This window comes from Furipterus horrens, unplaced genomic scaffold (assembly GCF_987537825.1).
Source record: "Furipterus horrens unplaced genomic scaffold, mFurHor1.1.pri manual_scaffold_10, whole genome shotgun sequence".
Lineage (NCBI taxonomy): Eukaryota > Metazoa > Chordata > Mammalia > Chiroptera > Furipteridae > Furipterus > Furipterus horrens.
The window spans coordinates 96722523-97007975 of record NW_028327180.1 but is presented as its reverse complement, the minus strand read 5'-3'; the positions used below and the strand labels follow the sequence as shown (position 1 = coordinate 97007975).

The 285453-nt window shown below is 51.8% G+C and overlaps 3 protein-coding genes across 8 annotated transcripts; 1 reads left to right on the top strand and 2 right to left on the bottom strand.

Annotated features, from left to right (window-relative positions):
• Positions 1-13278: 13278 nt before the first annotated feature.
• On the bottom strand, positions 13279-31052 carry GABRP (gamma-aminobutyric acid type A receptor subunit pi). The gene is made up of 10 exons (XM_090288572.1): positions 30836-31052; positions 27753-27848; positions 27204-27322; positions 23217-23284; positions 22288-22505; positions 21635-21717; positions 17924-18061; positions 17301-17453; positions 16638-16825; positions 13279-14568 (listed from the first exon to the last, which is right to left on the bottom strand). The coding sequence occupies exons 2-10, from the start codon at positions 27803-27805 to the stop codon at positions 14266-14268; spliced, it is 1323 nt and encodes a 440-aa protein (XP_090144698.1). The 5' UTR covers positions 27806-27848; positions 30836-31052; the 3' UTR covers positions 13279-14265.
• A 12664-nt stretch (positions 31053-43716) lies between these two features.
• KCNIP1 (potassium voltage-gated channel interacting protein 1) lies at positions 43717-283648 on the bottom strand. Of its 4 annotated transcripts, none has more exons than XM_090288567.1 (9): positions 207990-208547; positions 56748-56780; positions 52103-52227; positions 51343-51412; positions 49886-49956; positions 49036-49143; positions 48059-48163; positions 47119-47186; positions 43717-44489 (listed from the first exon to the last, which is right to left on the bottom strand). In XM_090288567.1, the coding sequence occupies exons 1-9, from the start codon at positions 208048-208050 to the stop codon at positions 44474-44476; spliced, it is 657 nt and encodes a 218-aa protein (XP_090144693.1). In that variant the 5' UTR covers positions 208051-208547; the 3' UTR covers positions 43717-44473. The 4 variants fall into 4 exon arrangements, with proteins under 4 accessions (XP_090144693.1, XP_090144690.1, XP_090144692.1 ...); XM_090288564.1 differs by having other exon boundaries at positions 47124-47186; XM_090288566.1 differs by lacking the exons at positions 56748-56780; positions 207990-208547 and adding an exon at positions 282898-283648 and having other exon boundaries at positions 47124-47186.
• On the top strand, positions 257930-266874 carry KCNMB1 (potassium calcium-activated channel subfamily M regulatory beta subunit 1). 3 transcript variants are annotated; one of them, XM_090288569.1, is made up of 4 exons: positions 257930-257959; positions 260143-260299; positions 261475-261646; positions 266333-266874. In XM_090288569.1, the coding sequence occupies exons 2-4, from the start codon at positions 260145-260147 to the stop codon at positions 266600-266602; spliced, it is 597 nt and encodes a 198-aa protein (XP_090144695.1). In that variant the 5' UTR covers positions 257930-257959; positions 260143-260144; the 3' UTR covers positions 266603-266874. The 3 variants fall into 3 exon arrangements, with proteins under 3 accessions (XP_090144695.1, XP_090144697.1, XP_090144696.1); XM_090288571.1 differs by lacking the exon at positions 266333-266874 and adding an exon at positions 262788-264227; XM_090288570.1 differs by lacking the exon at positions 257930-257959 and adding an exon at positions 259040-259058.
• Positions 283649-285453: the final 1805 nt, after the last annotated feature.

Here is a 285453-nt window from a genome sequence, read left to right as displayed (position 1 = left end):
GGCATCATCTATAGTTACAGGTGTCTGACCTTAAGGAAATTACAATCCCTCGTGTCCTCAGGGAGTGCATTAAGCATTTACACTCTTTGAATCAATTCATCATGCGGTATTTAGTAAGCCCAAACTCTGCGAACAGTTCTGGGCAGCAGTATATCAAGGTGTAAACCATAGTTCTTTTCTCCCAGAATATTTAAATGCCCATGCCAGAAACAGCAGAGTAACCCATGGACGGGGGGTGATGCGTATTTGGGTATTACACGGCCTGTATTTAGAGCTTGTCTGTGGACAAAGCGCATTCAGAGTCAGAGATCATCAGGTTTCACATTTTAGAGCTCTGGAAAGAGATCTGGAAAGGTTTAATGACTTACCCAAGGTCATACTCGCTGGGAAAGTGGCAGAGCTGGAAATGAAATCCAGATCTCCCATTGCAGAATTCCACGAGGAAGAATAACGCACATGCTGATGACGATAATGATGATGATGGCGGCGGTGGTGAGAAAGGGTAAAAGCTGAGAAAGGCAACGCTAGGGACTCCTCCTGGAAAAATACAAGGGGGCACTCCTATTACTCCTTCCACCAGTGTTGTTTGTTTGGGTCGAAGGAGAAAATTGAGTGGCTTCAAAGGACTGAAACTGAAGACAAAAAGGGACTGGGCCTCCCAACGCGATCTTAGCACGTAGAGGGTTTCCCAGAGCTCCACGAGGTGGAGGTAAGCGCATAATCCTCACCGTTGTCGTAACCCACAACCGAGGTTAAAAAAATCAGGGGCTTCACTAAATGCATCTGGCAAGCATTTCGTCTTCCCTTAAATAAAATAAATTCCCTTAATAAAGCCAATGGAGGCAGAGGTGGGGGTGGGGGTGGGGCTGGGGGCGGAGAGGGTGCATATGATTCATTACGGAGCAGGGAGAGGGCGTGAAGGCTCTGAACTCTGTTTAGAAGCCCTGGCTCTAAAACCCAGTCGTACATTGGCTTCTCTTTTTGTGCCAATCTTACATCTTAAAAAAATGTAACTTTTATGAATATCATCATTAGTGCTATAAGCACAAGGAAGTATAAGTTAATTCTACAGTAAAGTGATTATTAAATCCATTAGTCATATACAGGGAATCCATAATTAACTTATTCTCCAGCATCAAGTAAATGATTCTACTGTGTGCTTTAAGAAAGCAATTGTTCACTAATATGCAAAATACAGCAGAACTATTAGATCATAAAGCTATGCAATCTTATAATTAAATTATAAATTTTACATATTTTAATAATGTGCTTTATATACTTTAATTGTTTTCTATGCAAGATTAAAAGGAGGTGCCATGGTTTTTCTCAGACATATTACATCTTGACCTGAACCGCGCAATACTTAATAATAATTGATGAGCATCTACCAGGGACGACAGCAGTCTTTCAGCAACGTCAGACGATTTCTTTGGGTTCTTGCCGAGGACGAAAATGAAGATATGCATTAGTCTTAAGTGGAGTTGCAGCTCTACCCTTGGGCTTTCTATTGTTTGCGCCCTTTCCCGGCTCTAACAGCCGCAGGCGTCCACGTTCTCTCCTCCCAGGCCGGGAGAAGGGGCCGGCCTCCATTCCCACCGCCGCCTTGGCTCTATGTGTGGGTAAAAGCAACATGCACATTACATTCTCGGCAGGGTGCTTACGTGCCTACAGGAGCAATCTGTTGTTGTTATTGTGTTTTGGATTAAGTAATGATGCCGTTCTTTTCTGTGTGCGCAATCGAATGTGGGAAATACCACAGATCTGTGGCTCTGTGAGCGTGTGCTTTCCCAAAGCGTCAGTGCTGCCCTGGGAACTGTACTGCAGGTTTCCTTTATTCTCTCGGGGGTGCGGGGGTTCGGAGCCAGCCTGTCTCTCAGACGGTTCCACTGTTCTAGCCCGCCTTCCAGTTTTCGGAGGTAACATTGAGTGAAGGTGCCTTCCACACAAGCAGAATAAACAGTCCATTCAGTCCTTCATTCATTCAGCCAACACTTACTGAGAGTTTACCACATGCCCAGACCTGAGCTCAGCACGGGGCTCTAAAGATTTAAAAAGAGAAGCTTTCTCGGCCAGAGTTGAGTGTAAAAGGGTTGGGGGAAGGGATCGACACAATGTTGAGTCTGGAAGGTGGGCAGAAGGCCAGCCGTGGAGGACCATGTGAGTCCTGCTAAGGGGCTGGCACTTTAGCCCAGAGGCTGAGAGAAACCCCTGAAGGATTCTCAGCTGGGGAAAGGCGAGATCAGTTTTATTTTTCACCAAGAAGCTGGTATATTTAGGAGGCCAACAGAAAGGTCACTGATGTCCTGAAACGTCTTCCCTATGTGACTTGCCTGAAATTCTCAACACCAAAGAAACTTTCCTTTGGGTCATGGTACTATAGACCAGTGGTTCTCAACGTGTGGGTCGCGACCCCTTGGGGGGTCGAACGACCCTTTCACAGGGGTCGCCTAAGACCATCGGAAAACACATATATAATTACATATTGTTTTTGTGATTAATCACTATGCTTTAATTATGTTCAATTTGTAACAATGAAAATGCATCCTGCATATCAGATATTTACATTACGATTTATAACAGTAGCAAAATGACAGTTATGAAGTAGTAAAAAAAGATAATTTTATGGTTGGAGGTCACCACACCATGAGGAGCTGTATGAAAGGGTCGCAGCATTGGGAAGGTTGAGAACCACTGCTATAGACGCAACCGTCTTTACTCTCTAAATGGCACTAATCACCAGGGTATGGCAAGAGCTGTGAAAAAGGAGAGACAGGAAGCCGCTGGGAGCTTCCACGTTCTTTGGAAAGAATAGGTCACATCTTTTACACCACCCAGAAGAGAGCTACTGAGTGAGCCTGCAGGACAAGGCCTTGGCATAAAGGAAATGCATGAAGAAATCAGACCCACCAAGCCGCCTTACCTGGGCGCTCCCACACCAAGCCAACTCGGCTTCCTAGCATTGGTGGAGCGAGCAAAAGCCCGTTTAATTTGGGAGCTCGGGACACAGAATCACTCTCTGTGGCAGCTCCAATATTGGCAGATGGGAGATTTAGCTCTGTCCTGTTTATATAACAGCAGTTGATAGATAGTGACTTCGTAGTTGGATATTTATGAGAGGTTTCATTTCAAATAATATAGTTTTGGCCCGTGGCAAGGCGAAGGCTCTTACCCGTTATTACCGAGGAGCTAAATCTTTAGGATATTGTAACCTTAACTGCAGGGTCGGTACTATCTACCCGGAAGAACTGGAAAAGTTAATATTTCTCAAAGCAATGAAAGCTTTATTATAAAAAAGTCTCATTAGGAAGTTATCTGTCCCTAAAACATAGGCTATTAGAAGGTCAGGCATAAAAAATAGCAACTTTTCATACTTTCCTTTCACCTTATGGCTTCTATCACTAACAAGGGAATTAAAAAGGAAAAAAAAAGTCTCCTGCTTTCCACTGCAGAAAGCAGACACCTCCGGCCGGGTCTCAGGACAAAGGCCTCCCCACTAACTTAGTGCTGTCCCCAGACCTGTCGACTGCCCTGTGTTCTGAGTGTCCTGTGACCCCAGCAGTAAAAGAAAGCTACCTTCGTTTTAATGCCACCTGGGCATATCTTCCAGAGCCTGTGGGTTTTAAGTCTTTGGAATGTCACGGGAGATTCCTGGCAGCTGAGGAAGTTGCTGGGTCCGGCGAAGGCGGGTGGGAGGGAGCGACAAAGACCCTTTAAGGGCGGGCGCCAGGGACCAGCAGGGAGACACCATGTTGCTGTAGCTCTTCTCAAAGGGACGCTGGATGGCACACGTGGGCCTGACTCACAGATGTTCTCTGGGTTCGGGGAAGACAGAGTAAAAGCTAAAGTGGTTGGCAAAAATTGGGCAAGAAACCAGGGTGACGGGTAACTTAGCAGAGGACTTCAATGTGTGTGTGTGCGTGTGTGTGTGTGTGTGTGTGTGTGTGTTTGTAAGGCGTGTAATGGAGCAGGACCCTTAGCAACTTCTCCCATTTTTCAGGAGGCCAGTGAGCAGTGATGCCTGGTGTTAGGGGGTGAATCATGCCGCCCCTCACCCCCACCTAAAATTCATATGTTGAAGTCCTATCCCCAGAACCTCAGAGTGGGACTGTACCTGGAGACAGGGTCCTTAAAGAGGTGATGAAGTTACAATGAGGTCACTTGGGTAGGCCCCAATGCGGTGACAGATGTCCTTACAAGAGGAGGAGCTGAGGGCACAGACTGACCCAGAGGGAAATTCGTGTGAGGGCAGGAGAGGAGACAGCCACCTGTAAGCCAAGGAGAGAGGCCTCAGAAGAAACCGACTCTGCAATCACTTTGATCTTGAATGTTCAGCCTCCACAACTGTGAAAAAAATCGATTTCTGTGTTTAAGCCACCCCGTGTATGGTCCTTTGTTTTGATAGCCCTAGGAAACTAATACAGCTGATGAAGTCACTTGGGGGGGAAGGAAGGGAAGAGCAGACTGTAATGCATAACTGCGTAGCACCGTGTACAATATACCTCTTCTCGAAGCGTGGACCCCGAGGTGGGGGCTCTCCCTTTCCCTGTGTCTGGCCTCTTCTGCGAGCTACCTCAGGCTTCCGCTGCAGATTCTGCCCTCAGGGACTCTTACGTAGGCCAGGTAAAATGTTGGGCTCTAAGAGCTTAAGGCTAGATCTTTCTCCTATGCATTTTATCTCATTAATTAGATTTTTAAAAGTTACTTTCTTGTTAGCGTCGGTATTTCTTCAATACCTATAATTATAGAGAATATTTGGTCCCAAATCTTGCTTCTTGCTATCTTGCTATTAAAGAATCTAATACAGTATTTTCCAAAGTGTGTTCCATAGAATAGCTATGAGAAACTCTAATATATTTTACTCACAAAAAAGATTCTATTGCCAAATAACTTTGAGAAACATATATTATGCTCCTCTCTTACACCTTCATAATGTACATTAGCATTTTAAGAGCTGTGAGAAGCCCTGCATGAAAGAAAGCTCTTTAACTTTATTTAATCCAGTAGCTTACAAAATTATTTGACTAAAAATGGCCTTTTAATCCCCAAACCATCTAGCCAAAGTGGTGTTTCAAGAAGTATAATAACGGTAGGATATATTTGCTCAGGCATTGTCATGTGCAGGGCATTGTAGATACTTTAAGTCATTTAATCTTGATAACAAGATAAGGGGACGTCTACATTTTCTCTCGGATTAAGCCAGAGTGAGAAGACAATGAAAGTCCCATCGAGAGGTTTCCCTGGGCAGGAGATGTATCGAGAGGTGGTCCTCATTTCAGCTCCGCATGTAGCCAGGGTACTAATTTTTTTCAGTAATCCTAAATAAGACAAAATTTTTTTTTTTTTGGAAGAGTTTGGGAATGGTGGATATGAGAGCTAAATTTTACTATGTAAAAGTAAGAAAAGATGGGATGTGTGTTTAAGGGACTGATATATTAATGAGAAATTCTAGCCACTCTAAGTTCTCACTCTCTGCAGCACTGATTTCCTACCTGAACGGGCAGGAGAAATCACATCGGTTCTATTTGGAGCCGCCCGGCTGGACTTCAGTGTTAGCTAAGCCCAAACAAGAGCATCTATTCTTGAAAGTAGAAACCCAGTGTTTGATATCCATTCTGTGCTTTTAAGGTTCTCTTAAATCAAGAGGTGTAGAGCCATTCATTAGGTGCCAACAAGAAACAGTTAAATCAGAAACTGTGATTTTTTTTTTTTTTACCAATAGTGTCTTTTATTTTTATAAAGCAACCTAACAGCAAAAGTTCCAATAAATATAACTCTTATTGAACGTGCCATAATACGCCAGGTACGGTGTTAACTATACTGCACACTTTGTATTATTCAAGCCTCTAAGGATGGTTTCTTGTTTTACAGAGAGGGATGTAAAGTTCAAAGAGGTTAAGTGAGGTCATACAACTGACTAGTAACAGGTAGGGCCAGGGCGCCAGTCCAGGCTGACTGGGTCAGAGCCCCAGCTCCTGCTTGGAGTTTGCACATGGTCAGCCTGCTTCTTCTCGTCACCCTTGTGAGTTATGGACTTTGGAGGCGGAAAGTTCAGGGGCTCCTTCCAAGGTAGGAAGGTGAAAAAGATGTATTCTCATTGCTGTTTGCACTTGTTTAAGTCCTATTATGGTCTCACTCATATCCAGATTCTGGGGACTTCTAACTACTCTTTATAAGAGGGAGGTAGCTGGAAGGAGACTTGTCTTGGGGTGATGAACATACAATACAATGTACAGACGATGTATTATAGCAGGGGTCCCCAACCCCAAGGCTGCTGACCGGTACTGATCTGTGGCCCTGTTAGGAATTGGGCCACACAGCAGGCAGTGAGCAGCAGTTGAAGGAGCGAAGCCCCACCGTGTCTGTGCAAAAACTGTCTCCCACGAATCTGGTCCCTGGTGCCCAATAGGATGGGGACCGCTGTATTATAGAATTATACACCTGGAAGTGATATAATTTTATTTAAAAATTTCACTCCAATAAATTCAATAAAAACACCAAGAAGGCAAAAACAAAAAACAAACAAACAAACAAACAAAAACAATTAAAAATGGGAAAAGGACCTGAATAGACACTTCTCCAAAGAGGAGATACAGATGGCCAATAGACATATGAAAAGATGCTCTATGTCACTAATCATCAGAGAAATGCAAATTAAAACCACAATGAGATACCACCTCACACCAGTCAGAATGGCCATCATCAACAAATCAACAAACAACAAGTGCTGGCGAGGATGTGGAGAAACGGGAACCCGAGTGCACTGTTGGTGGGAATGCACACTGGTGCAGCCGCCATGGAAAGCTGTATGGAGTTTCCTCAAAAAACTAAAAATGGAACTGCCTTATGACCCAGTGCTTCTGATTTTGGAAATATATCCAAAGAAATCCAAACCACTAATCCAAAAGACTATCTGCACCCCTGTGTTGGATGCAGCATTATTTACAATAGCCAAGATCTAGAAACAGCCCAACCAGGTGCCCACCAGTAGATGGGTCGATAAAACAGCTATGCTTCATTTACCCAGTGGAATACTACGTGGCCATAAAAAAGAAGGAAATCTTACCTTTTGCGGCAGCATGGATGGAACTGGAGATATCACGCTAAGTGAAGCAAGCCATTCAGAGAAAGACACATATCATATAATCTCACTTACATGTGGAATCTGATAAACAAAATATACGAATAAGCAAAATAGAACAGAGGCACAGATACATAGAACGGACTGCAGCTGTCAGAGGAGAGAGAGCTTGGGAAGCTGGGTGAAAAAATGTGACAAGATTAAGCAAAAAATATATATATACATATATGTGTGTATATATATATATACACACATATATATATGACACACAGACACAAACAACAGCCAGAGGGAAAGGGGGTGGGGGAGGGGAGGTGGGCAAAGCGGGGATAGAAGGGAACGGAAAGAGACTTGACTTTGGGTGGTGAGCACACAGTGCAGATGTGCAGATGGTGTGTTGTTGACTTGTACACTTGAAACCTGTATGATTTTAGTGACCAATGTCACCCCAATACATTCAATAAAAAACAGAAAAAAGAGAGGGAGGCAGAATGGGTCTTGAGACTGGAAGGGTCTGGGTTCAAAGCCTGGCTCTGCCACTTACTAACTGTATAACCTGACCCGGGCAGTCTCAGTGAACCATTGTTTTTCTCATCTGCAAAATGGGCTAACAGCATCGACCTCCTAGGATGGTTGTCAGATGAGAGACAGGGTAGGTTAGAGGCTTAGTACATGACTGGCACTTAATAAACTAGAGCTATTGATTAGCATTTAAACACCATGAACGCCTGTTCTTTTATGTGACTTAAAGCATCAAGTCTCTATAAAATATCTGAGAAGCAGCAAAGTGAGAAAACCACTATGGAGTGCATTATGGTGATGAGTCTTAATATTTTCCCCCAGTAGACTGGATAGAGTTATTTGATGCCTCTATTCTCTTTGGAAAACAGAACCCTTGGAGCAGACAGCAGCGATGGGAGCGCACAACGCTGAGGAACGCACCGTAAGCTTTTCTGAGAAAGCTGGAACCTGATTGCCCTTCGTGTGCTCTCTCGGTTAATACAGCAAGCAAAGGGGAGAGCATTTTAAAACACCTTTACTGCCATTTATAGTGTCAGGATGTACAACTTGCCTTTAAAAATGCAAAAGATTCGTTGCAATGGAAGGCCGTGCTTATACGTACAAATGCATTTTTAAAGCAATTCACCCGTGCGGTGCTGAGGATTCATGACCTGGGGTCTTTCACCTTTGCGGAAACGAAATAGGATTTTCTTGCCCACTGTGTTCCAGGAACAGCTAGCGAGGTCAGAGGGCCGTTTGGATGGCAGGATGCCAGCTTTTGTGAACTCCTCTGCAGGAGTTTTTAGAAGGAACTGGTGAAAGAATGGGTCCTGGATGCTCAAAGATACCCTTAGAAGTCCTTTCTGGGGAAGAATGATCTGATTTGGTAGCAAAGATGCCAGCGATGCCTCTGCCTTGAATTTCTGCGGGTATTAGAGTCCTGTAGATTGAGAGAGCTTCAAGACATGGGCCACAGCTAATGCTATTACATCTTGGTGGGGTTGTGGCCCTTGCAGTTCTGCAGAGGCTACAATCTCACAGCGCTGCTTTTGCACGGTGGAGAAGGATTGTTTGAGGAGGTAATGGAATTGGCAGAAAGAACGCTGTCTTAGGAGACATGGCTTCTAGTCCCAGTTATGGCCTGTTTGACCTCAGATACATCCTGGGATGCTCTGATCCTTATGTACTGAGGTGTCATATAAGCTAGCTGGACTTCATTCCCATCCTCATTTTCTAGGGGGTGTGATCTATGCATAATCACATACCAAATTGGTTAGGACCTGCTTCTGTTATACGTTTTCTAAAATACTTTCACATTTATAATCTCACTTTTAACCCCATCACAAGCTGGTGAGGTAGGAAGACCAAATATTTTTGTTGCATTTAACTTATTAGTAACAGGCAAACAGAGATTAAGTTAATGTCAGAGCCCAGATATCTTGACGCTCATTCCTGGGTTTGGAGACTAAATTCAACTGAATTAGTTTTTGGAGATATGTGTGAAAGGATATGCAGTTGGATCCTGTGTGGGAAAAGATAACTAGATAAGTTATATTAAATTATTACAGAAGTAGGTAAAATAAAGTTCTATTTCCCTTACTGAGAACTTACTTTTGAATCCCTCTGTGAAACGGATTAGAATATTTCGTTAGGATTTAAGAAATACACAAACCCAGAAAAGGTACACCTCATATTCCTTTAAACTGATAATTCCTCCTGGGACTTCTTTATGTTCTGAAAATTCACTTTATTTATTACATTCTAAGGTTTGCGGCTTTCAATGCCGTGGCATCTAAGTCCAAGTTTTATTGGTGATGTTTGTGGTTGTCACTTTTCCCACTCTCACCATCTCCCATTTCCTTTGTTTGGATCCACAGACACAGTTTGATTTATGAATGAAGGCTTTTTGATTCTTCAAGATATATTTTGGTGAATTGGTTCAATAACTTGTTATTGAAAAGGAAGATCCATCAGGGACATATTTTCCTACTTCCCCTAAAAAGAAATCTCTTCGAAATCAACTTTATTCATCATCATGCCAGATTCTTTTGTTCGTTAAACGTGCCCATAAAAGTATTCAATCCACAAAGCTGGCTTCAAGACTGGTGCTAAAATTTAGAAATTAAATGATTGTCTTAACCCATGAGGTAGTAAACACAATGTAATGCAAAGGCTTCTGCCTTTGGCACAGATGCAGAATGAGTTGGTAGGCCAGACAACATGACGCCCGAAAAATGAGAAAGGAATTCACAACTTTGATGATCTCATAGTTCTCAGTCGAGTCCTCTCTCCCTTGGTCACTGTGAGAGTTCTTAAACGTTTGGGGTCATATTCTCAACTTTCTTCAGAGGCAACTATGTGGCATCATTTAAGCCAACTGATCGCCTCTCCCCCCTCCCCCCACTCCCTGACCCCCTCCGTCGCCATCGGCAGAGGCCACGGTCTTTGCTTGCTTGTCCTCTACATGTCTGCATTCCCGTGGAGGTTTTTAGTTCATTTGCATGACTGTTACGATTTCGTGCCTTGAAAACTGGGAGACTGCTGCTTCTCTGTATTCCCGCCTGACTCTTCAAACACACGTTTACCATTGGCTGGCTCTTTGTCATGCTGCAGCCGAATTGGAAGTCATACCTGTCCTGTTCCTCCTTGGAACTACCACAAAAGGTTTAACGAGACAACGGAAAAACTTCGCATTCTGCCCGCTGCACACGTGATTCACACTCAGTAGTCATGTTGTATTGAGGTGGGCGCTCTCCTCTCGCGTGGCAGACACACTGTATTATTTTTCTTCCTAGAAAATACAGCTCTCACGCACCTGTTGTCTTTCATTAAGGTATTTGCCATCTGTCTTCCCGTCTGATTTCACATTTTAAGAAGACACCTGGGGAGCTTTGAAAACTACAGATCTTGAGTGCACAGGTCTGCGGTGAGACTCTGGGATCTGTCTGTAAAGCTCCCCCGGTGAATCCTATGCTCGGCCAGGCTTAGGAACCACTGCTCCAAAGCATGTGTGTCACAAGTCAAGGCCACCCCAGTTTCGAGGAGTCTCTGGGAGGACTCACAGGGCTCAGCATATAGAGGTGACACCAGACAATGACATTTTACAGCAAAGGGTATGAAGCACAATCAGCAAAGGGAAAGCACACGGAGTAAAGTCCAGAGGAAACCAGGCACAAGCTCCAAGAGTCTTCCCCTCACATAGTCACCGGGACGTGCTTAATTCCTCCAACAGAGAATCGTGACAACATGTGCGGGAAGTTATCTACCAGTAAGTTCATCAGAGACTCCGTTACCGAGATTTTCATCGGGGGCTGGTCATACGGGTACCTCTGCTTAGCATGAAGCAGAATTCCAGATGCCCTGAGGGGAAGCAGGCATTCGGCATGAGCCACATGGTTTGTACAAACAGGTTAGCACCGGAGCCACTCTTACTAACAGGGAATAATGGGAATTCTCCCCAAATCCAAATTCTCAGATGCCACCGAAGGCATATTGCAAGCAGAATTTTTAGGGACAGCAGTCTCAGGCTTATTACGTTTGACGACACAGTATATTCACCAAGTTTCTATATTGGTTGAATCTCCAGATGAAAATGGAGATTCAGGGGATGAGGTCGGAAATCCTGCTCCTTGGGGATGTTAATAACATTCATGCCTTGACTTACATAGGAAGCAGCCATGACTGTGGGTGTGGGCCGCCTGACCTTCCAAGGCCATTTAGGTCCCGGCTCTAGTCAGGGCTTAGGGAAGAAGAGCTACGTGGCTTATGGACGCAGGTGTCCTCCAGAATCACAGAGACGTGGGATCAGCATGCAGCTACTAACTCACTTTTTATTCTCCATTCCCCTTTTTGGTTTTCCAAATGGGGCTGTTCCTTCTCTACTCTCTAGAAAAGCACAATTGTCAGTCGTGAGATGAGATGGTCAAAGCCTGCTTCACATCCAAGTCACCGAGAGCTGTGAGTCACATGACTCCCCTTCAACTCCCCCAAAAGAAAGTATAGTTTTGGAACTCCACCTTGTGGGCCACCAGGACTGCTCGTCGGCATACGTTTTTTGTCAGCAATACTTGGTGTGACACTTCGATTTGCTGCCACCAGAGGCATCTCCTTGCACCAACCATCAGAGTCATCTGCTCCCAGGCATGTGGATGGCAAAATAGAGGCGAGAGAGGATTAGGGGTTCTCGTGGGAAATTTCCAGATGGAGACTCGAAGTTTATCTGAGTATTTCAGTATTCAACTGTGTTTCATTATTCAACCTGCACATTTTCTCCCTTCTAAACAATTAGACTTTCTCTAAGTTCATTTATCTGTTTGCTTTTATTCAGTTAATTTATTCAAGGGCGTAGAAGAACAGGCTGTCCCTTGTCCTCTTCTCGAACCCTGGCAGTCACTAGCCTTTAAAAGGCTTGCTTGTTGAGAGGTTAAGCTTAATATTTTTTTTACCCTAGAAGTAACCATTTGAATGAAGTGAGTCCTGGGACTGATCTGGGTAGGTAAGATGCATGGGAAGATATAAAAGATACTAGGAGTTTTTACTGAGAACGCCAAGGTTGTAGCCCACGTCAAGTTCGGAGTGATACAAAACCCAAGAATATGTGTTTTCTCCCTAAGTGTATTTCTCAAACTATAAAAATCTCACTTCACAGAAACAAAAGAGAATTTCACAACAATAAAGAAGGCTTGGAAGGGAGTCTGGGACATTCCTGAGAACTGCGTCTTTCAAGATCACCAGTCCCAGCTGCCTGACTGCAAGGCCAGTGTTGTAGCCAGCGAGGGCAAGGAGGACATTGCCTGTCTGTGTGACCCGTGGTTTTCTTCCTTGGCAGGAAACAGCAGGGGGTGTGTGTGTACTGCCTGGGGTGAGGGGACACAAGGATAGAAGAGCGGGAGCCCACTGAGTCTGTTCTACAACACAGACCTTTTCCAAATGGGATCTTACAATATTCATTCTGTAGAGGACCACTTGATTTGCTGGGTAGCTGGTATGGTATATTTATTTTACAGTTTCACATACTTACAGGCTTCTTCATATAATGCTTAAATGGGGTTTCAGAGAAGATATTTCCTTTTAAACCTTTTTTTTTAAATCACAAATATAATTGATCCATACAACTACATCCCACCTCTGTTAGCAACCCCATTCCTACTAGAGACATTTTGTTAAAAGCTCAGGTGATCAAACCCATAAAAACTAAATTGTCAGAAGAATCACAAGGGGGGAAAACATGAGAGTCTGCAGTGCAAGGGATTATAGAGAAAGGTGGTCTTCCAAAGCCATGGGTTATTTCTGAAGGGAAAGGTCAAGGCACACATTTATTAGAAAAAGAAGCTAAAGAATTAAAGATGGCAAGGTTCTCTAAAATGACTAAGACCGAACCGGAAGCCTTCATCATGGCACACTCACGAACGGCCACTTAGGATGCTGATGGCTGAGCGTGGCCAAGGAGCAAGGACAGATGCGCACTTGTGCTTCTGATTTTAGGGTGAGAGTGGCTGGACTCGGAAAAGACGGCTCCCCTGCAGCCTGAACACAGGTGCTGTAACAAGCCCCACTGTCACTCAGAAAGTTCAGGACACGGGGCCGAGCCATTTAAAGCGGTTCAGCGAGAGGGGTCAGGGGTCTGGGCAGAGCCAAGCTCGCTAATGCTAAGCACGTGTTCCTGGGAAATGCAGTTCACTATCTCATAAGCATCATTCGAGCAGGGGGACCAAAGCTCTTCTTGGAAGGACGCAGGGCACCTGCTGCTGGGCAAGAGTAACAGGTAGCAATGGACTCAGTGCGGCCAGTCTTGCTGGCAATAGTCTATACTGAGACTCCTAGACGTCATGTAAAAAATACAACAAAACAAAACAACTTCCATTTCCATCCCTGATATGGGGGAAGGGCTTTAGCAATGCTGGGGGTTGACGTGAGTATAATAGGAAAGGGATAAGACATGTCAGATGGGGAATAAAGCCCCAGGGCCCTTCCAGTTTGGGGAAGCCATTTTATATCTTAGAAACAAGGGGTTTACGTGTGAGATTATTGATCCACTAATTTTTTCTTCACTTACATTTGACTTTCCAATGGTAAGACTTATTGGAATTTGGGGACAATTCTGTTGTGGTATTAAATACTGTATTAAAAACTCATCTTGGTATTGAGTTAATACCATGACTTCTAGTAAATTGACTTAGACCCACATTTCATTTTAATCAAAACCAAAAACTAGAAAATGTTGCTCCCTAAATAGGAACAATGTGTTTCATAAGCACTGCAGAGATTTAATAAATAGCATGTATGATTAATTCAGAAACAACCCCTGCCACTTGAGATTTACTCAATACATGTAATGGCCTCCTTCTCATTTTTCTTCATATGAGGTAATAAAGGCAGACCAGGGAGCCACTGAGCAGTCAGCCAACCCTGGGTAGGTTTGTAATCTTGGGCTCCATGGGATGTCTTTTGTAAAGATTAAAAAAAAAAAAATGGATTGATGTTTCTATTATAAGACTTTGTAATGCTAGGGCTTTCACGGGTTTAAATAATGGTTGGGGGTCCATTCTTTGGGAAGAAATGCTAAATTGTTATTTTTGTTACTTGTAGCACCATTAGGTTAGGGTACACACTTGGCCTAGAATACCATTTACATCATTACCTTGTTCTGTTGAAGTCCAATGGCATGCAAATTATTCAACGTACTCTTAAAAATACATGTAGTATGCCCAGTAAAATACATTGGCTAGCATAAAAACCAAAGGAAATAGTAGTTTGGAATATCGATCAACATTACTGGGGTTTTGAATTGTGAAATAATCAACAATCCTTCCCATCTTATCTCGGAAGACAAGCTTGAACTTGTCACTGGTTTTCATAGTCAAGTTGCTGTAGTCGACGTTATCACCCGAAATTTCAATGGTGGCAAAGCTGATCTTCCGTTTAAAGCTGGAGATGGAGCTGTTGATGATGTTAGTAATATTGACTTCTTCCACTTCCTTTGGCACCTCCTAGTTCATAGACAATACAGTTAGTTGAAAGAGTTGACTGAGCAAAATAAATAAATGGGTATTTATATACTTCAAAGTCTAAATATTGCATAATTAGGTTTAATAGAGAGTGGCATTGAGCACATCAGAAATTGGCTGATTAGCGAGACTTGGCAGTCCTGTTATCCTGCTAGCAGGCCCTGATCCCTAGTCATCAGCTTGTATAATGAGGAAGAATAACCATCGCCTTCTCTAGCTATGCAGAGCTGTGTGCTAAATGCTAAACTCACAGGCTTTGAAGTTAGCTGACCTAGGTTCAAATCCCATTCTATCTCTTACTCTTGTGAAATTGCGGTCACCTTAATCCCTTTAAAACTTGATTTCCTTGCCTGCAAAATGGTGATGATATGAATACTCACCTCTGAGTCTGATGGGAAGATTACATAGTATAAATTATGTAAAGCATTCAGTAGGTGTTTGATGAATTCCATTCTGTTCCAGGGAAGGGGCAGTAATTGATTATGAGAAGATAATAGAAAACAAAAGTGTCTTGAGGTCTTTGAGGTTTTGGCCACATAAGCAGAAATAGTGATGCTCCCTGCAATTCCAGAGGGTGGCCATTCTCTAACATGCTGGACGGCATAGGACATGGGGAGCGTAGTGAAGTCAGAGAGAGCCAAGTTTGGATCCTTGGCCAGGCCACTTACCAGATGTGGAGTCTTAGATGGGTTATCGCATTTCTCTGAGTGGCAGATTCCTAACCAGTAAAATCAGAATAATAACGGTACCCATCTGATGGGTTGTTGGGTGGACTACATGAGATGTTGATAAGCTGTTTGGCATACAGCAAGCACTCTGGAGTGACGCTGCAATTACACGCATGGCAAGATAAGGGCTTTCTGGTGTCTCTAGTGAAAGATCTTGGAAATTCTTCAATTTTCTTTTGCCACTCTACCAAACTCAGATTTAAAAAAAAAAAAAAAAGAACCATTGTCCCCTTATGGAAGCCTATAGGGAATAAATAAGGGAAATCCATGTTCTTCTTGGCTGACTCATGTGATCCTTGCCTTTGTTACTTGGGTAATATGACCGTGTGAAACACTGTTCACAACAGCTGAACACAAGGAAAAAGGTAACTAGCTGGGTCTTCGGGCTATTCCAATTCTTCCTTTCCCCTGCATTGGACTCTGGGTGGGCCTGGCACTTTGCTAAAGGCGGGCTACTCTTCTGTATTAAATCTCTACCCCTTTTTGCACTTATTTGCATGAGCTTCCATATGCCAATGTCTATCAAACTGGGCTGCCAAAGAATCCCAGGGTTTCAGAGGCCTGCAGGAATGATAGTTAGGAGCATGGCCTATTGCCCACTGCAAGTGGGAATGACAGATGAGTGTCAGGCTTTGGAGCCAAGGAGATTTAGGTTCAAATCCCAGCTCTGCTTCTTACTATCTGTGTCCCCTGAGAAAAGTCACTTATCTTTCTTGTACCTCAGATTATATAACTATGCAAACAGAAATGGCCTTACTGATTGCTATGAGCATTTTAAATGAGAATATTTGTAAAATGTTTGTTACTGAGTCTAGCACATGTACATGTCCAATAGGTAACAGCCATTATTATTATTCTGAGAGCTGAAGTGCATCTCCAATTAGCAGAAGAATATGCTAATCCAGAAATTTTCCATAATGCGATTTTTTTCCATACACTTTTCAGCAAACCACCATTTGTATAATTTAAGAAAACAACATTGCAACAAAAGAATGAAATAGTAAATACATATTCGTTTGAAATGCATAAGCAGCTGATCATGTTTGTTTTCATATTGAGGTTTTCGTGGATGTGATTTTGTGTTGCAGACAGATAGCATAGTTATTTTCTGCTGGAAAATTAAATGTATTAATATCTCATAGGATTTGGTGAGAAGGACAGTTTTTAAAGAGGCATCATGACTTCCAGAAGCTCCTACCTGAACAAGGATGAGAGCCACGGGAGCAAAGTGAGTCCCCGGGGGAGGGATCAGGCCCAGGTGGCCTCTGCTGACCCGCGCACGGCCCAGGCGGTGAGTCACGGACACAGCCCTCAAACGCTTACCCTGTCTTTGGCTGCCATCTGCTGTAAGGAGCTGTAGTGGGCCACCGCGTATTCCAGCAGGGCCCCGAACACGAAGCTGAAGCAGATCCCCAGGTACACGTCAATGGCCTTGATGAAGCAGTTGGTGTTGGGAAGCGAAGTGCGGGACCCGATCATCAGTGTGGTCATCGACAACACGGTGGTCACTCCTGGGAAAGCAGGGAGGCAACGTTCCCACGTCAGTCAGCGGCCAGGGAACCTTCCACGGCTACCTGGCGGACTCACGGCTTGGCAAGGTGGGGGCAGGACCTGGGAATGGAACATAGCTCATTTTGAACATTCTGTGGCCTTCTGGAGCAGGGGTGGCTCATCCATTCTGTACAGATATGAATGAGAGGGTTTCCTAGATGTTTCACCTTCGGTCTTCTCGTTGGAGGGGGGTGTTCAGTGTGCAAAATAACTGACAACGGACCACGTAATCCCAGTATTTCCTTATCTGTCACTGTAACACATACGTTTAAAAAGGCACTACTGCTAGGACAGTCTCTCTGTCCCTCTTTTTCTTTCTTTGAAAGCATCTCTCAAGAAACCAACTCCTGGCACTGTCCTGCGAATATCAGTGAAAACACTAGGAGAAGACCAGGGGGGCGGGGGAGGACCAAGTCTTTGGTCGGAGCTGCTCACCAATGCAGGTTCTTGCAGGAACTGAATCGAGGGAGATCCAAAACGAAACCCAGGACAGTACCACCAGGAACGTGGAAGGGACATAGGTTTCCAAAATGAAATACAGGACATTCCTCCGCAGTTCAAATTGTAAGACCAAGCGTGTATAATTTCCTGAAAGGGTAAACTAGAGGTAGGACATCGTGCCTGCTTCCACGGCAGGGCAGTTTTCCCGTGGGGGGTTTAATGCAGCTACCTTCACGTTAAGCCATCTGTTAGTCACCAAAGCCAAATTAATCATGGATTCTCATTACAGTTTTTATGTAAGAAAATGCTGGTGTGTAGCGTGGGGTCTATAGGGGTGCTGATGACCCCCACCCAGGATCCTCTTCCCGTGCCCCTCTCTGTCATACGGTGCCTGCAGCATCGTAACTGCCTGCGTCCTCGTCACCTGCCTCACCAGACTGTGAGTCCCTCGGGGCCATGTCGGTACTGGGTGTGGAGCAGGCAAAAGTGCCAATCTCAAACGCTCCCACCCCGCCACACGGCAGAGGGGTCCCCGGGCCCTGAAGGGATCAGGTGGAGATGAAATGGTATTTCTGACTCAGTTATTTTGCTTTTGCACGGCCTGTGCCACGAGTTACCCGTCTCCTGCTGCGACCTGGTGACCAAGGTGAAATAGCGCTGTATGGTGTACTGAGCCAGCCGCAGGTTCTCCAGCCCACGCACAGAGTCGTTCCCGCGCAGCCAGCTGAACTCCACGTCGCTCGCGTCGTAGCCCCCTGGCACGGGAAACAGGGCACTGGTCAGCGAAAGGCGGCAGCACACGGAACGAGCCTGGGCAGCGCTGCGCTACGAGGGCAGCAGGGGGCGCTGTCGTGCTGGTGCCAAGTCCAAGGTGATGCCGTGAAAAACTTGGCAGGGATCCTCAAGTGTGACTGCAGTGTCCACTCGGAATAAGATGACCTGGGAGGGGGCTACGTGCCTTCCAGGGAGAACTAGTTCAGTGCAAAGTATCAACCTGGGAGATGCTAAGTCTCCAGAAGCAGCCTCCCTTACTATTTAAATATCTACTGAACGCATATATGTGAACACACAAAACCTAGGCTAGACAGTGCCTTCCAGGACAGTCTGATGTACCCTGCAGTGTTCCCGGGGGCTTTATAATTGGTCTGGTTCATATTTCCATGTTGGAAAAAAAAATGCAAAAACAAAAACACCTGCAGCCAGCCGCTTCACTGATGTCTGTAAACACAGGCATCTGATAAATCTCAAAGCAGTTTTACGAATAGAGTTGATAATAACAGTAATAGCTGCCTTTTAGTAAACATTTCTGTTAAGTCCTTTACCCATTATGTTTCTAATGTTCTCACAAACTTGCAAGGTAGACATTTCTGTTTTTCTTCATTTCCTGACATTAAATTTTAAAAAAAAATTGAATTACAGTTGACGTTCAGTGCTATATTAGTGTCAGGAGTACAGCAGAGTGGTTAGACATTTATATAACTTGCAAAGTGATCCCCCCAATAAGTCTAGTACCTGCTTGGCCCTATACGTAATTATTACCATTTCATTGACTACATTACATACAGTATTCCCTCACTTATCATGGGTATTATGTCCCAGACCCCCCGCGAAGTAGGAACCTTATATTTATTCTACACTCTTAAACCTACGTAACTTTAATAACACACATATGCAGTACCACAAAATCCCATGATATAGTGAAAAATCCTCAATAAATAACTAAATATAATATTTTTTAAAATCCTGAGATACAGTGAGGGACCCTCTCTATATCGCGCTGAGGTTCATTTATTGTGGCCTCACTGTATCACGGGATTAAAGAAAAATATTATATTTAATTATTTATCGCAGATTTTTTGCTATATCGCAGGATTTTGCGGTACTGTATACGTATGTTGTTAAAGTTATGTAAGTTGAAGAGTGTAGAATATGTTTAAGAACATAAGTAGTGTTTATAAAAGTGTGGAAAAGGTTAATAAGGGAGTGGAAAGGTTAATAAGGGACTGAGAACAGTTTATAAGTGTGTAGGAAGGGTTTATAAAGCCTTAAAATATATAAAAATGCTAAAATAAATGTAAGGTTCCTTCTTCGCAGATTTTCAGCTATCGTGGGGGGGGGGGTCTAGAATGTAATACCTGTGATAAGTGAGGGAATACTGTATATGTCCTATGCTGTACTTTCTCCATTTTCTGAAATTGGGATGGATTTTATAATTGAGATATATGTTATATTATATATCAATATATAATATATGGTAGGTATATATACACATACGTATAATTTACCATTTGACCCAGCATTTATTCCCAAGTATCTGCCCAAGAGAAATCAATCAAGCCCACAGAAAGATTTGTACACAAATGTTCACAGCAGCCCATGCATCATAGCTAAAAGGTAGAAACAAGCCAGAGGCATTATACTGCTTGTATTCTTCTGTCAGGAATAACAAGGAATAAAGCAGTAAAAAGGAACAAAGTACTGATGCGTGTGCCAACGCGTATGAACCTCAGAAAAATTATGCTAAGCAAAAGGAGCCAGATGCAGAAGACCCCATATTGTATTGATCATATTTATAAATAATATCCCAAAAAAGTCAAACTCACAGAGGCAGAAGGTAGATTAGCAGTTGCCTGGGGGCTGGTGGTAGCAATGGAAGTGACCATAAATGGGCACAAGGAGTCTCTGGGGGTGACAGAAATGTTCTCGCAATAAAATGTGTCAGTGGTCACACAACCTGACAAATGTATTAAAACTCTTTGAATTGTACACTTAAAATGGGTGAATCTCATGATATATATATTTACCCCAATTGAGCTGTTAAAAAATTAGTCTTTGAGTCAGATACTATTATTTTTCCCACTTTACTCATGAGGAAACTGAGTTCCAGAGATGTCAATTCTACCTACCTCAAGTCCCATAGCCAGTGACAGGGAAAACCCAGTCACTCTGGCACCTGTGATCTTAAGCATGGACCTATAATTGCCTTTGTTTTCCCAGGCGGCTTGGAATGGGACGCCGGAGCGGGACTAGCATTTTGTGGAGTCTTGGCTATAGTATTCGCGGTCTAGAAGCAGTTACCTCCCACCCAAGGGCAGAGAAGTAGTCATGAGCTCTTAGAGTGTTTCCAGGTAAAAACTACCTGTGGACTTCCCCTTAGAAGCACCCCCAAACTTCCTGAAGTTAGCTGTCTAAATAGGCCTAGGATCCCCAAGAAATAAAAATATATAGATCTAAAAAAGTGACTCATTCTAGCGCCTCCTTGGACAGGTAGCTTTGTGCGACAGTCGCCATTCTCTTCTAGGCATGCTGTTCGGGACAAAACCCTTGGTGAGGCTTCTGTACCCAAATAATGGCTAAGCAACATCGGACGGAAGCCTCCTCTGGATGATCTTCGTGCAGGCAGAGTGCTGGAGTTTCCAGGAGAAGTTCCCTCCTGGGATCGGAGATGAGAACAGCCACCATGCAGGGCAATTACTTCTGCCTCGTAGGGCTGAAAACGCGTTCTTGTCTTGATAACCTGGAGCTTGATTCTGCCCCCAAACAGCTGTACGGCTTCAAGAAGGTTCTGCCCACATTTAATCAATAAGGTAATTAATCTGCCTGCCTGAGTCTTTAATTAAATGCCTGCCTCTGAAAAATGACCGTTGCCTTATCACGGTTGTGTCCTCACAGGTTGGCCACTCGCGTCCTAGACGGCCCACGGGTCTGCGGCGCTGGGCTGGAGCTTCGCAGGTGCCACTTCCCCGAGCTGGGCGGGCATTTCCGAGGCGCTCCCTAGGGAGCAATGGCGACGATGCAGCAATGCCGGTCACCACGCCCCAGTGTGGGGTAAACGCCTGTTCTTCATGACGAGCAGGTCCCCGGGCTGCCGTTCCGGCGCCCGCATGCCGGCATGACCGTGCTAAGCTTTACATTAATTTCTTACAATTTCTTTTCGAAGTTCAAAGCAGCTGGGTGATGAACGTCCAGGGTCACTTTGTATGTCTGCCATTTCTAATCTCTGCTGTGTCCTTTCGGGCTTCCAGGCCTGAGCAGATTCTGGGTCCCATTCCTAGTCCTATGACCCCCATTCCCTTGGCTAGCTTGTCCACTCTTAGGTGGCAATATTCTATTTCAAGGCACAAGGACTCTTCCCAAAAGATATAATTTTGGAACGTTTGTCTCTGAGCAGTCTCTACATCTCTCTGGATGCACAGACGGGAGGGCCACATCTGGTGTAATCAACGCCAAGAGAAGAAAAGCAACTACGTATACCACACTCTTTGTGAACACCCAGATCTGAGTCACCCGGGAAAATCACCTCAGAGGCCTGCGGGATATATACTCACAGCTTTCCAGTTGCATCTGGCAGGTCTGTGTGTCCATGGGGTACTTAGACAGGTCCATGTTACATGCGACAGTCGTTGTAATTCTAAGAAAGGCAGAATGGGTTCAAGAGAGTGCTATGAGGATGCTATAGAAGGTATGCATTCCCCTTGGAGGGCCACTCCAAGAGGACTTTCAACTTGAGCCTTACAGTGGCTGTGTGACTTGGAACCTGCATTCAGTAAGGTCCTGGGAGGGACGCCTTTGTTGGCTCTTGCTGACCCCCACCTCCTTCCCTTGCTAACTTCCCTTTGCTCTTTAGAACTCAGCTCAGAGTGCCATGAAAGCATCCCCTCACAGCACCCCAAACCCCTCACTTATGCCCCAGCTCGGGCCCCCCACTCCCTGGACTTCCTGCGCTCATGTGTCTGTGTCCGGACACTGTCTTCCTCCCTCTGCATCCTCAGTGTCCAATATGGGGCCTGGCCCAGAGCAGTCGTTCAGCAGAAGCTGATGAGCCAAACGGAACTCAGAGAGGGCCCTTCTGCATGGGGACAAGGGTGGGGGAAGGCAGGGGCACCTCGCCCTGGCTGTTGGAGTGCCGGTCAGAACTACTCCAGGTGAATCTACGCCCCGTCACCCACCTGCCACCCTCAGGTCGCAGGTACATGCTTACCTGAGGGCATACAGGACTGTGCCGTTGGAGAAGAGGCGGATGAGCCTGTTTCCCACGGTGACCTCATGGAGGAAGGACGTCTTGGACTCTACAATGTAGGTGTCTGGCACCCAGAGGAACTCCACGAGGCGCGCGTCCAGGGTGACGCTCTTGTTACCTTCGAACACCAGCCGCGGGTCTGTCCAGCGCTGTCTGAGGTAGATGGTGGCCGTGTAGTCCTGGCGGGGCAGTGGGGGGAGACACAGTGACGAGGGAGGTGTCCCGAAACCGGGAGGGCTCAAGTCTTCCTTCCCTCCCCACCCCCACGTCGGGCAAGTACACAGGTCTGCTTGTGGGATGGCCTGTAGTTGCATTGGAACAAACCACCTTATTTATTCTAGATAATAGCTCCCCCGGGCCAAGGGAGGGCCGCAGGAGCGTGTTCAGGGCCTGAACTCCCTTGCCCTCGATCACAGAGGTGCTGAAGGTTTGCTTGAGTTACGTGCTCAGGTTGCCTCGGGTTTATACGGCGGGACCTTTTGGGGAACTGCCTTCAGTGTCAGCTTATCTACACCGTGTTCTCTTAAGTTACAGGATGCTTGAGAGCAGTTATGTGACTGTCGGTTCTTGTCAGCTTGTCTCTGGCTCTGGGAGGGACCATGTGCAATTCAGGCTTCCCCACGACACGTTCATTCTTTTCCCCGATTTGTGTCCTTCACTAAATGTCCCCACTCCACCCTCTCCTCTCTCCCCTCCTGGCCTTTGGATCCACTTCCTCCTGATACTCCTTAGATCTGTTTTATAAGAATCTTCAGGGTCTTGAGTTTCAGGATAGGTCCCCACCTTCTGCCATTCCAAGTGCAGGAGGGCTGTCTGTTCTGTTTCCATGTATCCCCATTAAACACCAGGAGGGGGACCCGTCAGGTGGCAGACGGAGGGGCCACACTTACCATGTTACTCTCTGAAATACTAGAAATACTTGCAATGTCCAGAGTCAGGGCTATCTGAACAGGTTCTCCTAAGATTGAAGTAAAAACCAGTAAGACTTACATAAAGACACTAACAGAACGTGTGCTAACATTACATTAGCATATATTTAAAAAAAAAAAAAACTAGAAAATTGCAAAAGTAACGCTTGATGGAAAATTTTAAATGCTCTAGAAGTATATAAGTACAAGTGTAGTTCTACCCTCCCCTTCTCAGGAGGAAACATTGTGTAGACTGTGCCTTCCTTTTATATGAAAAAAAAAAAAGCACAAATATATAGTTAGCTTAATATAAGAGAGACCACACTAGATTCACTCATGCATATTTTAAAAGATATAACGGTGTTTCCTACTTCATACGTGGAGGGCTTTTCCTATGATGTTTGCAAGGGACGAAATATTTAGAAATGGAACTGAGAGTTGGGAAGTTTGGCATGGATAGCCTTTTCCCCCTCAACTAAGGAAATTCACGGTAGATGGCTTGCGGCTGAGCTCTCTCGCTCACCTATCCTCTCCCCCCTTCCTTCACTCTTCAGGAACCCTAAACTATTCAGAGTTCCAGAACCTCCCCCACTTGGTCTGGTGTACGGCCGTCAGGTCTCAACCCTGGGGTTCTGGCCAAGAGGCCACCTCCCGGGAGGGCCAGTCCCAGATCTTGAGACTGAGGCCTCCGAGCCCCCATTACTGGAAGCCAGGCCCAGCCAGGCCAGCGGAGTTTCCTGACTGCAATGTGGATGGAAAGACAGGAGCCAGAAAGGTGCGACTTTGGTCTTGGTGTGATGGCTGGGGAAAAGGTACCAAACCTGTCAGAACTGCACTTTTCTCACCTGGAAGTAGGGAGAAGGCCAAGGACACCCTGGGTCACAGGAGAGGGTTAAATGACATGAGGAGGGGCTGGTGTCTTCGCAAGGTGGGGACAAGAGGGAATATACACCCAATGCCTGCCTGGATGGGCATGGGGTCTGTCACGTAATAACAGGTACTCAGGAAATGGCATTTACCTTCCCTAACCCATCTCTTCTGTAATTCTAGCTAATTCTAGAAAAGGAACAAGTTCACTGACCAGGTTAGTAGATGCAGAAGCATTCACCTGCAGTACAGAATGGGGTGCCTCAGGGGACAGTGACGATGTATTCTCCAAAAACAGGAGAGGCAGAATTCAAAGGAAGCTTTAAAAACTTCTGACCAGTGGGACTCACACAAAGCGACCTAATTATTCATTGGAGGAACCCAAAGCCATAGAATCTAGGTAGGAATTTGGAAATGGAGTTTTAGAGCCAACGCAATTAAAAAATAATGAAGTTAATACTTGTTGTTAATACCCGGTAGAAAAGGGGAGATCTTGGGGGACAGACCCTGGAAGGTGCTGAAGGAGTGTGCTGCTAGTGGCTTTCTGCCCCGCAAGGCAGCCATGGTGCAGCGCCAAGAAGAGAAGGCTGGAGTCAGAGTGTCTGGATCCCACGCCAGCCGCTTTGTAGCTGTGTGACCGTGAGCAGATGGCTAAGCCTCTCTGTGAGACAGCTTCCCATCTGTAAAACAGAGCTGCTAGTGCCTACCAGGGAGGGTTGGTCTGGGAAGGTTACAGGATCTATTTTAAGTGCCTGGAGCCCAGCGGGCCATGGCTCTGTGTGAGTTGCCTTCCCCGAGGCACGTGGGGAATGGAAAACACACCGAGCTCCAGCCCCCTTGTGTTTGCTGTTTAGTTTGTACCCAGATGGTCTTGTCCAGGCCTTGCCTCCGCGGGCAGCTTTGTGGGCCAGAGCTCACTCTTTCTTCTCTTGACTTACAAAAGTGCCACCAGAGGGCAGCTTTCTCTTAGAAAAAGGTCAAAGCTGGTTCCTGGGCAGTGTGGGCGAGGGCCTGCTTGTAAATCTGGCTCCGTCTAGCTCAGTCCTGGAAACATCCTTTGGAGATCTTGTGTCTTAAGGACCTCAGGTTCTAGAAACTGGGTGCACAGACATTACGGAGAACAATGACCCCTCTATGTCCCCCAGGCTGCCACGTGAGTGTAGGTTCCTTTAGGAGTCAAAGGGCCAAAAAGCACAAAAAAGGAATTGGGGGTTGTGCTTTTGGACTGAGGACCCCTTGCCCCAGTTTCATCCTGGGGGAATCTGGGCCTTACATCCCCTTGGGTCCCCTCCAGGTGCAGACTGAGCACCTTACCCGAAGACCCTACACCTTGCTGGCCAGTGAGCAGGCAGCAAGAAGGGCACTGTCCCAGCCTACCTGGGATTGGGAGGCAGAGAAATTGATAGGGGGACCTACCCAGGGTATGCAAACTCACAGGCCTGTTGTTAGAACCAGGGGAGGTTGAGCCTCCCTAGGGTCCCTTAACGTAAGGACCTCAAATGCTGACTGCGTGGCTGTGAACAATGCGTCTCGGATCTGTTACTGATGGGGGTGTATGTCACTGACCAAGGGTCCCAGCTGCTCTGCTCTGAAATCTGTGGCCACGTTTGCGACTGAGCATGGCAGGGGGTGAAGGCAGACCTGTTCTGGGAGGCACGGAGATGGGAGACTCGTGTGATGAGAACTTTGGCTCATGGACTCCCTGGGAGCCTTTCCAAGAACACTGGGAATGCCATTGCTAAGACACCCCCACCCAGCCTTCCTCCCCCCGCCCCTGCCCCCCCACCCCCCTGCCTGGGATCAGCCCTGGATGGCAATCTGACAACTCTCCGGCTCCCCTCTTTTCCCGCCCACATTCCTTCAGAGGTGTTGCCCAAACGAGTATCTTACAGAGGCAATCCCCTCTTGGCTCTGCTTCTCAGAGGGCCTGGCCTAACCCATAATCCTAGACCTGACAGGGGAATTTTATCACCCGGCAGGAAGAGCAGGGAGAAATAGGGATTAAAACAGACCGGGCCCTGGCGATGTGGCAGAGACCATGCAGCTTGTGTATACACTTCACCGCATTCGGTCCTCCCTGTGAGGTGGGGGACACATCCCCATGTTAGAGAGGAAAACCGAGGCTCAGGAAGCTCAGGTGCTGGCCAAGCAGCAGGGCCAGGAGCCAAACTCTGCTTTGTTTAAGTGCCAGGCTCTTTCTCCTCCTTCCTGCTCTATGTAACGGGGCATTTGGTTCAATCTCACATTTTATAAGTAGAACCTGAGACCTGGGCATATGTGTGTGTGTGTGTGTGTGCGTGTGTGTGTGTGTGTGTGTGTGTTCCCATGCCCTCCCTCCTGGCCTCATTCTTTCCACAAATATTAATAACTTCCTATATGTGAAACACCGCGCTGCTGCTGGGGTTAGTGAGGTAAATAAAGCAAGACTTTCCCAGGGGCTGCAGCTTAGAGCTGACATCAAACCAGTGGCTGTGACAGTATCATCAGGCAATGGTTATGATTTGGAGGTGTGTTCAAAATAAAGTGTGAAGAAAGGGGATGGGGCCTGAAGGAATCTGGGAAGGCTTCTTGGAGGAGGAAGTCTTTACTCTGAGACTTGAAAGAAAATTGGCATTTCACCAGGGAGTCAAGTTGGGAGAAACTTTTCTTGGCAGAAAATGACTTCAGCAAAACCAGGGAGGCCAGGGAGCATTTGGGGCACATGTGTGTGGATGGGCACAGGGGATAGACTGGGGGTGCAGGCAAAGGGCCCAGGCAGGTGACCCAGCTGTCAGAGTGGAGGTCAGCCCTAGGGGCAGGCTGAGGGCAGGGAGACCAGGTGGACACGCCTGGGGCACCATGGTGAGTCCTGTGAGCAATGACACTGGAAGGAGGGACAGACAGAAGGCGGCATGTGAGGTTGTTGGGGGGCTCTAGGAACCTCAGTGGGGAGGGGTAGTTCTCTGTCCTGCAGGTGGGGAGACATTGCGTTCTCCAAGGCCCCACCGCCAACCCTCAACAGGCTGCGGGTCGGGAAACGGGGTCCGCTAAACCGCCCGACACCCCCTCTGCTCCTGCCCTGTGAACTGATGTCCTGGGCAAAAAAAAATAAAGGTGACCTACCGCCAAAATTGGGCCTGAGAAACTTGTTATAGCCCACAGTGAGGTTCTCAAAACCAGGGAGGGAGAGTTTGTCACTCCTGCTGACCTCCACGTTGAACCGACTCCCCTGGACGCACAGCCTGGAAAAGAAAGCAGCCTTCATGCACATGCTTGTTTATGTGGGAATAGCATGCGTGCACAGACATGAGCTGTGTCTGCATGTATGTGGTCATGTCCACGGACCAGGGGCAAACTTGCCCCAAGAGAAATCGCTCCCCTTTTCAGCTGCTGATGGGTAGGCCCCTATCCCACTCCATTTTATTACCCATGTGCCATGTTGTGACAATCTGGGAACCCTCTGAGTGTCTCCCCCCAAATCACAAGGGGTTTGTCCATTTATGGTCATGTTGGAAGCTTGGGCTCTCCAGACAGCATAAATGGCAGAACTGCATTGTCCTGGTGTGTCAGGGAGGTGGCACATCGGGAAGCAGGAAGGCTGCCGCCTCTCCCACCACGTGCGCACACACGAAGCAGTTCAGACCAAGGCCACTGTGGGGTAGCAGAGCTCACCTTCCAGTGAAGAGACTCAGACACATGAAGGTCAAGTGGAGACTGTGTCTCATGTTGAGGAGCCGCTTGTGCAGAGAGGAGCCGAAGAGGAACCACCTGGGGAAACAGGCGGGCAGGTGGGAGGCGGGCCGGTGGGGGGCAGGTGGGGGGCAGATGGCCCGAAGGCTCACCTCCTCTCAGCCCGGCTTCCCCAGCCCACGCATCATCTGTTGCGGTGTTTTCTCCCTGCGGGCGGGGAGAAGCCTCTTTCCACGCGTTTTGGTGACGGCTGCTGCTCCCCACGTGCCTTCCCGGAATGACTTCATTTTGGAGGATCACACTTTAAGTCCCACCCAAATAAAGGCTGGAGAGTGGCTCACCAGCACCAGAAACGCAGCGGGTCCATCCTGTCCTTCACCCCAAGAGCGTCCTTACTCTGTCCTTGTCCTGACTTTGCAGGAAGGACACCCCCAACTATACAGTAACCCCGATCACACCAGGTGTCCCCTTATTTATCGGAGGGTCTAGGCCTCTTAAGCAGGTCATGTAGACAGGACATGAAAACTTCCTGAGGACTTCCCATGTACCAAAGACTGAATTGTGTACTTTCTCACCCAGCCATCATGATGGCCTTGTGATGTGGGCAGGCTAATCCCTGTACAGACCGCCTCATGGCGCTGCACTTCACAGGTGTTGCGTTTTGTGCAAATCGAAGGCAAGACCCTCCACCAGTAATGAGATTCTGATTCACTTTATTGCAGCCCTAGCATGACTGAGGTGGCCTGGACCCAAACTCTGAGTATCTCTGAGGTGGGCCTGCATTGCCACAAGGAAGCAGAGGTTCATGGGAAGGCCACCATGCTAGTGAACGTCGTGGGAAGCTTGGGGCCAGGACACTGGCTGCTTTTGCAACCTCCCAGGCCTGCTCCTGGGATGCTCTGCAGCCACCAGCAGCTTCATGCATGGTGGGGACTGGGACGCACGGCCCAGGCGCACGGCCTCCCCAGCTTTGGCAGCTGCTGTCAGGTGTCCCTCTGAGAGAGCAGCAGGCATCCGGACAGGCAGGCCTGTGAGGAGCCGTGGCCATGCTGGTGACGGCAGAGAGGGGGTCGTTAGGTGGCGCTTGGGCCCATTCCCAGGCAGGCCCTGGTGGGCCGCCTTCCTTCGTGGTTACCTCTGTGAACCAGGCCACTTTCTAGAATCTAGCCATTCTGGGGCTTAGAGGGCATTTCAGCATTAGTTAATTAATATTATTTTACTGACAAAAGCACGTGCTCATAGAAGAACTAAAAACCAGACAGAAATGCATAAAGTTAAAAGTGTAACAATCGATTTAGCAAGCGACAGGGAGGCAGGCTGGCTTGTGTGCGGCTCAGTACCGCTGGGAACCTAAAACTTCTCTAAAAATGTAAGTGCATTAACAAACTGTGAGTCCTTCCCTCACTTCTCCTCCCCCGTCACACGCCTCCGAGGTCACCCGTGTTAACAACTGTTTTATCCATGCATACACCTGGGTATCTCCAGACATGCATATCTTTGCCTGAAGAAAAAAATTAAAGAGTGAAAAGGGGGAGACAGCGTGCATTTTTGCTATTTACTTTTTGGCTTAATAATAACAGCAAACATTGAAAATACTTGAATGCATGGTGGCACTGTGCTAAGGAAGAATTCCTTGAATCCTCTCCACTCTTTGAAGTATTACTACCAGTCTCTTCATTTTCAAATGAAAAGGCTGAGGCTTAGGGAGGATGATAGACAGCCCCAGGGTTGAGGGGCGGGGCTGAATCCAGGCAAGCTGACACCAGCACTTTTAATCACGGCACCATGACACACATCAGCTTCCTTAGGCCTGGGTCTCTTTGCGATGGCTGCAAGCTACTTCATAGCATCAATGCACCAACATGTATATAGCACGTGTCCCACTTATGAATGCTGAGGTATTTTAAAATTTTTTACTGGTGCAAAAACCATATAGGCAAGCCCCAATAATTCTGCACTTGGTCATGTTTCTCTACCCCAGCCCCATCCTTCTCACTCATCAAAAATACCAGCTATAGGCAAACATTTATCAATCCATCAATGGTCGTACTCAAACCTTCTCCCTTTAGTCCGTTTCCCCAGTCCCTGTCTATCCCCCTGTCCCAGTGTTGCATCTAAGAGGGCCCATGGAGTGAGGCCCATGCCCTGCCCCATCCCTTCATCCCAAAGGCTTAGCGGGCTCCTCCAGTGAATGAGGTGTCCCCAGAGCAGAGCTCTGGATTCAGACCCACCTGAGTCACAGCCTCTCAGAGCCTTCGTTTCCCCACCTGACAGATGGGAAGAGAGGACTCAATACTCTTTGGCTTTCACGTTCCTGTCCCTTTTGTGTCTTCTGTGGGGACTTCAGTGATCCCATTGTGACTCTGAGGATCCAAAGCTTGGGCTCTTTCTAGTGTATCTGCAGACTGTCACCCAGGGGCTGAGCTGAGCGGAGGATCCTTTTGAGGGTACTCAGTTTAGTATCACCTCAGAAAGGAGAGGGTCAGAGTCACCTCGGTGGCTGGTGGCACCTTTCTCTGGCCTGGCTCTGAGAAGCAGAGGTAGTTCCCGTATGTGTGGGTTTCCGCTCCCATTCCCAGAACCCCCATCACACAAGTACCGTGAACCCCAAACTCCTTTCTGCACAGGCGCTGCAGTATAGAGAGAACCATGTTGGGAAGCAGGAGTGAAGCCCAAATGAGGTTGAGGAGAGCAGGGACATTATCATCCTTAAGAAAATCACAGAGGGTCAGGCTGTGTGGTGGGAGCCCCACTTGGCAGAGCAGAGACGGGCCACTGTGGCCCAAGTGACAGAGAGAAGGAGCTTGAATCTGGGCTCTGCCACTCGCTCTGAGATTGCACTACTTCTCCCCGAGGGTTAGTTTTCTCCACTGTAAAGGGGAGAGTCACCAACGGCTCTTCCGACAAGAGTGGGCCCTGAGACAAAGCAGGTGCCCTGCAGATTCCAGGACCTGCCCTGCCTTTCAGTCCCAGCAGGGCTTGTAGTATCTGGGTCTCCTTCCCTCTCCACGCACCCCACCCCCACCCCCGCCCCCAAGCACCAGAGGGCGCAGCAGTTCCCTTACCAGGCAGCTGCCAAAGCTGCGTTAGGGCAGGTCCTTCAGGCCTTCAGGCTGGACTTTCAGGCAGGGCATGGTTTTCTGGGTCCCCCAGATGCTTCCCATCCTCAGCCCTGACCTCTTGGATGCCGGGACACCACCACTCTCGGGTGGAGTGGCCCTCTCCGCGGGAAACCCAGAGCTGCAGGGCGGGCTAGGCAGCCAGGTGGGCGGAGCCTCCTGCTGCCCCTCCCCCGGGTGGAGCTCTGAGCTGGTCCTGAGTGCCTGGGAATGGCCCAGCTCCTGCTATAGGGCAGCTGGATGCCAGGGGTTTGATTCTGCGTTCTGTCTTAGCTATGCTCCCAGACCACAGAAAAGCCTCTTCAGATCAGAGACCCATGAAAGTCAAATAAAATGCGCGACCCCACCCACCATGCCTGGAAGATGAGTCTCAGGTGGGCTGAATTTGGAGGACACCCCCCCCCCCCCCGATATAATGGAAGAGGTGTTAGCAGTATATATGATCTTGGGCAAGCCAGTTCGCCTTTCTAGTCCTCAGCTTCCCATCGATAAGCTAGAACTTCTCCATTTCTAAAATTCCGATTCCTGGCTGTGCATTGGAAGAGCGTCCTGGGGACCAACCGAAAGCCTAGCCTGTGTAAAAGGAGACTTTCGGATCCCAGGAACATGTGCTTCCCAGGCTGGGGAGCTTCAAAAGGAACCACAAGGGCCAAGGGAATGGGGGATAGAGGCTGAGCGGCCAAACCAGGATGAGGCGGGAGCGACTTTGGGAAAAATGTGGCTAGATCTTCAGATCTCTCCTCCTTCCCCACCCCATCCTCCCACAGGGGAATCTTTAATCCCCCCAGAGGTCCCCCTAGGAGCGGCCTTTCTCCATGGCCAGTCCGACCTCCTAACAGATCTGCTTCCGCAGTGCTTGCTGAGCCAGGGGCCCCAAAACTCGCTCCGGCTCCGGCCCCCCTGGAAGGCACAGGAATTCCCTGGAGGCTTGGCTTTGCGGCTGGCACAGCTGTGAGCTGGGGAGGCAGCCCAGTGGGCTGAGGCTGTGGCGGGGTGCACTGAGGCACCGCCCACCTTCCTGATATCCAGCTCCTTCCTGCCCAGCCCCCGTCCCCCAACCAGTCTTGGAGGGGGAAGGTGGAAAGATGGGGAGACAGGTGGAGGGAGAGAGTGGCGCTGCAGAAAATAAAAGGGGGGGGGTAGGAGGAGGGGCTGGGCCTGGTGCACCACGCCCCAGAGATAGGCCTCTGGCTCCACACAAGTTTCTTCACTGTACCCCTGGGGCTGGGCCAGCCTGGGGAGCATTTCCTTCTGGTTTGGGGGAGTAGGCCCTGAAGGATAAGCTCTTTGATTTCTCCTGAAAGGCCTCACTTCACCTGGGCACCTGGGAGGTGGCTAGAACAGGACCCACTAAGGAGGAACTTCTGGTTTTCAGCGAATGGAATGTGGTTAGGACATTTTCTCAGGATTCCCAAGATGTGGTCACATAAAACAAAGGCTCAAAAGAAACAAATAAGGATCAGAGCTGGGGGGTAGGCGTGGCAGGTTGTGGGGGTGGGGTGTTCCTTCTGACACAGGAACAGGGAGACTTAGATGGAAGAACACAGGTCAGCTGGCTGGGTGGCCTTGGGCAAGTTACTTAACTTCTCTGGACCTCAGTGTCCTTATCTGATAAATGTGGAGGATGATTTCTCATGGTGTTAATGCAAGAATTCAGGAATGACAGGTGTGATAGCATATCTGGAACTAGGGGGCATATTCACCTGCCACATTATAGATGCTCAGTAAATTGTTCTTTTTATCCTGCTATTGTTAGTATCTTCTCATGCTTGTACTGTCTACCCAATCCTCCATCTGTCATTAAGCGCTCACACTTAGCATCTCTAGCTCTACCATTAATCTATCAGCTATCTATCATGCATCCATCTTGTATTTAACCTTCCCAATCAGATCGCTAATGCTTTCAATGCACAGTTGTGTATTGATTCTATGTACACATTCAGTAAATATATTAATAGACTGGTTATATCTGGGGGTCAGGGCGAGCCAGACCTCAAGTTAACCCTTTGAGCGCCATGTGTAATTCAAAATTTGGATCAACATGGGAAAAAAATTATATTAATAGATAACCTGAGGTACAAAAAAAGAGAACGGAAGATAAAATGTGAATTATCCCACTGTTATGTACATTTATAGCCATCGAAAAAAGAGTCGCTGGGAGTGACGCTGGCACTTTTGGGAAAATTTGTCAGTGTCGCTCACAGCAGCGTTGGCACTCGAAGGGTTAATAAAGCAGCTATCACATGAGGCCTTATCTCCCAGCTTCAAATAGCGCTTTTGTTTCTTCAGAGCAACGGGAAGAAACACCCTCAGTGGAGAGTATGCCAGGAAGCCAGCTTCTTCCGTGGTCCCTCCCGGGCAGCCTTGCACCTTGGCCTTGCACCTGAGCTCCAGAATCCCGGGCACCCTGTGCGCCATCCAGGCCGCCTCGTTCCCAAGTGTGGCCTCTGGTGTCAGGATGCCCAGGGTCAGTGGTATTCCAGGATGTTCAGCTACGCAGACATACCGCCCACAGAGGCCAGAGTGGGTGAATGCGCCTTTGCCGGTGCCTCCGCCACCATGCGTACAGGGTACTAGAAAGTCACACTAATGCTATACATGTGTGTAGTGCTTTGCAGCTTTCAGCCATTTACATGCCTGAGCTTCTCTTATTTGAGCCACACCATCATCCTGCGAAGCAAGCAGGGTTTGTTCCTTTATTCCCATTTCGTAGATGAGAAGCCTCGGCCAGAGTCACATGCTACTAAGTGATGCAGCCAGTATGATCTGAACCCAGGTCTCAGGACTCTGAGTCAGCTGCCTACCTCCCACGGCCATTCCATGGGCAGGGGGGGAGGGGCGAGGGGGGTACAAAGGCACAGAGTTCAAGTGAAGCAGGGGAGAGACAGCCTTTGGATCTTCCCCTGGCCTGGGAGGCTGCGGTGGGGGAAGGTTGCCCGGCACCTGCTCTTCCCGGGACATCTTCCCTGACAGATTAGATACCCCACTGACCTGCAACCCCAGCTTGAAATGCGAGTACTTTGTCCCGGTCACTTCTGAATGGGTAAGAGAACAAGAGACAACCTTAAAGGACAAAAAACATTGTAAAAAATTAATAAAAATAAGTCTCGAGAAAGGAAATTTTACGTGTGACTAAGCTGAATAAAGTAGGAATGACTCTAATGAAGTGAATTAAATATCCAAAGCAAGCTGATGCAAAATTAGTGTTTGATTCTTTCTCTGCGAAAAAAGACAAAGTTTTCTTGTACTATTGGTCTACTCCGGATAAGATACTATGGAAGTTGTCTGCCTAGAAAGCGAAGGTTCTGTGTTTCATCAAAACCATTTTAATGTGATTTAGGTGGTCTTAGCTAGGTCTTTAAATACTTGAGAAAAGGGAATCTCCTCCCTGGGAAGAGCTAACCTGTACCTGAAATGCCCCGAGTGACTTTCTGTAAAGATGGTGGCACACGTGGGCCCAGCTCAGCAGCCCACCAGGCCAGCCTCGTTCCCGAGCATTCTTGCATTGCAACGTCCTCGGGGCAGTTATGTTGTGAGCTTTGTGATTTATAACCCACCCTGGTTTTGTTTTACTTCCGCCAATACTGCCCGCCTTTTTCTAGAGTCTTTTTGTCTTATTGTGTAAATTCTCATAGAGACACTGAGCTTGTCTGGAGTGAAGGGGATATAAACAAACAAACACATGCATCGTCTGACCAGGAGGCAGGTAATGGTGCAAAACATCCAGTTACATACTAGTCTTTAAAAATAAAAAAAAGACTAGTTTTCCTCCAGTGAACAAAGGGGAGGTGAAACTGATACAATATAGAGTAAAATGTCCCCTGACTGAAGAATCTGGGGCCCCTGAGGCACAGATTTAGCACTTCGGTTTGCTGGGTGAGTGTCCCTTTCTCTCAGCCGTGGGAAAGGTGGGCCCCAGAGCCTTTACGTCGTCCCTGCCAGCTTCCCTTGGCAGGAGGCCAGCTGACTAACCTTTCTGCATCTCTACAGAGGTGAGTAGTGCTTTGTAATGCAAGTGCATATGGAGCAGATACATATCTGCAATTATCTTATACGTATATGGTGTGCAGTGTGTGGGGAGGCTGCCCACAGGTGCGGGGGTTCTGACGTCAGGTGACAGCTGCCTGTCACCACTCTGCATTCTGCAGACTGTTTGCCATGTGGCCGCTGAGCCAAGAAAAATGTCCAGAGTGACATTTCAGGTTCTCCTCTTTTTGGTGATATGTTTGAGTCCTAGCGCACAGGAGGCTGACCAACAATGGCAGGAGGAAGCGGCTGATTGACTCTCAAGGGAGGCTCATTCATTCATTAAGTAAATATTAACAGAGCACCTGCTAGGTGTCCCCTTTCAGCCCCACAGGAACGATTGTGGGAAACAAACATCGAGTTCGCTGGTTCTGCGGTGACTGGCAACGTGTGGGCTGGTGGCCTGGACCCTGTGCACATGAGAAGTACAGGTCACCACTAGGTCATGACCATGGGAATGGAGCTGAGAATGACTCTAGGCTGGGCAGGCAGGCAGGGCTGGTCTGAGGGGATGCCCAGACCTGGGCCAGGATCCAGGACCCCCATTTTCATGTCCACAGCCCAAAGACAGAGCAGTCATATCTCGATGTCTGCATGGGGTGGTCTCAGCCAGGCACGTAGCTGGCGAGGTGAGTGGGAGAAATACAGGCTATGGCATCCGGGGCCGGGAACGTCTCAGCAATGGGAGAAGCAGGGTCGAGGAAGACTAGCAGGATGAGGAGTGGGAAACACCTCTTCATCCCTCCACTCACCCATTTGCTCACTCATCCATTCATTCAGCAAACATTTATGAACCCCTGGCCTGGGAAATACCAAGATAAAACATCCTGACTTCCTTTAAGGAGCGTAGAGCCTTGTGGGAAAGAAAGGCAAAGAACGATGATTAGAAAGAGTAACCGAGCCTTGCTATGGGCTACAGTTTTTGTGCCCACCTGGAATTTCCTCAGAGGGCCAGCCGGTACCTGTGCATGCTGTGGATTGCACTCCGGCAGCAGAAACCTGAGCCTAGCGGATAGTAAGCTTACCCTCCTTTGCTGGAGGGGCGGTATCTGTCTCCTGAGACCATTTGCTGTACAAGCATGCTTGAAAAGATAGTCTATAACCAAGAGAGGGTCCCTGCTTACAAGATGCGAAGAAACGAGAGACGTTAGGAAAACCGCTTCTCAACAACAATCAGTTAGTTTTAGTTGTAGAGGATGACAGCTTTTGCGGAAATAGCCTCAGTTTCAAAGCAGACTTTTGCCCTCTGGCAGCATTCAATCCGGGGTTCAGCCATGCTAAACCAGGCTGGTGAAACAGGTACACCAAATCACCAGCAGGACCGGGAAGAATCTGCTCTCTCTCTTCTTGGCCAACAGTAAAGGCTTTGCTTTAGAAAAAGCATGTGGCTGCATCCTACCAGCATCTCAGAGCAGATGTCTAAGGAGAAAGGCCATCTGCCCTGGGTAGGCCTGGGGGAGTGTGTCATGTGTAATTTAACATGAATGTGATGGTCTGAAGGAAGGAAGGAAATGAAAGTCTGTTGAGGTCCTGCAGTAGCCCAGGATTTGTGACCAATATTTCATAACTTTCCTTTCATTTAATCTCATTATAATCTTTTTTTTCTTTTTATTACAGTAATAAACACATATAATTTACCATTGCAACACTTATTTAGAAGTGTGCAATTCAGTGGCATTAAGTTCTTTCATATGGTTGCGCAACCATCACCACTCTCTACAATAGTTCTGGAACATTTTTACCACCCCAAATGGAAACCCTAGACCCATGAAGCATCACTCCCCATTCCTCCCTCCTCCAAGGCCCTGGCATCCACTAATCTGCTTTCTGCCTCTATGGCTTCACCCTTTCTGTATATCTGTAACTAGCTTCTGATCGAAGTGTTGTTATTCCCACTTTACAGATGAGGAAACTGTAGCTCAGAGAAATTTACATCTTGTCCAAGGTCACAGAGCTGGCAGGGGGAGGATGTGATCGGTTCTGTACTGAGTTCCCAGGGAGAGGAGGAAGTCCATTGATTCAAGGGCCTGGACCTGGCTTAGGCAGACCTCCAGGAGTGTGGCCCCATTTGTGTGTCCGGGCTGGAGAGCAGGGTCGAGCTGGGAGGAGGGATCCTGTGCCGCTGGCCTGAACCAGAAGGAAGGGAGGAAGTGGAGGCATTCCAGGTGGAGGAAGGGTCCAAGGCTGCGACACAGAGGGCCAGCCAGCCAGTAGAATCAGGATCCCCAGGGCGGAGGTTCTCTCTTGTTAAGGGGCTGGGGCAGCTTCCAGCACAGCAGGCCGTGGCCCCCACTTCAGATCTAACAGCTTTGTTCATTCTGGGGAGTCTGCCAAGAGGCCGCCCCAGGAAGTCTGCCGACTCAGGTTTCTTTTCTCCAGGGAAACACAGACCTGTCTTTGGATGGAAGTCTCTTGTCAGCAGTCAGCACCCCGGGCTGTCTGGGGGTGCTGAGTGACTTCGTGAATGGCCTCGGGTCAGAGGCGGCTGCCAACTGGCGCCTCCCGAATGGCTGTGCGGGCCTTTGTTGGTCCCCTGGGAACCTGAGAGGAGCCAGGCCAGGGTGCTGCACACCCACGGCAGTCTGTGCCTCCTGCTGCTCGAGGGGCCACTGTGGGGCCTTCGCCGAAGCCATGGGACTCGGGAGCCCCTGTCTTGTTCGGGGTGTATGGCAGCTGTCGGAGTGTGTTCCTTTGTTACTTCCTAAAACTCAAGGAGGTTCATAGTCTCTCCTTCTGGGGGATGTTGACCTTCCATCTGCCCAGCGCTCCTGGCCCGGTCCCCATGGGTAGCAGAAGGGGGCTCCTCTAGGAGGCTGACTTGTCCTGAGTGTCTGTCTCACTGGGGCATGGTGGCCCTCGTCCCCAAAGGGCCTTAGCGGGGTTAGGCGCTCAGCGGAAAGAGCTCTTCCAGATGGGCTGCCCTGTAGCAGCTGTCATGAAGGGCCCCCTCCTCCACCTCCGGGGGCCTTTGGGGCATAATCCTGACTGCATCTGGCTGTGCCTGACTCCAAGCAGAGGAGCTGGGAGGTGAGGCATGTGTCTTCCTGCTGGCAATGAGCTGTCTGCCTGTGAGCGTGACCCCACAGAGGTCTGCCTGTCTGCCTCCCCCATACTGCGCCTACGGAAATCCCAACTGCAGCCTGACCCCATGGGCGAGCGTGCTCCTTGGGGTTAGGACGCTGACCCTACAGCGCCTGGTTGAGGTGAGTGGGAACGGAGGGGGAGGCTGGGCGCAGGAGACATCCGGCTGCTACCAAGTTGTCTCTACTCTACGAAGCAGGCCCTGTTACTCCTTTTGTGCTTGTTAGGGTCCTTCAAGAAGCAGAGGCCAGATAGCATGAGATGTGGCAGAGATTTAGAGGGCACGTGAAGGAGGGTCTGACAGCTGGAAAAGGAGCGAGGGCAGGAGAGACTGGGTCGGGGGAGCCTTAGACAGCAAGTAGCTCAGGTCTGAGAAACCCCGAGCCAGGCTGACGGGCATCTCCAGGGACAGTCTCTCCTCAGAAGGATCAGGTGTCCTGTAGGAATGGGCTGGACTAAGGCCCCTCCATGCTCAGGCTCTGGCTGTGGCTTCTGCTGTGCACATGGGAACAAGAGGAAGCAGGTCTTTGAAATCAACCAGAAGGGCGACAACTGCCTGATGGCCGTGATCCCAGGTCCCATGCGTATTTCTTTATGGGACACCTGGTGATAATCCAGGAAGCTGGACCTTGACCCCTCCCCCCGCCCCCCACCCCACACGGAGACAGAGCACTGGGCTGAGGCCAGATCAGGGAGAAGAGGAGGAGGGCTCAATCTATCACCAAGCCTTGTGCCCTGAGCCAACCAGCTCCGACCTGAAGCTGTTGGTCAGCATGATGGGGACAGCCTGGGAGGTGTTGCTCAGACTCTCTGGACAGTTCTAGAAAACACCTCTACTGGGAACACCACCACCCTGGCTTTGGATCTGTTTTTTCTGTCCCTGTTTATGTTGCATGACCTCCGGTGGCCTTCTCTAGGAGGTGGAATGAGACCAGGAACTAGTCTTTCCTGCGCACCTACTATGCGCTCGCCACTGCACCAGGCACTTGACACACTCCTATCCCAATCTGCCTGCAGCTAGTGGGCAGCCTGACCCCAGGGAAGGGCCACTTGTCAACATGACTGGTCCAGGTCACCTCTGTAGTAACGTCCAGGTGCCGTCCTCCGTGTTCCCAGCGATGCTGGCGAGAGATGTGGTCACCCCCCAGGGAATCCCTGCGTGCCTCCTGTGGGCAGGGGCCATGTGAGGCGCGGCTGGGACACGGGCCTCCCCGTAACGGGCTTGCGATCCTGGGGGACGTGGATGTAGCCGGTGTCAGGTGTGGGGCGCGCAATGAAGGGGCCTTAAAGGGCGGGCTGAGGTGTGCCCGCGGACTAGTGGGGGAAGACCGCTCTGGAGGAGGGATAGTGCAGGCAACGATGACACGCAGGCACAGGAGCAGAGGAAGCGGTGATGAGCCCAGGCTGCCTGCCGCCAGATACGCACTCGTCACTGCCTTTGGCCTCGGGAAGAAGAGTGACCGCACGGAGCCCAGCAGCGTGACAGATGGGGCCCTCATCTCAGACTTGCCTCGGAGATTTGGGTCTCACTTGCTGCTTTAGTGCCAGGCCGAGTGTGTCAAAGTTCCAAGATCCTGGGATGGAAGGTTTCTGTCTCTCTGATGCTGATTTTGAATAGTTCACAGTCTCTCCATTGTTGAAGTTGCCTGGTTAATGTCTCTCAGTTGGCGCTTCTTATCCTGGAAAGCTGCTTGTTGACGGCAGGGAGGCTCTGAGCTGACTTCTCTGGGTGGACACTGGGGCAGGCGCCTGGGTGGCCTCTGTAGTGACATACAGCAGAGCACCCCCACCCCTGCCCTGCCCCGTCCCGCCTCCTTCTCTCCTGGGTGACTAATACTATTGGCCTCTATAGCTATTATCTCACTTAATCTATACAACAATTTAGACAGGTCTTAGTACCCTACTTTTCAGATGAGGAAACAGGCTTACGGTACGGAGGTAATGATTCTTGCTCAAGATCACACAGTCAATAAACGGAAATATGAACCCAGTCCAACCAATTGCAAAACCCACTCACGTTCCCCTAACACTGTTTCAATCTTGTCAGCATTACCATCCCTGCTTTATAAATGAGGAAACAAGTTCAGAGAGGTGGCATCACTTACCTGAGGTCACACAGCAAGCATGTGGCAGTAGTGGGGTCACAGCCCAAGGCTGTCTGACTTCAGAGGCTCAGCCTGAACTTGGAGGAGGGCACAGGACCTGGAACCAGAAGAATCTTTTGTTCTCCACCGCCCCCCCCCCCCAAGCCTTCCCCCAACCCCATCGCCCACTCCTAGTTTTGTGGGTCTGGCAGATGGAGAAACAAAGAGGCCTGTTCTGTCTTTTCTGCTCCTTTCTCCCCGGGAACCCTGACTCTGCAGTACTGGGGTGAAGCCTGAATCAAAACCCAGAAGGCTGGGTCAAGTCCTTTTGTGGCCCTCTTGATCTTAGGCAAGTGACTCATTTATAAAGTGGGGTGATGGGTTGGTTCCCCGTTGGCTTCTCAGGAGAGCTGGGAGGAGGATCAAGCAATGTGAAGACCAGGAAAAAGCACTGCAGCCAGCCCCAGGTTGGACGACCACAGGGGGCAGTGAGAGTATTATTATCATTCTGTTGTTTTCTGGTCCCCGTGGCCTAGTGGTACCCCCAGCCCCCCAGCTTCCCTGCAGCCTGTATGCTGTGCAGAGCTCCCTCCAGACCCACAGCCAGCTAGGCGGCTTGGGGGGTGGGGGGGCTGGTTTGACCTGTTGGGCCACATTTCTGACAGCTTTCCTGTCCTCACCCTCCAGCCCTCTCTGAGACCTCTGTCTCCCACCCCACTCCCTCAGGGGCAGATACCAGAGAGGATAACCCAGCTGTCTTTGTGACAAAAACCAAAAGTAAATAAAGAAATATTTACTAAGTACCTGTAACTCAGCAGGCACTTGAAGTATTTAGTCCTTGCGGCAACCCTGAGAACTTTTTCCTTGTTTAGCTTTGATGAAAGTGAGTCTCAGAGGGGCCAGTGCTTAGGGACATGTAGCTGGAAAGGAGGGGCAGGGAACCAGCATTCCAGCTCTGGACCGTCTCATTGCCTGGGAAGCCGGACCCTTTCCTCCCTCCCACTCTGCAAAGCCCACTGACCTTCTGGTCCTTCGGGTGGCCCAAGTCTGTGGCTGGCTGGCTGTTTGTCCAGGAGGCAGAAGCCAGGATTAGCAATTTAGGCTGAGATGGCTGCCTCTTCCTCCAGGCTGCCCAGGATTTATCAATCCCCTAGATAGGGAGACTCTGGGAACAGTTCTGCACCTAGGGCCCCTTTATCTCAACCCCCTCCCAGCCCGTGGGCCTGAAGGAGGCCGCCTGCTGAGCAGTGGGCCAGCGTCTGGGCCTGGGCAGGGCCAGGACTGCCCGGGACAGCCTCCGATGTGGGCCAGCAAGGCCCCTGCAGTTGGGGTCGTCCATGCGTTTCCAGCAGGCTCCAACAGCAGCCAGCGTGTGACCTTGGACAGGTCCCATCCCCTCTCTGAGCCACAGCTGGTCTGTCAAATGGGATCCTATCCTCATGTCGCTGGGAAGAATGAGTCACAGCGTGCAATCCTTTAAGCTGAAAGCCCTGGGTACGCCCTGCTGCACAATTTGCAGGACCCAGCGCAAACAGGAAAATGGGGGCTCCCTTGTTCACGGACCTAAGAATTTCCAGGCAGGGGTAGCAGAGCACGACAGCAGCGCCCCGGCCTCGGGAAGTGCCCGGCTTGCGCGTGCACACAGGGCCCGAGGCCGGCCCCGGCGCTGGGGATGGGAGCGCACCCCGAGGCTCCCGGGCGCGCGCGGTCTGCGGTTTCCAGCGACGCGTCCCGCGGCGTCTTCGGCGGGGCGCCTGCGCCATCTGGCGGCTCGGCGGCGAGCAGCACCCGTCGCTCGCACCCAGCTGGGGGCCTTCCTGCCTCAATCACCCAGCTGTGCGCATAGGGTGCTTAAGAGGCAGCCCTGCCCTGCCCCGTCCCTTTTAGCCCTTCGTCTCCCAATAGCCTGTCTTTCTCCATATCCCCCCAGACATTTACCTATTTTGTCCCGGCATTAACAGCGAGAGGCTTTGCCCCCTTGGCCTGGGCAGGCGGTGGAGGGTCAGGTGGTGGGGGGATTGGATACTCTTAGCTCCCAGCCTCCTGCTACAAAAATCCTTGCCCCGCTTCAGGCGTTCCCGTGGAGAAGAACGGCAAGTAAATGTGGTCCAGCGGAGGGAAAGGTGGAACAGGACTCGGGGTTCTATTTCTGGCTTCCATTAGGGGCCTTGACTGGGCTTTGGGGCAAGGGCGCCGTGGGACTGGCGTGCTCCCGCTTCCTGGTGCGGTAGAGAGGGACAGGCTGCAGCTGGAGAAGCCTGGCAGGGAAAGCAGGGGCCTCAAGATAGACCAGGGAAGGTTAGAGGGTGAGGCTTGTTAATGCAAAGTTCTTCTGGAGGTGGGGGAGGGGCCAGACCGCAAGTAGCCCGTGGAAGGTGCTGGTGTTGTACCATGGGGTCTCAGGCCCAATTATTTAACATTGGGTGGGTGGGAAATGGCTCAGATCACGGGCTTCATTCTCAGCCCCAGGGGTGGTCCCTTCCCCACCTTATTTCTGGATGCACTTTACAATTACTTGGGCAGCTTCTAAAGCATTCAGCTGGCGTGGGGTGGGGCCCAGGTGTTGGCACTTTTCAGATCCCCAGCCAGGGTGGAGAACTATGGCCTTGACTAGCCTCGTGGTGTAGGTTCAGACCCCACGTGGGAAGGGTCCCAAGGACAGATCCTCTGCTTGGGCTTGGGTGTGTGCCTTGCTGGAGGCCAGCCACATGTCCAGCAGCCTTAGATGGCCACGTGGCTGCACTGGGTTAATGCAAAGAGACACAGAGCTGCTACAACTCCCAACCAGGCGAGGCGGCAGTCAGTAGCAGATTGGGAGCATTTCACGCATGCATGAGATGTGGCGGCCTTCTCTGGTGCCTGAGGCTTTCCCCTTCTCTGCATCTGCTTCCTCATCTGCTGTTCAGGTTCAGAGAATACCTGTGCCTCTCTGAGCTGACTGCAGAATGCGATTTGTGTGAGGCACCCTCAGTTCCCCTGGTAGGGAGGCTGTAGGATAGAGTGGGAAGAGATAAATCTCTATGGAGCTGTGTGCTACCTTGGGGAGGTCCCCTTATCCCTCTGAGCTTCAGTGTCCTCACCAGTAAAACCAGGACTCTACCTTCCAGAATGTTCTACAGAGGGCATGAAATAAGATAATGTCTATAAAGCTCCCGGTACAATGCCTGGCACATAACAGAGGTTCTGTAAATTGCCTTCCTTCCAAGAATGCCACTTTTAGCTCTTACTCTTTTACATGTGATGTCAAATGGGGAGACCAAGACCCACAGTGTTCAACATAAGTACTAATTTGCTGCTTATAGGCTGAAGCCCCTTCTGTAACCCCTGGACTCCACATCCCTCAGCAGGAGGTCATGGTCACCTCTTGAACTCTGTCTGCACCCTCACCTGCACCGTGTGGGGGTCCAGGCTTTGTACAGGACAGGGTCTTGGGAGTGGCAGCTTGTCAGAAGACCCTGTGAAGAGTGTCCTCTCTGAGCTGCACTTGGCATGTGGTCCCGGTATTTGCGTGTGGACTGGGTGTTTGCTCGGGGGCTGGCACACAGGAAGTACTAATAACGACGCCAAAGGAACAGACTAGCTTTCCCTTTTCACAACTTAGCTCTCCTGCCCAAAAGAGTCATGGGAGAGGGACGATTAGGAGTGTAAGAAATAATTCTGTTTATTGATTAGAAGATGGTATAAAATTACAGCAATTTGCAGGCATTCTGGGCTTTCGGGAAGGGACATGCAGCGCTGGGCTCTAGCAGGAGATGGCGCGGAGACACGGGCCCCTGGGCGTTGGCTCCCGTCTTGGGCAGCGCGGACGCCCGTGTGAGAGAGAATTACTGGTCCTGGCCTCTGGAAACAAAGATAGGGTAGGTGCTGGCGCTCCCGGTCCAGTCACGGTAGATTCGGGTTGTTCGGTACAATGCTCATCCTTCCCACCAAAGGAAGGGGGACAGGCACATCGGTTTGGGAGGCCATCAGGGGATGAAGTGCATTTGGCTCAGGTCATCTTGCTTCCAGAGTCATCAAAGTCTGCTGGACTCGGCAGCAGTGGGCTGGGGCACGCAAGCAGACGGGTGTGCGCTACCATCTAAGCAGAGGGGCCTTCCGTGGGGCAGCAGTGGGAGGCGAGGGGCATGCTTCCAACGTCGTCCGGCCTCTCTCCCAGAGGAGGGAGGAGGAAGAGCCGGCAATCAGAGACTGAGCCATGGGGTGCTGGGTCCCCTGGGAAGTCTTCAGCAGAGGACTCTCCCGAAGTGTCGCAGGTGTGTCTGTCCCAGAGTCAGTGTGTAAAATCAGAAGGAGGGCAGATCAAGGTGTTACGGTGTTGGCTGAGTACAACGTCTCTGAGAGCTGGATGGCTGTGTCCGTAGCTACATGACGTTTTGGAACAGCTGGAGGGACCTCATGATGTTGTCATCCTGGGAAGGGACAAGGTAGGGGGGAGAGAATGGTCAGAATTTGGTGAGGCTCCTCCCTGGGAAACTGGAACGTGTGTGGGTTTCCTGGGCAGAAAGACCTCAGCCAGGGCCTGAGGCACCGGGAGTGCAGGCTGGGACCTGGAAGATGAGCCACTCAAGGTGAGGAGCACCTTCTCCGGCCTCAAGGAAGTTGGAAGGAACAAATTATCCAGCGAAACAGTGAATATTTTTTCTTTTAAGGAACTCTGGGCAATTGCAGTTTATCAAATAATTTTTCAACATCTGCTGAGACGATCATGTTTTTTCTTTTTTATTCTGTTCTGTCATTAATTACACTGATTAAAGTCAACCAGTCCAGAATTTCTGTAACAGACCCTAGTTGTTCATAATGCACTAGGCTTGTTACGCATTGCTGGACTTGATTTTTTGCATCTACGTTCAAAAGGAATATAGGAGCCTGAATAAACTGTTTTACCTTGTAATGTCCTTGTCAAGTTTCTCATGAATCAAGTTGAGAAGTTTTTCCTCTTCTCTAGTTTTTGAGTTTGTGTAAAGTTAGTATCATTTTTCCCTTAAATGTTTGCAAGAATTTACCAGTGACGGCATCTGAGCCTGACATTTTTTCTGTGGGAAAGTTTTAAACCACAGACATACGACTATTCAGATTTTTCAGTTTGTTTTTTTGTTAGGTTTGGTAAGTTGTATTTCAGGGGTATGAAAAGCAAATATGTTTAATTAAAATATAATGAAAATATGACATCAAAATTTTGAGGCTATGAAGCAGTACTCAGCAAAAGCAGTACTCAGAGAAAAACTTCTCTCTTTAAATGCATATATTAGAAAAGAAGGCTGAAAATCAGGGATCTATAAGAAACCGTAGAAAATTGAATTAAACTAACAAAGCAGAGGGAAGGAAATAATTTAGAGACCCAATGAATGAAATAAAAAGCAGAGAGATAGCAGAGAAAATCAACAAAGGTTGAGTCTGGGTATGTGACATCTTCTAGAAGTTTCTAGAACAGGGAGGGTGTGATGGCCTAGTGGTTAAGCCTATGGGGTTGGGATCAGGCCGCCTGGAGTGATTCACATCCCGGCCCTGTCACTTACCAGATGTGACTTTAGGCAAGTTACTTAATCTCTCTGTGCCTCAAGTTCTTCCTGTGTAAAATGGTATCAATCACAGTATTTATTTATACAGTAGGTTGTCAAAACCAGTGAGTTAAACAGCTCAAGAAGTTGCTAATGTGGGAAACAAAATCAATTAAAAAGCTGTTAAGCGAAGTCATACGAGCCTGCTACGCCGTCGTGCGTGGTATTTAAAATGGGAACGATGGGGTTCAGCTTCCATCCCGGTCACTCCCTGCGCCTTGGTCACATCTCTTAACCTTGCAGGGCCTCCGTGTGCTCCTCCTTAAAATGAGTATGATAACTAGAGCTGCTTAGCCACTTCGTAATAATTAAAAGATCGAGACTCATCTGTTGGTGAATCGCTGCTGGCCTGAGCCTCTCCCCACTCCACAGCTTCCCCTCTGGCTACCTGGTAACTGGTTCAGGAACCCCCGGCTGCCCAAAGATCCACCCGCTAATGGGTCGGCACCAAGTTTAGCAGGGGTGCTGCAGGGCGCTGCTCCAGGGCACAGGGCCGAGGTCGGTGAGGAGTGGTCAGTTCTCCGTCCAATCTAGTTACTAAAGAGTTAGTGTCACCCCCGATATCATGACTCTGCCTCTCAGGGCCGTGGTGAGGTTATCAGGATGGACCTGACAGGCAGGAGGTGCTCAGCATCAGTTAGTAACGCCTCCCCTGCTTTCTTGTGTTCTTATGAGGGGAGCTCAGAGTGACTGCATTTCTGAAATAAGGTGAGGGTAGAAATGCATTTTCCTAAAGTAGATGAATGAAAGCAATGACTTCCAGGCTCGTCTCTGGCAGACTCTGGGGCCAGTCTATCCTTTAGGCTAATGCAAATGTGGTCCAATGAAATACAGGTAAAAAAAAAAAAAAAAAAAAAAAAGCGGTCCAAGGATCAGCAGCATCAGCATCACCTGGGGACATGTCAGAAAAGTGGTACCCGAGCCCCAGTCCAGATGGATTGAAACAGGATCTGTGTGTTAGCAAGAGCTTCAGCGAGGCTGGTTTGCACATTGGAGTTTTAGAAGCATTGCTCCCAGGTACTTGTGTTAAAAATGAAGATTTCTAGACCCCATGCCAGATCTGGAGTCTCTGGGATGGAGGCCTGGGAATGTACATTTCTAGGATCATCCCTTGCAGTTCTCAAGCACACTGCAATTTGAGAATCACAGCTTTCGGTTTTCCCCCCCAGCTACTCCCTTGTTGTCCGGGGAGTGGCTCAGCAAGCCAGAAGCAGGTTAAAAGAGGGTGGTGTGGCCCACGTGGGGAGTCTGTAGTTTCACAGAGACCCCTCTGGGCTTTCACAGCTGCCCCCACCACCCAAGGCTTAGTTCGTGATCATTCTGGGGAGTGGGGATTGTTGGGATTCTGACTTGTTGCTGCTGGGGGGATTCGTGGCTCTGACCTGAGGGGTCAGAGGTTTGTCATTGTCTCCCATCTGCAGGTCACCAAGCCCCAACTTTCTGTCCCCAGATTTAGAGACATTGCAGCCCGAGATCTCACCTTACCTCCTGGCAGGATTCAAGAAATTCGTCTAACGTCACGATCCCATCTTTATTTTTGTCCATTTTCTGAAAGACACAAGAGGTTGCACTTTAGGGAACCTGGTCATCTGCATTCCAAAACTCGCCTTTTATTAACCAGCGCTGTCCCGAGATGGAGGGTGGTCTTTCCCTGGCCAGACAACTCCACGCAGGCCTTGGGGGCGGCACATTGAACCCCACGAGAGGCCTTAAAATGAAGACACGCTCCAGACTTCTCTCTTCATCACCCGCTCTTCTGCTGACCCCCTAACGTGCCTTCTGGGACTCTCCTCGCCCATTTATCTGGCCGAAAGAACAGTGGGCGTGAGTGCTCCTACCTCTGTCTCTGTCACGGACTGTGTGACCTTCAGGGGGCCTCTGGGAGCCTCTGTAGTCCCACTTGTGAAGTGACGTGATTAGACTAGAATGAGCCCCGGCGCTCTACTATACTCTACCGCTAGGTTAACTTTTTACTAAAACATCACCTGACCTTGCCATTCTTTTCCTTGTGGATTAATAGTGGCCTCCCACTCGTTACCAGATAAGGATGAAGTCTCCCGCGTAAAGGCCTCACGAGCCACCCCAGCCCGGTCCCCAACCTTCCTTCCCCTGCTCTCTCGATGCACATGCTTACCAGCCCCACAGGTGTGCTCACGGATGCCTCCTCTGCTGACCCGGACCCTCCAAGAGTTTTTATGGATTTAGCGTCTGTGCGATACTAAGGGCACTTCCCTGTTCTCTCCTATGGGGTATACTTGTCTGCTTAGTGAGATCATCTGTTCCTGAGAACCCCACATTGGTGATTCTTTCATGTGTCCTACAATGTGCAGGACACGTTGGGCCCACACCACTGCTCAGGTTCTAGGGGATTGACTGATCTAAGCTGAGCTTCGAGCTCACGCACACGTGTGTACTCTTACCTGGAAGAAGACGTCCACGTGCTGCCTTGGAGTGTCTTCCTTGAGCACAGGGTAGGTGTACTTGCCCATCATGTCGTAGATGGCTTTGACAATGTCCATCATCTCCTGGACAGGGGACACGGAAGCACAGGGTGGGGAAGTCATGAGGTCAGGCCTCGGGGACAGTCTGGAGCTCCTCACCCCCGTTATGAGCAAAAGTGATTACAAGGACCGTCTTCAGCTGATGAGAAGGGGTTAGGAAGCATGAGTGAGTGAGTGAGGAATAAAAACTGGGGAGAACCTGGCAGGGGGGAGGTGAGGGCTGACCTCAGGACGTGGCATGTTATGGGGTGCTCAGTCCATGCTTCCAGAGACGCCAGGATACAGCAGATGCCAACGTGAGTTTCCAGATAGACTAGTGGGTATTTCACTGTCTGGACACCACGTGGGCTCGGGGGCACTAAATGTGTCAGGCAGGGAAGGCTGGGAAATCACTTGTGATTTATTTAGAGACGGCCATATCCTGTCAACCCTGTCTACCAGTTCAGTTGTAGGCAAAGCAGGTTGTGGCCCACACAACCCAACTGCTGTCTCCTCGTCATCAAACATCTCCCTTTTCTCTCCTAGGTGATAACTGCGAAACCCATCCCAACTTCTGGCTTTAGCTTGTGGCCGTTAACCTGTTAAAATGCAAGCTCCCCTGGGAAGAGGAACTCCACACGGAAATAAATCACTTAGACCCACTTTGAAACGTGCATTGAATATGCGTGACCCCGTGGGAAGGAATGAACCTCCTTCTTCTTTTCGTAGTGCCTGGGAAAAGGGCAACGGGGAGGTCCAAGGTGAGCTGCTTCGTTTTGCCGGCACCAGCTCTGTGGGCGCCGAGGCAGACCCCTCCCACTCAGACAGCGTCCTCCTTACGACCGGGCTGTTTCTGTCTACAATGATCAGACGCCTTCCTTGCAGCCCCCTCACGCCCCCGGCCGCAGCTCACTGACCTCTTTGTTTATGTATCCATCTTTATTGATGTCGTACAAATTAAATGTCCACCTTAGTTTCTCATGGACAGTTCCTCTCAGTAAAATGGACAGAGCGGTGACAAAGTCCTGAGGAGCAGAAGAGGCATGAATGACATTAACACCAAGCCATCGGGTGGGCTGCCGCTCTGGCTTTGGGTCCGGCCCTGTGACGGCTTTTACGCGATGGTGTCTCCCATGCCCTCTGTCCCTGGGAGGATGTGGCTGAGTTCAGGGGAGAGCACCCCCTGCCCCTATTCCCTGCCCTGCCCCACTTGGACCTCTGTGTGTGCCCATACCTCCAGACCCAGGAACAGCCAGCCTGCCCTGGGGACACGGGGACACCCACCCTCCCTGGGACAGCCTCATCCCATGGCTACGGTTATTGTCTGGGTGGTTTCAGAGTCTTGCGGCTAAGGATGTGGACTCTGGGGACAACCTGCTTTGAGTTCAAATCCCTCCTTTACTGTTTGACCTTGGGAAAGTCACTCAGTTTCTCTGCCTTACTCTCCTCTTCTGTACCTGGTAATAAATAATAGCCCCTACCTTGTAGGGTTCTTGTGAGGATTCAGTGAATTAATACACGCAAAGCGCGACGCACAGAGCCCGCCACGCGGTTAGCATCATGTGCACGTGACTTAGGCAACTGCTATGATTACTCCCTGGAGGCCCGGAGCTCCTGCTTCTCTCTATGTTCAGGAAGAGCTGGTGAAATGGGCGGAGGTTTCTTTGTCTTGATGGAGGGCATCCGATGACCCAGCCCTCTCCCCAACACCCCGTGATTTAGAGGGAGAGGAGATGCGCACCCGGGGAGTCCCAGAGACACATGTACCTCGAACTTCACGGAGCCGGTCTGCGTGGTGTCGAAGGCGTGGAAGAGGTAATGGGCGTACGTGCTGGCATCTGCAAGGCAAAGAAGGAGAGGCAGCTGATGGGAGCAGGGCCCTGCGGAGGGGACTGAGGCCACTGAAAACCACACAGAAGAGGAGAGGATGCGGCCGGGGGACAGAAGGGGGACAGCCGTGGGGCAGCAAACCCTCTGGTATGCACCTGGACCCATCTGGCAGTCTGGGGTTTAGATGGCAAGTTCTACCAAGAGCCAAGACAAGCCCTTGCCTGTCTGACTAGCCACCCCCAGAGAGAGACCCTGCTGCCCGCCTGTGGGTGGCTCCTGGTGGGTGAACGACACAGTGACTGCACGCGGAGGCTCTTCTGGGTGGCAGAGCAATGCCCTTGGCCTGGAGAGCAGCTCTGTCACTGCCCCCTGGGTGACCACAGGCTCCTCACGCAACCTCTCTGAGCTTCACGCTCCCATCTCTGGACAATGGGACGTAGCAAGACCTTGACATTTCCGATAAAGCATGTTAACCTTCTCATGGAGTCGCATCATCAAAGCCTCCAAGCCCACCACACAGTCCAAACTCAAGGGGCAGCAGCTCAAGGGAACTCGACCATCGGTGACTCTGAGGCCTGACTGGGACACAGCTGCCCCCCGCCTTGGGGGGGGCCCTGTCCCGGGGCCCACACCTCAGAAGGCTCCTGCTGCTGCCCTGCTGTGTCTGGGATGCTTGGGTCTCTGTGTCATCAGGGTCCAGGAAGGGTCCTGCAGGAGACAGCTCCTGGGCGCCAAGTGTAAGGTGGCATGGGACCCGCGGAAGCCAGAGGAAGAGCCACTGATGTCACAGGCCCATGGGATCAGAGGGGGCTCCCGCAGGAGCCAGAGGGGCAGCAGGGGCCCTGGCCTGGCACCCTTGCGCACCCAGATTTACAAGCGTGGCTTCATGCTCCCCGCTGCTTTTTCGATTCGTTTAGTTTATGGCCTCTGCTATTTACTAAAGTTTCTTTTTCAAAACCCTGGCCTGCCTCGGCTGCTGTAAGGAAGAGAAGGGAGAGCATGTGGCAGGATGATGGAGCGGACGTGGAGGAGCTTTCCAGCGACACGTAGGGACCCCATCCTGATCCGCCTCCATCTGTCGCTGCGTGGTCCCCGGGAAGGCCCGGCCTCTCTGAAACGCCGCCGCCCCGGTGGGGAGAGCCACACCTGCTCCCCAGAGCTGTCTGAGACTCCGAGTCTCTCCTCCCGCCTCCTCTCCTGGAGAGGGTCCATTTCAGGGTCCCTTTCTGCGGAAGCTTTAGCGAGCTCCTCGTCCTGTAACAAGGGAGGCACCCTGCTCTGGGTTCTCCCCGACGTTGAGGAGCAGGCACATGACAAGGAGCATGAACTTGGGCAAAGGAAGGCCACTCGCCAGAGAGGGAGGCGGGCAGGGTCTTTATCAAGGTCGGACTCACCTCCGTGGGGGAAAAACTGAGCGTAGATCTGCTTGAATGTTTCTTCGTTGACCACGCCGCTGGGACACTCCTGCATGAGGGGACAGAGTCAGCGGGGCGATCTGAGGGCCTGGGCCCGGCTTTGGGGTCTAGGGTTCCCTGTGATGGCTGGTGGGCAGGGACTTCTGTGTCCCACAGGTAAGTGGCCCAGAGCCAGCCCCATCTTGGGACTGAGTCACTTTGTAAGATGAGACTTCCTCACAGAGTGGGCACTGGGCGTGCATGTGGAAAGAGTTTGCACTTGGGGACGAGGAAGACCAGGGTTTGGTGCCTGGCTCAGCCCCTTCTAAGTTCTGTGGCTTTGAATGAGTCATCCCCCGACCCTCAACGTCCTTAGCTGTACAATGGGGCTAACAGGACCTTCCCAGCAAGGCTGTCATGAGGTTCAGTGAATGAGAAATGGGGTCAGTTCACACACCGGCACTCAGGCTCACTCATCAGTCTCGGTCCGCGTGGTCAGCGGCAGACTGAGTCCCGTTATTTCGGAAGCACCAGCAATACTGACAGCGTGAACCGGCTACACAGAGGCCAGAGCCTCGTCCTCACCTGCAGCCTCTCTTTCCAGCCGGGGGGTCTTGCTCTCCCGGCCCTTAGATAGCATTGACCTTCTTCTTTCTACAATGACACATGCAGGAACCTTCCTAATGACCCCCCTCGCTATCTGGGGGAGCTGAGCCCCAGGGAAACCCTGCCTGGACCTCCGAGGCCGCGTGGGTCTTACGTTTTTGAAGCCCCGATAAAGGACTTGCAGCTCCCTCTTGGTGAAGTTTGTCTGGGCCTCCAGCTGCTCCAGTCCCTCAGGCCGATGGCAAACCATGGTCATCTCCAACTCGTCTTCAATCTTATCTGGAACCGGAGGAAATGGCATTGGAAGGGTGACCCGTCAGACCCCAGCTGGGGCTGTCACAAGGGTGGTGTCGTGATCTGGGACACAGGGTGCGGGGCTGGGGTCCCACTGCAGACGACCTCCCTGCCTGGAAGCCCTGCCCAGTCCCTGTCTCACTCACAGTCAGCCCAGCCATTTCCCCAGGTGTGCCAGACCCCAGGTGTGCCAGACCCCAGGTGTGTCAGACTCCAGGTGAGGACGCTTCAGCACTGGACGACAACATGTTTAAAGGGGAGAGGGGAGCGGAAGTGCTAAACGCAAGCCCATGGGACAGCATTTCCCTTTCTTTTAAAATAATGTCTTTGCATATTCCATTTGCTACCCACTGAACGTCTGGATATTCTAGAGACCCAGGTAAACGAGCAGATTGATGAACAGCCTCACGCAAAGGGAAACAAACCTATTAAAAAAACATGGCGTAAACTCTCACCCTTTGCGCTAACTAGAGAAAGGCTAGTGTCATTTAGCAAAAAGTTCAAATTATAGCATTAAGTATTAATTTGAAAGTACGAGTGTATTAACAGTCTTGTTTTGTAATATTTACTCGATAGCCTTCCATACCAGGGAAATGACTGAAACGAGAGCAGCTGTATACAAATGAAAACTTCTAAAGTGCTAACAGGCTCTCACCACGACATAGCGGTTTGATGAAAATGTGATGTAATTTTGTCCCTGTTGTTTACAAAGCGTCCGTCGGTTACAGCGAGAACTCTGCCCCTCTCCTACCGAAGGACCACAAAATCCAAATAAGTGCAGCTTTCAACCTTTTACCCTCCCAGAAGGGTAAGTGAGTGTTCTCCTCTGGGCCCTGCCAGAATGCTTTCTATAAATTCACTCCAGTCAAGAATCAATTACCAGCTAACCTTCGCTGTCCACTGTTGTCGTGCAGACGCTACCAAATCCATATATTGAACGACTGTAAAGCTGGCAAGGACAGCGACGAGGTGGGCAGGCTGCTGGGAATGGATGCCGGCCCCGTCACCGCCCATGGCCACGGAGAGTGAGCACAGGCTGAGTTTCTACCTGAGAGAACGGGGGGTGGGGAGCAGGTGCGTGACTGTGGATCTCTATAGCCCATCAGTCTCTGCACCGCGTTCCCGTTTGATTCTTTGATTTCAACAGGAAAGGAATCCATCAAGGGGAGTTTGAATCTTGAACCTTTTCCTAAGGTAACTGACTTTGGCTAAGTTTCCCAGGGAGAGGCAGAGGAATTTGGTAACAATACCTGCTCCCTTATCGGCTGGGAGTAAGGCAGATTGTTCAACACAAACAAGGTACTCTGTTTACACAGCATCGCTGCCAGGGGCCAATTTCCTTATAATTCATAGGAACCTTTCACTGTTGTTCTGTTTGTAGCTAACAAGTAGCAATTACAGACAAACAGCAAAACCCCACACAAGTCTAATTCAGAATACTCACATATAGTACTCTTTTTAAAACAAATCAAATTGTTGGTTTAATTCAGCATTAGATTGAATAGCAATTTTATTTTTTAAATGCACAGATATTGAACACTCAGAATAGGTGAAAGGTATATTAAAACGTAAGTAAGGAAGACAAAAATTTATTTTTGGGAGAATGGTGTATTTTTGAAGGCGTCTAGTATACTTTTCCAAACTTGTCTTACCTAGAGGCTTTAAAAGATATTTTTACAGGGTTGTTTTATTTCTATTAACCTCCTTGTGACTGAATTCCTATAAGCTCAGAGAAGTCTCCGCAGGAGTTTGATAAAGTGTGATTCAGTAACTGCCCTCACTTGCCACCTCTTTTATTAAAAATGTACCAAGTAATTATCAAAATACCAAATATTAAAACCACTTCATTAAGGGAGAACTGGACTTTATTAATAAATGATTTGTTTGCTGTCTACACAGCAACATCAATTTCCATATCAAATGGAGTCTGTGATATCCAAATATCTGGATACTGACACCAAGCGTGGTTTTGGTTTCCTTTGTCATCACCCTCTCCTTGCCAGGCTCTGGTCGCATCTGCTGTGGAAGGAAATTCACGTCTCTGGGGCTCCTGATACTGGGAAGTAGCCTGCATGTGGGCACATGGGGCTTTAACCAGTGGGCCTCGATTTCTTTTTCTTACTGTTTCATAGTAAGAACTTAAGCTGACATCAGAATCCAGTGTACACATACATACATATAAGCAAAAAAAAAAAAAAATATTTTGAAGCAAAAAGTTTATGAAGTAAGTCATTCTTTCCCTAATGCAAGATGCACCCTCTTTTCAATTTTAATCTTTTTTTGTAAAACTGTGCTAATGGTGACTGTCATGTGTCACACATGATGTGTGAGTGGAAACCACTAATTTGTCTATACTTTTTTTCCCTTGTGGTGACCTTCTAGGGTGCCCACACCGGGCATCCCTTTCTCTCTCTCCGGCTCTCCCTCCCTTTGCTTGGAGGCCTCATGGTTTGGCCACTGTAAATATATTCTGAAGAAACTTTGAAGGGGCAGCAGAGCTTCTTGCCCCCCACCCCCACCCCAAGAGTCCCTGGGTGCTATCCAGGTGGTCCCGGTAAAGAAAGGAGGGTGGCCAGGTCCCTGGGTGGAGGAAGAGGAAACAGAATTAACAGGTGGGGAGCCTCCTTGATAGTTTCTTTTGAGGTTTGTTAAGAGTCTCCAAGGTCAAATATTGCTTGTCGTTATTTTTGTTATTAAAAAAAAATGATGAGCAGTTAGCAAGTCAGACTGAGTTTGGGTGATGGAAAATTAACCTAGAGATTGAATTCATACTATGGTGATAACTACATAACAGCAATAAATTAAACTACCTTCTGTTTGTAAAGTACTTTTAATTTGTAAACTGTTTTCATGTCCCTAAGTCACTAAACCTGTGTGTGGTGGGGGACCATGGCCTTTGCCATCTGAATATTAGGAAGATGGGAGCCCTAACAAATAAAGGGGTCTCTAAGTATGAGCACCTTAAAAAGCGATAAACTATTTAGAATAAGCAACTGTAGAGGATACGGGGACTCCCAGGATGAAGGAGAGGCTGGGGAAGATGACTCAGATTAAGTGGTCCTTCAAGCTTCGGGGCCGCAGGCTCTTCTGAGTGTGGATGAGAGCTGGGGACCCTCAGGGAAGGGAGCGCTCCGAATCGCGGAGTTTGCCTGTGCGCTCAGTGAGTTCTGTATCTGTTGCCCACACGGAGCACAGTTAAGGGCCTGAGCACAGGCGATCCCTTCTAAACTCCCCGTAAGTGGCTTTGCTTGAGTCCTAGCTCACACCGATGGTTGGAGACAGAACTAGACATAGAAGCCACCCAGCCCAGGGCCTCTTTTATAGACCTCCCTGCCATGTGCCCCTGCAATGGCTTCTGCTTTCCTTCAGCACAAACTGCAGATTGGTCTGTAACAAGTTTACAGTAATTCTGCTCCCAGCAAGCTCTGGCCTGAGTACAAGTTAGACTAGGAGCAATAGGAGGATTCACGCCTTTGGTCTTCTTCCTAGTGAGATGCCTCCTCTATTTGGCCCATGACCATGACCGTGACCATGACCGTGATCATGACCATGGCCGTGACCCTCTCCTTCCCCTGGACTGAAAAAACAGTTTCTCCATTCTGGGGTCTCTGGGTTGGACTTGATTCCCACACATCCAGCCTTGAGGTCACAAAGTGGTGTCTCTTGGCATGGACACAGCCCGAAGACAGGTCTTGCTTGGCCTATAAAATGTGTTCTAATTTTTTTGTGTGTGTGTGGAATGAATTGCCATTATTTGAAGATGAGGGATTCCCGCGCATGTTTGGATTTCTGATTTTTCTTGGAAAATGGATTGTCTGACAACTCCGGTCTCGCGTTGTTACAGATGGGAGTTTACTAGAGCTGAGCAGGGGCTGTCCCCTCTGGTCTCATTCCGTCACCTCCGGCTCGCTCCTGTCATGCCACCTTCCTGGCTCCAGAAGCATCGGAGCTTCTGGTTCCCGATCTGTGCCTCTTCCCCCGCCCCTGCCTACCTTCTCCTGCCTCGCCCCACTCCGTCTGTCACCTTCTCTCTCCTGCACCAGTGGTTGAACACATTCCACCTTGTTTCGCAAAGGAATTGAAGCAGTTATACGAAGTAAACATAATAAAATAATAAGAGATAAAGTAATAAGAAAAACTGCCTCAGAAAACGTGGATTAGATTAGGAGGTCAAGACCATGGGGAAAGAGGACACGGAAATTCAGGTCATTTGTTCTAAGCAGTTCCTACACTTGAGCCACACACGGGCTCTGAGCTCTTATGTACGTTTCATGGTCCCTGAGAGGAGGAAAACAGAGCAGTTGCTTAGCGGAGCAGAGCTCTTCCTATAACTTGTGTCTAAAACAATGTTTCCAACTGTTTCTATACAGGTGGGGTTTGTTAACAAGGGACACAGAAAGTTGGTGAGTGACAAGACTAATGACCAAATACAAATACGTGATTAAATAGCTCTTCCTTTGAAAGTAATGGGACCAAAGTAGCCAAGTTAGTTTAAACGTTTTTACCTCTCTGATACTGGTAATACCACCAGGCGACGTCTAGGAAAAAGTAAGAAAACATTTTACCAAATCCATTCATCAAAAAAGCAAACCACACTTTTATCTTCCACGGCGAGTCCTCTCTGAGGGCGTCCAGGGCACCGTCCAGAGCAGAGAGGTCTTGTAGCAGAGCTGGGCTGACCTTCTCCTTGTCCGTCTCCCAGGGTCCGAACAGGCAAGAGCAACGGGTCACCTTGCAGTGCCCGCGGTGCCCAGCAGGGGGCTCCCTGAGCATGCCCGCAGCCATGCAGCCATGCAGCCGGCAGAGAGATGGGATGGCGTGGGGCAGAGGATGCGCGGATGCGGATGGGCCCTGGAATAATACCCGCCTGTTCGGCTGTAGAGCGGCTGACAGAGAGATACCCTCCCCAAAAGATGCGCCATCGCCTGTCTCTGCTACGCTGCGACTTGAAGCTGACTCTTTGTTCACCCAAAAACTATCAATGATGTACTATACATGCAGGGTGGCGCAAACGCAGGTTTACAGTTGCCCCGTCCTGTCTTTCAGTGAATGAAACAACTCTGTTCCCTGCTCTCACGGAACTTACAATCTGCAAAGTCGGCGTCTCTCGTCCCTTCTCAAGCTGGTAAGTAACAAAGATGCAGAAAAGGAAAAGGGCTGCGGAAAACCTAAGGAGCACATTGGGGCATGTGGGCAGAGCCCGTGCAGGTAGGCTTTCCTGCGGTGCTGAGTGTAAAAGGAGACAAGATACCAAGCCCTAGAACATCCTCCCTTGCATCACGGAGTTGGGGGGCCCCAGGTCCCAGACAGTGGGAAGCAGGGGCTCTATTTGCTGCTCTCCCCTGGAAGTCTATTTGGGGGTCAGCCTGGTTTTCCGATGTAGGCGATGACTTTAACTCCTTCCTACCCTTCCAGTGCCCCTGCGCACAATGTGGAAGGCAGCCAGCAGTGACCTTAAGGATGTGTTAATCACGCACGTCCTCGACCCCCGACAGGAGGGCTTATGCTCCTGCTCCCTCTAAAAGTGGTGCTTTAGGTGGGAATCCATTGGTGTTCCTACTCATTTCCTGACCTGAATTTCACAGGAGAAACTTATTTTGCTGGATTTAGCAGCCCCCTTTTACCATGCTGATTAAATAGCATTTGTATTTATTTTTTTCTAATAGACTTTATTTTTGGAAAAGTTTTAGGTTTATAGAAAATGCAGAGCACTCCTATATACCCACCCTCACAGTTTCCCTTGTGATTAACATCTTGCTTTGGTGTATTTGTTACAACTGATGAAACAGGATGGGCAGATTCTTTTTTAAAGTCCATAGCTTACATGAGAGTTCCCCCTTGGCGTGGTACAGTTCTATGGGTTTTGACAAAAGTATGACATCCTGTATCCTACAGAATAGTTTCACGGCCCTAAAAGTGCTCAGGTAGCATTTCCGTAGAGATATGTCTACAAATATGGATTGGCCTTCTCTGGCAGGCCAGGGAGAGAGATGAAGGAGTCACGCCTGTTCATATGGTGTTCTCCGACTGGTAGGGAGGCACACGCGTGGACCAGGGATTGCAACTCCAACGCCCATGGTAGTCGGTGAGTCATTTAGATGCATCAGGGGATGGGCGCACAACACACAAAGCTGTACCCGACCCATTGCCCCGTGATATGAAGCAGCCGTTGCTCAGCTAGCTGTTCTCCAGTGGAACTTATGCCCAGAGAGTCCAGATCTGTGATTTCTCAAGAGATGCTACAATTAAAAATTATACTTTGTGGCGTGTTGTGGACTGATGGTCAGGAACTCTTCATGGGCGAATCATTCTAAGCAGCGTGGATACGACTAAGACTCTGGGAGCAGAGAGGAGGAAGTCCTTAACTAATGCCTCCTGGAGGGCAGGGAACTGGAAAGGGGACAGGGACAGCTTCAAGTGGAGGTGATGATTTATCTGAGTCTTGAAGGAAGACAGGATAAGGCAACAGCATGGGCAAAAGCTCAGACTCCCCATGACTGGGGAAGGGGTGGTAGGCTCCCTTGTAGCAGAGCTGACCTCTCACTGAGAACTAGACAAGGAGGATTTAAAAACAAATGGAAACCTGTTTGGAGGCCCTGAAGAATTGCCAAGGACTGCACTTTGGAAGCCCTGGCTCTGGAGGAAAGGGAAACTCCTTACGGTGAGCCTCAGGGTCAAGGCTGTTCTTCAGCTCAAAGCAGATGCTGATTTATCTGAGGCATGGGTGACGAGGCTGAGAAATGGAGCAGAGAGAGTCTGCTAAGAGCTGAGAACCTGGGCAGAACTTGCAGCAGCCTGGGAAGACAAGAATTGGATCTGTGCTGTTAAGACATTCAGGACTGGACAGGCCAAGACTGGAGGGACCACAGAGCAATGAGCTGATAGCCTGGGCCACTTATTTCCCGAAGGCATTTGCTAATTCCTAAGTGATAGGTCAAGAGAAATTAAGAATAACCCAAAGCCAACTGGGGTCTTCAGCAGCCTCACAAAGACAAGTGGAAAGTCTTCAGCACAGGAGAGCAGTCTTCTAACAAACACCAAACCCGAACTACGTGCTATTTACAAGCACGAGGAGGCATTAAAGATCAAAGGAAAAGGGTGGAAAAGGATACAGGACGTAAACCCAAATCAAGAAGAGCCAGCGTGGCTATTTTAACTTCAGATAAAGGAGACATTAAGGCAAGAAACTTTGCTAGAGAGGAAGAGAGAGTTTTCATAAGATATAATAATTTTAAATTAGTATGCACTGGTAATGGAGCTTCAATATAGATAAAGGCTCACAAAACTAAAGTGAGAAAAAGCGGATTCACAGCCATAACTGGAGGTTTAAAAGTACCTCCCCAACCACTGATAAAATAAAAGATCGGTAAGAATATAGAAGATAGGAGCAACACACGAACACACTTGGCCTCACCGACCCACGGAGAAGGCCTTTCCCAGCAGTCACAGAATGCCACACGTCCTTTTCAAGTGCACATAGAACATTTACCCAAACTGACCAGTTCCCGGGTCATAAAGCCAATCTCGACGTAGTACAGAGAACTGAAATTATTCAAAATGTTTTCTGTCCAGAGCGGAATTAAGCAAGAAATCAAAAGCAAAAAGAAAATAAGGAAATTTTCAAATGTTTGGAGAGGGAGCGATTCGGTTCTGAGTCCTAAGTCACCATTGCGCCAAAGAAGACATCCCATGGGAACTAGAAAGTATTCTGAACTACATGATGATGAAAACATGCGGTGTATCGAGACCGTGGCGTGCTGTTAAAACCAAACCTAGAAGGCAGTTTCAAAGAGCATGACATGCTGGACCCGCAAAGAATCTAGGCGACCGTGTGCTTCCTCTTGAAATCACATTTCCAGTGTTTCCAGCGGCTCCTTTTCAATGTCACCTAACCTCTGCTGGTCACATTGGATACTGTATCAGCGACAGCATGCTGGCACCTGAAAATGTCCCCTCTTCTCTCCCCTTAAACGTGGCCGCTTCGTTTATTCTGGAAGAGTTTAGCACCATCTTCCTGATTGATGACTCACCCCAGTATAACAGGGGATGAAGACCCTTGCTGGTGGCTGCATGGAGCAGAGATGGGAAGGAATCCCGGAGGCTGAGTCCTACAGCCCAGGCGTGGACCTGCCCAGAGCAGGCAGCTCACCAGCTCTGAATGTGATAAACTTGACAAGGAGTCCCGGGAGTGCTGAGCTGAGTCTCGATAAAGATTTCTTCTGAGTGGTCCAGACATTTTTTTCAGTTTTCTTAGTTCAATAAACCTCAACTCACGTTCTGCTCCAAGCATTTGTTCACTTAATTTTGAAATTCTCCTGTCCCTTTTAAGCAAAATTGAATTTATACATTCTTCATTCATTTATACTTTGGTCTTGAAAATAGAATAGGTAGAAAAAAATAGAATCATATTTAAAAAAAAAAACTTCGAGTATTGCTACTTCATGAGCTAGGAGGTCTTCCAGATCAAATGACTTGAAAAGTCTTCCATATGTGCGGTATTTCAGTTCTCTGGCCTCCCTTCCCAAATGAGAGCATGTGGGAAGGGGTGTCGGATGTGCCTTGCAACTTCTTGGGAGGGTGAAGGTAGAAACGGTCAGAAATGTAATGCGATTATTCAAAGTCACTACCCAGATCGTGACAGAAGTCACAGTTCTGTTGTCTGTGTGACAGTGGGCCATCACACCGCCAAGAACACAAAGACTCTCCTGGGAAAGAAATGAGTCATCTAGGTCCAGGGTTGGTCAAGAGACGTGCAGGAGCAAGGCCACCTATGTTAGGGACCCTTGTGTCCCCTCATTCTCCAAGGCAGCATTTGAGTCCAGCTAAGACCCTTGCCAGGTAGGAAAACAGAATCGTCAGGTTCACGGCAGCATCTCCGCCATGGGCAAAATCTCTTGGTGACGTGGTAAATGGACCTCTTTGTCTGGAAAATGTGCCCGTTTGGAACTTCCGATGATTTACGGCGATGATTAATGGTGGTAGCTCCGGCGTCTCCGCAGCTCCCAGGAGCAGGTAGTCAAATGAGGCCCCCCTCCTGCCACCAGCTCGCGTGGGGGCTGCGGTGGGAAACCTACCACCTCGTCTGCTTTGGTCTCAGCTGGACACTGCCCTGAAGTTCCAGCACATGGAGGTGGCCACCTCATGAGCCGTGGCCAACCTCCCTGTGTTGGGGACAGAGGGCATGTGGATCCAAAAGATTTCTACAGGAAATAAGAGAATTACGTGGGCAGAATTTTGTTACTCATTTTGAATGAAAAGCAAAAATGACAATTCATGGCAAATGGGGCAGTGGGGAAGCAGTGTCTGGGGAGAAAGAGCCCTTATAGCTTTAAGATGGAAAAATGAAGGTGTAGAGAGAGGGCGAAGGACTTCCTCAGGGGAAAAGGTAAAACCGCCATGTGAATAGGCTTGCCTCAGGGTGGCATAGTATTTGCCTCTGTGGGCTAAGGAGTGAACACCTGTCTTTGAGCCCAGGCAGTGTCCCAACTTGCCAGGCGACAGTTCCCAGACAGAGGGCTCGCTCTGATGGGCTGGTAAAAGTCTAAAAACACTGGCTCTTGGGAGTGGGGAGAAGCCAGGTTGACAGCATTTTTAATTTCCCTAGTGTAAATGTTCTCACCACGCCCTAGTGCAGGCTATGAACCTGAAGTCGCCCAGTATGGACTGACTATTGTAAGGGTCAATCTCAATAGCAGGTTCCAGTAATCACATCTGTCCGGTACTTGCTAGGTCACGAGTGTGCTTTCTCTGATGGGTCCAGTGCAATAAGTGTGTGTCTCTTCAACGTCGGGAACTTTCCTCGTTCTGGGACTTAGGTCTGAGGCACCCGATCGCCCATTCAGGTTGGACATTGTCTGTATGAACCGCAGTGGGCACAAGCAAACCCAGACTTGGGATGAAGGTGCTGAGCACCTGGGGGTGTCGTGGAACAGGGTGGGCATCGCGAATGGGGACGCCAGGAACGGCGGCCTGGGGCGTGAGGACGTAGGTATGATAACTGACAGTCCTTCCAAAAATGTCCCGCCTTTTCTCCCTGCTGGGATGACATGGCTCCAAGTCCTCTTGCCCTTAATAATCCTGACCGTCAAAGTGTGAATAGTTCTGGTCCATTTCTCCGCTGGAGAAGGGAACTGGACATCACCCCCGGCCAGGACAGAGCTGCCCCAGCCAGCTGGTGGGCGGGCTGCGGCCTGACTGCCTGAGGCAGCGAGAAGAGGGCCCGTGTCACCTCCAGGGCCTGGCTCGGAAGCCTCTTAACTGTGCACTTAATAAATGAAGCCTTGGCAGACACACCTTGAATTATTAATGAAGTGATTCAGCCTTGATTGTTTCCTTCTTTGGGGGAAAGGTTATTCACTCCAGTGCCTTTGATTAGACTACACAATACATCACAATTGGGCCTATTTTATGTGCAACTTTATGGTGATAGTAGTTCTGTCTCATTTAGAAGCAAATCAGACATTATGAACTTTGTGATTTATTAATGTATTGATTTCTATAAATGTCAGTGCATCTCATATCCAGTCAGAGAGCCCAGGAGCAATCAGTGAAGGGCCAATAAAGATGGAAAATGAACCATCATAAAAAAAAAAACAAAAAAGGAAATACTGGCTGTTGTGAAGGCCCACTGCCTCTCGGAATTGTTTTAGCATCCAGATCATTAGCAGGAGGCGTTTCCTGTCCAGTCCCCTACCTCATACCCCCCCCCCCCCACACACACACAAGGAGAGAGTCTGCGTGAGGCTCTCTGGGGAACTGCTGTCTGATGTCTATTGTGCTTGCTCTGAAATGCACACGAGGTGAAGAGCTGGACCTAGAGGAGCCCCTGGGGCCCATGCCCAGGCCCCTCATCCTGGAGAAAGCAGGAGGGTAAGGGGGTGCTCCTCCATTAGCTCACCCCAATACAACCCAGCACCTCCCCGTGGAGAAAATCTTCAGAGGAAAGCTCAGGTTCCCCGGCTAGCACCGAAGGCTCCACACCGAGCCTGGTTTTCCTTCCCAGCACAATTCCCCACAATCGCCCAGCATGAGTCTTCTGAAACAGCCGCAGTTTGGGGGTGTCTGGACCCCTGCATCTGCCAGAGCATGGGATCAGCTGACCCCAACCCCAGGCTACTCTCTAACCCTGGCTGAAGGGCCACAACCCCCTCGGGGCAGCACTCACAGATGCCACGTGGACAGCTCTCTGTTTGCCCAAACCCCAGAGGTGCTGATCATCTCTGACCATCACCTGGCAGACACAGCAGCTGCCTCTGGATGTCGCAATTTTCATTTACCGGAGTGGGTGGGGAGGGGAGATGGTGTCTTGTCACTATTTTTATTTGCTTCTTATTGTTGGTATCCCACTCCCCACATGATGTCCAGCAACCGCTTTGCACTTAGTAGGTGCTTAGTAAGTGCTCATTACTTGCTAAGAGTATGTTGAGCTACAAGGAGCCAAATAGGAAATACATGAAGAGTCCTGAGAAAGCAGCCAAGAGAATACCTGGAAAGTATTTGGCTAATTTAGTGGCTAAATCTGTCATCGGGAAGTTTAGCTCAGAAATCACAATCTGGCAGCCGACAGGATGTAGTTATTATCTTACAACATTTAATTCACATAAAGGGTGGATTTTTAGCTTCTCTTTAGAATTTGAAGTTATGGCTATGCATTATCACACAGCAGCAACTGGCTGGAGCTAAGAAGCAGGGGCTTGCTTTAGATAACCATGTGCTCTCTAATAAACCGTAGTCCCCACTACTCCCTATTGCCTCTCCACACTAAGACCAAGTGACAATTGCTATCAGTCACCGGGTAATAAGTTGCATAAGTCACGGAGCATACAAATTACAGATTATGGAGAGATGCTTTCATCCTGCCTTTTAACATCACAGATGCGGCTCCTGGGGCCCAGAGAGGGCCCCTGACTTGTCCAAGGTCACACACTGATTCCTGGCAGAGCAGAATTGACTCAGGGCAGTCCTTCTGGCAATTCAATGTTGTTTTCACCATGCCATTCACTCATTCAACACATAATTACTGATACATAGTAGGTGCCAGCTCCTCTTCTATGCACTGGGGGTAAAGCAGTGACCAAAAGGTGGTGAACAGAGCAGTGATCAGAGATGCTGATGTTTGTTGTGAATAAAAGTAAAGCGAGGTCACAGCCTAGAGAGAAATGGGCCATGGGAGCCGCTGTTTCATACCAGGTAGTAAGGGAAGGCAGCAGCCCAGTTGAGCGTCAGCCAAGGGCAGCGATGGTGAGCTTTGCAGCCCAGATAGTGAGGCTTGAATCCCAGCTCTGCAGCTCAAGAGCTGGTGAGCCTGAGCAAGTCTCTTCCCTCCTCCAAGACGCAGCGCTCTCAACAGTAAGATAGGCACAGAAGCACCTGTCTTACTTCTGCAGTTTAAGAGGATGACGAGCCAGGATTAATGAGCTGAGTTAATTCAGTCTGTGAATACATTAGCGGGTCACAGGGCTCTGATGCTGTTAATTGGAGGAGTGGGGGGGCGGGGGCGGGGGGAGGGGGCTACTGCCAAGCCTGGAGTGATGTTTTGATAGAACTTTCCAGACCGGAGTTCTGGCTTGAATTCCTAGTCCTTTTGAACCCCTTGCTGTGAACCAGGCATATTTCTCAGCATTTAAGGCTCCGAGTGGCTTGCCGTAAAGCTTACGTGGGATCGCAGGGGTCTTTGAAAATTCAATCTTGCACAACAGAAACCCAAACAGTGACCAGTCCTGCTGCCCTGGGACCTCCCAGCCTGTGTCAGGTCCTGTGTCAATTGCCTCTCCCTGCTGTGGTCTGAGGGGTAGGGGTGTGGGGGACTAGGGGGAGGTGGGGTGGGAGGAGGCACACTGTCCTTTTCACCTCAGAGCCTTTGTCACGATGGAAACACCGTTTAAGTTCTGCGTAAGCACTGCCTAGTGGCTTTGCGCCCTTCCTGCCCTGGCTGGCTCATTGCAGCAGAGAGCCCGCTGTGACCAAACAGGTCTGAGACCTTAGACTCGGTCCCAGCTCTCTGCAGGGGAGGGAAAGGGAAGAAAGCCTGTTTCTCCCCATCCGTTCAGCAAATCTACAATTAGAGATACTTGAGGTGTTAGCCAGCATACCAAAGGGGCCTGGTCATTCCTATTTAAAATGCCAAAGGTTGTGCCAGGCTTGCCTGGAGACCTGACTCCGACTCCGGCATCCAGAATCCAGTGAGGCTGGAGAAAATCTCCTAGGAAGACTCCCTCCAGCTAATCGGGAACTTCCTCCTTTATTCTAATTTTAGTTGGCCCCTGACCCTGCAGGGAGACCTAGGTCCTAGGAGTTGTAATTAAAAGGGGAAGGTTAAATATGTAAAATAAATATGATAATTATTGAAGCAAAAATCTATGAAGGCAGGAAGCAATGGGGCCAGGGTTAGGGAGGTGGAGAACCCTTTATATACACATTTGAGATTATTTCTCAGAACTAGTCCTAGATGAGAAAAAATCTCTGGTTTTGTAAAACACGAAATTATCTATTGATCGATCGACGTACCATACATAAACATTTTAGCAGTTATTATCTCTGAGGATTTGGATTATGGATGGCTGTTATATTCTCTTGGCTTACGTGTGTTTTCTAAAGTTTCGGCAATGATTAAGTATGAATTTCTGATAAGAAGAAATCTGTAAAGGCTATTTACTTATTTTAAAATAATTCCATTTATTAGAGAGAGGGGAAAGGAGAAAGAGAGGGAGAGAAACATCACTGTGTGGTTGCCTCTCATGTGCCCCCACCTGGGGACCTGACGTGCAATCTTAGTCATGTGCCCTGACTGGGAATCGAACCAGTGACACTTGGTTTGCAGGCCGACACTCAATCCACTGAACCACAGCAGCCAGGCAGGGTTCATGAAGGCTATTTGAAAGGACAAATGTGGAGCACCTGGATTCCCTGGGACTGAGACGCCTGGTTCGGCAGGCAGGGGAGGGTGGAGCACTTCCGCGTGGAGATGGTTGCGGAGCCTCTGTGACCCGTGTGGCTTATCCCCCTCCGTTTCCACACTGGGCAGTGGTGGGAACAATCCCTACTTGGCAAGGCTGTTGTGAGATTTAATGAGAATGTGAGTGGAGGTGTCACCGGCATGCAGTGTATGCTCAATAGAGGTTCCACAGCCCCTAATACCTCGTCCCCAACCTGTAAAGAAATAAAGACACAGCCTGGTAGAGGCAGTGGGCTGGACAGGACACCCCTCCCCCACCCCATTCTGGAGGAGGCATTTCTGAGACACCGGGCGCTGGGGGGCAGTTACATTTCAGAAGCATGTCCTAGGCACCAGGCCTGCATCTCCAGTTCCATGTGCATCCCCTCCCCGAAGTCTGGGAGCGCCACGCCGCTCCCTTTGTAAAGACAAAGCACCCGGGACTTAGAGATGTACGGTAACCTGCCCAAGGCCACGCAGTCAGGACAGGGCAGCCCTGGGACTCAAGTCCAGGTCTGCTGGGCGACAAAACCCTCGTTCTTAACCTGCTGCACAAGTGTGTGCCCTTCATACCCACACCAACCAGGGGTAAAATTCCAACTTTGCCACTTGGATGTGATCATACGCATGTCCCATGTGTGAGGCGCAAACGGGACAAGGTACGTGTAAGACCTGGGCCTGGCACCCCACAGCACTCGTCAGGTGGTAGGTCCTGTGCTCCCTCATCTGGGTCCCCACGAGGACATGTCCATAGCACTTAGGTCTTTGGAGGGAGAGTCTCAAAGCCTTGCTGCTGGAAAAGCCTTTTTTTTTTTTTTTTTTTTTTTGCTGTAGCTGTGTGGATAGATTTTAAATATTTAATTAGGGAGACCTTCCGCTTGGAGAGAGGGCAGGACTTGTTATTAAATCCCCGCTGCTCGGTCTCCCTCACTTGCCCGTGGGATTATTCATTCATTCCCAGTCACACAATTTAATATTGCAACAGCTAATGGGGAGATGTTGGTAATTTGTAAAACCGGTTGGTCCCGAGGCCACGGCAGGGAGCTCTGGGCCTGGAATGGGGGCTAAAGCAGATGCTGGGGAGGCGAGGGAGCCCCAGAACATCCTGTTTGGTATCTGCCAACATTCCCGAGTGCCTCTGGAGGCGCCCGTGGGGAGCCAGGAGGAGGAGACAGATGCTCACGCACAGCTGCGCCCTCAAGGAGTTCGGACCCTGGATACCTGAAAAGGGCTTTTGTGTTAAAATGTGTTCCCAGGGTCTGTTTTAATCAGGTACAGAAAACCCGCAACGACTGTCTCTGAGAAAGGCGTTTTCACTCACAGGTCCCTACCAACAGGCCGCAAGGACACTGCAGGGCTAGGCCAGGAAGCAGAGGCCCACAGCCTTTACTGGGGTTTTGGTGGGAAGGAAGGGGTGAGCAGGATGGGCATGCGAAGGAAGCTGGGGATGAGAGTGTGGGAGTGATTCCGGCAGCCTCAGGGCCTTGCCAGGGGCTGGTGACTCCTGGGTGTCCAGTCCTGGCCCGGGTGACTGAGGGCAGAGGGGACATCAGCTGGTAATGGAGACGGATGGGGTGCAGGTCCTGGTGTTAGGTTTATGTGTCAGAGGCACACCGACGGCAGGGTCATCTGCTCTCCCCAGGAATTAGCTGGCTCTGGGACGGCCAGTCTCCCCAGGTCTGACGCCCCAAATGCCAGGGCATCAGAATACCGAAAAAAAGAAAATAGTCAGTCGAGCTTGGTTCTGCAGTCAGACGGTCATGGGTTCAAAACGCCTCCTCTGACATTTCCTAGAGGGGGGCACTGGGCATGCGCATCCGTGAGACTCAATGTCACCTAGTCAGCATCTGTCCCCAAGACTACAGCAAAGCTCCAGCCTCCAGTCTGTAGGCTCAGCCCTACCAATGGGTTCACTGCAGGAACAGGTAGGAGGACCTTTGTAAAAATGGTCCGTCACAGGGCGCATAATTATGGAGTGTCCAGGCACTTTGATGGCAGCGTGACTGTGATGGTGAGCAAAGACAGGTGTGCTTCTTGTCCCCAATAAAGTTAGAGTTGGGTGCGTGAGGGACTTAACCTAAGAATCACAGGCATAAATATAAAGGGGGAGCTATTTGGTGCTACAGAGGGGAGGGCAACAGGGCTCTGGTGCAGTGTGGGCAGGCAGGGAAGGCTTCCCGGAGGCAGTGACAGTGGGCCTGAAGTCTGAATGAGTGGGAGCTTACTGGCTGGGAAGGAAGTGTGTGTGTGTGCGCGCACGCGTGTGCATGTGTGATATTCTCAGTGGGGAGGGAAGATGAGCTGGAGTTTTGCAGGAACCTCCTGTGCAGAGGCTCTGGGGCTCCAAGGGCTCCCCGCAGCCCGCGGGAGAAAGGCCACGCTCTTTAATGAGGCGTGCGAGGCCTTTCATGATCTGCTCCCTGCTTCGCCTTCAGGTTGTAGCTGTTACCTCTCTCCTGCCCACTGCCACCCCGCTACACACTCACTCTCCGCCAGAGTGTGCAGGTCCCCCAACACCACCCCCTGGGCCGCTGTCATACCTTCGTGCGTGCCCCTGCCTCTCTCTGGTGCTCCACTGCCTTCCCTGTCTGCTGGGTCACTTCCTGGGTCTCCTTCCAATCTGTCCCATTGCAGCACACACCTCCAGGGGGCACTATGTAGACTGCAGTGTGAATGGTGCCTGCGGAGCTGTGTAGCCCTCTGTAAAATGTCACCTCAAGGACGACGTCCTCTGAAATGGAAGTGTTTCTGTCTGCCCCAGACAGCACCCAGCACCCTGTGTGGGAAATACAGAAAGGCTTTTCTGTCTCCCTTGACCACGAGCTCCCTGAGCCTGTGGCACGTTGGGGCACTCAGTGAACGAATACGCCTTGCGCTCTGATTCTGTGCCAGGTACTATTCTAAGGGCCAGCGATGTGGTCACTGGTAAGTCAGGCATGCACTCTGTTCAGCAGGTCTGACTCGTTCAACAAAGAATCACATGAACAAAGATGCAGTTATGAACGGAATTAAGTGCCGTGAAGGAAGCATGAGGGAGAAGACCCAGGAAGCATCGAACTGGAGTCAGAAAGAAGGACAGGCTGCAGACACGTGAGCCGAAGCGGGAAGCGGAGAGAGGAGTGGGGAAAGAGTTTCAGAGAAAGGGAACAGCATACACGAGGCTTATGACATGACAGTCAGCTCGTCCTTCTGGGCTCAGGGGAGGCCAGGTGGTAGAGCAGAGTGACAGAGCATGGGGTGTCAGGTCAGATCAGTCACCGTGGGGGGTTCATCTTTAAAGCAACAGGAAGCAGAGGTAAGTGCCCCAAACCGGGAACTCTCACCCAAGTGCCCAACCGCAGTGAAATAAACAAGTTGTAGCATATTCGCACAATGAAAGGCTGCACTGTGATGGGAATGAATGAATGGCAGCGGCACCCAACAATTTGGAGACTAAGGGAAATTAGTCTGCGCTGTTCGACAGGAGTCTGGATAGCGGTGATCCCTGGCAGTGGTGATCGGAAGGGGACAAAGCGGGGCTGTCGGGGTGCTGTCGTGGTCATCAGTCCCCTCCTCCTCCTTCTGTTCTAACTCTGGGTACCAGTTACCTGGGCTCTGGTGCATATTATATTCCAATAAGACGCAGAAAGGCCTGCTAGGAGTGTTGCAACTGGCTGAGAGATGCTGTGAGCTCCGAAGGGGGCCACTGAGAGGCAGGTGTGGAGTCTCTCCCACAGAGCGAATCTGTCAGACTTGCTGATGTATGAGGTGGGGGGGGGGGGGGGGATGAGGGGAAGGAATCGAGAGGTGACAGACAAGCAGACTTCCCAGGCTTGAGCAATTGAGTAGAGAGTGGAACTGTGTTGTGCAGTGGGGGAGGTGGAGAGATAGCCGCACCACACCCCGCTGTACCCTGGCCCCAGCGATGGGTCGTTACAGAGTATTTGGGTTCGGTTAATGTTGACTTGTCTTTGGCTAGTTAAGTCAATGACCTGGTGATCAGTGCTGGAGAAGGGCTAGTCACCACCCTTGTGTTCTATGCATTTCACCTTCTTAGGATAGTTCAGAATTATTTGTTCTCTCATCTTCACAGCTTTTATTTTTTATTTTTATATTTTTAATACTTTTAAGTATCTTTTATTGATTACATTGTTACACTATTGCAATTTTTCCCCTTTGCTCCCCTCTGCCCAGTAGCCCCTTTCCCTCCAGCAACCCCACCCCACTTAGTTCATGTCCATGGGTCGTGCATATAAGTTCTTTGGCTTCACCCTTTCCTATATTATTAACTTCCCCCTGTCTATTTTGTATCAACTGATTATGCCTCTTAGTCCCTGCACCATGTCCCCATTTCTCCCCCTTCCCCCTCCCAGCTGATAACCCTCCAAATGATCCCCACACCTCTGATTCTGTTCCTATTCTGGTTGTTTGCTTAGTTGGATTTTGTTTTTATTTTTTAGATTTCAGTTGTGGATAGTTGTGAGTTTGTTGACATTTTCACAGCTTTTAGGAGGAGGGCTCATGGGTGTTTGTCAAACAGACAGAACGTATCTGTTCCTCTTGCAGGTATAAGGCCAGGCTCTGTGCGTGGGTACCTACGTGTCGCAGCTCAGGAATCCCCTGCGAGGCTCGATGAGGGGAGGAGAGAAGAGGGCATTCAGAGAGAGCCTCTCCGGGACGCCCCTGGGTCCGATGCGTGTCACGCACAGCCTGCAGCATGTGCTCCATAAACAACCTCATGGGGGTGATTGTATACATACCCATTATCAAGGTCATTAGGGTTTGGTTATTAGCCACTAAGTGACAAGGTTGGGATTTGAACTGCCTTTGTTTTCTATTTTTGCCACACTGCTTCTGTCTGACTGGGGATGAAGGTCTTGGGGTCTGTGGTGCCTGAGAGGGCGGTGGAGGCCCCTCCCACCGTGGTCACCATGATGACGGAAAGGAGCCCTGACGCTTAGAAAGTGCTTGGAGATCTCCAAAAAAAAAAGCGCATCTCTAAGGTTCTGTTTTGTCATTAAAAAAACAACAACAAAACATTTACCCATAATGTCTCTTTATAGGATAATAAAAATGAACCATCTGTGTGGTTCATTGGGAAACGTCTCAGCCTTATTAAAAATATATGAATTTTTACTTTAAGAACGAGATGGCTGTATTATTCAAAATTGCAAGCCAAAATGTATTATCTATTATTAATTTATATTTAATAGACATCTTTCTTATAGATTAGCATTCTAATTACTTCTGAAAAAGTGGGTAGCAGCGAGGCGAGGTTTCCAATTAAAATTGTCCCGAAGATAAATGGAGGTCTTGGCTGGGAGCTCTTCAGCCTTTTCCCCATCTGGGATCACGGGCGTTTGCCATCCCAGAGGGGCCGGGCCCGGCCAGCATTCTCATCTGTGCTAGACCTGCCCCCAGAGTTTGAGGTTCTCTACAGGGAGGGAACTGGCTGCTTCCTTCTAACCGTGGTTCCTGCAAAGGTGCCGTGCAAGAGCCATGGGGGTGACGCGGCCACCAAGGCAGAGCTGCCTCCGGCCTGCTTCTTGCTGCTTGCCCCGCTCTCAGCCACCTGCCCTTCCTAAGGCCCCCACCTTCCTGCCTGTAATCCCTTCTCCTGGGACAAAACCCAAAAGTACCTGCGGCACGGACCACACACAGCCCACAGTATCTGACGGGAGAATTCAGGGGGTCTTTCAAACACTTTATATCATTGAAAAATCTCAGCATTTAAGTTTGATGGAGGCTCCTTCATGTCATTTCAGATCAGGTCATGTGGCCTGAGAGCCTTCTGCGGTCAGAGGTTTGCATGTGTCAGGTGAAGAAGTGGAGAGAGTTGGAGGCTGTGCCCGGGGGCTCTGGCCTGAATCCCATGCAATTCCATCCGAGTCCCTCCCTGCCCAGTGATGTTTCCTCGTGTGTGCGCTCACTTTTCAGGGTCTTACTGAGGATTAGATGATGCCCAGGACACGGCACATAGTAGGTGTGCAGCAGGTGGGGCTCCTTTCTCTTCCCCTCATGTGTGTGTGTGTGTGTGTGTGTGTGTGTGTGTGTGTTGGGCGTGGTGGTGGTGAACTGAGCTCCGGGTTACCCTACTCGGGTGTTAATCTCGTGCCAACTTTAAGGGACAATGAGCAGGAGGGCTGGCCTGTCCCCAGGGAGTCCAGGGCAGGGCAAAGAACATGGAACCATCTCCCAAAACCCCTGGTTCCATTCTCTGGGCTTCGATTACTTCTGCAATAAAAGGGAGGGGAGAGGAGGGAGAGACACAAGAATTTCTACTTTTCTAGCCCTGGGCAGTTCTCTATATTTTTAGTTTATTAATCAATTATGGATCTAGTCCCCAGAAACTTCTCTAAAGTCACCTTGAACCTTTGCTATTTTTAACTTACATTATGCTATTTTTAACTTACATTAATTTCCTCTTGAGATACCAAGTTTCATTAAGTTTATTAGTTCTGAGTAAGTCAAACTTCTTTTAATCGGCCCTAGTTTATCTCTTTTAATTTAATTTTAGTATGCTCAGCATTCGCTCAACACTCATTTACTTGTTTAACAAGCATATAAGCACGTCCACACTCTCCATATTCAGGTTTTACATAAAAGAAGTTGAAAGAATTCCTACGTAAAGATAGGCCAAGTGCTTTCACATTTGTTAATTTCTAAAAATCTTCCCAGCAATCCTAGGAGGTGATATTAGTATCCTCAGTTTGCCGCTGGGCAAGCTACGTCTCAGAAAGCCTAAGTAACCCTCCCAGAGCCCCGCAGTGAAGCTAGGCACCGGTACGGGGATCTCTCCCTAATGCAATGTTGCAACAGAGGGCTGCGATGTCCTAATGCTGCATAGCTTATTTCTGCCTTCCTTCTCGGCCTCACACATGGAGACATGGAAGTGACCATTCCTGGAGTTTCTCAGCATTGATTCTCGGCTTCTCCTGGACTGGAGGACTTTTTTAAGTGCCTCTTTGCCTTGTCCAAAATGGCTTGGCGTAGAGACTCAAGAGGAGGGGTCCTTCAGGGCTCCCATCCAGCAGCCTGCTTCTTTCCTATTGCACTTGACCTTGGTGGGATCTGGGGTTGAAGAGCTGTGACTGCTGCAGCTTAATGCAGACCCGCCTGAGCGGCAGCGTGTATATTTCATACCACGCATGTTTAATAGCGTCTGGCCAATGAGTGTGTTGCATGTTTGGGGATCTTAGGTGGATCTTGGGGAAATTGAGGGCATGTATATCAAGCAATTTTTGAATTATGTCTCTATTAGCATCTGCGAATGTCTCTCCGAGGAGGCCAGGGAAGCTCTATTAGTGGAGCAGTTTAAAACGGGATTGGAGGAGGCAGTGGGGGACTATCCCATGGGGAACAATAATTATAAACAGCACTTCCATGTAAACAGGCCTTAATGTGTTTTCTATATTGAATTCCTGAGAGTGAGACTCTCGGGTGGTATCTCAGTGCCTAATGCAGGGCCGCACCCCTGGCGTGCCGGGGACTGAGGCAGAGGCCCATGGGCCCTGCGGGTTCCCGGGGCCGCAGGAGCCTCTTGGACCACAGCAATGCTGAGCTTTGGGCAACATCACGATAATGGTATTGTGTGACCTTGAGGAAGTGACCTTGGGCAAATCACTTCCTCCCTTTGTTCCCTTGTAAAATATTTATCAAGTGTTAGCACTGAGCCAAATGTTCATCTCAACGAGCTCTCCCAGCATCCTGCAAGGTGGCTTATGTTACCCCATTTTACAGATTAGGAAACGAAGTCTCACGGAAATTAAGTACCTTGCCCGAAGTTACGACAGAGCTGAGGTTAAAATTCTGGCCCTGACTCTAACGCCAGGGTTAGTTCTGTGACTCCAGATCATTTCTATGCTCGCTAGGCTCTTGTCCAGCCAAGCATTCTGCAAAATGTACCTTTTTTTTTGGTGTCAGAAGCTTGGTGATCTCATCCTGGCCTTTGCAACACTCCCTCAACTGACTTAGACGCTAGCAGCCATGGGAATGGAAACGTCCCTCAGTAGTTCTGTGTTTTATGGCTGCTGACGGTGCCGGGGTTCCCAGGGCTAGAGCTCGGGCCCAGTGCACCTGTAAGACATCCTAACTGATGGGTGGTTGTCATGGGAAGGTGCCATAGAGAAATGCTATGGCCCTGGCTGGGCCACATATCTTGTGCTCACCTGCAAAGCAAATAACCACATGGGTCTTCTTAGAGGAAGTGAGATCATGGGATTACAAAAACTTCAAGGTAAGACAGGCCTTTGCTGGCACTCAGGGGGTTCAAACCCCTGTGAAGGCAAGGGCTTCTTTCATCAAAGGAAGCTGTGCATGGAGGCTCGCTTGTGTGTAAAACAGAAAAAGCAATCAGGTGCTGGGTTGGAGTGGGAGCTCAAGAGAGTGCCGGTTTCCCTTCCCGGATCCCGTAAGGTGATTTTGCAGATCTAATTCCAACTGCTCATTTTGCAGCTGGCCAGGGTGAGCCCAGACAGGGACACTGGTGTGTGGCTGAGCGACAGGTCTACCGATGTGCCAGCCAGGGCTCTTCTCTCAATCCTGCAGATATGTCAATGACTGCGTGCGACATTGAACTCTATTTCAGGAAGCCTCACGTGGCCAGCCCTACAGATCACTGAAAAGGTAACTACACAGACTGTTCTTTATGGCCAAGTGGTAGACTTTAGAGACAAAGCTGGGGTTTCTCCCTGCGGCTGGCTGTGTCTGGGGGATGGTGCTCAGACGTAGCTCAAGTTCAGGGCGGGCTGCTGTGACTTCTGCCTCGTAGTCTCTAGAGATTGAAGTACAAACAGTAGCTGATAAACTGTTAATTAGCTCAGAGGCCTCTGAAGGTCAGTGATAATAGGATGTAACTCCCGGGACACCCAAGGGCGTCACAGAGGGTGGAGGGCTTGCCTCAGACCTGGCTAAACCTCCTTCCTGTTGTCTGTCGCCTCTTCCCCCACCCCTGTCCCTCCCTTCCTCTCTGCCATACCCACCGCTTGCTTCCCTGCCATTCTGACCATTTCTCTCTCCTCTCCTTCCTCTCTTTTCTTCTTCCTCCACCTTCCTCTCTTATTGCTCCTTTTCTCCTTTCCCTCCATTTCCATCTGCAGGTGAAAAAACACTATGGACTAATCAGGTTTATTTTACTCCTTCAACAGATTTTATGTTCGCTTTCCTTCATCTAAAAACCAGGGGGTGATCCTTCTATGCTGCTCCCCCCCCCCACCCCAGGAACCTGCATCACTATCCTTAGCCTCTGAGGACTGCTAGTGTTACAGACGTGCTCAGCGCTGGAGGTGAACGTGGGATGGGGCTGCTGTGGCAGGCTAGGGGCACGTTCACTTCATCTGTATTGTAAGGGATTCTTTTAAAAAGTGAGGATTCATCACTTCTGTAATAACTATATAAATAAATAGGAAAACATGTTTTTACACATCAGGTGAGTTAAACATTCTATATTTCCCTGGCTCTGAAGAACCTTAAACCAGTTATATGCAGTTGCTTTGGTGCGTACGCGGCCCTCACTGTTTCTCAGATGCTACAATCTTGGATAGAAAAAGAAATTTTCAAAAGCTTATCATGCTTGTTATGATAGACTGCAAAATACCAGCTATTCTATACCAGCAAATCTAGCTGGGTCTTGGGTTTTCTCAGCTGCAGAATGGGGTTGGGCAGGTGTGGCAGACTGACTGGCATCAGTCCCATTCTGTTGGGGGTCTCCGGCTGTGGCCGCCTAGGTCCGGGCAGCTCTGGATAACCCTCCAAGGTCAAAGGGAAGGCTTCTGAACACAGAGGGCATTCTCCTGATTGGAGGAGGGGGAGCCCAGCTCTCCTCTTGCTGGTCATACAAGGAGAGAAGTTTTAGAGACGGAACTGGGAGCCCACCCAGAGTAGGAGAAGAGACTACTCATAGGGAATGAGATTTTGGAGGAAGCCGCTCCCATTTACTTTGAAAGAGGTATGTTCTGGGAGCATCACAGATCCTGACAACGTAAAGATGATAATACTATAATGAACAGATTTGGTAGACAGACAGAAAGATGGGAGAAGAAAGAAGTAAGAGTGTCCTTGTCTTCTGATATTTCATAGAAGGTAGGCCTTAGGCAGTTTAAAGCCAATATTTAAGTAATCAAGGACAAGGTGTGACAAACAAAATGTGACTATATCCACAGAAGAATTAAAAATAACTAACCAAATCTGGAGGTAGAAAGCAGAAAAAGAGAAAGGAGAGAACTTTGGGGCTAAGTCTGCGCAGGAGTGGTCCACTTGGGTTACCTTGTTTATTCGGGGGTGGAAGGGCAGGCATACCATGTATGCGCGTGCGCATGTGTGTGTGAGCAAGGTCAGGCTCTAGGGAAGAATTGATCCCTTGCCTCTTCCAGCTTCTGGTGGCTGCCAGTCTCCTTAACTTGTGGCCACATCCCTGTCTCCATCTTCACGTTGCCTTCCCCTCCTCTGTCTCTGCCTAATCTCTGCCTGCCTCTCTTTTATGACACATATGATGGCATGTAAGACATAACCATATAATTCAAGATAATCCCTTATCTCAAGATCCTTAACTTTATCACAACTGCCAAGAATCTTTCTCCTTCTAGGGTTATATTTACAGATTCCAGGGATTAGGACCTGAAATCTTTGGGTGGCTATGATTCAGCCCACTACAACCTAACTGTATTAAGTTACGAGTACTTTGCCAAGAGGCGTAATACAAATATTTGATGGATAGAAACAGGGATAGTCACAATGCTCCGGGCCCAGCTTAAGCGCAGGTTTTGCTGCATCTGGACAATGCATTTGAAAAGTGCTCTGAAGAGGGACTCAGAAGATGACCTGAGTCCTGAAATTGTTACTTCCTAGCCATGTGACCTTGAAGTCAAAGCTTCAGAGCCTCAGTTTTTTTAAATTATAAAGTTTGTTCAATAATAATATAAGGTCTTTATAGCTCACAGAATTTCTCTGCTGTCCAGGTCAAACACTAGATGGGCAATGGTTTCTTAAACTATAAAGTACTAGATTGGCCCTAAGTCCATAAGGAACTGGTAAAGCTGGATATGGGTTGACAGTTGGCTTCATGTGAACCATGTTTCAAATCTTGTGCCATCAAGTGGACCCAGCAGACTTCCAGAGTAATAGTACATGTGGCCTCACTACTTCAGTCAGTGCTCTGACCTGGAACAGTGAATCGCTCCTGAAGCTACCACGGCAGAGCCAGCAGACGTGGTGCTGTGGTATTGGCCCATGTACCCAGTTCATTCAACCCCATAACCACAATACGCAACATCACTACTATCATGATGGGTTGCTTTGTGTCATCGAAAAAGATACGTTGGAGTTCTAACCTCTGGCACCCGTGAGTGACATTATTTGGAAACAGGGTCTTTGCAGATGGAATCGAGTTAAGACAAGGTCATTAAAGTAGGCTCAGTACAATATAACCGGTGTCCTTATAAGAAGGGGAAAATACCACATGAAGACAGAGTCACACAGGGGGAGGACGGCCACGGAAAGACAGAGCTAGACAGGGGCTGTGCTGTTCCAAGTCAGGGACAGCCCGGCGCTACCAGATACGGAAAGAGGGGAGGGATGCTTCTCCTCGGAGGCCTCAGAGGCCTCAGGGCTCTGCCAGCCCTTTGCGTTTGGACGTCTAGCCTCCTGAGCTAAGACAGAATGAATTTCTGGTATTTTGAGCCAATGGGAAGTAACTTGTCACAGCGCTCCTAGGAAATCAACACAACCACCATTCTCATCTCTCTATTTTTACAAAGGAGAAGAGGGAAAGCTAGAGAAGAAACTCACCCAAGGTCACGCACCTATAAGTGGCATAGTCAGGATCAGAACCCAGCTCTTTGGACTTTGGGCTCAATATCTATACCATTTCAAAGTTACTACTGAAAAATAACATGAGAATAAGATCAAGGGACGAAGAAATACTACTGATGGGTTGTCAGAGATGTCCCACAGCTCTCCGTAGAATGACTGCGTCATATTGGTATCAGCGTATTTAGTAGGAGGTGGTATTCCTGCCTCAGTACACAGATGAGTGAACCGAGTTTCTCACATCACCATATGGTGAAGGCTCCAGCATAAAGGCCCATGCGAGGCACAGACATGATGACAGACCACGTCTGGAGCTGGCTTACTCGTTGAAGTGCTTGGTGTACAAGGAGGGTGAAATTTTAGACACAATACCTCCTCGTTGCATTGCTGTGTCTTTGAAAATTCTATGTAACTTCTCCAAAACTTTCTTCTTCCTTATATAAAAGGAACAATGATGTCCACGTCCCAGTGTTATTTAATATTTTCCCACAGATTATTATTCTGAGGGTTACATTAGCTCATGTGTACAAAAGCACCTGACACTGTACCTGGGACATTGTAGGTGCTGAGGAAATGTTAATTCCTTTGATCACCTAGGGTACCCGGAGGCAGTCTTAAACACTTGTTTTCTGCATTTCACCTTAATCCCCTCATTACCGTAATATTAAATGAATAATTGATACCTTGTGTGGTAGTAAAACTGAAAGCTGTAATCTTGAGATACCGAAGTAAGAGCAGGGAGATGGAGACCTGCGATTCTGGGAAGGAAGAGGGTGGTGATAGTTCTACTGCACCTTCATTCAGCCTTAATAAGGAAGTAGGGAGCTCCTGCATTAATTTGTAATCTTGGTGGGTGTCTGCTCTGAAGCTCTGAACAGGAAAGGAACACGTTTCCTTGGGATCTGGTGGGGAATAGGGGCTTTGCCCAATTGTTATGGACTGGCAAGCTGAGTCTGGAGTTTTACAAGAGCACATATATAAGGGACCAAGGGCCAGAAAGAGTCTATGTGCACATGGAACTCCTCTTACAGATTCTTCGATTTTAGGTGGCTTTGAAGAAAGAAAATGTTTCCTGAATGTGCTGCAGCTTTCAAAATTTCAGGAACACACAATCATAGACTCACAGTATCAAAGGTTCACAAATTTTATGCTAAAGTTTAAAGAGCTCTTACATATAGCGCTAACATATAGAACACATAAAGTGGAGCTGGTCTTGTTGAAGTAGAGATGAAGGGCTCAGAGTCTGACTTACCCACCCTACCACAAAACTGAATGCAAAGAAACCTTTGGGTCAATCCAGAAGTTCATGAAGCAGAGATCAGAAATCATCAATATTCTTGTAAGAAAACTGAGATATGGATCACCTGATCAAGATTAACCAGAGACAAATCACTGGCAGAAACCAGAGCTCACCCAGTCACATAATCCTGCACTTCAGTCTGTTTACCTCCGCCTCGGTTGGCACTTCAGGTACTCCTTTGTCTATAAACTTATTTCACTGTTATGTACACGTATGGCCTGTGATTCCTTTTTGAAGAGAAATTCTGTCTCCACTATGCAGTTAAGTAAGAATATATATTGAATAACGCATTGTGTATACACTGAATATACATGGTTGGAGGAGAGGGTGGTCTTGTTTAAAGCTTTGCTCATCAAAACTGGAATCTTTCCAGGGGCTTAATTTTATGTGACAGGAATCATACAGAAAAACTATGTTCTACTTGGAGCAAAATCTCATAATGAGTAAGAAAATATTCTTCATTTAACCAGCTCCTTTAACTTCGGAAATCAAACCAGTAACTTGCTAGTCACACGCAGCACGGTTAACCTGAATTTTTGAGTACATTCTCATTAAGGCACAGAAGCTAAAGTCACAACCGATGAGGTGGTTTTAGAGGAAGGGCTCTTATGAGGGTGGAGGTTAGGGGCTGGAGAGAGAAACTGACTTTCGTTAAGTGTCTTCTAATTGTCCGGCACCGTGATTAGCATTTTGCAAAAGTTTTCCCATTATACTCTTCCCAGCTGCTCCCTAGAGTCAATCAATGAACGGGGTTTACAACTCACTGGCTTCTATAAACAACATAAATAGTTATCAGATGCTTTAAGAGAAGATTGTGATGGGTTGTGCTAGTCTCTCACAGCTACTACGAATCCGCTGAGGCTCACACGCACACAGGCTCCGAAGAAAAGACCCCAACGCCCCTCCGATCTCTTCCCTCTCCGGACGCGACGTTTCAGCACCGCGGACAGCGCCCCGCTGGCGGATCCGTGCCGCTCCGATCCGGCCCGGCTTTTTCAAATCTCTCGGGTCTCCGAGCTACTTTCCCTGCATTTTCTAAACTGCTCTCCCAATAGCCTAATCCCCCAAAAACACACTTACGGAAGACGGGGGAGCTGGAAGGTTTGCTTACCATCCGAGAAGTCAATCAGCCCGAGGTAGTGCAGAAGTTTCAGGGAGGAGCACAGGACCACCACTATCCCCAGGGTCTGCAGCCCCTCCGACTCGCCCTCCGGCCACATCCTCCCAGAACGCGGGTGCGCCAGCCGGACGCCGGGCGAGCATTTAAAGCCGGGAAAGCACCCTGCAAGCCCCCTTCCCGCTGTTCTCGGCGGTGCTTGGTTTATTTTCACCAGCCTCCTGCCTCGCCCTCTCTCCCTCCTCCCTTCCCGCCGCCCCGTTCCCTCCTCCTCTCTCCTCCGAGCTGGCGAACTCCACGTTGTTTCACAGGAATCTTTACTTTTATTTCCTCTTCTCCCACGGCAATCCCCCCAAGGTTTAACCAACCCCTAATCGTCTACCCACTGAGGGTTACCAGAACGGGCAACGTCTCATGACGTTCTCTTTGTGACCCGGGGAACTGGTCTGAGTGTGGGAAATCTCAGAAAAGAAAGGGAGAGGCTTACTGCTTTCAACCCGAGACACTCAGAGTCGAAGGCTATTTTTCAAAGGGACAACAATTTGTACTTCTCCACTTAAAAGTTCATTAAGCTTATTCTGGAATAAAGGGCACATCACAAAGAGTCCCTGGAAACCGTGTCACCAAGAAAGCAATTGTAAACAGGGCTGAGTCCACAGCTCCCTTTGTGTTTGGGAAAGGTTTGTATCAATAACAGAAATCATTAAAAACAAAACAGAATAAGCAAAACGTATGGAAATAAAGCAAAAATAAAAACAAACAAACAAAACAGGAAAGCAACAGTGATATTGGTGTGTCCCAAACGTCTAGTCTCTGTGAGGGACTTTGCATTCTTCCTACACTGAATTGTCAGCAGTGAACTTGGTGGGGGCGGGGGTGGGGGTGGCCAACATGGTGAAGAGGAAAGATTGGAGTCTTAGGGTCACAGAGACCTGCCCTAGGGAAAGTCCTTGATCTCCCCGAGGCCCATGTTCCTCTTCTATGAACTAACCGACCTCAATAAGAGAACACAGGCCCGATGTGAGAATAGCATGCACTTATTTACTGGGCTCAGATTTGGAGAACACACTCCAAATGCTGGGAACAATGTGGGGGTCATGAATTGTTGGCAGGAATATAAATTCATACAACCTCTTCAGAGGGAAAAATGTATATATGTGTAGAAATGCCTACTCATGTGCATAAATATATATGTACAAGGATATCCATCATATCATTTGTTTGTAACCACAAAAGACTGAAAAAAGTTATATGCTCATTAATGAGAAAACTGGTTAAATAAATTACAGTGTATGCATACAAGGAATACTATACAGTCGTTAAAATTATATAACACATTTATATATCTTTTCCTGGAAAGATACTGAAAATGTAGTATTAAATGAAAAAAGTAAGTTGCTTAGTGCGTTACCATGTTAATTTTGAAAAGGGACACACACACACACACACACACACACACACAGTGCAATATATACATGATATATTTCCAAAAGGGTACACTTACAATTGTGAATTTTGTTTTCTCTGGAGAGAAGAACTTAGAGTCTGGGGCCAGAAGGAGACCATTATTGACATTCTTTCCCATGCATGTGTAAGAAATTTTAAACAACAACTAAATGTGGATGCTGGTCTTTCCTTCCTTTCCTTCTCTGTGATAGGGGGAGATCTATTCTACACATCTGAGTAAGACTCAGGGAACTCTTGTCTTCTCTGCCAGCACCTCCCGCTTGGTGCTATATATCAGCTTCCAAACGCACTGGTGCCTGGGCAGGGGTACCCTGCAGTCAGCCTGTTCCAGCCTGTGGGCTGATGGTTAAATTCTTACAAAATCAGCAAGGCCGTTGTTAAATGTTCGAGGGCTTGAGATCAGACACAATAGGAGTATTTACACCATGGGAGGTGGCCAGCAGTATACATGAGTACTTGCTCTCCCCCCACCCCCACCAGCTTACCAGGCACCACTCTGCCCTCCCAGGTCCCACCTGCCCAGAAGGAAACCTGACAAATTCACCTGCCTGGCAGTTTTCCTGACTCACTGGTTTCCTTTCCTCTGGAGCCCTAGCAAGTGTAATACTTAATAGTGGGATCTTAGGTATTAGCATATCCAGATACGAGAAACTAAATTAAAGCAGAGAGACTTCCAAGTTTCTGATAAGTCAGTGCTTTGTTCTCTTGGCTTCTCCAGCCTGTACCTCTCCTGGGTTCATCTGCTGCTTCCTCTCTCTCTGCTGCTTCCTTTCCAACAGCTCGGCCTTGCTAGACCCAGTGCTGTCCCCGGCTATTTCCTGCCTCTGCGCTCTCCCCCTTTGCAAGCTTACACACGCTCATGGCTCCAGAGTCAGCTCTGGGCAGATGGCTCTGGTCTCGGACACTCTTCTGTCCTACACTTCCACCTACTGCCCTACCTCACCTCACTCAACATTTCCAGTTCAGTCCCACCAACTGGCATGAGATGCAAGGCCGGGGGCCAGGAACCAGACTGAACTCCTTGCCCCTTTCTGGGATTTCTTGGAATAAATGATGAGAGAAGTGAAAGTAGTGGTCCCCACTTTCTGCCTGGAAGACACCACGTGAAGACAAATTAAGCCAAGAGTTCGAGCCTCAAAGAGAAGGCCCCTCCTGATTGTCCCCTAACCGGAACTTTAGGGACACCTGTTTCTCAGGTGAGGTACCTGAAGAGCAGACTTAATGACTATCTTCTAGAAATTGTGGGCTTCTGCACACCGGCTGCTCCCTGGATTCTAGGAACATATCTTTGGGGGTCCTGCCACTTTTCATCCCCAAGAGGATCACACGGAAACTCAGGTCTCATAGGCAGTGGGTGTCTGAGTGGCAAACCCAGGTCTGCCTGACTGCAAAGTCCACGCTCTTCCCACACAGCCAGCTGAGAAAAGGTGCCTCTGTGGTTTGATATTCGTGAGAAATCCATACACTGTTTATCAGAGCAGCGGTCCCCAAGCTTCTTGGCACCAGGGACCGGATTTTCCACGGAGCGGGGCACAGGGGTAGGAGGAGAGGAGGCGGGCTCAGGCCAGCTTTCCTCGTGCTGGTTCCTAATAGGCCTTGGACCAGCCCCAGCCCCCGGCCCGGGGTTGGGGACCCCTGTATCAGAGAACCTGCCTTTCTCACACATCACGTTTCCACCAGGTACCCTGTGGTACTGCACAGGCCTTCCCGCTACACACAACTGCCTTTTACATTCCTACTGAGGTTCTGTCTTTGACTTGATGAGAAAATTTTGCTCTAACCGGAGTACTTGCGGAATCCGCTTCACAAGCCGCTTTCTCTTATTTCCATATAGATCGAAAAGTGAATTCGTCTGCATTGTAGACATGACCCTGCACAGAACTGGACACCTCTCTCACTAATTTGTCCCAAATTACTATCGGGGGCCCAAGAATCATTACTTTGTGAGCCCTCTTCAATTTTTGATCAGCACTGGCAGACTTTTCCCCTCCAGCCTGTTTGCCGGAGAGAAACGGAGGTTTGCTCATCCAGGAGTCATCCTCTCTGGGTGACAATGGTGGGGGCGGGGGTGGGGTGGGGTGGAATGGGGGGGGGGTAAGGCGGGCAGGTAACGAACCGGCCTCCTGTACCAGATGCCTGACTTTTGTCCTGACTCAAATGCCACAGAAGCCTGGATTCCAATCCATACCCTCGCATCCTGACAGGTGAACAGTAGCCATGGCCTTCAAGGGCCCTCAGGTCACACCGTCGGACGCCTAGTGTCGCAGCCAGGCCAGGCTGCTGTAACAAAGTGCCACGGACCAGGTGGCTTAGACAACAGCCATTTACTTCTCATCGCTCTGGAGTCCGGGAAGGCTGAGACCAGGGTGCCCACGCGGTCAGGTTCTGGTGTACAGGCGGCCGCCTTCTTGCCGCGTCCTTACATGGGGGACAGAGAGCGAGTCTCTTCCGCTCTTTACAGTAACACTGACCTCATCATGAGGCCTCTATCCTCAGGATGTCATTTAAATCTAATTGCCTTCCCTAGGTCCCATCTCCAAATACCACCCCATTTGGAATTAGGCCTTCACCATATGCATCGGGATGGGGAGTGGGGGACACAGACCATGGATCAAAATAGTCTGTAGGACCTAGTTTCTGCCAAACACAGCTTCCCAGAATCTTTGGGCTTAAATTTTAGCTCTGCCACCGGCTGGCAGTGTGAGCTGGGGCAGGCCGTCCAGCTTTGGGAGTCGGTTTCTGCATCTGGAAAATGGGAACAATGTTGATACCAGTATCATAGGGCTGCTGAGAAACTGAGACGATGCCATAGGCTTCCAGGCACGGTCCCTGACACCCGGCGGTGGCAGCGCTGCCCAGAGGTTCGCAGCACGGTGTCTGGGGCCAGGCGGCCTCAGGGACGCTTAACACCGCCTCTCGCTCCGCTCCGGACTCCCGGCCAGCTACTTCACCTCTGTGTCCCGAGTTTCCTCACCTGTGACACCGATAGTCAGAGGCCCTATTTCAGAAGCTATGGTGGAGGTTGAAATAAATGAGAATTACTCACAGAGGGAACCATGGTACTATATTATCCTGATCATTATTATTATCCATACGCTCAAGGAGGTATCAGCTGGGTCCCATGGGGAAGTCACAGGCTGAGTGCAATAGTCCCAGGAATATGTACAGTTGGAAGGTCTGGGTCTCGGGAGAAGAAGGAATATACTCTTTTAGGCAGGAGAACTGGGCTTTCGTTCAAAATTCTTGGGTGCTTGAAATTCAGTGATATGGTCACAAATCTTCCTTCCAGAAAAATGGTTCCATCTGAATATGATTCGTGGCTGCTTACACTTACCGAGTGTCTGCCCCAGCAGTGAGAAAATATAATTCTATTTTAGCTGCCCCTTCTGCTGCTCTCAGCTAGCTCATTTCTGTGTCACCAGGAGTAAACAGAGGTGTCCTGTGGGGCAGTGTCCCCAAGATCAGAGGAGCAGGTCACTTAGTTCACTGAAAACAAATGTCCAGTGCGGTGTCCACTTTCATGTGAGGCTGGCATGTGGGTTTCTGAGTGGTCTTCCGATTGGGTGCTGTCTAAGTCTCATTTGGGCAAGCTAATCTGGCAGGAGCCTCGTCTTCTGGAATGTTCTGCTGCAGGTGACGTTTTCTTTTCTTTAAAAGGTGTGTGTGTGGGGAGAATAAAAGAATTCCTCAGAGCACCACTCTGAGCTCTTGGTTCTACCAGAAAGCAAATCACTTAACTGCAAGATGCTTGTGGTTCAGAGAGAAAAGCATTATTATTCCCCACACTGGTCAAAACGGGGAAATTATTCCTGTGTTCTTTATCCTAGTCTTTATCGCGGTGTCCTTCTGGGGGCACTGGCTGGGTTTGTTTAAATTAGTTTTCTAATGAAGATGATAACTGTATGCTAATAACGTAATGACATATCCCTGCCTCCCTCCCTTACCCTCCAGCCCCAACCTTTCCTTCCCTCTCTTTCTCAGGTAGTGACTGGGCACATGCTAGACACTGAACATAGCTTTAAAAATAAATAAAAAAATAAAAAATTCTTTCGCCTTAGGAAGTTCACAACGTCTAAAGAGTTCTCTAGGATTTTTACCTGCAAAATTCTGCTTAACCTTTTAAGTCACTCTGCATATTGAAGTTTCTTAACACACATTTGTTTAAAAACACAGCGCTACTCTCCACAATAAACTTCTAAATTAGGGTTACAGCATTATTTTTCTTTTACAGAGGAGAAAAGAGAGGCCAAGAGGGGGAGGCTCTAGGCTAGAGCACTCCCCGTGGGCTGGGAGGCACTTCGCGGGCTCTGCTCATGGTCACAGGCACCCACGAGGGTCTCACCGGGGCCGAGCTGCAGAAGAACCGCAGGCAGGTGGGCCGTGCCAGAGTAAGTGACACAGCTGGCTGGTGGCAGAGCCATGCCCGCGCTGAGCTGGCCTGTGGGTTCTGTCCTTGAGCGCGTTCTCTGGCTCCGCAGACTCCGAGTCCCGGTGGCCGGGAGGGGTGGGCAGCTACGGGTGGGGGGTTAGGGTTCTGAGTTAGTCATGGCCGTCTTCCTGTTCCTACTCAGTTACCTCCCTCTGGCCCTTTGCTTCTCCCTCCATTAATAATAACAACAGTCACCATAACACCCCACTTCGGGTCAGATTTTTTTTTTTTACAAACTTTATATCATTTAGTCTCTTCCAATGATGACCTGACCTCGCTAGTCGTTACTGCCCCTGCCAGGATATTTTGGGGATCGGGCAGATGGAAATAAAACGCCTCTCTGCATCCGCCTAGCTGGAAGCCCTTCCTTCGGAGCACATCACTGGGGAGAGAGTCCTGCTTCAAGCAGCTTCCTGGGGAATCCATTCCCCAGCTCCCAGCTGCTCAGTGGTCAGTTCTCAAAGACAGACCCGTTTAGTTGGTTTGGATTTACCACCAGCTCCGTGACAACTGGAGACAGGGGACACAGTGGGAGAGAAGCTTTCTGGGGTATATTCCTGGATTCCAGGAACCCCTGGGAAAGACCATCCCAAGCACCTTAGGAGACCAGTGTTGGGAGGATCCTGAACCCTGCTTCAAGAATTCTGCGACGTTTGGGGTAAATATCAGGGCCACCGGCCACACCCTAGCTTTCAGCCCGCGGGACTCACTCCTTATTCTCTGCCTCATCACCACGCCTCCCCCCGGCACCAGCACCGGGCTGAGGGGTGCAGATGCAGGTCTCTGCTGAAAACAGCCTAGAACGCAGGAGCTAGCGCTTCCCAGCAGGCAAGAGTAATGAGCACACTGATTACGGAGAGCACAGCGTTCTTGTCGATTGTCAACACGAATCATTTCTTGGCATGGGCGAAACTGAAATGCTGTCGGGGCAAAGTCATTTGTCAATAAAGCCAGTGAGTCACGGCATTTCAACACTCACTGACAAGTCTCAGTTCTTCCCTCCTTCACTTTCTCAGGAGGGATCCACGCTCTGTTTACATTTTAAGAAATTCCAATTCAATACGCACATTCTTTCCTTCCTTCCTCCCTCCCTCCCTCCCTCCCTCCCACCCTTCCTTCCTTCCTCGCTCCTTCCCCTCAAGATCACATTTCCTGCTTCCTATGCCCAGGCACTGAGGACACAACAGTGACCAAGATCAATCCAGACACCAAGTCTCCAGTCCAGCGACTGTTCTTACCGACGGAACCCCAGATGGGGCCTCAGCTCCCGCCAGCGGCGCTCCCACGGAGTGCACCTGACACTGCCTCCCTGGCCCACAGAACTTGACCTGAGCATCGCCCTCCACACACTGCCTCCTCTGTTTCCCCTCATGGAAGGGTCTCTCTTTTCTCTGCCTGGCTACAGCCCGCTCAGTCATCGCTCAGGGCTCAGCTGAAGTCTTGACTACCAAGAGCCTTCCAGTCTGCTCTGTGTGTTGTCAACCAGGTGCTTTTAGGGGACACTCTTGCTTTCGTGGCTGGCATTGCTAATTAACTCTCGGCTACACTTGTGAGGTACCCCTGGCTGGTTTGGCTCAGTGGATTGAGCGTCGGCCTGCGAGCTAAGTGTCGCTGGTTCGATCTTCCAGTCAGGGCACATCAGAGAAGGAAAACTCTGACTCCAAAAAACCTCCGCTGCCTTGCGGCATACCTCTTCAGGGGAAAGGCTAAGGGAGTAAACCCCGACAGAAAATCCGGAGCCGGAGTCCCTAAGGCGGTTCAACGTTGTAGTCAACACCGGCAACTCCTGCGGCGCACCTGAAGCCAAGCTGTATTGACTCCGTCTTTCCCTTGGACCCTTCAGCTGCGAAGAGAGGGGGGGGTCTGCTGCATGGGCAACAGCAGACCCTCCATATCACCCTGCCCAGGCTCTGTAGCTTCAGCTTCACTGGAGAGGACACTCCAGCGTCATCGCAAGATGTCGATTCAACATGGGAGGAGACAGATACCGTGTCACTCCCGAGTCGGACTGCACAGCCATTCTCGGCGGTGCAGATAGACTCTTAAGAAGCTACACCATCGTCTCTCGAGACGGACGGCTGCCGACGAACACTTGTGAGGTTGATTCTTACTGCAGGAAGAGAGCCTGGCACTGACCCAAGGACAGGGGCAGGGCTGGCGTGAAGGCGGACCTGGGTCCACACTAGCCCGATGGTCTTGAAGTGACTTGACCTTGCTGAGCCTTTGTCCTCTTACCTGGTGTTTCCCGAGTCCTAGGACACCCGGCTGTCCCATATGGTGTACTGCATATGAATGAGTAAAAGTCATACTTCATCGAGTACTTTTAAATAACAAATTTTAATGATTTCATGAATATTTAGTAACTCAACTAAGTAAAACAAATGCTGCCGAGACACCAGGCCCCTGGGGACCTCCTATAATAGACAGACAGAGGTGATCTGTTATTAGAAGATGGATTGCATGCAAATGGTGAATCTATAGAGCATGAAAGCAAGTTACTCTTACAGATTGTGAACGTCTCCTTCACCACAGAAACAGCCCCGCCCCGAAGACAAACGCACCTACGCCACCTATCACCTCTGCAAAGGATCGCAAATCTCGAATCAGAGTCGTCAGGATGAATGATGCTTGCTTTCCTACGCCCTGTTTGCAATCACGCCCTCCAATTGCTCCTCCATTTCCCACCCCCCGTTCCTCCTGGGAGGACATTTGTCTTCAGAGGCTGGCAATGAGGCATTTGCGATCACATACATTATGACATGTTTTACATATGCTCCAAGAAGCCAGGGCTAAATTACACTGGTGAGTTATTAAAAACAGCTTCTCCATGCTATTGTTATTTATTGCATTTCCAACTTTCTGCAGCAGCTGATTACACTGCTTAATCCTGTATTTTTTTTCCCTAATTCTCCACCCTGGAATTAATTCTCCCTGCAATGAATAAGTGAGGTCAGCCACACTGAGCAGCCTTGGGAAAAGGAAGTTGGGGTTCTGGAAAGGAGTTTGATTGACAGCCGTGGGACTGAGCCTCTGTCTCCCTAGAGGGGGAAGTCTCTCCCTTGAAATAGGAACCCCTCTTCTCCAGAGCCCGTCTAGAGGGGGCTCTCCAAATCCCAGGTCTCGCCACACGGGTCCCGTCCATCCCATCTCCACTGCCGCCTTCGGCTGTCATCAGAGACCCTCAGCAATGTGGCCCCTGGTGACCCCCCAGCCTCGCTTCTCCCAGCCCTGCCTCTCCATCCTGGGTGCAGCACCGCTGGGACTTGTGTTTGCTCCAGTGCCAGGCTCCACCTTCTGGGCTTTCCTTTTACTGGAAATGCTGCCCTCACCCTGACTTCCTGGGCCAACACCTTTTCCTTTCAGACTCAGCTCAGGAAATGGCTCCTTCGAGAAGCCTGTGGATTGGGAAAAGGGAACACTTCTTCCCGGCTTCCGCGAAACTCCAGGTGTACACCTACTGCAGCCCTTGACACACGGTGCTGTCACTGTGTACACATGTATCTGTTTTTTGTCACACGGTGAACTGTTTCAGAGCAAGGGTAGACCTTAGTTGTGTAAGCCCCCGGTGTCAGACCTAGCACGGGTGCTTCAGAAGTGGAGAAATCAAAAAATGGAAGTACTGGAGTGAAGTAGAAAGAACCAAAGCCCCCGAGTTAGGCCTTTATCCATTCAACCATATTCATTCAACCATTCATTCATTCAACAATATTTATTGAGCATCTATTATGAGCCAGGCATTGTACTAAGCACTAGAGATACAATGATTAGAAATCAATGGTGCTAATGGCTTAAGGAGGGAGAGGTACATGACTGAAATAATAGCCTAAGCATATAATTATAAGCTGTAATAAAGGAAAACTACTTAGGACTATAACAGCATAAATATAGGGCCCAACCCAGGCTGGATCTGGTATAGGAAGTTTTATCAGGGATACCTTCCTTGAGGAAGTGATGCTTGAGCTAAAAGCTGAAGGATTTGTAGGCATTAACTTGATGACAGCTAGGGCAAGAACATTTAAGGGGAGAAAAGGTATGTGCAAAGGTCCTGAGGTGAGCGGGCACCTGAGTGTTGAAGCACTATCTAGGAACTGACTGGAGGCCACTGCTGGTGCCCAGGGAATGAGCAGGGGTGGCAGGGGCGTGGTGACAGGTAAGGCTGGGAGTACTGCGGGGTCAGGTCGTGCAGAGTCTTGCAGACCATGTTAAGGATTTGCTTATCCTGGTTACAATGGGTTTTAAGCAAAGAAGCGAAATCATTAGTGTGTATGTCGGGTGGGGGGAGCACATTGTGTTTTAATGCAATGTAGAGAACAGAATAGAGGGGGACAAAGTACACAAAGGTTGTGGATATGTGCCCTCAGACTGCCTCAAATTCATTGTGACAAGGTGGAGATAGTAACTGAAGGATCATGTGAAGGTGGGAATTTTCTAGAGGTCCTCATGGGAACACTTGGACCATATGTCAGGGTCACAGACCTGCTCTAGAATGTCCTTCTTCCAATGCAGAAGCTCCCAGTGAGAGAGGCTCAGTCTTCCCTGGGGTTAGGTGGTTCAGGGACCTACTCTAAGTTTTGCCTCTAACTTCTGGGTCTTAGAAGGGGTAAGTCAGCTCTAGACTAGACTTAACTTGCTACCTTGGGAAGAATGAGACCTTGGGATGTTGCCTAGTTCATCTTTCCATTCCATCCATCCATCTGTCCATCCATCCTTCCATCTGTCCATCCATCATCCATCTATCCATCCATCTGTCCATCCATCATCCATCTGTCCATCCATCAATCCATCTGCCCATCCATCATCCATCTGTCCATCCATGCATCCATCCATCTGTCCATCCATCCATCCATCCATCTGTCCATCCATCCTTCCATCTGTCCATCCATCATCCATCTATCCATCCATCTGTCCATCCATCATCCATCTGTCCATCCATCAATCCATCTGCCCATCCATCATCCATCTGTCCATCCATGCATCCATCCATCTGTCCATCCATCCATCCATCCATCTGTCCATCCATCATCCATCTGTCCATCCATCCATCCACCCATCCATTTGTCCATCCACCCATCCGTCCATCCATCCTTCCATCTGTCCATCCATCCATCCCTCCATTTATTCATCCATTCATTCAACAAATATTCACTGCAAAAATACTGCAGGAGGATCTAGAACCTGGCCTCTTGAACCCCGTGACAGTATGTGTTCTGCTCTGGCTTGCATAGGTCATTATGAGTCAGTATCTCTCAGCTCCAGGCCAGCGGAGGGAGTCTGGCTCAGACAGCGCCATAGAATTTTGTCCTTTCAGTTCTTTGATTACTGAATTGGAGCCCCAGGCAAACCCTGTATTCTTCTCTTCTGATTTAATTGACCCATTATTTCAAAGTTTTGTAGATAAGGGAATAAAAAAGTCTGTGGAATATTGTATTCATCACATTCAAATTAATATGCTTCATTACCACCAAGACAAAACGCATAGTTGCAATATTTCCTCAAAACTTTTAATTGAACAGAGCATGGGGGCGGGGGGGGGGCAGCAAAAATGGAAACCCCCAAGCTCAGACGTTGTTTTTCACTTTCTCAGAATGTGTGCTGTCTGTGATCCACTCATCTCATTAGTGTTAATTATAAACGAAAATAAAATGGCATTTAACACTGCTGAGACTTTAATTAAGGCCAAACTTCCATACCCAGATATTCTCTGAAGTCCAAGGTAGTTATTCTGAAACAGTATCCACTTCTTCCAAGCCAGTGGTACCCCCAAGTCCCCTCCATTTCCTGATGGTGGAAGGCCCCTACTTATCCATCCATTCATTCAACCCTTCAACAAACAAACTTTAACTTCAAAGTTTAAACTTAATGTTCCGGGGTAAGAAAATGCACATTGTTAAGAACCACTATATTTATCACTTTAAATATATTATCTGAAGCCTAATACAGCACCAGGAACATAGGGAATATTTAAGTAAGGGTAGTTAGTAGAATCGTATATATTATCTCATTTAATCACCTAAATAGTCTCATAGGTAGAGAGCAAATTATTACTCTATTTTATGAGATGTGCAACTGAAGTCCACAGAGGTGACATGATTTGCCCAAAGTCACATTGACTCCATAGTTTTGTGCTGTATAATTCTGGGCTAGAAAGAGTATTCTGGACTATCTAAATTCATTCATTCATTCATTCATTCATTCATTCAACAAACATAGATCACCTCCTGTGTGCCAGGGTCTGTGCTGGGGACTGGAGAGAGCTCAGCCCCGTGGCTCACAGGCGCAGCAGGCAGACAGCTGGATAGTGACGGCAAGTTGAGAGCTGGTTACTAAGAGGAGGAGGATGTAGGAGCATGGCTCAGGGGCGCCACGCCTAGCCTGGAAGTGCCGGAAGAGGTGTCCAAGGAAGGAAGCCCAGTGGAACAATGTTATCCTAGAGAAGAACTCAGTCAGAAGAGTGGCCTCATGACTCTTCTTCCAGAAAGCCAGGCAACGCCAAGCCTGGCTGCCCAGCAGCAAAGGTGGCATGGTGCCATCCAGCCAGACTGTGAGTTGGCCTCTGGGAAGCACCTGGAAACCACCCCCATGTAGCATGCCAATGACTGACCAAGGGGCTGCCTGGCATTAGGCTCCGTGGGTGATGTTGAAACATCAGTGTCTGGTACAGACTGGGCACTAATCCGCATTTTCAGCTCCTTCCTCCTCTGCCATGACTCCCCAACTCTGATTCCGAGGTCCTGACACCTTCATTGGGCTCCTCCTGGCCACGCCCACTATCTCTTTATTAGAGGAAAATCAACCCAAGAGAGCAATCTCTGCTATGGTCAGGGACTCAGGGGTTTCTCCGGCTGGCTTGGTGCTAGGACACCAACTTGCGCATCGACAAAGGAGGAGGTGATGAAAGAGACCTGCTCCATGTCACACAACAGAACCAGGACTCTTCACTTTGGTTTAGTGATATTTCCCTTCTCCTAGCCCAGCTCAGTGGTGAACCTTTTAGGAGATTCTCCTCTACTAGATGTGAGGTCAGGATGCAGGAGGAAGGGGTTCTTGCTCAGACATCAGCCTCCTGTTTGCCCAGCTTCGCATGACCTACTCCGTCCCCGACCGGAAGCTTCGCTACATGGGGACTCTGTCTGTGACTTGCCCCGTCAGCTCAGTACTTAACCCCTCAGAGGTTTCCCCTGTGAAGCCTCATCTTCAGGGAAAAGGGAAGAAGTACAAGGAAAAGCACACATTGCTTTTGGCCTCCTTACATCGATTCCTGAGATTTCTTTTAGGGGTAAAGTCTGGAACTCAAAGTGGCCAGTCAGGTCCTAGGATCCCCTCAGTCACAAATATTGGTTTGGGTGTGAGGACGTGACCCGATCAGAGCCAATGAGATTCTATGAAACACGGGAGTTCAGTGTTGTTAGCTAATACGTTCCTTTTGGCTTAAACAATTTTAGGATGGTTTTTCTGACACTTGCAATCTAAGGAGACCTAAATGATGAAATAATAAAAAAATAGTAACTAATGTAAGTTGAGTGCTTACTCTGTAGCACATACTAAATAATCTAAGTTCTTAATTTTGTGAATTTACTTAGTGTTCACAGCACCCTTACAGACATGCAATATAGCTCTCCTTACATTAGACCTGGTTAGGTTAAATACCTTACTGAAAAAAGGGAGCCTGGCAGGTAAGTGAGGGAACTGGGGCTAGAACCTGTGCAACCCAGGTTCATGTTCTTGGTAACAGCGCAATGCTGCCCCTTGAGTTAAACCCCAAGGAATCTCTTTTCCATTTTCTGGTCCTGCAGAGGGACAGTCCCTCACCCAGTCTATCCAAATTCTTGGGAAGGTCCAGATCAATTCCATGAGGTCCTTGTGGAGGGGGTGATTGCTCATGCATATATTATACATCTCTCCCAGAGGCCTGCCTACCACACCAAGCCTATACGTCTATCATTAGAGGGTGTGTTTCTTTGGGTTATTAGTAGTAATTCTAATTATAATAATAACAGCTTTTACTTGTTTAGTACTTTCTATGTGCCAGGCCCTCTTTTAGGTACTTTGCACGCATCATCTCATTTAATCCTTAGGAAAGAAGGAGGGGTGGGGGTCGGGCAGAAAAGAACAAGGGGACTAAGAGGCACAAACTTCCAGTTATAAATAAGGAGTGTAAGGCACAGCATAAGGAATAGAGCCAATAATATCATAACTGCTATTGCAGTGACAGGTAGTTACTAGAATTACTGTGGTGATCAGTTTCTAAGGTACATAAAGATTGAGTTCCTATGTTGTACATCTGACACTCGTATCCTGTTTCATGTTAGATGTCAACCATAATTAAAAATAAATTTTAAAAAGGATAACCGAAGAAGGAATAAAGTCAAGTCAACCGTCATGTCCAAGGTCACAGAACTAGGAAGCATTCTCATCCTGAAAGCCTGCTGGAGGGTACTCCCAGGCCTCTTGGACCTGTGACCATCCAGCGGGTAGAGGGGCAGGGGCCCAGAGAACAGGCAACCCGAGAAAGGTCAGGCCCACTCATCTCTCCAACCACAGCTGTGGGGGCAGGAACGCACACCAGTCCCCACCCTCCGGTGATGCCCCTTGGTCTAATGGTGAAGATCAAGTGTGAATGTCCTGAAAGGACTTCGCAAGAGCCAGCGACCAGCCAAAGGGCGAGCGGAGCTACCCCAGCGGTAACTCTGGTTTTCTCTGCTGTTGGGTTATGGGGGGTACTTATCTTCATCCCTGCGCTTTGGTATACTTGCTGACTTTTCCATAACGAGCATGACTTACTTTTATGTGCATACAGAAAAGAAAACAAGAGCCCATTATGAAAATTACTATAGGATTCTCCAATAAAAGGAGTCAGCGCTCCTTGGAGGAATGGCTGATTCTAGAGCTGGGGCAAGAAATAAACAGAACGAGCCTTGAACATGTTGTAGAGCCAAAAAGTAAGGAAGTGCTCCTAAAACAAACCCCACAACGACAGGGACACAGGGACTGTGTCCGAGACATAGTCACCAACTCAAAGAACTCCCAATGGCCAAAGGAAGAGCAATTTGAGCAACAAAAAAAATAAAATAACATTGGATTATAGCCCTAAGTATAAACTATATACCCACGAGTCCATACTAATATAAATGGATCTCTCCTGCAGAAGAATTCCAAATAATTATGTAGATACTCTACCCACAAGGAGGTGGAGCATAACTTTCCATTCAGGTGTGACCTGTCCATAGTGACTTCCTTCCCAAGAGGACAGTATGGAAAAGGGGACAGAGAGAAGTTTTATAGTTGAAAACTGACAAACACCACCTTAGCCAGGTGACCAAGGTCAACATCACAGTGATAAGCCATGCTGACTATATGGACCCTTGAAATGATGTGCTGTGGATCGTCTTCCTCCCAAAACCTCAATCTAATGATGAGAAAAACTCGGGACAAATCCCAACTGAGGGATATTCTACAAAACACCTTCACAGTGACTCCTCAAAGCCATTAGGGCCTTCGACAGGAAGGAAAGTCCAAGGAGCTGTCACAACTAAGAGAAGTCTAAGGACATATGACGCCTGAACGCAACGTGGTGTCCTGGATGGGATCCTGAATAGAAAGGGACATGACGTACAAACTAAGAGAATATGAATAAAGGACCTACTTTGGTTACTAATGTAGCAACACCTGTCCATTAATTGCAACAATACTAAAGCATTATGCTAATTATAGGAAACGTAAGTGTGGGGTATATGGAAACTCTTGGTACTCTGTTTGCAATTTTTCTCTAAATCTAAAACTATTCTAAAATGAAAAGTTAATTTTTTAAAGTTTATTCCTTAGACTAGTCCAGATATTTGTGTAAAAGAAAAAAAGTTTATTTATTAGACTGAAAGTGAACAAAGCTGGCTGCCCCCAAATCCTCAGCCGTCTCATGGCAGGTAGAGTCATTAACTTGGTATTTTCTAATGATTAACACGGATCAATAATCCTCTCGGTCTGGTCCTTCAATCAATGGCCCCGTTAATGAGAATGAAAGCATCATTTTATTACCAAGCCCTGAACCTTCTGCAGAACAGGCTTCTGGGGCTTGGGGCTTCCATTCCCTCTGCTGCACATCAGGATAATTAAGACTCCCATTCAGGTCACCTGAGCTGCGTGCCTATGACTTGGAACAAAATTAGCTGGAGGGAAAGACTTTCAGAAATATGGGTTAGAGGCGTTCCCGCAGGGAGACAGGCAGCTAGGTAGTGAGACCACTAAATTTTACTGAGGACGTAGTCGGTGCTCAGGTCTCCGTTCAAGTTCCACCTCCTCAGACCGCCCCGCCCCCGCCGTTCCCACCGTATTTAAACTCTCAAGGCCCGTGTTCTCACTGGCTCCTGCCTAGGACGCTGACCTCCATGGATGGCATTTCCCAGGATCCCGGGACTTCTGGCTTCTAACTGGGTTAGAAAAAAAAAGGGGGGGGGGTTTGTTGGATATATTTTGAGTTGTTACAGTTTCACACATTCTATTTTAAAGATGATTTAGGGAATTTCAAGAGTCCTTCTCAGGACGTCCAGTTGTTATCTTTTTTGTGGACTCCAGAGCAACAGAGTAATTATTTCATAATAATCTTCTTTATCCAGTTAACTTACAAAGCCTTGTTTTTTTAAGGTGGTAACGATGTACACTTGATCCCAGCTCGTTTTTGAATTGTTCCAAACTTCAGATTAGCCTGCTCCAAGATAATGGTTTTATGATACACATTATGTGGAACAGAGAGAGTTCAGAACCAGGTAGTGTTAACACCATCTTCCTATATTTCAAAAAGCCATAAAGACAATTGCTGTTTGCACCATTAACCAGATAATGCTAATGCAAATCATGAACCTAAATGTGGGAAACTCCTGGCTCCAAGACGACTCTGGAAATGAGTTAACATTCTAATTTTGGCCAACCAGTAGCTAACCTAATTTAGCTACAGGTAGACCTGAGCTGTTCCCAGGCGCTTGACGCACACTGAAATCAAGGGTAATATCCACGCAGGAAAGAGTAATGAGCAAGTCGAGCATCAGCCGAACGAACACTTTGTTTTCGACGTTTTACCCTCATTAAAGGCATTAATATTCATGAGTAAATGATTATCTATATGAATTTCCTATGGTAATGACCCAGACTCAGCCAGTCCTCCCCCTTCTTAAACGGATACCCACAGCAGAGTACCGCGTGATTTTATTGTGAAGGCGGTAGTATATCAATTTGAGGGATTTATTACCAATTTGTGGACATGGTCGGGATGGGAGCTCATCCAAGATTTCCATTGCAAGTTACCCTTTGGGGTGTCCCCACCGCCCTGAGGCTCAGAGCCTGGCCCGTGCTGGGTGCTCAGCAACCTCCAATCAGAGGAAAAGCAGGTGCCCAGGAGAATGGCCTGGCTACTCCAGGGAGGACCGCACAGAGGACGGCCTCTGTCCTCTGCTCCTGCAGTGGCAGGGAACCCAGCAACCTTCCTGGAGGAAGTGGGGCAGCGCTGAACCCCAGAGGAGGGGAAGTCTGGGAGTTGGTGGAGAGTCGTGCCCAGGACACTTCAGAAAGAGGAAGAGAGGCAGGCGGAGGTGATGCGTAGGGTAGGGGTAAATGGGGTGTGACTTTTGTAGAAGGTGCATCGCTGGGTGAAGGGGTCACCTGTGGGCTTGTCACACCAGCACCCTCTTTCCTAGGAAATGTCCTCCCCCGACTCAGATGTTCTTACTGAAAACTGCAATATTCCTACAATGTGAGCTGCTCCCTTACCACCCGCGGCTTGATGGGAGGGACAGTCTGTCTTCTTCGTGGATCATTGGAGCTAGAAGGAAGATAACAGTTCAATCTCTCTCTCTCTGGGAAGCCAAGCCTTTTTTTTTTTTTAAATCCTTATCTGGGATATATATATTGATGAGAGAGAGAGAGAGAGAGGGAGAGAGAGAGAGAGAGAGAGAGAGAGAGAGAGAGAGAGAGAGAGAGAGAGAGAGAGAGAGAGAGAGAGAAAGAGACATCGAGACATCGATTGGTTGCCTCCCGTACGCGCCCCAGCTGGGGACTGACCCAGCAGCTTTTGGTGTATGCGATGATACTTTGATTGACTGGGCCGCCTGGCCAGGGCAAAGCCAAGCTTTGATAGAAACCTGGAGCTGTAGGGGACGGCCATACTCTGCCATGTATCCCGGAGAAATGACGGCGTATCTGCAGGTAAACAGAGGCAGACAGAGCTGCCTAGAGAGGCTGTTCATTGCAGGCCCGGGTTCCATGGAGGCCTGCTGCCACCTCCCTCAGAGTGCCCCTGAGAAGTCCTCCCTTTGACTCGAGAGAAAAGGAGTCGGTCTCTGTGACATGGCATCAAATGAGGGACTTTCATCTGCCCCTGCAGCCGGCGTCTGGCTTAGGTGGAGAGGCCTCAGCAATCACTGCACAGAGCCCTGTCTCAAGGCCAGTGCCCGTCTCCCAGGTCCCCTTTTTCTGACGATGATGAAGCGTGGGGAGGAGGAAGCCGAAGAGGAGGTGTGTTCGTTTCACTGCTTCCTGCTCTTTGCCAAGGTCACCGGCCCGATCACATGTGGGCAACAAGAACACTCCCCCCAAGCCCCACATGTGCACAACATGACATAAAATTCCCAGTCCAGGAAACTGACAGATGCCGTCCCCCTTGGTCAGTATCTCCAGAAAAGGGGTTCAGAGCTGGGCTGTTCTCCCCCACTGACTGCGGCGATTCTTCTGTCTGCATCCCAGCCTTGCCTGCCTGGACCGCCCCCTCTGATGCCCAGTGTCACTCCCTCAGGGGATGGGCAGTGCACAGCCCACTCCAGATGCAGGCCCAGAACTGCCCTCCTTCACCCCTCAACCCAACAGGCAAACCTGAGAACGACAATCTGGGCACACGAACACCCAGACCCACCGCACTGGCTGTAAGCTCCCGGGAGAGGGCAGGGCCTGCCCCGTAGTTTTCTCATTTGTTTGCTCTGTTTGCGGGGTGGGGAGGGGGTGGCGAAAGTGCCTGGCCTTGAATGGGGAAGCAGTGGCTACCTTTCCGCAGGGGTGTTTTAAGAACAGAAAGAGAGGTGCTGCGTGGAAAGTTACGGGACACGCGTGGCATGCTGGGGGCACACATGACTGGCAGTCTCTCCCGGCCCGGCAGGTCCCCTGGGGTCTGACAGCTGAGGCCGCCCAGACAAGCAGCCTTCTCCACTTCAGCCTCTGCTTGTCACCCTAAGTGGGCAATGGCCCCTCCCCTCTGTGTCTGGCCACCTTAGAGGAGACCCAGTGACTTCAACCCTTTTCTTCATGGCCCCTGCAAGCCCCCTTCCTTGGACACAGCGACTTGGCCACCAGGTACGGCAGCCAGCTGCTCTTTGTCTCCCCAGCTCTCCCCTCCTCCCCCACGGCCGGCCCCCTCCCCATCGCTCACCCCGACAACCTCAACAGCCTATTTATTTGCAGACTAACTTCCTGGTGGTTTAATATCCCCTTGAATTACTGTACAGTCCCTTTCAAGTTATATTTGATTATTTTTCACATTGAAAAACATGAACACAATTACCCAACAAGGGCACGTGCCGTTCCGGTCAGAAATAAAATAGTGCCGCAATACCGTCTATGCATCTTAGACAAGCAGTCAGTCCCTGGGAATTATGTCCGCAGCCCGGAGTGAGATCCGCAGTGATAGGCGCCACGTGAATGCATATGAGACAATAAATAGTTACAAAGGGAGAGGATGCTGAATAATTAATTCACCCGCCTCCCCGGGCACGTTCTTTATAAATCTGTCCCAGAGGTTCATTTGTTGTTGTTTTTTTAACAGACGCAAATATTTAAAAGTAAAGAATAAGTAATGTGCAGGAAGGAATGGCATAAAAAGAAAGAAAAAAAACAACAGCGGGAAAGAGATCGAAGATCACAGGCGGACAGAGCTCCGAGGCTGCTGTACCGCTGACCGGGGGGCCCTTGCCAAGGAGGTGGCTGAGATCAGGGCAGGGTGGGGTTGTTCCCCACAGGATTGGTTTGGGGGCGGAGCTAAGCATTACGTATTCAGACTGGATTCATGTAACGGACTTCTCACTTGGGCCCAAGCCAATGAGTAGTTGGAGAAGGAAAAACCCACAGGGACACAATTAGAACATTCTAGAACTCTCCTCTCTCCCCTCGGTACTACAGGATCTCCAAGAATCGCAGGACAGAAGGAAGATTTGAGGTGATCCCATTCAAATTTGGCTTTGATTTACTGTACATCCCACAGCTGGGGGTGGGGGTGGGGCTTCCTACTTTCCCAGGTGACTTGTCTTATCTCTGGCACGTCTGACGGTTGGGAGGTTCTTCCTGCGGCATCCAGAGTTGCCTCTGCGGGACCCACATTTCCCTAGTTGTCCCCCTATGAGCCAAGAAGGGTCCAAGCACTTCTGCTTCTTGCATATATGTAGCTGGAGATCAAGTCTCACCCAATCCTCCCTGCTGCTGGGCCTGAAGTTCCCCTGCCCTGAGATTCCTTTGGGTTCAGAAGCTCCCTTTCAAAATGTGCTCCTTGGCTCCTCAGCAGGAGGTATGGTTGTTACGCTCCTTGTATATTGCAGACTGAGAGCCTTTATCAGATACAGGCTTTGCAAATGTTCTCTTTCCCCCTGTGGCTTGCCCCTTCTTTTTCTTAACAGCGTCTTTTGCAGCAGACGTTAAAAATGCTGATGAAACCCAACTTCCTAAGAGTGTGAGCAGAATGAAAAATGGTACAACTACTCTGGAAAATCCCAAGTTGGCATTTTCGTAAAAAGTTAAGCATTCACATTTACCCAGGAGAAGTGAAGACATATGTCCCTGTACAGATGTGCACATGCGTCCCCTCTGCTGTCACAGGCTTTAGGGGCCTACGACCCCAAAGATAATGAGTGTCAAGGTCAAGGCACTGCATGCATACAGTCAGTGCTCAATACATGCAGGCTCCTCCCCTTTGTCTTCCAGGCTCCTCTCTGCTTCTTGAGGGTAGTTCCCGGACTCCTGATCCCCCTTCCCTGTCTCAGGTCTAGAAAGCCAAGGGTGGTGGTGAAGGCATTAGCCAGGAGTCACCTGCAGCTCTGCCACCTAATGACCAAGGGATCTGGGGCCGTGACTTGGCTGCCCGGTCCCTAGCTTCCCCCACGCCTGACATGGAGAGGAACTGAGGACACCCCCAGGGGGCTGTGAAGACTGAGGGTGATGGGGCTTCCAGGCACCCCAGGGAAGCGGCAGGGAATAAGTGCTCTGCCTGACCCTTCTCAGGGGTATTTGCATGCTATAGGGAAGTCAGGGAGGACAGCCTGGAGGAAGGACCCTCAGGTACAGGAGGGTGGATACATTCGGGAGTGGCAGGCTGTGGGACTCAGTGGCACTCAGTGGCACTCAGAGGACCTGTGAGTCACTGCTTACCTGGGACCCCTTGTCCAATAGGAGGAGGACAGTCCTTTATACCCGCTTCACATACTGTGGGGAGGTGCAGGCAGGCTGGAGTGAGCGGGGTGGCGGGAATGGCATGGAGTAAGGAGGGCCTGTGCACTGGGTTAGGGCTGGGTCCTACACAGAGCAAGATTCCCCACCCCCGCAGATGTAGGACCCAGGGTCTGGGATGAGGAGGCCCGGGGGAGACACCCGCTGCTGTCTGGGGCAGATTCTGGCTGAGGTTCGGGCAGTGTTCTGGGGTCCAAACATCTGCCTGGTCTCAGGGACATCTTCCTTACCTATCAGAGAGGGTAGCCTGACGCCAAGCCTGGGGCTTGAAGGCATTTATTTATCCCTTCATTTCATATCCCCGGTGGATAGACATCCTGGGAGCAGCTACCGCAAAGCACCCTGGGAGAAATCACCTGTAAGCCCTTTGGGAGCACCTAGTCCTGGGACCAGTAATTTGCACATCGCTGCCCCATCCTGTTCCCTCAAACCCAGAGAGGACGAATTTGCATAGATGTGGGAGAAACTGTCCTGAACTGTCCAGGTCAGAGGTGGCCCTGCCCAGGGACCCTGTGCACAGCAGGATGCTGAGGCCTGGAACCACGGAGAAGGCGAGGAGGATTGGAGGTAGCTAACACCAGGCCCTGGGGGTGCCCTGGCAGGTTCTTACAAGCCTTTGGTGTTTCAATGCCAGACGTCAGAGGTCACCTCAGACAAGGGGGTTAATATCCAAAATATATAAAGACTTCATGCAACTCAACATCATAACAAATAATCTGATTAAAAAATGAACAGAGGACCCGAACAGACACTTCTTCAAAGAGGACATACCGATGGCCAACAGCCATGTGAAAAGATGTTCAATGTCACTGATCATCAGGGAAATGACAGTCATAGCCACAATGAGACATGACCTCACACCCGTTAGGATGGCTATTATCAAAAAGACAAGAAGTAACAAGTGTTGGTGACAATGTGGAGAAAAGGGAACTCTCGTACGCCGTTAGTGAGAATGTAAATTGATGTGGACACTGTGGTACGGAGGATCTAAGAACAGCACTACCCAGCTACTTATTCCACTTTTCTGTATTTATCAGAAAATATAAAAAACATTAATTCAAAAAATATAGGCACCCTTATGTTCATTGCAGCATTATTTACAATAGCCAGGGTACGAAAGCAACCCAAGTGCCCATCAATAAATGAATGGATAATGAAGGTGCGGTGCATATATACAATGGAATACTACTCAGCGATAAAAAAGAACAAAGTCTTGCCATTTGCAACATGGATGAACCTAGAGAGTATTACGCTAAGTGAAATATGCCAAACAGAAATACAAATACTGTTGATCTCACTTACAAGTGGAATTTGAAAAAACAAGTGAAAAAAACCAAAACAAAGCAGAAACAGACCCCTAGATACAGAGCACAAACTGATGGTTGTTAGAGGGGAGGGGGTGGGTGGGAAAAAATGGGAAGAGGAGTAAGAGGCACACACTTCCAACTATAAAATAAGAAAGTCACTGGGATGTGATGTACAGCATGTATTAATAGGGCCAATAATATCATAATAACTTTGAATGATGACAGATAGTTACTAGACAGACACCATGGTGATCACTTTATAAGGCATACAAATGTCTGATCACTACGTTGCACTTGGAACTAAGATAATACGGTACGCCAACTATAACTAAAAATTAAATTTAAAAAAGTCACTTTAGAAATCTGACCCCACAGAGACGTCACAATCCAACCTCCCACACACATGCAGGAAACTGGAGTCTAAAATGGGTCCCCACGGCTGGAACCTCGACGCAAGGTGATGGGGGAGGCAGTGACAGGAAGAGACACAGAGTCAGGGGTGGGTGACATGGCTGATGGGATGCCGTGAGTTTGGAAACGGCCGAGGCTGCATGCCACGGAGGACGAGGGTCTTCTGGAGCACCCAGGTGGGACTGATGAGGTCCTGCAAAGCTCCCTGCACCCCTCCATCCCATGCCAGGAGGTCTCAGCCATTAGAAGCTGCCAGAAGAAGCTCTCAGAGCCAATGTCACAGGTCATGGGGAGATGCCCCCTTGGAGCAGGCAACCCAGTGCATGCCACATGCACAGACAACCGAGCCAGGTCCTGGCCTGGCATACCCCGAAGCCACCGTCCCCCAACCAAGGCTCGGGGCCCTTAGGGGGACCCCACAGTTCCACCTCTCCTTTCCAGACCCAGAGGAGTCTCCCCCGGGACAGGAGACATCTGCCCACTGAAGTCCCCCCGAGCTGAGGACGATAGCAATGAAGCCAACGCGTCTTACTGCGGCCGCCTCTGCTCCCACACTGCCACGTGCGCCATCGCGCCGCCCTCCCGGCGGCTCGAGCCTGACTTACCTGCAAGAGAGCACACAGAGGCGGGTGACAGACGCCTTCCCTCGGGACCAGCACGGCCTCTGAGGCTGCCACCAGAGGAGAGCTGGCTCTGCAAAGGGCCTCCCCGGCGGGGCAGAGCCTGCACTTTTCTCTTAGACTTTGACCTTGACCAAGCCAACAGCCTGAGACAAACGTGAGGAGGCACAGCGGTCTGGGAAGAGGCTCTCCCAGGCGCCGGGGGTGCCGGGCTGGCCGTGCCCAGGGGCCGACAGGGGCAGGTACGCACACCCGGGGGCGAGTGAAGCAACTGTTGCTTTGGGGCTGAGAGGTGGGGGCTGCTGCTGCTTGGATATTTTCCCCGGGGCAGGGAACGGCGGGGCCGCGGTGCGGGCCTTCCACTGCGCCACCAGCGGTTCCCTGACCGCTTTGCAAGCCAAAAGGAATGAGCGCACCTGTGGGGTGGAGTTTGCGTTCTCCCTTAGAGACGGTCCCCCCCTGCCTGCCTCCAGAGGAAGCTGTCCCTTCTGTTCAGTCCTTGCCAAGCCGCCGACTGCTCTGTATTTTTTCCTGGCAGGATATTCCCAAGCTTCTCCTGACTGTGAAGCACCTCGGAATCTCTGGCAACAGCAAGACAGGGCTGGGAGTTTCAGTACCAAGGCTTCACCCCACATATATGTGTGAACATGTCTAGCAGACACTGGGAGATTTTTTGGAAACCTGGCTCATTGCTGAGTTTATATACTTGGTGGGTAAGTGGAGTCACAAACACACTTCTGTGGCCGGAGGAACCAAACCCTCTCACTATCATGTTTCTAACCCCCTCCCTCCCCACCCCCATTACCAGGATGAATTTTAAGCACCTTTCTCTCTGGAGACTGACTTGCAGGTTGGGAGCACCATCAGTGAGGGGCACGCAGCCCAAACCATAAGGCATATGCTTGCCTGAAACCAAGGGGGCAGTTCTGGATTCAAGGTCACAGATGTAACAGACTTTTCCACACCTTGCTACTGCCCTGCCAGCACCAGCCTGGGCCTGACAGCTTTCTGCCCTGCGTGCTTCCTCGCAGCGCTGATGTGCTAACATACATGTGATGCTGGTGTCCACCACTCACTGGCTGCTGGACCACTGTCCCTCTCTCAGGAGATGAAAACAATATCCATCTGGGACTCGTATCAGCCACTCAGATGTCACCCTTGCACCTCCCTGGTCCCTATTTCCATATTGAATCCATCACCAAGTACTGCTGATTCTACTCTATGAATCTCTATGGAATGCACCATCTTCGATCAGATCACATCATCTGTGGAGGTGATGGCTGGTGCTCATGCAGCCATCTTGGGCCATGAGTAGCAGCCATGGACTAATACTGACAAAACAGGAAGACAGAAATAGCCAAGTACCTCACATTTTTTTTTTTTTTTTTATGATAAAGGAAAGGAGTCTTTACTCAATACCTACACAATTTCGGAATAACAGCTTTCCACACACATTAGTCACGTCAGCCCGTCAGTTAAGGTTAAACTCTTTAGTTACAGCTTTAATCACTTAAACCTATCAATTAAGGCTAAACTCTTTAACACCTGAGTTCTCCTAGCATTTCCCCCCCCCCCTGTTAGTTTTTAATTGTCTTATTTTAGGATTAGTTTACCATCTAAAGCAACATCTGATACAAAAGCTACACAATTTTGGAAGAATGGCAGGCTTCTTCCTCAGAGCTCATCTCCTCTAGAACACCCAAAGAAGAATAACCCAACCACCCTCTGCCGGGCCAGCCCGATCCTAGGCTGCACCTGGAGTTCCTTCTGCTGTCCTTTGAGAAATGCAAGCAGCTGCAGCATCACCATCTAGGCATCCTGAAGGAAGAGACCCTCACAAATGCTTGAAGCTGCCACACCAGCTCTATACCAGCCATCCCTGCCTTTTTTTATGAGTGAGAGACACAAACTTCATGATCTAAGGTCACATTACTTTGGAATTTGATCCCACATGGCTGAACCCATCCAACTGAATCAATCACTGGGGTGGAGAGAAGGGATCTGATCTGGGAACAGGAACTGGAAAATGCTGGGAGTGGGAGATGAGGGGGAGAGGAAGGTTCAACAGGAGAGAGAGGGCCATGGGGGGTCTGGGGGGAAGCTGTCAGAGCCGCAGGCGGCCAGGCAGTTACTGAGCGCGGCCACAACCTCAGCCATTCCTCACAACACACACGCGCCCTTACGAGTCTGATTCCGTTATCATTTCCACTTTACAAGTGAGGAAAGTGAGTTTATGAAAGTGAAGTCACTCACCAAGTTCACGCAGCTCCTGGTGGAGGCAGCAGCCAAGCCCAGGAAGCCTGTCTCTAGGGCCTGGCCTGCAACCCCTGACCTCTGCAGGTGTGTCTGTTTTACCTAAATACCTAACAATGGGTGTTTTATAGAAAATACACCAAGTGTTTCACATTGTTGACTGTCAGTTTGGAAGAAGCTTAAAGACCCTCTAATTAGAAGGCATTCTTCTTCTTCTTCTTCTTCTTCTTCTTCTTCTTCTTCTTCTTCTTCTTATTATTATTATTATTATTATTATTATTATTAGTAGTAGTAGTAGTAGTAGTAATAGAAGTAGTAGTATTCAGTAGCTGCAGTAGTAGTGACGGTAGCAGCCAGAGCCTTTGGTTGCACAGAATCTCACACGGAACCTTGGCAAGAAATAAGAGGCAGGCTACTCCTAGTGAGGCAGGGTGTTCGGCCCCAGAGAAATGTTGTTTGCCTCCCGCTGTGTCTCTCTGCGTCCTGCAGAGGCAACGGTCCCCACCTGGACACACTCTTGCTCTGTTCTCTGGATCCCAGGGTCCCGGCCTTTCCTGGGCTGCTGCTGCTCTCTGCTGGTCAGAGCTGGAATTGACAGACATCTCCCAGCGCAGGGATGAAGGAAGCTCCAGACTGGGGCAGAGGGTTCCGCTGTCATTTCCCTGGGGGGCTCCACTCCCGAAGCTCTGTCATTGTTGTGTGGGGACCAGCCACAGGACTTGCCAGGAGCTGACAAGTTTTATGTCGGGAAGAGACCACTATATGTGGGGCCGGGCTGCTCCCAGGAATTACGCACAAGTTTGCTTTGGGCACCTGGAGAAGGATGGAGAGAGGACCACAGGAAGCCTGAGCTGGGGTGGGGGCCAGAAGGAGGAGGAAGAAGAGGAAGGCCTAACACAGGGGCAGGGACGACCTCCTTATGGCTTTTAAGTGACACACCTACACCCCAAATATAGCAATTATTGCTCTTATTCTCAGACGCAGCCACTCAGAATGGTAAAGTAATTTCTAAACAGGAACTATCAAGACCTTATGCTTCAGGGTCAAATTGTCTGGTTTTGTGTCCCAGACACTAGATTGTGACCTTGGCAAGTTACTCAAAGTCTCCTGGGCCCACATGGCCATCAGAAACCAGGGATGCTGCAGGCAGCGGGGGTGGGTGGGAGGAGCCCAGGCAGCGGCAGAACGCTGGCACATGCCTGACTGGGGCTGAGCTCAAACCACAGAGCAAACGCAATGACTGTCCACAGCCCACCTTGTGGCAGCTGCAGGGCTTGCCCCTGGTCTGGCTGCCTGCCTCTGGGGCTTGGGCTAAGGTCCTAGGTGCTGTCCTCCTCCTAAAGGCAAACAATAAACTTGGCAACACCAGGGCCCCTGGCAACCATCTCAACTCCTGCCTAAACCCTCTGAGCCACTTCTCTTCATCCTTGGGGCACCTCTCACCCCTCCCTGCTTTGAGCTGAAAGAGAGGGTAGAGAGTAGACACATCTTCCTCCCAGAGTCCCTGCACCGTTTTATTGGACATCTGTTTGTTCAGTAAATATGAACTGAATGCTTTTCCTGGGCCGGCCGCCCTTCTAGGGGCGGGGCATCTGCAGGGAACAAAAGACACGATCAATCTGCCCTCATGGGGCTCACACTCAGGTAGGGGTGAAGAGAGCTAGGAGTCAATATGCAAATGAGTACAAAAGAGAGTCTGGGGAGTAGGGGACCCACCTCGCAGGTGGCCCGCTCTGTGCGTGGAGGGGCCCACATGTAGCAGGTGTGTACGGGAGGCCCTCCCTTCCTGCCCCGGCTCACAGCCCTGAGAGCCGGCCTCCATTCTCCCGTTAGCACTGGCTTGCTGTGTGTTCGTGGGGGACCTGTCTTTGGTACCCCATTCCCTTCCCTATCAAATGGAGATACATCAGGATGGAAGATACTTGTCTGGAGGGCTGGGATCAGGAAGTGCGGCCTTGTCATAGTGGGTGAGCCACTGATGGGGTGTCTGCACACAGAAGGTGCTCGGTCACTATGCTCCTTGGGGAAGCATCTGTACGGCTGGCACAGGGAGCAGGCTGGGGCTCGAACCCTCGGGCAGCTGGCCTGTTTACCCTCTGCTTTCTGCCTCCAGGGCCCCTGGGCATCCCCGCGGTCTCCACAGGGCAGCAACGGGCGGGCCTGCAGGCTCCGGCCTCCGCTCCTTTCTCTCAGCTCTCACCCTGGGGATCTCCAGAGCCCATGAGCTCGCAGCTTCTGTCTCCTGCCAGGCTCTCCCCTGATCTCCAGACCCCTAGTTCCAGCGACTTTCGTCCCCTGTGCACCTCAATGTGTCACAGAACTCTCTGGTGACTTTGTATGAGACTCCTGACGTATTTCCCCAAACAGAGCCTAAGTTTTACCAAGAATATAAAGTGAAAAAATATTTTCATCATTTATCAGTCTCTAGTTCCCTTCATGAAGCTAGTTTCTTATTTATTTCTATTATTTTAAAAACTGAGATAGAATTGACATATAACACTGTATTAGCTTCAGGTATACAACATAATAATTTGATGTATTTATATATTGCAAAACGATTACCATAATATGTCTAGTTAACATTTATCACCCTTTTTATTACATAAAGTTTATGTAAATTTTTATTATATAAAATATATACAAAATAAAAGGAGTACATATAGGAAATATGTGTAATTATAATATGCAATATAATTACAACCTATAAGAGATATACAACCTATACTGGGTGGGGCAAAGGTACGTTTAGAGTTGTATGTGAAACACAGATTATTATTATATTTTGTATTATTATGTGTTAATTATTGTATCATCTTCCATATGAACAACTGTAGACCTACGTTTGCCCCCCGCCCCCGTATGTATACCTCCTTTTCTTTTTTTTTTTTTTTTTTTTTTTTTTTTTAATTTTGGTTTTTCAATTACAGTTGTCCCCTTTTCCCCCAATTTCTCTCCCCCACCCAGCCCACCCCCTCTCCCGCAATCATGTCCCTCCCCGCTGTCCATGTCCATGAGCTCCTTTTCTTTTTGAATGGAAAAGAATCACAAAACACATCACATGAACTATGGCCTCCGTGTGACCAGATCCATCATCGTTGACCTGTTAGCACTTTCTGACACCACTGGCACCTCTCCTTCCGGAAGCCCCGGCTCCACTGGCTCCCAGGACACGACCCCTGCCTGGTTCCCCTCCCTTCACTGGTCTTCCCCCCTCAGCTTTGGGGATCCTTCCTCACCTCCCAGCCTCCCACCCAATGACATCAAAACCCTGTCTCCTGCCGTGGTCTCTGCCCTGGAAACCAGAATTGCCTGCGCCTTCAGTGCTATCCGAGGGGCGGCGGGCAGTCTGGCAGCATGGGCACCGCTTGGGAACCTGCTGGAAACGCAGCTCTTGGGCCGCACCGACACCTGGGCGGAGGGCTGGGGGAGGGTCAGCGCCTGGTGATGGGGTGCGGGCTGAAGCCTGGGGAGGCCGCGCGTCCTGCCCCCTCCTCCTGACGTCTGCAGGCACCTCACACTGAGCCTGTCCAGACCCGCTCCGCCGCCAGCCCCCTCAGTCAGTGGTGACCCCATCCTGCCGCGGGCCCAGACCAAAAACTCCACAGTCAGGTCATTCTGGACTTCTCGGGCTCACACGCACATCTGGTCCGGTGGCCCTCTATTCAGATCACATCCAGAATCCCGCCCCCCCCCCCCAACTCCCAGGTGCTCCCCAGCTTCTGCCAAGACCCCAGCAGCCTATTCCCAGCACAGCAGCCAGAGGGATCCTGTTGAAGGGACCTTGTCCCTCCTGTCCCCAAACACTCCACAGGCTCCTTTCACGTGCACAGCAAAGGCCACAGCCCTTCCAGGACTCACAGGCCACACGCCTTTGTCCTCTGGCCACCTGCCCTGGGTTCTGTGACCTCGGCACCTTCCTGGCAGCGCACTGGCTGTTTCTTCTGCCTGCAAAGCTGTCCTCCCAGACACCTGCACTTCCCTTCCGGCCCCAACTTCTTCAGTCATTCATCGTCACTCTGAACGAGGCTCCCAGGGCCACCCTGGCTAAAATTTCAGTTTGTTCTCCACGTAACTTTTCCTTTGTTCTTACGACAGGATGTCCAACTTATTTTTCTTATCTTGTGTGTCATCTATATATTCCGTAGGGTGTCGCTCCCTGGGGCCTTGCTCCCTGGGTACCCCGTCCCCTAAATTGCGCCTGCTCCCTGTACCACTCAGCAGAATCCTGCTCTGGCTTGTCTTGCCCTGTTTGGACACCAGGTGGCGCCCCACACCGCTCCCAGCTCCTGGCTTGCGGGACTCCTGCTGGAGGAGAGACCTGGAGAATCTACCTGCCCAGGTGGGGCCCGCGGTCTGATCCCCCAGCAGGCTCCCCGGAAAGGAGGCTGCCTTTTCTGACCCCACAGTGACGATGGCTCCTCTTAGACCTGGGCATTCACAGTTCTTCCCTGTGGAAGGGGTACGGGAATGGTCTCTTTCAGGTTCAGTCTGGGCTCAAGTTGGCCACTCCTATCTCATACCAGGGAACACCGTGGAGGGCCTACTGTGCGCTAGGCACTGTGCTGGGCGCTCTTCCCTGTTGTCCTACTGAATCCTCGCCACCAAGCCTCGTTGTTCCCATTTTTAGACTTTGTAGACTCAGAAACTGAGCCTCAGAGAGGCCAGGTTGCTTGCCTGAGACCACACAGCTGTTACGTGCAGAGCTGGGATTTCAACCCAGTCCCTCCGACTCAGTCAGGGTCCTCCATGTGTCAGCGGTCCCCTGCCCTGAGCAGAGAATGGCCTGGAGAGAGGCAAAGCTGGACCCCGGCCCATCCCTGGGTTACCACTCTTCTTTCCTTTAATTCTTGCCCACATCCCTGGCGGTAAGGGGCACGAACGGAGCTGGAGGGGTTATGCATGAGCCCAGAATGACGCAGCCCAGCTGTGTTCTCTCCCCTCACGCCCTGCCTCTGGGCCTGCAGTGGGAGCCCCGGGGTGGGGAGGGTGGGCTCTCTGCAGCCTTGTTAAAGGAAGTCAAGTGCAGAGGCAGATGGGGGGACTCTCTATAAGGAATTCTTCAAAGACTTGCAAGGAAGCACGGTGAGAAGGGGTGGGACTAAACCCCCGGAGGGTACTCCTTTAGTGGAGAAAGACAAAGACTGGAGAGAGAATCCTAGTGAGAGAAGAATTAACACCCCTGCACTCAGGTGGCTTTAGGGACAGGGCCTCATTCCAGGTCCCTCCAGAGCTTTCTGTACCTCCTCCCTGCCCTGCCACTTAGGCTTTTATTTCCCCTCCCTGCTGAAACCTTGGATGCAGGAGCTTGTTTTTCTGCTCCCCAAGTGCAGAGGCACCTGGGCTGGGGCATGGGCAGGAGGACAGGGACGAAGGGCCTCCTCTGCTGCAGGGCGTGGGTGCTCAGAACGGAGGGGCCACCTGCTGCCTGGTGGTCCCGGACAGTGGGGCTGCCATGCGGGGAGGTGTGCCCGCTGCGCTGACTGTCCCTGTGAGGCGGTGGGTGTGGCTGTCCCGCCTGTGGTGCCCAGCGTGGCGGCTGCCATCAGGGAACCCTGCGACCTCCCCCAGCTCCCCTTCAGGACTTGGGTGGCGGCCAACAGACCTGGCCTCGGTCACCCACTAGCCAGCAGTGGGGCTGGGACACCTCCCAAGTCTGGCCCCCAGGGGTTAGACCCAGGGAAGTAGGTCCCTGGACTGTGGAAGCCAAACCCCTGGGGGCAGGGGGTGAGGGGGCTTCGCACACTGCAGCCCCAGCTCTAACGCAGGGTCGGAGGGGCTGCGGGGGTTTCTGCATCACTGGAGAGCCTTTCCCTCCGCTCTGATGAATAGGGAAAAATAAGTAAATCCGCAGTTTTGGGCCTGGTGGCTCCGTGCTGGGGAAGACGACACTCCCTCTATGCAGGGAGATAATTGTTGTTTTTTTTTAAAATTCCATCCAGAAAGCTCCTGGGCTCCTTTGGCCTCTTCTTCAGGCCTCCAGCTGCTTTTGAAAAGCCTTTGATGTGGAGAATGACAGAGAGCAGTCACGAGGCTCAGACCTGCCCTGGATTCCTGGGACCAGATTGCGCCTGTAGACAGAGCAACAAGAGGCAGACCCCCAGCGCTGCCCAAGCACCTACTGTGTGCTGTGTGGCAATAGTTTCGCAGGTCCACAGCTGCCCTGGGGGGTAGGGATGCTAAGGCCCACTGCACAGATGAGGAAACCGCCTGTCCAGGGTGCTACAGACAAGGAATCTCACAGCCATTACCTTGCGGAGCTGGCTGTCCTGCTCACAGAAGAGGGGACAGAAGCTCAGAGAGGGAAGTCACCTGGCCAAGGTCACACAGCAAGTCACTGACAATCTGTATTAGAGCCCTGTCTTCTATAACTCCTACCCCAACATTCCTGCCATAGGCCCACACTGGGAAGTGGGAGGAGGGGGTAGCCTTGGAGAAGTTATAATCTGGACCCAGCGCCGAGGGGCATGGCTCCCTCCAAGCCTCCGTTTCTGCACCTGGAAATGGGGAGAGATGCTGCCCTCTGGGATCAGATCTTTAAGACCTAGTCTTGCAACCTCTTCGTTGTGTTACGAGCTCCTCCTTAAGCACTTCCCTCCAGAGCCTAAGGCCATGCTCACTCCCCTGGGGACCACGCCACACCCGCCCCTTGGCCTCACCTACCCTCACCTTTGCTGTGTCCATTCATGCCCCCACGCTGGTCCCCGTTTTCCTGGATCACATCTCTCCCTGATTTCAAGATGCACAGTGGCTCCCAATGAGTGAGCAAGGCCCTTCACTGCTGCGCCCCCACCCCCAAGTCCCTGTGCATCCCTCCCCGACCTGGTTCCAGACTCCTCGAATGGGCCCGGCTCCCTCTTGCTTGTCTTTGCACCTGTTGCCCCTCTGCTGGGCTCCTCCCCCTTGTGCACCGGGTGAACTCCTACTCATCCGTAAGACCCAGCCGAAATGACCCCCCTTGGGAAGTCTTTGCTGGTCCTCTGGCTCATCGTGGATGGAGGTAATTGGGACCAGACGCCTGGGCGATGCTAGTGTTCCCTGGCACAGAGCAGGAACAATAACGAGGTGTTGACTGGCTGAGAGCATTCAGCGCATTGAATTTGCAGTGTCTGCCCACGTGTTTGCCTTAAATACCCATTTGGTCATCAAGTAAATATCCAGTGAGCCGCACCGTGTGCCAGGTCCGGCCTTTGGCTTCTCTTTCTGAATGGCTGTGAGTTTCCTGCAGGGGGAGCTGAGCGTGGATCACCTGTGTCTCCCCAGAGCGGGCAGTGGCATCAAAATGGTCCGAGACTGTTTACCTAGCAATCACTTCCGATTCATTCCTGCTCTTCCCCAGGGGCCCCGCTCACCCCCGATCCTGGGTCCCTGCCCACTCACCTCCCGCCTGGATTGGTCCAGGAAGTGGGCTCCCCGCCTGCAGCCTGGCCAGAGTCGGGACAAGGCTGTCACCTGCCCCCCCGCTCCTCAGCGCCAGCCCCACGCGGAGGGACAGATCCCCTCCTGACTTTGGGACAGGGCTGGGAGGGGAGGGGTCATTGCCTTTTACAAAGCCTGTTGTTCGTGGGGAACCTTGCCTGCCTGGTTTGCCTTCATGGGGTTCAAGTTTAATTCACTTCACAGATACACTTGGCAGCCCACTCAGTGCGCCTATGCAGGGGGCTGGCAGGGCGCGTGGGGGCTGGGTGGGTGGAGGTGGCAGTCCTGAATGCTGACGCAATCCTCAACGGGGAGGGAGGACAGCTCTCCCGGGGAGGCCCAGCCAAGTCCCCAGCTGAGAACAGTGAGGACGCAGGGTGGTGGCGGAGGCTGGAGAGGGCGGAGGGGTGCGCAGGGGACCAAGGCATCCAGCCGCCACCTCTGGGTGCCGTGGCTTCATGGCTGCAGGGCCTTCCACCTGGGCCGGAGTGGCTCCAGTCTCCCCTGCAGGCTTTGCCTGGGGTAATGGTCTGTGAGTTTCAACTTTCCCCATCGTTCTCTTTCCTCCTGGCCCTGACCTCGGACCTCAGCCAGGGGGTCCCTGTGTGGACAAGTGTCTTGTGCGCCACTCCCACCTCCATGAGTCCCCTCAACAGAATGCCTGTGCCCTGTCCCTCAGAGCCCCCAGACCTGGTCAGGAACGAGTGTCTGCTTCCCAGGGCAGTGAGTTTCAGCAGCCAGGCTACCCTGAGATCGATGCGTGTGTCGCAGGCGAAGAAGGGAACAGATGTTTTCTGAAGAGCAAATCCATAGACGCAGGGCTGGGAGGGCAGAGGAAGGAGGGGCAAAGTGATTCTGTGTGCTGGAGTCCATCTGGGCAGGATGGATGGGAGCGCTCAGCAGGGGTGGGGGTGAGGGGGGCCCGTGGGGACCCCCTGGCTGCCGGCCAGTGCTGCACTCTGTGTCCTGGGCTGCAGGCCTGGGAGGAGGGGAGGTCAAGGGCAGATTTCCTCTCTGGCCTACAATGCTTCCCACGGGGGGGATGGGGTGGGGCCAACCTGCGCCACTCAGACGCTCCAGCTACAAATCCTTCAAATTAACCTTGAGCTCCCCTCCAAGGAAACCCCCATTCCCAGAAATGTATGCACTGCAGTGGTGGGTACGTAAATATTCCCATATTGATGTGTAATATTCATATAGTGGTGTGTGTGTAAATATTCATGTATTGATGTGTGTGTGTGAATATCCATATATTGATGTGTGTGTGTGACTATCCATATATTGATGGGTGTCTTAGTGGCACAACCAGGCCTGGAGTGAGATACTAAAGGGAGGTTTTAGCCCCCAGATCCTGGGCAGAAAAAGTGCCCTGTGTTGCTTTTTATGACAGTTCTAAAGAAATAAGTGCCTTCTTCTTTATTACTTATCTTATTGACTTTTTTCCTGAAACAGTGTGTCTCGGTTCCCTCCTATGCCCTTCTGGGGACGCTATGGCCAGGAAGGAAAAAACCCAACACCCGACCGAACTGGAAACTCTAGTATTCTAACAACTACCATTCCACCGCTCGGAGACTCCCCCCCTCCCTGAGCCTGTTTGCCTGCCTGTAACGTGGGGTGTTCACACGCCTGTGTGGTTAGGGGGAGAAAGTACCGTGGCTTCTATACAGAGGGGCAGGCCCGCAGAGGTCCCGCGATGGTTTGTGTGACCTTCAGCTGATTTGGGAGTGGGGGGGAGGTGGCCGGCTGTCGGGTGACTAACAGGCTGTCTAGAAGTCGATGGGCCCAAGAGGTCCCCCATTTGGCCAAAGGCCACGAAGAGACCCTCTGGGTTGTAGTCTCATTTTCCAATGCCATCTCTGTGGCGGGGCTGATCCCCACAGGCAGGACAGCCCGAGCTGCTTCTCTGCAAAGGGGGTGAGGAGAGAAGGGCGGGCCAGGCCAGACGCCCCTACACCTGTGAGATCAGAGACTGGCCATGGAATCCGGGATGAAGGCTAAAAGGTAAAAGCTCTGACATTTACCGGAGAGGCCACCGGACCATCTCACACTATGGAGGTGTTTCCTGGGGACCCCAGGCTGCAGAATCAGGCTCCTGTCACCTCCAGGCGTGGGGTCACAGTGCTGAGCAGGGCTGACAGGGTCGGGGCAGGAGGGGAGCTGCCACCTGGGCTCCCCCCAGCCTCAGCGCTATTGTGCCACCCGGAGACCTCGGGCTCTTTCAGGACACACCCTCCAAGGGCTGTGTCTTCCAGTCAAACCAGGGCTGGGGCACCCCCGGTCCCCGGGGCCCGCCCGGCTCTTGGGCCATGGCAGGAGGACCTGGAGGGCTGCTGTTTTCTGGTTCCTTGGCATGCGTGTGTTGGGGGCTGGGGGGTGGCAGCACAGACCCTTCCTACCCAAGCGTCAGGCTGTGTGGGTCGGCAAACGCGGTGCTAGATCTTGTGGGAAAGGCAGGGGATCTGCTCGCTCCCAGCAAAGAAAGGAGCCTGAAGGGGCTGAAGAGGCGAGCAGCTCACGGTTCGGGACACACAGAAGCCGGCGAGGGCTGGGGGCATGAGGACGGGGTCGCAGCTGCTGGGGCGGAGAGGGAACTAACGTAACGAACAGCCCTCGGAGGCCAGAGAACCGGCTCTGGAGATACATTATAAAACGGTTTGTTTTTTTTTTCACTTCATATAGTTCAGGGCCCCTAACAGCTCTGTGCCACTGAACACGTGGTGAGCACGTTATGGGGAGATGTGAGGGACCTGGGGCCTCTTCCTGACTCTTCCCTGGGAAGTCCAAGGTCAAAAACAGACACAGGGAATGGGGGCCACAGCCCACATCAGCCCCCAGGGAGGACGCTGGCCACAGCTCCTGCTGCAGCCACCAGGTCACCTTCACCCCGGCAGGGCACTTGCCTCTGTGTCTCGGGCTCCCAAGCCCACCGGTCCGAGGACACAAGCTCATACCCTAGCTGCAAGGGAGGCTGGGAACACCCTCCCCTTCTGCCAGGAGCAGGGAAGCAGGGAGTGGAGGAAAACGTGGAAGCAGGCTGAGCCGCGCTGCCCACCAACCCCACGGAAGCTGAGCCACACAGGGTTGAGTGCTGGGACAGACCAGAAATGTTAGACTGCACAGAAGACTGAAGTTCTAATTAGAAATAACTTTCTGACACTTGAAAAGCAAAATGATCACAGAGGTGAGAGCTGAAGTGATTGCAAAGGCAGGAGAAGAGCCAGAGCCGTGGCACGTGGAGATGGATGGGAGAGGACAGAGGGTTGAAGGAGTTTGAAGAAAAAGAGGCTGTTCATGGTTTGTATCCCTCTCATGCATTTAACTCGATCAATGAATCGGTTACTTTCTGGTGCGCTGATTTCTTAATCATTTCCTGCCTCCCGACCCCCACCAGAGGCTCAGTTCTACCAGATCAGGGATCTTCTTGGTCAAGATCACTGCCATATCCTCAGTATCTAGAACAGTGACCAGGAGACAGACACCTCTGTCTTACGGTGGATCCCTGCCGCAAAGGCAGGAAGTGGAAGGGAAGCAGGGTGGCCAGGTGCTATACTGCTCTGAGTTTTAAATAACTTTGGGGAGAACAAATACCATTCCCCGGAGAGCCAACTGATGCGAATGAATTTGCATATCTAAACTGATTCATTAAATTGCGGCAAGTTCCCAGTGGATTTGGGGGCGGGTTGAGGAGCACTGACTATCTGAAGATTTTTGTATCAGTTAAAATGCTTTTTCTTTTATTTCTCCAAAAATTTAACTTGATCTGGCATAAAACATAAGAGAGGATTCACTAGCTGGGGGTGTTATGAGGTCCAGGTGCAGATCAAGCTTCAGGTACAGTGTGATCAGGACTTCAGTGTCATTCTGTGATGCCTGTCCCCTACCCAAGTTAATTTAATTCTCATGGCCGATTCCTTTGTGGGGGCAAAATGGCTATAGGAACAGCAGCCCTCATTTTTGCACTGAACTCCTTCCGGGGAAAGCGTCTCTCTTTCTAATCAACAAACCAGATTTCTGAGTTGAAATCTTTTAGGTCACGTGCCTACTCTGAACCAATGATTCAGGACAACGGTGATTCAACGGCTCAGTTGGAACCCATTAGAACCCCTCCCAGAGTGGGCGGTGGGAACCGTATGAGATGCTGCAGGACAGGGAAAGGGGGGGGCGGGTGTTGGGAAGACACCTCAACGCCCAACACAAAGGGCTCCAGGCTCACTCTCCCGGGTACAGGTGAGTAAGCTGAGGCTCGGAGAGTTCAGCCACTTGCCCAAGGTCATGAGCCAGGCTACGTACAACTGGGGTCCGTGAGACCCAAGTGCCAACTGCGCCCCACTTCTGACTGAGGCACTGGGAAAGGATGCGAAGGGGAGGTGGCATCACACCTGAAGAATGAGGAAAAAGTTAAGCTATTAAAGGGTCCCCTTTTTGGTACAGTGCTTTTGAGATTAGAGTGCCCAGAAAGTTGCTCACTCACTCACCCATCCACCCCATACAATAGCTATTTATTGAGCACCTACTACATGCCAGGCACTGTTCAGGTTTTGAGGATACAATGATGGACAAGACAGGGTCTCTGTCCTTTGGAGTCTCCTGGTTCTGAGAGGTCTCAACGACAGTGTGAAGCAGGCCAGATGTTATATTCTCATTCCTATTTGACAGGCCAGGAAACGGAGGTCTAGCTGAAGGATGGGACTAGTCCACGGCCACGCACATTAGGCGAGTGACATCACTAGGGCCTGACCTGTTGTCCAGCCCTGCCAGTCACACAACCCTGCACCCCAATGAAATGGCAGAGGGACATGTCAGTCTGCTTTCCTTCTTCCTCTCTCTTCCCCCCTCGCCCCACTCCCTTCTTTGGCATAAAAACAGAGAAGGTGCATCCTTCCGAGGCTCCATGTGGAGAGGTGTAGTCTGGGGACATCATCTAGGCCTGGGGACCCCCCCCTGAGCTGCCCAGAACTGTGGACCAAGGTCCTCATGGGGAGACTGTTGGCAAAGGAGCTGCCAAGCCAGAGCTTTAATCAGGCAGCACTGAAACGGTCCCATTCTGTCTGCGATTACGCCGGATGTTTACATCATCCGTAATGAGGCAAATTGGGACAAATTGCCAAGGACACTTTTGTAAACGAAACCAACAGAAATGCTCCCGTCTCCAGGGGTCGCTGGGAGGGCTTCTTTCTCCTTCCCTTTCCGTTCTCCTGGGGGAGGTTATGGGGAAGAAATAGTCCTTTATATTCTGGAAACTTCTCCCTGGGCAGACAGAACGGTCCCTGTAAGACAACAGCTTTCTCTCCCTCCTTTGTTTCCTCCCTCTCCCACCTGGAAGGGAAGTAAGTGACAGGGACTGCACTGCTGTGACATTCTCTGTGGTTCCGACACAGAGAATGGACTAGGCTGCACTTCCTGACACACACCTTGGGCAGGCCAGAAGAGAGATTCCCTATTCAGTTCAATTTACGGAACAGGATGGCTAAAGCCAACCCAAAGTCTTCCTGCAGACACTTCAGAGCCTTTGATAAGCCAAGGAGCCCTGAGACTCTAGGAGCAGAGGGGTGTATAGGACCCAGAGCCTCCTGGGGGGAGACCTTCCATGGAATTGGTCCTGAGCAGAACCAGCCTGAGAGCCAGCCTGGCTGGCAGCAGCTGGGACTTCCCTGTCCTGTGATGATTTGTAAGTCTGGTTCATGAGAACCCAGATTCTGCAGGGTGAGGTCCCGACCGAAGGGACAGCAGGACGGGGGAGCCAGACGACTGTGGCGTGTAGATCTGGCAGGTCAAGATCTGAGCCTGCTCAAGTTTTCCACTCAACTCAACCTGCTGGTCTCAGGAAGGACTTGTGCGCGCGGGTGTCCTGCCCTTGCTCCTGCTGCATCCTCTGAGCCGGGTGTCTTTCTCCCGCTCTCCACGCTTTGTAGTGAAGGCCAGTTAACCTGTAACTTCATCTGGCCCTCCTGTTCCTGAAGACTGGGGATCTTCAGGGCGGGACCCCTGTGTTACTATCTTGAGATCCTTAATCTCCACTTTGGGGCAACTATTTATCACATGCTCCCTAGATACCCGATCCTGGGCCCTGGACTTGCTGAGACAAAGCAGCAGGCAGGAGGCCATGGTCAAAATCAGTGTGGTCACTGGGCTGCTGAAGACAATCCAAGGGCAGAGGGACCCTGCCCAGCCTGGGGACACACAGAAAGACTGGATTTCAGAGGGAAAACAGTGACATTAGGGATTAGTCAAAGTTAGCCAAGTAAAGACAGGTGTATGGAAGGGTGTTCCAGACAGATGGAACAGCCTGGGCTAAGACCCAGAGGGATATGGTTGAAGGAGCAGGATGAAGGTCAGCATGGCTCTGGGGGAGCCTGAGAGATGCAGAGGTCTGAGCTGCCTGATCGGGTATCTGATGAGGAGCAGCTGAAGACCCTACCTCTTTCACCGAGAGAGGGGAGTTTGGGGCGCAGAATGCACAGATATGAAAACAGAGGGCCCACCTGCTTATCAGCCCCTATCTGGGTACCAGGAGCCTGCCGGGTCTTCCCTCAGCCTCCATTCTGGTGGGCAGGAACTTACTTTAAATTATAAGAAATAGAAAAAGGTCAGTGGTGGAAGCACGCTCCAGCCCTTGTCCTTGCCATCCCCTCCCTGTTCCCAGACTCTTCCCTCCCACGTTCACATGGCTTGCTCTCTCAATGTATGAAGACCTCTCTTTGGATGCTGAGGCCTCACCTCTGGCAAGAGACCCCCTCTGAACACCATGCTAGATGCAGCCCCAGCCTCCTCTGCCTCCCCACCCTGCTCGGATGTCTATCCTCTGCACTGACTGCCACCTGACATCCTACTATTCATTGATCTGTCAACTTAGTCATCATCCATCTGAACTACTATGACATAGAGCTCCATGGAGACGGGTCCATTTGTGTTGAATCCTGGTGCCTAGCTCGGTGCCCAGCCCGCAGGCCATGTTCTGTTGAATAAATATATGAGACGACAGTTATGAGAACCAGGAACTGCCACAGGTAGCATCTCATCAAAAGTAGCTCTGCCAGCCCTGGCTGCTGTGGCTCAGTGGATTGAACTTCAGCCTGCGAACCAAGTGTCGCTGGTTCGATTCCCAGTCAGGGCACATGACTAGGCTGCACATCAGGTCCCCAGTTGGGGGCGTGAGTGACAGGCAACCACACAGTGATGTTTTTCTCCCTCTCTTTCTCCTTCCCCCTCTCTCTAAATAAATAAAAACATAAACAAAACAAATAATTTTTAAAAAAGTAAAAAAACAAAAAAAAGTAGTTCTGCTCCCAGGCGCCCCAGTTCTGTCCCTTACAAGGTGATGCAGCTCCCCAAGTTCTCTGGGAGAAAACTAAAAGTTAAATAAATAATAGATACTGTTTATTGAGCACTTACTATGTGCCAGGCGCTGTGCTAATGGCTATACTTGTAATAACCCAGTTCATCTCACAGCAACCTTATCAGTACTATTTTATCCCCATGTGACCGACAGAGAAAAAGGGGCAGCTTAAGGGGCCCAGGCCCCCGCAGCAAGTGGTGAGGTCGGTTTCGGTTTTAAGCACGGGCATTTGGGCTCCAAGCCTACATCCACCGTGGCCATAGCCATGTGGGGTGCCAGGTGGCAGAGAATTCTCCCTTTGTCCTTCACCGACTTCAATCTGGTGGAAAAGCCCAGGCTGCTGGGATTCTCTCTGCCAGGGTCTAGGACAGACGATTAATCAGGAGTATTAATGAAAACACTAGTTCCGTTATTGCAGAAACTTAAGTAATTTATTGGGAATTAAACTCTGGCCATTACAATGTTATTACAGACGTGTCAGTCAGCACTCCGGGGGCTTCCGCTGAGGAGCCACACCGCCTTAATGACGTGGCTTGGCACTCCTGGTTCAGAGTTGGTGACGATGCCTGGCTGTGCTGTGCTGGCGAGGGCTCCTCACCACAGTGGCATTGGGCCCCCAGGTCCCTGCTGGCTCTAACCACCTGTGGAACTCCTGCCACATGCCCGGCACTGAGATGGGGAGTAAACAATGGAGACACAGGCCCTGCCTTCAAGGAGCTTGTAAACTCACAAGGGAACCAAACACGTGAAGACGGCCATATGAACATGCAGGAGAACGGCACAGGCGGTGCCGTTAGAAAGATCAATTCTGGCTCATGGTGGATGGGAGGCTTCCTGGAAGAGGCGTCACTATGCAAAATAATTTCTTTCCTGGTAAGTTGCTTCTCTCTCATAAAGCCTGATGGGACGCATAGCCGAAGCTGGTGAGCGGGAGGGTTAATGTGCAATGTGCATTCTCCACGGAGCCAGCAGTGTCTCCACAGGGGTGGAAATTGGTTTGTGTGCACACACATGTGAAATCTTACTCCTTTTATGTTTAAAGCACAGATGTACACACAGTACATAGATGGGCATGGAGTATGTTTCTGGTATTAAGATTTCACAGTGATCGACACTGGTTTGGTGAGAGAGTGGGTGCGGGGCTTAGTGTGAGAGGCAGAGAAGGATGGACCGAGGAGGGCAGATTTAGGCTGGAATTTCGGGGAAAAGCAGGTGACTGCCAGGTGGAGACAGGTGGGAGAGCACCGGGGATAAGGGGTCAGACACGACAGTCCTGGTGACGTGAGAAGTCGGCCTGGGTGGGGACGGCGGGTCAGCAGGAGAGAGTCATGACCAAGTGTGAGACCTAGAAAAATCTCTGCTGTGTGACGAGGGGACGGGCCCAGGACTCAGCCCAGGGCTGTGAGGGGCTGTGGCAGCAATCTCGGGAGAGACAGCAGCTCCGTGTGGGAGCAGCACCCAGCAGGACCTGGGTGTGCCTGGCCTCTGCGGCTGGGGAGGAGTCAGCCTAGGTTTCTAGCCTGGCCAAGATGGGGGCAGGGCCACAGCTGAGATCTGAAAGAGGACGCCCCACGGATCAGACGGATCAGACGGAGTCCCTGCATTGTGCCGACCACATTCGCTAAAAGCCAAACCTAACATCGTTAGCTGGGGCAGGGCGATCCGTCTTCTCTCCTCCTGCCACCATGACAACGAGACTCCACTCTATTAAACCGATTTACTCCAGCTCCTTCGACGCGGGGCAATGGGAGCATCTCTGGGGAGGGCTGTCAGATCCCTGACCGATCCCTGACCGATCCCTGACCTCCGGCTCGCCCCGGGAGGCTGTGCGGTTTCAGCCCTGCAGGCAGAGGGCCTGTGAGCTGTCACTCCTCTGCCCTGTTCTGGAGGCTCCTGAGATGCTCCATTCGGCCATGCGATCTGCACCCTCCTCTCCGGTCACCCCCATTCGTCCTGGGAAGGGAGGGCAAGTGCTTCTTACCCTGATGGCTTAGTGTCTCTAAGTGCCCTTAATTCCTCTGCACTGTGCCCGGCGGGGCCTGCTGAGAGTGCCCATTCTGGGGAACTGGCTGGCCCACGCTTGGAAAGGGGGCCAGTGGCCGGGCAGCAGGTCTGGCAAACGGGGGCAGGGAAGGGTGGCCGGGAGGGGCGTGTGCTTTGGGCCAGGTGTTCTCTGGGGTCCACACAAGCTTCCTGCCTCTCATCCCATCTGCGTGGTGATCGGGTGTCTGTCTGTCTGGGATCCCCAGGGCGAGGAGCTCACTGAGGGCGGGGATTCTGTGCGGACATCTTCATCTCCAGCGCCTGTCTTAACCTGGCATGGGGTGGCCCCTCAGTAAAGGTGGATAAATCAGGGGGTTATTCACTGGAATGTAAGCTGCACGAGGGCAGGCATTTGCGTCCATTCTGTTCACTGCTACATAGTCAGCACCTAGCACAGCATCCTGTCTGCAAGTGTTCAATATACACACATTGAATAAACGAGTAAATGAATGAACGGCAGACCCTCCCTCCCAGCAGCCCTGCGTGGCAGGCATGGCGGGTCGCATGGCTTGGCTGTAATTCTTCACTCCCTCCCTGCCCTTCCCAGCCCCACTGGCTCTTGGGGACCCAGAGTGACTCCAAAGTTGCTGCTCATTAGTCCTCTGCAAACTGTTAGGTCAGGAAGGGGTTACTCTGGTGGGGAGGGGGGTGGGCTTCTAATGTGAATGTGCCAGGTCTCCAGGAGGCAGCGGTGGGTGGGGGGCCGGGCTTGGACTCCAGGAGAGAAGGGGGGCTGGACAGACAGCCACTCTCTCTGTCTCTGATGGGGTTGTATGACACCTCCCCCCACAAGGGCTTTGTGGGTGACTCCACTTCTTCTGACTTTTTCTCTGAGCAAGTGGCTCTGAACTGTCTGCCCTGCTCCCTGGGACTCTCGATACATTCTGTTGTGAACTGCTTTTCATGGAAATTAACCTCCCTTTTCAGAGATGCTGCGGGCACAGGACAGAGAACTGAGCCCTGGATATGCAAGGCTGGAGGACTGAATTCTGCTGAATTCCCACTAGGAGACCCTGGGCAAGGGAAGCCCCCTCCACGGCCTGGAATTTCACAAAGGGAGACCAGGGGCTCACAGGAGGGGCTGCCTCCCTCCCCTCGCCCCCAGCTGGGGCCGAGAGCCATCCCTCCCAGAATCAAACTTGACTCGACCCGCCATCAGAGAGCCACAAGACATGACTGACAAGTCGGAGTCAAACTGTCAAACCAGAGGACCTGGAATGAAGTCCTAGCTTGGGCACTTCTTACCTCTGTGACTTCAGAAAAGTCAGGATCCTTTTGGAGGACCTTGGCTTCCTGCTGCAGAGAATGGGTAATGATAGCTCCAGTGCAGAGTTGTTGAAAAGAAATAAAAGGATGTACGATATGAGAAAGACCCGCACATACTGGGGACTCAAAAAGTTCAGGACATGCGTCTCTAGACTCGTCTTCCAGGAGGAGAGAGCATATGCCACTGCTGATGGTGGCAGGGGGCTGGTGGCTTCGCACCATTACCCACAGGAAACACACACCAGACCCTGTATTAAGGACTCACTGGTGTATCAGTGGCCATAACACGCATCACCCATTAGCCCAGTGCATTTTTAAAGCAAGTCTGTGGGACAGGTAGAATAGTTACTCTCATTTTGCACATGGAGACACTGACGCACAGCGCAGGAATACAGGGAACTGGCTAAGGCCGCTCAGTGTACGAGAGGCGCAGCCGGGACTCCAATCTGGGTCAGCCTGGCTCCAGGGTCTGGGCTCCAAACAGCTACGCAGGCGTGGTCCCCCCAGCTCCTTGTGCCTCAGAGCTGAGCACGAGTGGGAACACAGGCCCTCACGCGTGTCTGAAGACATCGCTCGGCCCCTCTGGAGCTGCTTCCACTAAATGGTGCCTTAATAGGATGCCACGGGGGTCTATGCTGGGGTAAACTTAAGCAGCAACCCCGCAAAGCCCATCATGGTGTGGACAGGAAAGATTTGGTTAAAAGAAGAGCTCACGCAGGTTTCGGGACAGATTTCTCTTGGATATCCACGTTGGGGCCTGGTGCATCCTCATTTTAAGGTAAGTGGTTCTTTAATTTGAATGCACACCTGTACTTGTTAAGACACAGATTGGCTGGGGCTCACTCCAAATTCTGGGTGGGGGATGAGAATTTGCATCCTTCCTAAGTCCGCAGGTGATTCGGAGGCTGCAGACCTGGGGACCACCTGGTGAGAAGCACTGCTGTGGAGATGGGCGGGACCAATCTTGTTTCCTTCTTTGCAGGGGCTGCTAGGAAGCTCGGATGCGTTTCCTCTGGCTTCATGCCCCGCTTCCTTTGATTTTCCTTACTTGCAGTTTCCCATTTATTGTAATTTCCTCATTCATGTAAATGAGCAAAGGCACATTAAAATTTATTTTTTTGCTTAGATTCCAGCGTTAGGCTGATGTGGGATCCAAATGCCACAGCCTCATGGGTAGAGTAACAACTCCTGCTTTATAAGCTCCTTGGAAAGACGGTGCGAGATCACGCCTGCGGTGAAGTGCTTTGCACGGCGCTGACACACACAGCTCCATCGATGGGAGCGATTGTTACAATTACAATCAGGCAAAAACATAAATGGCCTGTGGCTGTCACTGCTCGCCATGGCCTCTGCCATGTGACTGGAAGGAAGAGAGACAGAGCGTTCTCATTCTGTGTGACAAGAGGCCACTGTGGGGACACAGCTTTCTCTTTTCTGGTCTGTGCCGTGGACGGTTCTGCAGGACATGCTGTGAACAACACACCCGTGGTGAACATGACATTGTGGGGAGCACCGGGGGTCCCATTATATTACCATCACACCCTGTAGGGGGGATGAAAGGCAACAGGAAAGCACCAAGTCCAATTCCAAGAGCCCGATTCCAGGCCAGAACAGGCTTCCCTGCCTCCACCCAGGATCCTACTTCCAACTCGGACTTTAATCCTGAGTTCTCTGACTCTTCCTCCAGCAGAGCAGATTTTACAGAGCACAGGGGAGCAGTGTGGCTTTGTGGTTGCCACTGCTCTGAGCCTAGTGCGCTCACGTCCTAACTTCATCTTCACCGTCAGTCAGGCAGGCGGAGTTCTCCCCATTGTGTGGATGAGTAAACTGAGGCTCAGAGAAGCACGGCGAATGGTCAAGGCCACATAGCGGGTGCCGTTTGACTTCAGCAAGCCCTCTCATAGGGTGACAGTGCACAGCCCAGCAGATCTGCCGCCTCATTCATGGGACCTGGGCACCCTCCCTTTACCACTGCCATTCTTCCCATTTATCACTGGCTCCCACCAACCTTGGGGTCTGCTTGTCACCACTGATCATGGCTGGTAGATAAAATGGAGTCTTATCTGGAATCAATTTAAGGAGGTTCTCTACTCCTAGGAGGGCTGGGGGCCTGGGAGACAGCTCTGGGAGATCAGAGAAGGGGACAGGATATAAAATGTGTGTCAACAGCACTGTGTCAAGTTTTGGTGACCTCTTTTTTCCTGTCCCTGGCATAGGCCTTGAGGTAAAAACCTTCCAGATGGCATCCAGGTGACTCAGATGGACCCTAAATCAGAGGCCATTACGGTGCAAGACTCAGCAAAACAAGAGGCAGGAGTGTGTGTTGCAGTGGAGAGAGCTTTGGATCTGGGGCCAGGAGACCCAGATCTAGACCCAGCTTTGTCATTTGCTAGAGGTGGTGTGGTCCTGTGTGGGACTTGAGTGGGATGTGGCCCCTGCAGACAGCCTGGCCTCCAATTTCACACCACCTTGAGGTCATGCTCCTTCATTCCATCCTCCCTGTAGTACACTGAATAATGGCCCCCCAAGATGTCCACATTCTAATCCCTGTAACTTGTGTATGTTACCTTAGATGGCAAAGAGTTGGCAGAAGTGATTAGTTAAGGATCTTGAAATGGAGACATCATCCAGGATTACCTGGGGCAGGAGGCCCTAAATGAGATGTGTCCTTAAAATAGGAAGGCAGAGAGAGATCTGGCCCATGTGGAAGAGGAGAGGGCAAAAGACCAAAGAAGCAGAGATTGGAAGGATGTGGCCACAAGCCAAGAAATGCTGGCAGCCACCAGAGCTGGAAGAAGCAAAGAAGAGAATCTCCTCTACATCCTCTAGAGGGAGTGTAGCCATGACAATACCTTGATTTCAGCCCAGGAATACTGATTTTGAAATCCTGATTTCCAGAATAGTGAGAGCGTCATTTTTGTTTTCAGTCCATCTACTTTGCAGTAATTTGTGGCAGCAGCCACAAGACACTAATACACCTCCCTGCTCCCTAACAAATTCAATTCTAAAGTATTGGCAAGTCATGCACATTTTACTGAAGGTTTTGAGCTGAGGAAGAGAGTTCACATTGAACATGAAGTAGCTGCAAATTATCCAGACTCCACATTAGAGATCTGTGTCCTCCCTCTTGGCTGAGACCCTCATCTTGTCACCATAGAATCTTTCCATGGCCCTGGAGTGTCCTGAGCAGTTCATCCACTGCCACCCTTGGGCAAACGAAAGGACCCTCCTTGAAATGGCGCACTCAGAACTGGGGGCCAACTCTACATAAGAAGACACTGTATTTTCTTGGCCATGAACAGACCAAGCATGGACATTAGAGTCAGACAGTTCTGGAGACCCCTCCCGGCTCTGTCTCCCGCTTCTGGGACATTTTGACCTCTGGCTTGGCACTTCATGACCTCATCCATTAAGTGGGGGTGGGAATATCTATCACTTAGGGTCATTGTAAAATGAGGAAAGGCACCTGGCCCTGGGTTTGGCATATCACCACCACTCAATAAATAATCATTTTTATGAGATAATGATGCTTAGATTAATTGAGCACTTACTGTGGGCCAGGCATTTTCTAAGCTTTGTACAGGTGTTAACTCATTTTTTCCTCACATCTGCTCTGTGAAACATAAGTCGCTACCCTCATCCTGTCTCACCCATGAGAAGACGGAAGCGCAGCGGCTACATAACGAGCGGGAAGTGACTGAGGCTGGCACGGGGATCTAAACCAGGGCCGGGGGACTCCAGGCGCACTCCTGCAGGGAGCGAGATGGCTGCCCTGGTTGTTGAGAACCTACGCTGGGATCTGGCCACATGTGGGCCTGCTGGTGGGTGGGAGCGGCCCCTCCAGGGGCCTCGGCGAGGGGACCTGAAGGGTTTCCCGTGGGACAACTCATCCTGGGGGACGGAGCTCGTGGGAGCAGCTGGGCCGCGGGGGCAGCGTGGGGGTGGACACTGGCCTCTGGCCTGGGCCCACACTGCTTCTGGTGGGAGGGAGCAGCTTCCCAGATGAAGCGGTGCTTCCGGGAGGGGAACTGGAGCCGCAGGAGCAAGAACCAGCTGATGCTGCACTGGTCGCTGAGCTTCTGCGAAAAGCAAGTGGAAGTCGGAGCCAGGGACTTCTGCGTTAGGACCGTGAATGTGGCCTCAGGGACGCAGGCTGGTGAGGTCACAGTTACTGATTTTAATAAGTGTTGTTATGAAGACTGCATGAGGTCATGCATGTGTACTAGGCATGTCATATGGCATGCTGTGCCCAGGCCCTCACACTGCCTGACCCATAGCTCAGGAAGAAAGAAAGAAAAAAGAAAAGCCTGAGTTGGCCAAGTTCAGGGTCATGGGACACTAGGCTCCTGTCTTCCCCCCTAAAATCGGACCCACCCTTCTTTCCTCCCTCCCCACCTCGGTAAATGGCGGATGGCCACGATGAACACCTGTGAGGTCCTTAGTGCTCCCCCTGCCCCACCACCGACCAGTAGCCAGGCCCAGTTGATTTTACTTCCTACATCTCTTGAACTTGCCCTTGTCCGCAGCTTAGCTCAGGCCTGATCATCTCCCGCCTGCAGCAGTTTTCTTTGGCAGCTTCCCTACTGACTTCAGTAGCCCCAAGACTCTTCCCCTCCACCTCCTGTTTCTCACTTAATCTGCCCTCTGACAGTAAACCAGGGTCGTTTGCACGAAACACAGATCTCATGCTCTGTCCCCCTCATCAATACCACCACTGTCCGTATACTAAAGTCCAGATGCGTTTGCTCGGCGTTCAAGGCTCTGCCTGGGCTCCACCTACCTGGCGGCCCCGCCTTCCCACCAAAGGTGCGATGGGGAGCAGCCTGGCTCCTTTTTGCACGATTCAGCTCAGCAGAGCCCCAGCAGACACTTTGAATTCTTGTAAATTAGTTTCCTGCTATGACTTGTAAGCCGGGTTGCCAAGCAACGAGAGGGGATTTGGTCTTTATCAAAAGGCCTCAACCGCACAAGATGTGCTCAAAGGACGTCCTGGAGCAGGCTGGGGGGCGGCTGGACCCCACTCGCTCAGCCCCGCTGCCCTGCTGGGCACCCCTCTCTCTCACAGGTTGGGGGCTCCTGGGACATCTCTTCCTGGCCAGCTCGCCCTGGGGTCAGGAGAGGAGAGAGAGCTCGGGAGCGTGGGACCTGGGCAGAGCCCTGAGACCACAGGCTTTGGAGTCGGGGAGCTCAAGGTCTGCAGCCCAGAGCTGGCCCTCAGCCACGCACTCTAGGGAAGTCCTGCTGAGTCTGGCTGGTACCCCAGTCAGTGTGAAGACTGAGACCCACCTGCCAGGGCCATGGGAGGCTTACGCGAGGTGTGCAGTGAGAGCCCGCCCTGGGTTGCACGCGGCAGCACAAGAAGGGTCTGGCACCATCCTGGGCTCCAGGAAGCCACAGCACAGGGTGGCGAGGCCTCGGCGAGAGCCCTGTGGGTGCCAGCACCCAGTGAGGGGCCCCCGAGGAAAACAGAAGGGAAATGGAAATGACTGTGGGGAGCCTTGGGCCGCCTGCCCCAGATGGCGGCTTGGAGGACGCTCAACTTCTAAATTTCCCTCCAGCGCTAAGGGTTTTCTCAACAGCCATTGATGGAGCCTCTGCTACAACCAGAAGGTTAACCGGGTACCCGCATCGTCCTCCCAAGCAGCCTGTGAGGAGGCTGTGACTCTCTCCACCCACACTGAGGCTCGGCTGTGGGGTCTGAATCCAGGCGTGTCTAGTCTGCAAGTTCCTGTGGTGCAGGCTGGGGAGGGGGGGGGGGGTGTAGAGGGGCAAGGCCAGGCGAGAGGGCCACCTTTGCGGGCCTGCACTGGTCCTGTGAGAAGCATTTGTTGACCCACTGGCCTTAAAAGCAAAGGACATGTCTACGCCTCCTGCAGGGTCTGTGGATTGAAGGCATCAGAGGCAGGGGTGTGTGTGACACAGGCTGAGGGCCCTGGGCTTCCAGGTCATCCAGCCCCGCAGGGATGTAGCTGCCTGCCCCACCCAAACAGTGACAATCCCGGGGCAGCGCGTTTGACGCTGACCTCAGCTTGGTCCTCCTGGCACCACCCCCATCTCAGGGGCAGCCTCTGTCCCCTATCGCCTGCTTCCCCGCCCTCTGCCAAGGCCAAGGCCAAAGCCAAGGCCAAAGCCAAGGCCCAGCTTAACTCCAGACAGGCTGCACCTGTTCAAAGACCCCTTTTCCTGGCTGTCCGAAGGCTGCAGTGGCCCCTTGCTGTACTTCGATGTCCCCATTACAGCGAAGCACACCTTCCCGCCGCCTGAGCACAGGAGCCCAGCTAGTCCCCGTCTGGTTCCACAGAACCGAGCACAGGGCTCGGGACAGAGCAGGTGGCAGCCAGGATTGCTACGAGGTGGATGAACGCAACCTTCTTCCTTCTGCTCTCTCCACTGCTAACGTAGTTACTGTTTCTGCCCCTACCCGCCCTCAGCTTTCAGGCCATTTCCTCTTCCATCTCGCATGGCATTTTAATACAGCTTGTGTCCTATTGGGATTAAAAACGAAGAGGAGCCCAAACAGCCAAACTGCCTTATCCTGAGAGAAGGCAGCGGGGCCACAGCCCTGGATGCTCAGGGCGGAGCCGAGGCCAGGCTGCACGTTCACGGGATGCTCTCTTCTGGCTCCCAGGTGAGGGGCCACCTTCTGCCTTCCTCTCCTGTTCTGTCTCTGGGGATGGCTGGCAGCTGACTGGTTCTGATCCATTGCTCCCATGATTACTTCCAAATGTTATTTTCATGAAGCCATATTCTCCTCCACACTGCGGTGACTCTCAGGCGTTCCTGCCACGTGTCCCATTAGCTCCAAATCCAGAGCTGGTGTATTAAACGGGCACTGCAGACCAGCCCATGGCCCTGGCACACAAACCAGACAGGGCTGCTCTGGGGGCAGAGACAGACATCAATCAAACACAAGGTGCCTTGAACTCGGCAACGGCAGGTGTCTCTTTGCAAAGACCTGTGGTGTGGGGAGTGCATTTGTTTTAAAGGCTGTGGAAGTTGAGGTTCTGAGAAGGGGTGCCACCTACCCAGGGTTACACAGCAGGTCCCTGGCAGGGCACAGGCTCACACCACGGCTCTCTGGTCCTGAGTCTGTGCTCCATCCCCTGCCCACACCCAGTCCCAGACATGTCACCATTACATGGCACAGAATTCCTGGGGGAGGAAAGGGTCTGGACAGCTGTGTCTTGGGGAGAGGCCACAGGTCAAAAATGTGTGCTGCAGCGACCTCTCCCTCCCACAGCGTCGTCACAATAGCCACCGTTTATTGAGCACTTACTGTATGCCTGGTACTGTGAATTAGCTCCTTTTAACTAGTGTTCCCACCTGCACCCACAGACTGACGGCAAATTTTAAGGGTGCCTCTTGCTGGAGGAAGGAGGCAGTTCTGCCAGGCCCCGCTCTAGTGCCCCTTCAGGCCCCTGGTCCTGGCTAGGACCGTGACAGCTGGCCTCCACCCCACGGCAGCCTCGCGGGTCTTCGAAGGTTTATAGGATCTAGAAACAGCCTTACTTAGGGTCCGGGGGCCTCAGCCTATGCGTTTGCCCCTCTTCCTCCCTCCCTCCCCCGCCGCACACACACAGGTTGGGGTGAGGAGGGAGCACAGCGAATGTGGATCGGGACCCGTTTGCTCCCTCATGACCTGTTTTAGCTCCAGCATCTGTTGTGGCAGGAAGCCCTTTCCCCTTCCCGCCTCTGTTACTCATGACCCTGGTCCCATGCACCGCAGGATGGTCACTGATCCTGCAGAGGGTCCTTCAGAGGTGTGACAGGGCCCCTTTGGGTGCCTCCCCAGCTCCCCTCTCTGTGCAAGACTCAGACCTCCTCTTCTGCAACATCCCAATCTGCTCTACTTTTCACCCGTGGTCCCCATGGCAACGGGCGGTGCTCGGGCAGGCGGCAGGCAGACGCCCTGCCCTGGCTCCGAGTGTGTGCAGTGAGCCAGATGAGCACACCTGATCCGAGGCACAGGTGTTGGTACAAGGTCCTAACGATGAAATAACACCTCGGCCTCCTGCCTGTAAAACCCTAAGTGCATCCACCTCTTGCCCCTTTGATCCTCAGAGAACCCATGTAGGTATTATTGTCCCCATTTTACAGATTAGAAAAGGGAGGCTCAGAGAAGGAAGTGACTTGCCCTGAAGAGTGAAAGTGAGAAATCAAAGCCAGGGTCACCTTGAGTCCTCGTTCTCCGCTTTGGCCTCTCATTGTCCCATGGGTTTGCCTTTATATGCACAGGGCTAGGTAACTTGTCTGGGGTCCCATGGCTAAAAAAATGGGGGCAACCGAATCTGAACCCAGAGACCAGGGCCAGCTGTCCAGTGCAGGGCTGGCATTCACCAAGTGTGGAAGCGCATGACCCCCTTAGGCACCTTGCTGGTCACCTTCTCCTGCAGGCTCCCACTGCCCATCTAGCAAGCGGTGGGAAGGGCTGGCACCTCCTTCCTTCTCCCAGCTTCCCGGCTGCCAGAGAAGCAGGTGGCTTCCTGTCATCCCCATTCAAAGGGCGTCGGGCGTGGAGAAGGCAGATGAATGAGCGGCTCAGCCAGGGAAGATTTTGTTGCTAAAATACACGGTCTGATTATGAGTGATTGAGGGCTGGGGAGAGAGGCGGCAGCTGGCTGTGATTGGTTCGGATCTGCAGTCGTTCTAAACAAGTCACCAGGAGGCGCGAGAGGGGGCCCGGCGCGTTCCGCGGTGCGGGCTTTGGCAATGACACACTTCCTGCGGACACCAGGGCCTTCTCTGACAATTCAGGCAGGGTTTTCAAACGGGGTTTGAAATCAGATGTGGTACCTTTACCTTGTCTTAGTTCCATCGGGCATGAAAGCTCCCCCATTTTCTCTTTCCCGCTCGCTCGCTTCTTCTAATTTTATGCACGCTGTCCATTGTTTTATTTATTTAAATGTGTATATTACTGCTATGTTTTAAATTTTAATTTATATTTGTTTATTTAAAATCGTATGCGATATTTATTTAAATACACATATTTTTAAATTTTTACTTTTTTTTTCTCTCTCCAGCATCGGATGTGAGCTGCAGATGATGCGGTGGTGGCTTGGGAAACTGACACCCGCCTGATATGTGGAATAAGGATGTTATCTGTGGTCCGGGCTCCGCGGTGGCACTACCTCTGTGTCTGTCTGACAAGGAGAACCGGCTTCAGGAAACTCATCCTGTCAGGACTGAAGGCAGTAATTGGGGCCAGTGATTCACGACCTTTTTATGGGCTCCTGAATACATTCATCTTCCAGATTTATCTCATTTCGAAAACCCATGATGGTCCGCTCCAGCAGGAGGTGCTGGGCTGTGCAGAGGCGGGGTGCGTGTGTGCGGGAGGGGGAGCCGCTTTGCAAACAAAGATAAAAGGGGAACACTCGGAGCCGGTCCCTGTGCCGGGGAACGTGGCTCAGTGAAGAGGTTTCAATTAGAGATGACTGACTGAGCCTGCGTGGGGCCTGGCAGCTCCCCGCACACCCCCGATAGGGGGTGTCAAAGACTCAGCGCCCCCATTTGTCACTTCTGTCTTGGCTTGAGTCAGAGGACTGCCACAGCTGCAAGTGACTGTCCTGCTCCTGTTCGTTAGACGGGCCTGAACCAGGCAACTCTCTGGGGCCTGAACGCCTGTCCTGTGACGATGGCCCCGGGCCGAGGCCTCCAGAGGCAGGACCGACCAGGGGTGAGGAGCTTGGCAGCCGGTGTGAACCTTTAGCAGCTGCTCCATGCGCTTCAATTCGCTGTGCCTCAGTGTCCCCGTAAAGCTCACCTGTGCCCTGTGGTGCTGAAAGGAGTGAGTAGCACCGCCTGGGGCACAGCACGTGCTCGGAGTCACCTAACGACGCTCACTGTCCCTTGCTTTGCCCAACTACTCCCGGACGCTCTGATCCTTGACTCCAACATCTGCTCCCAGCGTGCTACTGGGATGGCGTTTGCTCTGCCTTCCATTTTTTTCTCTCCTGGGTTATGGCTCTTCCTGAGTACAGGGAATGAACAAACTCTCTGCGGGCCATTATACTTCCTCTCTTCGCTTTCATTCCGAGCCTGTTCTCGGAGCCTGGGAGCTGCAGAAACGTTGCGGGTCCCCGCATCTGAGTGCGGAGGGGAGCCTCCAGCAGCTTGTCTCTGCACGGCTGGCAGCCTGCTCTCCAGGGCGGAGAGGAAGAGCTCGCAGGAAGCTCTCACTAGCCCACACTCACCCCTGCACACCTCCCCTTACACACCCCTTCCCCGAGGCTGGGAGAGAGCCCTGCAGGGCAACGGCCTGGTCCACATCCCGGGTGCAAACCTGCACCATGTGAACGGATGAGCCTGATTCTCAGGAGTCAGAGCCCTGGGTTCCGACCTAGCCACTCAGCAGCAGTGTGGCCTTGGCAACATGAACTTAGGTCTCCAAGCCTCGGCTTCCCCGTCTGTAAAATGGGAGGAAGACACTTGTCCTGCACAGTTAATATGACAACTGGACAGGCTAACACAGCTGCTCGGTAATGCTAGTTCCTTCGCCTCTCCCCTTTCCCCCACGTTCTGAAAACTGAGACCACGGGCTTATCACAGACTGCACCCCAGAGAGTCAGGCCTGGAGACGGGAAGGGAATCAGCCCTGCCGGGCCTGCAGGGACAGGCAGGAGCCCCTTCCTTCCAGCGTCTGGCCTTTGCTATCGGCCTTCCAGGCACAGTGCTCAGTACAAATGTACTGCCCCCTGCTCAGGAGACCTGGGTCTCCCTCAGCAACAGCTCATCTTCCACAGTGGCTGTGTGAGGCCTGGGGAGTGTGGGCAGCATGCAGAGCGCGCGCTTCTTAGCCAGTCACACCTGCGTGTGAGTCATTTCAACGGGTTCCCCTACAGACGGGACCGGGCCAGCGCTCTCAGACTCGGCTCCCTGACCTGACAGCCTGTGGGCTCCATTTCAGAGCAGACACACAACTGGGTGGCACCCCTGCCACTCTCCATCCCCTACTCCCTACTTCCAGCCCTCACCCCTCCTGTCCCCGGCCATGCCAGGACCCATGCACACCTGTCGCGGGGGACTCTTGGAAGGAGCCAGGCCTGGGGAGCTGCTTGCAGGATTTTGGTGGCCTTGATGTGGACTCTAACACATGCTGCGAAGGACAAGTCCTGGGGGAGCTTTGTCAAGAAGGGGGGACGCAGTTGAATTGACCCGATGCTCCCTTCCATCCAGCTGTGCACACAGCACTTAAAACCACATGGCCAAGCGACACCGGCTACAGGTTTCATGAGGAACCCACCATGAACGATGGCCAATGTTTACCATATGGGAACACTGTGCTAGGCACTGCCTTTTGTAACCCATTGAGGGGACTACTGTTATTTCCGATTGATAGAGAAAAAGGCTGTAGAAAAGAACCTATAACATGCCCCACCCCGTAGTGGGAGAGCTGGTCTTTGAACCCTGGCTTTCTGACTATGAAGTACTGCGCTCTTAACCATGTAGCCACAGCACCCCCTCAGAGGGGAACAGCGAAACGCTGTCCTTTTCTCCCCAAGGCAAGGACTGCTCCGGGGTGCTTCCCGAGGTGGCCAGCACCTGCGGCTGGCTCTGTGCATCACACACGGTCCCAACAGATGGGCCAGCAAAACACACGGGAAAGGCAGGCACGTTCATGGAGCTCCTACTGTGTGCTTCCTACCGTGCAGACACCATCGGGTATCAAAGATCCTGCCTCTGCCCGCGTCTAGCAGTGTTATGGAAGGGACAGCCCCCTTTTGGGATTTTGGGTCCTCCACGCATAAAGTGGGGAGCTCCTCAGACAATGTCAGATGGCTCCTCACTGAGCAAGAGTTATATCTTGACTCTGTCTCCTAAGAGTAATCACGTGTTCTGCTAGACAACCGAGGTCCAGGAAGGTTAATGGACTTGTCTGAGCGCACATCCCTCCTGAAGTGCAGAGGCTGTTCTCCACTCCCTTCTGTACAGTAACAGCTGGAGCGCAGGACACACGCTCCTGACACATGCTGCCATGGGGACCCTTCCATCTCCCTCTACTCTGGGAAGGAGTGACTGAGACACAGGGAACAGGGACCCTCCCAGCCAGTGATGATGTCTGGCCTAATGAGGGACCGTGGGAGGGTGGAAAACATACCCTATTCATCTTTGTTGCCTAAATACCCCTTAAATTCTCCCCTGAATACTTCTAATTCAGCAGAATATGAACAATTAGAGTGGGAAGCTATTCATAGGTGGAAGGGGGCTGATGGAATTATTTATCAAAGTGACACTTTAATTATAATGAAGAATGAGTTTGTTGTCACCGGGATGGAAGGCGGTGTTCCCAGGCCCCCCCACACCCTCCAGAGTAAATTAAAAATGCTCCCCTCTTCATGATAACTCCATTCGGCGCTGGAGATGCAGGAAGAAAGTGGCAGGTTCCTTCCGGTAAATGTCTCTGGGAGTCGGTGAGGTGACTCCCTGTGAGGGCTTCTGCCTGGTGCTGGGAGGTGTGGGGTCTCTGGGACACCTGGGTGGCAGGCAGAAGCCATATGGATTGAGAAGAGTCTCCTTCTTCTCTCAGGGGTCCCATCCCCTCCCCGCCCACACGGACCAGGCCACTTGCCCATGTTATCCCGGGATGCCCACTCTCTTGTATGTGTGTGTGGTACATCCCAGCTATGCGAGTGTGTGGTAAACACTGTCACTTGATATAAACGAGCCAATGTCCTTAATTTCCCTGAGCCCTGGCTCCCCTCCTCTGAGGTACCCAGTGCGTTCCAGTGTCTCTTGAACTGGCGCTGAGATAAGCCACCTAGGGCCACATTTGTCATCTGCGCCGGCTTCGATCTTATCCGCCCACCTAGGAGGAAAGCAGGCAGAGGCAGGAATCAGGCGTCCTTGGGGTTGGCCTGTAGCTATCACAGCAGTGGGAATGGTGTCTACCATGCCGTCAGCACCTGTGACATGCCAGGCACCGTGCCTAGCACTCCGCAGAGCTGTTAGTTCAGACCTTCCCACCAGGACACCGAGGGCTGGACCTCTATCCCCAACCTGTTGACGAGGAAACCTAACTTCAGAGTGACTAAGTTGAGCATTCGAAGTCACGCTGTGCAGTGCTCACATCTACTCCTTCAATATTTCATCCTCTCGCCCGTGCCTGCCAGCAGCCCCATCAGAGGTGAGGAAGAGCCGGGCTCTGACCCCCGGCACTCACAGCTCACGTACGGTGGGACAGGAGAGGGTGGAGAGGTAAACCACCGCGGGAGTACGGTGTACAAACAGTCGTCTTATAGATGTGCCCGGTGCTTGGAAAGAGGAAGTGATGTTTAAATAGAACCCCCGTCACTGTCTGAGTCATCTATGACCTTGGATAAGTCACTTCAGTTTGCTTAGGACTCAGTTTGCTTAAGTGAAGAAAGAGTATGATAATACCTGCCTCATTGGGTTGTGGCAAGAATTGGGAATAATATTTAGAAAGAAGCAGGGGCCCTTGCTCAGACATTTCTCTGGAAAAGGTATGCAAATTGCTAAGAAGTATATGCCAAGATGCTCCACATCACTAGTCATGAGAGGAATGCAAACGAAAACCACAATGAGATACCACCTCACACCCGCTAGAACGGCTATGATCACAAAACAGAAAACAGCACTGGCAAGGAGAAACTAGAACCCTGTGCACCGCCTGTGAGCGTGTAAAACGGTACGGCTGCGTTGGAAAGAGTATGGCCGTTCCTCAAAAAAGAAAAGAAAAGAAATAAATAAATAAAAATGAAGAATAGAATTATCAGATGATCCAGCAATTCTACTTCTGGGTGGATACACAAAAGAATTGAAAGCAGGGAGGAATCAGACATGTTCATAGCAGCATCATTCAGAACAGCCAACAGGAGGAAGCAGCCCAAGTGCCCACTGGTGGGGGTTAGTGGATAAATAAAACGTGGCACATGCTATACAATGGAATATTACTCAGCCCTAAAAAAGGAGGACATTCTGGCATATGATACAACACGAATGAACTTTAAGAAAATTATGCTGAATAAAACGAGCCGGTCACAACAAGATAAATACTATAGGATTCACTTACATGAGGTACTTATGGTACTTAAATTCATGGGGACAGACTGTAGACAGGTGGCTTCCTGGCACTGGTGGGTGGAGGGGGTGGGGCAGTAGTGTTTAATGGGAATAGAGTTTCTGTTTCAGAAGATGACGAGTTCTGGAGCTGCGCAGTAGTGATGGGTGCACAAGAATGCAAATTAGACACAAGACTTCCAGCCAAGATGGGGGCCTTGACAGACACGCTATGCTGCGTCTCCCTCCACAAATAAGAAGGAATACAACTACCTAAAAACTGGAGACAACCAGAAGTTCCAGAAAATCAAGCTACATGGAAGTCCAACAAACAAAGATATAAAGAAGAAATACTCATCCAGACAGGTAGGCAGGATGGAGCCAGGACAGAGAGGATGCAGTGTGGTGGCGGCAGCAGTGGCAGCAGCGGCAGGCCAGAGGAAAGTGCAGTCACACGTTTTAAAAAGTCGGAAGGAGCACCTGGGGAGCGCTCCCAGCTCCTCACCGGACCTCGCAGCTCACGGTCCCAGCGCCAGGGAAAATTAAGCCTCATTGCTTCTGACTGTGCAGACCAGTGGGGGTTGGGGCGGAGGCAGAAACTGCTGGTCTCAGCAGAGTCCGCTTGTTTAAAGGGCCCCCACGGTCCTAGAATGTCCGCAGACCCACTCACTCTGGGGACGACGGCCAGGGCAACAGCTAGAGGGGCGCCAGTCTCATATGAAGTGGGAAAAGTGCCTGCGAAAGGGGCGAGTGCTGGGCAAGTGGCATTGTTCCTTCTCAGACCCCTCCCCCACATACAGCACCACAACGTGGTGAAATGGGTTGCCCTGTACTGACGAATCCCTAAGGCTCTGCCTCATACAATGTAACAGGAGCGACAGCTCTACTGGGACACGGAGGCAAACAAACACAGGAGCCTGTCAGAATGAGGAGACAGAGAAGTATGGCCCAAAAGGGGGAACGGATCAAGGTTCCAGTGGGAGAACTAAGCGACGAGGAGATAGCCAACCTAACAGACACAGAATTCAAAACACTGGTGATAAAGATGCTCACAGGCTTGACAGATATGCTTGAGTATGGAAAATGCGTAAGAGAAGAAGTGAAGGTTATGCTAAGTGAAATGAAGGAAAATCTACACAAAACCAATGATGAAGGGAAGGAAACCGGGGTTCGAATCAATGATTTGGAACATAAGGAAGAACAAAACAATCAATCAGTGCAGAATGAGGAAGCAAGAATTGAAAAAATGAGGAAAACTTCCCAAATTTTGGGAAGGAGATGGATATACAGGTCCGGGAAGCATGGAGGGTCCCAGGTGAGCTGGACCCAGAGGGGACCACACCAGGATGCATCATGACTGAGATGCCAAAGATGTGAAAGATAAAGAGAGAATCCTGGGGGCAGCAAGAGAGGTGGAGAGTTGCCTACAGGGGGTTGCCTATAGGACTATCAGCTGATTTCTCAGCAAACACATTGCAGGCAGGAAGAGACTGGCAAACAGTATTCAATGTGATGAAAGGCAACCTGCAACCAGGACTATTCTATCCAGCAAGGCTATCATTTGAAATAGAAGAGCAGATAAAGTGCTTCCCAGACAAGGTAAAGCTAAAGGAGTTCATCATCACCAAGTTATTATTATATGAAATGTCAAAGGGAGTTGCTTAAGAAAAAGAAGATCAAAATTATGAACATTAAAATGACAACAAACTCACAACTATCAACAACTGAATCTAAGAAATAAGAACAAAATCCAACTAAGCGAACCAGAACAGGAACAGAATCATAGGTATGGGGATCATTTGGAGGGTTATCAGCTGGGAGGGGGAGGGGGAGAGATGGGGAAATGTTGCAGGGACTAAGAAGCATCACTGGCTGGTACAAAATAGACAGGGGGAAGTTAATAATATAGGGAAGGGTGAAGCCAAAGAACTTATATGCATGACCCATGGACATGAACTAAGTGAGGTGGGGTTGCTGGAGGAAAGGGGGGCACTGGGAAGAGGGGAGCAAAGGGGAAAGAATTGGAACCACTGTAATAACATAATCAATAAAGTATACTTAAAAAAAAAAAAAAGGAAAGGAGTTGAGAGACCTCAACAAGTGCTAATTCTCTCTCCTCTTTTCCTTCCTCTTTTCTCTTGTACAAGCTACACAGGGTGTCCCTCACAGCTGGGGCCCCAGGATCAGAGCCCTTGGCTCCTGCCTCCATGTGGCTCGGCCTTTACTGGGAAGGACACATAGTCAGGAGATTATCGTTCTCTGTGATTGGTGCAAGGATAGGGGTCAGCCTAGGGGTGTGGGAGATGCAGGAAGTGCGCCTGGGATGTGTGTGTTTCTGTGTGTGTGTCTTTGTATGTGTGAGTTTGCAGGCACACATCTCTGGTGACCCTGGAAAGGTGGAAGGGCAGCCAACGCTCCCTAAATGAGATGACAGCTCAGCACGTGGCCCACAGACACAGAGGTCAGTGTGCCCATGGCGTCCTCTCCTTCTGGGACGGCTGTGCCCACTTCCAGGCCTGCCCCACATAAACTTCCCAGGCTCAGTCCAGGCCACGTGTCCCTCCTTACCCAGCAGGTGTGGGAGAGGACTTCGAGGACACGGGAGGGAGGGGACGTGAGGTAAAAGGAGCTGGTGTGGAGCTGAGGCGTGGATGGAAGTGCCCCTCCACTCTGAGCTGCACTGGTGGGGAAGAAACTGTCACCTTGCTCAGCCACTGACACTCTGGGCTGTTTTGTTACAGCATTTGACCCGTTCTGACCAATATAATGCAGCGGAGGAGCCAACAATTGAAAATAAAGTCGGTTCCGGGAATGGGCAGCATAATGGCTGGATTGGGGACTGGCTGGGGACACAGACAGTTTGGTGAGAGGCTGGAACCTCCCGATCCCCCCCACCCCCCCAACACTGGAACACCCCCATCCCTCCACCACCCCAGAACTCAGTGCCCCCACCCCCCTACACTGACCACCACCAAATCATACACCTGCTGGCTGGCAGTGGATGAAAGCATTGCCCACACCCCCTCTGCCTGCCTTGTCGGGTCTAATCTCAGCAGGACGGGGCTCCCTGGTCCCCAAGCGTCCCCTCTCAGGGGCTGTATCTCACAACCATCCATGGTTGATGAGAGCCCCGACTGGCAGTGACTTTGGCTAAAACTGGGTGTCAGGGTGCTCTAGGAGGACAGCCCCCTGGTCTCTAATGGGCAAGGCCAGCAACGTGTGCAGGTGTCCGGCCACCTCCTTCCCATTCCCATTCGAGGTCAGCCCTGCTTGCTCCGAGCTGCCCGACTTGCAGCCAATAGGACGCACACACCGACTGCGCTGCGTGCCAGCCAGGGCCTCGGCTCAGGCCTTTACACTTGTTATCTGTCCTAATCCCCACGCAGTTCTTCGGCGTTCTCAGCCGTCCAGTCCCTGTGCTACTGAGTCCGAAGGGACACTCGCAGAGGGGAAACCACCCACTCAAGATTACCTATTTCGAGAATGGCAGAGCTGAGCTGTGAGCCCTTGACAGTCTGACTGCAAAGCCTGCTGCTCTGGATTAGTTTTCAGGACTGATCTTGAAGGCCAATGGGCTTCTGCGCCAGAACCAGACACACACACACACACACACACACACACACACACGCACACGTACACACACACACACACACGCACGCACACACACACACAATTTAAATTCGGTCATCAGGCACCTTCACCATCCCTCTCATTTGGGTCTCTGCTCCCGTGACACTTCCTCTGAGGCACCTTCCCTAGATGCCCTGTCTAAGATAACACCCCCAGGTACCCTACCCCCCTTCCCCTGCTTTATTTCCCTAGTGCGTCCATAACTCCCAACTTCTGTATGTTGGTGTTTCTGCAGCACTGGGGTATAAACTCCATGAGGAGAGGAATGTTGTTTGGTTCCCGCTATACTCCCAGCACCTCATAGTGCCTAGCACATAGTAGGTACTCAATAAACATGGAAGTTAATGAATTTGAAACTCTGAATACCTAATTAAATTAGGTAATAACAAATACCATTTATTTGGTACCTTTAGGTGTCAGGGACTGTCCTAATGGTAATATAGAAAGTATTATTTCATTGAAGAGGTAAATACCATTACTCTACCCATTTTATCAGATGAGGACATTGAGGGTCAGAGAGATGAGACAGGCCGGATCCGGGTAATTGGCAGGAGGCAGAGGAGGACAGAGAGCCCTGGCCTGTCTTACAACCAGGCTGGATGCTGAGCCTCTGGCCTGCACGTCCCCCCTCTCCTTGGGCTGGCCTTGGCCCTCAGCCTGTGGCCATTTGCAGCCAGAATGAGTCAAGGGAAGAGCCTGGATATGTAAAGACTTGGAACACAGAGGGCTTGTTCTGCAAAGCTTCCAGGCTCCCCTCGCTACGGCTCACACTTTCTTCCCCAGGGGAGCCGAGCTGAGCAGCCTCCCTCACTGGGGGAGAAAGTGGGCTCTCTCTTGGTCCTGCTCCAAGGCTGCCTTTCCCCTGACTCCACCTTGCTAAACAATGGCAGGGCACCCCCACAGTCATGAGTGAGTGACAAACTTGGCCATGAACTGATAGCTGCTCTTTTAAATCTGCAAAGCATACAAAGAATCCAGCAGGAAAACAGGATAAAGCCAGGTGGCCCCAGGGGTGCATTTTAAAATGTGTGGCGGTGGAAGAAGGGGCATTGGCCCCACCACCAGGCAGCTGGACTCCCGTCTCCATGGCTCTGCCCCTCACTAGCTGTGTGGCCTCAGGTCAGTGACTGCACCTCTCTGTGCCTCAGCCCCTCATCCAGGAAACGGAGACAATAGTGGCTGAGAAAGAGGCCCGTGGATTAGCTGAAGCACTCTGAGGGAGGGCGTGACGTGGGCTTGGGTTCTCGGTCCCTCCCTGATTTTCAGCTCCAGGCGCCACGTTTTTTACGTTAGGAGCCTCAAAGGTGTAATTCACCTGCGGGTCTGACCCTTGATGCCTAGGATGCATCTAGGAGTAAAGCCACAGGCTGTCAGGGGACCCAGGAGAGCCCATTTTGGGCGTGAGCGCGTCAGGCAGGCTGGCTTTGTCTCTTTCCCTTTCTCTCTCTGTCATTCATTCATTCATTCATTCATTCATTCATTCATTGCCTCTGCTGTCCCAGGCAAGCACTGTGCTTGCCGATGGCAAAGATAGGACCTACCTAAAGCAGATCCCCCCAGCGCAGGCTGCATAATGCCCCCCTAAGGATGTCCACACCCAATCTCTGGAACCCGTGAACGTGTTACCTGACATGGCAAAAGGAACTTTGCAAATGGGATTCAGTTAAGGATTTTAGATGGGGAGATGACCCGAGGTTATCCAGGTCGGCTCGATGGGCAAGAGTCCTTATCAGAGGCATGAGGATGACAGAAAAAGGCGATGAGATGACAGGGCAGAGGTTACGAAGCTGGAGGAAGGGGCCATGGGACAAGGAACACAGGCAGCCCTGGGAAGCTGGAAGAGGAGAGGGGCAGTCTCCCCTGGGGCCCTCAGAGCCTTGATCTTAGCCCCACTGAGCTCGTCTCTGATTTCCGAGGATAACAAATTTGCGTTGTTTGAAGCTACTAAGTCCATGATCATTTATTACAGCAGAATTAGGAAACCCATGGTTTCCACCCACCCTGTATCATGCAACTGGTTTGTTTTCTTCAGAGCACGCACCTCCACCTGCAACGACAGGGTGGGGGGTGGGGGTGTTACTGCTGCTGCCCGTGGGTTGCGGAGGCCAGAAATACACGGACAAGAATAACAGCCCTGCCCAGACTAAGAGAGACGAAGTAACTTCTCCCGTCGTGTGGAGGGGTAATTAATTTAAGCCCCACTCTCTGGCTCCAAAGTTCATTTAATTTCTATTGTGACAAATGGCTGCCCCGTGATTTCTACGGTCCATGAAGGCTTTTATATTCTCACCTATTCTCCTCCCCATCATCATCATCATCATCGCCACCATCCTCTTAATCACAACATCTTACTATAGCACCTAATATACACAGCATACTGTGAAGGTTACAAAGATGTAACACTTAATAATAATAATAATAATAATAATACATTATTGCCATAATTTATTAAATCCCCACTATGACCAGGGACTGTCCCAAACACTTCCAGACATGATCCCATTTAATTCACATGACCACCCCCATGAGGTAGGTATTCATTATCCCCATTTTACAGATAGGAGCACTGAGACTCAGGGAGGTGGGCCCACTTGCTGAGCAGGGAGGAGGAAAGTTGACACTTTAAAGCAGATTCATTGGCCCCCAGAGGCTGTGCGACCAACCAGTACGCTCCCCAGCCCCCCGGCTGCAGGCCCTGTACTTGCGAGTTGCCATTGGAGACCTGCAGAAACACCAGCTCCTCCCACGCAGGGCTGGGAGGCCAGGGCCTGGGGATGAAGAACTCCCACCGGGATGTGGGAGATGGCCCGGCTCCTGAGCAGTGTGCAGGTGTCCTGCAAGAGCGTGCCACGTGAACATCTGTTACGAGCCACGCGGCGAGTGGCCCTGTCGGCCCCAGGAGGAACACTGAGCACTAATCTCCCCCACGGGCTGTGCTGTTGTGAGCCGCGTTCTAGATGCTGCGGGTGCAGAGGCTGCTCTGGTAGTAAGAGAGCCAGCTCTGCCGTGGGGATGAGAGGCGGGGGCGGGCGTGCTCATGGGCACCACGGGCCTGGTCATGGGCAGCAACGGTGCGTCTGGGAGTCTGGCCGGGGAGCGAGGGGGGTGGGGAGCCACCGGGGCCGCGAGGCTGGGGAGATGTCGTGAATTCAGCACTTGCTAAGGTTTTGCTGAAGAGCTAGGAGGTGTCAGGAGGCGCTTGCCCCCGGCGGGGGAACACAGTGGAAGGTGTGGGAGGATGTCAACAAGCCACATGCTGTGGAGTCACATGTCCTTGCACCGTCAGGTTCAGCGCCAGCTCATCCTCTAACTCACAGGTGATGGTAGAGCACGTCCCTCTCTGGGGTGCAAATCCCCCTCCAACAAGGGAGGGAATCTTTCTTTCTTTTTTTTTTTTTTTAAATAATTTATTTGTTTGTTAGTTTATTTATTTATTTTATTTTTAGAGAGAGGGGAAAGGAGAAAGAGAGGGAGAGAGACATCACTGTGTGGTTGCCTCTTACTCGTGCCCCCAACTGGGGACCTGACGTGCAACCAAGTCATGTGCCCTGACTGGGAATCGAACCAGCAACACTGGGTTCACAGGCCAACACTCAAGGGAGGGAATCTTTCAATGAGATGTTCTCTAAGGACACGTCGACCTGTGAATTTTTATGGCTCAATTAAGCCAGAGGCAGAGAGTTAAAAGAGCAAACCTGGAACCCAGGTTTTATTTTTAAAAATGATTTTGTTTCCGGACTCACTCCTCAATAGCTGGCTGACCGGAGGCAAGTTCCCTTGCCTTTCTGAATCTGTTTTCTCACCTGTAAAATACAGTTCCTAGTAGCTCCTGCCTCATAGGGCTGTGGGGGCTCCAGAGGCGAATGGCTGTGAAGGGCTAACCTTGTGCTGGACACGGAGAACACTCAGTAAATGGGGCCACCGTGGTGATGGTCATGAAGCCACAGGCCGGCTCTGCTCTGCTCTGTGCCACCAATTTCTTCTCTTTGGGAAAATGGGGGCTGTTGGACTCTGGGAAACCGCAGAGAAGAATGTGGAACGAGGGAAAGAAAGCCCCTGGATTTCTCTATTACCACTGATTGGAGCTGAAAATAAAACTGATACTCGCCTAGAAAGGAAGGAGCGTGAGTCACTAGGGAAAAGAGCCCTCTGCCAGCTGCGGAGCCCTGTGAGTTGTTTCTCCATGTCTTCCTGTCCTTGTGCCGTGACCTTCCTCCCCTGTGGGCTGGGCGCCTCCCCTACACCTCCCACTAATTGCAAAGCTCTCCAAGCTGGTCCTTTAGTCTCCTCAGCTCCTTGCTGCCAGATCCTGGTGTTAAATGCAGTTTTTCTTCCCTCATTCCCCTGAGCCCAGACCTTTCACATCTGCCTGATTTCCAAGTTTGACATCCCAAGCTTTTCCAAGTTCAAGTCCCAATCTCCCCTGGTCCTCTAATCTCCCAGGGGCCACAAGCAGCCACTCTCACAATTCATGCCTCAACCCCCTTCTCTAAACTTGATGAAATAGTGTGTGCACTCATTAAGTTATCCAGCCAACAAAAGCAAACCAGAATTTCTACGAAGCACAAAGTCTAGGGAACAAGGCATGGCCCTGGTGCCCCATGGGTGGCCACACCCTGGTCTGGTGCCTCTGACAGACATCACTAACAGAGATCACCCCATATTTTTTATTCACCAGGCTCAGACACTGCCCCAGAATTCCCAAAGCAATTCCCCAGGCAGCCTGGGAAGGGGCACAACCCAGTCAGCATCGTCAGGTAGTGGGGGCAGACAGGTGGGGGCTCCAGCCCCAGCTCAGTGCCAACACTTACCCCTGCGGGACCTCAGACGGGCACACGTCCACCCTGAGCAGCTATATCCTCAACGTTAAAATAAGGACAATCCGTTTGACCTCACAGGGCAACTGGGGATTTGAGCTCAGGAATCCCTCAGGATAACATTGGAGGTTTTCTCGCTGCCCCCCATCCCCGGCCACATCCAGCAGCCTCACTGCCTCAGGTGGGTCGGGGGTGGGGTACAACAGGAAAGCCAGAAAGACGTTCGGTTTACTGAACCTCAAGGGCCTAAGCCTAGAAGATCATTCTGTGCACCAAACAACAGATCTCAAAGAACAGAGGTGGAGGCGGAGGAGGTGGGGCTACTCTGCCCTCGGACTAGATAAAGCATCTCTAAACTGGGGCGAGCGGGGAAAGGGAGGGAGACAAGAACAAGGAGGCTGGGGGGTGGGGAGGAAAGAGAAGCCTAAATCATTGTGGAGGGGAGAACGCAGCAAGCACAGGCTGGCTCCAGGGTTCCTCCGGGCTCAGCCCAGCGCGCCCGCCGCAGAGATGTCTAGGAAGATGGGCTGAGACAGCTGCCTCCCAGTGTGCCCAGGCTGGGCACGGTGCTCAAGCAACAGACAGCTCCCCAGTGCTGAGGCCTTGGGTTGCCAGGGCAAGGAGGCAGGGAGACTGCCCAGGAGGGATGGAGGGAGGTCTCCGCATCTGCTGCGGTGAATGAGGACCACAGATCCCAGGGTGTGCCCTGACCCCAGGGGAGCTTCCCCTCCCTCCTTCTCAGGCCCTGCCCCAAGCTTAGAGGCAGCTGTAGGGAAGGTTTTGGGAGAAAAACTGAAAGCACAGAGAGTAAGGTCCTGCTCTGCAAAAGGACAGGGCCTCCAAATGGGTGTGAAATTCAGTGATAGAAAAACAAGCTCACATTTCTTCACCACAAATACCAAGGGCCTGGTAGCTGTCAGTAGTGGAAATCAAATCAAAGCCATTTCCCGGCTAAGCACTGTTATTACAATCGGAAGAATTATCACTCTTACTGTTGTGAGGATTAAATAAACTAATGTGGTGTCAGGCATCTGGCACATAGTAGGTGCTCAGTAAACATTAGCTCCCTTGTTTTCCCCACCCCCATTAGTGCAGTTAAATCCCTCCCACTCACAGATTCTGAGAATGTTCATTTCCATCCTGCTGGCAACTGCTCAGGGCCTGGGAAGACCCATCCTTCGCCTGCGTGCTAGCTCTGTTGTCAAACAGATCCGATCAGTTCATTCACCAGTCTTTAAAAAATGCTTTGCTCTGTGATCCATTTGGGGATGGCAGGTTTGGGAGATGGATTGCCCCCCTGTAATTCAAGGAAACGTGCAATCCTTCCCCACCAACCCCTCCGTAAACCTCATCTTCACTGTCTCTGGCTGTTCCCCAGTTCCCCAGCGGATTTTGAGACTCCCCCCGCAGGGGGACTGGGCGGTGCAAGGTGTTATGGAGGGAAGGGGACTGTCCTTGGCTTTTCTGGCCTCCCCTCTGGTTTCTCCCTTCTCAGTCAGCCAGGAGGCCCGTTCCAGGTTCCTTCCACGAACAAGAGACTCCAAAACTCCGCCCAGAGCAACAGCCTGCCGTTCGTGGCCTGTGTGTCCCTGGCAGTGTGCTTCTGGGTGGCCACTGCGGCTGACCTGTTAGCAGCCTGGAAAGATGCTCACGTGCAGAGCAGACAAGGGGGCAGACCCAGCATTACGATGCTAGTGCCTGCTACCATTTGCAGAGCACCTGTGAAGCATCAGGTTGTGCTCAGCACTTCACTCATATTTTTTCTATTTCTATGGCAACCCTGTGAGGGAAGCCTTCTCCCTCATCCTACCGATTAGCAAAAAGCGCATAAAAAACCTGCTCAGGACTAAGGGGTGGAGTCACCTGCCCGGCAAAGCACCTAGATATCACCTGTCACCTGCTCTACACTGTTGGGGCTTAAGGGCAGCGGTGCCTCTTTTTCATTCCCTTGGTGGGTTCGATCACCATGCAGATGCCCTTGGATCATGTTCATGAACGATGTGGCTAAAGCCTCCTCTCCTCTCATGTCGCTTCTACAACATTTGTGTCACTTCTAGAGGGCTCCGTCTGCACATCCAGAGAGTCACTGCGATGGACCAGCTCCGAGATGCCAACTTCATGGCACACGGACCGTCACGTCCCCACCCGCGCCCGAGGCAGCCAGCAGAAATGGTGCGCTGACCTCATGGCTCCTGAACCCAGGTGTGGCCCCAGAATCCTTTTGAAACAGCTCTGCAGGGCGCCAGGACCAATGAACCAGAAGTTGCACAGGCGGAAAAGGTGACGCGTTAACAGGTACAAGCCGCCAGTTACAAACTTAGCGACAGGGCTGTAAGGCCCAGCATCAGAAATATAATCAATAATATTGCCGTAACTATGCACGGGGCCAGGCGGGGACTCTATGTACTGTAGTGATTGCTTAGTAAGGTATATAAGCATCTAAGCACAGTGTAGTATGCCTGAAACGAATACAATACCGAGTGTCAACTATAATTTAAAAATAAATTTAAAAAGGGTGGCACAGAGAGTGAATCCTGGTGGCTGTTGCTGGATGAGAAGATGCCGAGGTCCTTCATGCTCTGACGCTCTGTGAGGCCGTGTGGCAGTGAGCTCTGGACTTGGGAGCCCCGAGTCCAACCTGACTCAGCCACTCGTGACCTGGGGCAAGTGAGTCCTTCTGTCCAAGCCTCCGTTTCTTCCCCTGAATCATTTAGTTCCGTGGTCCCACCGGGCTCCAAGGACCTGTTGTTCCTGACAGATCACCTGAGGGGCCCGGATGTGAACAGTCTCTCAGAATCCGCCTCCCAGGCCAAGAAGACATCATCTGGGAGGGATGGTACCGGCTTCTGGAGCACGTGCCGGTGGGGACAGGGCTCCGGGGAATCACAGCAGAATCCCAGAAAGCCAGGACCGGAGGGCCTCCCACGTGATAGGGTCATTTGTACCTGACACCTGAGACCCCTCTAAACTGTGTCCAGTGAGCAGTTGCCAAGTCTTTGCTTGAATACCTCCAGGGACAGACAGATCCCTACTTCCAAGGCAGCCCGACCTGTGACAGGACATGTCTGGGTATTTGAAAGCTTCTCCTTAGGGCAGGGCATTTCTTTGCCGTGTGCTCCTACAGGTCCGTCTAGTCCTTCGCCTCTGGATAGATCGTCACATGTTTGATGTTAGTTTTCATGTCTTGTGCCTCTTTTGCCCTGCTCAGTCCCTGCCATGAGACGACTTTGTTCCCACGCTGGAACCTCCTCCAGCCTGGACACAGCCATGCAGGCGTGGTCTGCCCGACACAGCCGGAAGTGGTGGCAGTGAGGCGGCTGAGGGTCTGGGTCCCGAAGTCAAAGGACTGGGGTCTGGACCCCGGCTTTATGTGCCCTTGCATCCAGGACGTCTCTGAACCTCAACTCCTTCCTCGGGGAAGAAGAGTAATAACACTCCTTGACTCATGAGATTGTTACAGGCACCGAGCTGGCTAATGCATGCAAAGTACGCCACAGGAAATGCTCAATTAATATTAGTTATTACCACCCCGTTTTTCTAGAGACGGTATTTCTGTTCATTAAACTAAAGAAATAACTTCCCAGCAGCGTTGCTAAGATTCGGGGAGCAGCTGAGTCCTTTTTAGAGCAGGACGTGAACCAGTGTGTGATGGCCGAGGTGTGGGAGGAGGACAGTGTACCCAAGCAATGAATGGCCAGGGAACCAACCGCCACCTCTCCTTAGACTAAGGAAATCAAATTCAGAGCTGAGAAGCGAAACCCTGGCCTGACAGAAAGCAGCAGGCATATCTATGAACTTGTAAGAAACTCGTTACTTTATATTTTTTCTTTCCCACTTAGGGCTGTTTATCCCAAGGCATTTAGGAGCTGATTTAGGGCAAAGGGAGCGAGCTGAGCGGGTAACGAGCTCTCAGAATGCCTCCCCTACTCCAGCAGGGATCAGAGAAGAAGCGGGCTATCGGAGAGAGGCAGGGAGAGCTGCTTTGATTCCTTGTGAGCTCCTCTAAGCCCTGGCCCAGCAGGTCTTCCCACCTCCACGCAAGAAGCCAAACCTGCCAAATCTGGCTCTGAGGCGGAGATGAGGAGCCTTCAAATCCTAAGAAACATCTGCAGGGCTGTTTGAAGAATGCCTGCCTTCAAACTTTGTCAGGCCAGAGAGTCCAGCAGAGTTCAGTGAGAACAGAGCCCTTGGGGAGGCCTGTTACCTGCAGGAGACGCCATTAACTCATGGCTTCCCGGGGCTGGGCCAGCAGGACGGCTGCTCTGTGACGGGACGTGCACGCTAAAAACGCCTGAGCGTGCTTGGTGACATGGCAAAAGGCGGGGGCAGGGCCAGTTTCTGAAGGTAAATGGGCAGGGCCATTTTTCTGGCCTACCTGGGGGTGTTCTTGGTACATCTTCCATTGCTGAGTCTCCAGATGTGGTCCACAGACTGCCTTCACCGTAACTGCTTGGAGTGATTTTGTAAAATGCAGATTCCTGGTTCGCTCCCCAGGCCTGTCAGATCAGACTCTGGGGACGAGGCCTAGGATGTTAGGTACTTAGCTTGCGTAATAGGTATTTCTCAAGCTTGTTAGGGTTTGAGAGCCGTTGCATGTAGGTGTAGGAATAGCTCTTATGCATTCAATCCATTCTGAGGCTGCCATGGCTCTCAGAGCAGAATGTCTGTACATAGGGAGGTAGTGAATATAGATGGAAAGAGAACAGAGTTTGGACAGATTCATACATGGTTTCTAGTCCCAGCTAGTTGTTGTAGGCTGCTGAATATCGGGGTGGTTTGTTACACAGCACTATAGTGACAATTGCTGACTGATACACTTACTCTGGTCCTTTCCAAATTAGCTCGGTGGCCTCCACTCATGGCTTTCTTTCTGTTCCTGAAACATACCATGCTTGTTCCTGACTCAGGGCTTTTGCTTTTGCTATTCCTTCTGCCTGAAATCTCGTTCTTCCTATGTATTCATCACTATCCCTTTCTTAGTATTTATATTTTATCTCAAATATCCTGTCTTCAGAGAGATTCTCCTTGGCCAGTCTAAGTAGATCCCTCACCCCCAGCCCTCCTTATTTCTTCCATGGCATTTATCACTTTTTGAAATTTATCGTCCATCTCCTCCTTTAAGGTACCTTACTGGTCATGTTCATTGCTGGAACATTGTTTGGAATGTAGCTTGGTCCACAGTAGGCATTCAACAAAAATTTGGTGAACGAGTACACGTACCAGTCTTCCCGACTCCCCAAGTCTTGCGGAACCACTGCTAGCTCTAGAGTGATTTCTTCAATGTCTTCTGATCTGTGGCACTCAGAGATCTCCGTGCGGTTTCCCATAATCCTCAGCCTCCTCCTCAGCACCCACTGCTGTCTTCGAGAGTCCTCTAGTTTCCTTTCCTCCCTGCTCACTCTGTTGGCCCCATGAAGGTGGGAAGCACTGGGCCCCCCGTGTGTACAGCGCCATGTGCCTAGCACATAGTGGGCACTCCAGACACATCTGCTGACTGACTGAATAAATAATATAATATACACTTTATCCTTACTAGTCCACGTCTAGCAATCTATCCTAAAGAGGCCTAAAGAGGTAATTACACCTGTACAAGGTTGTTCATCGAACTTTTTTTTTTTTTTTTTTTTTTTTTAGGATAGCATAATATTATACACAATTGTAAACAAGTCTATCAAGAGGGGGCTGGTAAATACACTGTGATGTGGAATAAAATGGAGTTGGCAGCCAATATAAATGAAGCCCTTGATTTATGTGCATTTAGGTGACTTTCAAAGTTTTTGGAGTGCTGTAAGTAACACTGCATTGGACATCCTTGTTCTTAAATACATATGCTCACTTCTGATATGACCTTGGGGGAGAGACGTCCCTAGGATTCCAATTATTGGGTCATTGGATGTAAACTCTTTTTAAAAAGGTCCTGCTTTTTCCACATATACCATGTGATCTCCAAACATCAACCAACAAAATTACTTAGAGCACCTGAGAGAACACTGTCTCTTTGTTTCTTTAACCCATTGTAGTCAAACGGAAACAGTATTGGCCCGGAGTCAGAGTTAGCCAGGGAGACATTCCCTATAAAAGGATTCACTTAGAATGAAGACAACAGCATCGTATGAGCTCTGACGCTCACACGCAGCAGACACGTAAATGGATTTCTCATTGCTCCAGCTTTTGACTCAATGTATCCAGGCAACAGAAGTCTGGATTTAATAACAGATGTTCGCTGCATAGCAATCACCGTATAATGCCAGGGTAGACTAAAACAGCCTTTTATCAACCAATAAATGTGCTGTTTGCTTTATTTTACCATGTTGTTCTTTAGTTCCCTTCAAAACCGAGAGGACAGATTGAGTCACTCGGCATCTGCTGGGAGCAATATGCTTGGCTTCATTTAAAATGAAAAATCAGGTCTGTGTTTACATTTTTCACTAAAGCCTGGGATCTGATGTGCTAACATTCCCAACTGGGCTAGCCGGAAGGGCTTTCAGGGAAATCTCAGGGGAGCGGGGACCGAAGCAGGGAGCCGGCCACCCTTCTGGGAAAGACATATGGTGGCCTGTCCTTCAATCAGCCCCACCAGAGGGAGGTCCGGATTTCTTACCCCGGTAGACCCAGCATTGGCAAAAGGACCCCTGCTGGGTTCCTTCCCATAGCCAGCAGCATTGAAACAAAAGTCTACTTTGAAAAGGCCGATGTTTGAATAACAATCTATGTGTGTGACCTGCAAATTTATGACCACACACAGGATTTTCTGAGGGAAAATACCTCCACAGTGGCAGCCGAGAAGAATGGCATTTTGAGTCCATCCAGGTTGACTGAGATGAAGTTGGGGAAGAGAGAAGGAAGCAGGGCTTTGTTGGGCATGTCCTGTGTGCCAGATACCAGACTAACCCTTTATATTATCTCATTTATTGATCACAGCACTGGCCTCACTTCAGTGGAGGAGACAGAAGCTTGGAGAGCTGAAGTCACCTGACTCGCCCAGGCAGCTAACACACGATGGGAAATGGGGCAGGACAGAGATCAGTCTATGCTCACGTTGGGTGTGAGTGTTACGTTTCCCACAGATGCCTGTGACAATAGCTCCCACATGCTCTTTGAGAACCTGCCACTTCTCCATTGAGAGGGGGAATCTGTGGTCCCGTCCGTGAGACTGGGTGGGCTTTTGTTACAATACCAGCCAACAGGGTGGGACGGAGGTGACACTACATGACTTCTGAGGCTAGATCATAAGTCCGTGACACAAGGCTACCTTACCTGCTGGAATACTCGATCTTGAGGCCTTTGGCTGCCATGTAAGCAGTCTGGCTGCCCTGAGCCACCGTCTACACTGAGGCCCAAACACAAAGCCAATGGAGAAGCTGTGTAGATAGAAACAAGGCTCTTGCCTGACGCTGTCATCTGACAAGTGAGCACTGCTGTGTCAGGCGTGTCCCTGAGCCATACTGAAAGTGGACCCTTTCAGGCCCCAGCCTGAAGAGACACCAGCCATCCCTGCTAATCCCTGAACAAACTGCAGACTTGTGAACAAAATCCATGATTTTTAAAAATTGTTTTAAGGTATTACATTTGGAGTGATTTGTTACCCAGCAATACTAACTGATACAGTGGGGACCTCAGAAGGTGACTAAAAGATCTCATTCACGCTCTAATCTTCAGTGTTTACGTAAAACTTGCCAGTAAAAGGAAAGAGTTTTCTATATAATAAAGTGAATTATCAAGAAGAAAGGCTGTATAGGGCAAGAGCAGAGAGGACTTTCTGGACACCTTTGAGACTCCAATATGGAGTCACTGTCAGCCATGACATATGTCAGGTGCTGTGGCAAGACTGAGGAAAGGGGGTGTGAGGGAAATGCCCTTAGGAGGGGCCTGGAACACCCACAGTTATAAGTCTGGTCACTTGGAGAAGGACTCCATCTCAGTGGGATCTGTCTGCCCCCTGTCAGCAGTGAGAACTCAGAGCTTCGACCACTCAACACCCGAGCTTGTAGTCGAGTGGACTCCCACTGCCCCGCACGTGCGCTGCCACTGCAGCCACCTGGCTTGAGACCAACGCCCGCTTCCCTCCCTGAGGATGCCACCAGCGACCAGGACTTCACACCGGACGCTTGCTCTGCTCACTTCTTTCGCGTAAGCTCCCCCTCTCAGTGTGTGACCTGCGGGTGACTCTACTGGCTCATCGGGAGGTCTCCCCTAATAGACCCACACCGTGGAAAGACCCCTTTTGGGATGCTCCCTCCCTCACGACAAAAAGACCAATTTTTGTTAGCAGTCTTCTCTCACTCCATCGCCCCTCCCCGCACAGGAAAGTCAAGCTAGCCATATACTTCTAGAGGCCTCTTGAGGAAAACTGTGCTCCTTCTGTGCAGAGGAGAGAGGATGAGGGGAAAGTGGGGTGAGTGGGCGTGAAGGAAACGTGTGAGGGGCAGTTCTGAGACCCTTGCAGCCTCAGAGCCTAAGGGACAGACAGTGGGGATCAGCACACAGAACTGCAATGTAACCCTGGCTGCCGTGGCTCAGTGGATTGAGCGCTGGCCTGGGAACAAAAGGGTCACCGGTTCGATTCCCAGCCAGGGTCCATGCCTGGGTTGCGGGTCAGGTCCCCAGTTGGGGAGCATGAAAAGCAACCACACATTAATGTTACTCTCCCTCTCTTTCTCCCCCCTTTCCCCTGTCTCTAAAAATAAGTAAATAAAATCTTATTAAAAAAAAAAAGAAAGAATTGCAATGTAGACATAGGAGCAATATTAAAACTGGTCACCACCCTAAAATGAGAACCTGGTTCCAACTTAAGCTTTGGGCTATTATTTAACAATTCCCTCTCCCCTTGGATTGGGGTAGGGACCTCCCCAAATACCTAAGGCTGAATTTTCTGCCAGATGGCAGGTGGAGACCGAGACAGAGTACGTACCCGCGATAAGTGAGGGAATACTGTACACTAATTTAAAGATACAACGTTAATTGATTTTTCTTCCATCCATTCCTCCTCCTTAAACTTGAATAACATATGCCCTTTTAATAGGGAAAAATTTCAGTTAAGTGTTGACTCAAATTATTTTTATCACGCTACTTAATATATGCACACATAAAGCTAGGTATAAAATCCTTCTGCTTATAACTCTTACGGCGCTGTAAACAGTAACAAAGTTCCAAATTAAATGCAAATAAGACTGCACACCAATCAACTTCACATCAGCACCAGCATTTGGGGTGAAGCGGCGTGGTTGCAGATCAGACGGCCGCGTGCAGAGCGACTCTGGTGTGGAGCTGCCACTGCAGGTCCCCCGGCTCCTCGCTCCGGAACTACCAGAAATATGTATTTGTTCACATGCGGTGCTCTAGATCCAGGAATCCGACTCTATACTTATTTTTCCTCATTAGCTCAGGACAATAAAAGTAAAAACCCCAAACAAATCATCAGGGTTCCCAACTCTGCCGGAAGCCCAAGCGCAAACACGGATATTGTGGATGAAAAGGGGGGCCACCTACTAAACCTGACAAGCGACAAGGAAAACCTAAAGCGGCATGAAAACTTGCTCACTAACAGCGAGTCATGGTGGGTAGTCATGTCCTAGGATGGTACCTTCCGCGACAAAGGTCAACCTTTTACCTTAACTGTCTATAGTGTCTTTTTGCATCTACGATGACACACCTTTGGAATGTCAGAGTGATTGCCCTTCTTCAGACCCTCAGGGCACCACCACCCAGCAGAGCTCGAGACCACAGAACCCCCTCCTTGTCACCTTGTCCTCCCGCACGCCATCTCCATGCGTTAACCGTCAACTATCCTGAACCCACCAGCGTGGAAGAAGTACGTGTCTGTTTTACTCTTGGCCTGATCTCAGAGATTTCCCCGTGTTGCCTTCTCCCGCCTCGCTAATCGATCCCCGATGGATTTCCCGTAACCCCCTCCGTCTCCTCTTTTGATTTTGACGTGTAAAGGAAGTGGTAAAACTGCCATTTTCCCAACCCATCGAGATTTTGCTTCCCAGCAATCGTCACCAGTTTGGCTTAAATAAACTCAAACATTCTCTACATGTTTGGCCGTTTCTTACATCAGCAGCACTAACATCACACTGGCTGGTTTGGCTCCGTGGATTGAGCGTCGGCCTGCGAGCTAAGTGTCGCTGGTTCGATCTTCCAGTCAGGGCACATCAGAGAAGGAAAACTCTGACTCCAAAAAACCTCCGCTGCCTTGCGGCATACCTCTTCAGGGGAAAGGCTAAGGGAGTAAACCCCAACAGAAAATCTGGAGCCGGAGTCCCTAAGGCGGTTTGACGTTGTAGTCAACACCGGCAACTCCTGCGGCGCACCTGAAGCCAAGCTGTATTGACTCCGTCTTTCCCTTGGACCCTTCAGCTGCGAAGAGAGGGGGGGTCTGCTGCATGGGCAACAGCAGACCCTCCATATCACCCTGCCCAGGCTCTGTAGCTTCAGCTTCACTGGAGAGGACACTCCAGCGTCATCACAAGATGTCGATTCAACACGGGAGGAGACAGATACCGTGTCACTCCCGAGTCGGACTGCACAACCATTCTCGGCGGTGCAGATAGACTCTTAAGAAGCTACACCATCGTCTCTCGAGACGGACGGCTGCCGAGACTAACATCACAGCGCCTAGCTCGGGGGTCGGTGCTGTTCTGTCAAGGGCTGGAGAGTAAGTGTGCTCCCTGGCCATGTGGCCTCTGTGGCGATGGCACCACTCTGCCATCTTATTGCAAAAGCAGCAAAGGACAACATGCAAACAAACTAGTGCTGCCGTGGTCCCATAAAACTTTAGTGGACACTGACGTCGGAATTTCATAAAATTTTTGTGCCATGAATTATTCTTTGGATCTTTCCCTGCAGTGACTTAAAACTGCAGTCCCTGGGATGTGGTTTGAAGACTCCTGGCATAGATTGCAAGGAGGTGATTAAAACAGATGATCTAGGCTATTAAATTAAGGTTTCCATTATTATTGTTTAAATGAAAAAGTCAAAATGTAAGGAAGATGTTACCCCTCGAGAATTGAGAGACCCTGGAGAAGATCTCCAAGGATTTGAGTTTGGGAGGCTGGAACATCTCCAGAGAGCACGCTCTGGGCCTGTTCAACAGGAAGTGGGGAAATGAGAGCCTCTCCCTCCCCGGCAAGCAGGCATGTAACACCGCAGGCGCATAATAAAAGCACCAGCAGACCATGCACGGAAGCGCTGTAGTAACTGCAGTTTCTGCAAGAAAACTGTTCCTTGCCCAGCCAGCTCGGAAGAGTCTGCGGGGCCCAGAGGCTGGTGTAAGAACGATGCCTGCGCTGAGGTTGGACCTGCCCATGAGCGGCCCTTTGCTTCTTTGCTGATCAGCTCTGTGACCTTGGGCTTAACCTCTCCCTGCCTCATTGAACTGCTGTGTGAAATAGTCATGCTGCTGCCAAGGCTTCGTGCCGTCTCCCTCCCCAAGTACATGAGAGGTGTCAGGAGGCTCACGTGGAACAGTAGACGCATGGTGCTTGGCACAATACCTGGGATGCAGGAAGCCTTCGACAGTCTCCATTGATCGTCAGAGTACTGATTGTTGTTGGACAGGGGCGCTCCCCGGAGCCCCACTGGGAGATGGGGTACAGAGGTCTCACAGTCTCAGGAGTGGGGTGAATCAACCAATATGAGATGCTGTGCAGGGCATGTGGGCCACGGGCCAGTCAGCAGCCCCTCTCTAGAGAGGCTGTTCCCAAGGCAAAGTCCCGAGAAGACTATTTCTGCTCCAGGCAGTAACACGGTACAACCCATGGTGGAAGCTGAGAGGCAGGTGATGAATCACTGGAACCAGAAGCACCTGACGCTCGGGCAGGGCGGAAACGCGGGCCATGTGCCAGTGATTTCCGCGCTCCACGTGCGCCTCGCTCTCTTAAACGCTGCCTGGCTGGGTTACAAATATTTTTCCTTTGGCGTTGGGATTTGCTGAAGCCTCCAGAAAGCGCCATGAGCCTCAGATAGGAGCACCTGGGGCGCACACTCCCATAGGCGCTGGGTGGGTCCCGAGTGTCCGGTCCACCTGCCGGGAGCTTTTCTCTCCTCAGCAGGAAAACGGATGCAGAAGTTACAATCTAAGAACCAACGCGTCTTAGCAGATGTTTCAGTTGGCTTATTTTGTTATGGGTACATGATTGTGGGCGTGTGTGTGTGTGCTTGTGTGTGTGTGTGTGTAACTGAGGTGACTGAAAAATTTAGATATTATGCATTCAGGCTATTTCTAGCTTCTTCTGAAAAGTCAGGAGATTGGCCGCATGCGCCTGGGCAACGTCAGCCTGGGGCTGAGAGGCAGCTGTCCCTTCAGACAGGCTCTGGGTGGCACAATTCACGGGGCTCCTACCAGTCCCTTTCATCTTTCCAACAAGTAGACTACTGGGTGGTCATTTATTACTGTGCGTAGGGTACTATTTGTCTTACAGCAGAGACATAATCCTCTGTATTCACATCTCTATTAAATGTGCGGGAAATGAAAGACAGATAAAGAGAGGTGTATTTTTCAAGGAAAATGATGGAAGACATATTTTCTTGTGATTTTGAAGAATGGGCCTCTGGATTTTGTATGCAAATGGCCAACTTTTGCCACTCGCACGCCTCCTCTGGCCCAAAGCTAGAGTGCGCCCTGCTCCCCAAGCCTCCGGCAATCCCCACCTTTAAGCATGGTCTCTTTAAGCGGGTAACTCACTCAGCCAGTGTCTCCCAAGTGCCCCTGCTCTGCACTGGCGCCATTCTTGTCCCCGGACTGCAGGGGTGCCTCACGCAGACAAGCACTCTGTCCTCTTTCAGTCCGGCCACCCAAAGCCATCGCCACACTGCAAACAAGCCACCCTGACAAAGAGCAGGTTGTGGTAGCAGGAGGAAAGCCCTAGCAGTAGCAACTGGGGGGCTGACACCTGAGAAGGGCCAGCAATCCAAGGCTTCAGCAGACCCCTGGGGGGTAAGACAGAGTGGGGAAAAGCAGAGGCAAGAGCGCAGGAGAGAAAGGTGTCTGAGAACAGGAGGGCACTGAGTCTCGCTGGAGGATGCAGCGTAGAGGTGCATGTGCGCGGGGATTGCCCAGAAATGAGACCGGGGAGGGGAGCGACAGCTGGGCTGTAAGGCAGAGGCTGCTGGAAAGGGTGGGAGACTCACTGGGGGTCTGAAGGTCAAGGATGAATCCCAGGAGCCAGAGGAGAGAAGAGTCAACCAGAGTGTGCGGGGGAAGGAGAGAGGGCGGTGCCCAGGCAGGACAGACAGTGGGACCGGGCTGAGGGCCACAGCATCTCGGGTGGCAGTGCCTTGGGCCTCGCTGCAGCAGCAGCCCCTGACCCCAGGAGTGACGGAGGCCAGAGGCCACAGGGCAGGCTTCTGAGCTCCACAAAGCTGGGACGTTTTCTGATGGGCTTTGGGACACGAAACATTTTTTAGCCTCAGCTTCCTCACGGATAAATCAGGATAATGATAAATACCGCCCTGGTGCTGTGAGCGTTAGTTCAATGAGGCTAAAAGCACCTGGCACCGACGTAATGAAAGTAAGTTGACTTTCAGTGGGTTTTGGTGTCCATTTAAAACCTGATGCCTAACCTGGGCTGACTTAACTGACTTCCTCCCCTGAGGCACCCCCTGTTCCGCGCCCCCACCTGGGAGGAGCCTTCCCCGGTGCCTGCCATCTGTCAACTGTGCTCCGGTGCCGACCCGGAGACTGGCACAGGCCGCAGGCATAATTAGCACTTCTGAATCGATTCCTCTGAGCCCTTTTGAACAGGCAGAGGAATGCTGTGATTAAAATGATTAAAAACCTGCCTCCTGGTTCGCAGCTTTTAATATTTGATAAGATTTTGGAGAGGAGGATGAGAGCAAGACAGGAGATCTGGCAGTTTCGGTCCAGCCCCCAGCCCTCGTAGGGACCCCTGGGGCACTGAAAACAGAGGGAGGGAGGGAGGGAGAGGATATGAGGCCGGGTGGGCTGGCATGCATTCTCAAAGAGGGAAAAGCACAGACATGAACGACGCGAGCCTCGTTCTTCCATGGTTTTGAATGCCAGTAATAATTAAGATTATTATTGTGAAAATACTGGTAATAAGACTACAGCACCTACCGTACCCACTGCAGGCCAGGCATGGTGCAAGGAATTCAGTGCCTGAATTTTCCCGATGATCTTATATGGGAATACCTTTTTTCTTAATTTTATAGGAAGTAGAGGTTCAGAGAGATGACGTGACTTTTCTGGTGTCCCTCACCCAGCTCCTGGGAGAGCTGAAATCCACGTCGGGTTGACTGGACACCACACTCTACCAGACGCAACAGCACATCAGAGCAGAACAGAAGAAACGAGCAGGAGACCTCAGGCTCCCCTCCTGTCCTGATCCGTGACAGTCAGGGAGCAGCAGCTACAATGGCCCGATACCACGGGCCCGGAGGCTCTGGCCTCTGCCTATGGCTGCCCACGCTGAGCCTCGCTCACGCTCCTTGCCTCCCCTTCTCCCCAGTCTCGATGACATTGCTGGAATGTAGCTGACGGAGCACAGCCCCTCTGTCTGGATTAAAATGACAACCTCACAGAGCTGACCTGGTGGAGTACCTGCTGATTGCCAGGCACTTTCTGTCTCTTCTCCACACCTGATACCACGTGATGCACAACCACCCCACAAGTTAAGTACTGTCATTGTCTTTATTTGACAGATGAGGAAACCAAGTCTCAGAGGGGTTGGGGAGCATATTCAAATAACCCTGCTAGGAACCTGGACTGCCCTGCAGTGTGGAAAAGACAGCCTGAGGCTTCCCAAAGCAAGGGCTGGGGGCAGGGCTGAGCGGTGGTCACAGAATGCCCACCAAGACTGTCAGAAGAGTTGGCGGTTCTAGAAAAGCTGGTCAGTGAAAGCCCCCCTCCCCCGGCCTACAGGGGCAGATCTGGGGGAGCTCAATCACGCTGGGTCAGAACAGATGCCTCAGGGAAAGCTTGGGAGGTGCCTTCCTTCTCTCGATGAGGGGAACATGATCGAACGTTCCAGGTTACTGTGAGAGGACCCTCTCTCTTTCTGAGGTCGCCCCAGGCCCCTGGAGGCCGTGGCTGTCGGGGGAAGGGTCCAGGGTGGCAGCAACTGGCTGCTTTCCACGCTGAGAGGGAAGAGGTACACGGAAGCCCATACTGGGCATGGGCGCTCCACAGCGCGGCGGAGTGTAAGACCCGCCCAGACCGAGTGGAAGGGGAGGTCGAGTGGGAATGCACCACTGAGGATTCCAGGGGAGGTGCAACGTGGAGAGGAAATGACGTGCAGGCAGCATCGGAGAAGGAGCCGCGACCAGGGGGGTATTCGCTCAGCCCTGGTGTTATTATAGTCAGAGTGGCCCGTGAAAGGGGACTCCTGTCTCAGGAGGTGGGGACGGTCCCCGCTAGAAGCGTGCGAGCCAAGGCCACGCACTGGGGATCGCAGAGAGCGTACTGAAGCCTAAGGAGGGAGTTTATGAACTTTAAGAAGATCCCCTTCCAACCCCAGGAGTGCAGTAAACACAGAACAGAAACCGGTCTCTGTGCCTCGGTGTGACTTTAGTGTTGGGCACGTGTTTGGGAAACGTTTGCTGAGTGAATGAAGGATTCTGCTGCAAGGACTGTGCACTGACGTCCAGAAATACCAGTAAGGGACTCATGCTCCAGTGATAACAGCCACAGTCCTCTACAGTTCAGGTGACCCACACGGGTCATCTCCCTTGTTGCTCCCATTTTATAGATGAGGACACAGAGGTTGAGAGAGAAGCAGCAACCTGTCCAGAGTCACCCATGGAGGAGGCGGCAGGACAGGGATTTGGACCTGCACGGGTCTGACCTCATAGCCTGTGCTCTAGGTATGGGGCTCACCCTGACCCTGGATGCAAGCCTTACCCTTTGCTGAGGATGCAGCCTGGCCCGCGGCGGCTCTTCAATGAGATTCTTTATGGTGCCCGCAGTGGCAAGTGTTTCTATGGCCAGGCAGGAAGTATGGAGCTGCCTCTCCGTGGTTTTCCCATCTGATCTGCGTTTTCCTGCTTGGAGCCTCTCAGTCAGCTCCTGAGAGCATTCCCTCTGGTATGGGTGGCCTCTCCCCCTGCCCCTCAGGACTCTCCCCATTACCTGTGATCTCAGCCATTGCAGGTCACCTCCAACCAGCGACCTGCCCCTGACTCTTGGGGTCTGGGGTGGAATTTTTAGACCCCAGAGTTCATTGCTGGCCCCTGGCAGTGAAGCACCCAGACCACTTGAATTTGTCCAAAGTTCTATCCAGAACACCATCCCCCTGAGCCTCACCCACCACGTTTACTCCTGACCATGCCTCTGACCAGGACTTCTGGTTCTAATGGCCTTTCTCCCTGGCTCGGGCCTCACCAGCCCTTCTGCATTGCTTCCTGATCTTTGCTTCCCCTGTGACTCCATCCGGACATTCTGTCTGAGCTCTGAAGTCTGTTCCCACCACCTAACTTCCTCCTGCCTGACCTCCTGGGTGCACTCCTGGTAGGAGTGGTCACTCAAGGTCTTTCGGTCCGACCCCTTCTCCACCAGACTTTCCATCTGACATTAGGTCTGACCTCCAACGTCCTCACCTCCTGTCCCACTTCTTACTTGACCCTAAGGCCACGGTGACGCTTTGGCACTTGGGACTGGATAATTCTCTGCTGTGGGAGGTGGTCCTGTGTACTGGAGGGTGTTTAGCAGCACATTGGTCTTTGCCCTCTACACACCAGAAACAGCTCCCCCTAGATATGACAAGCCTCCACATAATCCTGAACATTCTGGGGGGCACAATCCCCCTCTGTTGAGAACCACTGCCTGTCACCTCTGCATGCCTGCCCCTGTGCTTCAGACATGGATCCCTGTCCCATACTCTGCGACACCAACCATTCCCACCACTCAGGCTCTAGATCCCTGCCCTCCGGAGCCCCGAATCAGATCCCTTTCTGGAATGCCCAGCGGGTGGCCACAGACTTCCTGTTGTCTGTACTCCACGCTGCAGCTTCCGTCCCCCCGATTCTCTATTTCCCTTCTTCTCTTGGTTTATGAATTTGCATTTTAATAACCAGTTCAATTTCCCAGGTGCTTTGGGTGGGTCACTAATGTCACGGTGCCCCATTCCTGTTAGCAGCACTGCCCCTGACAAGCAGGGGCCCGTAAGCTCCACCCTCCCCATCCGCCGCTATGACCCAACCTTTCGTCACTGGTCCAGCCTCCCAGCGTGGGCATCGGTGGGGACTATGATGTCCCCAAACAATTGCAAATCTGTTTCCTGGAGGGCGTGAGGCAGCAGGGTGTGCGAGCAGAATGTGGGCATAGGAAACATGTCATTCCCGGCCTCATCTTCCTCCCTCTGGTAGTTGTGTGACCCCAGGCTGCTCACGGAACCTCTCAGGGGCTGCGTTCAATAGTCTTTCCCTTTTCCTTCGGAAGCGCATATGAAAAGACATGATGGTGTCGACAGCTCAGAAGTTAGAAGAGGACGAGCTTCCTCCCATAACTGTCTTCATCTTTATGCATAATTGTTTTTAATTCTTGCTAAACAATTATAAAAACAACACACTTGTATCATTTTTCTCATTTTCTTACACATTAGGCATCTCACAGTTTTACAATGTTGTGTGGAGATGAGGCGCTTGGATTTAAATACATGATCCAATTATTCTTCCCAACGATCCTAGGAGACAAGATACCATTCCCTCCCATTTTGCGGGTGAAGAATCTGAGGTCACAAGGTCTCACAGGGACAAAGGGGCAGGGCCAGGGTTACAAGCCTAGACTTCGCTACTTAAAACACATGCTTTGGAACAAATGGCATAGTGCTTCCCATACAGAATTAGTCGATTGAATGAATCACATATATATAAAGTGCTTAGCAGCACCTGACGCAGGAGAGGTGCTGATCAAATGTTCACGCCTTCCCGTATGTACCTTTTTCGGGTAAGAAATAGAAACTGCGAGTGTTTCTAAAAGAGCAGAGGGCCTTTGTAAGTTCTCTTCTCGCCCTGGGCTCCAGGTTCTTTTAGGCAGAGGCAGTCTGTGTCCCCGTGCTTCCGGCAGCCTCTCGGACAAGGCTTAATAAATAAGTATTGATCCCCCCACTGGCAGTGCCAAGTCAGCTCCGCGGGGCCCTGGGGTGGGGGCTGGTGCACTGGCCCGTGGCTGCTCTCAGGCAAGGGCATCTGCGTCAGTGGAACGTGCTGTCCCCATCTCTAATAAAGATCCGCACGTCACTAATTGGCAGGCAGAGGCTGTTCTCTCTATGGGGATCAGAAGGGAGCAGAGTGTGCCCTGAATGTTCATTTCCTCTGCAGCCTGCCCTTGGGGGTGGGGGGAGGGTGAGGAAGGGAGAGGAAGAAGGGGCACAAGGCACTCCCCACACAGAGCTCTGGTCTCCACACCAGTTCATTAAAATGTCCTCAAGTAGCATTAAGAGGGCATGGGATTTGGAGCCGGGTAACTTGGGTTTGAGTTCCTGGATCTATTTCTTAACAAGCTAGGTCAGAAGCAAGTCTCTCAGTCTCTCTGGGCCTCAGCTTTTGCATCTGTCAAATGAAAGTAAAGTGGCAGTAAGTGTAACTGGTGAGAACATTTATTGAATGAATGAATGAAACCTGATGATTTTTCTTAAGAACAAGACACCAGCAATGGAAATATAAATGATCTTTTGTTCTGCAAGAGCAGAAACAGAAAAAAAAAGTCTCATAAAAATAAAAAAAATAATGATAAACCTCATGCAGGTTTCTGGGTGAGGTTGGCCAGGGACCCCCTGCCTCCCAGGGTGAGGAGCAATTTTTTAGGTGCTTTTAAAGATACACATCTTTGAAGGAAGCATGGATCAACAGGTCTGGGAGGGCAGGGAGAACCCAGGAATCTGAATTCTGATCTATGCCCCCAGCATTTCGTTCCGGAGGCAACGCTGGTTCAGCACCACGGACAGCGCCACCTCACAGAGCTTCTGCTACAACCCATTTGATCTCTGGAAGGACCACATGAGCCATCAGAGAAAAGATGCTGTTCAAATAAATGTCGTTGCCCCCAATTTACCCTCCAGAACCCTTAGGGACATGTCGAGGACATCTGAGCAGGGGTGAGATAATAAGAAAAGATGGAGCTACGGTAATTGAACACCCCCAGAACACGAATGTAGTTTGTAATATATTCTCAGCACTGGCTTCTGTGTAAACATGCAATGTGCCTTATAAAACATACACAATCATGGAAGTTAAAAATGGTAAAGTAAAAAAGTCATTCACGGAAGGCTGCATGGTTTCTTCCTGCATGTGCGATGGCCTCATGTGTACCGGGGGGTGTGGGCTCCTCATGTGATAACTGCTGTCCTGCACCCGCTCCTTGATGTGTCCACAGTGTGACGTGACCATGGAGGGAGGGGGGTGGCGTGGTTGTGTGTGTGTGTGTGTGTGTGTGTGTGTGTGTAAGAATGGTGTGTGTGGGCCAGGATGTATTAGGGTGAAAACCTTGCATCCCAAATCTTAAAACCTTGTCTCCCATAAACAGTGTGCACATGCCTTCACATCCCCCCCCCAGATAAGGTGTGAAAAAGGGGGACAGAGGCAGGGTTTTACTGTGTCACTTACGCTATTTAGTGCAGTTTCCCTGGCCTTAGGAATCTCAGGCCAAGTGTGAGGTGTCGGGGAGGGACGGACGAGGAAGCCCTGTACATGAGCAGGTGACGTCGGGGCTCTAAAGACTGAATGGAGGGCCCAAGCCTGCATCCAGCAGGCTCTGCCTCCCGCTCCATCAACGGCGGCCACTGGGATGCAGTTCCAATAAACGGAGCAACTGACCGATCCAGACGGAAGACGCACTAGGCTCATTCCTTTCCCCACGGTGCCTGCATGGCCAGGCGGTGTGACCTGTGCCCCAGCCAAAGTGGGGAGCAGCAGGCTGCCAGATCAACAGTCCCCTGTGCCCAGGGTCCTTCCACCCAGGCGTGGGGGTGAGCAGGCTGGATGGAGGATGGGGAGGCTCTGGGTTGCTGAGGCTTTCCTCACGAGTCTCCAGCAGTGTCCGGGTCCGGGGGGCGTGGAAGGGTGTGAGTGGGGTAAGAAATGCTCTGTACACGAAACTAGCCATCTAGAACCTTGCTGCCTCAGGCCGGGCTCACTTTCCGGAGCGGAGGACGTGTACCCTGCCTTCGGGTCGGGGTCTGCGGGAGCCGGTCCCGCATGTTACTCCAGGGCATCAGCCCACTCCGGGCAGATGCCCCACTTGCTCTGTTTCGCTCTCAGGCTGCAGCTGAGAGCCCTGGGCTCAGGGAGACACGTCTCTCTGTACTATGATGCCAGGAAACTTTAAGTGCCAACTTGGGCTCATGGAAAGGACTTGTTTGAGAAAATGGAGCATGTCGTTCTCAGATGCGGGAGCTCGGGGCCTGGGAGATGATGTGCAGGGAGGAGGGAGTGGTATGCCGGGCTTTGAGAAGGGCTCTTGCAAGTTAAATGCACTTTCAGGGACCCCCTGGGCTTCGGGAGCTGGACAAGGGAAGAGAGGCCAGAGAAGAGGACATCTATTTATCCAACAAACGTTTATCAAGTGCCTCCTATGAGCCAAGGGCTCTTCCTGCCACTGGGAATACAGTAATGAACAAGCCAGGCGAGGTCCCTGCGCTCACCGAGCTCGCCCGCTGGTGACGGAGCCCCAGGTGGCCACACGGTCCCTGAGGACGAAATTCATAATGAAGCTGTAATGTCCCTGTCCCTGCCCCATCATTCATCCCTGGTCACCCCTAGCTCGCCCCTGCCTTGTGCTGGGCTCTCTGCCTCAGATCCCATCTGCCCCCGCTCTGCCTTGCAAATGCAGATTCATCCTCTGGTTTCGGCTTTATTTGCGCTCCCCCAGGAAGCCCCCCCTGTGACCCTTGCTGAGTCAGCTGTCTCTCCTCTCTGCGTCCATCAATCTTAGCATCTGCCTTTTCCGTGTGTCTTTGAGGACACAGTCCACTCCTTGGGGTCAGGGCTGAGTGCCAATCATCTTGGGCCTCAGTTCCTAGGACCCATTCTGTCACACGGTGGGAACTCGGTAAATAAGTGTTGCATTGAATTGAATGGCCCACTTCCGTGTCCCAACCGTGCGCCAGGCACTGTGTACAAGGCCTCATGCGCGGGGGGAGATACATCAGACATGGACTCCAGGTTCTAAAGCTCCCAGGCTAGTAGGGGGTAAGCAGCCGCAGAGGCTTTTTGCACCCAAGGGACAAGGACACAAGGGAGCTGTAGGCAATGTCCCAAAGGGAGGGAGGCACATGCTGCCTCTAGTCTTTACCTCCTACGTGTCCCCTTCATGCAGAGGCGGAGGTGGCAGCCAACTCCCTGTCCACCCCTACCGTGGCTGCCTTGTTATCCGCAGGCCAGTGGGGTCCCCGAGGCAGGCAGGAGGGCAACGGGCACTGAGGATCTAGGGGCCAGCCAAGCGGAACGGGGACTTGTTAATTGACATTTAAATGTCAGTGTGCCACGTTAAATGTTACCGGGTGTTTCATCGCCGCCCCTCAAGGAGCATAAACGCCTCTCGGGCTCCTTAATCACTGCCCACGTTAATTACAGGTGCCCTTGGGTAAGTGGCCACAAACCCGCCGCAGATGCCACATGCCAGCCAGGAGGCTGGGCTCCTGCCCGCCGGATGGCAGGGACATCCATTTTGTACAGGGGGCCTGGCCAGACCACTGGGTCCCAGAAGGGGGACCTCTTCTTATGAGGGTGGACAATTAGAGACAGACATGCACACAGGGAGAAGCAGGGAGAGGGACAGAGAGGGAGGGAGGGAGGGGAGAGGGAGAAGGAGGAGGAGAGGAAGGAACAGCGGAGCTGCTGGGAGAAAGAGCTCGTGGCACCAGGGGACACAGGGTGAAGGCAGGAGAGAGCGACGTGAGGTGCTGAGGACGCCCTGCTTTGACATGCATGTGAATAACCGGGTTTACTGTGAGGGCCCAAATGAGAAGAATATAAATGATGCTTTGGGACGATGGCCGAATTCTGGAAAGCATGCATTTCTCTCTACCTCTGGCAAAATCTGTAAAAGGCGCTTCAGTGGTAAGAGAGGAATTATTCCCGTCTAGAATGATGGCGGTGCTGCCTGGAGGAGAGGGGGGTAAGCAGGGGAGGGACTGGGAAGGGGGTTCCCAAGGGATAGCAGACAAGGGGCCAAGTAAAGACCCTGCACAGCCCGAGCAGATGTGCACTAGGAGGTACTGAGAATCGAGCAGGTCTGGATGGGAGAGTACAGAAGGATCACTGTTGTTCTTTAATCCTCGTATTTTACAGATGGAGAAGCTGAGGCCCTGGGAAGAGGGGAGACCTGTTTAAGACCACTCAGGACACAACTCCGTACACTGACCTAAAATTTCCAGGTTTTAAACAACTCCTGCATGTATAAGCACTTCGTTTTATTTTATTAGATTTGTGAGTCACAGCTGATGCCCTTAAGGATTTCTGTTTGTGCTTTTCCAGCTCATTAAAACATAACAATAGAGTTGGGGACCACAGGGGTTTCAGTTCCCTGAGTCCGCTGTCTCTTTCCGGGGAGTGCAAAGCGGGCTGGGTGGCAGCACCCGGGGTCACTCCCTGCCAGTCCAGGGGCTGCACAAGCTGCTGGGATGGTGGCTTCCCTGACAGTGTGGTCAGGGTCGCCCTGGGAGTCCTCCTGCCACCTTAAGTGGAGTGGCTCTGTCCACTCACCACGCTCAGAGTCTCACATGTTCAGTGACGCAGCTGGAGGACTTCTTTCCCGAGATCCCAGCCAGCCTCAGTCTTCTGATCTCAGATGGCAAGAACAGTTTAAATAATGAGCACCTTTGAGCATGGTGTTTTACCTTGAAGTTCACAGTCATAGCCACGTGGGCAGAAGACACAATACAGCCATTTTATACAAAGTCAGGGAAGGAGGGGGTTTGGCTTAGTCATACCGCCAGGGAGGGACAGAACTGGGTCCATATAACTTTAAGTACAGTGCTTGCTCCTAAAGCAGAAGGTCTATTATTTGCTAGTAGATAAGAGACAGCTTCGGTACAGAATGTGGAAAGACCAGGAAAAGCTATAACAAACGCTAATGATTATGCCAGATGTTTTATTCAAGTACTTTACTTATGTCCTCTCGCTTAAACTTCTTAACAACTTTATGCTAGAAAACTCAGATTAAGCCCAAATTTCTCACTGTGACTGCAACCTGACCCTGGCCAGGATCTGACTCCCGACTACTTATCCAACTTTATTTCTATCTATTGTTTCTCTCTCACTCCCGTCCAGCCACTCTGACCTCATTCCTGTTCCTCAAACATGTTCCTACCTCAGGGCCTTTGCACAAGCTGCTCCCTCCGCCTGGCAATGCTCTTTCTTCTGATGGTCCCATGGCTCAAACACTACATTCCTAGAGAGGTCTTCCCTGATCTCCACCAGCCCATCTCACAACTGTGACGGCTTGTCCCGGAGAGGACAGGTCCCACATCGTTCACTGCTGAGCGCCTGACACCAAGCACAAAGTTCAGCATACGGCAAGAGCCTCAGTAAATGCTTACAGCTGACCCATATGAAGAATGCCTGGGGCAGGCGGGGAAGCAGGAGCGAGGGAAAGGCGGCAGGAGGTACTAGCTCCGCTTGCCTGCCTGTCGTCCCTTGTCCAGGTCACACCTCTCTGGGATGGCTTCACCATGGACACATCTTCCAGAGAGAAAGTCGTTGACTGAAGTTCATCCACACTCATTCCAAAAACTACTCGCTGTGCCCTAATAATGGCTAACATAACACGTGGACGCACGTACGACGTGCCATGTCTTTCAATGCATGAATTGACTACATCTTGTGGCAGCCTCTCGGGTGGATCCTGGTGGCCCCTATTTCACAGCTCAGGGGTGCTGAGTCACATGGCCAAGGTGTCGCAGCTAGCAAGGGGACTGCACGCAGGGCTGGGATTGGAGCTTGGCAGGCTTGCCTGGGAGTCTGTTCACTTAACCCTATACAGTGACCCCTCACTTACCGCAGGTATTATGTTCTAGACCCCCTGTGGTAAGTGAGAACCCGCGAAGTAGGAACCTTACATTTATTTTAGTATTTACTGTACAGCACCGTAAAATCCCGTGATATAGCGAAAAATCCGCGATAAATAATTAAATATAATATTTTTAAAAATCCCGCGATACAGTGAGGCCGCGATAAGTGAACCGCGATATAGAGGGGACTGCTGCCCTCTGTAGGGGAGGCAGAGGGACCTGTTCAGGGTCGCACAGCTGCTATAGGGAACGCTGGAATACAAGCCCAGCTGCCCATCTCCCGAGGCAGGACGACACAGGCCATTTTAACAGGCAGCTTCAGTCCCTGGAACCTAAGCTGCTGATCAGCAAGAATTCCCCACGTGGCAGCTGGAGCCGCCTGCAAGATGAGGGTCTAGAAATATTCAGTTGCAGTGACGGGCGGGGTCCCTGAAGGGCTCGGGTTCTGAAACAAACACCCAGGGCCTCCCCTCACAAAAGGAGCCCCCCGCAGATGGGGCCGAATGGAGACGGTCGGCAGAGACGCTTCACTTAGCCAGAGCCGGGCAGCTGGCCCCAGACTGCCTCTGGGCCCATCTGCCACACACCCTGCCCCTCCCTCCCACCCCTCAGCCCCTCTTCCCTGCGACACCAGGCCCTCCCCCCGCTCTGTCCTTGCCTGAGGAGGAGGCTCCATCCTTGGGGAGAAGGTCCCTGACCAGAAAGAAGAAGGGATGTGTGGACAGCCCCTGCAAGTGCTCAAAGGGTACCAGCTGGCAGGGAGGCCAGAGCGTGGGTGACAGATGGCACACAATGCAAGCCTCCGGGAATCTCCCCAGGTTGGCGGCTCAGAGGCATCCCTCCCACCCTGGCCCCCAAACCACTGCCTGCAGCTGCTCCCAGGAGAACCGCAGGGCCTGCGGAGCCCTGGAGCACAAGCAGAGCAGAGGGAGGTTTCAGAGCACGTGGCTGAGATAACCCAGCAGGCTCCCTGAGCTGCACCGTCACGGGCTCTGTGACCTGGGGAAGGGGTGTCACAAGCCTCCCTTTGCTCGCCCGTCAAAGAGGGACCACGGCACCTGCTTCCCAGGGCCCCACGAGGTACGTGCACTGATGTGTTTCATGCTGTGCTTAGCATGGCCCAATAAAGAGTCAAGGTGTTGCTGCTGTCACTGTTGGGATGGGCCAGAGGTTCCTAGCAGGCTGGTCGGCACCGACCCGGCCCTGCCCTGCGCTGGGGCAGGAGGCCAGGTCCCAGGGCACCTGGAAGCCAGGCCGGGCGCGGGTAGTGATTCCATCCCGTCAGCACTTCCTCAGTGACTTCTTTCCCCTGCCTTGCATTCCCGTGCCCTGAATAATGAGACAGGCTCCATACCCTGATTCCTCCCAATTCCTACGGCCTTGTCAATTTTCCCAGGACCTTCAAGGATACCATCCAAGTTCATGTCACGAAGATTTGGAAACCCTGTTTGGCAGCTGAGCGCGACCTCACTATGGCACCACCAGACAGGATGCTTCAGGGGGCAGCGGGGCTCCCGACACGGCTGGGACTTGCTGGCACCGACCCAAGGATCATTTCGGGCCGAGCCTGTGGAGGGCAGGGGGTGGCATCCCCGGAACACAATGCCATCGAGTAGAAAGAGCAGAAGTTGCAGGGTCACCTGGCCTTTATTACAGACCGAGGCCACCACAGCTGGCCGGGTGGCCTCTCCTCTCAGAGCTCACGTCCCCATATGGGATAATGATGCCAGCCTGGCAGGGCTGTTGCAAAGGTTAGATGCCAGGCAGGCACACAGTAGGTGCCCCATACATGTTGGCCCCTGAGAAGTTACCTCTGCCCTTCTGGAGGCCGTGGTGCCCCACACGATCCTCCTTGGGGTGTGGTCTCCCTAGTGCGTGGAGCAGGGACCCGGAGTCACCGCCACAATGCTGTTGACACTCACGCCTGTGTTCCCCTGAGTAATGGCTGTGCTCGGTCTCGGCCTAACTGGTGATGCGAAGCAAGCAGGGTGTTTATTGACAGAGCAGCGAGGAGCCTAAGTCCTCTTGCTCTAAGGAAAGCGATTCTGCCTCCGCCCGCCAGCAACAAGGGATAATTACCGCACTTGTCAAAATGAGATGTGGAGATAGCGCCCGCTCCCCACCAGCAGGCTTCTCAAAGCCCCTGGGAATCCCCGGTTTAATTAAATACCTGGTGCAAATGCTGGGTGCTGGCAGTACGCCTGGATTAAAAGGCCACCCCAAACGGAGCCAGGAGGAAGTGGGTGGGGACAAGAGAAGAGGAAGGGTGAAGGGGAAAGGAGTGGATGACAAGCAAGACAGACAGACAGACAGACAGACTGACAGCCAAAGGAAGCTCTGGTTGCCCCAGAAGGGAGGAAACGGAACATAACAAGCATTTCCCAACTGGGAAGCATGCCTGCAAAGACATCTTCTCTCTTGCTTAAGAAAATGAAACTGGCCTCCTTGAGCTTGGCCATGGGTGTTGAATGGCATCTGGGGAGGGGTGGCTGGCTGTCAGCCCTGAGCTGGCCTCTTTGTGAGACGCTTTGTGAGACCCATCCCCTCCGTCAGCCCCCGCCCACCATTCCTCTGGCCTCCCAAGCTGCCCTGGCCCAGTTTTGTACACAAGATCATCCTTTAATCCCCCTAGGGAATGGCTGGGCTTGGCCTCAACATTACGCAAGACTTAACTAAAGTCCTGAGATGACAACCGGAAAATGAACACTGATATGACCTTGAATCTGGATAAGCCGGCACGCAAAATGTAACCTCCTCTTAGATCACCAAGCCAGAGCCCATCCTGGCCCACCTCCTACCCTTTCTAGACCGGGGGGATCTGAAACCAATGACTTGATCTAACTAGCGCTTTACATGTGTTTTCTGTGGGACTCCCAGTTTTTAAAAAAAATAGATAACTTTACATGGCATCTGTAGAGCCAGGTTCCTGTGATAAATCTGAAGACCTGGCCACACAGGGTCGCCTTCCCACAGGCCTTTGAATGACAGGACATAGCCTTGCAAGTGTCTGACACTGTCACACTGGTCTAGACCCTAGACTGTCAGCGCAAGAGCCCTAATACTGCCCGCCTGCATTGTACTAGGTACCAAGTCAGCTGTCCAACCTCCTCGCAGACTTTCTCACAGGAAGGGTAAGCCCTACCTGCCGATTCCCCTCTCTATCCCCTTACTCATCGAGTACTCTGAGCACTTCCTCCATTCCAGGCCCTGTGCTAAGCCTAGAGACGGTCATCCCACATCCACCTCCTTGTTCTGGGTTCCTTATCTGAGGCCCTCTCCTTCCTTGTAAGGAATTGTAACTGGGAACGTCCTCCCTTCAAGATGGACAGGCTTCCTAGGAGGCATGCCCTAGAATGATAATGGTTATCAGGAGCTGCTCATGGTGTACAAGACATGTGTTGGTCCACTGGGGTCACGTGGGGAGGGGAGAACCTGTCTATTGTTTCAGCTCATGAACGACAGCAGGGAGGTGGCATTGTGTGGACTTCAAAATAATGTGATTCTGGGCCAGACTCTGTGGGTTTAAATCCTGGCTCAGTGCTATGTTGGGGAAGATACTTTATCCTCCCTGGGCCTCGGCTTCCCTTACTTGTCAAGCGGGAACAGTGATAGCTCCTACTTCATGAAGGAGGTATGAGAACTGACGCTTGGAAAGTGACTGGGACACAGGGAGAGTTCTATTTAAGGACATGACTAATAGATGAACGGGAACCAGGGACACACACAAGTTCTGAGCCACGAGTGCAGCTGCAGGGTTTCCAAGCACCCCCGCCTGGTCAGGATTTTAGGACTCACCTGAACATGCGTGTCCCTCCCTGGGCTTCTGTGAGTATCGTCCAGGAAGTGCCTACGGTGTTCCACCCGGTGTCTGGGCTGCAGGAGGTGCTGATGGGTTTGCGTTTCTTCCATCCTCGGGCACCGGGGCTGGCAGCCTGATGCTGGGAGTGTGTCCTCAGCACACACGCGGGAGGAGGTCCCTGCATCTCCTGCAGCCCAGAGCCGAAGGTGACGTCATTCCCCAGGAGCCCTCCAGGACCAGCTGGGCTCCCGTGGGAGGCAGGGAGCGAGGGCAGAGCTGGCCTCTGCTTCTCTTCAGCACCAGCTGTGCCGTGGACAGCTCCTGACTGCCTCTCTGGTCCACCCCACCTCTCTACAATTCTGTCCCCACACTTAAGCTTTGAAAAATGTCCATGGGAGCGGGTCATTCCTGCTCGAAACCTTCTAGAAGCCTCCCTCCCATGGTACAGCATGGCTCTTGCTCGCCTCCCAACTGCCTCTTCCACCCCCATCCTCCTCGTTTACTGCAGCCCAACCATGGCTGCGCCCTTCCCTTGTCTCTGCCTGGCCTGGAGTGGCCTTCCCCCTTCCCGCAGCGTTTACATAGCGGCCCCTTCCTGTTATTGAAACCGTAGCTCTCGGCCCACCCCCCACATTATGCCCTTCACACCCCCCTGTTCATTTCCTTTGTAGCCCTTATCATCGGTCCTTGATTGTTGTCGGCCTCCACCTGCACTAGGAGCGCAGAAATCCCCTGAAAACAAGCACTTTTGTGTTCCGCTCTTTGTGTCCAGTTCTGTGACCCCAGCACAGAGCCTTGTTCATAGGTGACTCTCAATGAAGATTAGGGAAATCAGTGTGTGAATAAATGGATTCATTCCTTTCAGAGGCCAAGACGTGTGTGCTGGTCCCACCTAGGCTGATGCTGCTCTGAGGCCTCCTGTGACAACTGGTTCTCATTTTAATACCTTCCTGAAGGCTGAGAGAATGCGGTGTCCTTGATCTACACAGCAGAGGACTGGTTCTCCCTCCAGCCCATCCCTGATGGCACCGTCAGCACGCACACCCAGCCACCTGCACACCCACGCACACACGCGCTCATACACACGCACACGTACACTCTGCAGAACAGGTGAGACTGTGAAGGAGAGCAGGAGGGTCGGCCTCAGAGTCCCCTGAATACCAAGCCTGGTAAAGCCCTGCCTTGGGACTGTCAGGAGAAAAAATTGTGAGTAACACAGAACCTGTGAGAAATGGGGATCTGGTTCTGCATAGCTGGCACCTCATGGGGGTGCATTTACTCTGCAGTTTTGAGGGGACCACCCAAGTGTCTCTAGTGTTCCACACAGAGGAGGCTGGAACACACCGTGACCCCCATGTGGCCTGTGCCCTCAAGCACTACCTCCCAGGATGGATACAGATAATATCGACCCTGGATGTGGCAAAGGCCATCCAGATAAATGCAGAAAGCGTTGCAGAGGGCCAGGCAAAGGCACATGATAGTCCATTCCAGGGTGGAGATCAGGCTCTGACCGTTGAGCTGACCTTGAAGGATGAGTATGTGTTTTGCTAGAAGACAAGAAGGAAAAAAGAGAAGTAAGGAGAGGAGCAAGAGGAGGGCATCAAAGTGGTAAGTCCAGGGTGTCCTTGGGGTAATGGTGTGAGGGTGCCTGAGCGGAGAAGGAAAGAGACAGGCCGGGGAGAGAGGCCACGGAGAGTCTTTGATCCATGCGACACCACCAGCACCTTGAGTGTAGGCCTTGGGGAAACTTTGTAGGCTCCTTGACCAGGGACATTTGTAGTCAGGCTTAAACTTTAGGACAATTACAATGGCATAGGCTGGGCAAGGACTGGAAGAATGGAAGTTAGAAGCAGGAAAGTGAGATAAGGGGCTGCTGAGAAAAGATCACGGCCTGCTCCAAGAGTTATTTGAGAAAGCAGACGTACACTCTTGGTGACCAACTGAACCTCGTATGGAGTGAAAGAAAGGAGTTGAAGAGTACTGCTACTGCTATCTTCACCATCATCATCATCATTGTCATCACCAGCACCATCATCACCATCTCTACTGTCATCATCATCATCATCACTATCATTGCCATCATCATCATCATCAACATCATCATCATCCTCACCAACATCACCTCCATCACCATCTTCATCATTCCAGCCAATATGCACTTGGCTGGGACTAGAAATCAGACGCTGCTGCAAGGGCTTATTTAGGGAAGAATCCTCAGATTCATCAGAGATTCCGTACATCTTGAACACTACTTACCTGCTCGCCTATCTTTCCTGAACTTCCTTTCCTCGATAATCTCTTCTGTTCCAGAATCAAGTATGCTTGTGTTTAATCTCCTTTCTGGTTCCTTGAGGAGCACAATTATGTGAGTATGTTTTGCAGCTTCTAGGCTAGACACGATAGCCAAATGCCCAGGCGGCCTCCTAGCTCGTGGGCTTGTTACAGGGCTCCGGTCCAACAGCATAAAGAACAACTGGGTTCCAACCACCGGATATCTCTTTCTTAATTCTTCCCACGGCAGCCTAATGATCTTATCAATTGGGTGTATGAATGATAGTTCCTTAAATCACAACAGATTTCGTTAGCCAAGAACATCATTGTGGTAAAATGTTGGGTGGGAAATCTCTTTGTTTTTTAAAAAAAACAGGAATTCAATCTTTGAAACTATGGATGAAAGTCTAGACTGACCAAAGCTGATAGACGGCATGTACTTTTCAGTGCAGGTGAAATTCCTTCTGATGACAGGATCCCTGGCTCTGGTGGACTTGGAGTGGAGGCCGAAGGGCTTACCTTTGGCCATGCAGAAGCCACGCAGGGCCCCCGTCCCTCAGAGTGACCACGAGTTAGCTCCCTAGTGCATTGCCTGGCTTCACCAGCCCTAGGCCCCAGGCTGGAAGCCCCAGCATCAGATTCTCTCATCTAACGAGGAACAGGATGGCTTAGTCTGGGGCAACTATAAAATCAGTATCTTTGAAAGCAGGTCTACTGCTTTTTAATAATGAGTTATAATAGTACTAGGTAGGTACTCATTGGCCACTCCTAGTCCGTGAGGTTAACTGCAAACCTTTCTTGGAAATAAGTAGCTAATGTGCCACCCTAAGGATAGAAGGACCTCCAGAGAAAACATTTTCTGCTCTACTGTCCTACCACATCACCCCTGCTCAGCCACTCCCCCAAGTGTGGTGTTTGGTAGCTTTGTTTCCTCCTCTGGATAAAGAAAAGAACTTTTCTGGCTAACCTCTGGGAAGCAGGGTTCCATGTTCTTCCTGTTTCCAAATGTCTCCCTCCTTCTGTTACAATAGTTTCCCTCCACTGACTTCCTTGCAATAATTTTTGAATAAACTTTTTCCTTTACCTAAAAATAAAGTAAAATAAAATGGTTTTGGATTGGTAGGTATTCCCGGTGACTGGAAGAGGCAAATACAGTCCTTTCCGGAGAAGTGAAACTTTAAATCAGTCCTGAAATAATTCTCAGACATAAAGTCCCAAGGGAACACCCCCTGTCAAAAACGAGGAAGGACACAGGGAAACAAGGCACTATGAGAGAGAATGGATGGAAAAGAAATAGCAAACTCAGCCAGCCATGCTCCAGATATTAGAATTCTCATCAGACACAGTCTATAAGATGGCAATGTTCACATGGTTAAAGAAATAAAAGAGAGGCTTGAAAATATGAGCAAGGAATAAGATACTAAAAAAAAAAGTCTTAGCAGATTTAGAAAAGGATCATATAAAACCCGTAGCAATGAAAAGCATATAATTAAAAAATTTAAAGTCTCCATGAATCACTACAGATAGGTCAAAGGACAAATGGGACGTACGTTAAAGAGCATTAGTAAGCAACAATTGGGTGGATATTAATAACAATTTCCCAGAAGGCAGGCCAGGAAGATAAAGATGGCAAAAATGAAAGATGATTCAAAGGCATGGAGGACACAGTGAGAGGATCCGACCCAGGGCCACCGCCTAGGGTTACTCAGGTAGGACACCGCACACTCCTCGAAGGTGCAGGTGCCATCACAGTCAAGGAAGGAGCAACGTTAAAAGCAGTTAGAAAAGGGAGATCACCTACAAATTACCAGCAGTTAGGCTCACCGCTGTCTCCCCAACAACCACAATGGAAGTCAGAATATAGAGCAATGATATTTTGAGTGTGTCAATAGGAAATAATCGACTGCTGGCAAATGTGTACCCAGAGAAATTATATTTCAAGAATGGGAGCAAACTACATTTTTTGGGGGGTGGTACAAATAACAGTGAAGGGTTTACCACTAACAGATCTTCACCAAAAGAAATTTAGAAGATATAGCTTAGTCAGAAGGAACATTAACCCAGAGAGAGGGCCTGAGATTCAAAAAGGAGTACTGAGCAAATATGTGACCAATGTGAGGGTAAATCTAAATTAATATTACTGTTTCAATGAAAAATAATCATGTTTAATTTGCTGACTTGCAAATAACAAGATAAAGTGCTGCTTTCAGGTAAGAAACCATAAAGGCAACTCCCCCCCCACCCCCCCACTGCAACAAGTATAAAGAACAGAAAGCTGCAAAAATACACATTTTGAAGACATCAAAGAGCTGTGGAAATGAGGATTAAATGGGCCAAAGTGCCAGGAGAGGAAGAGCCCTTCCTAGGTCAGCTGATAGCTGCTGGCAGCCTTCCTTCCTCGGGGCATTTGTGATTCTGGACGTGGGTTGAGGCTTGGCCCTGGCCCAAGCAGAGATGTCTACTCAGGGAAGCGGAAAGTCAAGAGCATTGGGCTGGCAGGATGGCAGGGTGCATTGAAAACTAGAGGAGCCAGAAATACAAGGCCTATTTCCCCACAGGACACTGCTGAGTGCCGGGCCAGCACAGGTAACGGGAGCGGGGACAAAAGGTGGGAATATAATTTCTTAGAATCTCCTGCTACAGAGTTCCACTAGAGGGCAAAGGCCTGATGTACATGCTGGACAGTCTTCCCCTTTTAGGGATGAGGAGAAAGACTACATTCAAGGTCAGGGACAAGCCAGAGGTGGTGAACTTGGTCTGTTAAAGTCTGCAACCCATCAACGCCCGACCTCAATTCCTGACTAGACAGGGAAACTCAGCCTGTCACCCTGTCCCCGTAACAGAGGAAAAGGAGGACCCTCTGGTAGAATGTATCAGCAGAATCCGCCACAGGTTTTTACTACGTGTCCATCACGCAGTGAAAACGATGAGGCATGTGAAGAGGCAGGAAGAGGAAGAAAAAAGAAGCAAATGACACACACAGATCCACAGAAGATCCAGATATTGCAGTCATGAGACAAGGATGCTAACACTGAATACTGTGGTTTAAAAAAAGAAAAAAGAGGAAATGATACAGGAAATGGATGAAAATAGGTAGCCTGCTCAAGTCGATCATTTCCCAACAGTTATGTAGAATCAATAAAAATAAGTACAAACTTACTGGATGGATTTAACAGCAGACAAGATATAATAGATGATAAAATCAGGGATTTAAAGACAGAACAGCCCTGGCTGGTGTGGCTCAGTGGCTTGAGTGCCGGCCTGTGAACCAGGGGATTGCTGGTTCGATTCCTGATCACACAGGCCTGGGTTGCAGGTCAGGTCCCCAGCTGGGGGTGTGCTAGAGGCAACCACACACTGATGTTTCTCTCCCTCTGTCCCTCCCTTCCTTTCTCTCTCAAAACAAATAAAATAATAATAATAATAACAATAAAGACAGAACAATAGGTAATAGTCAAACTAAATTAAAATCAGAGAGAAAAAAAAAGACAGAAACACTAAAGGACAACAGGATATAAATATCATGTGGGTCATTGTCCAAGGCCTAACATACATGTAAAACTGGAATCCCAGAGGCAAGGACAGAATTTGAACACAAGCAATATTTGGAGAGAATAGTCAAGTGTTTCCAAAACCAACTCATGAATTCAGGAGACTTTGTGAACCTTCCGAAAGATAAACAAAATGAAAACCATACCTACTCACCTCATAGTCAAAACTGTTGAAAACCAAAGACGAAGAGAAATTCTCAAAAGCAGTCACAGAGAAAAGGAAGACAAATTATCTTCAAAGAAACATTAAAATCTGTTACTTGACTTTTAACAAAAAAATGAACAAACTCTAGAAAACATCCTTAAATGGCTAAAAATTTAAAAAGTAAGGAAACTGCCACACTAGTATTATATACATAGCTAAAAAAAAAAAAAAAAAAAAAAAAAGCAGTCCTGGCAAAAGTCGAAACAAAATAAAGACATTTTCAGATAAATGGAAGCTAAAAATCAGCAAAAATTTAATGCAATCAGACTGGCACTAGAAGATATACTAAATAGAGTTCTTCAGATTGAAGAGAAGGGATTCCAGGCAGAATACAAAATTGTAAGAAAGAATGAAGAACCCTACAAAGGAGATATTTGGGTTAATGTTTAAGAATATTGGCTGTTTAAAATGACAACACTAACCTCGACTTGTGGGACTTATAACACATGTAAAAGCCAAATGTTGAACGACAGTGTCACAAAACGCAAGAAAGGAGGAATGGAATACAACCCCTGTAAAGTTCTTACTTTTTTCAGGAAGCAGTAAAAGTCTTAAAAATAAACTGGAAGAGCCTCAGGATGTATTTGGTTGGCCAGAAAGTCTGTGTGGTTTTTTTCCCGTAAAATAAAAGATATATTTTTTCATTTTCACCAATCACTTTCTTGATTTGGGTATTTTGAATGTGTCCCAAGTGGTAGAGCGTTGATTGTTCTCAATTAATGTCTCGATTTCACTGATATCAACTTCAACTGGTCTACCTGACTGGGGAGCATGGTCCAGGGAGAAATCTCCAGCACCAAAGTTCACAAACCAATTTTGACATATTTGATTGGTCACAGCACCTTCTCCATATACTGCACAAATCTTTTATTGCATTTCGGTTGCATTTTTACTTTTCTTGAAATAATAAAGCATAATATAACAAAAATGTTGTGTATTTTCTTCCATCCTCAATATTAAAATGGCTACACAAAAATCCACCAATTTTGGTAGGTTTTCTTTCAATGCACGCTGATATGACAGCTCTCACAGTACAATCTAACAAAATCGTTTTGAACAATGTTAAAGACAACTCAGTGCTACTAGAGCCATTTTACGGGAAAAAAAACACACAAACTTTTTGGCCAGTCCAATATATTGAAACTTCTAGGGCAACCACTGAAAATTAACTCAAGAATGTTAAACAAAAAGCCAATATAACAAAAATAGGATAATAACAATATTTGCTTAATTTCCAAAAAGGACAGGTCAGAAGAAATAAAAGAAGATAAATGACAAGTAGAATAGAGGAGACAGAATTAAACCCAACTATGTAGATAAAAATATTAAGTGTAAATGGTCAAAAAATAACAAGATAGAACCAAAACAACAAATCGTAGCCTATATAGGCTGGGAACCAGACTCCAAACATTGTGAAGTAGCAATGAGGTTTAGACTTTGGCAAGTGTGCATGTTAAAATCTCTGATCTGCTATGTGACCCTGGGCAAGTCACTGCCACCTTCTGGGTTTCAGAGTTAGATGGTAGTGTTTTCCCGGATACTGCAGGGAACAAGCAAAATCCTGACTTAATGGAGCTTATGTTCCGGAGGAGACCCTCAGCTGGGCCCTTGGTGGGCATCTCTGCCAATCCCATGACAACCACCTAAGGTAGTTTTATTATTAGCCGAAGATAGGCATTGTTAAGGCCATTTCACAGGTGAGAAGACCAGGTTTCACCTCTGAACTGATGGGACCGGGGAAGGCGATTGCTCGGGTGATTCCTCACCGCCCTGCCGGCAGAGAAGTGCCCGGCAGTTCACACGATGCCACAGATCCTGGACACCTGAAATCTTATTGATTGGGTCTGGCGATGAGCAATCAGATGTTTTCTTTCCAAGAGTAGATTTACCTTCTTAATTACGTTTGAGTTGTATTTCCAACCATGTTAATTCCTACTCCCTGAATAAACATGGATGGCAAGTGTTTGTTCTGGGAAAAGGCCTCTACAAACTGAGAGATGGGTGGGATGAGGAGGGATTCTGAAATTGCCTGCAGGTTTTCAGGGGGTGATCATGTTTGCAGGAGAGCAACTGGGTATGGGGGGTGGTGTCAGACTTACCACAACTTTGGGCCTCAGTAGGAGGGAGCCTCTGAGGGCAGTTGCTTCCATCTTTTCTCTGATTCTTTATCAACGGGAGCTGGGTATTCACTGTGCACCTGCTGGAAATGTGCAATACCCAGGCTCCTGTTGCTATGGTCTGAATGCTTGTTCCCCCAAATGCATATGCTGAAAAGTCGTCCATAGTGTGATGGCCTGAGGAGGAGGCAGGGTCTTTGGGAGGTGCATCGGCCATGAGGGTGTGGCCCGCACGAATGGGATTAGTGCCCGATGAAAGAGGCCCCAGAGAGTCCCCTCGCCCTTTCCTCCACACAGCAAGACAACAGCCTTCTCTGAATGAGGAAGTGGGCCCTCACCAGACGCCAGATCTGCTGGAGTCTTGATCTTGAACTTCCCAGCCTCCAGAATTGTAGAAGTAAACATTTGTTGTTTATAAGTCCCTCAGTCTATGGCATTCTGTTAGAACAGCTGAAACGAACTAACACCTGTCTTCTGGCTTTTTCTATCCCACGAAAGCTACGGGTTGTTCCTTGGGGCCTCTAGCTCAGAGAAATGACATTAAAGAAAACTCACATCTTCCCTTCACCCATGGGCACCCCACCATGGCCCACTGACTTATGAAATCAAGGAGAACTTCTGCCCATGCGTCCGAGTTGGGGAGCAGAGGACATGACCTCCCCTCCTAAAGTCTCCAAGGACAGGACCTAACCGGACCTACATCCTTGGAGACAGAGTCTGGCAGGCACCACTGCTTCTGACCCCTCCCAGGCCGCTGGGATGGCACTGGGACCACAGCCTCCCTGCAGCCCCCCGCGGGCCAAGTCAGCCACAGCAGGTCTGCAGCCATGGGGACGATTTAGCAGCTAATGAGAAATGAAAACTGTGAGAACAAACAAATGAAGCAGCGGGGCAGCCAGCATGGGCGGCCGCCCAGGACAAGGCTGGGAGGCAGCTGCTAGGGCCGGACTCTCGAGTGGCTCCTTGAGTCACCTGGCAGGCTTGTGTCCCCTGGGCCTCACCTATCTGGAGCTTCTGAGAAGCAGAGACTGACTGCAGGGTGGGGCTGGGCACCTTCTGCGGCCACACAGAAGGGATGGATGAACAAGGACCTGGGAAAACATTGAGGGCCAGACCCCAGCTAGCCCACCCCGTCTAGTCCATGGACTTCCTGCCTCCACTTGGTGCTGGAACCAACATCTCTTTACTGTTTGTCAGAGAGGCCGGTTGTGCCCCTTTTGTAGATCAGGAGACTGGCATTGGGAGGGGCGACATGATTCCCCAAGGGCTGCAATCAAAGAGATGAAATGGGAACTTTGTGCCCACGAATCCTGAGCTCTTTCACCCAGGTCACTTCGTGTCCACAGCAGCCCTTGCTAAAGGGCACGTCACCTGCATTTTACAGAGGAGGCAAGGGAGGCTTAGGGGGGGTTGAGCTGCTGATCCGATGTCACCCAGCTAGGAGACCACAGAGCAGAGCTCTACGTGCTAGGCCCCACCAAGGTCCAGGCAAGGGGCCAAGCGCTGGGCACATGAGGCAGGAGGCCCAGGGGTTAAGGCTCCGGACTGTGGTCCCTGGCAGCGTGGCCTCGGGCAAACTACCCAACCCTCTCTGCATCATTTTCTTTGGCTGCAGAATCAGGACACACGCAGGACCTGCTGGTAGGATTGTGAGACAGGGCGAGGCACGCCTGCCACACGGGCCAGCAGGTGCCCCGTGAATGCCGGCTGTATTAGCCCTCCGACCCCACGCCTGGTCTCGGGGAGGCAGGGGGGGGAAGGTGCTGCCCTTCCTCTCTCTGGGCTCTCAGAGGAGACTGTGTGTCCTCCGCTCTTGGTATTCTCAACACTGCTCCCCGGTCCGGGTGCAGGAAGGGTTCCACACCGACCGCCTCCAGAAGGCAGAGGACAAAGAGGCACTACTGGCCTCCTGAGCCCGCGCACAGACGTTGACAACCGCGGGCAAAGGCCTGCGGCTGTGAGGGAAGAGGCTTTGGATCTCCCAGGGCCTCAGCGCATCGAAGGGTCCGGGGAGGACTGTGTACCGGGAAGCCTGCGTGCTTGGTCAGAGGCCTCTCTCCATCTCCTCCCCGCCCTGGCCGGAAACGGGCCCGGTCTGGGCACGGAGCAGAAGAAGAACCAAAGGGGAGGAACACTAGGTGTTCGGTGGTGGTCGCCAGGAAGGGGACTGGGACCCTTCTTCCAACTGAGTCACTCCCCAGGGTAGCAGGAGAGGGTGGCAGTGATCCGGGAACCAAGATGGTGTCCAAAAAACAGGTCTAAGGTGGTGTCAGAGGACCGCACCCAAGAAAGCCCAATCCATCTTTGCCAAAGAGGGAGACGAGAAGGGGGGAGGGAGGAAGGAAGATGGGGGTGGGGGGTGGGGAGAGGGAGAAGGAGGGAATTGGACTCAAGAGGCCTCAAGGCTCAGATGAGGAGAACACACCACAGACCAGCACGGACCTGTGATCTGAGGCCAGATGGGTCAAGGACATCTGGGTGGATGCCAGCCCAGACAGTCAGAAAACTGAGGACCAAATGCCCTTGACCCTGCTCTGTGCCTTGGCATCTCTGCCTCAGGTGTAAACTGCCTGATATGGAAATGCAACTCCAGAGAAAGGGGTGGGAAACTTGAGCTGACTTATATTTTGTCTCTTTCACTTGGCAGAATGAGGGCAGAAGTTGAAATTTAGTTTGGTTACCGAACGATAAAGAAAGCAATATTTCTTGTATACCCAAGTCTGTGGTCTGAGTTCACGGCAGGCCATAAGCCAGGAAAAAGTTTTCAAATGATGTGTTCATCTCTAGAATTTAGGTCAGCCTGAGGAGTAGAAAAAAGGAGGGTCCAGGAAGACTTCCTGGAGGAGGTGACCCAGGAAATAAGTTTTGAAGGTCAGGAGGAGTTGGCTAGATGGATAAGGGTGGTAGTAGTGAGGGCATTTCAAGCTTGGCAGCTGCCTGTGGAAAGGCTTGGCAGAGAGAGGGGGCAGGTAAGGGAGTTAAGACTGTCCTGAGGCCAGGTGACCATGGAAAATAGTGCGAGTTGGGTCTGAAAAGAGACCGGGTCAGGACTTGGATGTCGGTAAGTGGAGAAGATTTCAAAGGCCACACTAGCTGTTCCCAGGGATGCGTCCCCTGGGCTGGGGGGCTGGGGGGGCCGCAGTGCCTCACACATGGTTGCCCCTCCCTGGGATGAGTCTGGGGTAAAAATAGCCAACTGCATTGGTATCATGCTCTTGTGGGGTAAAGGAGCCAAGCCTGTTTCTTCAACAAAGCAGATTATAAAAATGTCCTCATTAGGAGCAGGAACGGCATGACAAAGCATGCTAATTATGAGACTGGAAGCTCCTGGTGCCTCGGTACCGATGCCACCAAAGACAGCAATAATTGTTGGCGGCGGCTTTGCCAGGAGAGGGTTTGATCTCATTATTCCATGAAGCTGAAGTTGGCGTGTGCGTCACGTGCGACGCTCTGCCTGAGGCCTAAGGGTCCCAGAAGCCCCGCCCCCTCCCCGGTGGTCTTCAGCCCACCAGCATCGGCAAAGCCTGGCGTGCCTGAGTGTGGCGGCTGCATTGGAAACGCAGAGTCCCAGGACGCAGCCCTGCGCTGCGGAGTCAGAACTGCCTGCTAACAGCATCCCCAGCTTACTGGTGGGCACAAGGGCTTGTCAGTACTGGCGTGGAAGGCAAGGGCTCTCCAGAGGCTCCTCTTCCAATTCCCTAGGGGTCTCTTTGTGGCCCCCTCCTCATCTGGTTCCATGGACAGACCAGACTTCCCGTCGATAAGCAGAGAGAGGGGAGTGGAGGGTAATGGACCCTGCTAACTCCGACCTTCCACGAAGCCCTCACCTCCCCGACGACGCTGGCACGGGCCCCAGCAGCACGAAGCCCTCGGACATCTGTCCCCAATCACCCTGCAGACACCTCAGGAGGAGGAACTGCGTTTGCTGGAGCTCCTGCTGTGGCCCAGGCATCAGACACAACCCCTCTCGTTGAGTCCGTGTCAGCCACGCAGGGTGGCCCATTCGACAGACTGGGAGGTCACCCCACTGGCAAAGACCACAGCAGAACTGCAACCCTTGGCACTGGCTCAGATGGAATTGGGAGGCTCTAACAGGCCCGTGAAACAGCGATCCAGATAACGCCCAAACTGGTCATTTGCCGCTGACTCCTGAAAAAGGGGCCTGCTGACTGGGGTAAGGTCCTGGGAGCTGGGGGACGGGGCATGCAGCCTCAACAGCCTCTGACTCCAGGGCAGCTGGGATACTGAGCCAGAGCAGCTTGGGGAGCACTGGCTGCAGAAATGCAGGTCTCCTCCAGGGCAGGCCCCGGGAGGAGTTCCTACTGCAGCCCGTCCTCCAGGCTGGGAGGAAAGCTCCGGATGCCTTCCCGAATCCTCCCGCTCACTGAGGCCATGGCAGCGTGCCATCCACCCCAGACCTGCGTGGTAAAGGAGACCTGAAAATAAAATGACCCCTTCAGTACTGCTGTGCTCCTGTACATATAGGACAGTTAATCGTTGTTGAGACTATTGAAATAAATTGCCCCCCAAATAAATGCCACATGGCATTCGATTACACCATCACTCTCAAAACAAAGGTGTTATATTTTGTCTTTTCAATACGTTGGCTGTTAGTGAGAACCCAAGGACAGACAGAGGAAAATAGAGTTGTTTTGGGGTGTGAGCACTGGGGGTGGGCTCCTTAGTGTGCAAATCTCAAGCGTGGTTTCCCTCCCAACCTCCAGGCTTCCAAGGAGCACCATGCAAGCTTGTATCTTTGCAAAGTAATAATGGCCACCTGCGATGGGTCTTTGGCATGTTCCTCAATAGTCTGAGGTCGATGTCACACTCAATTGCCTGGTTCTCAACAGTTCTGAGCTGCTGCCCTCATGCTGGGTCCCCTCAACATTCACAGCCTTACTTTACAGGTGAGCGAACTGAGGCTCTAGGAGGGAAAACAAATCTTTCCGAAAGTTCTACAGAAGCCACAGGACCAGGGTAAGGACTTCTCCCCCAGGTCTGCCTGATGCCAGGCCCACGTAGCTTCTCCTGGGCCAGCACCCCTGCCTCAGTCTAACAGAGCTTGGTAAAGATTCATCCATTCAGTTGCCTCAAATCTCATCAGCAAGGATGCAGGACATTAGCCAACGAGTTAGTAAATACGTGGCTTTGTTTCACTCCTGATCTGTGTCAGGCACTGTGCGCTGCAGGCTTGCTCTCTGACCTTAAAGTGCCATAGACTGGAGCTCCCAGCTGGGCTTGCGGTAAACAGTGGTGTCCTGGAGCAAGAGAAGGGTCACCTGAGCCAGCCTTGGCATGGAGGAGAGACAACGGAAGGCTTCCTGGAGGAGGTGAAGCCAGAGGATGGGAAGGAGCGAGTCAGGTAAAGAGTGTAGATACAAGGCTGGGCAGAGGTGTCCCAAACAATGAGGACAGAGTGGAAGTAGCTGACACTGTCTCAGTTTTCCCTTCCCAGATGTCACTACCTGGGTTTCCATGGTGACTCTCCAAGGCCAGCAAATCCTCAAGGCCCAAAGCTCCAGTTAAAGGGGGGCAGAACCTGGGTGCAGTCAGTCCATTAGTAATATACGGAAGGATGAAGGAACCTCTCAATGATGGCTGAACACAGTCTGGGAGGAGCAGGAAAGCCCAGGACTTGGCTGGAAGCCAGCAGGCCTGGGTTCGAATCCCGCCAAGCATGTCCCTTGTCACTCTGGACCTCCCTCCCTTCACCTGCAGACAGGGGCGAACCACGTCCGGTTGATGGCGACAGTGCAGCTGACTTTGAGCGCGCAGTCCAGGCCAGGTCTGGGCGCTGCAGGCTCGGTTCTCCCTTTACAGTCACACGTACCCGCCGACTTCTACAAATGAGGGAACCAAGTCCCCAGCACGGTGGCATGCGCCTGGCAGGGCCACACAGCTAGAGAGGGGAGGGGCCCCGCTTGAACCCAGCTGGAGGTGAGCGTGCCTAACCGTGCTGGGCGTGTGGCGGGAGCAGGAGCGTGAGGCTCTGGTGGAAATGCCAAGGGTGGCTGTAAAACGGAATTAGTCCTCGAAGAGCGGAGACGTGTCGCCCCGGTTGGCTCTGGCGCTCTCAGCAGCCCCGTTTCCCTGGTGACTGACACAGCCCTGGGCAGGGGTGAGGCTGCTGAGCACCAGAGGCGGGCTGGGAGGCAGGGCCCACACACCTGAACTGACACCCTCACCCCTACCGAGGGAACCGGCAGAGACACAATGAATTACTCCCTCCAACCGTGAGTACCCTGGGGTGTCAGATGACGCACCCCACTCCCCCCCCAGGAGAAGCTTCCAGAACCCTCCTGTCTTTCAGCTGCTGAGGAAGGGGGCCTGTCGCCACAGTTGGCTGGCACCGCGCGACTGCAGTCTGAGTCAGAGACACACAGGCAGAAAAGGTCAAGGCTCCCAAATTAACTCGAGGGGAAACTGCCAGTTGAGAAAGATCTGTGTGAGGTCTACATGGAGGGCTTCTCGCCCCCGTGGCCCAGGGTGGGCAGAGACGGGGGTCCGCAGACCCTGGTGTGCTTGGGCTGGCCCACCGTCAGGGGAGCGTGGAGCCTGCGCCGATTCTCTGGCACCACCTGTGGGGCTTATCTGCAGGTTATTTCCTTTATCTTCATGGCAACCCTATGAGGCAGCTGGGATTAGGATCCCCCCCATTGTACTGAAGAGCAAACTGAGGCTCAGAGAGGTTCAGTTACTTGCCTGAGGTCACCCAGCTGGTAAGTGCTAGAGTCAGGGTCTGGACCCAGGCAGTTTTCAGAGTCCAGGCGGAGCCCCTCTGTGACAGGCACCTCAGCAGCCAGAGACTGGGACCCGCCCAGGGACCCTGTGGCTGCCCCGACCAGGCCTGCCCGGCTCCTCAGCCTCCAGTTCTTCCCACTGGTCTGGGTCCCCAGTGGGGACTGGGGAGGGGCAACCTCGGACGGAGCCCAGCGCCTCATAAAAACAAGTTCCCCGGCCTTGGACGGGAGTCCACCTCTATCTCACTGCCGTGCAATCAGATGTCCCCGACTTGTCTACTGTGGATCAGACGGAGTCGCACGGTTTTCCTCCCTGGCCCCACCAACCTGCCTCTCAGACACAGGGACTTTGCAGGGGAGGAATCCCTCTCATGCAGGCTGGAGTTCCGGGGTCAGACTCCTGGGGCGGTGGGGCCAGGGCCCTGGCCCTCTCGGGGCGTCAGGCTCGCTCCCTCTACCACGAATGCACGGACTGGCCGAAAGCAGCAAACGTTTGATAAAACCGTTACCACACACTGATTATGTTCCGAGTGCTTTACGTGAATTGTCTATAGGAATATTGACTCCTGCCCACAACCTCAGGGGGCAGGTTCTTTTGTTGCTAATATTTCTGTTACAGATGGGAAACAAGAGGAACAGAGGGCTCAAGTGACTTGCCCAAGGTCACACAGCTAGCAAATGAAGGACCAGAGATTCAAACCCAGGGTTTGGTCCAGAGCCGGGAACATTCCCTTAACGTTCTTCCATTCCACACTTATATGTTCAGGCATGGCAAAGTCATGTTCGAGGAACCGGGACACGCACCGTGGCATCCACTTGGATTGGGTGGCACGAGTGTGGCAGGACCGTGGCAGCGCTGGGCTGGTCAGGTTGGGAAGGACCCGGACCAGAGCCTGAGGGATAAAACTGGCACTGAGAGTAAGGAAAGCACTGAAGGGCACTGGCATGGGAAGCCACAACCAGAGTTATGTGAAGATGGCTCTGAGGGAAGCAGGGAGCGGGGGCCAAAGGGAAGGAGGGTGGAGGGAGAGAGGCCAGTGAGGAGCCACTACAAGGGAGCCAGAGATGACCGTGGAGCCTGGGCCTGGGCGGGGCAAGGGGGACGGAAGGTGGGGCAGAATGAGAGAGACCTGTCTGCTGTAGAACTGATGTGACTTGGCCTTGGATGCCATGCGGATGGAAAAGGAGGTCAGCAGGCCTCCAGGGTTTCCAGCTGGGGGGTCTGGTCTGGGAGGATGGAGCGCTGCTGGCTGAGAGGGGCAGACTGGGGTAAGAGGGGCGGATCTCAGTTTGGGGTGTGATATGTTGCAGGAAGCACCTGGAGCAGGCACCCAGCATGCATTTGGAGACGCGCGGCTGCAGCTCAGAGGGCGATGTGGGTGCTGGGGAGCTTGGTGTCATCGGCATCCAGGTGCCAGTGGGGGGGACGGGCCGTCCCAGGGAGGCGACACGTGGAGGGAGAAAACAGGGGCTCGGGTTAGAACTCTGCGGACTCCTCCTTGAAGAGGGCGAGCAGAGGAAGAGAGAACTCCTCAGCTTCCCACCTCTCTCAGCTTGGCACGTGCCAAGTCCTGGCCCTGCCAGCGAGGATTCTTAGGAAGCCGAATGTTTACCCCCTTCTTTCACACTCGGCTCTGAGAAGCCGTAACCGGCTGCAGTCCCAGAACCCTGCCTTTCCGCTCTGGCACCGGCCCAGGGCCCTCCGGCAGGCTCGGAACCGCGTAATGATCTGTGCGATAATTACGCCTGGAAGAGAGCTCCAGCTTTCCTGGGGGAGGGCTTCCCAGAGCACCCCCACATAGCCACTCACCCTCCGCCGGCTCTGAGGACGCTCGCCACAGTCTGAGCGAGCCCTGCCCGAGGTCAGAGGGCAGTCCCTAGCCCGAGGGGCCCAGACGCCCAGCACAGCTGCAGGCGGGCACCCAGCAGTCTGTCTCTCCGGGGAAACCTGTCTGCACCATTCAGGTTGGCTTCTTGGCTGGACACAGTCCCGTCTCAGACGGTTGCCACCCAGTGAGCTTCTGCCATCTCCCACGGCCCTATTTATGACCCAGAGGGGGGACAAAAATCAATCAACTCGGAGCAAGCAGCTAATCAGTTTACTCGGTTGCCTCGGGTCTTCCAATGTAATTATAATTCCTTCGAAGGCACTGGTAAGTGTCAGACTCATTTCAACAACGGCCGCAGACACGATAATCAAAGTGCCAGGATTCCTTTGTTCCAGACCCTGTACAGACGAGGCTCACAAGGCAGCTTTGGAGGGAAAGCGAAGCATGCGATTTTTTTTCTCAATTCCTCTCCTTCCTGCCTCCTTCCTTACAGAGATCAGAGAGAAGCTGCCAGAATGTCCCACATACTGCCTAGAAAGAGAACCGGACCCGTGGGGCTGTGAATGTGCCCCCAGCTGCTCACGGGCAGCCGGCAGGCTTGCCACGAGGCAGGAGTGATGTCCAGAGGAGGCTGCTGGCTGCGGCCCAGGGACCTCACAAGGTGGCGTTTACCTTGGCGCATTCCCCAGCCTCTGGCCCCCGCTGTGGAAGTTCAGAAACCTGATTTTGCTGGCGCACCCAGAAGGGGACCATCTGTCAGGAGAACGCTCACCATTAGCTCAGATCACAAGAGCAAAATATAAACCGCACGGAGAAACGGAACGGCCATGCAGAACCGGACTGCTGATGTGGTCGTGACCAGCACTGTCTTCCTCTGGAGGCTGAGCTGCCCGGGAGGCACGCTGTAATAAGACGTTTCCTGGTGAACCTAGAATCATCCTGGATGCTGAGTGAACCACTTGAATATTTAATGGGACTGGGCTCTCCCTCAGAGGAAGACAGCAGGACCTCCTTGGACAGGTTTGTTTGAACCCTGCCAGCTGACCCCTGGCTCTTGAGCTCCATGCCTGACATGAGCAAATGGCAGCAGACTCAGTCTCCTCCGCCAGGCAGGACCCTGCCCTGGTGACCTGGGGACCACCCCTGCCCGGCCGCCTAGGGCAGGCCTGGCTGTGGTCTTAACCATCCAGTGCTCCCCTGAGAGTACAGAGCTGTTGCTGGGCCCCCCATAACCTCACCTTCTGCCTCCCACCTGCCCTTGCATTTGAGGGGGTTTAGGAATAAGCTCTCTCCAATGAAATTAGAACCCAAGTGACATTTGTCCCGGCTGGGTCACAGTGGTTATAAAACAGTGTGCTACCTCTACTCCGTTCACCGAGATGTAAAGGAGGACCTCGGCCTCGGGGTGGTGGAGTGACAAGATGGGAGGCTGCTGGATCCCTGGGTGACCACATGACAGAAAGCGACTTGCCCACAGGAACGCCTGCATCAGCCAGTTCTATGTGTGATAAATAAAACTGTGTGTGTTGAAACAGTGGGGCCTATTTGCTACTGCAGCTAGCCTCACCCTCTGTGAGGCTACGTCTGTGAGATTACAGTCACCCTTTGGGGAGCGTCCACCCTTCTGAGACTTCAAGTTCATATTCAACCACCACCCCCGTGCCACCCCTAACAGCGGCGGGTAGTGAGTGCTGTGCCTCACTTTCATTTTCTCAAATCCTAACCTGATCCTCTCCCCCTCCTCCCAGACACGAGCTGCTGTTACTCACAGGTCCCACGGTCCCAGAGGCAGGGAGTCTGGAAGTACAGAGATATGTACACATAAGCCAACAACAAATGGCTGGAATGCTCTTCCAGCCTGGAACAGTAGTTTAAGTGCGCACACAGACACACACGCACACAGAAAAATGAAGTCACCAAAGCAGACAGAAGGCAAACCCTGGGCTATACAGAGGGAGCTGCGAATATGAACTTGATCCGAACTGGGATGCAAATGAATTTCGTCTATCTTCCATGCCAACTGTCATCAGTTGGTAGCGACGGCCTGCGGTGCTGCGTTAAGAAGGATTCTGTGGTCACGTTCCAGCTCAGAAGGAAGTGATAGATGACCAATGTCTGCCACAGGTAATGGAGGAGGGAGTGACAGCAACGGCCAGGAACTGTCACACCTGTTCTGGGGGCTGGGCTTGCCGTTGCAAAGGAGCCTATATTTATCAAGCCTGTAGCCTGAGGGTAACTATTGGTACTCCTCAAACAAGGGCCTATTACGGAGGAGTGATTTTGCACAAACATTTTCAATTCATCTTCACAGCAACCCGAGCTATTATCCCTGTTTTACCGAGCAGGTGACTTCCCCAAGATCACACAGCTCAAGAAAGGCAGAGCCAAGTTCCAGAGTAGGGCTGCCTGGCTCCTGAGTCTGTGCACTTCACTGTTACAGGGAGCACCCCTGAATTAAGTGGGGACTGGGCGGAGAGGAGCAATACATGTCAGCCGTGTAGTCTGGCTGCTGCCGGCTGACATGAACGCAATGGGGTGGGGTGGGGGGCTTGTCTCCCGGCAGCTCCATGGAAGTCATGCAAAAAACAAATTGGTTTGGGGTTTGAGCTTCCTACAGCCTTTCTCTCACTGTTAAGCTGGTTTATTGCTCCCCCCAAAGTTTGGACGACGGCCAAGAAAGGCAGGAAGAGAAGGAGGCAGGATAAGAGACACTTATGTTGTCAGCTGCAGTGATGTGCGACCCGCCAGGGAGAGATGGCGGGGCTGGCGGTCAGGAGAAATGGGACTGGCGCATGCTGCTTTGGGTGCGCTGGGCAACCGTGGGAAGCAGCTTCCATGAGCCTCAACCTCCCCAGATGACAAATGGAGCTCATGCCAGGTTGCAGGTGTAAAGTCTCCAAGTGATGGACAGACAGGCCTGGGTTCAATACTGTCCCTGCACTTACCAGCTAAGTGACCTTGGGCAAGTCACTTCTCCTACTGGAGCTTCATTTTCCTCACTTGTCTCCCCTCTAAAATGGAGGTAATAACCATATCGACCTGATAGGACTGGGGGGCCATTGCATCAGTTAATTTAGGGAATGGGCCCAGCAGTGTCAGATGGTGTCCTTGCAGTAGCAGGCTTTACCTCTCTCGACACAAATGCACGCACACCAAACACTCTAAGATGCTGGGTGGTGCTGGAAGTTGGGGGGTCGGGGGAGCGGCCTACCTCAGTTTCCACCTGTCACCTTGAACAAAACCAGCGTAGGTTCTGTCCGCCCCTCCACACTCTTGCTCACCCTGTGTTATTGCTGAGTTCTCCTTTCTACTCGGTCTCCCTCCCACACCTTCCCACAGTGGTAACAGCCGCAACAGTAGAAACGCCACCCCCCTGACCTCTCCCAGGATGGAGAGCTTGCCGTGGCTGGTGGCCTGCTACCTGCATGCCACATGTTACATTCTCTCATGACCCCTCTCCCTCCCTTCCTTCATCCCCTTCCTGATTTTGTTCCAGGGTTCTGGGGAGCAATGTATCAGCTCCGGAGTCCGATAAAGGCTGCAGGCAGCTCTAATCCCCAAACCACTTGGGTCGTTCCATTACCTCTGGTCCTGTGCTGCGTGGAAGACAAATCCCACCCCATAAGCCCCAACCCTGGCTCCATTTACACTTTATTCTCCATGTTTTCCCAAAAGGAGCTGATGTGCTTGGTGTCATTAACCTCACCGGACACACAGAGAAACTATGGTTCACCTAGTAACTTACCTAACAGACAGAGAGAGGCAGGTCTGGGCTCAAATCTAAGGCTATTTGGTTTTCAAATCTTATTCCTTACTCGACAGAACAGCACATGGGCCCAGATGCCTACAGGCCACCCCCATCTTTCTCAACAAACCCACTGACAATATGCAATCCATTCAGGGGTCCCCCACCCCCTGGTCAGGCTCACCATTCCAGGACTTGAGGATTCCCACCACACATGTTCCACCAAAGAGAGTCACACACAAAGGCTTGGGTCTAGTGTTATTTACCATTTATTATATTTATCTCTCTACCAGTGATAGAATAAACGTTACCAATATTCATAACTACCACCACGCATTGAGCCCTGACGATGTGCCGGTCCCTAAAAGCCACCAGACCCCTACAAGGTCAGTATGTGACTATTCCTTTCCCACCCTGAACAGAGGCCCTACGGGTACCTCTAACTTGCCCAGGGTAGAGGGGGGCGGTGGGGGCACTGAACTTGAATCCACTTTAGTAATCTCTCCCAGGATGGGGGTGGGGGTGTAGGGGAGGGACTTGTTGCCTCAAGAAAGAAAGAATGTCTCCAGGGGCGGGACATGCCCCTCCTTCCTGCTGTACAGAGGGCGGGCCCCGAGGAGGGAGGCGCAGACACCCCCAAAGCAGCCAGTGGGAGAAGTCCCTTCTGCTGCTCCCTGTGCTTGGTCCGCACAGAGTCAGGACAGAACGATGTCAGGCTTGGCTGACACCCAGGGCCGTCCCCCCAGCTCACCAGAGAAGGAGGGCGCTGCAGCGCCCACGCTGGGCCCGGTCTGTGCGCAGGTGCACACCAGCATGATGGGAAGCTGCCTGGAAGCCCTGTGTGCCTTTGGGGACGAGGCATTGGGCGCTGATGAGTCTGCACAAGGGCACAGTCTGTGCCTTCGCCAGTTTATCCTTCCTCCCACGAGTATTTGTTGGAATCTGACTGCGGACCGCGCACAGCACTGTGCTACGTGCTGGGAGCACGAGTGTCTAGAAGGCAGCTTGTATAAGAACCTTTCTGAACGCACCAACCACGGATAAGCGGAGAGGTCCAGGGGCACGGGCTGATTCGTCTTATTCTTCCCTACTGCGGACGCGTCCGTCTGGGGGAACCCAATTCTGGGGGTCGGAGAGCCTCCTGTGCAGCCCGGCCGAAGACGCTAACGTGCACAGAGGGCATGGCAGCCTCAAGTCCTCCAGCGCGGCCACCAGCACACATGTTGCTGTCACCAGCACCCCCATCGCCATCGTCACCCCTGCTGTTCCTGCCACCACCACTCAGAGCGCCCCTCCCGGCCCGGCCCCCGCCGCCCTGTCATCGACGTCACCCCCACATGATAGTCACATGACCACTAACACCGTCATGTGCCAACACGGCCATGAACACCTGTCGTCACCACTGTTACTACCATGGACACCACTGTTATCATCACGCCACTCTGGCAGAAGCGACAGGGACAGTGACGATAACAGTCGCCATCTGCCCCCCGTCACCGTCACGATGGCCACCACCAGCTCCAACCCCTGCTCACCACCACACCCGTCGAAATCACGCCTCCCATTACAGCCACTACGTTGTTTTCATTTACTCGACACTTACAGTCACGTTTACCTCGCTCAGTCCCCCTGACAGTCCAATGAGTCACCCTCATGATTGTTGCTATTTAATAGGCGAAGAAACTGAGGGACAGAGGGGGGTTAAACAATTCACTTAAACCGCAGGGCCTGTAAAGGAGAGCGAGGGCTGGCCTTCGGTTCTCCTTCACCCAGTACTTCACGCCTTTTCCTCTCCATCAGCCAACTCTACGCTGTTACGTACCAGGCTCCGATGTGCCGTGCTGTGTGCTAAACCACAACCTTCGATTTTCAGATCCTGTGGATATGCTGGGAGTTGGGGGTGCGGTGGGGGTGGGTTCAAAGCTGTGTCCAAGTTTCTTTGCTACATTAATCCCAATTAGCGAACCCCAAGTCCTCATGCATCTCTGGGAAATGGCAATTCAAGTCATCAAGGACCAATCATGTGCATGAACTCTGCTGGGTTCCTTGGAGAAGCTCAGAAGGGCAGAAAGAAAGGTCCTGGTCTGTGGAGAATGTGCATCTTCCTGGAGTGTCAGGGCAAGTTCACAGGGAGAGATTATAGAGCAGCTCAAGGCAATCAATCGCTAAACCACGCAGGACACAGGGTGGGTGTGCTGGGAGGGGAGGGGCCGCAGGGGCATGCGGGCTGACGGGGTCACCGGGAGGCTCTGAGAGATGCAGCAGGGGTGAAAGAAAACAGTCCCGATCACTGTTCCCCCACCCCTCCCTCATCCTTGCTCTCTCCTGCCTTCCGGGGTCTTTCCCCCGCCTTCCTGAAGTGGACAGCCTGACGCGTCTCCGCCTCCACTCTGTCCCCTCTCATTTCCAATGACAACTCTTTACCGACACCCTCCAAGTCACAAAGGGGTAGAACATCACTGCCGTTTTTTATTCCTTCTCCTCTCTTGCTGTCTCCCTCAGGGGCATTGCTCGGGCTGTTCCTTCTGCCGGGAATGTCACTACCCTACCCTGCGTTCCAGCATGGGCCAAGCCCAGCCCTGTTCTCAGATGCAAATGCCACCTCTTCCAGGCATTCTCTCAGGCGGAGGTGCTCTGTCCCTGCCCTGCCCCCGCCCCCAGTGTGGCGCCATCTGCAGTTCAGGACAGTGAGATGCCCAGGGACAGCCTAGCCTGGTGGTTAAGCACCCAGGCACTGGAGCCAAACCCTCCAGGTTCAAATCCCAGCACAGAGAGTGTCCTACATCACTAATCCCCTTCCAGCAGCGTCTTCTTCAGGGGATGCAGACGGGAGCCTGACTCGGCTCCAGCACAAGCTACGTGACGTGGACCAACGCGCAGTGTGGTCCTTCTGGAAGGCCAAGAGGAGTCAGAGATGCAAGGGCGGTAGCACAAGGGGAGGACAGATGTAACAGGACACGGGGAGTGACAAGGTGGCCCTCAAAAAGTCAGGACAGCATTCCACACTCCATCTCGACTCCCAGGTGTTCCTGCAGAGTGCACCCTGGGAACATATCAAATAATGGGGTGCTTCTGTCAATAAGAGCAGGCGTGACTCCTGGTTCTTCCACCAGCCAGGTGGGGGGCCTTGGGCAAGTCACTTCCTCCCCAGCTTCAGCTTCCTCACATGGAAAATGGGAGGATGGGTGCTTACTTCTCATAGGGATGCGATTTCATCTGTTAGATCTGGGTGATCGTGGCCTCACAGGGTTCCGTGAGAATTGAGTTAGTTTAATGCATCAGAAGCACTTAGACTAGTACTTGGCACCAAGTGCCGTACAGGGTGGGGCAAAGGTACGTTACGGGTGCTTGTATGGGAAATAATACGGTAATTCCTAAATAGCGTAACAAGAATAAACTCTGCGCTCTGCATACCCACAGCTGTCCGCCAGTTGCCCCCACTCTGTGTCAGTCTCCTTTCTCCTTACTAGGCTGCGTTTCCTTATTATTGTGAGAGCTTTAGAAATATTTTATGATTGTTGTTCTATTTGCCAACACCTCGCACAGAGCCTGGCACATAATAGATGTTCAATACAGATCAGTATTTTTCTTCTTCCTGTCTGGTTCCAACTCTGATGTGGAAATACCCCAACAGGCACATTCAAGAGCTGCTTCAAGCACTAACAAAGTAGAAGCATCAAAAATCATGAAAAACAAAACAAAACATGTTTTGGAAGTATATTTCAAAAAGTCATCCAAGTAGTCATCATGGCAAAAATCCAAATTTTGTCCAACGTCTTGGCCCTGTTTTACTGCTTCTGTTTTGCATTGTCTAAGTAGCAGCTGGAGGGGCCCGTGAGGGTGGAGGCCTCATCGTTACAGCCTTCGGGCCTTCGGGCTGAGAGTCCCCATCCCGCCCCGTGTGGTCTGGCCCAGAGCAGAGGAGAGAGGGAAGGACCCGCAAGCCCCCAGCACCCAGTCTGGGGTGGGGGTGGGGGGCAGGGACACCTCGCTAAGAGACTCCTGCTGCGTGTGCAATCGGACCACCTGGGAGAGTGCAGCCCCGGCCACACGCGGATGCCACCGCACTGAACACCCGTGAGCTGGGTGCTGCGTGGCCTCCGGTACCCTCCACCAGCTGCCAACAGAGGCCTCCTCCCTCTCTGCACCCAGGGCCGGTGTGACTGAGGGCCTGGTGGTGCCAAGAGGAAGCCGATGGCTGTCACTCCTGTGTCCCACGTGTTTGGCAGCGAGCGGCAGCTGACCGCCCTCCTCCTGAGGATCAGAGGCCTGCCGGTCCCGGATGTGCCCTCTGGCTGGAGGGGGAGGCCTTGTGGTGGGGGGCCTCGGAGGCAGCCATGCCTCAATCCTTGCTCTTCCATCACTAGACAATCAAAGAACCTCCCTGAGCCTCAGGTCCCTAGTTTGCCGGGTGAGAATAAACAACAGCCATCAAGGGCCACTGGGAAAAGGAAAGGAGGTGACGAGATAGGAGAGGGGTGGGCGGTGTCTGGGGCGTGGTGGGCTCCCAGAAAATCCAAATCCCTCTTCCTCCGGCAATGCTTCCCTCTGTCTCCAATTTCTGCCCCGGTCAAGCCTGCTGCCCCTGCCGGCTGCTCAGGGCGGGAAACTTCCTACAACAACCAGGACGACTGTTCGTTTTCCCACACACAGCTTCTACGAGGCCTCGTGGAAAAGGCATTTGACTTTCATGCTTTGAGCCCTTCCTTTGTCCAGGAGACTCCTACTAACTTCTGTCAAACCTTTCGGCTTCACATTCCCAACAAAGGCTTTGCACACACGCCAGGTGGCCAGCCCTCTCTGACCTTCTGAGTACTGCCAGTGGGACCCCCTGCGGAGAGAGGTCTCTAGTCCACGTGGCCCTGTCCTGCACCCTGTCCTGGTCTGTGGTCTTAGAAGCAGTTTAGATGAAGACCCACAAAGCTTACCGGTTACCCCTTCAGACAGCATGCAACCTGGAGGCGCAGCGAAGGTGACGGCTGCGGAAACAAGAGTCAGGGGCTCCTGGGCTGGAATAACATCTAAAATGCCTAAATTAAAATGCAATGGGCACATGTGGTCCCGTACTTCTGGTTTTTAAAAAAGAAAAAGAGAAGGAAAGAAGGAAAAAATGAAGGAAGGTAGGAAGGAAAGAAAAAAAGAAAAGAAAGGACATCCCAGTTGCAGAAACGCTGGCCCAGAGAAGTCTGACTTCTCAGCCATCTGTCTGAAGACAAGCGGGGCTGGGGGAGCTTGGGGTTCAGAACCCCGGTTGACACTCAAGCTGTGTGACTGTGGGCAAACCATGTGCCTTCTCTGGGCTGTTCTGCTACCTCTAAAACGAAACTTGAACCAGAAGGCTTCGAAGGTCCCTTCCAGCTTGATACACAGCCTTACAAATATACATATACCTTATAATTACATACACATACGTGCAGCCTGAGCTCGCATTTCTCATGAGCAGCCGTGGGATGCCGAGGCCGCTGCTCTGAGTATCACACCGAGCGGCACGATTCCAGGGAGTAAAACCTTACCTCTGTTGCATCCTTGCTATGTTCTGACCACAGAATCTGACATGCATTAATGCATTAAATCCTCCTAACCCTGGAGGAAATTACTATCAATGTCCTATCATGCAGATGTGGAAATGAAGGGTCACAGAGGCGCGGTGACCTGCCTGAGGTCACCTAGCTGATGCCTTGCAGGGCTAGGTTGCGCATCCGGGTCGAAGAACACCTGCCCATGTGCCCCACACTGCATACATTTGTGTGATACACACTCGGGCCCACGTGTGGCTGAAGACAAAGGGAAGTCAGGAGAGAGCAGAAGGCAGATGCACCAGCAAGTCCTTGGGTTTGTTTCCTCTGCAACGAGGCCAACTCAACGACCGCCGGGCCCCTCCCCGCCCCTCTGGACCATGTGAAAACATCGGCTCAATCTGGCAACTGATTACGAAGGCTGGACGTCCTAACATCCTCGGAGATATTTAAGTGCTCCGTCCTTCCCTGACAGGCAATGATGGCTGTAACAGAGGGAGAGAGATTTAGTTCTCATAAATGATTAGAGCGGGGGAGAGACGTTTAATCGTATTAACCAATTTGCTAATTGGCCTTCTGCCCCCATCACTTCCTATTCGGGCTTCTGCAGCGTCAGATTAAAGGGAACCAGATCCGGGGGTGGTTTGAGACGGGGCTAGAAGCATTTTGCTGGAGGCCTGCAGATGGCTTGGCTAATGAGGAGCTTCGGTGTCTCCCCACACGCCTTCTCCCCAACCTCCACACTCCCCATTTTGGCCCTTCCTCCTCCAGGCCGGGCCAGGAGGGAAGAAGCTGGTGTGGTGTTGAATTGCTCAGGCCCCGCAGGCTCTGGGATCAGCTGGAAGCAGGCATTGCTCACCACAGACTGTGTGACCCTGGCCAAGGCATTCCCCTTCTTAGAGCCTCGGTTTCCTCATCTGCAAAATGGGAACTGGAATAGGGTCTGTCCTCCAGGGCCAAGAGGGTGATAATGAAACAACACAGGAGAAGCGCAGAGCAAGGTGCCTGGCAGAGAGACGAGGCCAGACCAACCTTAGCTGTGGCTGTTATGACTATTACTGTTACCATCACTATTGGAAGATGATCCACATTTTCCTGTCCCACCAACGGAAATTTCTTTCATCATCTAACACTGAGAATCTCCCACAGAAGTTGCCAGAGAAACTGCTCAGGATTCTGGTGGCTCTGGGGCCTAGAGAGATGGCATCAGAGGCCACAGCTTGAAGGGACAGAGATCACCAAGGACTGCAGGAATAGTACAGATGGAGCCACAGAGGAGGAAGGGGCCTGCCCCGAGATGGACAAAACGCAGCAGCAAAGCCGGGACAGCCCCGAGCTGCCAAAATCATCTCGCTATAAGTGAAGACGCGCTCACCGCCTCCTTGAGCCCTTCCACAGCCCCTTAAGGGAGTCACTGTCATGCTTCCCATTTTACAGAGGAGGAGACGGAGGCTCCGGGGGGGGTCCAGCGGAGCCGCAGAGCCTGAGTTTGAATCCTAGTCTCTTACTGTTCCTAGGTGGTCCGAACTGTTACACAGCCCTGGTCCCCCTAGTTCCCTGACCAGGGTGTGGTTCCTATTCACTCCAACCACTGCCCGACCCTGTGAGGCTTTCCGTTTGGCCTAGAATAACCAGAACGAATCCGAAGTCCTACGCCCGAGGCCCAGGCACGGGAAGCCGGCACATCCCATCTGACCATGGCAACTCCCTTAAGGTGACCTATTTAAAATATTACCTGGAGGGAGGGGAAGCATCTAAAGATAAGTCGAGAGTCTCTGAAGGTTCCAGAACTCTCAGGAAGAGAGTGACCCTCCCTCTCCCGGACTCTGTCCCTCTCTCCTAAGCATGGTTCATGCTCTGCCTGATGGATGGGAACTTCAGCTCCAGGGCTGTGAGGCAGAAGCATGCACGCGTCTCCCCAGAGCAGACCTGGGCTTTTCGTCGTCACCGCCATGTTCCTGCACCGCTGGGAGCCATCAGCAGCACCCACCCTGGCCCAGCCATGCTTCCCCCCACACAGCCGACATCCATCTGCACCCAGGATCAGGCCTCGCAGGGGCCCGGAGAGCTAGTCAGAGAGGTAGCTGTAAATCCACAAACACAAGATGCTTAAGACCGTAGCAAGGGGAAGCACAGCCGCTGTGGGGGGCAGGCAAGGGGAGAGGGGTCCTCTCCCTGCGGGAGCCAGAGGGGGTGATACGGAATGAGCTCTTGAAGGATGTGGAGGCGTTGGCCGGGTGAACAGGGAGGTAGAGGGGGAGGGGGAGGGGGGAGGCTGGGGCGGATCTTGAGCAGAGAGAACACACCAGGGAAAGGATGCTTAAGGACATGTGAGGAATTGCTCAGGGAACAAATACACGGGTTCTCGCTCACCCAGACAAGGTGAAGGTGAACCTGAAATACATGGGAGGCCTTTCCGGGTCGGCCCTCACTTTGGTTTTTTGAATGAATCAACAAAAGAGTGAAAGCTTAGAGATACTTTCCCATCTTCCCACCTTCCCCAAAGATACTACATACCTCCTGGTATTCAAAGCATGACCAGGATTCTTCTGGACTGGATTTATAATGTTCAGCTTCCTTAGGAGCACTTGCTGTAAGTTTGCTATGATCTGTACCAGGGCTTTCTCTATCACTGACCGACCTCTTCCAAGTTTCAGGTTCAGGTAGGAAGCTGAGGGGCTGAGACCCAAGATCTGGGTAGTGTAATGATCATGGTTCTCCATGCAAAGACAGTCATTTAGTACTGCCTTTCTAGGACTTCATTGCTCATTAACTTATGCACCTAGTCATTCAGTCATGCACTCATTTCCTCAGCCGTTCCTGCTCTCACACATTTCACACGGCGTTTCTTTCTTTCCCCGTTCACTCCGTCACTCACTTGTTCGCCTGAGCATTTAGGAAGCACTTATGGAGCAAAGCCCCGCTGGGTATGCAAAAGGCTCTAAGTCTGGGTCCCTTTCCGGGATGGGGGGGAAATCTGCACTGAGTTTAGGCAGCAGTCTCTTCACTTCCGTCTCTTAGTCTCTCCCATCTCCCTCTTTCCGTCCGCCTTGAGCTCCACTGACTTTCTCCTGGGACTGAGGGACTAGAGCTGTACCAGGCACCGGGCGTGGGCTCCCTCTCCTTTTGTGACTATTGTGAGGCAGGGGAGTAGGAACCCTGTTTTCAGCATTGCCCTGCTGAGCGGTATACAGATTCAGAACATTTCGTAGACAAAGCCAGTTCAAAGCCAGCAGACCAGATAACAGAATTCTTTCCAGGCAGAGGGCTGGTCACTGAAATGCCAGTGGGATGCAAACTTCTCCTGCAGGGCCTGCTGTTAAAGGCAAACATGGAGAGCAGCCAACCATCCCATTATTTATAATACTTCCAGAAGAGATTTACTGAGTACCTACTATGTGTGGGGAGCCAAGCTGCAGGCTGTGGATGATGATTCAGACAAGCGCCCCCCAAGAAGCCGACACTCTGGGGTGACATGAGGGTTAAAACCACCACGCACTGCAGAATTCAAAGCATGGCTTGAGAGTCATGAGAAATACATCTTGAAAGATTTAGGAATTCAGAAGGAAGGAGTCACTTTTCTCTGGGGCTTGGGGAAGCCTTCCAGAATGTGGAAACAGCTGAGTGGAATCTTGGAATGTGGGCAGAATTTTAACTATTAGAAAAGGAGGTGGGGCCAAGGGTGGCCAGAGTTAAAGGGATGGACAAAGACGCAGAAACAGTGCCCAGGGCGTGAAAGCCTCTGGACACCAGTATTCCTCTTTTAGACCTAAGGAAAGCCACATTTCCAAGACGAGGTGACCTGCCAGATGTCCCCTGAGGCCAGGACCCTGCCACAGCAGGGCTACGGCCTCGCTGCTCCTTGCGGATCTCCCAGGCCGCTCCCGGTTGAACGTGCTGCTGCATTGATAAACCCCAAACCTGCACCTGTGCCCCTGCAGCCTCTCTGGGGGCTCACTGGCCTAGGGGTCAGGGGACCAGCCCCACACTTGTCTCTAACTTGCCATGTGGCCTCAGAAAAAGCACTGAAGAGTGGTGGGATCTTGTTGGCTCATCTATTCAATGAGCATTCTGGAGATCCCAAGCTCAGCCCTTCTAGAAGGTTCTGAATGCTTTCCTTCAGACCCGGAGGATTGATAACCCAGCTACCCCGGCAACGTGGGATCATTTGCCATGAAGGGGGCCTTCATCCAGTGATTTTCTCTGTAAATTCGCTTGCTCCCCACAGACCTGGCTGTTACATCTGCATCTTCCTCCTCTGGTTACTCCGACACCCCAACTCTTTCCACTAACCCACCTAAGCCCAGAACAATGTCTTTGGTATGCTAAGCACATGCAAAAACATTGGAGTCAGAAATTCTACCTGGGACTGGGGTTGGGAGGCCGAATCCCCCAAAGCAGGGCTTCCACCACTCTTAATTAAAGACACAGCTCCAAACAGACACAGAAAACGTACTGGAATGCTTTTATTCGGTGATATAACTCTTCATTTACTACGGGTTTCTGTTGCCTTCACAATACCCTCCCTGAACACCCAGGGTGGGCAGATGCATTCCTCTCCCAGCACTAATCACATAGAGGTTTTGCTCTATTTTTAAAACATACATGTGTTATAAAATCACATTTTCAAAATATGCAGGGTGTTCACGGAGCAGGCTATGATGTTTGAGGCCAGGAGGGGTGCAGCCACAGGACCTGCCCCTGTGCACCTGCGCGTCGGGTCCTGGTTACCTGGGCAGGGCTTGAAGAGCATTCTAGAAATGAGCTGTTGGGACACCTGGAGGCACTGACTACTTCCGGGATGGCCTCACTCTAGGCATTTGGAAGCCCCCCCCCCCCAGTAGAGCCATACATTTCATAGGGGCTAAAATTCGCTGACCGCATATGTAGCAGAGCTTGTGCTAAGCATTTGGCTTGTGTTGTGATCCTTGAAATCCACACACCACACAGCTATGCTGAGGGGGTAACTACTACTGGCCCCCTTTTACAGTTGAGGAAAACAAGCCTTCGTCACACAGCTCATCAGTGACAGAGCCTGGATTTGAACCCAGCAGGGGGGCTGACAACTGAGTGGCAAATCTCCACTCTCTCTGACTACATCTAATTAGATCTGAGCCTGATGCCTCCGAGATTACAGTAGCAGCACTGGTAAGAGCATCAGCAATAAAAATCTCCAAATCTGAGAACTGGATGAAACCTGAGGAAATGTCTAATGTCTCCTTTACAAAGGAAGACACTGAGGTCCCAGAGGGAAACAGTAGCCACCTGCCTCTCTGCAGGAAGGGTCTTCTGCAGATTAGCTTTCCGAAGTACAAGACAGGGAAATAAGAAGGGCTGAGCGCTCAGGGCTCAGGCAGCTCGTCACCACGGCCCGCCCGACAGCTGATGAGAGTCGAAGGTGAATGCACAGATAAAGCGCACCCAGCACTGGGTCAGGCACACAGGAGGAGCTCGCTGAAAGCTGGTGCTCTCTGTTCTCTTTCCGAGGGCCCTGGGAGAGAGAAGCAAAGAGCGCTGGCCTCTGGGAATCCTGTGGGGATGCATCTGGGGTGACCTGGAGTTTTGTGTGGGAGAAGAGAATGGTAGACAGTCATGTCGGAGCTCTAAATCTCCGTCCAGCCCTGTGCACGGAGCTCCATATCCATCATTCGTTTGCTCTTCACATCTTCTCAACAATCCCTTTCAGGTCCCTGGTGGCTACAGCCAACAGTCTATGAGGATGCCCTCCCCCCCACTTCCTACATACCCAGTCTCCTGCCCAGAGGTAGCATTCTTATTCAATTTATGGATAAGAAAACTGAGGCTTAAAGAGGTGAAGGGACTTGCCTGAGGTCACAGAGGGAGGGATTCACACCCAGACTCCGCTGGATATGTGGCTGCCTCCCAAGAGTGCCACAGGCAAAGGAAAGAGTTTAAAACACACCGCTGAGATCCTTGTCCCCATAGTCCCCTGGCCTCTTTGATGCATCGAGGTCAGAGAGATAGGTGATGGGGGAGAAGATGGGGATTTGGTACTGAATTTTGCCCGCCGTCCAGGAGGGTTCTGACCGTCAAGGCCCTGGGCGCAGGCTTGCAGTCCTGTCCGTCCTGCTTAGGACTGTGGAAAGGGCAACCAGTCCCTTCCCTGCCAAGAGCATGTGCAGCTTAGCTGGAGGAATGGTCAAAAGCTTCTTCCATGCTCCAGGATGTCAACACCACCCCAGCTGCATCCCCGATGACGTTCTCCCAGAGATCTCATTCCTCAGTGTGCAGCACATGGAAGGTTGCTCATGGGGAGCCCTGCGATGCAGGCTCCGCTAATACGTCAGGTGAGACCAATCGAAGTCCTAAGAGAAGACTCTTGAGGTGCACCCTGGGCTGCACCATTATCCTAACACAGATCTAATACTAGCAGAAGGGGTGAGGGGACCTGCCTGAGGTCACGGAGGGAGGGATTCACACCAGAGCCTGGACTTCAGTGTCAGGTGACTGAAAATCCTACCCACTCACAATAGTATTTGCGCATCCAACCAAATGAACGCAAACCATCCTTTTCTTTTTCTTAAGCACAGCCAGTCTCCGTATGCCAACTACCAACTTCCTAGCTGCTGGACAGGAGGCCTGTATAGTCCCCGCCGGCACAACACACGTCTGTCCCAACTTCACGCGGACCTGCCTGACAATGGTCCCGCTGGTGAAACCAGGCACGTCTCAGCTGTGGAAAGGCAGCGACGGAACAGGGGCCAGGCAGGGGGGACTCCCGATTATTATGCTTTCCAATCCTGGGTGTAAGCTCAGCTCTCCGCCACACCCTGGCAGTGCCCTCAGCTCCCAGCGGTCCCCAGGGCATGGCGGCACCCTCGTATCCCCTAAAGGCTCTCTGAGCCACTAGGACATGAGCCCTGGGAGTTTTACCACCTGGTAGCAGCTAATTCCTTTTGGCTTGCAGAGGTTTGCTGGGGTGGACAGACAGAGCGCCCTCTCCCCTGTGATGGACGCCCAGGTCTGCCCGGCATGGCCACCCGAGGAGCGTGTGAAGGTGGGAGTGCCCCCGTTGGGTGCCCACGGTCACACAATCACCTGCCGTCATGGGAACGGAAAGAGCTTCCCAACATTTCCACCCCCACCCGTGAATCGGCCCCTTCCTTCTGCTCCTAGAGGTTTCCCTGGGAGGGGCGTCCTGGTGCCCCTCACCCCGGGAGCAGGCACCCCCACTCTGCCTCCCTCCTCTGTGTCTTCAGGGCTGTTCCCACCAATGCTCCCGCTGGCTTCCTACTCCTCTGGGTGCAGAAGCGTGAACCTGCCCCTGATGGAGAGGGGAGTCTGGGCCAAGGGAGTCAGGTGGCATACAGCAGCTCAGCCTCAAGCACCCCCAAACCCAGCCAGGGGAACAAAAGGAAGAAGGAGGCAGCTTACCTTTGGAGGGTCGCCTTTGTTTGGTTTGCAGAGAAGAGAAGGTGCCCATGACAGCCCCCATGGCAGCCAAGACTTGAGTTGGGACCCCAGGCCCTGCCCCTCCCCTCCCCTGGAAAGAGATCAGTGTGGATCCTCGACTCCGAATTGGAGGAGAAAAAAAGCGCCCAGCAGCTCGCTCGCAGCTTGGTCTTCAGCGAGCGTGGGGCCGGGCACTGGGGAGCCTTTGCTCTCCGTCCTCGGCCCGCACATGCACTGACTACAGGGCCGGTGGCCCCCGGCGAGCCCTCGGAACCCAGCCGGCTGCTCCCTTCCCCAAGGGCCGAAGACCGTGCCTTGGAGCCTGGCTGGAGCTGAGCACGGGGCGGCCGCCCGCCCGGCCGAGGCTACCCAGCCAGCGCTGTGTGCGGTGCGGGAGCCGCGCTCCGCCCGCCCTTCCTGCCGCCGCACGCTCGGCTCCCCTCCCGGCGCTCCGGCTGGGTCTCGGGGGGCCGAGTACCAATCATGAATGAACAGAGCCGGGACCGCGCGGAGCAGAGCCGCGCGCCCGTCCGCTCGCTGCCTGCCCGCTGGCGGCAAGCCTGAGCCACGCAGAGAGCACCCGGTGGGTGGGTAACCCCAGAGGGGCGGGGCGGGCCGGGGCTCAAGGGGGTGCCGGAGCCTGCGCTGCTGCCCGTGTCCCTGCGCGACCGCAGGAGCGGGGAGTGCGGACTCCCGGCGGCTGGGCTCCAGGCCGGGCCAAGCCCCTGGCTGACGGGTGGGATCAGGGGCCGCAGATTGCTTCGGGGACAGAGGTGAATGTGTTGCGTTATTTCACTTGACTTCAAGGAATATCTTATTTAATTCACTGCCTGAATTCATGGGGGGGGAGGGGGGAGTCTGCCCGACCCAGGGAGGGATGAAAGACATCATCCCACTGGGCTGTCCTGGGAGAAGGACCCTCCTGCGCCTCCAAGGCCAGGGCCGCCTTCTAGCGACAGAGCACTGGGGACAGCAAAAGCACCCTCCACCTTTCTGGGCCCTTGCTTTCTCTTCTCGCTGTTCCTTTCCTGACTCTCTTCCTCCTTCATTCTTCTCCGCCCACCCGGATTGACTGATCAGCCATCAGCTTTGGGGCAGACTGCCAGTTGGCGCTCAGTTGAGGAAGCAGCCTGCCTGCTGGGAGTTCTCACCCCAGATCACACGGACCAGAACCCCTGTTCCAGCTTCTCATGCAAAAGGGCAAAGTTTGGGTCCACCCCTGTGGGTTCTCCTCAGCCCCTTGGGGTGCTGAAATGCGAGGCTTGCTCCCTGAAAGCCTGAGGAGGAGCCACCCCTCCCTCAGCTGGGAGCTGCCTGGGTTCCCACTGGCCACCAGGTTTGCAGCTCATGGGGTCCTGGAACATGTGGCCTTAGAAGCACACATACACAGGCACACAAACATACGGGCCCGGATCCTGCAAGCCCACACAGACACACACAGCCACGATATACCCACAGGCACAGCCACGTACACCCACACAAGACACAGACACCCAGGCCCAAAGGTGTACACGCAGTCAGTGCCAAATGCATCCCAGTCCCTCATTCACACAGGCTCACAGCCACATGGGCACACGGTCATTCCCCAAGGACACAGGGACCCTCAGGAGACACCGCCCCTCATTCCAGCCCCCTAGATGGCCCTGCAGGGACACAGGTGTCCCGTGACTTGGCTAGGGACCTGACTGATTGTCTCTACCTGTTCGGCATGTAACATTTTCTCAAATCCAAACACGTCCTATTTTGTGCACCAGGGAAGCTGCACTTCATAATCTCTGTCCCCATTGTTTGCATGGCCCGTTGCTGTGCGACCTGCGTGACCCTGCGCCCTGGGAGTTAAGCAGATCATGTCTAATCATCACCACAGAGAGAAGCTGAGGCTTACTGAGGGTGAGACATTTACTGGAAGTGACCAGCCAGATTGTGGGATTAGGACTCTGTCACCCTCTGTTGGCAGATGAGCACTTGAGGGCCATGGAGTTATTGAGAGCTCCTCTGCGTGCCCCCAGATTCAAAGTGTCAGCTCTCCTAACCACCGGGGCTTATCTACCTAATCCATGAGGCCTGGAATTCCGGATGATGGAGGACTGGAAGGGGCTGACTCCCATCTCCCTCCTGCTCTCCCTGCTGGGGAAGAAGGGTGGGTGCAGCTGAAGCCACCGATCACTTGAGAGGACCCATGAGGATGGCCAGCAGTCAAGGAACAGAGAAGGCGTCTTCCATGGAGCGAGGGCGGTGCAGCCCTCAGCCTTCTCAGATCACTGGATTATCGCACCGGGCCTCTACAATCTCCATGCTACCCAAAGACCAGGACCAGCACTTGAGAGTTTATAAAAGGCGGGGATGCCATTCTTCCTTTCCTCCTCCCCAGCACCCTCTGAAGAAGGCACAGATGAACTGCTCCATTTTACAGATCAGAAATAGTAAAGGGTCTCCAGAGAAGTTCACAACTGGTTGCCTCTGAGCAGTGAGAATAAAGCGAAGTCACCAAGAGAAGGTCCAAACTGCTTAAGCATAAATTGTGAGGCCCTCTTGTGGCCTGGCTTCATCTATCAACCACCCGGCTCCCCGGTGCTCTTCTTGGGGTTCTAGCAACATAGACCTTCACGATCCCCAAATGTGCCCCAGGGCCTTTGCACATGCTGGTCCCCGCTCCCTCGAATGTGCCTTATACATTTTCCACCTAGCAACCTGCTGCTCATCCTTGAAGATGTACTTCAGATGTCATTTCCTCCAAAAACCCCTCTGACCCCAAGTTGTTGTCCGTGTTAGGGTTCCAGCAGAACTTGGGGCTTTTTCCCCTGTCGGAGCAGTCCTTGCCCCTTTCCTTATCTGTCTCTCCATCTGCACTGTGAGTTCCTAAAGAGCAAGGACCACTACTGATCTAGCTCTATACTGTCTGCTTAGCCCCTGATTTCTGACAGGGGTGCAGTCAATCAGTGTTGAATGAATGAATGAATGAATGAATGAATGAATTTTCTTTGCTCAGTCACCCAATTAGTAAGTAAAAACTGATGATTACTAGATCATCCTTGCTCTTTCAGGGAAGAAGCACATTCTCCCAAGTAAAGATTTATTCATTTAACAAATATTTATTCACTCATATATCAACCATGTACCAAGTATTTACACGCATAGTAGCTCATTTATTCCTGATGACGCCCTGAGTGGTAGGTTATCTACAGAAAAAAAGACACATGCACCGTGTGATGTGGTATACACATCACTACAGGAGGCTCACAGAGAATGCACCCAAGGAGGAATACATGTTAAGTGTGAAGGACAAGAGAGAAAATGACGGCAGACCCACTCCCCATCTCTTGGGGACTTGTAACAGAGAGCAGAGACCTGCATGGGGAGGCAGGGAGCCTCCCCTCAGTCACCTGGCTGCAGGGGCTATTTGTCCTGCTGTCCCCAACGTGGTGTACTTGCTGAAGCAATCTTGCCAGCCCCATCCAACCTGGGCTTCAGTGACTGGGGCTCCTTCCGATCCGGCAGGTAAGCTAGCTCCTGCACTGTCCCCAGCTGTGACTCCTCCCTCGTCTACTCTGTTACAGACTGAATGTTGGTGTTCCCTCCTCCCCAATTCCTATGTTGAAGCCCTAACCACCCCCTGTGGCTATGTTTGGAGATGAACCTCTAAAAATGTAATTAGGGTTCAATGGGGTTATTAGGGTAGGGCCCTGATCCCAGGGGGTTAGTGTCCTTAACGTTCTTACAAGAACAGGTATCAGAGAGGCCCCCCTGGTCTCCACACATGACCAAGAAAAGGCCTTGTAAGCACCCAGGAAGGACGGGGTAGCCATCTGCAACCCAAGAGCAGCGCTCTCCCCAGACACCAGCCTGGATACTTGCTGGAGCCAGAATCGTGAGAAAACACACTTAAGTTGTAGATGTCTGTGACATTTTGTTCCAGCACCCGAGCAGACTAATATATACCCCCAGCACCCAGCCAGGTCCTCAGAAGTCTCGGGAGGCAAGGCCCTCCTTTCCTGCTGCTGTGAGCACCCAGGTAGGAGTCATTAGTGTACCCCTGGGAGGCTGTTCAGGGAGGAGGGGGTGAGACCGACAGAGACCTGCAGGGATCCCGTTAAAGCAGGCACGTGCTTGTCTGTGATTATGTAACACACAGCTGTGTTCAGTCCCTTGGTCCCTCCCTCCTGCATCAGCGTTCTCTTGGGCACGTTTCTCCCCACGCTTGTGAGCAAGGGAAGCTCACCGTGTGTCCTCTCACACAGGGAGGCAGCCGCCTCAGATTAAGAGCCTGGATCGCGGGGGCTACATATGGGTTCAAATCCCAATTCTGCCCCTTCCTGGCTGTGTGACTTTGGGCCTGATGAGTACCCTCTCTGAGCCCTGCCTTCACCTCCTGTGGATGGCATCACTGTGAGGGGCGGCCTTTAGCAGGTGCCTGGCCCACAGCGTGGCCGCGGGCACAGGGTGGCCTGCCACTGCCACTGTTGCCCTGGGCCAGGCGCCGTGCTGGGCTGGAGGGGGAGAAAAATGAGTGAGTGAGCTGCAGCCTTCCCCTTGGCTTCCAGCTTGCTCTTCATCTGTTTCATAGGGAAGCTATTCTCAGGGTCCCCATCTGGTATTAAAAGACTCAGATTAGTTAAGGAAGGGAATGTGGTTGGCACCTGATTATGTGCAATTCAGCACTCTGCTAGCTGCTGTCTTGTGCCATTTCCCAAATGTTCCACATGCATAAGTCTGGCCTCCTCAAATAGACTCTGAGCTTTTAGAAAGCAAAGCAGGCACCCCCACCCCCCCGTCCCGTCCCCTGCCCCCACGCACCGTGGCCCAGCCTGGCCCAGGACGTCCTCGGTGCTCCACAAATCCTCATGCTGAGATCATTCAGGGCAGCGGCAAGGCCGCCATCATTCAGCCCTGGGATCAAGTCCCACTTCTCTTACTAACTGTGCACCTGGGCCGGGGCTGCTTCACCTGGGAACCGCGAGCAGGACCACTTTCAGGGCTGGTGTGAGGACGGGCTCCGGTAAAGTAAAGGGCAAGGGTTCTGTCTCCCTGTAAAACACTCTGCAGATGTTGGTTCTGGGCCTCCTCTACTTACTCCTTCTTTCAACAAATATTTAGGAAGCACCGTCTACCTGCCAGGCACTTCTCTAAATGCATGGACAGGTAATGCACCAGAAGAGGCAGGAGTCCCTGCCTTCAGGGAGCTGGTGCTGCAGGACTGAAGACAATCAGATCCCCTCATCATCACACACCCACCTCAGATTGGGACAGGAAAAGCGGAGGGGCATTTGGGGGGGATGCTCAGAGAAACCAAGTAGGGTAACCTTTGCAAATTACAAAGTTACCAAGTGATGTCAAAGTGCACATAGGCCCTTGGAGGGCAGGTATGGGGATAGAGTTTCCAAGTCAGTGAGATCAGGTCTCAGATGCACAGGGTGGAGAGGGGCCATGGCCTTGACCAAGTTATTTGACCTTTGAAAGCCTCCATTTCCACAAGCACTAATGTAGGCTACAGGGTGAGGCTGGAGATGTGTGATTATGGAACTGCCAGGACAGAGTCCCCCTAGCTAACCCAGTCGTGGCTCAGAAAATACTAACCCCGCATTCCTCAGTTTCCCCTTCTGGTCTTGCTTGCAAGCACCTCTTCCCCGCTGCCCCAGGAGGAGAAGGGGCCTTGGAATGGGACGGGGGCACAGGAAATGCATCCAGAATGCTGTCCTCTGTCAGGGCTGATCATGCCCCTTGAGGGAGCAGGACTGATGCAGGCTGCATGGGACACGGCGGGGCAGGACACAGCCTCCGTCGTTCACGTCCTGTCAGCTGCCTGCCCACAGGCTCCTCCTTCACGCTCCAGCACTGGCACTGTCTCCGCCCGGGGCTGGGAGGAGTTCAGACAGAGGGCAGCCACCCAGATGCAGCGGCAAAGCCCAGGCAGAGGGAGGGCACCGCACCGCATCTCAGTGTCCCTGATCGGAAGCCATGCTATGTGTCGTGAGACCACAGAGGTGCTGGGTGCCAGCAGCAGGCCTGGCACCAGGCAGGTACTTCCTGAAACTGATGAATGGCTCTCTGGGAGCGGATGGGAGGATGGATGCAAGGAGGAAGGGTGGAGAGATGGATGGGTTCAAATATGTTCAAACAAGCAGTTAAGTGCCCGATGAAACCTGTGAACCGTCTCCTCTAAGAGGACCGTGTGTGCGTGTGTGCACACACTCACAGCCTGCATCCACCCTCCTGGCGTTCACAGCTTCCCCCCGGAGCACACCCGTGGACACCCGGTTGAGAGACTCTGGCCTAGTAATGGATTTGACCCAGTCCTTTCCTGGCGGTGTGACTTTTAACACCTCTCAGCCTCGGTTTCAGCGTCTGTAAGATGAGGGCAATGGTCGTGTCTCTTTCTTAGGGCTGGTGTGAGAAGTAATAAATGAGAAGAAGCATTTGAGTGCACTGGTGTATTGCCTGGCAGGTTCCCAGGATTGGTGAAAGGTACAGGTCATCATTACCAGCATCACTGACCTCCATCCACCCATTCATTCATTCATTCATTCAGTGAGGGCCTCCTGTTTACCACCCTGAGAAGGGCTCGTGGTTGAAGCTGCTTATGCTCACTGGCTTGGGGAGCTCAGAGCCTAAGGGGCAAAGGGGAAGAAGCCCTGGGAACGACCTCTCCCTCTAGCTCTGCTCCTGGCTCTGGCCAGCCCCACTCAAAGTCCTGGGGAGAAACAAAAGTTTGGACTCAGCAAAGTAAGGGGGGGGGGGGCTAGGTCAGCTCAGGAGAGCAAAGGTCACGGTAGAGGTCGGTGGAGAAGTCAAGGGTAGATCCAGGTAGGAAGGGGTGGGGCAGGATGGAGTAGAGGTGAGAGGCAGAGGCAGAGCAGGACTGAGGCAGGGGGGTGGCCCCAGACAGCCATCATAAAGCTGTGGCAGGGGGGATGTATGATGCTAAAATGACTGGGGTAATGGGGGCAGACATGATAGGTAGAATCTCATGTCTTTCTAGTGAGTGAAAAATATGGATCCATGATTTCCCTGGGTCAATGTCCAGGGGTCAATCATGTTCACTCCGCTCCTTGTTCTCCACAGAATTTATAATATTTATGTTAATGATGGTAGTCACTGTCTTGGAGTTCTTACCATGGGCTTGATCCCACTTAATCCTTTTAATACCCACGAAGGCACGTACTTTCAAGATCCCCCATTTAATATAAGAAGCAACCTAAGCACAGAGAGGTTAAGTGACCTGCCCAAAGTCACACAGCAAGGTGTGGAGCTGGCAGTGAACTCAGGCGCTCTGACTCCAGAGCCCGCACTCCCTGTCTGCCCAAAGCCCTCCTGCTGCTGTTGAAATGGATTTCTTCTAGCACCGTTTCTCCAGGGAGGTAGCAATTCACTGGGGACTCATAGGTACGGCAGAGCTTCTTGGAGCCCAGGGAGAGATGCAGAGGGGAGGTGCCCGAGTCCTGGCCCTCTGGCAGGTGCTGCATACACCCATTCCCATAGTGCCCAGGGGCTGCAGCCAAGCCCACCAGCCTGCAGGGTGCACACAGGGTCTGTCTGCCCTCCGTGGCTTCTGCAGACTGAAGACCCCAGAGGAAGTGAGCAAGGAAGGGAGGAGGGAGCAGCTGGTGGACTGCCTGATGAAGGGTGACGATACCAGCAGGAAGCTCCCAGCCTCCCAGCCTCCCAGGCCTGGTGCCACCGCAGCAGCCAGAGCCTGAAGAGGGAAAAACTGGAGGTGGGGGCGGCAGGAGGGAAGGGAGGGCCTTGAGGGTGGCCATCCTGCTGACAGCTGACTCTGGGAGGGGGCTGCAGAAAGGCTGCAACTTAAAATGATGGGAGATCCTGTGTCCTCCATTATTTCCTGGGACCAGACGCCCTGCCCCACATCGGAGGCCTGTAGCGTTCACCTCCAGGGGCGCAGAGGACACAGACAGAATGGGGCTGCCTTCTTGGACTCTGGCTCACAGAGGCTCCAGTGTAAGATCCAAGGCCTGGAAGAACAGGGATCAGTTACAGAGCAGGGCAGGGGCTTGCCCTGGAGCCCCATCAGGCGGGGCCCCATTCAGCATGGAAACGCAGACTGCCGTGGAAGCTGGGGGCCAAGGAGAACCTCCTGCCCCGTTCCCAAGAGGGGCCTAACAGAGTGGAAATGAGCCCAAGGAGCCCCCACCCCCAACACCCTCTCTGTGGCAGGAACATCACACTCCACAAGCCTGTGTGTGTTTCCCAAGGCTGGGGCTGGGAATCCTGACCTCTCTCTCCGGGCCGAGTCTAGTAAGAAGAATCTTGCCCCTGCAGCCAAGTCAGGTGTAGCCCAGAAAGCCCCACAGAGCCGGCAAACCTGGGGGCTCGGCTGCTGGGCCCAGCCGCAACCTGGCTGGCATGGCGGCCCCAGAAGACACAGGAACCAGGTGTCTTGGTGCTGCCTGCCTGGAGAGATGAGACGCTGCACACCAGAGGCGGCACCCACCACTCTTGCGGGCCTCCTAGGCCCCCAGAAGAATCAGGCAATGCTGGGGGGGTGGGGCAGCCTCAGTTGATTGAGATTTCAGTTCTGCCCCTTTGCCCCCCCAAGAAGAATAGGAACTTGGAATAGAAATTAAGTTCGGTAATTCAAGAAATAAGCCAAGCACACCAGAGGAAGTTGCCCGAGAGTCTTGGCTACTCACAGAACCACGCTCACACCCCCTCCCTGGCAGGTACTGCTCTCTTCCCCAGTTTACAGGTCAGCCAGCTGAGGTTCAGAAAGGCGGAGGGACTTGCCCAAGCCACGAAGCTGGAGCGAGCTGCAGAGTCAGCATTTGAAGCCCACTCTGCCTGTCTTCACAGCCCATGCCGTTCCCCACCCAGGGAAGGAAGCGGAGGGAGCAGGGAAGCACAGAGACGGACAGAAGTGGGAGGCAACAGAGTAGCACCAGGAAGAGCAGGTGGGGTGTTGGGGAGACTTCCACCGGCCCCCCTGCCAGGGTGACTGCCCCAGGTCAGAGAAAAGTGGCTGTGAAGGGCCTTTGCCTTGGCTTAGAGGACACCATGGACCCAGGTGGCCTGCACACAGGTAGAGGGGCTGGGGGGAGGGTGATACAGCACCTGCAAGCGCAGGGACACCCCCCTTCCTCCTGGCACCCTGGGGCACCCCCTTCTGAGAGGCCAGGGTGACTCTCTCCTCTGCTCCCCCCCGCTTCCGGGCTGCCACAAGACTGCCTTGACAACTGCGGTGCTTCAAGATGATTTCTGTCCTGCCGTCCCTTCTTGCGCTGGCTGGCCCCCAGCGAGGGGGATGGGTGCTCTGACGGGTGCTGGGGGAGCTAATTGGCAGTGCTGGGTCCTCTTTCCCTGGGCTGCCATTTGCCTTGTGCATTAATATTGGCGCCCACAGCGCAGGCCTGCTCTGGAGGATGCTCTGCAGATGAGCGAGGAGCCTTGGCTGTAGTGGGGACTCAACGCAGTGTGCTAGGAATCAAGGCTAACGAGGAGGAGGAGGAGGAGCAGGAGGAGGCAGGCTGCAGACAACCAGGGCTCCTCACCTGGTTCCCACACTGCCCAACCCAGGATCTGCTGTCTGTACGCATGCGCTCCAAGCCAGTCCCTCCCACGGGTCCATCAGCACCCACCCAGCCCCCGCTCTGCCCCACCTGCCCTGTGACGGTACCAGAGATGCAGGGAGAGGTGAGGTGGGCTTGGTCCTGGCCCTCAGGAAGCTCACCGTCCTGTGGGGACAGAGGCGCACATAAACCACTTGAAGACCGGGGATGGGCCTATGGCGGTCAGCTCAGAGGCCACACCAGCTCCGAAGACAGACCTCTAAATTCACCTGGGGGGTAGACCGGCCAAAGAGGAGGTGCTGGAGCTGGGTCTTGAAAAACAACAGGAATTTACCAGTCCAACGTCACTGTGAACACATTGTTTGGAGACCTCCTCGAAGAGGGGCTACAGTCTCAGTCTCTTTAATTCTCGCTGTGGCGCCCCAATGGGCAGAGGGGCAGTGCACCACTAACCCATCTGGGGATTCCCCAAACCTACAGCCAGACAGACTTTGGAGAAAGCAGGTCCTGCCACCGTGGGTGGCTTCCGGCAGGGGGCATGGTTCCTCAAAACACCAACATCCCTTCTGCCTGGTTTTCGGCTCTGCCGTCTGTCAGCTGTGAGTCCCTAAGAAATTACTTCAGTTACCCCATTCTCTGTTTCTTCAAAGGTACCATGAAGCAAGTAACTGTACACATTTCATGGGACTGTTATGTGCATTTTATGACAAAAGAGCTGTAAAGAACCTCCTATAGTGCCTGGCACACAGTAGGAATTCAAAAATGGACCATTGTTGCAATGATTACTCCTACTAACGGTCAGTGACTAATCCCTGGCTAAAAGTCTTCCCTTTTTGGAACCCAGGGAAAGGACACGAACTTGACTTGAGGCATCCAGAACAACGGCCGGCCGGCTAATGGGCCCACCCAGGAAGTGACTGATGCGATCTAATTGGTGGATCCTTTCTCAGAGCAGGTTCCAAGGAGAGAGCACCTTTTCCTGCTAACGCCTCTTCTAAAAGCATCACTCTCCCCTGTTCTCAGCGGGCCCGCCACACCGCTGCCGGAGGGAATGCGATACATCGCGCTTGGCCGGAGGCAGAGATCGCAAAGCGTCAGGGCCACGGGCCAACGTTCCGTCAAACGCGTCGGAGGGAAGCACGTGCCTCAGCCCTGGAGAAAGGGCTGGGATGCGACGATTCCCTTCACCGTGGAGGTAAACGACGAGAGAGACGTGGGGTAGGAGGTCGGGAACAGGAAGTGGCAATCGTGCCTCAGAGACGACCCCGCCCACCATTCAGAAGAGAACCCACTGTGGTTCAGGCTCTCCTTCCCCCTATAAAATACACTATAAATAGTTATCACTAGAGGTTGGTAGGGTTAGTCTCAACGTTTCTTTTTCTCGTGAGAGTAATTCCCAAACAACTGGCTGCAGATAGGATTAAATGCACACTCTTCACTAAGGTGGACTCAACCTCGCTTCTTCGGCCTTCGGTCAACTGACTACAGATTAGTGAGAAATAGCAAGTATTCTCTCTATATGCATATAGATGTTACAAATGTGAAACAAAATAAAAATGAGGCAGACGATCGCTTAGATGAGAGCTTAAACTGTTACGCCATAGAGAAAATATATTTATAATTTTTACATCAGAACGAGATACAGTATACGAGCAACGCTAAAGTTAAACTGGAAACACGGATGTGAACTCAACTTAAAACAAGTATTTTCCCACGCCTGTCACTGTGTGACCCACCACGGCAGCAGCGACCGCACACGCACGCATGTCCAACCACCAGCTCTCACGTGTCCCTGAATGCCCAGGTTTGGCCCCCAGTACTTTCCTCCCCTGGAGGGCAGCCTTGACTGGGGAGGTAGCTCCGTCTGTGGGGAGAAGCAAGGGTGTTCCCTAGAATGTCACACTGTAGTGATGGAAGGACCAAGAAGCTGGATTAAGCTCTGACAGTTTGAATGTCAAATGAGACTAATAACTATAATTAATTAAAACAAATGGAATCGGTGCAGGGCCATAAGTTCCTAATGAAGCTCCAAAGAGGAAAGTTGATAAGGGTAAACGTGATGGAATTTCATTGCACTTTATATTATTTTTAATAGCTGCCTTGTATTATATGTGGGTAATACTTCTTTTATCAAACATATGTTGGCTTATTAAGCACAGAAAGGCACTTTTCTCTATCCTTGTAAGAAAGAGTGGATGTTGAATACATCTAACAGTTTTGGGGGAAAAATAGAAATTAGTAGTCGTGTACAATAACAAATAAAAGAGAGCACCAACCGGTACTGTGTCAAGAGACACAGAGTTGGCCAAATATCTCCATGAAGACAGCAAACTGCTGATTTCTGATTCTGGGATTCTTAGGAGATGAAACACGTCACTTCAGGAAGACCCTCCGGTGACAGAAAGGAGGATCCACGTGAAAGGCATGGACTTTCACGTTCTCAGTGAGGTCACATTTATCTTAAGTCCGATAATGCAGGAAGACACATTACTGGGGTCCCCAATAAGAATCGGCACCCCAAATTGGTGACCTGAGATAATGTTATTTTTTATTTTAGTTCTGGGACAAATCCTAAAAGAAACTGCATCCTTTTTTTACCCTAATTCTAGGAAACTGTCATATTTATTCTAAGAAAGTAATTGGGAAAAGAAAAGAATAAGTAACAAAAATAATGAGAACTCTGATATATATCCATGGTCTTTAAACTTGGTGCAACTAGGGTAGAGGTAAGTGTTAGTATATATTTTTCAATCATTGCGATGTGTTGCGTGCATTTTGGTTGAATTTTTAGGCACCTGAAGCATTTAGGAGAGTCTGACATTAAACTTATAGTTTTAATTAAAACTTGTGGAGCGTGTGGTTAGATAATATTGTAACCAATGTTTATAAGTTTGAGAAATTCTAATTGGTTTAATTTTTAATAAGTTTTGATTCATCAAGTATGCAAATAGTATTTGAATGTCAGGAGGAATATTATTTAATGAATTTAATGAATTCACAAGGTTGGGAAGTGGAATTAAACAAAACACAAATAGGCATGTGTGTTCTTCCTGGTGACAAGTGTCCCAGAGCATTAAAGGACCTGTCAGTGCATCATAGGCCAAATTTCAGAGCCCCCGAGCTGGCCAGAAAACAAGGTGCTACCCCTGTGGACCTGTACTAAGAACAGAAGGGATGAACAGTTATCTGTGCCTTGGGGGATACTGTACTGTGCTTGCATTTTAATATGGAGGTTCTTAGAAACGGAGAAATCCTCACGCCCCCCAGGAATTGATCAGAACTCGTCCAGGTCCTGTGCCCAGTGTGAGAGGGATTCTGAGGGGGCGCTCCTAACCTCTCACCTAACCAGCCCCAGGGCTCTCTGCCCGCACCCCAGACCCGAGATGGACTTCTTTCGGGCAGAACTCTGGGATTATTTTATTACGTTATTAATCCAGAAAAGCAGGGTTTTACCATCTAGGACACAACAGGCCATTCCTGTCCTGCTCAGTGCTTCCCAGCTGGTGACGTCTTCATGCCCCCAGGTGACAAGCCCCAGTCCTCTTAGCAACCAAGGAGAGGGGGCCTCTTGGAAGGCCCAAGTCTTTATGGCATTTCAGGGTTCCTCGGGCCTGAGGCCTCTCTGACAGATTACCAGAAGTCCCACTTTTCAAAGTCCAGAGAGAACAGGATTGAATCACTGGGGGCAAAAGGCCCTGGAAATACTGCTGACCTTTGTTTTCCTTTCCTTTTCATCAAGTGCCTTGGGAGTCACACGTGAGACTCAGCCCCATCTTGCTGTTTTGTTTGTAGAAAGTGTTCAGTTGTCCGTGTTATTTCTATTTGCTCTAAGCACCTTGAAATTCCCACTGGGCGGTAATCCTGAAAGCGCGACATCTTGCGAAACCCTTTTCTTTTTCACTTTGGAGCTTACAAGTGTGTCCTATTTAAAAAGAATCCAAGAGACCAAAATGCTCACATAGAAACTTAGACACGCAGACCGTTGTTCTGAAAATGGAAACCTGGGCTTGCTAGGTAGACGGTTCTCCTGAGAAACTGAGCTTGGGAAACCGACCTTGGAGTTGCAGGCTCTGGCAGCGAGCCCTCAGGCCTGAGACTGGGGTCTCCACGGTCATCAGAAAACACACCCCGTGAGAACGGCAGAGGGAGACCCCCCAGGCCTCAGGGATCCGGCCCATCATCAGCACTGTCATTAGTACAGGTGCCCTCCTGGGACTTGAAGGCCAGGGAAGCTTCCTGTTCACCCCGAGTGCTGTTGTGTCTCCTGGACCATTAGCAGAGCCAAATTAGAGGAACTCCTGCCCCTTGCCTAGGCCTGGGATATTGTTACTGTAGGTAGTTACCTAGTTATCAGTAAGAAAGGGAGCGACGGGGATTAGACATTGAGTTTAATAAACTGGGAGCATGCGCCTGCTTGGTTAGCCAGGGGGCCATAGCATTTACAGACTCATTCACACACTTCAGGGGGATGCCTGCCTCGGAGTGGACGGGAGGTTCTCCCCAGGAGCACTGTCCGCTCTGGTGCTGGATTGTTGGCAGGTGTGGGGTGGTGATGGGGGTGTGAGTTGCTTGATCATAGAGGCCTGCCATTCTAACTAGAGGGGGGGACCTATGAAAAGCCTGTGAAAGCTTAGGAAACTGATTGGTTAATTTGAAGAAGCTCCAGGTTGCAACCCCAGGGGAACAAAGGAGCTCCCCTCTCCAGCAGCCCCAAACCCTGGGTCAAGAACCTGCGCTTGCCCCATGCGCTCCGTCCCCTTCCATAGCCACGCGGCCTTAGCAGCCACACGGGCGGCAGCCCTGTGCACTCGGCCACCAGTGCAGCTGGGAACAAGCTAAGGTACCTGGATGAGGACTGGGACCCCTTAGCGGCTGCCTGTGAGATCCAAAGCCCTAAGCTTTAATATGAAACAGAAACTCTGGGCACTGGCCTTTGTCTGGCCTCGCTGAAGACACAGTTGACGTAGTCCGCGGTGGGACAGACGGAGATGGGAAACTGGAAGCCCAGGGGCAGATTTCCACTAGAATAAGCCTTGCCACATCACAGTCTCCCATGTGTGGGTCCCTGGAGTGCTTTCCTGGGGATTCTGCAGAAGAGCCTGATTTCCACAAACATGATCTTCCCGGCCATCACACCACCCAACTTTATGACAATTATGCAATAACTAAGCCAGAACCTTACAAAAGATACCCAATATGACCCCAAACACGACTACCATGACGTCTCTTTGGATAAAGCCCTGACTGTTAGCGGGGCCCATCAGGCCTTCCATTATCCGCCCCCCCCCCCCCCCCCCCCGCACTATCTTTCTAGCTACATCTTGAGCAGGTGGGCACCCTGGACTCAACCTGCTGCTCCAAGCCTCTGGAAGGCAAAAAGATCCAAGATCCACCTCCATGACCCTTCTTCTCTGAAGCCCTCCCTGATTGCTCCCCACCATGAGGTAACTTGTCCCCATCGTCCTTGCATGCGTTCCTATTGAAGGTTTTGTCACACACTGTATAAATGTCAATCTACACATCTCCAAAGATGGGAACTCTGAGGACAGGGCCATGTGGGATTTGTCTCTCTCTCTCTCTCCAGTGGCCTGTGGAGGGACTGTGCACACAGTGGCACTCTAACACGTTTGTTCAAGGCATGACCATGACCAATAGCCACTAATGACTCTACACCAGGTGGCTAAATAGTTAAGAGGCAACCCATGAAATAAACATCTTTTGAAGGTCATTATATCTTAGACTTGTAAAAATAAATATTTACTTCCTTATAGGTATAAAATCCAGCATGAATTTACATGTCCTGGTAACGTATAGGAAATGCCTTTGTCCCTGGGACCGAGGGATATAAAATACTTTGCATTTCAAAACTGTCTTTATGCTTCTTCATTTACAATGTGCATTCCTGCCAGGACACCTTGAGAAGATTTTCATTTTTCCTGAATCTGAGGAATTTGAGACTCTTTGCTACAGAGTAGGGAGTGACATGTTAGCTTGTGGGAAAACAGCGTTTTTCCTTGAGAACAGATCTCCAAAGCACAAGTCAGCTTTGGGTTATTTTATTTACAGAAATGGGTTATTTTATTTACGAAGATCTGCTTTAAATCAAAATTTCAGTCTGGTAACCATTTCAGTGAGTGACATCACTATCCCAAGGCTATAATTTAGAAGCAAGCCATTACTGAAGGTCGAAGTTCAAGATCAATTACAACATGACTTTTTTTAAACTGATTTTTACCCTTCATTCTGTGTATCAACCGTATATGTTTAACTAATTAGCCATGAATAGGGAGGAAACCCCAGACTGGAAGAGCAGAGAAGTTTACCACCTAATGAGGGACCCTAGGATGCAGAGAAGCAGAGCATGCAGGTGCCTGGGGGGAACTGGGAGGCCACTCTCCACTGGGATCTGTCATCCTGTTACTGTAATTAACCAGAGACTCGAGCATCTATGAATTTGCAGCTGCAAATTCAAAACAAGTTTAAAGCAAAACCATTCCAATAATCATGAATTCACCTCCTTGACCCCAGAAAGCACACGCCACTTCTAATTGGATCAGTCAGGACTTCGCTGAGCTGGGTGCAGGGCAGCTTCCCAGGGGGTGGACTCCTAAACAAAACTGGGTCTGTCAGCCAGGAAGTAGTGGGGAGAGGAAGGGGGAGGGAATGGAAGCAGGGCAGGTAATCTGTCTGCCCAGCACTCTTTTAGGGACCGTGAAACTACAGATAAGAACCCTACCTCCAAAGGTGCCCTTGGCCCGTTTGCGTTAGAAGTATCCAGAACAGCAAGATATATTGAGACATCTTCTAACTTTGTGACTTACTCCTTTTGTTATTTTTATCTCCTCCATTTCCTTGTCTTACCAGCAGTGAGAACCCTTAACTTAGAAAACCTAAGAAAAGCCACCTGCGTGTTCCTGGGACAGCGGAGCGGGAGACCGACCGCCTCTCCGGGCAGCTCACCCCACAGACACGCTCTCTCTTCCCTGTCTGAAGCGGGTGGGCCAGCTGGTGATGACATGTACAAACAGTGCTTAGGCCGGTGCCTGGCACACAGCAGGTGGCCGATGGGAGGCTGGAACAACTGTGCAGAAATGGGCATGACACAGAGGGACACACAGCAGTGGGGAAGGGCTTTGAGGTCGGTCCGGCCTGGTTAGCTGACACGACTGCTTTTAGCACCAGATTGTGCGACCTTGAGCCTCAGTTTTTTCATCAACAAAATGGAGGTGACACTATTGACCCCAGATGTGTTTGTGAGAATCAGACGTGATGTCTGTCAAGCACGTAGAGGACAGAGCCACGCCCTTAATAGTGCCCAATAAATAAAAGCTGCCTTCTCTCCTTCGGGACCCCTGGGCTGTTGTTATTTTCAAAATGAATATGCCATGTCCCAGTCCCGGGTCAGCTGTCTCCCCACTCAGCCCATGATGGAATGCTCAGGGCAGACAACCAATCAACAGAGACTGGGGCCACGCAGCCATCACGGGATCTGTGAATGAAGTGGCAGAGGGAAATGCATGTCACCTGCAGGTAACACAGGTGTGCCTGCACCCCAAACTGTGCTGCCAGGGATGAGGGGCTCAGCGGCACCTGTGCTCTCCCCTCGACTTCGGGGGTGGGGGTGAGATCGCCCTGCTTACAAACACTCCTGCTCCCCCCCCACCCCCCCCCGACTTCTCCCAGGGCTCTGACCTCATCAGTAAGAAGGCTGGCTCCGGGGTTGGCTGGAGTTCAAACCTGGCTCCACCACCAGCAGCTCTGTAACTGTGGACACCTTGCTTCAGCCTCCCTATGCCTCTGTTTCCTCACCTGTAAGCCAGGTACCAACCTGTACCAACCTCACAACACGGGTGACAGTCAGGGTTGCTGTGAAAATGTTAGCGAGCTTCTGCCCGGGAAGCCTTTGGCCCAGCGCCTGGGTTCACGGAGCACTTAATAAACGTCAGCTGTCACCGTGGCTGTGGGGACCTGCCATGTCACCCGTCCCTCACCTGGGCTAGCCGACCCCCCAGCCATGGGGGGCAGAAGCCGCCACGGCCAGCCTCCGCGCCTGCACTTTTCCCCGTCACCCTGCTGGGCAGGCCTCTCGTTCTGAGCTCTGGCTTCTGATTTTCACAAAGGCTCTATCCGGTTTAAACTGAGACTATTTCCACTTTGCAGACGAGAAAGCTGAGGACCAGAAAGACAGTATACCTGCCTGAACATCCGTCTGGCAGCTGGTGATGAAGGCGGGCCTTGGTCCCAGGCCTCCTGACTCCACGTTTGATGCTATTCCCGCCCCACCCCTTGGGGATGAAGAGTAAAGGCTGTGGGCTGGCAGAGAAAGGGTCAGCGCTTTGCTTCCCCCCCACCCCTGTCCCCACCCAGCCCCTGTGGAGCCCAGAAGAGGCTCTGACACCTTCCACCCCTCAGCCCCTCCCCCTCCCACCTGGCTGCCAGGAGGCCACCAGCAGAGAGATGAAAAATGAGCCGCTAAATGTATTACGACTTCTGAGGCTGTCTTAATAATTACGTTTTATTAAAATAAACACCAAGACATTTCCTGACATAGCCTGCCTGGCAGAGCTCATCAAAGGTGATAAATGAGTGGGTTCCGGGGAAAGAGATCCGGTGGAGGAAGCAGGGACAGAGGAGCAGTGGGGGAAGGGGCTGGAGTGCCCCGGCCCAGAGCTGCACAGGGCTAGGCCCACGGCCTCCCTGCCGTCCCGGCTACTGCCCAGGCTGTGCGTGCGGGTCAGCGTGGCACGGGGAGCAGAGCTTCTTCATCGGAATAGACTTCAAACCCCAACCAGCCCACTACTAGCCGTGGCCAAGTGCCTCTCTGAGCCTCCCTCCCTCCCTGAGCTTTAAAAGAGCGATTGGAAGAAACTGTTCTCGTCTTTAATGAGAGGTGGGCAGCCACCCATCGTGGGAAAGTCAGCCATGTCTTCTTCAGACACTGACCAAGACACTCCCCAAATTGTGGTTTCTTCTGGAAAAGACAGGGACTGGGGGATGGGGCTCCTCAGAGCAATTCTGTCACCTGGATCTTCTACAATAAGCATGCATTGCTTTTGTACCGAAAACCAAGGAACATCTCCACCCCACGTTCACCCTGGCATACCGGGATGAAGGTCAGTGTGTGAACAAGGGCCAAGAATTCAAAGACCTGCAGCTTAGTTGGGGGGTGGGGGGACGGCGCGTTTCAGTTCGCACACGAGGCGATCAGTTCTACCATATGCCTGGCTGATAACTCTGCCCTCAATCAATGGCGCAGGGTAATGGCATTCTGGATGTCACCAGAAGATACAGTCCTTTGTCATCCCCATCTCATATTAAGAAAGAAAGAGAAAAGCTCTGTGGAAGGAATTGTTATTTATGGTGGATTGATTTAAGGACATTCATTCCCTGCAAGAGCCTGGCTTTTATCCTTGAATCAGGTCAGGCCATCAGAAAACTTGTACCCATGGAGAGAGAGATCAGTGGAACAGAATGGAAAGGCCAGCAATGAGCCACAATACGAATGGGAATTCAGGGCCAGATAAGGGGGCTCGGCCAGGGGACTGTCAGGAGGGCTGACTAAGCATTTTGAAGAAAACAAAGCTGGAGTTTCACAAATCACCTCCAAACGTGATCAAACCTTCACAGGTTAAAGAACAATGAGCCTACGAAATATAGAACGAAAACATGAATAATGCTTTTATAAAATCACTCTAAGAAGAACACCAATCTCGAAGGCCACAAAAGACAAGATTGACCCATTTGAGTCCAAAAACATAAAAAAATCTATATGCTGAAAAGAACATGCAAAAGCCAAAAGAAAAATGATTGTGTGGTTAGGAGACTTTCAACAGGAAGCCATTAAAGGTTTTTAGACAACAAAGAACTGGGGCAGGGGACGGAGCAGGGCATGAGATGGCATGATTAGGCTTCTGTTTTGGAAAACAATATCTTTAGCCACAGAGAGCGTCATGGGAAGATGTGGAAAGAAAGGCGGTGTGGGGTCACAGAGAGGGCCATCGCACTAGGCCACACGAGAGAGGATGGCCATGTGGGGTGGGTTGGGGGTCAGCCAGCAGCAGGGGAGGAAGTCACGCAGGGCCTCGGTGGTGCCGTGGCGGGAGGGGTTTTCCAGGATGGCTCCCAGGTTCCCGATGGCATAACCGATGGTGGGGATGCCATCCACTGAGAGAGGGAAGAGAAGAGATAGACTTGGGGGCAGGTATGTGTTTTTCTAGACTTGAGTTTGAGATACCTTTGAGCTTCCCGGGGGCACAATCCACGCAGTCACATAGGGACCCACACTTGGTCTAATGCTCCCCTGTGGCCACCTTGGAAGCCTTCATACATTTTTCACAAAGGGACCTGCATTTCTATTTTGCACTGGGACCAACGAATGATGCAGCCGGCCCTGCCTTTGAGCCATATGGATGCAGGCATTTGGGGAAGCAGGTGTCCAGATCTACTGAGAGCTGGCAGGGGGTGCTTCTGGGCCAGACATACATGCAACCGTGTGGGCCACCTGCACGTAGGTGGGAACAGAAGCCCTGAGCGGCGAGGCGATGGCTTCAGGAAAGTGTTTAGGATGCCAAGAGGACACCTAAGGACCAAGTGTTGAGATGTTTGTAGCTGTCACGTGTGGGGAGAGAGAGGGGGTGAGAACAGAAGATGGAGCAGGAGGAGGGGACTGCTGGAAGCCCAGTAAGGGACAAGGAGACAGCAAAGCCTTAAACGCCGCAGGTCACGATGCAGCAGAACGGAGGCCTCCCTGGAGCGTTTGGTGACGTGGGTGAGTGCTGTTCTGTGCACTGAGGGGTCTGTGCAGGGAGAGGGAGGGGAGACAATGGGGCTTTGTTCTGGAGAGAAGTTTGGCCGTGACCTGGAGGGGAGAGGTGAGGCCATACACCGATAAAGGGGTGAGGGGCGAACGGAGCAGTCCTTACCTTTATTGTTATAAGAGACATGAACGCGCTGCTAAGATGTAGTGTTAGGCAAAAAAGCAATAAAGGATATTGCGCAGAATAAACCTCTTTGTGTAAAAACAGCGGGGTGGTGGAGGGTGGGTTATATGTGTGTGTGAAGAAAAGGACAGAGAAACCAGCAATGACAGTTACCTGGAGGAATGGGAACGGGGACCTCGCCTTTCCCCTTCTTTACTGGTGGCCTGTTTCACCATAACCATATTTTTTAATAATAAAAACTATTAATTTGATGCCCTCGAGGGAAGCTCTGGGGCGCTAAAAGTTTACTCAAAGGTTTTTTGGTTTTTTAAATTAATATTCAATTTATTCAAGTTACAAATTCATACAGAACCAAAATCTTTCATAAACTTAAAGTTCTGTTTACAAATCTTATTATTTATTTATAAGCTTAGCAAATTTTAACAATCGTTTTTAAGGGTACCGTTGAGAAATGTTTCTTCTCATTTACAAATGTGTTTAATTAAATTGCTCTAAACATGTAAACTGCATTTATAGATTTAATATAGCTGAATCTCTTTTTAAGTACTTCAATTATCTAACAAGCCTTCTGAAGTATTTAAGTCACCACTATAAATCTAATTCATTAAACTTATAAATATGACAAAGCTTATATTCTTTTACAGGGTTCTAATGCTTATTTAAATTAGTAAGGTTTCAACTTAAATCTGAATTCTAAATCTATTGTTAAATTAAAATTTCACATTAGAATGGAAAAGTTTATCTGTGACTCTAAAAGGCCATATTTTCTTAAAGAAACATATAAATGCAACTTATTTCAAAGCACACCTATTTGAATGCCAAGGGTGTGAGTCTCTTCTACTTTTCTATACTTAATTCTAAGAGAATTCTGAACTCCTCGGTGACCACGAAACTCTTCCCGGGGTGTAGAGCCGGACTACACTTCCCAGCCTCCCTTGCAGTGAAGTGCGGCCATGTGACTGAGTTTTGGTATCAGGGCAATGCTGGCCTCATCAAGGAAGTTGAACGGTGGTCCCTCTTCTATTTTTTGGAATATTTTTATGCTCTTTTCTTTCTCTCCCCTTCTGGCACTCCCGTTATGTGTATACTGTATTTGGCGTGCTCAGTGATGTCCCACATTGCTCTAAAGCTCTGTTCATTTTCTTAATTCTTTTTCTCTGTTCTTCAGGTTGCGCAATCTATCAGTCTATCTTCAAGTTCACGGATTCTTATTTATTTACTTATTTTGGCAGTTTACAATTACTCTTAAGCCTCTTCAGTATATTTTTCATTTCAGTGATTCTGCTTTTCAATGCTAGACTCTCCATTTTTGTTCTTAAAAAAACAATAATTTCTCTCTCTTTTATTGATACTATTTGATGAGGCATTGTCCCCATCCTTCCTGTACTTTTTAAACCATGGTGCCCCTTGTTTTCTCTGAACATATTTCATATTTCTAATGGCAACTTTGAAGCCTTTGTCTCCTAAGGCTGATATCTGGCCCATCTCAAAGACGGTTTCCGCTTCCTGCTTTATCTCCCTGGGGACGGGCTATGCTTTTCCATTGCTTTGCATGTCTCACAGTTTCTGTTGGCAACTGGACATCTTGAGGGCCTAGATCGTAGCCACGGCTCCAGTCCTGCGGACGCTCGCTGTTCCTGCCTAGATTGAGTCGATTTTTCCCGAATGAGTGTTTCTTCGCTTTCTAAAGGCTTTAATTTTTTGAAGAAGTAGTTCTCCCCATTCATGGTTGTTTTTCTGGGCAGGGGCTCTGCGGAGCTCCTCGTCTGGCCAACCCCGAGGTGGAACTCTGTGGATCTCTAATACTTATCAGAGCCTATAGAGCAGGCAGGTACTGTTCTAAGCAGTTTCCAGCGTAGAGGCCACCTCCCTGGAGCCCTCCCTGAGTTCACCCAGCACTAACCTGAGCCCTTTAATAGATCTTCGCTGACACCCTCATGCTCAGACGCCTCCCTGCTCCCATGGGGCACGCTGCCCCTTGCTGCAATGAGCCAGTAAACCCGACTCTGTTCCAATGAAGGGTGTCCCTGGGGGTCTTTGACTAAAAGGCACTGACGTCATGTCATCTAGTTCCTGTCACCCTGAATTTATAGCAAAACACTTAGGTTAGGTTAAAAACACCTGCAAACTAACTGAATGGGGGAAATATATTTCTGATCGGGAGTGCGCACCAGAGCAGAGAACCCTGCCCATCAGCCTGCTTTCTGGAGAGCTGCTTCAGCTTCTCACCGACGGGGTGTGTGCCGGGGAGGAGGGACGAGGCTTTGCCCTCCTGGGAGTCTGTGACAGCTCCCCAGAAGCACATCAGCCAACACTCCTTGGAAAAGAAGGGCGTTGTCGCTGAGTGGTCACCTTTTCCAGACGAGCGCTTTGTTGTCTGTCCAGCAGCTGCCCTGGAGTAGGGCCTGAGCTGGGGGGCTGTCACGGGTTGGTAACTCTCTGCAAAGCTAGCTTCAAAGCTGTCCAGTGAGCCCTGGCTGGGTGGCTCAGCTGGCTGAGGTGCTGTCCCGTAAACCGAAAGGTTGTGGGTTTGATCCCTGAGTCAGGTCAGGGCACACACCTGGGTTGCAGGTTCAGCCCCCAGTCCTCTCTCCCAAGGAAACATCCAGAGAGATGCTTGGTTGGTAGCTTGTGGGGCTGAGAACAGAACAGACCTGGTCTTTGAGTGCAGAGCAGAGACATGTGATGAGCAGATGGGATCATCGCTGGCAGTGGGTTGAGTCGTCCCTATGGAGACAGAAGGCCGACAGGGGCACACCTGCCTTATGGCTGAAGATTCATTTTCTTCTTAGAAATCCAGAGAATCTTGATGGGCGAGATTAAAGTCAAGGTGAAGGCCCCTCCTCGGCAGCCAGAAAGTGCCCGGAGTGTGTGGCAGCAGAAATCCAATATGTAAGGGAGGTGATAAATGTGGCCATGAGGTCACAAATGTCCCATTATAAATTTCTACCTGGAATGAGGGCCAGGGTGTCACATCTGTTGGCAGGAGCCGGCTCCAGAGAGGACGTCAGGCCAGGCCTGATCTATGAGGAAGTTTCAGGTGGGGGCGTCCGCCACATCCCACGCACAGGCCGAGCTGCCATCTGCAGCTGTCAGATTGTCACCCTGCCCTTGTGCCTCTCAGGGAGGCACAACTTTATGGGGTTTCCTATCAGATTTGTCTTTGGTTGTTCCTTCTCCCTTTCGCTTTGTTCCTGACAAATAAGTGAGCTGTTACACTGCCCATTATTTATCTGAGTAATTTCTGGATGAAATTGCAAATATAATTGAATTTCCTGAAACCCATGAATTCAAATGAGGCGACAATAGAGGAAACAGCGTGATTAAAGAATTGTTATTCGCTGGTTGTACATCATTACCACCCAGAATTCATTGCCGGATCGCTCACAGATGGAGTCGCTGAACTATGATTATATTTCAGAAAATGAAAGGGGACAAATCCAAAAAGGCAATAAAGCAAATTAGGAGCCTTCTTGAGGGACAGGGTTATTACTGATTAAGTATATTTGGCGTCAAAAACGCGCTAGCACTCTGGCAGTTTAAATTACACATTCGCGCCGTCAGTGTCTTCGCGGGTCTCAAAATTCTTTGTTATTTTGGTCTCCTAATCACATTGTCCTCCACCCTCCAAAGTGACAATTTGAGAGCACATTAGAGGTGATGGTTTCTGAAGGGGCATTTGCTCTCCAGGAGCATTTACACTCTGCGGCTATTAAAAGGATATCGTCAGTCACTTAGCTTCTTGATTTAACTTGAAGAGAAGTTACTGCCTTAGGAGAAGGGCCCCTATTTCAATATAACCATCCTTGTTAAGTCTTTCGATGCGGGCAGTAGCGCTGAGGACCGGGGAAGGAGGGCAGGACCGCCCGCCGACAGCTGGTACACTTCCTGTGACTTAGAGGAAGGGGACCACATTCCTGGTTCCAATTTGCTTCTTACAGGATTTCAAAGGACCGTTGGGCCCCATGTCTTGAAGAACACTTGAACAGACATTGTAAGCACTCCCTGACAGTCCCGGTTCAGCCTCATATCCACTGTGTGACCTCACGCACAATCATTTCCCTTCTGCGAGCCTGTGTGTCCTCGTTTCTACAACTGAATAGGACCTGCCCCATGGGGTGGCATTTGAATTTGATATGTATAAACATATAGATAAGCAAATGAAGAATGAAACAACCGACTGCCTATCTTTGAAACAGACGGTAGCGGGACGTGGGAGGCCAGCCAGGAGAGCCCTGGAGTTGCGTTTCTGAGGACGCCGTGACCATGTGAACAGCACAGGGGAACCGGCTGCCTGGCACCGAAATGCTGCCCCTGTACTTCCCAGCTGGGCAGCCCGAGAAAGGTCACTTAGTTCCCGTGGGCCTCGGTTTCCTTATCTGTAAGGTGGGAGTAATATATTCACTGTGCTTGGCTGTTTCCAGGATTAGAAAGCACATTTTAAGTGTCTGCCAGGGTACGTGGCACATAACGGGCACTGCATCTCTGACAGTGAGTATTAAAAACAGTAATTTTACCGCAGTTATAGACCGCTGAGAAGTTCAGGTTTATTTCTCTGAGATGGGTGGGGAGGAGGAGGGGGGAACACACCAGCTCACACGCTATTATTTGTTAGAAATGTATTTTCACTTGTGGCTTTATATCTGGCCCATTCTTGAAAATGGTGAAAACAAATGGATGCTGCTTTCGTAATTGTTCCCTTTGGTGCTCAGGGTTCCTCAAGCAACTCTGATTATTAAAGAATCACCATGGCAACCTGCCCACTTAAGAGGCTTGCAGCTGACCCGTCCTCCAAGTGCCTGGGGCTTCTGTGACTGGGCAGAAGCAATGTGCTTCTACAGGCAGGATGGGAAATGGGGGCATAAGAGGGCCCCGGCCTGGTACCGAGTAGATACGCAAAAAAAAAAAAAAAATGCTGCTGGAAGAACAATGAGGCAACACCGCTCAGGGGGCTTCTGGGACAGGGAAATCCCCTGAGTCCAAAAGTTTAAGATGCTCTTGTTGCTCGAAGTGACGGTGGGGCCTTCCCTGGGGATTCTTCTGGCCTTCGAGGGTGTTGGGCATTCACTTGCTCCTCATTCATTCAACGATCTTAATAGGCCAGGCGCTATTATACAATGAAATAGATGCAGTTTCTAGTCTCATATAGCTCAGAGCAGGGCGGGGCACGGAAATAAGGAGACGAAAGTGGGGTAAGTGCTACCAGGAGGAACATGCAGGGTGTGAGCATCATCCGGAATGCCAGGGTTGTGGGGGACTGTCCAGGCTGAAGAAATGACATGTGCAAAGCCTAGGGGAGAGTGGGGACATAGATGACTCCACAGTTGGAAACTCAAGACCATCTGTCTTCATCAGCGTATCACTCACTTGTAAGCAACAAACCCCAAACCTGGCTCCTCTAAGCAGAAAGGGGTTTCATTAAGTTACATCAGTGGGCTCACTGAATCTCAGAGAGACACTAAAATCAACTTGGAGGCTATGAGGCAGGAGCACACCCTAAAGTAACATTAAAGAACTGGTGTTTGAAGATGCTCCACCCTGGAAGCTTAAGCTGATGCGGTAGCAAACGTGGCTGAGGCTGAATTCTGGACACTCCCCCTGGAAACTCAATGTGCTGGCTCCCCTGCCATCCCCTTCTCAAATGTGTCCTGTGTGTTCCCCGATTCTTCAACTCACAGTTTCCATTTCAAACCTTGGGGCAAGAAGGTTTGGTTGACTGAGCCTAGGACATTTTGTGTTTACCATAGCTGCAAGGGAATCTGGGACAAAGGGTGTTTGGCATTCCCAGCTTTACAGTGGGAAGTGGGCTCTGCTTCTTAGGTTGGGGAAGTTCCAGATCTAGTCTGGAGGGATAAGCAATGGCAGTGAACTAACAAGGAAAACATCATCAGGGGAGACATTGGGCCCACAGACGTAAGACAAGATAATTGTCTTCAACCTAATGAAAGTGGCAGTTGTCTTCACAAATAACACAAGAGGATGGAGATAGTGCAGGGAGGGTAGCAGTTCTGAAGATGGGCAAGAAACAGGAGTCAGCATCAAGGTACCAAGTTAGAATCTCGGGACTGTGATGTGGTAAGAATCACTCTGACACCCAACATGAGTTAGGCTGACCTTGAGCCGTTCTGTCCCCAAGGTCTGAGTCAGTGGGACCAGGGGAACATAATGGCCCTCCAAATATGGAGCTGTCCTCCAAATACCTGGTTTCCCTTCATCAGTCACCAATCTAAGCCTTCTAGGAACAACTTCTGTTTCATACACATAATGACAAATTGGATACTTCAACCAGCCAGGTTGCAATTTCACACCTGAGTTGCCCCCAGAACATCCCCTCAAATCTTTCCAGCTGTAGCCTGATGGAAAGAGCCCCACTCCTGCAAAGTCCTGATGGATTTGGAAGGTTCTCAGCCCTCTAGGGACAGGAGAAAGTGCCGAGGGAGTCTGAGAAGACAAACCTGACACCTCAATAGAACTGGGAAGCTATTGCGGAGGCCCCACTAAAAGAAGGAAGCATCTGGAGTCCTCTCTCTCTGGACAGGATTTCTGTTCTCAGGACTGGACACACCAAATCCCTCTGGTGTTCTTATCTCTTAATTAGAACCACTGCAGGCATCTGCATTTCTTCTGGGCCTAGAATGTTTTAGGTTCACATTCTCCTTTTCCTTTTAGATAAAATTGGTGTTACTGTGTATCTATGAACCTGCTTTTCGGATGCTGGACGGGAGACAGATGTTGAGAGACGTCCACATTCACCAGCAATTCTCTCATTGCCACCCCAGACATACCCACGACCTAAGCCCTGGAACACACGCATTGTTACGCTACTTGGCAGGGAGAAATTGAGGTCGCAGATATTAGTAAGGCTGTCGGTCAGCTGACTTTTAAATGAGATAGATTGTTCTGGATCCTCCAGGTGGACCTGATACAACCACGGGGTCCTTTAAGTGCGGAAGACGGAGCTGGAAGAGTGAGACTCAATGAGAGATTTAAAGGTTCTGTGCCAGCTTTGAAGGCAGCCACAAGCCAAGGGAGGAGGCAATTTCTAGAATATTAAAAAGGCAAGAGAAACAAAGCCTTCTTTACGGTTTCCGGAAAGAACCCGACCCGACTGAAACTTCATTTCAGCCCTGGCGGAGCGGAGGCCTCCTTCGTTTCTTTCCTGCCATGTTGGATTTGTGATCTCCAGGGCTCTAAGGAGATAAACGCGTGTCGTTTGGAGCCACCGAGTGAGGGCTGTGACAGCAGCAGTAGGAAACCATGCGATGCTTATTGTCAGGGCCTCACTATCCAGTAAGAAGCCACCAGGAAGAATTAAGGACCACGACCCTTCAGGGCATAGGGTTCTGACTAGGGACCAAATGCCAATCGGGGTGTCCCATTTGCCCCGACCACGACCTCAGTAATTAGTTCAGGGGTGAAACTCAGAAAATCAGCTGTTTTATCAGGAGGGAACCAAGGGACCCAAACCTGTAGGGTAGGAGGCTGGAGCTGAAAGGCCAGTTTGCCATCTGCAGGGACAGAGGCTGCCGGCGGCCACCCTGTGAGAAAGAAGCCCAAGCAGGAAAGCAGAGCCCAGAAATGGAGAGAAACGGGTCCCAGCCACATCACTGGACCCCTGGATGCAGCTGTGCCTGAAGTCCTCCCAGCCCTGAACTTGCTAATTGTGGAAACCATTCAACGTCTGCATTACTTAGGCCAGTTTGAACTGGAGCATCTGTCACTGGAGTCCTCATGGAAACAACCTCTCTCTGTCCTCTCAGCATCCCGATGTCCCCAGAAACCCGCCAAGACCCTGCAGGAAGGTGACAGGGAAGGCCCTCAACTAGACTTTGTTTGCTTTGGTTCCTCTTCGCCTGTAATTGCTGGGTGACCTCGGAGGCCCCTTCCCTTAGGGTGCTCAGTTGTCTGGTCTGTGACACAGCAGCCCCTGCTCGGGCCTCTGTGGCACCCTGTGCTTTTGTTGCCTGGGCCTCATCGTAATTTTCTGTTTAAGTATCTGAGCCCCTCTCGTCCTCAGTGGACGGTCAGGCAGAGCCCTGGTTGTATGAAGGAGGGGATGGGCCCCTCCCTCGGGCTCTGAGTCCTCTTGGGTCTGCAGGCCTGTCTGCTCCCAGCGGCTCCTAAGCGGCCGCCCCCGCCATGCCACCCCTCCCCCGTTAGTGAACAGAAAGGGAGCCACACGTGACTGTTCATGACTGAACTGGGGGCTGGGTGGGGGTGTCAGGCTGTTCCCAGAATCTTTAAGAGTTCTGCTGTCTCAGCCTGGAAATACTGAGGCAGAAGCCCCCCCGCCCCCCAAACTCTGGGCTAACCCATTTCTCCCCAGGCTAGCTCGGGAGCTGCCCCCACCCCGGTCCTAGAGGCGGCGAAAGTGACAGGGGGACAGATGCCAAGCTCAGCCCCTCCCCCGCCCCCCACGCCAGCTCGCCTGACGCGGTTCAGGAACGAGCTGCAGCGCAGGTGGCGCTGAGCCTTCCTGGAAGGAGCCCGGGGCTCTGGCTCTCGGCCAAGCCTGCCCTGGTTCCTCACCTGCGCCCGCCTGCCAGGTACCCGCCGAGCTTCATAAATGCTGCCGTTTGTGGAATTAACATGTCCCTCTCTTATCTGCACCTGGCAGCAGGGAGCAGGGAGCCGAGCAAAGCGCGGGCGGGACGAAAGGCTCTGGGGGGGTTCCTGGGCCCACAGCGGAGATGCCGAATGCCACGGAGCCTCCTGCCCATTGGAGATGGGGGCGCATCTGCGGACCAGGAGGCTCTTCCGTGGGACAGAGGGAGGCAGGGATGGACGCGGGTGAGGGAGGGGCCCAAGGGGCAGAGGCTGCGGAGGGCGGGGTGGCCTGGCAGGAGCCCCAGCATGACAGCAACCACCACAACTCCCTCCTCCTTGCCTCGTGGCTCCCTGCCTCCATGCGTCCCGACACGTGGCCGGGGGCAAGTTCAGCTATGACACCCCCTTTGTCTCAGACCAGGTTTCTGGAAGCAGCTACTGAGATGAAAATTTTTGTGCCAGAGATTTATCAAGGACGCACTTCTGGGAGAAACCAGCAAAGAATGGGGAAGAAGAAAAGCAAGAAGCGGGTGAGACGCCAGGTGAGGCTGTGGGCTCAGGCCCGATGCTCTGGGGCCCCAGGAGGGCCGCGCCTGTGCCCTGGGCGAGGGAGCTGGGCACTCACTGTCCCGTTGGCCAAGGTCCTGGGAGCAGGAGGAGGGGACAGTGGGACACAGGTCCCAGGCAGGTCAGGCCCTGGACAAGTGAAAAAGCAACTCCTGTGGCCCAGGACAGGCCCTGGCAGGGTGTGTCAGGTACAGGCTGGAGGGGACTCACTACCCTCCAGAATGGCAGGAGGGCAGCCTCGGTCTGCCGCCAAAGGTAGACCCAGAATCGCAGCACCAGGGTCTTGTTCCCGTGACCTGAGGGGCTGGGAGGGAGAGCTCCTGTGGTCAAGGGAGGGGGGCGGAAGGGGAGGATGGGAGAAGAAACTGATCAGCGGAGGGCTGGGGGGAGCCACAGGGCCCAGGGACCACCCAGCAGAACGAGAGGGTCACATGCTTCTGCCGTGTACTGTGAGCCTGCCTGGGGCGGGGTGGGGGTGGGGGGCTGTTGGTGGATACAGTGCTCCAAATGTTAAGCCTCTCTGTTTCTGGAAACACTGAGGCTGGTGCCAGGAAGTTCAACGGAAGCTTTATGGAGGGGCCCCAGGGATCCAGAATGAGTCACCCCAAGATGTGCCTCTGTGGTATGCAGGTTGTTTAGAATGAAAGGCACTTTTAGCTTCAGGCTCAAGAGAAACGTCTGCCCCTCCCTTTAACTGTCTAGAACTTGAATTAGGGACCCTGCCCATCATGAGATTATCAGGGGTAGCCTTTCTGATCCACCTGTATGATATGCAGGAATTTTTATTTACTAACATCTGTTCTTATCCTGCAATGACCCTTTGAAGCCCCCCAGGTGCATGACCTCTCCCCTCACTCAGGATGTCTTATAGGCCTCAGCCCCCCATACCATCTCTGAACCTACCCCGCAGGTGGGGTCCCTGACCCTCCTGTACATGGGGCTCCCATACACATGTATGCATTCGGTGTGGCCATTTGCTCTTGCTCATCTGTCTCATGTCTACGTGACTATTAGACCAGCCAGAAGAAGCTTGAGCAAAGAGGGACGCTTGTTCCTCCCTCGCACCTCACCGGGAATGATAAAAAGGGCTGGAGCTGGGACATCAGCCTCAGGGCCAGCTCACAGCTGAGGGACCTGGGAGCCCACCACCCTGTCTCTGAAGACCAGAAGACCGTGCAAGGGCCCAGAAGCCAGGAAACACTGCTGGGTTTTGGATCTTCCCATAGTTCTACTTAACCCTTTGAGTGCCACGCGTAATTCGAAATTTGGATCAACATCAGAAAAAGTTATATCGGTATATAACCTGAGGTACAAAAAAAAGAGAACAAAACATAAAATATGAATTATTCCACTGCTATTTACATTTACAGCCACCGAAGAAAGAGTCGCTGGGAGGGACGCTGGTACTTCTGGGAAAATTTGTCAGCGTCGCTCACAGCGATGGTGGCACTCAAGGGGTTAAGAAGGCGTAGAGGTGAGGGCAAGCATGAGGGGGTGCCTGCCTGCTGGGGACCCCATCCAGGGTGGCTGCTCAGAGCTCCTGGACACAGTCCTTGGAAGGGGAGGGCTCGGTTCTGCTCGGCGCCCCACCCCTCCCCGAAGCTTGCTGATGGCGCCTGTCCTGTGCTGGGTTTGAGCCCTCCGCCCTGTTCTTAAACCGCCCTGGGTCATACCGCGGCTGACTCCGTTCACCTCTCTGATCTTTCTGGTAGGGGCACGCACAGGTGGGGCTGTTTCAAAGGCAGCTTTCAAAGGCAGCGGCTTGTGTACAGACAGCACACGGGTCATTTTTAGACCGGCCCCTCAGGGTTGGCCTTGGAAAGGTTTGTGGATCCCAAGGAGCTGGGCTGGCAGTTGCTATTCTTGCTCTAGTCTTGGCCTCCGGGGCTGGGAATGGCCGAACAGGGCAAGAAGCAGATCTCTCCCTCTCTCTCTCTCTCTCTCTCTCTCTCTCTCTCACACACACACACACACACACACACACACACAAGACAGGGCAGTGGAGGGGGGCTTGTCAGAAACGCAAATTCTCTCCAAGGCTCTGGGGCTGAGGCCCAGCCATCTGGGTTTCCATGAGACCTTCCTGGGGGGTGGGGTGGGGGGTTTCTGATGCCTCCTCAAGATTGGGAACCACTGAGCAAGACAGGTGGGGACCTTCCAGGTTCTGGCCTCAGGCCGAGGGGCTGTTTCCTGTCACCCAGTGTGAGACCTGTCACTCTCTGAGGTGGCTGCTGAGGCCCTTCTGCTGGTCCGGCTGAGCAGGAATTGGCCCCGTGGGGAGCGGCCTTCTGACTAGGCTGATACGCTGCATTCTTTACCTGGACCTGCATGGCATTCTCTCCTGGAAATGAATAGCCTTGAATGGCCCTGTGTTTGCATAATGGCTCTCCTGTCCCCTTCACTGGCCTTAATTAATTGTTCTGGAATACCATTTCCCAGCCTGGGAGCCCAGAGCAGTGGGGCTTTAACTCTGGGTCTCAGAATGGCCTGGGTTGCTTGTGAAGATTCCAGAACTCTGCACTTAACACAGAATGGAGATGAGGCAGACAGGGCCTTGGCCGGCGGAGGGGTGTGTGCTGGGGGGTAGGCACAGGGTGTGGGTCCCAGGGAGGTGGAGGCAGCCCCTACTGCATCCTGCAGGCCCTGGGGGTGGGGATGGGGTGCTTAGGTAGTGAGGGGCTCCCTGGGGGTGGAAGCAGGAAGGTGATGTGATGAGGGGAAGGGAGAGTAATAGGCCAGGGCCAGGGAGCGTCCTCTGGGGGTCTCTGCAGAATATATCATGAGGAACAGCAGTGCTCTTTCCTGAGCACTGTGTAGCCTTCTCCTGTGTCCCACTGTGGGGGGGGGGGGGAGGCGCAGGGTAGGGGCTTTATCTCCGATGTCCACAGGAGTATGTGTAGCTGTGACCTTCAGCAGCACGCGGCACTTCCTCCTCCTGGGAGAGATGCCAAGGGCGGAGCTCAGTGCCCACACGCAGTGAACTTACAAAAGCACCATAACAAAGACCCTCCCAGCCCCACTGGACAGAGGCGGAAGCTGAGACTCTGGGGTGAGCTGTCCGGGACCCTCTGCTCTGGCACGGGAGTTCAAGCGCTTGCTCTGGTTTGCAGTGAAACTTCTGCACAGCTAGCAGAATCCAGAAAGACCTGGAACTTGGGGGATTAGGGCGGGGGGTGCCTCCTGCCTGTGAGAAGCATTTAGAACTTTTCCAGTCTGCAGGGAAGAGGATGGAGACACTGAAGTCAAGAGGCTGAATGTGGTCCTAAAGTGTCGCTTGGAAGAAAAAGAGCTGGTGGCAGAGGCCGGCCAGCTTGTGGCCTGTGCCGCCCTCTGCCGGCCACTGGTGATACTGGGCACAGCTGCCAGGGCCCCTCCCACGGCCCTCTGGGCCTCAGGCCAGGGCACCAGGGGCAATTGTCTAAGCAGGACTGTGGCCACTTCCACTCCAGCCCAGACGGGCCCACATCAGGGGCGTCCAAGGCCGGCCGGGAGCTGAACGCGCCCCTCAGCCAGGAAGCGCGGCAGTCCTTCCACCCTCCCTGTCAGTCCTGGCCCCTGGGGCTGCCCCTCCTGCCGCAGAGGCTTCCTGCCTGGGCACCCACAGCGCACATCCTGCCTGAGCCAGGATGCCGGGCCCTCCTAAAACTGCCCGTTCTGGTGGGGTTTGACAGCACCCTATCTGGGTGCCTCTTGATTTGGGATCATTGGGATAATACTGATAGTACCTGGCATTGACTGAACACTATTCCAGACACGTGTGTGTATATACATATGTATGTGTATACACACACACACACACACACACACACACACATTTAGTTGGTTACTTATTTAGTCCTCACCACAAACTTAGGAGGAAGGAAGGTATTATATTACCCCCTTGCTATAGAAGACAAAAACCAAAAACAGACTCCACCAATAGCTTGAGGTCCCACAGTCAGTAAAGCGTGGAGCAGGATTTGAACCCAGGACTTGGTTCCTTGGTTCTTGCTCTTAGCCTTGGCACTGCCCTGCTCAAGATGCGCACAATGCTCTGTACCTCTCTGTCCAAAGCGATGTGGCCCCGGGCAAGGCGTCCAGGCCAGGAAAGGAGAGCTGAGGCCAACAGGGGGCGCCTCTAGATGGAGAGCAATGCAGAGGCTGGGGATGAGGGGTCTCTGCAGCCAGACAGGCCTGGGAGGGGGTCCCCAACGTTGCCCTGGATGAGCTGGGAGACTCGGAGCCTCCCCTTCCTCATCTGTAAAATAATAATCACATCCCTGCCTCTCAGGGTTTGTAAATGTTAAGTGGAATAACTTGGTGCATTTAGCATACACAGAGCCCTCAACAGAGGCGACGTCCCCTTGAAACTGGACTTCAGCTACCAGGCCATCCCGAGGTGGTGGAGGTGCCATGTTAAAATGGAGAGAGTGATCCCTTCCTCACAGGTTGTTGTGAGGATCTAATTACAGAATTCAGGTGAAGAGCTTAATGGTCTTTAAGGTGGTCCCTGTGAATGGTGACTCACTGTCTGATCCTGGGGGCGCTTTAGGGTGACTCACTGCGATCCTATTTCCTAAAATGTACACTTGCCAGCTTCAGATCTGATACAGATGAGTGCAGGGAGGGTGTGGGGGATAGGAAGGGTGGTTATGGAAAAATCCTGACCTTTAGTTCTATCTGATTCTTTCTCCATGAGTCCAGACGGTCAGACGGCCCTCCTTTCAAAGAGGAGCCAGCAGCCTGCATTTATCTATGGAAATATCAGCTTTTGAAAAATGGCTTAATTTGGAGAAAAAAAAATAAAAATCACTGTTGAGGTCAAACAAAAGTCCACTGCGAGATGGAATCTTCCCTCCGGGGCCTCGGCCTCTGAGAAGAGAGTTGGGATGCCTGGAGAAGCGAGTAGCGCCAGGAGCCCAGAAAGTTGGGGAGAAATGGGAGAAAAAAAAGAGGGACTAATCTCCTTCCGTTCAGAAAGATGCTGAGGATGTGGGTGCTGCAGGGTAGGTGGCAGAGCCTTGGCTGGTGTGATGGTTAATTTCATGAGCCACCGAGCAAGCAGTGGGCATTATCCAATCTGTTTGGGGCCCGGACAGAACAAAAAGGCAGAGGGAGGGCGAATGAGTTTGCTCTGTTTGCTTGAGCTGAGACACCCGCTTCTCCTGCCTGGTGCTCCTGGTTCTTGGGCTCTCAGACTCCTATTGGGACTAGCACCATGGGCCCCCGAATCTTAGGTCTTGGACTTGCACTGACTTACATCTCCCCTTTCCTGGGTCCCCAGTCTGCAGGTGGCAGATGGAGGGACTTCTCGGCTTCCATGATCATGCGAGCCAATTCCTATAATAAATGTCCTTTTTTACATCTACCATTCTGTCTGCACACACACACACACACACACACATATTGCTTCCTCTTCTCCGGACCGCTGACTCATACTAGCAATAGTGGGAACCTGGCTTCCCATGAATCGGGTCTCTGGGGAGCCCAGCTTCAGCAGACTCAATGCCCTCATGGACCCCAAATGATGGAGCCTTGAACTTCCAGGGCCCCGGGGGCTTGCACAGCAGGGGTCTCAGCTGTGAGCAGGCCTCTTGGATTGGAGCCCTTTCTGTTTTCTCAATGAGAGAAAGGAGAGGTATATAACTAGAAAAGAGATTTTGCATCAACCCAGAGTCTAATACTTGGTTTCCAGAACAAACGAATCGATGGGTATTTCTTCCGCTACCAAATGCACAGAGCGTAAGGCCCACACGGTCCTTACTTGCTTTACCAACACCTGCTGAATAAATGGAAAAACCGGCGCCGGGTGACAGGCAGTGGCCCTGGGACTGGCAGTGGCCGGCCCGGGAAGACAGCAGTGATGCTGTAAGTGTTAACGCTCTCTTCAGTTCACAACCCAAGTGCCTGTAGAACGAGGCCACTCTTGGCAGGCCCCCTCATTGGAACCCGTTCCTCTAATTCGGAGGCTGGAGGTTGGACCTGCTTTGCCAGCATCTGCTGGTGGAATGAGCCAGGAGACTGGCCTGCGGGGGGAGAGGGACCTTTAGCGAGATGGCCCCTTTCCTCTCCTCCCACCAGTGGGACAGGTTCTGCCTGGACATGAGCAAATTCTGGGAAGCAGGAGGCAGGCTGGCGCCTCCCCTCTGGGACTAGTGAAGACGCCAGTTAAAGGAAGGGCTGAGATCCAGTAATGACACAGCACCAGTGGTAATGATAACGGCTACAGCTACTATTGCTGGGTCACTTGTATACCAGAAACGACACCTCCCCTCCCATAATCCACCTGGCAACTCTTCTCTGGCTCAGTCCTTCGCTGCTCCCTGACAGGGAGCCGGGACTCCCAGCGCGAGCCTCTGGCACGGGTGAGCGTTTACAGAGTGCTTGCTCGGGCACAGGGCTGCCAAGGTGCTGGTCTCACAGGACTTCCCAGTCCTCAGGCAGAGACGATGGTTTTGGAAAGCCGCCAACACCAAACAATAATACGTGTTGCATTAGCCACACAGGGCATGATAGGAGCAAGGAAGTAACAATGTAATCTCCTTCAGGTGGAATAGTTGTCCTGGAGGGGACAAATGAATTGGGCTTTGAAGGGCGTGTAGGAGTGTGCCAACCAGGGCCAGAGGAAAGCAATGCTGGGCAAATAGAACAACTCAAATGAAAGCCTTCCAGGGAGGGAATAACAAGCGTTCCAATGTGCTGTTACCTGGGGCATAAGAATATGTGTCAGAAGGAGAAGAAAGGAAGTGACAGGAGGCTGGGGCTGGGCGGCAGCATGCCAAAGTTGGATTTCTGTCCTGTAGACGCGGGACTCACGGGGGGCTTTTAGCAAGGAGCGTGCCAGAGCTGCCTCAGCCCTCGGTTTTAAAATGGACCCTCCCGTGGCTGACGTGGCTGAAGGAACATGTATGTGGAGAGTCTGGGGCAAGGAAGGGAAGTCACCAGCACATGACCTTGGGCTCAGTGGAAGGCTTTTGGAAGATGACTCAAGCTACTGAGTGAATGATGGACTGAGGGGGCGAGAACGGAGGCCGGGAGGCCAGAGGAGGCCGTTACAGTGACCAGGTGAGACATGATGAGGGCTTGGACTAGGCTGCTGGCCCAGGAATTGGAGTTCAGATCATCATCACCCTGCCCGAGCCCAAAGGATTCCCTGGTTCCGAGTCCTGCCCTGCCCTTCATTGGTCTCACCATTGCCACATGCATGAGGTGTGTGGCGTTTGGAGGGGTGATGTGTCTTTTGTCCTCAGACAGCCTTGTGTGATATGCTGAGGCTCAGACAGACCTGGGTTCACGTACAAGCCCCGTTACTTACTAGGGAGCCCTGGGCAGGTTCCTTCATTTCCATAGGCCTCAGTACCCCCACCTACGAAACGGGAATGTCGCCACCTTGTGGTTGAGGATGAAACATGAAAACGCCGGCGCGACGGCACACACAACGCAGACCCCTGATAAGCTTGGGCCTCATCCCTGCCTCTCCTTCCACATCCCGCTTCTCCTGACCGGCACAGGGTAAAAAGGGGGGGGGGGGACCCAAAGGGCCTGTCGGAAGAGTCTCCTTGAAGTGAAAATGTCAGCAGCAGAAGGAAAGGAGCCGAGTGTTGCTGACAGCGTGATGGCAGTGAATGATTTATGTCCAGCGCAATGGTTACATAAGCAGCTGTTACATTTTAAAAGCATCATGCAAACAATATGAAACATTCATTTAAGTGGTTCTGCACTGTGGGGAATTTGATTTAATCAGCCTTTATTTCCGTTCTCATTAGAATGAAGTCTGGCAACTCTGGCATAGACAGCACTACCTCCATTCGGTAGCTTCCAGCTACTGAAAGCAAATATTTCTACTGTTCCACAATTAAACATTTATACACACCCGGCTCCCCATCTGGCCTGTGGATGGGGTGGGGGGAGATACAGTGAAGTTATGCTATGACTGTGTCACACAGAATAAAGCAAGAAACACCCCCACATGTAGCAGAATGAATAAACCATGCCAAGGGCCCGTTTACAAATGAGCAAGTTCACAGATTCCTAGCATTTGTCTGACCCGCTGGAGCTACAGGTTACCCGAGGGTCCTCAGGGTGGGCTTTTAATCTTTGCTCTTCTGGCCCCAGTGGATACTTGATTTTTGTTTTTAATTTTGAGACTGTCACAACTTGCAAACCATGGACAATGCTAAGACGATTCTCTTAAGATGATAGAGTTTACTGGAAATTCCATCAGCACTTTCATAAATCATGTCACCAAATTCAAGATCAGGGGACCCCTGGGGGGCATGAGGAGGGGTACACTGGGGGGTTTTACTGTCTTGGCAATGCTTTATTTCTTAAGCTGGGTGGTGGCACATGGATATCGTGTATAATTCTGTAGATCTTTTTGTATGTTTTCAATAATATAATATGAATGGAAAATGTAAAGAAAATTTGCTGAGTACTGGTGTCAAAAAACTGAAATTCCAGTCTCGGCTCTGCCACTGTCTTTGTGGACCTTGGGGTTTGTCTCCTGCCTCTTCTGGGCCGTGATTTCCCTATCAGTTACAAAAAACAGAGTTGGACTAGAGCAGTGTTTCCTAAAGCGTGTTCCCTGGAACACTTCCAAGTGACGTCCCTTTAAAATAAAGGATTCCACCACTCAGTAATTCTGGGGAATTCTGTGTACTCACTGCCCTCTGGGAAAGTCAGAAAATTAAAGGTTCTGAAAAGTCCTATGGCACAGAAGTCTGTTTTGGTAAATGTCTACTAACACCATGAAGCACCAGCATTCTGTAAAAATCTCTTTGAGAGCTGTTCTTCTGGATTATCCCAAAGAATTCTAGAGTCTGTAAGTCAACAAGTGAGGCTGGCTTCCTGCCTCTGAATGGCACATTCTCTAACCCTCCCTGGAACGGAGGAGGCGGACATCCCAGCCCACTTCTTCCCTCCGGCTGAGCACCCATTCTCCCTCCTCTCCCTGAGCCAGTCACTGGGATTCCTGGACGTGTAGCTTTTCCTTCTCCTTGGCTCCCCGCCCTAGAAGTATAAATTGCTGAGATTTTCCATTGCTAAGTAGGAGATGACAAAGCTGAGGACCAGAGAGGTTGTGCTACTGAGACATGGTCACACAGCCAGGGGTGGCAGGCTAAGACTGGAAGCAAGCTCCCGTTCTCACCTTCTTCTTTGCTTTGGGTCCTGTCTGCATTCCACACCGAGCTGCAGTGTAAGCACGGATGCCCCTGCATGCTCTCATGATGCTGTTTGCCTTTCTTATTACTGTTTTTCTAGGGTTGTTTTTCATGTCTCCCTTGAGAAGACTGTATCCCCTTAAAGGCAGAAGCCGCGTCTCTGTCTGCACAAAGCCCAGCACTGAATCAAGAACAGTGCTGAGAACAGGCTCAATGCCCCCGCAGCGAGCACCCCACCTGCCAAGCCATCTCAGCCCCAGTACCCCTGCCTTGGATGAGGTAGGGGCATCATTTTATTCACACAAAGCATGTTCAAAGTCCCCCTCCACCGTGGGGAAGCTCAGAAGTCTAGACTCACATCAGCCCCCATTACAGATCCCCAGTCAAGGATTCACTTTGGAAAAAACATTGGCTAACTGGAATCCTTGCATAACCCCACCCAGCGTCAGTGTGAAACGTACAGCAGGAAGAAACCGATTTTTACCAAGGATTAAAAGAGAGGCTGTGTAATTTCTCACATGGGCGCCACACCGTAAAACTGGTGTGAGAGGAAGGAATTCTGCCTTTTGCAAAGGCTGTGATAAGCTGCATTCTGAAAACCAGCATCGTTTTCTGCTAAGTCTTCTCTGTGATTAGGAAACAAGAGCGAACCATGATCAAGGTTTGCTAAGAGCGTGTCTTCAGTGTGCTCTGTGGGGACCAACTCAGTCACAAAAGCCCCTCCCAGCATGGTCTCCCTCTTGGGGAGCTAACCCTGAACCTGATCGCCGGGTTACCCCAGATGCCGCTGGTTTTGTTGGAGGTGGTTGTCTAGGAGCATCGTCCACTAGATGGCAGCGCGCCTGCCACCTGCTCTCCCAGGGCCTGCCCCTCAGACCCGGCGGCACTTGTGCTGAGGCAGCCAGCCCCCAGCCATGCGCAGCTGGTACAAACTGACAGACGCCGTAGGGGTAAAACGGTCACCCATTTTACGGACTTCATAGCGAGGAAAAAAATGTACACTCACTCATGGATCACTGGTTTCTATTGGCTACATGTTGAAATAATACTATTTTGGATCTATTGGCTTAAATAAAATACAATATTAAAACTGATTTCACCTGTTTCCATTTCCTTTTTAATGTGGTTACTAGAAAATTTTAAATTTCATACCTGGTATTATTTTTCTGTGGGCCAGAGAAGAGAGAACGAAGCAGGCGGGAAGGGGGCGGTAGGCTGCTGGGCAGACCCAGGCAGGTGAGGGCCCACACAGAGTGAAAGGCACGTGGGCTTTGGCCAGAGGCCCCTGGGCTTGAACTATGGCTTCCCCGTTCATTCTGGTAGAATGACTTAACCGTTCTGAGCACTGGTAACCAGTGTTACCTTCTCATGTGGGCGCTGGGAGGGTTGGCTATGGGACAGCCACATGCCAGTTACTCGGGCCTGTGTCCCCATGCAGTTATGAGCCGCACCTTCGTCAGTCTCAGTTACAGCGGTGACGTATACGTCCCGTTCCCATCCCCACCCCCCAGTTCAATGAGGTCACGCATACTGAGCACTGGCATGTGCACAATTTTATATATAAAAGGATCCCAACTCAGAGATGAGAGACAGTGACTTTCTCTTCTATAACTGCACGTAATTTCTCGCTCCAAGCTCCACTTCTCCTTGAAGCAGAAAACCCCAACCTCATCATTTTCAGGTAAGTTCAGTAATTTCAGAATTACACGTAAACCCAGAGCTCTATCCGTCTCCTTCCTTCTTCCAAGGGTAGCATCCAAGTTGGGGGTGGTCAGGCAGAGTGACAGCATTGGGCAGGGAGGGATACGGGCCATTTACTTTCTCCCCCCAGCTTTGTTCTTCCGCCTTCTTGGTCACAGCCCCCATGGCTGATGACGTTGTGGCCCTGCCATGGTCCACAGCTCCCCGTCTGCTGTGGCACCGCCGGACCTCTCTGGGGTCTCTGCACCCACACCCTCCTGGGGACCGGCTGGGATTTGCCTTTGCGGAGATAGGCCATGGAGCCTGCTGCGGCTGGGCCCTGCTTCCTCCCATCACTCACACGTCGCTATACCTCAGAGCCAGACACCCATTCATTCAGTAACCACAAGGACGCTGTACCTGCTCTGGCCCCCCCGGACCTTCGGCTGAGCTCATGGGTAGAGAGACCAACAAAAAAGGCCACTGGACTCAAGGACGTCATAGTCTTAACCAGGACACACACCCAGATTACAAATGGAAATGACCCCTTCCAGGAAAGGCATGCAGACATAGGGCTACAGGATGGGAGAGGAGGAGATGGGCCCTTGTGGGATGAAGGCCAAGGTGGGGACACGTGTGGACAAGATGATACTGAGGAGTCCCTGGAGAACACCTGGAAAAGAGGGGGACAGTGGTGCAGCAGAGGCCCCGGCGTGAGCAAAGGCCTGTGGACAGGGTGGCGTTTCTGTATAAGGACTCAATGGTCCTTCATACGAAGTTCATTTAAAGAGAAGGTTGTTAATGGTGGGGTGGGTGAGAAACCACGCTGAAAAGAATTTTCAAAGGCTCTGGATAGAAGGCTGGGGACTTTGCGCTTGGTCCCATTGGCACTGGTTTGGGAGTAGGGGAGTGGATAGGATCGGAACTGTATCTCAAGGACCCTTTGTTGGAAGTCACACATAACACAGCCCACAGGTGGGGAGGCCGATGGGGAGGAGACAGGAGGCAATAGGAACTGTCGGGAGGCCTGGATGTGGGGGTGGGGATGGGAATGGAACAATGGTACGAAGGGGTGTTTGAAAAAGACATTGTTGGGGTTGATTTCGTAGCCTCGGGGCATGGATGGGTTGTGACGGGCAGGAGCTGGAGACAGAGATAATTCTGAGGTTTGGATAGATGGGGAATGGAAGGTGGTACTCCCGGAAAAGAAGAAAGAATTTAGTGTGGGAATCAACTTTAACGTCCTGTTATGGGCCTAGTGAGTTTTAGGAGTCCCCTGGTTGTCCAAATGAAGATGCCCAGTAGGCAAGACCAGACACCAGGATATAAGGTCAAGTTGGACAGGTCAGTTTGAGAAACATCTTCTTTCAGAGAATTGGGACTGAAAGAAAGAAGAAGCAAATAGGCTGAATGTGTATCAGTGAGATTCACAACTGGGGACAGGTGTCACACCGCATCTGGGTAATTTGGGGAGGGTCTATTCACAAAAGGACTGGGGAGAGTGGTGTCAAAGGGGCGTAGAGGAAACGCAGGGAGGGATGGGGACTGGGGCTAAGGGGCAGAACTCTTGCCCTCCCTATGTCGGGAAGGGGAGGTCACCAGAACCCAGGAAACGACAGGGGCTGGACAGCCGGCCACCTTGAAAGGGACCTTCTGTCCAGGCAACCTCAGAGAGGGAACCAGCTGAATGTGCACCCTGACCTCACGCTCGCTCCTCCTGTGATACCTGCGTCACCTCCCCATTGGCTGAAGAGTGGATCCTGGGAGACAGAAGAAGGTTCTGACAAAGCCACTGTCGCCCTGATTGTCGGGGAAGAACATGCTCACTAATTCCTCAGGAGAGGATGATTTACGTCTGTTTATTCTTTTATCCAATAACCTTTATTGGGTTTCTTCCTTATTACAAATGTAGTACATGCTCATTGTAGGACAATTAGACACTAGACCAGCAAAAGGAAGAAACTGAAAATTGTTCAGAATCCCACTGATTGGACAAAATCGCTGTTTATGAGCATGCAGTTTTCTTCAGGCCTTTTTAGTGCAGCTGCCTCTCTGTGTGGGTCCGGACGGCCGGACACCCCACTGAGCAGCTCCTCTTATGTGGCGGCTCCCCCCTTTAAACAGCCCTCCTCCACGATGCTGTGTTCTCTGCCCAATCAAGGCCTCGGCGCCGTAGCTCCGCATTTACACCTCTCTGAGCCTCAGCCTTGTCCTCATCATCACGCTGGCCCCCTGACAGGGCCAGAGGGCCACACCGAGCCAACGCTCCAGCCCCGCACAGGCCCATGGACACCGCGGTCAGTTAGCATCCCCTCCCCACTGGCCACGCAGTGTGTCCATGTGCCCTTGAGGAAAGCCCCGAGCCAGCTCTGTTCCCCTCGGAACCACCAGCGCCCGTTGGGGTCTGGAACAGGGACGATGCTTAATGATCGGTCCCCGGGTGCATGTTGGCTGTGACAGTAAGTCTGATAAACAGAATAGTCTGTGATCCCAGGAACACAGCCCAAAAAGCCCCCTCATAGGGCATGAGTACACCTAACAAGGCCCAACTCGGGAGTGAACACGCCTCGGTTTGGGCCCTGATTCATGGCCCCCCACCCGTACCCCACCCAGGCACCTCTACGCAGCTGTGGACAGCCCACCCCAACGTCCGTCCGACAGATTCACTGCAGTTCATTCAACCTCCGCTGGGTTCTATCTTTTTATCCTTATTCGAATCATGTATATTTCCCCAGCATAATTTAATGCACTCTCTTCCTCCAAAACCAGAGCACGCTGCCCAAAGAGACATGGGCCACAGTGTGCATTTATAGCATCCTTATTAACCCCGCCCTGACCTCTGGGCTCAGCACGCAGTCTAGAGAAACAACTTCTGTTCCCTTTCCACAGGGCCTATTAAAATACCTTTCTTTAAAAAAGAAGCACCAGCTTTCCTTTTCCATTTCTGGGTGGGGGAAGGACGTGCAGGTGCCCCAGTGTTGTGTCTGCAATGCCCTGTGTGAAGGACCTGGGGGACCTGCACAGGCCAGGCTGACAAGGCAGGATGGCTGGTGGGGGTTCACGGGCCCCTGGTGGCTTTTCCTGGCCTTCTGGTGGTTATAATGGAGTTTAGAACAAAAAAAATGCAAAATTGGATAATACTGTGGATTCAAATTTGGCCATCAGCAAAACAGTCCTTGGAAAAGTGCTGGTTGGGTACTGTAGCTGACCTCTCGGATACTCACTCCAAGCCTCTGCGCATCTCCTGTGCCTTAGGCACCGTTCTCAGGGCTTTCTGGGTAGTCACCCCACAGACCCTCAAAACAATACATCCACCCACAAGCACACACCCTGGACTGTCCAGGAGGGAGAAATGTGCTGTTACTGAATAAAGTCATTAAAAGCTTGTTAAAGCTTGAAGCTGTTGCAACAGTTAAACCACCTGGGCTAATGCACCCCCTTCTCAGGGTTATTACGTAGATTAAATGAGTGTAGCAGTTTGAATGGTGCACCGCCTGCCCCCGCCCCCTATATACATGTCCACGTCCAAATTCCCAGAGCCCATGCACATGGCCTTATGTGAACAAAGGAGCTTTGCAGACGTCAGTAAGTTAAGGATCTTGAGATCACCCCGAGTGGATCCTGAGTGCAACAATGATTGTCTTCCTAAGACAGAAGAGGAGAAGGGACATGAGACAGAGGAAGCCTCAAGCCAAGGAGCACCTGGCGCCCCCAGAAGCTGGGAGAGACGAGGAGCGATCCTCCTCTCGGGCCTCCGTAGGGGACACTGCCCTGCTGACCCCCTGAGTTGGGACTTCTGAACTCCTGAGCTGTGATAGAATCAACTTTGGTTGCTCTAAGCCCCCCAGTTTGTGGCAATTTGTCACGGCAGCCCTAGAAACTAACGCAGTGAGGTAAGTGCAGGGACTGGCATGGTGTCTGGCGTGGAGAAAACTCTCCATAAATGGTGACTTAGAAAAACAACAAAACCCAGCTCCTGAATGCCTCCACGGTTCCCTCCCTAGAGGCAGGGTCTTCCGGGAGATTCTGTCCCCTGAGAGCAGACACAGTTCAAACCTATGCTGTTAACTCCTAGACAAGGTTCTAGGAAGCTTGTAACAGTCTTTGCTCTGAGAGTGAATGCAGACCTTGAACTTTGCAGGAGCGATCTTATTATTTATGGATGACAGACAACATTTTCACTACTGTGTGTCAAAAGGGAATAAGAAAACCTCTGTCTGGCTTTTTGAGTGTCTGCAGGAAGCAGCTGCTGGGGCCGCCGGCCCTGGGGCAGCCCAAACACCAGCCTCAGGTGCAAGGGCAGCTTCCCTCCGGGATCCTGGCTCAGAGTGAGCCCCTCCCCAGGCCGAGGCGCAGAGGGTGTTCCGAGAGTCCCCCAGGACCTGCTTGAGATGGGCTGTGACGTAACGAACAACAAGGCAATGCCAGGCAATGAAGTGGCTACCACCTTGTGGCTCGCTGATGTCCAAAAGGTGACCACCAGCCACACGTGGCTCCTTAAGTTTAAATGAATTAAAATTAGATAAAATTAACAATTCAGCTCTCTGCTCACCCCAGTCACTTTTCAAGTGCTCAACAGCCACGCGCTGTTAGTGGCTACGGCATTGGACGGTGGCTCGAAGTGGTATAGCTGGACATGGCTCCTTCCCCTCGTCCCTCGGCCCTATGTGGCCAGCCCTCAGGGAACAGTCTCTGGGCTTCCCTGTCCCCCCGTCCCTGTCCACACCTTTGTCTGTGATTCCTAAAACCTCTTCACATTTCCCAGTTTCTGTGCATGCTCCGCAGTCATGCTGGAAAACCAGTCCTCCGAAAAGCAAAAGCGCCGATTTGCAGTGTATTAGATTGCCATGGTATAAACACTCCCACCATGGCGGATTTCCAGCTCCCAGGGGCTTAACAACAGGCCGGGCGAAGGGTCTCACGGAGCCAGAACGAGCCAGGTCCGGCACAGCGTGCCCCGCCCCTGCTGCCGCTGCCGAAAGTGATGAGGCAGGCTCCCTTCCTGGGGGGCCAGTGCCCAGGCCCACAGTGTCACTGTGAGCCCTCCGTCTCATCCCCCTTCCCCCCCCCTCCCCCAGAGCCAGGTGAAGCCGATGCGGGAAGAACCACGTTGTCACCTGGGCCGCAAAGTGGCACTGCCGATGCTCCAATTCCCACAGGCTGTCCCGGAAAGGAGTTCTCTCGGCTCCCACCTACCGTTCTCTGTCTCTCTCTTTCCAAGGCTAGAATCAGACTCGGTCAGGGCTAAAACATCGAAACCTGCGACCTTCTTCCACTTCTACGGCCCTCTCATCTCTGTCCGTAGGATCTGGTCCCTAACTTGCATCCTTAAAGGTCCAGTCTCCCTCGTACCTGTCAGTTCATGAGAAATGATACCGGGCGCGGTGAGGGTGGCGGCGGAGGTGGAACCAACAGATCCACTGACCAGCAGGGGCAACTCTGGGGTCCCCTCAACAAGCACCGTTGCTAAATAGCCAACAACATAGCTTCGATCAAATATACTATGGTTCGCCCATATAATGGAATACTGTACAACCTTTTAAAAAATGTTTTACAGTCTGGGAAAACAGCTACAATATTCCGTTACAATAAAAAGCACATGATTTCTTTCCGGGTGTGCCCTACAGCATCAATGAACCTTGAGGACGTTATGGCAAGTGAAGTAAGCCAGACACAAAAGGACAAATACTGTTTGGTTCCGTTTCTATGAGGCGTCTGACCCAGTCCGACTCATACACAGACAGGAAGTAGAATGGTGGAGCCAGGGGCTGGGGGCAGGGGGGGATGGGGAGTCGTTCAGCGGGTGGAGAGTTTCAGTTCTGCCGTATGAGAAAGTTCTAGAGAGCTGCTGAACCACAATGCAAATCTGGTTAACACTACCGAACTGCACACTTGAAAATAGTTAAGGCGGTGGAAAAATATTTTTTTTTGAAGCAAGAGATTTCTTTTTCTCAAATGAAACAATTATAAAACCCAAGATTCTCCATTTATTCCTTCAGGTGTTAGTTGTGTGACTGTGAACAGCTCTTGCCGCAGATCTCCGGAGCTCACCCTCCAGTGGGGAGCCCAGTTCATGGGGAACGGCGCATGAATAAATGTAAACCTACAGAGGCGCGTGAATAAATGTAAACCTACAGAGGGGGGAACTGCTCACAAGGAACCACCCACTGTGCTCTGAGCCTGTGACATCAGGGCACTGGCCTGGCCGAGGGGCCAGGAGGGGAGGGGAGGACCCCAGGACCGAGTCCCTAGCTGGTGGGGCAGAGGGGTGTGCCTGCTGGAGGGAGAGAAGCCTGCATTCTTTTAGGAGGGTTGGGAAGGACGCTCACCCCCACCCCTTTGCCAGCCAGGCCCTCCAAGTGGCGGGGTTATCTTTGTGCCTCATTCTGTCCCTGCGCGCCTCTCATGCCCGGCTTTTCCACGGTGAGCTGGGCGGACTCTGCAGGAGGAAAAGATGTGAAGAAACGACCTCACTGCCCACGTGGACAGCAGAGCTCTTCATTTATTTATGCTCCTCCTTGTTTCAAGGAAAACTTCACGCTGCTTACAATGACGTGCGCGTTATAGCAGGCTGAAAGACCTTGTCGCTAAGCGAAGGGGAGCTATGGCTTTAAGAATCACAGGAGAAAGCAGGCAGGTATCCCTTCACTCGCAGGGGGCAACCTCGTCCTGTTCCCGTCTTGCCATTTAATCCCAATGTTGACATTTAGCAGTCCTGTTTTATGCTTTGTCCTCTCGGCTCTACTGAACAGTCTTTCACTGTGACTTCCTCCGCCCTTTATTACCCTCTCCTCCTTAAAGACAGCTTTGTAGTTTTTCTGTTGTGTCTTTTTTGCAGGTAGAAAAAAATGCATCCTTCCTTCCCCACAGGGAAGGGGCCACGCCTGGCCCACCTCAGCATGGTGACCTATTCCGAGCCTCCGCACAGTAGGTCCCCACATGTTTGTGGAGGACCAAGGGCCACTCACAGCCACTCCCCGTGGCACTCAGCCTATGAGACATCCTCCGCGGGGCTCAGGACACGCTTGCCAATTTGATTTATGGAACTTATTATCCCAAGTGGCGGCAGAGAATAGATATTGATTCAAAAGGGTTTAAATAAATAAGTGGGAGCACAATCCAGACAGGGTTGTGGACCGAGGAGAGGGGGCTTGTCGAGCAGCTGAAGCAGATGTCAGAGAGGAACGTGGGTCTTCTCGGAAACGGCGGGTGGGGGGGGTGGGGGCGGGGTACAGGGGTGGGCTGTGGGGTCTGCAAGCCCAGGTTCACATCCAGACCCCATCACATCACATGCCAGGGGCGTGGCTGGGGCAGAGAACAGAAGGAAGACAAGCTCTGGTGAGGGCTGTCGGGAGGAACGCACATGCATGTGCGTGCGTGTGTGCACGCGCATACGTGTGCATACTGGGAGACAGCACAGAGGGGCTGGCTGGTCTCTGCTCCATGGCGTCTGAGGCCCCAGTGTGGGGACGTGAAGGCTGGAGGCTGGACATTTGCAGGCTCCCCCACTCACGTCTGGGGGAGATGCTGGCTGCCGGCTGATCACTGAGCTGGGCCATGAGCTGGAACACCTCCATGTGGCCTCCTGGACTCTTCACAGGACAGAGGCTGGCTCCCCGGGAAGAGTCCCAGAGACAGTGCCCAGTGACAGCTGTACCCCCGTCTATGACTTAGCCTTGGAAACCCTGGTGGCGCCGCGTCTGCTGCATCCTATCAGCTAAGGTGCAATAGAGCCCTGCTGGGGCCGAAGGGCAAGGACACAGGCGCTGGGACCCCGGCTGCATCCACGTCCCCCACCCGCAAGGCCGGGGGCAGCGCTAGGCTCGGGCTCACTTCTTCGCAGCAGAAAAGCTTGCACCCCTCTCCCTCCCTGCCTGCTCCCAGCTCCCAAGGGGAAAGTACCTTGGGAAGAGCATGAACATTTGTTTGTAAATCCCAACCGTGGAACCCTTACGAACTCATTTAGTTGATGACGAGCAAGCAGCCCTTTGGTCCCACTTCCCAAGGCCTTCTGTGGCTCCATGCTCACCCTCAGGGAGCACGAGGGAGGACTGGCATTTTTGCACTTTTCATGGGCCCCAGAAGGACTCTTCTGACTCCTGAATGGGCTGAGAACCATCCCTGGAAAACCTCTCCTCCGGGGCTTCATTCCAGGCCCGGTGCCCCTCATTGTCAATCTGCCTGCGAGGTCTAAGGCCTTAAGAGACCTCCTTTGCTAGCATGTTCATTAAATGGACAATTTACTCTCCAGTTAATATGATTCAATTAGTAAAGGTGGGGGACTTACGACTGGAGAGCGTCATGTCACAGCCCGCCGGGCTGGCTGCCTGACAGTGGCCGGGGCGGCAGTGAGGGAGGTGGCGGGACTCACCCAACAGGCTTGTCTAGGCTGCATCCACCTCCCTGGGGACTGGGGTCACTCAGGGTGACCCCCAGAACCTCGGGTGGCAGGTGACTGTAAACAGAGGTGAGCTTTTATGTCTTAGAGCAGGACTGGGCTCAGCAGAGACAGCCTGGGCTTTGCAACCCGGAAGGGCGGCTTTGAATCTGGCTCTGGCCCCGGGAGCGCGGGGGCGTGGACCAGGCCCTCCAGGGAGCCAAGGCTCAAGTCAGCTCCTTCGGGGCGAGGTGTTCTTCTCGCTGATGTTTAACCTTTACAATAATCACTGTACAGAGGAGACAGGGAAAAATCTAGAAGCAAGGTTTTGCCTGCAAATGCTGATGCTCACTCGTCTCATCCATAGGAACAAGCCTCTGCCACGACTCCGAACCAGACTTGGGCAGTCTCTGGGAGGCCGCCTGACGGGCGGGGCTGAACCTGCACCTGGCTGGCTAGAAGCCTCTGGGGCTATGACTGCTCCCTGCTTCTTCCTCGTTGGTTTTTAAAATGGAAGTTGCTTTTTCCCTGCCCCAAATCTCTACCATCTCTCATTCTCATCACTACCCTGAACAAAGTAAGGTTTGAAAACCCCAATAGCACAGATGAGAAAACTGAGGCTCAGAGAGGTGCCAGCACGTGTCCAGGGCCACACAGCACGCAAGTGCCAAAGGCAGGAGGGTTTGGCTGCTCCCGCGGGGATATGCCAACCCCCCCCCCCCCAGTGGCTGACACCCTCCCACCTCCAGCGTCAACTCCTCCTCCCTCCGCCATGTCAACAAAAGGAACACCATTTCTCATTCCTGCATCGCCGCCAGCTCAGAGAGACCGAGGCAAGAAGTGCTGCCAAACACAGCAGAACGGCCTTTCCTGGCTTTCAGGGCTGCTCTCTGTTGTTGTTTGAAACCTGTTTCCCAGGAGACTCTGGGCGATGCAGGTGCAGGGCCTGGGTAGCAGCTGCTGCCCCGACCTCGTCCTCCTCCTCGGGCTGGGTACCTGCTCCCAGCTTGTGTCCTGGGGCTGTGTGCTCAGACTTGACCATGTTTGGGCATCCAGGCTTATCTCAGATGGGGACGAAAGGCCGCTTCCCTGGAGACAGAGACGGGCTGGGAGCCCAAGCTTCCTCTGGAGCTCGGGCGGCCTGCCTCTTGTGGGGTGAAGGCTGCAGGGCGCAGGGGAGACTGTGAGTACCGGGTCCAGGGCTCTTGGGCCGGGCTTTATCCACAACCTGGGGCCGGAGGGGAGAGAAAAGAGCTCCGGGAGGGAAGGACCCCGGCAGTGGGAACTCCTTCCCCAAGGGGCTGTGCACCAGGATTCTGGGCTCCAGAGGGGCGGAGGTTGGTGTCCCTGAGGACCAGAACTGCTGGCAGCTGGCAGTCAGCTGGGAGGCGGGGGGCTCTGCGCCCTGGTCCTCCAGTCCCAGCTTCCAGGGCAGGCGGAGGGCTGAGCCCAGAGATCAGCCCGGGAAAACTTACTCCCGGTGACACTGCAGTGTCTCTGTTAGAGTGGAGGGGACCCCACTCCCGAACGAGGGAGAAAAAGTTGTCACTGGGAGTCCACCTGCCAGTCCTCTTGGAGGGAGTGACGGAGTGGTATCCTTGGTGCCTGACCCTGAGCTCTCCTCTTTAGGATGGGAAGGGGCGGGGAGGGGAGACAACAGGGGTGAGCTGACAATCGTAAAGGGTCTCGGATGGGACATTTGAAACAGCCAAGACTTAGGAGAGAAACCTAAGCAGAAAAGACAGCATTTTGCTAGGGATCCCTTTGGACCAGTGTCTTTCCTGAACACTCACTAGTTCACTAAAAAAATAACATGTGTAGCCCTGTCCAGGTGGCTGGGTTGGAGCCACAGGTTCTATCCCCAGTCAGGGCACACGCCTAGGTTGCAGGTTTGATGGTGTATGGGAGCCAACCAATCAATGTTTCTCTCATGTCAGTGTTTCTCTTTCTCTCTTTCCTTTCCTCTCTCTCTTAAAAAAATCAATAAACATATCCTCGGGTGAGGATTTAAAAAAAAATAACGTGTTTATTACCTTAAAGACCTGGCAGGGAAAACAAAGTTATTTCCGATCTCTGGCTAAAATGTCCTCTAACGCAGGGGATTACAGAGAAAGGGCCCCGTGGCCCTGGGATCTTGGCAGAAAGGAACTATGGTTACCTTAAACAAACAAAAACAACGAAGTCATTTATGCGAACTCTACAGGGCGACTCACAGAACAGATGGGAAACCACACAAGGGACAGAAGAAGCTGGGCAGCTCTGTGGCTCCAGGTGGCTCACAGGTGATGAGTCACGCCCCCGGGGGTGCACAGTGCACGCGGGGGGGAGGGCTGAACTGTGCACGGGGAGGTCAAGTCCCAGGAGGAAAATGAGGGGGCTGCTTCCAGAAGGAGGAGGAAAGGAGAAAGCTGCCAGCTACTTCCCTGCACCCGACTTTGGCGCCAGGTGGCTCAAGCCTCCAGATAGGACAGCAGTCGCTGAGGCCACCAAACACCTCCCACCCTCACCTGAAGAGGGTGGTGGCCCTCCCAGTGCCCTGACTGCGGCTGCCTCCTGGGTCCTCCACCCCCTGCCCCGGCCCAGCAGGCCCTGCTGTGGGGGTGTTGGGCAGAACTGCGAACTGTGCCCGAGTTTTCCAAGACAAGTGTCCTGGGAGAAAGTGCCCCCTGTTCTGCTTCTGCCTCCTAAGTCTCTTTGCTGTTGCTGCCTTAGCAAGTGACCATGAACGTGGCGCCTCCAACAACAGAAATGTACTGGCACAAAGTTCTGGGGGCCAGGAGCACCAACCCAGCAAGACGTTGGCGGGGCTAGAGTCACGGAGGCAGCAGGGCTGCGCGCCCTCCGGGGGCTGCCGGGGGCTCCCTGTGTTCCTGGCCTCCTCTGCGTCTGAGGGCTGCCCACGACCCACGGCACCGGGTGGCCTCCCTCTGTCCTCTGCCTCCCTGGTCCTGTTACCTTCTCTTCTTCCGTGTCCTAGTCTCTGTGTGCCTCCTTCTTAGAAGGACATGCGGGGTCTCCATGGATAACCCAGGGTAATCGCCCCTGGATCTCAAGAACCTTAATTTAAAGTCTATGCCAAGTAATAGTTACAGACTCCAGGGCTGAGAACATGGACACGTTGGGGGCTGTGACTGAGCCTATCACACAGTGTGACCTTGGGCAAGTCACTGTACCTCTCTGAGCCACAGGTCCTTCCTCTGTAGGATGGGGATGATGACACTCGCCTCTCAGAGCTGGAGGGAGGCGAAGGCCTCTGCAGCGGCGAAGCTCCATATACAAATAGAAGTGATGTTCATATTTGAGCACCCTCCCCTCTCACCTGTCTTCCTGTGCTGACCTCATGTCTATGTGTCTCTGTGGCCGTAGAAATGACGCTGTCCCTGGTGGACATGGGGAAGAAGCTGGTGATGGCCCAGAAGCGGGGGGAGACGCGAGCGCTTTGCCTGGGTGTGGCCATGGTGGTGTGCGCTGCCATCGCTTACTATATCCTGTGCACAACCATGCTGCCGCTCTACCAGAAAAGGTACCGATCCCGCCTGGCCTGTCCCCACCCTCCAGCTTCTCCATCTGGTCTGCGAGGAATTCTTCTCACCCTTCCGCTTGACCCTAACACCTGGCAGGAAGGTCTGGACGATCCTCATTCTTAGGGTCAAGGATTCTAGCTGCAGGGAGGGAAGGTCAGACTGGGCCCTGCCGGTCTGGAATGCTGGGGCTTGTAGGCAACAGACACAGGATGTCCTTTCTTTCCTCCAGTGTGAGTTTGATCCCAGGAAGAATCAGAGTCAGAATTTTGTAGCTCATCTGCACAGTTTGACCCCCTGCTGAAACCTTCCAGTCAGTGGGCATTTAGCCTCCTGTTGAATAACTCCAGTGACGGGGAGCTCACTACCTCACTGTGCATACCTACTTTCTGATAAGTAGGAAATCCATTCCCCTGGAGTTCTGTTCTGGAATCTCAGAGAATGTTTCATGCCCTTTCTCTCTGACATGTCAACCATGTGGGCTTTTAAAGGGGACGCTGAGAAGTCCCTGATTCAAGCTCTATTTGGAACAAACACACTTGGTTCTCTCAGCCTGTTCTGAGGATAAGGCTCAGACCCTTGCCTCTGGGCACGTTCCAGCAACTGCCAGCCCCTTGCCTGAAAAATGGGAGATGACTCCCAGCTGATTTGCTGCTGATGCGTCAATGAGTCTGTTAGCCGCTCTCTCCTGGGCCTGCATCAAACCAAAGCCTCCTTCAGCTATGCTTTTTAGGGGAAAGGGCACAGATTCTGAAGCCACCCAGACCAGACTTCAGGCCCTGGGTGGCCTTGGAAAAGTCACCTGACCCTTCTGAGTTTCTCTTCCGCTCTCTGCCAGGTGAAGGTGATGCGGACGCAGGTGCCCAGGTCCGGCTGCTCAGTGGGATGACGGCAGCTCGTTTTACAGCCGGCCCGGGTCTGGGCCCCATCCACCTCACAAACTGATTCACTTGTCCTGGGGTGTGACTCAGACAATGATGTCCGAGAGGCCCCCAGCGTTGACATTCTGAGTCTATGTCTCCTCCCCCGGGCCCAGGGACTCTGGGTCCTGCTCCCTTCCTGCTGGGTGCTTACAGTGTGATAAGCGGCCCAGCTCTGGGTCTCTCTAAAGGGGTTGGAACAGGGTGCTCTGTGCCACCCAGATTCTGAAACGTGTGTGTGTGTGTGATCTCTCCAGCGTGTGGACCCAGGAATCCACGTGCCACCTGATTGAGACCAAGATCACGGACCAGGAAGAGCTGGAGGGCAAGAAAGTGGCCCAGTACCCATGCCTCTGGGTCAACGTGTCTGCTGTGGGCCGCTGGGCTGTGCTGTACCACACGGAGGACACTTGGGACCAGAACCAGCAGGTACTAACCAGGGGGTGGGGTGGGAATGTCCCCTTCCCCCTGGCAGGTGTGTGGACCTGTCCCTAACTGGCTCCCTATCCCCTCTCTGGAGAGCGAGGCTGAGGAGGATGAACCCACTTGACCAGGGGCCATAGCTGGCCTGAGGACCTGGCAGACCTAGCTCTTCTGTGCTGGGATCGGACCGGCCTCAGTTCGAATCCCTGCTCTGCCACTAACTGGCTGTGTGACCTGGGGTGGCTGACTTAGCCCCTCTGTGCCTCTGTCTCCACCTTTCCTGAAGTGCTCTAATGAAGTCAGACACTGAAGACAACGTGACAAGATCCATGTCGAGTGGGCAGAGCGCACTGAAAAAGAAAGGGTCGCCCATTCTATAAAGCGAGTCAAATGAGAGGCCAGGTCCAGGGTTCACCACCCCCTGCCCTGCCCCACCGAGGGAAACTCCTGTGACCCCTCCATTCTAGGAAGCCAGCGGTCCAAGGCTGCAGCAAATATAACACTCAGCTTATTTCCTCATCACGGCCTCCTAGTACCTCCTGCCCCCAAAGCCACCACCGCGGCCCTTCCTAATGGAAATACAAGTTAGCCAATATCCATTTGCTCATGCGCTCACTCAGTCATCCAACAGTCACTGAGCACGTCCTTTGGACTCAAGAAGAGAAGGCTCATACGGGGAATAATGCCTGGTCGGGAGGGAGCAGTGCCCTAGAGAGGACTGGGTAAAACTGTGGGGCTACAGGAGGGAAGGGCACTTTCCAGCCAACAGAGAGGCAGGTGAGGGTCGCAGAAGGGCATCTGGGTTAGGCTTTTAACTACCAGGCAGGTGCTGGACCCACACTAACATGGAGGGGCATATGCATGGAGCGCAGAGCACAGAACAAGGCTGGAGGGGAGGGCTGGGCACACACGCATGCCAAGACCTGTGCAGACACTGACACATGATGGAGTGCAGCGGGGACAGGCTGCAGAGGTGAATGAAGGTGAGTTCCCAGGAGACCCCCGCTCTACCCAAGTGTGGAATGAAAATGTTATTTGTGTGTGTGTGTGTGGGGGGGGTGTTCTTGGTTCTTTGAGAGAGGCAGAACTTTAATGAAGAAAGCTACATGTTATACATATTAGTTTCCATATTTTAAAAAAATTACAGAAAAACACTTTACTGAAATTGTTTTTGCTGAAAAGACCGTCTTCAAGGGCTGTGCAAGAGATACAGCAAGTACAACGTAGTAGGAAAATAGAAGGGCATGTGGGATTCCGGCCTAAGACACAGACCCACGAGGGAGCCAGGGGAAAGCTGCCGTTGCACAAAGGATAGAGCTAAGCAGTTACGTTCCATCAGGATTCTTTTTTAGGCTTTAAAGTCCCGTATAAGGAAGGGAGTTGGGGGAAGGGCTAAGCTTATCTACAATCGCCCCTTCACCAAAACACACCCTGGTCCAAACACAGGACAAGTGGAGGTTAGTCCTGCCTACAGCGCAAAGGCCAAGGCCTTCTGGTCTCGGTATAGATGTTACAACCGGCTACATGGTTTTTAAAGAAACTCTTGATTCCACAAGGACTGGTCTCTCATCACCCTGAGCTCACTATGCATGAAATTCCTTTGCATTTGCATCAGAAGGAACAGTATCTCCAAATAATACTTATGGTGTGGGTTTCCACAGGGAGTGGGGATTGTAAACAACTCCTAACCACGCCCATCACTTCCTAGGAGAAGGTTCTACTGATTACTGGGGGTTTAAATTCAAGAAAACCATAAAGAAGGGACACACAGATGACACTGATGACATTCTGGCACTGTGCAAGCTATGTACCTGTCATCTCTGCCAAGGACTAGCAAACTATGGAATTAAAATGTGACCGGACAAGCGAAGTCTCCTTAGCACTGGCTGTGCATGAATGCCCCCAGCCACCCAAGGGACTTAACAAAACCAGGTTCCTACCCCTGACCAATGGATGTAGCATCTCTGGGTTCTCCAAGTGATCCTAAGGTTGCGAATTATTGCTCTGAGCAACTGAGATTCTCTACAGGGCTTGGGGCCCCGGGAGCAAGCTCAGAGAGGAGTGTGCCTGCCATGCAGAGACAGGGCAGAGGCCCGGGGCCCCAGCGAACACCCAGGACAAGGACTGGACCTGAAGCAAGATGGATGCTGACAGGTTTCAGTGGCAGATGGGATGGGAAGGGGCCGAGCGCCTGGGGGGACAGTGGGATCATTGACAGCGCCGGGGGTTGGGGGTCTTGGAGAAGTGGGTCTGGACAGTGAAAGGTGGCCTGACCCGTTCTGTCATCATAACGACAATGACTCAGCCCCACCAGATGGAGGAAGAGCCTCCAAACCCCCCGAATCAGCTCCCAGAAGGACTCCTGCCTCTTCCTGGCATTTGGTGGCCACTGATTTAGCCCAAGGAGCAAGAAGCACATTTTTAAAGACAGGTAGATGTGACCACGGGTGTGACAGGGACTGGGAGCAGGCTGGCTTGCAGGCTGCCTCCCCGATGCCATGGCTGCCAGCTCAGAGGAATGAGAGGCCAGATCATCCCCTAAGACAAGCTGTCAGCAGCATGTCTGGCCCTGGACAGACAGTGCTGGCTGGCAGCCACGACTGTTCTAGCTTCCCCCTCATCGCATCCAGGCATCACCAGGAGCAGCACTAACGGCAGGCTGCTGCGCGGGTGAAATGGGGGAAGTATCTTCGTGTTTTTGCCACTCAGCTGGGTCAAATGGCCAGCTGCCCCCTTATTTTCATTCAGCTCTGGGGTGCCAGGGGCCAGTACTGCAGGCCAAGTGGATGTCGTTTGAAAGGCCCCTCTTTAATAAGGGAAAGAGAAGCTACTGTTGCAATAGCATAGTTAACTCACAATATTATTATTATTAATAATAACAGCATCTCCCGTTTATTGAGCACTTACTATGCGCTGGGCTTTGTGCAAAATGTTTATATGCGTCACCTCTTTCAATCCGCATGACAATTCACCCAGGCAGGCACCTTCACAAACCCATTTCACAAGACTCAGAGCAGTTATGGCACTCGCCAAGGTCACGCAATTTGGAATTGGTAGTTGAACCCAGGCCTGCCTGGCTCCACAGCACACATGTTGCTCAGTAGGCTAGGCTACCCAAGGTCACTGTCAGAGGCACTGGGGATACTTGGGCTTACCCATCTCAGCTCAGGATTCTAAATCCACTTGCTAATGAGACCCTGCAGTGCCCAACAACTCTGAATGCCATATTCCTCAGGAGCCAGCTTCTCCTCAGCCTCAGCTACTCCCTGGCTGGCTGGTGACCTACTTCTGGATGCAGCTCCCTCAATTCCCAGGCTGTCAGAACTATGATGCAACCACCTTTTGTTGTGCAGGGCTAAGCACTGTCAGGGCAGGCAGCTTTGGGGGAGGGGCCTCATTCAAATCCAGGGAGTAGCTGAGGCCTGGAAAGAAGCTGGCTCAATAGTTTACCCATTTTGATCTTGGACCTAATGGCTCTAGTCCAGTGGTCTCAAACTTTTGAATATGAAGGGATCACCTGATGGCTGGGCCCCACCCTTGGTGATTCAGAGGGCCAGCCCTCCAGGTGGGCAGCTGGAAGAGCTGGGTGGGGAGCCGTGTCGATCCTGCAGAACATCTCTCACGGGGGCTCACATGCACAACATTCAGACCTCCCGGCACAGAACAGAGATGGAACCAGGGACTCTGCTTCGTGTCTCCTCTGCAGGGCTCTCCAGCTGGACCTCATCTGACGAGGCCAGAGGGTCCTCAGAACAGCAATCAGTGTCAGGGTTAAATGTGTACCATGCTCCGCCTGCGTGAACTCTTCTCGACACACCCTCTCTTTCCATTGAACCCCAGTGTCTCAGAGCAGCGTGCCAGCGTCTTTTGTTTGGCTCACACAAGCTTAGACCACAGAGGCTTTTCAATTTGAATTTTTGCCAATAGTTTAAAAAATGTGAGCATTCACATTACAATCTGGTTTTCTGGCTTTGCGTGAAATGTCGGCGTGAAATGTCGGAGGCCTGGCTACAAAGGTCTTCTGGATCCCATGGTGTCCCCAGTCCGAGTGGGGTGGTGACCACCAGTCTGCATGCGCCTGGCTGTCCCCAGTTCACCAGGCCCCACCACTCCCTGACAGTTCTCCCTGGCACGAGGGCAAGTTGTCCCCTTCACCTTATTCCCTCACCCACATCCCTCGTGGGCCTTCCCTGCATGAGCCCTGCAGGTAATTGTGCACTTGACCTTTGCCCTGAATCCAAATACAGAGCCCCCTGGGCCTGTGTCACTCACTGTCACTCACGGGTCTCATTAGACAGTTAAGCTTGGAGTCCTTCTTTTAATAACATCCTCCGGAAAAGATACTGCTTTTAACCCGTTTGAGAGATGAAGCTTGCAAGGCTCAGAAAGGGCAAGCAATTGGTCTCAAGTTCTACAGCAATGGAAGCAGAGCCCAGACTCTGGCTGGGCCCCCAGCGCCAGGTGTCACGTGTCCCCTGAGCAGCTCCAGGGCCACCATGCTCACAAGGACCCCATGAAGGGCCCCCTCTGGAACTGTGCCATGCACAGCCTGCCAGCTTCACCCAGTTCCGACTCCCCGCAGGGGCCGGACTCCGAAGCGGGCACTGTTCCGTGCCCCTGCCTGCTCCTCCTCTCTTGGTCCTCAGAGACAGGGACTTCCCACCCCCTGGTAGCTCTCGCTTCTTCCCACAGTGTTCCTACATCCCAGACAGCCTGGATAACTACCAGATGGCCCGGGCCGACGTGGAGGACGTCAGAGACAGATTCCATGAGCACCGGGTTTTCTACTGCTTCTCGACCACGCAGGAGAATGAGACCCGAGTCCTGTACCAGCGCCTCTACGGGCCGCAGACCCTCCTCTTCTCTCTCTTCTGGCCCACCTTCCTGCTGACGGGTGGCCTCCTCATTATTGCCATGGTGAAGGTCAACCAGTCCCTCTCCATCCTGGCGGCGCAGAAGTAGACCTGTCCACGCCACAATACTGCTCAGGTCACAGGGGACAGGGGGACGCTGCTGGGCTGTGCCCCATTCGTGTATCCATGCCTCTTCCCACTGCCTTCCCCCTCTCTCTGTCCCCGGCCCACCCTGTCTTCCATTGCATGTATGGCCTTGGTTAAGTCATTTTCTGTTCAAGAATGTACAATGGCTCCCTAGTGCCTTGGAGAGCGCAGCCCAGCCAGCTGCAGCTCTCCATTACCTGTCCCCACTCCACCAACTGCAACCCCCTCCGCCCCAGATGACAATGACATTGACCTCTGAGCTTTTGTCCTCACGGCTGGCTCAAAGACCTGCCTGTCCTGTCCGGGAAGCTGTCCTTGGCAAACCTTTGAATTTCATAATGAAAACAGCGGCTCCCATGTATAGAGCACACTTAGAATATCTCTTGTTTTTCCTTAGGACACTAAGCGCCATACCATTTTTATTCTAATGCTAACAAATATGTTAAAAATAAGGAGACTATAAGGAAATATACTAAAATACATCAAAACACTAACAGTGGGATGGTGGTTGATTTTAATTTTCTTCTTTCTTCCCTGTTTTATTTTTGGTATTTTCAACAAGAGGAAGGTTTGGTTTTGTTGTGTTTGTTTTTATGTAAGAAAAGCAACGGTAGATGTTATTTCAGGAAAAGTTTGGAAGGGTGAGCCCCCATCACCGAGCAGGTGGAAAAGTGGGCTGGGGTGGCCATGGACCCCGCCCAGAGAAGGCTTTCAAGAGGAAGCCATTGTAGGAACCCTGTGCGGGGCGGTGACCATGCAGATGGGGATTTACATCGCAAGGGGGCACTGGCCCTGCTGGGAAACCCTTCTCGGGGGTGGGGGGTGGGGGGCAGGGGCGAGAGGACAGAGTTGGAGGAAGCCGTCATCACCGCCGTTACTACCCCACGAGGCTCTCCGGGAACAGCAGCCCTCAAAGGGCGGTCCCTGGACCAGCCATGTCAGCCTTCTGCGGGCCTTGTGAGAAATGCACGTCCTCAGGCCCCGGCCCTAGCTAGTCACGGGGTGGCGTGGAGGCATCAGGCGGGGTCAGAGCAGGGGGCTGCAGGGGGCAGTGCCCTGGCCCCGTGCTTTCGGAATGGATACGTGACTACTGGGCAGGGCCAGTCCCCAGCGGAGTGCACAGTCAGGTTGGTGTCCTTGAAGTTCCTCCTGGAACTGTGTTTTCTGGACGCAGTCCCGGGTGTGAATCCCGGCTCTGCCTCTGCCAGACTGCATCTCTCTGATTCCAGCGCGTGGCCTCCCAAATACAGGACTTGGCCCAGCCCAGCTGATGGGCTCAGGGGCGCAGCTCCCAATCCCCCAGGGCCAGGTAAGGAGCAGCGTTGCCACCCTGGACCCCAGCGGTGCCCTCATGCAGGTCGGTGACCTGAGAGGTGGCCATCCAGAATGTGCACCGACAGCCGTCACTTCCAACCCGGGAGCCCTGGCACACCCCCATGCCCTCCAGGCTCTTACCCAACATTCCTTCCGCGGAGAGGCAGCCCACCATCCCCAGAGTCTGGCCTCCCACTCTCTTAAGAAAGTCCCAGTTGTATTGTCTTCCTGCGAGAAGTGGCCATTGGAGAAATTCGGTGAAAGGTACACAGGACCTCTTTGCATTATTCCCTACAACCACATGCGAGTCTGCAATTATCCCCCAAATTTAAGTTTAATTTTAACAAGTCAAAAAGGAAAACAAAGTCCCCATCATGAGCCTCACTTTCGGGGGCTCCTTCCACATGGGTTCCATGCACCTGCAGTTGGGGCTAAAATACACAGAACCTTGGGATATCCAAGCAACCGCTGCAGGGGAAAGGCCCTATCCCTTCAGAAAATTGAGTGCCTGGGGATGCCCAGACCCCACTGCGCCTTGCATCATTAACCATGACCTTTGTTCACTCGAGACAAAGGCCTGCCTTCTTTCCACATCTGCCTGCTGGTCATGACACTTCATGAGCAGGACGAGCATGAAATAAGGGGCACTGATGTGTGATGGAGTTAGACACCCAGGAAAAATGCTTGGGGAACTGAAGGCTTCCCGGAAGCCAAGCGCACTCATTAGTTCTTCATAAATCACCCTGCTAATGAGTGTCCCGGGCTTGCACCGTTTTGGGGGGCCAGTGACTCACACCTGGAGAGGTGCCCCTGGCTTGTGCTCTCATGTCCCTCTCCCGGAACTCAGACCACCTGGTGGAGGCCAGAGGCCAGGGGATGGCAGGGATGACGAAGTCCCTACTGCCTTCAAGGGGCTTCCCATCTCCTGGCCGCTCTCCCTGCCCGCCCCCGCCCCACCAGCATTAAGGTCCTCCATCCTCACAGCGGAGAGCCTGCTCTCTGCACATTCAGCACGGGCGACATAAGCTAGTCACAAAATCTTAATTCTTGTGACTTATGGAAACGAGGTGCTCCTGTCTCCAAATCAACAATTCATCCAAAATCTCTCTTCATTTCAAAACTCCATGGGAGAGTGGATTGTCCACTGCATTCATTCCGTGGGGAATCGGCGGTACAGCTGAGTGTGCAAGAATATCCAGCGCCCTTGGGATTAGTCTTGCATTCGTGGGGAGTTTGAACGACATGAAATTTTGCAGAGATACTATGTGAACAAGGTGCAGCTGTCCTGTACCTCACCGGCCACTGTCCTTTCACGTGGAGCGCCAAGAGAAAGAGCAAAACCCGGTCAGAAAGACAAAGAGACATTCACTCCAGTCCAGCCTAGCAGTTCTTTAAGCGGGACCCTGCAAGGCCAAGACCCTTTGCACAATAATACTGAGATGCTCCCTGCCTTCTTCCCTCACCTTCTCGTACTGGCACGTGCGGCGCGTGTCACACCTTATGTGATGTGGGGCATCTCAGCAGCCTGACCGCAGAAGCAGGTGTGAGACTCCAGCCGTCTTCTAGCTATCCAGACGTTAAAGAACATGACGCCACTTTTCTCAATATGTTTTTTTTTTTTTTTTTTTGGAAAATATAATTATCTCTCACGAAAATATGTTATTTTGTTAACAGGTAAGGAGCTTATTATTTTGAAATAAGTGCATTTACATCAAACAGTCTTTTTTATTTCTAAAATAATAAAAGTAGCTATACCCCACATAAACCAAATCTCTTTGGAGTTCTTAATATCTTTTAAGATGGTAAAAGGATTCTGAGACCAGAAAGTTTCTGAGCTGCTGACTCGTTGTATCCAGAGTCGGGGTCTCTCTGTTCTTCCCACACATGCCCTGTGGACATCCAAAGACGTCCCCAGGGTGCCCCCAGATTCCTCTGGGGGCCAGGAGGAGAGTTTTAGTTTCCCACTATCCCCTGGCTCCTGGTTCTCTCTTCCAAGGATGGATTAATATAGGATTATCTTCCTACCTACGGGCGCCTTCCTGCGTCTTTGTCACGTTGACGGCAATGCAGAACTCGGCTTCCTGCTGGATTGCCACAGCTCTCCCTCCCACGCAGAGCCTCCGCTCATGCTCCCCAGCCAGCCAGCTCCCTGACAGGCCTGGAGAGGAGGGGAAGGGACGTGTACAGGCACAAAGCAAACAACTCCCACCCGAATGTAGGGCAAAGTGGGCGATTCGTCGCAAGGCTTGCGGCATCGTAATCCCCACCATCTCACACCAAGCTCCCCACCTCCAGTGGGACGGAGGTGCTGTCTTCCTCCGTCAGTTCTGGAGCCCCTGCTATCTGACTCCCCTTTGACCCCTCAATGCGGATACGAACTCCTGTTCTCCCAGGTCAGGAGTTCTTTAAAGTTCTAATCTGGCCCTTGAACCGCTCCTACAGCATTCCCCTGCAGTGACAACCTGTCTCAACAACTCTTTAGATGAACGACTCTCTGCACCGGGAGGTAGCCACTTCCATTTTGGGATATGTTTAGCGAATCACTCCCTGTGTAATCATCTGTCATCTCTAATAGTAATAAGAGCTAACGTTTGCTCAGTACCTGTAGGCCGGGACCTGGGCTAAGCTTTTACAAGTCCAGCACTATATCCTTGTGCTTACTATTACCACCTCCACTTATAAAGGGGAGGGATTTAACTTGCGGCAGGGAGAAGTTCGTAAATAGGAGCATGGGGATCCATTCCCAGATAGCATAGCTTCATATTCTACTCTCTAACCACTGGGCTTCCTGCCCCTTGTCTCTGCCCCATTATCAAACATGGAAACCACCCCGCAGGGCAAGGTTGGTGCAGGGAACCTGGTGGAAGCCTCCAGGCTCTCGGGGGGCTCCCTGGCGCCACACCTCTGGGGAGTAAACAGATGCGGCTGAAAAAGCCCTGTAAAGGCTCTGACGTGGGTACTGCCAAGACAGATAGGGCCACGCGTCAGCTACAACGTGCCTGACTCCATGCTCACTCAGCCCACAGCCACTGAGCGCCTGCCAGACACCACGCACGCCACGGCCACAGCACCTCCTGAACTGGCCACTCTATTAAAAAGTAGAACAGAAGAGAGGCTGGTCTGACGTGACTTTTCTCAGGGACTCCCACACTTCTCAGTCAACTCTGCTTTCTTTTCCAAGTGTTCCCACACCATTGGTTTAACAATCTACTCTAGGATTTGTCCAGGAGTTGACGGCATGTTCATTTATATGTAGCTTTAGAATCTTCCACTATCGTTAAGAAAAATTGGGCCACTGACACCTTCTTGGTCTCTAAGTAACTTTTCTATGACTCTGTTGACCACACAAGTTGTATTCCGAGAAACATATACACATGTGTGTTTAAACACTGTTTCATATGCTCTGCTGGTTCTTTCCAACCCCTGGAATGGAAATTCCCTGAGCCATAAGCCAGAACCTCATGGATCTGGAGCCGCCGGGGCTCTCTGAGGCGCTCCCGACCCCATGTGAGCCTCTTAGCCACTCTGGACCATCACGCCCAGTTCTTAGCTCTTCCTTCTGTGGGGAAGCTGGGAGCAAATCCACACAGAAGTGGGTGTTGTTTGTCCCTTTATCAGATCATCTGCCCCAAGCTGACTCAGCCATCAGGTATTGTCACTCTCAGAACACGTTTCAAAGGCTTTTATTCCTGTTACTTACATTTGGGGGGAAGGTAAATTACAGCTTTGTATGACCTTATTCTTATGACCCTAAACTACGTGTCTGTGTTTTCTCTGGACAGGCAAAACCTGCGGGGAGGAAAGCTCAGAAAAGCCAAGAGTTGGAATCTGGCTTGTCAGTGACCTCGGCAGTTTATTTCATCTCTTTGGGCCTCAGTTTCCTCAGTCAGAAAATGAGTGCAACGCCGATTGCTTTCTGGGGGCCCTCAGATGATCGGATACCATAAGGGACCATGAGGCTCGCTGCACAGTGTCTGGTTCCTAAAAGATACTCCATGCGTGTTCGTTCTTTCTGAGCAAACGCGTCTCTGTCCTCTGATCAGGCAAGTTCTTCCCTGTCGGCACTCCGGGAACTTCCTTCTGCCCCGCCTCACTAGCAACGTCCTGTTTCTCATGAGCATCGCTGGCCATGCTGCCTCTCTCCCTCTCCATCCGTGTCTAGCTAGGTTCCCTCCCAAAAATTCTGCCCACAGGCAGACTGATGGACTTTGCACCCCGGGCTCAAAGGACCGGTTTCCGTGCGTGTGCACTTCCTAGGAGGACTGCCATCCCTGACAACAGTTGGTCTGGTCGGGGTGATCCTCCCCGTGCGAGGCCGGCGGGTCCCTCGGCCCAGAAACCGGGCTTAATTGGAAATTAAATTGCATTTCAGCACCAACTGCGGGATGCCTATACCCACAGCTAATTTATCAAGGTGACGGCCTCATCTCCAGAAAGCCCGTGGGGACGGGGTGGCTGCGTCAGCAAAATTACGAGCTTATATCTGAGGAGAACTTTCTTTCAAGTGCAAACTGAACCCTGCCAGTTTCCCATCTTGGGTTTGGTGCGTTTACTGGTTGCCTTCTGTGTGCCAGGCACTGTGCCGGGAGCCGGCACCGCGCTCCTGCTGCTCCCGGGCCACTGGCAGAGAAAACGCAAGGAAAAGATCATCCAGGGCTGAGTAGCTTGGTGTGGGGAGGGGAGTGAGAGTATTACAGGAGTCCCTCTCTCTATTGCGGTTCACTTATCGTGGCCTCACTGTATCGCAGGATTTTTAAAAATATTACATTTATTTATCGTGGATTTTTCGCTATATCGCGGGATTTTGCGGTACTGTACAGTAAATACTAAAATAAATATAAGGCTCCTACTTTGTGGATTTTCACCTGTTGTGGGGGGGTCTAGAACGTGATACCCGCGATCAGAGAGGGATCACTGTATATGTAACTTCAGGGCTAAGAAGTGGACTCTTCTATGTAACCCTCGCTCTGACAGATCACAATGACCTTGGGTGCACCAGCCTCTTGGCCACGCCCTTCACACACATCCATTCCACCCTCCAGACAGCTGCAGGGAAGAAATACATTATGATTTTCATCATCCTCATTTTACTGACGAAAAAGCTGAGACCTAGAAGGTAAGTAACTTGCCCCATGAGTAGGTCATAGAACTGGTATTTGAACTGAGGTCATTTCGCAGCAGAACCTCTGCCTGTGTGCATGTGTGTGAGCCTGTGCGCACACGCGTGGGTCAGAACCATTTGAGAGTTGGGTTCAGGGGCTTTGAACACGAGGCTGGTTTAGAAGCCAAGTGGACACCGGCTTGGCTGGAGGAGACTTTGCGTGCAGGCGGGGAGACCTCAACTAAAACCTACGCTAATATTTCATTTTTTCTCTTTTCTCTTTTGCTTTTTCCATGCACACACTTACTCCCAGGTTGGAACCTCACTGCACAAACACTTGGGTTTCCTGCGTTTCCACCCACCATTCTGTCAATAGCATTGCTACATGTTAACGAGCTATCCTCACAATCATTTTGCAAAGGTTTAATACTATTTCATCACAGAGTTGAACCAAAGTTCATTTCACCCATTGTGTTTTGACTGAAGTTTAAAGATCATCTCTAGTTTTACCCTATTGTAATGTAACCCCATGATGAACACCCCTGAATAAAAGTCTTGGTGCGCATTCTGGTGATCTATGTAGAGCAGATCGCTGTGGGGGTGTATTACTTTCCTAGGGCTATCATAACACGATACCCCAGACTCAGTGACTTAACAGAAATTTATTTTCTCATGATTCCTGCAGCTGAAAGTCCAGGATCCAGGTGCTGGCAGAACAGGTTTCTGGTCATTGCTCCCTCAGCTTGTAGATGACCACTGTGTTCTTACTGCGTCCTCATGTGACCTTTCCTCTCTGTGTGTGTTTTCCTGGTATCCCTTCTTCTTCTTATAAAAACACTAGTCTAGCCCTGGCCTGCGGACTGAAAAGTCATCGGTTTAATTCCGGTCAGGGCACATGCCTGGGTTGCAGGCCAGGTCCTCAGTTGGGGGCATGTGAGAGGCAACCGATCAATGTCTCTCTCACGCACTGATGTTTCTCTCCCTCTTCCTCCCTCACCATTCTCTATAAGCAAACAAACAAACAAATAAATAATTTTTAAAAAACACAGGCACCCCAGTCCCATGGGGTCAATGCCTCACCCTCGTGACCTCACTTAATCTTAATTACCCCATTTAAGTTCTTATCTCCACATATAGTCATATCAGGGGTTGGGGCTTCAGCACGTGAGTTTGCGGGGGGCAGAACTCAGTCCATATAGGGGGTGACGGTGCTGAGGGATGTGGCCAAGCAAGTGTTCCTTGGCTTTGTGACCTTCAGCTAGTTCTTCAACCTCTCCCAGCCTCTGGGTGGGAATCATCAGAGTTGGTGACTCCCAGGGCTCGGGATGGACTGAACGTAGGGATCCTTGTGAAGCCCCAGGAAATCAGTGAGTCCTGACAATTATTATCTGACAATTATTATCCCTCACAGGCCATCGTCTCTGGACTGGAGAGGCATGTGCAGGGTTAATCAGCACAAGGATGCCGGGAGTGTTCTGCAGTGCAATATGCCTTGTAGCTTCGGAAAGTCCCAGGCTCCAAGTGACAGCAGGTTCCCAGCTAACGTTAGCAGATAGTGAGCAGCAAGCCTAGGCTTGGCACTGCCTGCCAAGCACAGATGGTTTGAAAAATGCCACCCAAACTGGCCCAGGGTTAATCAAAAGATTACAGACAGAAAATTGGGGTAGTCTGACCCAAGCCTCTCAGATGCACCTCTCCCTCCCTGACTTCTGCCCACTTCTAGCAAGGAGTAGAATGTGGCCAGATTGAATTACAGTGGGAACGTTTGCTGGGGGACGTTGACTTTCTGCATGCCTTGCAGCTTTGGCTGTTGGGCCAGTCCTCCCAGGCGTCTTGTCGTCTGACTGGGAAGGGGGGCCTGTAAATGGTGGTTCAGGGTATAGACGGGGAGGCTCAGGGCTCAGGGGAATTCTCCAGAATTGTGCTGCTGCAGTCCAAACAGAGGCCTTGAAACTGTGATTTCTGAAATTAGCATGTTGTCTCGGCCAAACCGGGAAGGAATCAGTTTCGTCTTCATTGCTTGCTATCCTGGATCTGAGTTTCAGAAATGGAGCGAGTGTCACGTGGAGCGGAAAGCTGGCACCCGGAGACCGACAACCGGCTCCCGGCTCCGGTGCTGTCCCTTCCCGTTCTGAAGCTCAGGTCTTCCCCTCCATCAGTGGGGTTAACTGGAGCTCTCCGCCTCCCAGGGTCCTTGTGCCCATTACATCAATGGCATGTGCACAGTGCTTAGAGCAATAAGCAGGTTCTATATTGTTGTTATCAAATCTTATAACTGCAAAGCTGGAGGAACTTTGCAATCAGTGACTCCCTCATTTTAGAGATGAAGAAATCCAGGCCCAGAGAAGGGAAGCCACTTGGCAGTGAGGATCTGGATTTGAACCCAACGCTGCTGCTTTTGTAGTTCAGAGAACAGGAACTAGGAACATAATGGCTTCGACAGAGAGGGCCAGGGCTGGGTCTGTGTTCATGGCCCTTCCCTCTTCACCCAGTGAAAAGAAAGCTTTCTTCTGCCTTCAGACTGGGGACCTGTGAGGAGTGGAGGGTGGTCATGGGCAGTGGGGAACACACCTTCCTCACGGCTTCTCCTGGGTTCTTGGCTTCCCTTTCTGTCCCAGGCAGCCTGTGGATCTCCCCATCATGGCTTCCTCTCCACGAAAGATCCTCTCCACAGCTCTCTGCCCTTCTGGGGGGACCCTCAGAGCCTGGGTCCTCCCTCCTGCCCTTCTGGCTGGGGTGCAGATGGACACTGGCCAGCTACAGTGGACAGGCAGGGCGGGCCAGCTACCAAGGGGCAAGAGGACCGGGCCCTAGGTCTTGCTTGCACTGAGCTCCCCATCTCATGAAGGTCATTCTGGCTGGCCGCTTCTGTGCAACTCCAGCACAGAAATTCAGGTCAGGAAACAAGGAGTGGGAGCTTCCACACTAGCCTGGCAAAGAGCAGGCCTCACGAAGGGACTCCAGGCACACGAGCCGATGCTGCTGAGCAGGAAAAGCTTCACTCATCATTTATTCAACACCCCGCGGGTGCGGGTGGCTCCCGAAACCAGCCCCACACAAAGAACACTTATGGGGAGCTCATGGGCTCCTGGGCTGGGGGGAGGGCCGATAAAAACATAAACCGCTAGATAAAAAAGGGTCATTTCAGCTGCTGACAAGGTCTCGATTTCAGAACTTGTCATTGAGAGTGACTGAGGGCGGGGGACAACTTGGGAGGAACAGAAGGGCTGGGAGCGGACTTGACCCAGAGCCTGTTTCTCTCGGCTCTGCCTCCTTCCTCCTGGCAACAAGTCCAAGTTCAATCATGTGAGCAGACGGGAAGGCTGGGGACTCGATTTTTACGGGGCAGCTGCTACGTGCTGGGTGCTGTGAGTGTCACAGGCACCATCGCAGTCTCCTGGTGGCCCTGTGCGGTGGGAGTGATCGGCCCATTTTGCACAAGACGGGAAGTGGCTTGTCCAACTACCCTCCTGGCACATGGCAGGACCGGACCGAGGGCTGTCTGGCTCCAGAGCTGTGCTTTCAGTCCCTGCATCTTGCTGCCTTCCACGGCTGCCTCCCTCGACCACGTCTGCACTGGGAGTCACCGGCTCTCAGGGACATGGGACCTGGTGACAGAGGTGACCCTGGAGGACTCTGTCACCTGAGGAGTTCTGTGGGTCACATTGGCGTGGCCAGGGACCTCCGGGCCTCTGCAGGAGGATTAAAACCTGACTCGATCCACCCTGCCCCGTACCTCGGTATCGCAGCCCACGGTGCCCTCCCACCTGCGAGAGGGACCCATTCCGGCTCCTTTCAGGCGGGAACAAACTAGCCGTCCACTCGTGGTCTTGCAGTTAACAGGATTTTGTGCAGCCCGAAGAGATGATTCCTGCCTGGCATGGGGTGATCTGGAAGAGATGCCCGGTGGCCCCAGAGAGGACAGCCTCGGCAGGCAGGAGGAGGCCTCACCTTCCTCTCTCCCCTCTGCCGTGGGACCGTGGGGGCCCTAGAGAGCACCTGGCCAGTGAAATGCATAAGGGAGTGAAGGGCCTGCTCCAGAGGGGCAAGGATGAGAGACCTGCAGGCTGGAGCCAGGGCTCCTCGGCATTGGGAGAGCCAGGGTGAGCCCACTCCCCGCCCTGGTGGCTCTGGCTTTGCACGGAGAGGCAGGCGCGGACCAGACCCTCAGTGACCGAGGTTTCTGCCTGTAACAAGGCAGGCGCACAGAGGTTCCCAGCTGCAAGAACACAATGCTCTCTGCACTGCCGGGACAGTGAGCTGGCTGGGACCTGGGGCGGTGGAGGCTCTCACTTCCTGCTGCAAAGGGAAGTGCTCGCTTCTCAGGGGACAGGTGGCATCCTCCTTTAGCAGGGGGCACTGTCACATCTCATAGTTCCCAGGGGCCCGTGTCAGGGCCGTTGCTTTCCCAGAGAATCCTAGTACACAGTCGGTATTTCAGTTCCAGACTTCCTGGCACCCAATCCTTGTGTATTTCCCCAATGACAAAACCACTTCTCATACTTGTGCCATAAGAAGGGAGAGCGGTGGGAGAGGGTCCCTTGTGGGTACAGAACACACTCAGCATCCAGCAGGTGCCCTGGCCCCAGCAAACCTGTCTGAGCTGGAAAAGCACGCATGTGATTGTCTTGCCAAACTTGGCCTACGGTATGTCCCCTTTCCCCATAAAGCCTAGTCCTTAACCCAGGCCATGCCACTTTATGGAATTTCTCCCAGCCCCTTGCAAGACAGGTGGCCGCCCTGAAGTGACTCAGTTGACGCAAAAGCTCTTGACAAACTCATCTACAAAATTAATGGGGAGCTGGGGCAGTCTCTGCTGGTGACAAGGCAGGGCGCATGCCTGCAGGGCCATCTTCTCCAGCCCTGTGGCGTGGAGAGGCAAGCACCTGGTCTCGGCCACAGCAGGACCTTGGTTCTAATTCCAGCTCTGCCAGCTGGCCACCTGGCTTAACTAAAGTTCAGTCTCCTTATCTGTTAATGTGGTGATAACGATACCTCCTTCTAGGGCCAGAACTGGGGCGGGATGAGAGAGGTTCCTAGGGCACAATGTTTAAGGAGGGCCTCGCCCTCAGCTCCTTGCATATGCAAGGACACCCTGCCAGTCGCCAGCCTGTTGCTTGTATTATCTGCACTAAATTAACCACCTTGTGCAGTTGATAATATTATTATCTCCAATGAAAAGCGAGGGACCTTGGCTTGAGGAGGCTGTGTAACTCCCTCAAGCTCCTGCAGCCAGTGGACAGTGGGCAGAGCTGGGACTCAGCCCAGCCTGCGGAAAGGCAAAGCCTGTCCCCAAGTTCAAAGGCAATTTCTTAAGGATCCTGAACAGCAGTTGGGGAGGAAGCAAGAGGAACAGCATGTCTCTGATGGTCTGAAGCCGAGGTCCTGCCTCACACAGAGAGAAACAGCCTGGGGCTGGGTGGAAGGCGGATGTTGGGGCTCCAGAGCCTTGTCCCGAGATAAATCTTGGGAGGCCAGCCCCACACCGCCTGCCCACCCTGCAGCCACATGGGTGGCCAGGACAATGTTACAAGCTCTCCTGGATTGGATTCCTCCCTCCCGCTTGCTCTGGCTTCACCATCTCAGCCTAGGATGACGGATGGGTTCCCAAAGCACAGAAGGGTGTGGGCTGAAACCTCCCTGGCCAGTAGGAGTTTGCGCACCAGCAGCCCTGGGGTCTCTGTGAGGGTGTGGGGAAGCTGGGCACACAGGAAGAGGCGGGTCCCCCAGAAGCCCAGTTTCACTGGGCATCTGAGTCAGGAGCTAGGCTTCTGCCAAGTTAAAGAGCCGGGAGGGCCTGGCCCTGGGAGCCATGCTCCTAATACCAAATAAGGTTCTTAGGTGTGGGAAATGGCTCAAAGTTGCCTCAGCACTGGGAGGGGCCTGAGGAAAGCAAGTGCGGGAGAGGGGAAGCAGGGCACGTTCTAGAAACGAGAGAAGCCTGCCTGAATCTGTGCGCAGCGCTGAAGGAACGAGCAGTGAGTGAGGAGCCCAGGCCCGAGGCGCTCACGGCCCAGAGAGTACCAGTTATTAACTACAGAAGCTCCAAAGAGCATCTCCAGCACGTGCTACGCAGGGAGCTGAATGCACACAGTCGCATTAGTAATTACACGGAGGGCGTCCGGATTCTGTTTGATGGCTCAGGTAAGCGAGGCCAGAGGAGTCAGGGGCCCAGCCCAAGGCGTCCCGGGCAGCGAGCCGAGGGCCCAGGATGTCCCAGGCTGGCACTGGTTGCCTTTCCCGCTGCCTTACTGGTTTGCAAACTTTTTTTAAGCAAGAGAAACTCTTTCTCTAAATTTAGAGAATTTCAGTATGTAAAACAAATCCAAGTAGAGCTGGAAGGGGCCAGAGCAGGGGTGCAGAACTCCACCCACACTTTAGGACCATTTAAATGCGCTTCCTGCGGCAGGAAGCAAGCTCAGGCACGGTTCCCAAGGAACTGTCTGCCCAGAGGCTCACGCTCCGGCGGCATGTGGGCAGAGTTCGGAGCAGCCCGGGACAGGAGCCTGCCTGGTGCGTCCTAGAAAGCTGTGACGTCAACCCCAGCACAGGGCCCAGTCGCTCTGCACCAGGAAGTGCTGCCTGGTCATGCAACACGACTGTGAAGCGCCCGCTCTGGGCTGGGCACGGGATGAGGCGCTCTAGCCACCGTGGTGAGCAAAGCTGCGTGTGGCCCCCACGCTCACGGAGCTGAAGTCCACAGCCTTTAGCAAACATGTTCCTCAAGGAACATGGATCCCATGTGGCGATGAGGGCTACAAAGGAAAAGGTCAAGGGCACGGGGGTGTGTGAGCAGAAAAAACTGATCAGGTCACCTCCGAAAAGGGCACCGATGAGAATTCTAGGCTTCAGAGAAGCTTAGGCCAACAGAAAGGGGATGGTTGGCTTCAAGGGGAGGCAGCCAAGGTCCAGGGACAGGCAGGACAGGGAGGGGTGACATTGGGTTCTCCCTGCTCCCCAGGCATTCCCTAGGCAGGTAAGAAACAATAAGTTGTCCCGAGGACCAGCAGGAGGTCCCTGGTGCTATTCAATCTTTATGCTCCTCCATCCTGAAAGGGACACAGAAAATCCTTCTAAGAGTTAGATCACTGCAAATGCAGGACTCAGTGCAATGAATAATGAATAAGTAAAAGCATGATTAAAGCCGGAAGTCATTAGGCAAATGTAATACCTCCACACAGAGTCTAATCTAAATCCCCACCTCGGGCTGGTCTATACGTTAGATCTGTTTCCGCTCCCCTGCCCAGGCCTGGCCCCGCTCCCAGTCATTTATTTAGCAAATATTGAGCAAACACCTGGGCTGGGCAGAACACCAGCTTCCCAGCGCATGCCTGGCGCAGAGCCAGGGCTGTGTAAACACTCGGTGCTCTCCGCGGGGCAGGGAGACGGGACCGTCCTGCCACTGCTGTGGCCACCTCCCCGAGCCTCCGCTACAGAAAACTCAGGACTGAAGCAGGTCAGAGGAAGGCCAGGTCCCCAGTGCGGGATCCCGTGAAGCACTTTCTGTGTCACGTGGATCTTCGTGTCCGAGGTTCTGAGAGGAGCGCAGGCGCTGTCCTGGCCCGCCGGCTGGCTTCGCTGCAGAGGTGACCCCCTTCCACCGGCCAGTCCCGCCCTCCTGCTCCCCTCAGCGTGGACGCCACTGTCTGTCGCACGGGCACTGGGTCTGCCCCAGGCGGCCCTTCCCTGGGCCCCTGGCCCCCTGCCCCACTTCAGTGCGATGTCCAGGTGGTGTGTGTCCTCCGTCTGTGCCCCGCCCCCCAATGCAAGTGTCTTGATGGAGGGCTTGTGCCTCATTCGCCCATGTGCCCAGTGAGGAGTGTGTGGCAGAGTAGGTAACAGATAAACATTGAGGGAACGATTGTAGGCAGATGGCAGAACTCACATAGCTGTCTCTCCTCTCTCAGCCTCCGTCCTCTTCCTTATTCACGCACGTCACACACCCACTGCACACACCCTCTGCACACACTCTCTCTGACTCACTTCCTCACACTCACCCTTCCTGCTGTATAACGTCTTTCTGTGATCTCGCCGCGCTCAGGTGCTGTCTTGGGTGCACAGCCCCACCTGCAGCCCGCTACCTTAAGGAGCTTCTGTCCTGGGCCCTGCAGAGGGGATGGCCTGGGGCCCCCTCCCCAGACCCAGGCCTGTCTCTGTCCCTGGCCACCCCCTCACGTCTGGTCACTGCAACATACTCTGTAAAGGGACCCCTGTCTCAGCCGCCTGGATCCTTGCGACAGAGCTGGGAGGTCGACAGGTAGAAGGTGTGGACACGTTTTACACACGAGGAAACTGAGGCTCTGAGAGGCTGTGGCTTGCCCCGGGAACAAAACCAGAGCTGAGATCTAGGTTTCCTAACTCCAACCCGAGCTGTTTCTGCTGCACTTCCGGGAAACAGAGACTGGCAGAGGATGCTGCCCATCACCGCTCGCCCCTGAGACTGTGATACCGGAGATGCAGGGGAGGGGACACCCAACTATCTCAGAGGACTGGACGGCGGGACTGTGTGCAGTCTCCTAAGCCCTCTGCACTTTCCTCCTCAACTCCACCCATCACACTCAGGGCCTCCAATAATTCTGCCAGGCAGCTAACCCTCGGCCTTGGGCATTCAATCCACCTGGGCTTCCTGGAGGAGGAATGCCCCATTTCAGAAGTGCGGCGGGGACGGAGCAGGAGTGCCAAAAGGACCTGAGAAAGAGGATGAGCGAAATCTCACCATCACCACCCACCCACATCCGCCTTTCAATCTGCAGCAGGCCAGGCCTGTGAGGCAGCCGGGGACCTGGGCCATGTCATTAGAGCTGGCCACACACAGCCTTGCTCTTCGCTCATCAGCATGTTTTCAAGTCCTGGTCATGGTGTGCGGGCCTCCCTCCTTTCCCGCATGCCCTGCCTGCTGCTCCCGACGCCTCTCCCCCAAAGCCTCGCCTCCTGAACCAGGGCATGAATATTTAAAGACATTTTTTTGTTGTTCAGCCAGTGCAGCTCCCTCATGCTGCTGCTGCCCCCTCTAAACATCATCTCCCGAAAGTTTCCCAGAGTGCCTCCAGATGCTTCACCCTCCCCGGTCAAAGGGGGAGATGGGGATCCAGAGGCAGGGACCGCCCCTCTGCCCTAGGGCCGAGATGTAGACATGCAGTCCCAGGTTAGTCCACAACCACCCTTTCTGGGCTGCTGGGGAGTTAAACCTGCAAACTGCCTGCCACCCCGGCTCTCAGAGAAGTAGAGAAGACAGACGTCGGCACAGGCAGGAGATGTGGAGGGACCGGGACCCAAGAAAGCAGAAGGTTGACCAAAGCCCCAGAAATGCAGCACCCTGGAACTGGCGAGAGAAAGCTGCCGGTACATCATCAGCCCCTGAGCTGACGGAGCCCGGGTCCACCAGTGTGCAGAGGAGGACAGCGGCCTGCTGCCACCTCCTGTTGGCCCCTCCAGCGTCTCTGCGCTGCCGTTACTCATGGCCCACCGCACCAAATCCCTCTTTTATCAACAACGCACAGCACTCCGCGGATAACTTCTTGAAACTCTAGTCACGGCTAAGCGGCTCCCAGGGCTCAGGGAAGGGCTCTCTCCCCTGCCCGCCTGTAACCAATCAGCCACACACCACCAGATCTGTTTCCAAAGTTCCAGGCAATTAGAGCCAGCTGAGCCCCCTGGCCTGCTGCCCGCCTGCTCCGAGCCAGGATCCACATTGTCAGCAACCCCAAATCCCGGCCACCGAGGTCTCCCAACCTCCTCCGAGACCCGGACACACACGAAGGGCCACCCTCGCCACGCCGAGGCACCCTGAGCAGCCAGATCGCATCAAGACAGAAAACGAGGGTCAAGGCCAGGCTGCCTACCTTTGCTGAGGGTCCCGGTGATGAGCTTAATGATGGTCTGGGCAAATTTCACGAACCCCAGCTTGCATCTCTTGGAGCAGCCGCTCATGGTGGCAGAGGGAAGGCAGGCTCTGCTGTCAATGCCCAGAAGGGATGGCTTCCACGTTGCGTGCCCCTGGAGCCTGGAGCCTGCCCGGGCGAACCCTGAGAGGTGGACGCACCCCAGAAGCTGCTGGAACAGCACAGCTGCCTCTGCAGTGAGTCCAGCTTCTGCATCCAGAGAGCCTGCCGGGCACGCTGTTTGCTCCCTTCTTCTGTCCTTCCCTCCACTCAAGTCCTACGCACAGGAGGACCTCGGGATGCCAGGGCTGGGACAGCGCTGCGGGGCCACGGGGCGCGCCGAGGGCACGGAGGAGGAGGAGGAGAGTGGAGCGGAGCGGAGCGGGAGGGAGGAGCTGGCGCGCTCCCAGGCTTTGCTGTCTTTCTTACATGGCAGTGGTAATGTAGCAATTAATACTCCAGTCAGAAGGGAGGGACCGCTCCGCACAACACTCCGCTCCGCAGCTTCCCGGGTGGCTCTCGGGCTCTTTCCTCGCTGGTTAATCTAATAGATCAATTTTCTGTGCTTCCATCAGCGTCCGTGGGAACTCCCCGCAGAGCAGGCGGCTGCTGCTGGGCACTGGGCGGAAAGTTTGCAGGCAGCTCCGAGCGGCCTGGTGTGCGTCCCGGAGAAGTCGGACGGAGGGGCCCGCACCTGAAGCAGGGGCTTCTCCCGCCTCTGACCGCCTCCCGCACCAGGTGCCCCGACTTCGTCAGCTGCTCCGTTTCAGCTGCCACCTCTGCAGAGCAGGCAAGAGTCTGGGCGCTCTCATCAGGATAGGAGGGGACTGTGATAGGGCTTTCCTTGATGAAGGAAGTAGTCCTCCGCTACGCAATAAAGGAATGTCCACCATTCACACAATTTGACTACAGTACAGTCCTCTTAGAAGTAAAAGTGCAGGGCAGTATGTAAATATGAAGTACAACTACTGTTTTATAAAAAGTCCCCCACAGACACAGGGTATCACGGTCCTTGGTGTTTCAAACGGTCCTCACGGGCCATCACCCTGAGCACCGTGGGCCAATGTACTGTGTCTCCGCGGGAACCGCAGCTACGAAACCCACCTTCGGCAAAACTAAGCCACGCCCCGGGAAGGTCTTTCTCTTCCTTCCCATCAGCTTGTCTCCCTAGTGTCTGCTTCTCCGGGATGCTGGAGAGGAATGGGGTGCTGAGGAGCCAGAGGATGGAGACTAGCAGTGGATACGATACCAGAGAAGCTGGAGTTCTCGCTCCACGTCTGATTTCTTCCCCCGCTTCCATGAGTGAGGGGGAAGTGAATCTTGAAATAAACCTCACCTTTAGGGTGGTCGCCATCAAACTGCAGCTTGGAGAACAGACCCCGGAGACAGCCAACACGCACAGGGCCTTTCTCTCAGCCCCGCAGGGGCCTGGGCTCCCTGACTCCCAGCAGAGTATGAGTCCTGGCATATACTGTACAATAGGAAGGAGCCCAGCCAGAAAATGCCCATTGTGCTTGGTGTCTTAGCTGTGGAACTTGCCCCGTTATTCACCCACTGTCTTAAGAGCATTGGACGTCCCAGTTAAAATGCACGGGGTACCTGGGAATGCCTATGGCACTCAGTCGTGTCACCCGATGGTGGCTGGCACCAATTCACTGCTAACAGGAGTGCCCCGTGGGCCACCAGGAGTCCTTCTTGGTAGGTATTTTCTCTCTCAGGGTCGACAGTCTTTTGTTCGCTGACTCACACATCCAATATTTACCAGGCTCCCAGGATGCAGAGAAGAGCTGAGCAGCCGGGGTGGGTGCAGGATGCCCTGAGTGCCCGGGATGTAGAAAACGCTGAGTTAGGCCCACCAGACAGACATGGTCAATGTCCTGCTGGACCTCAGAGTGGAGTGGATTTATCATCCAACACTAAGCCCTTGTGGGGGATCCATTTATCCACGACCTTTGTTCATTTTGCAGAATCCTAGTGGGCAGGCAGGTGTTCAGAAGCAGAAGGAAAGGTCACGGAATACTACCCGGCAGGCAAGGACCAGGCAAAGGGCAGCGCTGCCTTGGCACCAAGGAAGAAGAGGAAGATTAGGGAGAGAAGGTTTGGAGGAGGAGGAGGAGGAGGATGTCATCCCACTGACCTTTTCACCTGCCAGAGTGCTGTCCTCTGAGTGATAGAGTCCCCTCTGCAGGACCTGGAACTCTCAGCGAGGCTCAGCCATGTCACTCTTCCATCTCACGTGACAAAGAGAGACATGGAGACTCGACAAGCCAGGAGAAACAATGGCTGTGACTTCAGTGGTATTTGCTGCCCTTGAACTCGGTCTTCTGCCTGGAAAGTGGGCTAGGAATTCTGCCGGAGGAGGGGCTCCCAGAAGGCAGTCGGCAGCACCTGTGTGGGGAAGACAGGCGTGGTCTAGGGGGGAATCTGCATTTGGACTCTGGCTCAGGGACCTGGAATCCCTACATCTGAACTCCTCGGGGGAAAGACACAGTGGCACCTGTTGTTCGAAGGATCCGG

Excerpts from the sequence above, each read along its gene's own strand:
- GABRP (XM_090288572.1), bottom strand. The coding sequence starts at position 27,805 with ATGAGACACAGTCTCCACTTGACCTTCATGTGTCTGAGTCTCTTCACT. Across the intron at positions 21,718-22,287 it reads ACAGTCCTGTATGCCCTCAG|AATTACAACGACTGTCGCAT; the intron begins GTAAGCATGTAC and ends TGCCTTTCTTAG. Across the intron at positions 17,454-17,923 it reads CAGGTCGCAGCAGGAGACGG|GAAATTATACACGCTTGGTC; the intron begins GTAACTCGTGGC and ends TTACCCTTTCAG.
- KCNIP1 (XM_090288564.1), bottom strand. The coding sequence starts at position 208,050 with ATGGGGGCTGTCATGGGCACCTTCTCTTCTCTGCAAACCAAACAAAGG. Across the intron at positions 52,228-56,747 it reads GTATTACCAGTATCAGAGAG|ATAAGATTGAAGACGAGTTG; the intron begins GTAAAAACGTTT and ends CTCCGGTTCCAG. Across the intron at positions 51,413-52,102 it reads TTTATCGGGGCTTCAAAAAC|GAGTGTCCCAGCGGCGTGGT; the intron begins GTAAGACCCACG and ends CCCCTCATGCAG.
- KCNMB1 (XM_090288569.1), top strand. The coding sequence starts at position 260,145 with ATGACGCTGTCCCTGGTGGACATGGGGAAGAAGCTGGTGATGGCCCAG. Across the intron at positions 260,300-261,474 it reads CTGCCGCTCTACCAGAAAAG|CGTGTGGACCCAGGAATCCA; the intron begins GTACCGATCCCG and ends TGATCTCTCCAG. Across the intron at positions 261,647-266,332 it reads CTTGGGACCAGAACCAGCAG|TGTTCCTACATCCCAGACAG; the intron begins GTACTAACCAGG and ends TTCTTCCCACAG.